General features: G+C 42.1%; 1 protein-coding gene across 2 annotated transcripts; it reads right to left on the reverse strand.

Moving 5' to 3' along the window:
- Positions 1 to 31,469: 31,469 nt before the first annotated feature.
- On the reverse strand, positions 31,470 to 230,888 carry LOC126246112 (progestin and adipoQ receptor family member 3-like). 2 transcript variants are annotated; one of them, XM_049948370.1, is made up of 8 exons: positions 230,760 to 230,888; positions 154,090 to 154,229; positions 62,124 to 62,320; positions 56,679 to 56,835; positions 50,095 to 50,247; positions 44,133 to 44,321; positions 39,231 to 39,321; positions 31,470 to 32,955 (listed from the first exon to the last, which is right to left on the reverse strand). In XM_049948370.1, the coding sequence occupies exons 2-8, from the start codon at positions 154,189 to 154,191 to the stop codon at positions 32,816 to 32,818; spliced, it is 1,029 nt and encodes a 342-aa protein (XP_049804327.1). In that variant the 5' UTR covers positions 154,192 to 154,229; positions 230,760 to 230,888; the 3' UTR covers positions 31,470 to 32,815. The 2 variants fall into 2 exon arrangements, with proteins under 2 accessions (XP_049804327.1, XP_049804328.1); XM_049948371.1 differs by lacking the exons at positions 154,090 to 154,229; positions 230,760 to 230,888 and adding an exon at positions 74,985 to 75,094.
- Positions 230,889 to 288,358: the final 57,470 nt, after the last annotated feature.

Genomic DNA, 288,358 nt, shown 5'->3' on the forward strand with positions numbered 1-288,358 from the left:
CACCATACATATATCCATGAGGTGATAGTACAGAATCCTTCTATGGGTGCTCTTAGATGTGCTCTCAGAATATAAGCAAGACCTCTTTTCCTTCTTAGTGAAAGTTCTACGTGGCAAACTTCTGACACTTTGGACTTCGTATCACCAACACAACTGCTAACAGACATAGAACTCCCTACACTTGCCCATAAGGTTAAGTAGCACATCACACACCTCAGGACACAATCCTCACAGACACACAGATCACACAAAAATGTTATGCATCAAGTCCTAAAAGACTGAAACTACATCATGCTGAGGATTGACACAGTCCACCCTGCCTTGCAACTATCATATTCCAGAAGGAATAACACTTTTGATATTCTGGTCCATGGAAAACTGACAACTGTTACAATGCATAGTCTCTAGCCTGCATGAATTCTACACACCACTACCGGTACATCTGATGATGCTACCATTTACCCAAGCACCAATTTGCACACTGCCCAAGAAAACTTCAGTGCGTTAGATATGTTGGACAAGAGCAACATATTTGTAGTGTGTCTCAATATGCATCAGTTTCAACTGGAGGATGTATCAGTTAGTGAAACTAGTTGATGACTTCCTGATCATCAAATGGCAGTGTGGGGAACGGCAGGCTGAAGAGGCATCTCTTACTAGGCATTTCACTTATAGCCACAAGCTCCCATGTAGCATTGCCCTAGACATGATTATGTCACAGTTATCTATCAACAGAACCCTGACTGTCATGGAAACAACTTTCACTTCAGTGCACGCAAACTGAATGTGGCACACCTCCAACTACGACCTAGTAATCTGGGCTCCTTGCCTCCCCCATCTCTCTCTAATGTAGACCAAATATCACACTACAGCTGACCACACTGTCTCCCTCCTCACCTAGCACAATATCACCTGTGTTAAAGACATGAAACAGAGGGCTAAGCTGCACCTTTTCCACCACTGCATTGAGAAATGGTCCAGCCATGCCTTGTGCAAGCAGGCAACCACAGCACAGCTGGTCACACACACCTGCACAAAGATGATATTATCTACAGTGACCTATGGCTACCTCCACTACCCCCCCTGCCCCCCCTCTCTCTCAGTGCTCTGCACTCCAAGGAGTGGGAGAGATCTGTGAGAAATCAAAGATCGATTGCCTTAGCAAATGCCTTTGGTCAGCAGAGCAGAGCCTCAATACAGCACTATGTTTGACTGACAATTCACTATGAACAGTAATCATGTGTGCATGTGCTCTATAGTGTATGGTGGTATCAGCAATAAAGTATATTATCTGCACTTACCACCTACATTACTCTGACTTCCATATCCATAAGTGGATCCTCTCTATAGAGTAAACAAAAGTGAAAACAGAGTTTCTAATGTAATGTGTTTGTCATTACATATGACCTACACTTGTAAGCCATCACTAAAGGAGCTGCTCAGTATGGCGTAAATTCATAATTAAGACATGCTTCTTGCTATAGCGAGAACAAACACAATTGGTGAAACATAACACTTTTATAGAACATCACATAAGATACAATTAAGTACAGGTCATGCATAGCACTGAACACATTGACTGGACAACAATTATACAGGTTACAGAATAGGCTGAGCACTCATTTGTGATCACTTAAATAGCACTATTTTCTTTGGGGGCTCACCAGTGTGTGTCATGGGACTAACTCTAGTAGTCTCTATAAGTGGGCCTTTGGACTGTATGGATGTGCAACTCAGAAATTGCAGGCATCACAAGTGAAGATACATCACTTCTGTCTGATGTTTAGGGAATCACACACTCTCTGAAAAACTCCAGGTTGGTCATGGATGTGCTGACAGCTGCCAGGCATTGATGATGTGTTCCTGAAGTGTTTGCATAATGGGGCTTCCACACCAAAGATTTCAAATGTCCTCACAATCAAAAATCCAAGGGATTAAGATCAAGGGAATGAGCTGGCCAACATACTCAACTTCCCCAACCAATCTAGTGCCCATTAAGTGTCCATATGAGGCATTCTGGGACATTTTGTGGAAAATGGGTTGGTGCTCCATCATGCATGAACCACATATCCAGTAGTTGCTGGAGACAAGGAGCCAGAGTCTGCCAGATACTGGAAAAGATGGCTGAATAACTGTGCACATGGGACATTGCATTCTGAAGATTTTTCAGCAACCAAGACATGGGCTTGATGGTTTCTTCCATTTGCCATACCATAGCAAAATATCATGTTTGTCATTTTCCATATGGAATAACAGACTTCACTAATGCTGGTAAGTGCAAAGATAAAACTACAGTCTAAAAGCAATTCACAAACTTATCAGAACACAAACTGGGTCCATCAGAACTAATGAATAAGCTGTGCTTCTTGAGGATAGTGAATACAGTTACAGAAACACCAGTAACAGATGTTTTGTGCATGCTGTACCCATGGACATAAACAGAGGAATGTGTGCTCTTATGTTTACTGCATTCTGTAAGTAATTCATGATAGCAAAGAGCTTGCAGTATAAGATGTTATTCACACTAGTAAAGATGAACAAGTGCTCATAGCTCTTAAAGTAGCATTTTAGAGTCCTTGTTAACTTAGACATTTTATCTTGTTTTGGTCCATGCTACCACATCCCACAATATAGAATACCTTTTCTAACAACTTGTATGTGAACAGTACGAACAGTCAAGATATGAATAGCACACAATTATAGGGCATTGTCAGTTACATTCTCATGACAGGACTGCAAGGGCATTGAATGTTAACAGCATTTTCTTTGCTAGTGTATTTGGGTGTTCATCCCATTTCAGGTGACAGTCTACATTAATTCCCAGATTTTTTTGTCATGCAGGTCTATGAAATTTTCATCCACATCTAATTTTACAGAATTATTTTTCCCCTTTAAGCACAAATGCATGTCGATTGTTTTCTTTACATTCATTGTAAGTTTATTGCATGATGATCTATTATGAACCTATTTATAGTTTCATTTGCTTTCTGTACTAGGAGTTCTGGTGTTTTATCTATGATAAAAATGTTGCTGTCATCAGCAAAAAGAATTTTTTTCCTCATGTCTAACATTGTCTCAAAAGTCAGTGATGTAGATCAAAAACAATATTATTTCTAAGATGCTACCATGAGGGACTGGTTAATGCTGCACTAAAAAAATTGCATTATTTGAATCCTGTGCTACTTCTACCCTTTGTACCCTGCTTTTCAATCATTGACAGCTCTTCCTATTTCAAATTGTTCTAGCTTTTTAATGGATTTTAGTGGTCAGCAATATCAAAGGCCTTTGATAAATCTAGAAATATACCTATGACTCATTAATTCTTGTTTACTGCATCAGGTACCACTTCTGTAGACTGTTAAAGGTGATTCTGTACTTCTGCTAATCCAGAAACTGAACTGTGCTTCAATGAGGAAGTTAAGTTTATTCAAGTACTGTATTTCAGTAGTCTGTCTTTCATAATCGATTGGACTACTTTTGAGAATGAAGATATCAGAGGAATGAGCCTCTAGTTTTGTTTTCTGCATCATCTTTCTTTTGCTTATTTCAGACATTCTGGATAGTCATTGAAAATGAAAGACTTGTTTATTATGTTAGTTAATGGAGTTTCCATACAGTGTATGCATCCCTTAAATAGATAGACTGGCATGTCATGTATGCCAGTTGATTTCTGATTTTTTAATTTTTATGCTGTATTCCTGACTTCATTCTCTGTGGTGGGTAACAACATCATTGCACTTGTCACATAATTTTTTACTGGTACAATATTTGATTTTGGGAATTTTTGTTATAGTTTCTCTCCTATACCTAAAAATATTCATTCTAAATATTTTCTAGTTTCTGTGGATCATTTATTGACCTACTACTTATCTTTTGTCTGTAAGTAATTGTGATTTTGTCTTTGTTTTCCAGTTTCTTGTTTGGCAACCTTACAGACTGCCTTGCTTTTATTTAACAGGTGCAGTGGCTGCTTCTGCCTGTTAATGCTTAACTTGATCCCAGAATGACAGAAGTCTGGGGTCTGAGTGACATGCCCTTCCATTTTGCCCTTCCCCAACATGTCTCTCTCCTACACAATAAAGGAAGTTCCACAGTTAGGTAGTATGTCCCTTCTATTTTTATGCCTATTGGCAGTACTATACATTTTGCCCTCTAAAACTTAAAAAATCCCCCCCCCCCTCCACACACACACACACACACACACACACACACACACACACACACACACACACACACACAGAGAGAGAGAGAGAGAGAGAGAGAGAGAGAGAGAGAGACAGAGAGAGAGAGAGAGAGAGAGAGATCATTTTGATGGAAGTCACTAAATCAGTACCACAAGCTTGTGTATTTCTTGATCCCTATTGTCTGCTGTTGAATAGCATTCAAACAGCAGTTCAACACAAAATTCACTAATCTGCTCAGCCTGGAAATCATCTTTTACTTTTGTCTGTACTGTGTAACCACATCTCCTTTCCTTGTCTTAGCTCTACAGTATTACAATAATAGCTTATATCCTTCTAGATGTAGTAATACAATTAATACAATATCAGTGGTTTCCAAAAGATATTCTGATAAACCCAACACATTTGCTGACATTCATTTTCCTCTATTGATATTAGAAGTGCACCCTTTTGCATTTCAGGACAGCATATAACTCATTTCTAACCATTGTAATTTCACTGGAAAATCATAACTCAAGACACACTTGATCTCTGAACACATATTGCATGTTTATCACACTATGATGAGTTGTTACTAGAACACTTTATGAGAAATTGTCTTTGCATCCCTTAGTAGTGGCATCTGAATATTCTTTAGATTTAAAAAATTAGCATAGAAACATCACTCTTTCTTTAAATGTAATGGATCTCATTCTCAATGAAGTTATATTAAAAATTATAAATGAATGTTTAAAAAAGGAATACAAAGATTTTCCAATCATAAGCTTAAAATATTAATTTTCTGTCCATGCTAGTATGTGTTTGATTGAAGGCTGGAATAAGGTTAAAAATATGTTAATTTTTGGTTGTTATTCAGTTATTTGCATGTTCTTTGGTTCAGAATTGCAATCTCTCACTATGTTCAATTTCTCTCTCTCCCTCTCTCTCTCTGTCTCTCTTAAGTCCATCCGCCCACACAGACACATGCGCACACGCATTCGCACCCCCCCCCCCCCCCACACCAGATTATTCCATGTCCTGAAATGTAGAAAATATTTTACTATCCTCAGTTAAACTGCCAGTGTATTTTGTTCAATTTTGTTTTTATTCAATAAATTTAATAACATAACTCATTACTGTGCACGCTGTTGTGTCCTGTAGCAGATGCATATTTGTTTCTATCTTAAATATTAGCATCATAGAAAGCACAGTAGTTTTAATGACTCTTTATGTTTTTGTACTACAGTGACGAATTACTCATTAGAAATGGTCTGTCTCTTCCTTTCCTCATTATGCAGTACATATCGTAAGTATGTAGAACTTTCTGTGATCAGTATTTTTTTCTATTTTGTATGTGGCATGGTTGCTTCAGCAGCACAATGGACCATTTTGGTAATATAACTGTACAGAATAATTTAAGTGCTCATTTTTCCCACGCATCGTTTGAGAGTGGGACGGTAGAGAGACAGCTTGAAGGTGGTTCATTGAACACTGCCAGGCACTTTATTGTGAATAGCAGAGTAATCACTTAGATGTAGATGTAGATGTACCCATTTCTTGATGCTTTTATGATGCCTACAAACAGAGAAAGCATCTGGTTTGCCATGCTAAAGGCCCATTTCGGCAGCTTTCTTTTCTGCACTGATCTGTCTGATATTGAATCACAGTTGTGGAGTGGACACTGGAATGCAAGTGTCAGTCACTTCCCATTTAATGGAATGATCCCACAGCAGTACTGTAGTATGTATTGTGCCAGTTGGCACATCTTTACCCATTGACAGGTTTGTGACAGTCGATGGACTGAGTCGTGCATCGCTGAGAGTACAGCAGTGGCAGCAAGGACAGTTGTTACATGGGGAACTGTGGAGCAATAACAAGCGAGTGCCAGCTGTATGTGGGGCAGTATGTAATGAAGCATGTGTGTAACAAGGGGAGCTACAGCAGTCGGTGTTCTGTGACTGATGTTGGAACTTGCAGGGATTACTGTTATTAATACTGTGGAGACAATGAATCACTGCCTTCAGAGAAGAACAAGGTCCATATAGCATGAACATAACGGTATGTTTCTCTACGTGGAATATAGTTAATGGGAGCAGCTTCCTGTTTTGTAGTATGGATGGGCCAAGTCAAGGGGCTGTTATGTGGCAGGTGTTCTGAGTAATTCTGTATGGAAGGGAATTTGCTGATCTGATCTGAAATCATTCACTGCTTGTTGTCACTGTGCTCTGTTGCAAGTTCATGGGCAGTATATCTGGTCTTTGCCTTGTGGTCTCCTAAGCAATATAGAACTCACATAACAGAACAGAAGTTATTGGTAGTTATTTCCTATTGGGCTAGTGCGTATACTGTGATGTGAGTATACAGCTCACAGTATGGTGGTGCAGCAAATGAGTTCTAGTGAATTTTGGGTATCAAATCATTTATATCTAACTGTGAAGTGCCAACTGTGTCATTGGACATCACATGGATTTTTCTGTATCTTGCTGTGCAGCAGGAGCTGTATCATATAGTATCTCCATTTCAGATGAACCTTTGATATCCTAACTACGTGTTATCTGAGTGGACGGTAAATAGAAAGGCCCAAACAAGTGATGCTGTTAGATGGGTGGAAATGTACCACGCTGGTGACAGAAGATGCAACTGCATGAGCTATTTCACCAATGTGTGTAAGTTATGTAAATGTTCGTTTTGTATCTTGATTATCCTTATGTCCTATGTTAATGTACTTTTACATTTATTAATGAATGAATTAGAAAGTAGTTTGGGATTTTAGTAATGCTATTGTTTCAGATTTAAGTTATGCTATTACTAGTATTAATATATTAATTATGTTCCTGAACATGGGATGAATTGGTTGACATTCATATGTTGTTGTGGTCATCAGTCCTGAGACTGGTTTGATGCAGCTCTCGATATAGTAAAGCTGCATGCCCTCAGGAAAAATTATGGCTGTAGTTTCCCCTTGCTTTCAGCCGTTTGCAGTACCAGCACAACAAGGCCATTTTTGTTAGTGTTACAAGGCCAGATCAGTCAATCATCCAGACTGTTGCCCCTGCAACTACTGAAAAGGCTGCTGCCCCTCTCCAGGAACCACACATTTGTCTGATCTTTCAACGGACACCCCTCCATTATAGTTGCACCTACGGTACAGCTATCTGTATCACTGAGGCATGCAAGCCTCCCCACCAACGGCATAAGCAGCTGGAAATTACCCTGACTACGATCAAATGATTGGTAGCTGCTGGAGGTCCCGAGAGTCATGTACCTGTGATACCGGTACCAGAGGTATCTCAAGCACTGTCCTCTCCAGTGCACCCTGTCTCCTCTGCAGAAAGTAAAGGATCTGTCATTACTCATCCACTTGACTGTGAGTGGGATGTCAATGGTAGATCTAGGTGTCCTGTACTGGGTGGATGGGGACCAGGCAAGACTCAGGGTGTTGTACTGAACCCTCTAACCAACAAGTTTCAGCTGCTCTCTCTCACTGAAACTGAAATTGAGCCAGTGGGACTTACTTCCCCATTTTAGGGAAATCTGTCTTGTCCGGTATTAACATGCTGAAGAGGCTATTCCAGCAACCATTGAGGGAACAGGGTACAACCAACTGCAGATTGTGGCACATGTTGGAACAAATGATACCTGTTATCTGGGATCCGTGGTCATACTTGGGTCATTCCAGTGACAGGCAGAGAAGATTGAGAAGACCAGCCTTGGGCATGGAGTTTCAAAAAAGCTCACACTCTGCAGCATTGTTCCCAGAGCTGATCATGGCCCTTTGGTTCTGAGTCAAGTGGAAGGATTGAACCAGAGACTTCAAAGATTCTGTGACAAGTAGGCTGTGACTTCCTGGACTTGCACTAAGGAGTTGAATACTGTAGGGTGCCCCTAAATGGGTCAGATGTGCACTACACGTCAGAGGCTGCTACTCATTGCTATGGCACAGAATAGTAAGGGGTTGAAAATGCATATTGATAAGCTCATAAAAGATGTTGAAAGAAACTGTACCTATTTCATACAAACCAGCATCAGAGAACCTACATAGCAATTAAGAGCCTGTTATGTGAACATAGCAGAATAAGAAGGACACATGTGGTCATTATGAACAGAGGATCATGTTAGCTCCCTTTAAATACTCGAGTTCTCCAGCTCCCAAGGAGCCGATCATTGGAATCGATGGCATTCACAGTGATAGCACTCAATTCCATGATTACGATACTGTAACAAAACTATGTCCTAGATACTCCAGATCAGTCTACAAACCAGCTGAACATGTACCTGAGATGGTGATCTTTACCTGATGAACTTCATTCTGTTTGCCGCCTACCGTTGCTGATTGAGAAGCTGACTGTATTCTGACAACACCTCATCATAGAGTGCTGACAGCACTAAACTTCAGTATGGAATCCAGCAGCAGGGCTTCATTGGGTCCATGTTCATATTCGGCACTTGGGCACCTCTGGGTGCAAAAATATACCTGGGTGGTAGGAAGGGGATCGACAGACTACACAACTCTCAACAACATCACATCACAGATGGATCATCATGGGTAAACATAGAATTTGGAGTGGGATTGAGCACATTCCAGCAGCTAGTATGAGACCATTCGTGCAGGACCAGCTGGTAGCATGCCATCACTCACTCTTCACCTGGAGCTGACTCAGTTGACATAAATGGGAATTCAACACACAGCTGAATAAGGCATTGGCTACAAGGCCAGTGTAAAAGAAGATTACTGTAAGCATCATTACTAAATAATTGAAAATTTCATTGTTTCACTAGCATCAGAGATGCTTCACAGGTACCCAACTGGTATCCTGAGTTCATGCAGAGGAGTTTTCGCTCTGCCCCTCTGCATCAGGTAGCTCTCTGTGAATAGGGTGCACACAAGGGTTTTTTAGACTAGGTGACTCTCCACCCAGTCCAGATAACAATAGCTGTAGGAAACCTCAGGAGCATCAGTATAAGATGGAAAGAAATATCTCCCACTGGTGAGAGTATTAAGATCCTAATGGTAAACTGCTGAAGCATTCACAACATGCCAGATTTTGTAACACTCATGAAAAGCAATAAGCTCATATAATATGAGGTACAGAAAACTGGTTGAAACAAGAAATTCATAGCACTAAGCTTTTAGGGAAAGATTTAATTGTTTATTGAAAGGATTGACAACTAGGAAATGGAAGTGGTGTATTTGTCACAGTAGACAATAAATTCAAGTCCACTGAGATAGAAACTGAGGCTGCATGTGAGATTGTTTGGGCAAGACTCAGTATCAGGAGTGGGCATAAAATGATAATTGGAGCCTTCTATCGCCCACCCGTGTCCTGTTTTAGCTGGAAACTGTAGGGAAAACCTCAGTTCAGGAGACTTTAATCATCCAATAATTAATTGGAAAAATTACAGTTTTGTTAGTCATGGATATGATAAGGCATCTTGTGAAACACTACTGAATGCTTTTGTGGAAACTACCAGAATGGATAGTTAGGAACTCCGTTCATGATGTAAACACATTGTATCTAATGGCAACAAACAGGCCTGACCTCTCTGAGGATTTTGCATCAAAACTGGTATCAGTGACCACAACACAGTTATGAGAACTATGATTACCAAAGTACAAAAAACACTTAAACCAAGCAAAAAGTTATAAAAAATCAGTAGTGTCATATCTCAATTAAGATCTTGAAACTTTCAGTACAGGGCAAGAGCATGTACACGAACTATGGCTCAAGTTTAAAAGAATAGTTGACAATGCACTGGATAGATATGTACCCAGTAGAACAGTCCATAATGGGAGGAACCCTCCAGAATGTACAGTCATTGCAAAGAAACTTCTGAAGAAACAGAGATTACCGCATAAAAGATGTAAAACAAAGCGTATGGCTATAGATAAAGAGATGCTGAATGAAATGCATTTGGCTGTCAAGAGAGCAAGGTCTCATGCCTTCAATGACTGTTGTAGCAGAATATTGTCAAATGGTCTTTTACAGAAGCCAAAGAAATTCTGGTTGTATGTCAAGGCTATTAGTGGCACCAAAGTTAGTGTCCAGTTCCTAGCAAGTTAGACAGGACCTGAAATTTTTTAGCAAAGCAAAAGCTGAAATGCTTAACTTCATTTTAAAATGTTCGTTTATAAAGGAAAACCCAGGAGAAATGTCCTAATTTCATTCTTGTACCACTGAAAAGATGAATGAAATAAGTATTAGTGTTAGTGGTGCAGAGAAATAGCTGAGATCATTAAAATTGAACAAAGCTCCAGGGCCCAATGGAATCCCTCTCACTATGAGTTACTTTTATTGCAACAGTTTCTGGTGATTTAGTTCTAAACTGCACAACAAGTACAGTACACCCTGCCTAATGACTTTGTGGACGATCATCCAGTTAAAGACGTTGTGGTTTAACCTTCATTTATGCAGTTACCTTCCGGTTAGTTTGACATGCTGACGAAGTTCCAGAACTGTTAATTGAACATTTCTATGCATGGGGTAATGGGGTGGCATATTCTTAAATGCCTAGTTCCCCTCCCCCCCCCTCCCCCTCGCACATCGTCTCAGCAAAGCTGGTCGCCTCAACAGTGCCAGCTTCCGCAACTGTCACACCTTGGTTGCACCATGAACACTTTTCACCCACTTTCCACTTTCGTAATGGCGCGGGCCGTTCCACCTTCATCAGTTACTGGGTCCTCTGACCCTACACTTTGTGACTCCACCACGGTGTCACAGCAACCCCCCCTCCCCCCCCCCCCCCCCCCGCCACATCATTTTGAGGATGCTGGTCACCTCAACTACCACACCGTGGTTGCACCACAACCACCTTTCACCCATTTTCGTAACAGCGCTGGCCATTCCACCTGTGCCAGTTTCTGGGTGAGCCCCCCGTGGCTGCACCATGATCACATTCTGCCCACTGCTGCAACAGCACCAGCCGTTACACCCGTGCTGTGTTCTTCGTCGGGCATGAAGTTTGGATGCAGCATGCTGACTATTGCACACACCCTCCCCCCCCATGTGCAGCATGCGGCCGCCCCCTCCCCATCCCCCCCCCCATGCAGCCCTCAGGCAATGCACCGTTCACCGCTACTGCACTAACAGTGTCGGAGGCATCCTGCACCGCTCACGTGGATCTCCGTCTGTCAGTGCTGCTTCAACATGTGTTACCCGGCAGGTTTCCTAAGCTACCTGCTCTGCAGACAGACAACCCAAAGACTTAGTTCACATTAATGGATCACCTACTGGACATCCACGGCATTTCGAATGATGACACCTGTTTTGTCTGCCTGGTGAGCCACCTCCACGATCATACAGACCTCATCAGCAACTTGTTTCTCTCACCACCTTTCTGGCCCAAATATTATTCGATGGTGAAACAACTGCTTATTGAGTGTCTTTCTCGCCCTCTGGTGGAGGCTATCCATCACATTATTCACGACGAGCACCTCAACGACCACACTCCTTCACAATTTTGTAGGCGCCTACGTGCATTAATCGACGACCAAGCATTGCCTGATGCAGTGCTTTGGACGTTGTGGATCTGCAACTTCATCTACTGACTCACGTTGCTGACCTACTAGAGGTTCGTTTATGCATGGAGGATCAGGCTTATGCTATCGGTCATCATCAACACCACCTGTCCCAGACGACCCCTCCATCACCATCAGTTGGCATGCCTGCACCTTCGGTTCTGTGCTCTGCTGGCAGAGGCCAGCACGCTTGCCTCAGCTCCTCATCTGCCTGTCAGGAGCTGCCATCTACCGGTCTACATGAAGTACTGCCTGCAGCCTCCCAACAGCAGCAGACCTCGCCCGAGCAACAGCCCAAGCGGCCACCAGCAACGACACAGCCAGCTGCGGCACCCTCCCACTTCACACCACCTCGCATCCAAGCTTATCCACTATGCTGGTACCATGCTACTTACGGCAACGCTGAGTGCAACTGTCACATACCTTGCGCCTACCCAAATGATTCTGGCGGGCACGTTTAGACACCATGTTCAGTCATGCTTCTTCATGGCATCTACTGTACAACACCGCACCACTCGCTCAAGTGGCATGATGTCTCTACATCACGGACTTGTCATTGGGCACTCGCTTTCTCATCAACACTGGTGTCGACGTCAACATTATCCCACCCAAGCACACAGGCAACATGCTTTCATCTGCTAACCTCACTTTGATCACTGCAAATCACTATCCTTGTGCAGTCCTTGGCTCCATCAAGATGTCGCTCTCCCTACACCAGCCCACACATTCCCTTGGACTTTCCACATCGCCAATGTGTATGAATCTGTGATCGGGTTGGACTTTCTACACCATTACGAACTTTGACCAGACCTGCAGGCTGCCGCACTCGGCCATGCATCTGGTTCTACTGCCCTGTGCTCAAACGAGTTCAGCACGACTTCGCTCTCCGCCTCGTTGGCTACACTTTCCACATGTGCATCTCTGCTTGAGCATATTACTCCATGGTTCTCTGATTTGTCAGACATTCACACACAAACTGATGAACTCCTCAGCCTGAACAATGCATTACGCACCCACATTGCTCTGCCTCTGCTGAATTGTCACACACACGGTGTACGATATGTCGCCTATCTGCAGAACCGCAGCTAGAGGAACCAGCACATGCTTCTACTGTGTCTTGTCGCCACATAGCTCCTGTGTCAAGCATTCCACCGACTGCTGCCATTTCCGCATCGCTGCAGACAAATCTCCAAGTTGTACCTGTTTGTGGTGCTTGGGATTCGTCACATCACATGGCTTCAGTGCCACGCCTTCCTTTGTTGACTACAGCCAACACCCCAGCCACACCATCCCAACCTGGCAAGGTCAGTGAACCACCATTGCATCTGGACCCTCTCTAGCCTCCCCTCACTGGTGTCCCTTCATGGGTAGCGGCTATCAGTAATGGCACTTGTCAGCATTTGTTGGCTTCAGGTGTGCTCTGCCCCTCTGGTAGCAACTGGTCTTCACCTATCCACCTTGTTCCTAAAAAGGATGGCTTCTTACACATGTGCAGGGACTACAGGTCCCTTAATAACCACACAATTATTGATAACTATCTCATTACTCATAGCCAGGATTTCACACAGTTACTACAGGGTTCTAAATTCTACTCTGTTCTCTGTTTCAGATTGTTTGAAGGTGTACCATCAAATCCCTATCCATCCACCAGATATTCCAAAGATGGCCATCATCACAACCTTCGGCCTATTTGAATACTGTTACACACCTTACGGGTTGAGAAATGTTGCACAGACATGGCAGTCATTCATTGACTCCCTTTTGCTACCTCTGCCATTTGCTTACACTTACTTAGATGGCATACTGATCTTTTCCTCCTCTGCTGAGGAGCATCAAGTCCATCTCAATGCAGTCTGTTCGACCCTCACTGCCAACGGCATGGTGATCAGCCACGATAAATCTCAATTGCGTTCCACATCAGTTGCATTCCTAGGCCATACTGTCTCTGTTGACGGCCAGTAAATTGGCAACCTGGAACACTGTAATCACATGTATGGTAACTACCTCTGTTGGCATATAGGAGTAATGCTGTGCAGTTGGTGCAGTGGACAGCATTTAGCGTTAGCCTTTTGCGTACTTGTGGAGATATTTCGATAACAACTTTCATCCCCTAACAAATATTTCTTTATGTCTACCAAAGAAGAAAAATACAAATTTTCATAAATTTTAAATTTTTTTGATGTAAGGAAATGTTTTCTTAAAAATTTTGATCCCCTGTTTCATTCTCTTAGCAGCTGAATTTCCAGAAAAACTGAAACACATTTTTTTAAATTTCTAACTTAGAAGTCAATTGCCAATTTTCATAGATGTAGCCTTAAAACCCTTTAGTAATTATTTATTTTAAAAACAACTTTCACCCACTATTTAACCCCATTAGTGGTCGAATTTCCAAAAATGCTGAAACACGTATTTTCTATTTTCTGACTGAGAAACCAAATACCAGTTTCCGTAGCTCTAGCTTCAAAATTTCCTTAATAGCTAAATACTTTCAAACAGCATTTCCTTCCCTATTTCACCCCCTTAGGAGTAGAATTTTGGTCAATCCCTTCTTAAACACACCGACTGTATAAGACGTATACCCTCTCCAAACTTCCCAAGTTTCTATCCTTAGTGGTTTAGGTTGCGCGATGATGAGTCACTAAAAAGTCTGACCCAACTTCACCCCCTTAGGGACTGAGTTTCTAAAAACAGTGACACATGTATTTTTCCATCTCTGACCAAGAAGCCAAACACCAGATTTTAAAGATTTAGTGTTAAAAATCCCCTCCCCTCCCCGCCCCCCCACCCACCCCGCCACCGCATGAACCATGGACCTTGCCATTGGTGGGGAGGCTTGCGTGCCTCAACGATACAGATAGCCGTACCATAGGTGCAACCACAACGGAGGGGTATCTGTTGAGAGGCCAGACAAACGTGTGGTTCCTGAAGAAGGGCAGCAGCCTTTTCAGTAGTTGCAGGGGCAACAGTCTGGATGATTGACTGATCTGGCCCTGTAACACTAACTAAAACAGTCTTGCTGTTGTGGTACTGCGAACAGCTGAAAGCAAGGGGAAACTACAGCCGTAATTTTTCCCGAGGGCATGCAGCTTTACTGTATGATTAAATGATGGCGTCCTCTTGGGTAAAATATTCCAGAGGTAAAATAGTCCCGCATTTGGATCTCCGGGCGGGGAATACTCAGGAGGACATCGTTATCAGGAGAAAGAAAACTGGCGTTCTACGGATCAGAGCGTGGAATGTCAGATCCCTTAATCGGGCAGGTAGGTTAGAAAATTTAAAAAGGGAAATGAATAGGTTAAAGTTAGATATAGTGGGAATTAGTGAAGTTCAGTGGCAGGAGGAACAAGAATTTTGGTCAGGTGAATACAGGGTTATAAATACAAAATCAAATAGGGGTAATGCAGGAGTAGGTTTAATAATGAATGAAAAAATAGGAGTGTGGGTAAGTTACTACAAACAGCATAGTGAACGCATTATTGTGGCCAAGATAGATACGAAGGCCACACCTACTACAGTAATACAAGTTTATATGCCAACTAGCTCTGCAGATGAAGAAATTGATGAAATGTATGATGAGATAAAAGAAATTATTCAGGTAGTGAAGGGAGACGAAAATTTAATAGTCATGGGTGACTGGAATTCGACAGTAGGAAAAGGAAGAGAAGGAAACGTAGTAGGTGAATATGGATTGGGGCTAAGAAATGAAAGAGGAAGCCGCCTGTTAGAATTTTGCACAGAGCATAACTTAACCATAGCTAACAGCTGGTTCAAGAATCGTGAGAGGAGGTTGTATACATGGAAGAACCCTGGAGATACTAAAAGGTTTCATATAGATTATATAATGGTAAGACAGAGATTTAGGAACCAGATTTTAAATTGTAAGACATTTCCAGGGGCAGATGTGGACTCTGACCACAATCTATTGGTTATGAACTGTAGATTAAAACTGAAGAAACTGCAAAAAGGTGGGCATTTAAGGAGATGGGCCTGGATAAACTGAAAGAACCAGAGATTGTACAGAGTTTCAGGGAGAGCATACGGGAACAATTGACAGGAATGGGGGAAATAAATACAGTAGAAGAAGAATGGGTAGCTTTCAGGAATGAAATAGTGAAGGCAGCAGAGGATCAAGTAGGTAAAAAGATGAGGGCTAGTAGAAATCCTTGGGTAACAGAAGAGATACTGAATTTAATTGATGAAAGGAGAAAATATAAAAATGCAGTAAGTGAAGCAGGCAAAAAGGAATACAAATGTCTCAAAAATGAGATTGACAGGAAGCGCAAAATGGCTCAGCAGGGATGGCTAGAGGACAAATGTAAGGATGTAGAGGTTTATCTCATTAGGGGTAAGATAGATACTGCCTACAGGAAAATTAAAGAGACCTTTGGAGAAAAGAGAACCACTTGCATGAATATCAAGAGCTCAGATGGAAACCCAGTTCTAAGCAAAGAAGGGAAAGCAGAAAGGTGGAAGGAGTATATAGAGGCTCTATACACGGGCAACATTCTTGATGACAATATTATGGAAATGGAAGAGGAGGTAGATGAAGATGAAATGGGAGATATGATACTGCGTGAAGAGTTTGACAGAGCACTGAAAGACCTAAGTCAAAACAAGGCCCCGGGAGTAAACAACATTCCATTAGAACTACTGACAGCCTTGGGAGAGCCAGTCCTGGCAAAACTCCCATCTGGTGAGCAAGATGTAGGAGACAGGCGAAATTCCCTCAGACTTCAAGAAGAATATAATAATTCCAATCCCAAAGAAAGCAGGTGTTGACCGATGTGAAAATTACCGAACTATCAGTTTAATAAGTCACGGCTGCAAAATACTAACGTGAATTCTTTACAGACGAATGGAAAAACTGGTAGAAGCCGACCTCGGGGAAGATCAGTTTCAATTTCGTAGAAATGTTGGAACACATGAGGCAATACTGACCCTACGACTTACCTTAGAAGCTGGATTAAGAAAAGGCAAACCTACGTTTCTAGCATTTGTAGACTTACAGAAAGCTTTTGACAATGTCGACTGGAATACTCTCTTTCAAATTCTGAAGGTGGCAGGGGTAAAATACAGGGAGCGAAAGGCTATTTACAATTTGTACAGAAACCAGATGGCAGTTATAAGAGTCGAGGGACATGAAAGGGAAGCAGTGGTTGGGAAGGGAGTGAGACAGGGTTGTAGCCTCTCCCCGATGTTATTCAATCTGTATATTGAGCAAGCAGTAAAGGAAACAAAAGAAAAGTTTGGAGTAGGTATTAAAATCCATGGAGAAGAAATAAAAACTTTAAGGTTTGCTGATTACATTGTAATTCTGTCAGAGACAGCGAGGGACTTGGAAGAGCAGTTGAACGGAATGGACAGTGTCTTGAAAGTAGGGTATAAGATGAACATCAACAAAAGCAAAACGAGGACAATGGAATGTAGTCGAAGTACTTCGGTGATGTTGAGGGAATTAGATTAGGAAATGAGGTACTTAAAGTAGTAAAGGAGTTTTGCTATTTGGGGAGCAAAATAACTGATGATGGTTGAAGTAGAGAGGATATAAAATGTAGACTGGCAATGGCAAGGAAAGCGTTTCTGAAGAAGAGAAATTTGTTAACAGCAAGTATTTATTTGAGTGTCAGGAAGTCGTTTCTGAAAGTATTTGTATGGAGTGTAGCCATGTATGGAAGTGAAACATGGACGATAAATAGTTTAGACAAGAAGAGAATAGAAACTTTCGAAATGTGGTGCTACAGAAGAATGCTGAAGATGAGATGGGTAGATCACATACCTAATGATGAGGTACAACTTGGCACAACTTGACTAGAAGAAGGGATCGGTTGGTAGGACATGTTCTGAGGCATCAAGGGATCACCAATTTAGTATTGGAGGGCAGCGTGGAGGGTAAAAATCGTAGAGGGAGACCAAGAGATGAATACACTAAACAGATTCAGAAGATGTAGGTTGCAGTAGGTACTGGGAGATGAAGCAGCTTGCACAGGATAGAGTAGCATGGAGAGCTGCATCAAACCAGTCTCAGGATTGAAGACCACAACAACAACAACAACAACACAATGAAATATTCACAATGAAATATTTTCATAAAATGTTTTGCCCCATATTTTAGTGCCTTAGGGGTTGAATTTCCAAAATCAGTGACATGTGTATGTTTTATGTATAACAGAGAAGCCAAATACAAATTTTCATAGGTTTAGCTTCGAAAATGCTGGCACAATGAAATATCTTCATAAAATCTTTCATTCCTCATTTCACCCCCATAGGGAATGAAGTTCTTGAAACAGTGAAAAACACATTTTTTTAAATTTCTAACTGAGAAGCAAAATTATCATCTCCTACTTCAATCCCTTTGGGGTTCAGTTTCCAAAAACACTGAAACATATTTTTTTTATTTGTAATGAGAAGTCTAATACCAATATTCATAGATGTAGCTTTAAAAATGCTTTAATAGTTATTTAATAATGATGTGTTTTCAAAAAAAAGTTTTCACCCACCGTTTCACCCCCATAGCATTAAACATCCAAAAATGCTGAAACATATATTTCTTTACTTCTGACTGAGAAACCAAATACCAGTTTTTGTAGGTCTAGCTTCAAAATTGCCTTAATAGCAATATTTTTTTAAAAAAAGCTTCATCCCCTGTTTCACCCCCTTCTTAAACAATGACTACAGTATTACATACACCCCTTATCCAAATTTCAAGCCTCTATCCTTAGTGGTTTGGGCTGGGTGATGATGAGTTAGTCAGTCGGTCAGTCAGGACATTACCTTTTTCATATAGAGATTTCACTCTGTTGTAGTTCACCTAAAATTTCATCTGTTAGGTTAAATATAGCTCTGTCTGTTGAGGAGCCCTTACGAAAGCTGAACTGGCTCCTACACAGTTCGGCTTTCGTCAGGGCTCCTCCACAGACAGAGCTATATTTAACCTAACAGATGAAATTTTAGGTGAACTAAATTACAAAAGGTATCCAATGGGGATATTTTGTGATCTTGCCAAGGCATTTGTAGATCACGACACACTCTTAAAAAAGCTTCCACATTATGGCATTAAAGACAAATCTTTGACTTGGTTAAAATCATACTTACAGAACAGGAAGCAAAGGGTTGTCTTAAGGAGGACAGGAACAGCATTAACATCAGACTGGGGAAATATAAAAGTCCACAGGGCTCAATTCTTGGGCCATTAATTTTCCTGATCTACATTAATGATCTACCAATCACAATTAATAACAGAGCAAAAATAGTAATGTTTGCCGGCGATACAAGTATCCTCGTAAAAGGACCCAACTCCACAATGCAGGATACATCCATGGCAGCCTCTACTCAAGTACACAAATGGTTCACTGCGAATAGCCTAACCTTAAATATTTCAAAATCCAATATGATACAGTTTCTGACAAAAAATAAAAAAAAATAAAGCTCCTGAAATACATGTTAACAATCACAAAATTAATGAAACCACACATACAAAATTCCTAGGTACCCAGATAGGCAGTCACCTAAGATGGAAAGAACAAATTGATCAGGTGGTCAAGAAACTTAGCTCATCGTGCTTTGCACTAAGAGCTCTCCATCAGTTAGTAGACAGAGAAATAATGTTGTTGTCATAGTTTGCATATTTCCATTCTGTTCTCTACTATGGCATAATCTTCTGGGGAAATGCTGCAGGTGTTGAAAAAGTCTTCAGAATACAAAAACGAGCAGTGAGGCTAATATGTGGGGTCCCTAATGGGACATCTTGCAGAGGCCTTTTCAAATCTCTCAGGATGCTTACCATCACAGGTCAGTATATATATTCACTGATGTTATTTGTAGCCAACAACAGGGAACTGTTTCAGAAAAACTGTGACATCCACAACCATGACACAAGACAGGTGAAAAATTTTCATCAAGGCTCTGCAACTCTCACTAAAGTACATAGGGGAGTTACTGAGTCAGGTATAAAGGTCTTCAATAAGCTCCCCATCAATATAAAAAAGAAAATAAATAATGGACAGGTTTTCAAAAGGAAACTAAAATTATTCCTCATCGAACAAACTTTCTATAAAATGAATGAATACTTAAGAGTTATGATGTACAAGAGTGGGGGAAACTGCCTAATAAAAGCACTCCCTTAAAGATAAAGTGTGATGCTGTTACTTGTAGTTTAACTGAAATTGTGGTGATAAAATGTAAATTTAACTGTTTTGTTATGAGAAAATGTGAACTCCCATGTATCCTACTCTCTTGAGCATTAACTTAAACCTTTTCTTAAGGAATGCAGTTAAAACTTGTATTCATTCAAACCATGACCATGAAGAAAATTTACTGCCTTATATATGTCAGTAGCATAAAAATATGCACTGTCACTTATTCTACTATTTTAAACAATCATTTAAACTGTTTTTGGCATAATGCAGGCTTTAATACTGCATGCAAGTAGTTGTTCTTGTAAAATAAACCAATGTCTGTGCAATGTGATGTATAAATGTTAATGTACTACTGTAATTGCATCAATTGTCTTGTCCTATATTACTTGTACACTGGCTGTATAATATGTAATCAACATGACCAAATAAATAAATAAAAAAAATTAAAAATTAAATGTATAATAATGTAGTATACACTGTTTCTTAAGCCACATGTATCCAACATTTACATATATACAGTGTCTTGTAATGGTGAAAAAATAAAATTGTCGTCAGAGAAGTCAGAAATAGACAGCTGAAACAAATGATCTGTCATAGGACAGAATAACAACAAAAACAGTATCAATTTTGAGATGCGAAAGATGATTGCACAGTTAAATAACTCATCATCAACTAGTCATTTTTACCATGTGCAGTAGGTTTGCTCAGATGTAACACATAAGCAACCAGTGACAATTAAAATTTCCATATTAATGACCGCATGACATTTACAAAAGAATACATTGTCCTTACGGCAGATGCTGAAAGCGACCCCTGCACATCCAAACACTGTGTGACCCACTGGATTATACAGCTCTGCACTCATCACAACATGGCTGCATCCACAGATACAAGGGCAGCATTAATACACACTATCAGTTCATTCTCATGAGTTGGCAGAGTAGAATACAAGTGCCCCTTCAAGTAATCCCACAGGAAGAAATCCAGGGGATTTGGGTCAAGTGAATACGGAGCCATACAACTGAACCTTCCTCTCCGAGCCATTTCCCTGGAAACATTTCATCTAAACATTGTCACACATTAATTCCAAATTGTGGAGGTGCACCATCACGTTGGAACCATAACCTCTGCTAAACGTGAAGTAGATCATCTTCCAGTGCGGCAGGCAACTAGTATGAGAGGTATGCATTATATCTCCATGGAGCCAACTGGTCAGGCGACAAGTAGGGACGCAAACTCCTGTCTCCCAATACTCCACATTGATGCCAAAGTGAATTTGATATCCACAGTTGCCGGTGCCGTGCGGGTTAATGTCACACCAATGGTGGCATTGTGCATACTGAAGATGCCACAAAAGTGAATGCTGTTTCATCCAACCACGTTACAATGTTTGTGAAGTCATAGTTGGCTTCATGTTATTGTTGGAGCCATTTACAGATTTGCATCCGTAGATGACGGTCTGCGAGATGTTGGTTTTGAGTAAAAGAATAATGCTAGGGATTTGTGCAGCATGTCAACAACCATGCATTGCAAGACACACAGCTGCCTTGCTATGCTGCATGTACTTCACTGGGGTATGACCTCCCAAATAGCTGAAGTATGGCAAGTCCATAGATGACCTCTGTCATGTGAAAGTGAAAGGAGAGGACCTGTTTTCCAAAGACGAAGCTCCAGACAATGAAACACGTTTTTATCTGGATGATGTCGACCAGGATATCTAGCAGTATATTCATGAGTGGCAACACCGGCCTGGTCATCAGATGCACCAGGGACCAGAAGCATATCCACATCTTCATCATTTGTATATGCCATACATCTGCCGCACTGTTTTCGAATAACACAAGAACAAAAGACAATATGTGTATGAATGTATGTGGAGGTCTGTCATGTGCACATTACTCCACTAGCAACTAGTCACTGTCTAGTGAACAGTACATACAGTATAAACACACCATTAGCTGCAGTGCACTGTTCCACCTGATGTACATCATTTCTCTTACAGCTTTTGTTCTACTTGATTCATCCCAACACTGCTAATTGAGAAATGTTCATTGTCAAATTACACATTTCCCCTAACTGTAATGCATGTGATGTTTCCACATTTCCATCAGTAATAATAACAATAATAATAATAATAATCCATGGAGATACTTACTAACAGCATGTACTTATTAGACTCAGTGTTGAAAGCCATAATTGTCAGATCCGTGGTGACAGTACACACTAATGGTAACCGAGTTTGGAAATTATTTGTAAATCACATTGCTGGCCCTACTGGTAATGTAAGACCCTAACAAAATGTGATGGACCTGAACATGGCAAGAATAATAGTTGTTACTAATCAATGGGACCTTTGGGGAAGTACACAGGAAACATGTTCAGAATCTAGTAATCTAGTGGATGAAGTGGTGTAAAACATGACACGCAAAAGGCTTTTTTTAAAAGCTGATCAATGAAAAACATTGTACTTCCATTTCTGTGTTCGTAGTACATAGAAGACCCATTGTTATCACTGTATGATGGTTAAGACACTAGATACCTTACCACATAGACTACATTTAACAAACAAAAACAAATACACCTCGATCCAGAATCAAACCTTCAACCTCTTGCATGGTCATCCACAACACTGTTCAGTGCACCAACTGCATGGTACTACTCCTGTATGATGACAGAGTTAGTTACCATACATGTGATTATAGTGTTGGCAGATTGCCAATCTTTAATGTCAACATACTGCCGGAAATATGCACAAGATAAAATTCTGTGAAAGACATTTTTGTGTTTGTTAGTATGTGAAGAATCATGCTGTGAAGTCTAAGTGTGAGAATTTTTCTTCACCCTGTATATCTGGAGAAATTTTATTCCCAATGATCTCCACACTACTTGCTACTGGGATGTTAGTAAATAAAGATAGGACATCAAAGCTCATTAGTACGTCATTTGCACATAGATTTACAGTGCATAAAATTTCCAAAAAATGTTTTGAATCTTTTACAAAAGGGTTCATTTTTCCAGCAAGGTGCTTCATTTTCCCTAGCAAATGTCTAGTCAAGTACTACATTGCAGAGTTAATCCCATTCACTACCCATCTTAGTGGACATCTCCTTTGTGGGCCTTTGGTAGAACATATATTCAAGGGAAAAAGGTGAACATGGCATCAGACTCTTGATAACAGAACTAGATAATAGAAGTCTGACAACAGACTTTTTTACTTCTTTTGTGATCTTTTTTGTTCGAGCACATTTGAGCTTACAGTACAATGACTTTGCCAGTAATTGTTCCATCTTCTTGTCTTATTCAACTGTGTCCAAAACAACAATCACATTTCTGTTATCCACTCTTGTAACCCTGATGCAATCATTTCTCTTGGCTTTTCTTTCTTTCATTGATATGCAGTTCTTGGGTGATTTCACTTTGCACAGAATTATTGATAAATCTTACCATATTTCCTCCACCCAAGGGCATCTGCAGAAATGTATCCAAGAGGAGGCAAGATTCTAAAATTGCTAGTTTTTGTATAAATGATTTTGTGAGTTACGAGCATATCACACCCCAAGAATATAATTCGGTATGATTTTCACAAAACTTCTCATATCTCAATATTTTTATGGAAGACAAATTTGATATCTAAATAAAAATATATTTCATTAATCAATGATCTAAAATTACACAGCATCCAAAGAACTATCGACATAAATATTTTTATTTATGTATCAATAATATTAGTTATACCCTGAAAAAATTCCAAAACAGAAAAAAATTAGAATGACTGAGAAAATCCTGTCAGATAGCAACAAAAGTAACCAGTAAAAATACAAAATTAATTTTCTTCAAATTGGAGAAATGGGAATTAAACCTTAAAACATGTGTATTCAACTGTGATGCCATTTACAACAATTTGTCTGGTTACAAAACTTCACATGTGGACATGTAAATGGATTTGTTACATTATTTTCATGCTTTTTATTATTTAATGTTTGAAAGCACAATTAAAATTGAGCAAACTGTTTTCAAAGTTACATTTTTTAAACTGTTTGGATAAAATGTATCCTGAGCCAGCATTCAAGTACATAAATGTAGGAAACCTCCAAAATCCACCCTGAAATTGGCCACTATAATCAACTTTTAACAGTCTAGGACTGAAGCAAAGCAATCATCATTTCCCCAGTTTATCATGCAACAATACTAATTGTGCTGCAGGAGTCACAACTATATGAGTGTAGGTTGCACCGTGTACAGAGTTTGAGGAGACCCCAATTCTTACAGAGAACATCTCTTCAACCTTGTAATTTCATAATTTTTTTTCTCTCTTCTAGATTGACGCATTTGAGTCCATGGATGAACAGCATGGTCATGTTCTTCAGTCCAACACAATAACTGTGCCATGTAAAACAGAAGTCAGCAAGCCATCACGTACCTTCTATGACTACAGAGAAAGGGTAAACTACTGTGATGATTACAGTGTGCAGCAAGGTAAAGGAGCATCCTTGTGGGAATTCAGAATGGATGTCAGGTGTTTGGGATTGATACAGACAAAGACATTTACATCTTTGGTTTGTTGTAATGGTAATATCTGTGGTCCAACTTATTGTAAACTCTTTCTGTGATTGTAAACAAAAAGTGTTATACTTGAATCACCACCTACTATCGACATCACAGCATCGAGCAGATATACTGCAGCCTTGATTATGATGTCTGGGCAATGTTGTCAAATCCATGTACCAATTGTTTTCTGCATATATTGTGTGTGTGTGGATACAACAAGAAAAAAAAAAGACTGGGAATATTATTTCAGTTCTATTTTGTAAAGGTTCATATTCACTTTAATTGCTGGTTAATGCCACAACCACTGCCATACCAAGAAAACAGAATATTGTGTGATTAGCTTGACAACCAAACAAATCCAAATTAAATAGTAATTACTGAGGCCACTGTATTGTCCATTGTTTTTGGCAGTATTTCAAGATGCCTGATCCAATTTAAACATCAGGACAGGATTCAAGAAATTGCATTTCAGGGTGAGAAACTTACTGTTAACACAGTTGTTACTGATGCTTTTTGCAGTGAAATCTTCAGTTACATCAAACACAACAATTTTCTCCCAGAAAATATAATGTGTGGAAAACAAAGATAATATAATTCTAGTGGGAAAGTTCTGGCAGAATATAAATAGTTTTATGGTAAAAGAACCACTCATCTAATAGCAGATTTCAGTGACAGGTACACACAAAAGAGAGAGAAAACTTAGTAGCTTTCAAAATTAATCCTTTCTCAAGCTAGAGTACACACACACAGACATGCATGCATCCATGCACACACACACACACACACACACACACACACACACACAGACATGCATGCATCCATGCACACACACACACACACACACACACACACACACAAGCACATGCACCTGTGGCCCTGCTTGGCACCAGCTGGACACACATTGCAGTGACTGAGTTTGACAAGTGGACTGTGTGGGGTGGGTAGAGGGAGAGAGAGCTGGGAGGAGGGAAGAGGAGTTGGGAGTGGGTAGCCAGCAGCTTGGAGGGAGGCAGATGGTATGCTGGCTGGAAATGCAGGAGGGAGGGATGGGAGATGTGCAGGCAAGGCAGGTTATGTATAGGAGCCAGAGCTGGTGGAGCGTAGTGCACGAACTGGGAGGGGGTGATAGTACAGACAAAGAGGAAACTGTTGGGTGGAGGGTATGGGGACAGTGGGTTAATGGAGATTGAGGCCATGAAGGTTATGGTATTGAATGATGGATTGTAAGAGTAATTCCCATCTGAATAGTTCAGAAAAGCAAGAAGCAGAGGCAAGGACTGAGATGGCTCTGGTTGTGAAACAGTCACTGAAATTGAGCTTGTTGTGCTCAACTGCATGTTGAGTCACTGTGTGACTGACTTTGTTTTTGGTCATAGTTTGATGGTGGCCATTCATTCTGGTCAACAGTTGGTTGGTTGTCACACCAACATAAAAAGCAATGCAGTGATTGCAACAGAGTTGGTATATGACATGACTTCTTCCAAAGATGGCCCTGCATCTGATGGGGTAGGGCAAGTCTGTGATGGGACTGGAGTAGGAAGTGCTGGGTAGAAGGACTGGGCAGGTCTTGCACTTGGATCTTCCACAGAGGTATGATATGATCCCTGTGGCAAGGGATTTGGAGTGTTTGAGTGTAAGTGGCATAAGGCTAGACCAGATGATGTGTAGGTTGGGTGGCTGATGGATTGTCACTTTAGGTGAGGTGAGAAGGATCTTGGGTGAGATGTCCCTCATTTCTGGGCCTGATGATGGATAATTAAAGCCCTGGCAATGCTATTCCAGGGTGATACTGAGTGACAAAGGGGAGGCTCCTTTGTAGTTGGGGGGATTAGAGTTGTGTGAGAATATGGCACAGAAAATTTGTTTGTGGACTAGGATTGGGGGTAGTGCCTGTCTGTGGAATCCCTTGTGTAACCTTCAGCATACTGGGCAAGAGACTTCTCATCACTGTAGATACACCACCCATGGGTGGCCAGGCTCTATGGGAGTGATTTTTTGGTACTGTTGGTGGTTAGTGCATTTAATATTGATAGAAGTGAAGATGCAGACATCAGAGAGGTGCAAGTCAACAACATGCAGAAAGGTGACACACTGTGTTGAGGAGGACCAGATGAATCAGATGGGAGGAAAGGTCTTAAGGTTGTGGAGGAATGAGAATAGGGTATCTTGGCCCTGAGTCCAGATCACGAAGGCATCATCAATGAACAATGAACATGAACCAGACATGGGGTCTGAGGTTTTGGGAGGCTAGGTTTCCTGTAGATGGCCAATAATAAGATTAGCATGGGTGGGTGCCATGCACATTCCCATGGCTGTGCTGTGAGTTTTTTATATACCTTCCCCTCAAAGGAGAAGTATTTGTGTGTTGGGATATAGTTGGCAATGTATATGAGGAATAAGGTAGTGGATGGGTTTCAAGTCTGAAGGACATTAGGAGAGATAAAGTTCAATAGTGGCAAGGATATGGGCAAGAAGGGTGTTGGTGTATAGGGAGGTTGAGTCAACAATGACGATTAGGGATCTGGAGGTAAAGGGGGTGGGTACAATAGCAAGCTAGTGAAGGAAGTGGTTAGTGTCTTTGATATGAGGGGCTTGGTTCAGGGCAATTGGTTGGGGGTGTTGGTCAACAAGTGCAGAAACTCTTTAAGTAGGTGCACAATAACCAGCTACAGTGTGTCATCCAGGATTGTTGGTTTATGGATTTTGGGTTCACGGGATACCATTGGGGTGAGGAATGAAATGGACTTGAGGGAGAGGCTCCAGAATGGTACTAAGGATTTCAGAAGGGATTGAAGGTTATGTCAGACATCTGGTATAGAGTAACTGTGGCAGATCTTGTAGGTGGATTCAGACAGTTAGTGGAAGCCTTCTGTCAGATAGTCACATCAGTGGTGGACCCTTTAGGTCAGGGTCTGTTTGGGGCTGTGTATGATTGTTCTTCTGTTGAAAGCTTAGTGTTCACCACCCAGCACTTCCTACTCCAGTCAGGTTGCAGGCTTATCCTCCCCCATCAGAGGCAGGAGCATGTGTGTAGGCAGCAATGTTATATACCAACTCTGCTGCAATCACTGCACAGTGTTTATGTAAGAATCCCCAAAAATGAATATCCACTGCCAAACTGTGACCAAAAACAGAGTGGATCACCCAGTGGCACAACATGCACAATTTCAATGGCTGTTTTACAACCCAGGACATCTCAGTCCTTGCCTCCACCACTAGGTTTTCCAAACTATTCAGTTACAGTTATCCTTTCAACACATCCTTTGCTGCTGTAACTTTCCTAGTCTCAATATCTCTGCTAACCCACTTCCTGCACATCTCCACCCAACAGGTTCCTTTTTCTTCTGTCCTATCACCCCCTCCCAACTCACATCACCATCATGTGCCACTCCCCAATGGCTCTGCACATGTGCATCACATGCCTTGCCTGTACATCTGCCACTCCTCCCTCTCACATTTCTAGCCAGCAAACCAGCTGCATTCATCCAAGCCACTAGCTACCCACTCCCAACGCCTTTTCCTACCTCCCTCCCTCTCTATCCACCTCATCCGACACAACCTCCTTTGCAGTCAGTCCATCTGCTAAACTGCAATCATGACATAGTGCGCCCAGCTGGCACTCTGTAGGGACATAGGCAGTTCGAGAAACGATATTGATTTGGAAAGCTATCAAGTTTTGTTTCTCTTTTGCATGTGCCTGTCAATGATTCAAAAGCTTCTGATAGTCAATGAGTGGTCTCCTTTACTACTGAATTATTTGGATAATGTAATTCTTCAGTTTTGGAGTATTTTACTTCATTGTGAAAAATTAGGGTCTCTAAAAAACAAATTGGAATGGCTGTAGGAAAATGTACAGAGAGAGTGAAGTGTCATTTTTTCTGTTATTGATGGTTTATTCTCTCATCAACAAATCTCCATGAACTAATACCCTGTAGCTCAACACATAATACATTACAGCCTAATTACTGTAGCAGATTACTTCTGAAGTAGGAAGTACAGATAAGAACAAAAAATATAATCACACTAAACTTTCAGTACACAGCAATTCTCCTACACAGGATACTTTTCCTCTTGTCACAAAAATGAGTATCTGCTTTAAGAAAATATTTATTTTTGTTTTATTGCAACTTTAAAAATACATATTTTTATCACTAAATCATAAATAATAGTATGACAAATGAATGCACAGACATTATAGACAATATTGCCACAAAAACTCAACAAGAGGAGCAAAAATGGAATCCATTTACTGAAGTTAAATGTCTTCAAATTATAAACTCATTTACAAGTGAAAATGTCATCTGCATCTCTCATAACTGTTAGAAGCCTTTTTGGAATAAGAAATTAGAATTGTGCTTCTTTTGTTTAGCTGCAATCCAGTTAGTCTGACCAGCTGCATCCTTAATTATGGCAGTGGCAATAGTCACATCAAATCTGTATAGCAAATGCTCTCTCTTCTTTTTAAATCTCTTGGAACTCCACAAGCATTTGTCTAAGAAAGAAAGCCCCAAGCAACAAACAGGTAGATATAATCATACTTCCGAATTCCTTAACTACTGTATTTTTTGTTTACAGAAAAGCAACACAGAAATATTTCAACTTCTAGACTTAGAAAAGAATGTAAATTAAGAAGATAAATAATAATTTACCTCTATTCCATACCTGTCATTGTGATTTTGTTTTTATGGTAAGTGGTGATCTACCATTATATTTCACAATAATAAAACTGTGTTAAAATGAAAATAAACTCAAATCACTGCATGTCTTTAAATGTATCTATGATATACATTCTTTCAAACAGAAATGAAAATTCAGTTTTGGCCATTTAACAATGCACACATTTTACTATTATGTATCTAAATGAAATAAAAGGATGCTGTTAATTTAAAAGTGTTTTCTAAAATTGTTAACTCATTGAAGCACTGGGGAAATTTCGTGTCGTAACATGAATGTTCCATGACCCAATACTCTGTTGAAAATTATTTATCACATGGAAATAATTCTCTTGTTAAGTGATCCCAAATACTGAACATGGCTATCATCTATGACAGTTTACAAGAACATCCCTGACCGATACGGTAACCCTTATTATTCCAGTATGCTTGATTTGAAGAGAAACCCAAGTTACATTTTCAGATACCATAATAATATAAATAACATGTGCTTAGTGCATTACTTGATACTACTACAATTAACCATCAAGTGAGTTGCATAAAATGTGTGTAATAATCACTTGCTATAAATAATAACAACAAATTCAGAGACATGACAGAATCTCACTACAAAACAATCTAAGAATGTACGAGTAGGATTATGCTGCTCTGAAATATTTTAACATATTGAAAAAGTATAAAAACATATAAAACAACATAAATAATGTAACATGAATAAAATGGAATAAAGCAACAGGAGCCACTTATTAATTCCTATTTAATTATGACAAAAGACTTTTGAGGAAATAAGACATGTTACATAGGAGTTACAGAACTACAATACTAAAACATTACAAGTCATTGCATAGCAATGATATAACTTCACTGTTATTTGATGATAAATCAGGTGGACATGTACAGATATTATACACCATCCTAATATAATAGGTTGTGATGTGATACACCATCATAATATAAGAGGTCTGTGATATTCTGGAATATTTTTTTTTTCCTTCCTGTAGTGTATTTAGACAACCGGATACTGAAATCCACAACAAACTAATCCTCCAGATCTCCTCAAACATTAAAGAATCAAATTCATGTGGACACTCACTACAGCCACAGTCAAAGTTCTGGTCTTACTGTAGATGTGACAGAGGGCTCTACTTCCCTGAAGTTTTCTTTTTTAATTTTTTGAATAAAAAAGATGTCATTAAGTGTAAGCTATCAACTACCAGAGATCAACTATCTCCTGCAATGTATTATTCTGCAATGTTAACCACATTTTCTCATCTTTTTATGGTGTTTCTTATGAATTTTCCTTTGTAGGATATTCAAGAAATGTTATGTGTGGTCTTGCAGACACCACAGTGAATCACTCACAACATACAAAACAGCTTATCTTATAAAGATGTTTGTGACTGTATTGCAGAGAATAGCTACAGGCATAAAACTTTTATATTAACTATGGCTTCACACCAGAGCTTTTGACCATCAGAATTTAAAAGGACAACAAACAAAGTATATTGCTTTTCACTGCTTGATTCTTAAAACTTAAGTTGGAATACAATGTTGACAAATCTGAAACATGCATTTTGTTTCTGTCAGACTATGATTTCCATTTCTTATATAATTTGACACACTACCCATAATACAGTATTCCAACAACCATCATTTATTCTGTAATTTTGTCGTACAAGTGCCTTAAAACTACATCTTTCACAAAAAGAAGTTATAAATAAGCACAGGATGGATGGAATGTGTTAGTGCCAATGATCAAACTTGACGCTATATGAAAAGACAGGCAGCAACTACTTACTTGTACAAGAAAGATATTTTTAAAAAAATAAGAGAGGGTCGTGTTACAGGAGATAAAGAAGAAAGGAATGTACAACAAATTTTGTGTGCCTTAGTGAACTACTGCAAGTCTTTCAATTTCACATCATTATGGTGACTTGCTTGTTCCTATCCTACCTCAGTTATGCAACCAGGGAAATAATACTGCAGTTTAATGTGGAATCTGACGCACATATCATTTCCGATGAAGCTCCACATCACTGAGAGGTGTATACTAGGCTAAAAGGCAGACTGAAAAATCTGTGGTGGGACCAGGATTTGATCCCAGACTTTCAGTTTCCAGTCACACAGTTGTATACCAGATCACCAGGCCCAATGTACAACAAATTAAAAACAGTGATACAAGAAGACAAGGAGGTAATGATGACATGCAAAATGGAACAAAAGAGACTAGGGAGAAACTGGTTTCAGTTAATACCAGGTGAAAAGCATGAGCAAATACTGGTATGGAAGACTGGATCTCATCAGTTCCTAACCCCATGTGCTAGGACATTGGATTCAGGCGAGCCACGTAGCAAAACAGATTTGAGGATAATGAGCTACATGCTGAGTTCATGTTCAGTAACAGGATGCTGGAAATTTGTAGTGTATTATAGTTTGTGAGTCTTGGGGTTCCATGCCACAGTGTGCATATTCTTTGTCAATCATCTCCTTAACAATGTATATATTTTTTAGTAGTGAGAACAGAATAAGTGGTTCTGGTAGTTATAGCAACAGATCTGAAAACAACATTGCCCATGTGGTAAGAAACAGAATGAGGGAATGTGCTTGAGAGTGTCACAGGACAAGGGTATTACAGTGCAGAACAACTAAGGAGAGTGTGTGGAGGAAATCTAGCAATGTCTTTCTTACTTTGGGATGTTGACTTTCAAAAGCCATGGCCTTAGCATATAAAATAAAATGATTTCAGTTCTCTTTCATCCCCTTCCTTTACTGTATATCTTCCCTTTATTTTTTGCAGTCTTGTTAACGTAACTAAGGAACTAATAACAGAATTACAAAACCTCATGATGTGTGTGTGTGTTTTTCATTTGTGTGTCCCTCATACCTGTGACAGTTTCTACTATTATAGAACCATATAAATGGGCAATGACTCACCCTGCCATCCTGCAATTCTGATGTGGACTGAACTATTATACTTTCCAAGAACTAATAAAATAAAAATGAATTTGAGTGTCAAATGTATAAAAATTTCCATATAATTGCTCTACTAGTATCAGAATATTGAAGGTTCAGGAATAAATTCCCAACAGCCGATGGATGGGTCAGTGGAACATAATCTATTACCCACTCATCTGTGGACTACTCAAGCACCTGCTTAACTTATTTCTGAGTAGCTGGTTTAAAAGCTCCAAACTGAGTTTAGTGTGATGCTATCATTGACTGTTTATTCTCCTGTGATATATGTAACAATCTATCCTTTCAAGATTTTGTATTCTTTCACATCTTTTCTCATCAATTAACATCTGTGTAACAAGCACATAAGTCTTTCATTAACAACATAGTACATCATCACAATCTAAGCAATTCATCATGATTTTATAACACTTTCCTTAGGAAAGATTCACACATCATTCCTCAAGCCAAAAATACTTTTTGACTCCTACCAATGATTTTTTCCTCATATTTGAGCACCAATGATCACAAATAAATACATGTAATAATAAACAAATATCTGCTTCAAGCTGGTTGTGGTGTAACCACAAGTTTGAATAACAGATGTAACATTATTAAAGAGCAGAGTGTTTAAAACAATACAGACAGTAATGTCTTATGTCACAGCTCATCAATAGCAAGTACGTAGACATTCCACTGGTCATATAAGATGGGGTCCATTTGCTGTCATGCCTACAGTACCACCATTTTCAATGGTTCTTCTATTTGTACATTTGGTATGTTGCTGGCAAACAGCAGAACTGATACTTGCAAAATTTTTAGCTATCAAACTCACAGCCTCATGTCATTTGCACAACCATGATTCATGCGAAATTCTACGTATTTGATGCCAGTGTTGTGCCAGTAATATAGTGCAAGCACCACAAAAAGATGCCACCACTGATGAGATGATCCAATATAATCAACTTTTCCTGAAACAAAAAACACATATAAAGGATATGTAATAAGTAAATCTGTAATAACACATGATATAAGGTAAACTATGGATACTGTATCACTCTTTGCAAACAGTGTATAGGTCACCATCTGTTATCAAAAACAGAAGAAGCATACGGCATAGTTGGCTTTGAGACATTCAGTTCTGTAAAAAGTAAAGGTTTTCTGTCATGCTGTTGCAGCACTGATATATTTCTTTGGCAACTGCCCAGAACTGTTAACTGCATTGGATGAAATATCTTTCTTGTTTCCTTCCAGTTAATAGATAACTGTCACTGTTGTCTTACACAGTCCTTTCATGAGACTCTAAGAAAAGATACTGAACACAAAAACGCACCATCTCATGATCAGAAACAGCATATTGCCAGCTTCTTTCCCATTTATGGAAACATCCTGATGACAAAAAAGTTTTTCAGTAACATTTTTTAAATTGGTTACTCATGAGTCCGGTGCTAAGACAACACTGCAGTTCAACAAATTATAGATATAGTGTCCAGTATTGGATATTAGAGTCCGTCTCATAAACCATTACTGCCATTAACTAGGCTCTGTCCAAAGCTTGCTAACGGTATACCATACATCTGTCTCTCCCAACTGTACTTTACCCAAATTGGATATTACATCTGCCTCTATCAAGAATAAAGAGTCACTGAGGCTACAACTTGAAAGTGAGTTTGAAGCAGTCACAGAAGACTTAGTTTTTGCAATGTACAGATTTAGGAAGTAACATTGATTATGAAGTAAATCAATCTGTTTAAAATTCTGAACATTTATTGTCAAATCATAATATGAGGGTTGTACCAAAAGTAAGGTTCCTAGTAAGCTACAGCCTCAAGGGAAGGTGCTACGCTAAATCCAACAACAGTGACATAAGCAGTGCCTCCACTCTCGAGCGCGCCCACCTGTGATTCACAACATTGCTCAGTTTTGGCTTGGCAGCCGTCAGAGGTGGAAGTATTGATCGCCACTCCCGCCAAGTGTGAGGTTTGAGCAGTACTCTGGTTTCTCCATGCAAGGAAGTTACCACCAATGGAGACTCATCAACAACTGACTGAGGTTTATGGTGAAGAGTGCATGTCTGTTCAACACAACCTCAAATGGTGCAGGGCTTTTGCTGAGGGTCACACGAAGTTCATGATGAAGAACGAAGTGGAAGACTGCTGGTTTTGGATGTGATTTTCCAGATCAACAGTGAGCTGCTCAAAGATTGGAGGTTCACTGCTCGTGAACTTGTTGAACGCATTCCTCAAGCTTCCCATGGCACAACTGAAAGAACTTTAACAGAAATGTTGGGTTATCGCAAGGTGTGTACTCGCTGGGTCTCCCAGATGCTGACTGACGGACCCAAGGAGCAACGCCTTGGCTGTGCTCACAAGTTTCTTCAAGAATGTGAGGGGGGAAGCAACAAGGAGAAGTTATCGGACTCCATCATCATGGGAGATGAAATGTGGGTGTTTCATTATATTCCTGAAACAAAACATCAATCTCGTCAGTGGCGTCACTCCAGTTCACTGCCACCAAAGAAATTCAAACAAACACAGTTGGCAGGAAAGGTTATGGCAACTGTGTTTTGGGATCAGAAGGGGTACACCTCATCGATTTCATGCAACCTGGGACAACAATAAACTCAGACATATATTGTGAAACATTGACCAAACTCCAGCGAGCAATCCAGAATCACCGGAGAGGACAACTGACGGAGGGAGTAGTGGTTCTTCACAACAACACGTCAACCCCATGTCACTCATCAAACACAGGAGCTTTTGAAGAAATTTGGGTGGACTGTTATGCCCAATCCCCTGTACATCTTGGACTTAGCCCTCAGGGATTATCACCTCTTCCCCAAGATAAAGGAACACTTAAGTGGCAAACACTTCAATCAGAGGTCACACACTTCCTCAGCAGGTTCGCAGGAGACTTCTTCGACTTAGGAATACAAAAGCTGGAGCATCATCTTCAAAAGTGTGTCGAAAAAAATTGGTGACTATGTTGAAAAATAGACAAAGGTGTAAGCTTTTCAATTATGTATCAATTAATAGCAATAGACAATATCTTCTATTTGTAAAAAATATGTTAACCTTACTTTTGGTACAACCCTCGCACATATAGCATATAATAAAGCTGGTTGAAGGGATCAGTTAGCTGTGTGCTAGTTATGCAGAGTACTAATTTGGGCACGCTTATTCACTCAATTTATGCTCAGTCACATATAACAATGGAAAGCTATTTAATAAAACGAATTTTTATTACATTTTTTTTACAACAGTTCTGGCACTTACATAAATGTTTGTTGCCTTATTATTCAACACAGTCAACCTTACTTTGGAACAAACTTGGTTCATTTGTCCAAAAGCTTGCCCCCCAGAAAAAATTCTGTTCAATAGTGCTTGTATCGTATCACATCTTCAAGCTGGCTCCTAATCTCTTACTTCACAAATATTATTTCAAAGGTCTGCAAAGTGGAAACTTGATGCTGTCATGACCATACCTTGTGGAAGATGCCCCAAAATCTCTCATTTCACATAATATAGCGAATGTTATTAGTACAAGCATATGAGGGCACATGTTCTCATGGAGCAGCAGTATTTCTTGTGAGGGCATTCCTGGGCACTTTAATCATAAGACAGGTTTCAAATGCCTTACCAACAGATAAATGAAGCAAGCACTAATTATAGTTTTCCTGTCCTCTTGGAACTGTGCCGGCATAAATAACTTGTCATCTTAATAACTCATCAGTATAGCTTTGCCACTGAATGACTGTATCTTGAATATGTTACATGGATCCAAACAACACAAAAGCGTGTAAAGTTCAAAGTGGCAAAAATAGTTCCCGCTTACAGTGTTTGCTACCATGTCATTAAGGTGATCGTCATACATGTTGTAAAATCTCCATTTGGAAACATCATCTAATATCCCCCCCAAGAACCATGGACCTTGCCGTTGGTGGGGAGGCTTGCATGCCTCAGCAATACAGATAGCCATACCGTAGGTGTAACCACAACGGGGGCGTATCCGTTGAGAGGCCAGACAAATGTGTGGTTCCTGAAGAAGGGCAGCAGCCTTTTCAGTAGTTGCAGGGGCAACAGTCTGGATGATAGACTGATCTGGCCTTGTTAACGCTAACCAAAACGGCCTTGCTGTGCTGGTACTGCGAACGGCTGAAAGCAAGGGGAAACTACAGCCGTAATTTTTCCCAAGGGCATGCAACTTTACTGTATGGTTAAATGATGATGGCGTCCTCTTGGGTAAAATATTCCGGAGGTAAAATAGTCCCCCATTTGGATCTCCGGGCGGGGACTACTCAGGAGGACGTCGTTATCAGAAGAAAGAAAACTGGCATTCTACAGATGGGAGCATAGAATTTCAGACCCCTTAATTGAGCAGGTAGGTTAGAAAATTTAAAAAGGCAAATGGATAGGTTAAAGTTAGATATAGTAGGAATTAGTGACGTTTGGTGGCAGGAGGAACAAGACTTTTGGTCAGATGAATACAGGGTTATAAATACAAAATCAAATAGGGGTAATGCAGGAGTCGGTTTAATAATGAATAAAAAAATAGGAGTGCGAGTAAGCTACTACAAATGACACGAAGCCCACGCCTACTACAGTAGTATAAGTTTATATGCCAACTAGCTCTGCAGATGACAAAGAAATTGAAGGAATGTATGATGAAATAAAAGAAATTATTCAGATAGTGAGGGAAGACGAAAATTTAAGAGTCATGGGTGACTGTAATTCAGTAGTAGGAAAAGGGAGTGAAGGAAACCTAATAGGTGAATATGGATTGGGGCTAAGAAATGAAAGAGGAAGCCGCCTGGTAGAATTTTTCACAGAGATGCAGATAGATTATATAATGGTAAGACAGAGATTTAGGAACCAGGTTTTAAATTGTAAGCCATTTCCAGGAGCAGATGTAGATTCTGACCACAATCTATTGGTTATGAACTGTAGATTAAAACTGAAGAAACTGCAAAAAGGTGAGAATTTAAGGATATGGGACCTGGATAAACTGAAAGAACCAGAGGTTGTACAGAGTTTAAGGGGAGCATAAGGGAACAATTGACAGGAATGGGGGAAATAAATACAGTAGAAGAAGGATGGGTAGCTTTGAGAGGTGAAGTAGTGAAGGCAGCAGAGGATCAAGTAGGTAAAAAGACGAGGGCTAGTAGAAATCCTTGGGTAACAGAAGAAATATTGAATTTATTTGATGAAAGGAGAATATATAATAATGCAGTAAATGAAGCAGTCAAAAAGGAATACAAATGTCTCAAAAATGAGATCGACAGGAAGTGCAAAATGGCTAAGCAGGGATGGCTAGAGGACAAATGTAAGGATGTAGAGGCTTATCTCATTAGGGGTAAGATAGATACTGCCTACAGGAAAATTAAAGAGACCTTTGGAGAAAAGAGAACCACTTGTACGAATATCAAGAGCTCAAATGGAAACCCAGTTCTAAGCAAAGAAAGGAAAGCAGAAAGGTGGAAGGAGTACATAGAGGGTCTATACAAGGGCGATGTAATTGAGGACAATATTATGGGAATGGAAGAGGATGTAGATGAAGATGAAATGGGAGATACGATACTGCGTGAAGAGTTTGACAGAGCACTGAAAGACCTGAGTTGAAACAAGGCCCCGGGAGTAGACAACATTACATTAGAACTATTGACGGCCTTGGGAGAGCCAGTCCTGACAAAACTCTACGATCTAGTGAGCAAGCTGTATGAGACAGGCGAAATACCCACAGACATCAAGAAGAATATAATAATTCCAATCCCAAAGAAAGCAGGTGCTGACAGATGTGAAAATTACCGAACAATCGGTTTAATAAGTCACGGATGCAAAATACTAACGCGAATTCTTTACAAACGAATGGAAAAACTGGTAGAAGCCGACCTCGGGGAAGATCAGTTTGGATTCCATAGAAATATTGGAACACGTGAGGCAATACTGACCCTACGACTTATCTTAGAAGCTAGATTAAGGAAAGGCAAACCTACATTTCTAGCATTTGTAGACTTAGAGAAAGCTTTTGACAATGTCGACTGGAATACTCTCTTTCAAATTCTAAAGGTGGCAGGGGTAAAACACAGGGAGTGAAAGGCTATTTACAATTTGTACAGAAACCAGATGGCAGTTATAAGAGTCGAGGGACATGAAAGGGAAGTAGTGGTTGGGAAGGGAATGAGACAGGGTTGTAGCCTCTCCCCGATGTTATTCAATCCGTATATTGAGCAAGCAGTGAAGGAAACAAAAGAAAAATTCGGAGTAGGTGTTAAAATCCATGGAGAAGAAATAAAAACTCTGAGGTTCGCCGATGACATTGTAATTCTGTCAGAGACAGCAAAGGACTTAGAAGAGCAGTTGAACGGAATGGATACTGTCTTGAAAGGAGGATGCAAGATGAACATCAACAAAAGCAAAATGAGGATAATGGAATGTAGTTGAATTAAGTCGGGTGATGCTGAGGGAATTAGATTAGGAAATGAGACACTTAAAGTAGTAAAGGAGTTTTGCTGTTTGGGGAGCAAAGTAACTGATGATGGTCGAAGTAGAGAGGATATAAAATGTAGACTGGCAATGGCAAGGAATGCGTTTCTGAAGAAGAGAAATTTGTTAACAGCAAGTATTTATTTGAGTGTCAGAAAGTCGTTTCTGAAAGTATTTGTATGGAGTGTAGCCATGTATGGAAGTGAAACATGGGCGATAAATAGTTTAGACAAGAAGAGAATAGAAGCTTTCGAATTGTGTTACTACAGAAGAATGCTGAAGATGAGATGGGTAGATCACATAACTAATGATGAGGTAAAAATGAGGTAAAAATCGTAGAGGGAGACCAAGAGATGAATACACTAAGAAGATAAAGAAGGATGTAGGTTGCAGTAGGTAGTGGGAGATGAAGAAGCTTTCACAGGATAGTGTAGCATGGAGAGCTGCATCAAACCAGTCTCAGGACTGAAGACCACAACACCAACAACAACAACATCTAATATATTGTTGCAAACTTCCAGCTACAACCATGATAAAAAGGGAGGTGGGCAATTCATTTTTCACAGGCCATTCAAGTTGAGAAATTAATTATTACTAAAAATTACTTCCATATATTGCAACTGCAAACTACAGTCAAATACAGTTAACCAGGCACTTGAAATTCTAGCTATTCCTTATATGCAACATACATGTTCTTCACTCATAGTTATGATAGTTATAGCAAAGGACAATGCCTTGACTTGAGTTAATGAATTTCAACATACCTGAGAAAAATCGTTCTGGTATTTTTGACATGTAAATGAAGAATGCCAGTCCACTTATCGCATACATGCCAAGAACACGGGGCAGCAGCAACTAGAATGAAAGACAACGCCTTTACTTGGTAAATACAAATGGTTTAATGGTTGTTTTCCTATATTCTACAAGACTGTAAAATTTCATTTACTCAAATATAAGAAAAAATGTCAAAGAATTTCTCTATAGTTATAGTGAATGTTTAGAATATACTGAAGTAAGTGAAACAAAATTTTCATGAAATGTAATCGCAGTTGCAAATACAAGCAACCATCATCTGTATAAGGGAATGAATAACAACACAGGCACTGCAATAATGTAAAATGAAATTTAATGAATGAAGTACACCCATATCAATAACAATTGGCATTAGGCACATTTGAAAGCACACTGCTGGATCTATTTCATAACTGAAATAACAAAATACTCATCCTTATAAGCACAGGTCAGTTTTTCAGCAGCATATGAATTAAGGTTCCAGTGGCAAAAATGTGTGTTAACTATAGTGCTTAATGCTGATTAATTTTGTGTGTGTGTTCTTTTTTTTGTGTAACTTCTTTTCCCATGGGTTACTTCCAATAATAATGTATTTGGCAAATGATGCTTTTCCTTGTGATGATTTCAGACTTAAATTAGCTCACATTAGAAAGATCAAAAGTTAGCAGATGAGTAGGAGGCTGTCCACATTTTTGAAAGAAGCATTTGATACACTGACTTTATATCATACTGTCAAACTCTATGTACAAAAAGTTGTCATATACGTGATCCATAAATAAACAACAAATGAAGAAACTGAAAGGTTAACTTCATTTTGAACCTTCATGGCATTCTGAATAAAGCTTCAAGATGATCTTTACACTTGTATGATCTAACTAATGTTCCCGATGAAACCAATAAAATTTTATGCAATGATAATCCTTGCATTTCATCAACACAGACACTGCCAATTACAACTTACTAGTACTTAAACAATGTTAGTAGAGTGGATTATTCAATATACAGTTATTACTCATTTATCATCAGGTACTTGCATATGCACAGCAAGAAAAACACATGTGCAATGAATGGAACAAAGCTACAAAAATACAGAATGTCCCTGGAGGAATGGTCAATATTCAGGGATATGACAAGAGTGCTCATCTGAAGCAAAAATCCTCAGGCCTATTCTGAATGGTTTCTGAGATAGAACACATTTAATGCACATTTGTTTTTAGGCTAGTGGGGCTGTAATGGAGCAGCTTTGTCATATACATAATAATTTTTAAAAAATGCTTTTGATACAAATATTGATCAATTAATCTTGAAATTGTACGTGCAAGTTGGCAAAAGATATGCCTTTGTAAACTTGTCAAATGTATTACTTTCTACATGTGTATTATTTTAAAAAAAGATGAAAACAGTGTACTAGTTATTTATCAAAATGTAAGCAACTCCTCTACTCTGAGGGTTTAGCTGATGCTGTAATTAAGAGAAAAATTAATACTCTAAGAATCTAGCGATTCAGTTGAACGACTGGACTGTCATGCTTAGAGGTGCCATGCACAACCCTAGTGTGAAGAGGAGACATTGGAAAGGCACTGAGTGGTGTGAAGCATTGTCGATGGCCACAGATGTAAAATTATTATGGTGTTAAAAGTCCTCAATGCTTCATCAAGCTGGCATGGCTTTTCCCTTACATGCTTTTAATTCATCCCTGCAATCATCAAGTCGTGGTTGCAAGAATTTCCAGATTTATGATCCTATGAAGTTTCAGAGTCATGGTTATCGCTGGGAAAATGGCTCTGGGGAGTGTCATGTTGCTTGGCGTGTATTAAGTTATCAGAAACATGAAGAAGCTATGTGAGATCATCATCCACCATCACCTCAATGATGTAACCACAATCATGCTTCCTTCAACACACACCTCAACAAGGTAATAGATTCATTTTATTCAGTGAAGTACTTTTGGTAATGGAATATCAGTCATATTAGGTCAAAGTGAAATAACATTTAATTGGAACATTGCAGTTTATTAGTAACAGTGATCAGATTTTTAACTGATTATTCCATTACTGTTTGAGCCTCAATGTTTTGCCATTTATTATAAGCAGTAACTTGTCTGAAAATTATGATCTTTAGAATTGTAATAATATTTTCAAAGACTATAGTATTTCAGAATACAATGATAACAATACAGTTCTTTTAAACTTCAATTTTAAGTATCTATGCTTTGGTCACCTTTGTTTTTTTGTTTGCTGATGTAAATTTTGCTAACTGAAAGTTCACAGTCCAGTTAATAAATTTCAATAATTAACTGCACAAAACAGTTTAAAGATGGCTGCCAGAACATGGGATTAGAATCAGTTTGGCTTGCTTCCATCTTATAACACTGAGCATGAAGTACAATTAACAACTTTGCTTTTAAATTCACAGTAAATTTCAGAATTAATTAAAATCAAATTAGCTTCTTCAGAGCTGGGCAACCATAAGAACCTACACATAATATTACTATCAGAGTGTTTAATAAGGTAAAATCTTCTCTTTCCCTGCACCTGCAACTTAAGCTGTTCAACAAATGGATGTATTCACAATCTCAAACGATATTGAATGTAGCCAGTGCTATGATTCAGGCAGTGTTCCTGCAATCTGTTGTCATTTAGAAAAACAAATTGAATTTAAATTTGTTGCTATTTAGAAAGACAAATTGAATTTACATAAAATCACGAGGGTTCGGTCACAGCATACATATATGTGTGGGTACACCCAATATCTTTGACATTATATTCTACACATGGCGGTAAAAATAAGAGGAGTTGTCATGACGTCACAAACTTGAAGCTGACCCAAGTGAAGGTCCGCCATGTTAGCTACCCCAAAACATTCGCCTCTGGTAGTTTGATTCCGTGTAGTTGTGAAGTGTTTTGATAAAAAAATGCTTGCTTGCATCACTTACGGGTGTACTAATCATTCTGATTGTAGTCTAAAGTTTAAACAAATAACATTTCATTCATAAGTGGACTTACTTAATCACTATTTTCTTATATATACTTGAAATTCTGATGCACTATAAAGTTTTGCAGTATGGTTTTATTTCTATGATTTGACTTTAGATTTTCTATCAATCCAATGCGAAGAGCTCTCTGGGTGAATGCCTGTTACAGTGGTTGAATTATAAGTACTTAAAGCATTACATATTTGTTAAAGCAAAGTTTCCTATCTAAGTCCAGGCTATTTAGATCATTACATTAATCACTGTGCTGTCGTGTTACCCTGTAAATTGCTGTTATCTGCCACACTGAATGTCACTTGGTAGGTACAATTTAAAAACAAAGCAGCTGTGTAAACTACAGTGAACCTGACAATCTTAAATTCAGTTCTTTTCCTTATCATCCCTGGGACACCAAAGGAAATAAGGTAAGTTTCCTGCAAACTTGAACTTTTAAAATCTGCATTTGACTTGAAAAAGCAACGAATACAAATTGGTGCCTCTAAACTATCAATCATTGCTTTTGGAGTTCTGGCTTTATCAGTTATCGACACAAACACAATGAAAGTGAATAGAAATGGATTACGAAAGCATCCTTTTCATAGCACATACTTGTCTTCTCAGTTATTCGAAGTGTATAAACAAAAAGGAATTACAGTACTGAGTTCAGAAGCGTCATATTTTAGTGTCGTATTACTGTATCGAATACGCATTTAAGACCAGAAAAATGTTTTAAGTTGTGTTCCTTAGGCTGTGTTGTTCACTAAAACTGTGTAATATTTACTATATAAAACAAATATCGCATGCACACGACAGAAATAACGAACAAGAAGCAATTGTAAACACTCGTCTGTTAATGTATTGGGGGATCCAAGATGGCGGCAGACCCCACCCACTGGCTTCAAAACAACGTACAGCGTATGTCTGTAGCGCCATCTCCCCTTATTCTACCTCCATGATTCTACAACCGAGTTGGCATAAGATGATCTCTGACAGCTACTAGCACTGTTGCCAACTTTCAGCTGCAAATTGCAAGCAGCTGCAGGTGAAAACAGTAGCCATTAACAGACCTGTGACAACAATGAGGTGTTGCCATAGATACATTTACAAAATTGAAAACTGTGTACAAAAAAGACTATAGGTATGCTAAGAGTATTGTAAATAATGCAGTCAAATTTTTGTAGATATTATGATGCTAGCATAGCATGGCATAATGGAAACTCGTAAGAGTATCATCACACCATAAGAAAAATATTCTAAACAGAAGATATATATAAATTCAAATGACATCCATAGTAAAGACACATAAGCATATTACTTCTTTGAATTTATAATGAATAACACAAGTAAATAAAATGTTAATGGTTAGCTAAAGTTCAGCTTTTGAAAGTACTGATGCCTTGCCTACTTGGAATTTTACTCACAAAATTGAACTCTGTGAAATTAACAATAGATCTATTAAAGCAGCTAATGCTGAATCAAGTAATAATGTAAACCCATGACTGTTAGTCAAAAATAACCAAAGACAGGTAATGCTAACTGTATGGATGAAAGCCTTATTCATAATGTGAAATGCTTCCTCAGTTCAAATGGTTCAAATGGCTCTGAGCACTATGGGACTCAACTGCTGTGGTCATAAGTCCCCTAGAACTTAGAACTACTTAAACCTAACTAACCTAAGGACAGCACACAACACCCAGCCATCACACTTCCTCAGTTAATAATGCTTTGTCACATTAGTTAATGAACCCTGAACCTTAAATGAGGAATCATTGCAAATAACAAATCATACGACTGAAGACAACATTGTACAACAATATGTTAATAAGTTTGATACAGAATTTTTAATGATGGTATCAGAGAGTAACATAATATTAAGAATATACAAAATTAGAGTAATGCATACCTGAACAACTGGATTAGCATAACCACCCATTATCACAGTCCAATGAAATGTTGGTACAACTCCATAAGCAGCCCAACAAACAAAAACAATGAGCTTCATATTTGCATCAACCCTCAACCTGGGAATTTGAATGATCATAGCAAACAGGAATATCAGGCTAACCGTGAGCAAATAGAATAACTGCAGGTTCTGAAACAAAACCCATAGAAATAAAGCTATGTAAAAATAAAACAATGGAGATTTCAGGATGAAAACATACAAAAATAATTTTTATTTATTTATAACAAATTTTATATAAGCTTTCAAACAGATCTTCAGAGAAACTTAATGAAATTTATCTAACAGAACACAGCAGTAGATATTACATTACTAGCACTTAATGGTATATGCAATGAATGAAACGTAAGGTGTCTCAAATAAATAAAGAGTCAAGAAATAAAGAGTCATTCATGCCATAACTGTACATGAATGCAGACATAAAAAATAAGCACCTTTACACAATGTACATGTTCAAATAGGTAAAGTCTGACATTACAAAAAACTGAAGGTAAAATAGAAATTGTTTAGTAACTATATAGAAGGCTATACTTCTAAATACAAAGAAATTTACTTTGTACACATCAAAACAACAATCAGTTGCCACTGGTGTACTTTCGAATCTTTCAAACAAGTTCCTTTTCACTCAGATGTTAACCACAAAATACAACTTGCTGAACGTTTTAATGTAACATAACTTCAAGGCACACTTGCTGAATGTTTTAATGTAACATAACTTCAAGGTACAGTTTACACAAATAAAAAGAACTGATGATTGCAGGAAATAGTACCTTACTGTAATTATTAACAGGTTAAACAAAAATTCACAGTGAACACAACATGAGGTAGTAGTACGTTATTAAATTTAAAGCAGATTTTGTTTCAGCCAGATAAGAAGGAAAAAATTTTACAACACAAAAAAATATTAAAACAAATAATAAACTGCCCCATAGTTCAGAATTAATATTAATTATGATGAATATGATGACAAACTGACAGATTTCATCGTGAGGAAACGAAGTTTGCATATGGAGTAAAAAAGCAATGGTCTCCTCTTCTGATAAAAATATTATTGTGTCAGGATGACAAATAGTGGTAAGATAACTTAAAACAAAAACCAAAACAATGAAGAAAAATAGAATAACACTCATTACATGTAAGAAAATTAACTCACCATTAGAAGCAGAAATAAAGATGGGAAGGGTAATTTTCTACTGATCAAGGATTTCAAATATGTGGATCCATGTTGCTCCTGCACGCTTTCAGATTTCAGCCAACCACCTTTCAGCCAGGCGGGCAAGGGCACAAGGTGGGAAACTTGGCAGCCAGGTCATAGTGTACATGACTGTAGTCCACTGGCTGAGCTCTGGTGGCTACAGGTGATCTATTAAGTCATGCATGTAACCACATCATGGATGTAACCACATCATTTGATGGGCTGCCTACACTGCCTCCCCCTGCCCTTGGGTGAGCTGAAGAGTGCTTGTGGGCACCCATGTTTGATGGTACATCATTGGAACAGTCTGCTCTATCTGTTCAAAAGTATCTGGACACTCCATTGTAATGTGAAATAGACCACTAGATGTCACAAGAGGTGGACCCACCACTATGAAAGGAGGCAGGGAGTATTGTGTTGTTAGTGGAGAACCAGTAACAGCAGAAAGAGTGTCTGGAGATCTCTGGGACTTTGGACATTGGCTAATAATTGAATGTCACCTAAGTAACAGGTCCATCAGGGACATTTTAACCCTTCTAAAGCTGCCAGAGTTAACTGTTAGTTATGTGATTGTGATGTGGAAATGCAAAGGGACAACTACAGCTAAACCAAGACCAAGCAGATCTCATACACGGAAGAACAGGTTCAAATGGCTCTGAGCACTATGGGACTTAACATCTATGGTCATCAGTCCCCTAGAACTTAGAACTACTTAAACCTAACTAACCTAAGGACATCACACAACACCCAGTCATCACGAGGCAGGGAAAATCCCCGACCCCGCCGGAAATCGAACCCGGGAACCCGGGCGTGGGGGAAGAACAGGCACCATCGAACATTGTGGAGGTAATAGTAAAAATATCACATGAAATCAGCATAAGGAAACACTCATGAGTTTCAAACTGATACCAGCAATCCAGCTACCATAATGACTGTGCAAAGGGATTTAACAGGAATAGGGTACAATGGTCGAGCTGCTCCTCAAAAGCCACACATTTCTGTAGTGAGTACTACGTAATGCTTGACATGGTGTAAAGAGCAACACCATTGGACAGCAGATGACTGGAAACAAATGATTCGGAATGATAAATCATGGTATACTCCGTGGCAATTTGATGGTAGGGTTTGGGTTTGGTGAATGCATGGAGAAAGTTACCCGTCATCATGTGTTGTGCCAACGCTGAAGTACCTAACAAAACACTATATGCAGAAGGATATGAATACATTTTACAGTCTTCTGTACAATTCACATTAGCGGAACAGTTCGGAGATGATGACTGTTTGTATCAATATAACAATAGACACTGTGGTAAAGTAGCATCTGTAAGGCAATGGTTTGTGGACAATAACATTACTGAAATGGACTGGCCTGCCTAGGGAGCCAACCTGAATCCAATGCAACACCTTTGGCACATGTTAGAATGCTAACTTTCCTTCACACCCCAGAATCTACCATCATTACTTTCTCTTGTTTCAGCTCTTACTCTGGAGGAAGAATGGGCTGCTATTGCTCCAAAGATAATCAGACATCTCATGGAAGTGCCCCAGCAGAGCTAGACAGATAGAGGTGAAGGGTGGACTCATCCCATATTAATGCCCACTAAAGGTGTCCAGATACTTTTGATCAGACAGTGTACTTGTTCAAGAGTACAACAAAACAGGAAAATGGATACAATCGATAATGGTATTATAGATTTCAGTTTGACTTACACTAGTGACAATGATGGCTCTACGTAATTTGGGCAATCACATTAAATGATTTTGCATCAAACATCATATTAACGTACTGTTTTTCAGAAGTACACAGCCCGATTAAAAAAAAAATAAAATAAAATAAACTGAAGAATCGTAAAGAAGGGTGGAAACAAGTAAATCTTCACAGACAGAGCCATTACGTGATGTTATTTCTGTGGTTACAAATTTGAGTCAAATTTGCAAGAACTTGGCAGCATGAACTTGCTTATCAGTATGACATTGCACCACCTCTGGGGCCTGAATGAATGCACTGATTTGACTAAGAAGGTATCATAAAGCCATTGTATCCTCCCTTGAGGCAAGCTGGTCCACAACTGCTGAAATGGTCCTCGATATACTAGTACTGGGACTGTACTGGCGCAAGCTGTCACCAGCACACCGGTTGACAAAGATGAAGTGCAAATGTCAATTAGTAGGCACTGGCTTAAGCACGCCTATTACAAGAGAAGCCAGAGACACATTCACAAGCAACACGCCACCAATGTCTTCTCAACAGGATGTATTTAGGCCGCTGCCAACCGGATGGCCTCACTCACTCACTCACTCACTCAGTCATCCAGTTGGCATCTGTCAGTTTATTTGCAGAGCAGGTTTAGTTTGTCACAGGCTACGACAGTACATAGTGACCAAATTAGTGACTATAGCAGGACTACTACTTTACATCAGTCTGCAAGAGGTCTATTACTGATGAGCTTGTACCACAAAAAATTGACTCTAAGTAAAACTTCTAGTTGATGTAAATAAAGAACAGTATTCATCCATGTGTGCATTTGTGTTGTAGACAGAGGCTTCTGGCCACCAAAAGCAATATCCTCTCCCTTGCTTCCTTGCGGTACAATACTCTACAGGGATGGAGTTTATGTTCAAGCTCATTCTATACACACCGTATTGGGGACAGATCTGGTGATCTTGCTAGTGATGGGACAACCTCAACATCATGTTGACAGTTCATGTGTAGATGAGCACTCTGCCCCGGTAAAATGATATCATGATGCTATCACATGAGAGATAATGGATGAGGATGCAGGCTATCCATCACATTCCTTTGTGCCAGCAGAGTTCCCTCAATCACTTCCAGCCATGACCTGAAATCTTACAGGATGGCTCCCTACACCATAACTCCCAGAGTGACACAGCTATGCCCCTCCAAAGCATGGGATGATACTTCCTTATTACAGCTGCTGTTAGTCTCCAACCAGTGTTGCAGGATGACAACTCAGATGACAGGCACAGATTTTAAGGGGTTACCAATGGCACAATATGGCAATCCTCTCTTGTGGTGGTGGTGTGAGATGTGGTCAACCAGAACCTTGATGAGGAGTATGGCTGTCATCACATTCCCATGCATTCCAACACTGGTCCATCTGTCATGTCTGAATACTCCACAAATCTGGATACTGCATGATTTGACCAGCTGGCCGAATGGAGACCAACAGTGTAGGGTGCAGATAATGCTGCCTCAGAGAAGTACGTGGCATCTCCACGTCCTTCACAGTAATGACTCGAGGTCTGATGCTGTTCACACCCCTCACCAGGCCTGGTAACAACACTAAACATAACAACACTAATACACTCTGGTGGCTGACCTAATTGTCACAGAGATTTGTAATTCTTAATCATTTACATATTCACTGATGGAGTGTACCTGTACAAAGTTACATTGACATCCAATCATGTCTTTGGAGTGCTTCACTTTGTCAGGCAGAGTATGATATGAAATATGAGTGCATAATGTCACCCATGCTACCAATATGTCTGGATAATATATGTAAAAGCATGTTGCAGAATTGAATGCTTAATTTTTTTTCAAACTATGTAAAATAAATTGATCAGGACAATTTGCTTATGTATCAATTTTGGCAGCTCAGACCGAGGTCGGACAAATGCAGCACTATCTATTGATTGTTTACAAAGCCACAGAAGTTATTGTTTTGGTCCAGTACTGATTTGATTGTGCACAAAAGCTAGCAATAAAGCTTTTGAAAATCATTGCCATCACCAGTTGTAATACGTTTTCTGTGTCCAAAAGTATATGCAGCTGCCTCAGTTCATCATGAGGTGTACTTACTCTACAGGCCTATAATAATGAGTGAAGAAAAGGTTAGACAACAGTGTCACGACATTAAAAACTGGCCATACCAATGTCCATGATGAAAAGCGAAGTTGCAGATCCAGTATTGCCACTGATGAAACTGGGCAACAAGTGGATAAAAAGCTATGATCTAATTAGGAGCTGGTGCTTTGGGTGATGAATTTCTTCACACTGCATACACCAGTATATACACAACTGTCGCAGAAAAGCTCAGATCACGAACTGTATGCAACACTGGGCCTGACCAACATGAGGGGCAAAAATGACAAGCAGACAAGGATTTTTGGACTGCTATCAACAAGTCCTAATCCACACTCAGCAACTATCTTGCACTGGAAACAGTAATGGCTTAGTGGACAATGATGTGAAGATGATGAGTGTTTTTGGACTGCTATCAACAAGTCCCAACTTCATACCCAGCAACTATCTTGCATTGGAAACAGTAATGGCTTATTGGACAATGATGTGAATATGATAGGTATAAGAAACTAGAGCAATGTTACGAAAAATGCTTAGAGATGAATGGTGATTATGTGGAAACATGAAGCAGATTTGTAGGAAACTAAAACTGTGAATAAAAGCTCTTTCTGAATAAACATTTCCCTTTTCATGACCGAGCAACCTTTACTTTTCAAATACACCTCATGTATGCACAAGGTGTACGAACATGCCCATACAGCTATTTTAAAGATGTACAAAAATTTGATTGCTTCATACTTCTCTACACAAGACTTCTGTTTGCATTCAAATTAACCATATAACATAATTACATTAACTATCACATTTCATGTAGGCATTGTTGTTTGTAAATCTATTTTGTTATTGTCCAAAAAAATGAATGCTTTTCATAAGAACAATCTTACCTTATGACACCAAAATGCATAGTATACCCCAGACATGTAAATTGCCAAAAGACTGAGAGCTATGCCAAAAAGATCAAATGAAAGGAAGCAAAGGTAATCTTTTTCTGACCGGCAAGAAAAGGTATGATAAAGTGATGACAGTATCATACATATCTGGAACAAGAAAAAAATACATTACAGTATAACACACATGGTATTAAGACTTGATTCACAGTCAACATATTCTAGTCTCTCATTCAAAGTAGCACTATTTGCTTTAAAATTTTGTAACAACAATCCTCTTAGAGGGACTTCGATGCAGATATTTTCTTCATGAAAACAACAGTAAAGGATTGTTGTTATAGGCTCATTTAATTAACTACTGTGGGTGGATTAACAAAACACACATTAGGTTATGTAAAGGAAAACTTCTAAAAACTATAGGAAATATCTGCATGCAGGATTATAGCACATAAAGCTCCCACATGAAAAGCTCTGAATCAAAGCAGATTATATAACCTCATGTTGTTTCTTAGTAAATGAGACAGTTCATAATTTGATGTATGTCAGTCAGTATTTTCAGCCAAATTCTAACTAAACTTCTACTTCTGCAAATTAATCAAGTGACACTGTATCATCCTGCAAGATTATAAGCACACAATCAAACACTTCTAGCCTTCTATGGAAAAAAAATTGAGACAAACTGTATGGAGAAACATTCTGCAGCCTTGTAATTTCAGATCATCTTGTTTTCCTTTGTTTGTAGCCTCTTATTAACAAGATGTGCTAAGTAATTTATTAGTAATGATCACTCTGATGACAGAACATTATTTATAACACCTCTCACCTGTAGCTGCTTGATTTGCACTGTGTAGGGGCATATAATACAGCATGTTCATATTAACTTTCAAACTACCATTCTTTTTCTATATTTATGTACAAATAAACACACAGCTCCACAGCGGCAATGACACTGATTGTTTATGAGAGGTTGACCAGGCTGACAGTAGTAGTGATAATGGGAATGAAGATACGGAGGGGAAGAGGTACGGGCCTATGAAGAGCTCGGGGGAGTGATGTGGGTACTGGGAGATTGGTACAGGAGAAGACAAGTGGCTTTTAGCAGCAGTGGTAAGATGTGGACTGAAGCAGCACATGTTCACAAACCAAAGAGGGAGGGGCCAGGAGGATATGTAGAAGGTTGAATATTGGGGAGGAATGGTGTGGGAAATGACAAGGAAAAGGGAGGGTAAAGGTAAGAGGATGATGAAGTTCAGTACATTAAGAGCAGCGTGAGAGGATGATAATGATATGGGCACTGACGTAGCCATTCAACTCTTTGGTACGGATTTGCAGCGTGTCCAGCAACTGGGTGGTCAAGTTTTGTGGTTAACAACAGTTTGGCAGTAGACATTTATTCGGGAAGGCAGGTAATTAGCTGTCAGTCCTCATAGAATGCAGCAATGTAATTGCAGCACAACTAGTATGTAACAAGGATGGTTTCCCATTTGGGCCTATATTTTACAGAATACGAAATGTCTATGACTGGACTGCAATAGGAGGTAGTAGGTGGGTGTATAGTACAGGTCTTGCATCTAGGTTCTCCATTTGAGAATGGTGCAGGGCTCAGAGCATCGTATAGGTTATTGCATAGGTTGGGTGGGCAACAACCTTTCTTCTTCCCATCTCTCCTCTCTCCCCTCCCCCTGCCCCAAAACTCCTGTCAAATTTAGCACCACTCTCAGTCACTATCATCACAGCTGCAGGTGAAGCATTTGGGTGTCTGTGTGACTGTGTGTATGAGTGTGTAATCTTACATTAAAATAAGAGTAATCACTCAAAACCAAATAACGTTCTTGGGTGTTACTTGTGTCTGTGTATCATATTAATCAGATACAGGTGAATGGTGGCCTTTCCTAACTTCTGTTTGCAGTGCCTACCATGAAAATTATGTTCTGTTTGCAAATTATGTTAATGTAATAAACAAGAAGTAAATGACATGTTCTCATTTATAATTACATAAGAGACACTCTGCTAATTTAACCACAAGTCACTCATGGGGGAAAACAATAATAATATTGATCATCTCTAACAGCATTGTTTTGAAAATCCCGTTAACCTTATTGAAGTTTCAACATGAATTCAGTATCACGTACTATTGTTTCAACTTTACACACAATTCTTTCTTTCTTATTGTGTTTATTGTTTCTATATAAAGAATAAAAAGTCTCAAACAAAAGAAAGAAAGGAACTAAAAGTAACTATTAATTACATGAAATAGTACCATAAGAAAGAATAAAGCATGCCTTCCAATGCTGCATGACATATTCTGTTGCAGGCTGTTGCAATTATAATGTAACAAAAGACAAGGATCTGATTGTTTTTGTGGTACATAACAACCTTATATTAACTTAGCCTATTAATATATTACTAACTTGTTACTTTTTTAGTGAAATTATAATGAGATTTCACTTACTTACAGCAATTCAAATTAAGAATTAGCTTACAATTTTATTTATTATAACATAATAATTCAGGCTGCTTATAAAAGGCATACAAAAATGTAATTGTTGTTCCACTTTAGGCAGCTTATTAAGCTATTAACCCCTTGTTTTATGCTGAAATGAGGGGAAAGTAGTTCAGAAAAGTTATGGTAAAGTACATTATGCCATATTTCATTTTTGAGTGATGGTACCTTTGTGAAAATTCTGTTTGGGCCCTGTATCATGAGTGTGAGTTTCACAGTTTGTTTGGTGAGGATTTCTGTTTTTTGCTGGAATACTAGCAGTGAGTACATGTAATATTACGTAGTATAGAGATCCCTAGAACCCTAAAGAAGCCACTGCATTCACTACATCACAATATTACTCCTTGAGGAGCCTGGAAATAGAAATATCCAAAGCATGACAATTTTACTTGCCTATCTGTAAAGCTCTTTACACAAAATATACTGAATAATGTTTGTCCATCGATTGATCAATAAATTATTCCATTCTGATGCATATGAATTTGATATGTGAGTTACACCTTTTTTAATCAGTCCCCATTTCAGACACACGTGGGTTATTAGTCACTGTATGCAACTGCATAAGATTTGAAATAAAGTAGCTGTAAATTAAATGTAGTGAAATCATTTGTCCATTTAATTTATGTTATTTCAGTCTTGTATTTTCTTGTATTTCAATCTTGTATTTTCTTGTATTTCAGTCTTGTATTTTCTTGTATCATTATTACAAATTGCAAATTCTTTTGATTAGAATAGCATAAATTATTAAAGCATGGAAAATGCCTACCTATCTGATAAACAGTGTTCTTGAGCTACCTCTGTAATCTGTTTTACATTTTTTGGGAAACAGAAAACTCGTAAGTTTATTTCACATATACCTTTCTTTTAACATAATTATGAAAAGGAAAGTTGCTACTCACCATATAGTGGAGATGCTGAGTCGCAGATAGGTACAACAAAACGATTGTCATTAAGACCTTCTCCAACAACACACACAAATGCAAGTGTGTGTGTGTGTGTGTGTGTGTGTGTGTGTGTGTGTGTGTGTGTGTGTGTGTCTACGTTTATTGTTGATGAAGGCCTAAATGGCTCAAAGCTTAATTTGTGACAGTCTTTTTGTTGTTCCTATCTGCAACTCAGCATCTCCACTATATGGTGAGTAGCAACTTTCCTTTTCATAATATTGTTACATTCCATCCTGGATTTCCCATTGTTTGGTTTATACTTTTCTTTTAAACTGAAGATATAACTTAAACATAATCTTATCTCTAATAACCTAATCAATAGTTAAATTAATTTTGCAGAATGAATCAGTTGGTTAGACTGTGCGATATGATAGTTTTGTGGATCATTTCAGCTATCCTTGTAGATGGGTGTAATTTATACTTTCTTCCAGTCAGAGGGCATACATTTTTGTTCCAGGGACGTTTGTATATAATGGTTAAAATTAGAGCTAATGCAGCTGCAAATTCTGTACAGAGCCTCTGAAGCCTTGTACAATTTGTGTGATTTCAGATATTTCTCAATGCCACTGACACTAACATCTATATCACGTATCTTTGACATGGTGAAAGAATTAAACTGGGGCTGTAGTTCTGTATTTTCCTTTGTAAAGGAACTTACGAAAACCAAGATCACCATTTCTGCTTTTGCTCTAGTACCCTCAATTTCTCCACTCAGGATGCAAACAATAATTGTTTACAACATACCACAGTGGTGTAGGTCAAGTCGAGATGAACAAATTGATACAGGACACTTGTGCTTTATCATACCAAGGAAATGCCTCAAATTGACCTACAAAAGCCACCTAAGCTGAAGTGCACAACAGATGCTTGAGATTTTGGCTAAAATTGCCCTTGAATATTAAAGGAAACTTTAACAGCATAAAATCAACAATTGGTCTTAAATCACTTTGTTTGTCTGGCCATCTTACTACAAAACTACTGTGCTTTTAAGGGTTAGGTTTGGATCAAATTGGTAATGTAATTAGTTTTTATGTAACAAACAACAGTCCTCTTTCTTCTTTTTGTCCCAATATCCTCAACAGTAAGTTTAAACTAATAAAGTTAAGAGAATGAGAGTACATTGAAAATATTGCATGGTGTAGGTGCACTTTAGTTAAGGTGACTTTTGTAGATAAAAGTCAAGTTGTTCATTTCGACTTCCCCTACTCCAGTGCGGTACATTGTAAACAATTACTGTTTATAACCCACAGAAATCTATACAGATATTACTTATAGCCGGCCGCGGTGGTCTCGCGGTTCTAGGCGCGCAGTCCGGAACCGTGCGACTGCTACGGTCGCAGGTTCGAATCCTGCCTCGGGCATGGATGTGTGTGATGTCCTTAGGTTAGTTAGGTTTAAGTAGTTCTAAGTTCTAGGGGACTTATGACCACAGCAGTTGAGTCCCATAGTGCTCAGAGCCTATTACTTATAATTTCTGTATTTTTGAACATATAACTACTTTTCATGAATTTGAGAACACATTTGTCCATGTTTGCTCTATATAAATATGCAGTTAATTTATAACTACTTATTCTAAGATTTCTTACCTCTGAGATTATATGGTGATCATAAAGACAAATGACATCAATTTCTTTCTAATTCCTGGGATCTCCTAAGCAAACAAACAATCCATTTACTTTATTTCCTTCTAATATTCTGACTGCACTGATCTGATTTCCCCTACAGGAGCTGTCTTCAAAAAAATTCTGAAACTTTGTCCACAAAATTTTTCTACACTTACATTTTACTTAATGTGCAAAGTCTCCTTCCAAATATTCTCCACCACAGCTGATACACCACTCCCAAAACCATTTCCATATCTGGAAGAGGTCTTGGTATGATTCTTGCTGGATCGTCTGTGAATTTTCTTTTACCTCGTCTGTCATTGCAAATCTGCCGCTTTCAACAAGGTTAAATTAAAAAATTAAAAAAAGTAAATTTAAAAATAAAAAAAAGTACGCGGCCAGATCTGGAGAGTACAGAGGATGAGGCAGCACAGTGATATCACTTTCTGTGAAATAGTCACACACGAGCAGGGATGAATGTGTGAGTGCGTTATCCTGATGCAAGACCCGTGAATTGTCTCACTACATTTCAGTCTCTTTCCTTCTCACATTTTCTTGCAGGCATCACAACATGTCCTGATGGTACCATCAATTAACAGTTTGTCCCTGTGGCACAAATTCATGAGGAGCTAATCCCTCAAAGTCAAAGAAAACTAACAGCATGGCTCTGACATTTGATCTGACCTGGCAAGCTTCTTTGGGTCTTGGAGAGCCTTTCCTGACCCAATGTGAAGAATGAACCTTGGTTTCAACATCATAACCATAGACCCACATCTCATCATCAGTTACGGCTCTTTTAAGAAACATCTCATTTTCATTTAGGCAATCCTGTGTCAGGATTTCATGACATGATCCAACTGAAATATCACATTCTTCTGTGATATCTTGGACAGTTGGTCTTGGATTGACACGCACAATTTCACTGACATTCCTGACATGAGCATCGTCGATAGAAGTTGAAGAGCGTACTGAATGAGGGTCATCTTTAACTTCTGTCTGGCCATTTTTAGCCATGTGAGCCATTTGTAACACCGAGTACAGCTTAAGCACTCATCACTGTAGGCTTCTTGCATCATTTGGCGTGTCTCTGTAAAGGTTTCCTTGAGTTTCACACAAAATTTAATGCAGATGCATTGCTCCTCTAACTCTGTCATATCGAAATTCGCAAACTGTGCGACACAACATTCTACTCAATACAGCACTGAACAATAACTAATAGACACATAACAATGAAAGTTCTGGCAGTTATACATTAAACGCATGGGTGTGCATGGAAGCAAACTGCATTTCACTCCAACACCCAAATGGCGCAAAATTATGAATGTTCCAGAATTTTTTGAACAGACTTTGTACTCTTATGAGATGAATAATAGTCTGTCATTTAATCATCTACAATACTGTCTATATTTAACATGTAACAGTTGTCTTGCCACACACCAATAACTAAAGGCACTTAAAGGCACTTGCCTTTGTGTGCTCCCCCCCAGATCTGCTGACATATGTTACCATATTAAATAATGTTTGAAATACCTGAAAGCATCCAAGAAGAATTCCTACAATGAATTTGTCTGCGAATGATGCATGGATGTTAAGGAGAACTAAATCATATAGTGTCAGTCCTAAGAATAACATCCATCCAAATATGTGACTCCAAATGTTTATTGTCTCATTTGTCCACCAAAACACACTGAAAAAGAAAAATATTAAAATAAAATCTTTATTTTAAAAGATAACATAATAAAAATACAGCATAAAATGCAAATTCCAAAATCTTTATTTTAAAAAATTAACATAATAAAAATAGAGCATAAAATGCAAGTGCAAGGTAATGTAAATACGAATGTCTACAGAAAAGTACCGTAGTTAAGCCGTGGTCACAGTGGCATCAACAATGGTTACCATGTCTTCACCAGAGGTTGTCCCATAACATCAGTCGACAGCTTGGTCTCAGTAAGTGAGCTATTCCTCAGTTTTTTAAATTATTATTTACGTTTTTTGGGGGTGGGTCACAGTGGTTACAACCTATTCTAACCCCTTTGAGTGTGATGGATGCCATGGTGCCTCTGTGCTTGGAGGCAAGTGTTGCATTACTGGTTTTGCTATTAACCCTACAGCAGGTGTACCTATGGATAAAATGTGCCAACCACAAATAACAGTCTTGTACTGTTCCACTGATGGTTTACAACTGCAAGAACACACCTATTCCTTTATTATTGCTTCAACTAAAACAGTACTGAGTTGTGCTGTCATATATCCAAGTCACTGGCAGCAATATAAAATAAATGAGCTATGTGAGAAAAAAATTCATGATCCATGCAAGAAAATGAGCCAGATTCCAAGCTAGCAGCACAATCCAACAATGAGGCAGTTGCCTATGAGATAATTAGCAATTGGATAAGTGACTGTCTGGGATCTGATGCAACTGCGCTGTGTAACACATTGAGTGGGTCATTACTGTGCGGGTACATTTGTACGTGGCAACAGAATAACATGACAGTTTATTTTATTACTGTTTATGTGCAGTCACAATATGTCACACAGCCACTACACATTAAAAACCTGCACCATTGTGCGGCATACATGGTTGAGCAACTTGTTGGCAGTGCTGCACCAAGTGCATCACAACATAGGTGCCAGCGAGTGAACTTTTGCTGAAAAGATAGCAGTATGAGGGGATCTGCTTTTGGATGGTGAATGAGTATCTACCAGGGCTAGAGCTCAGTCGTGGAAGTGGCCGTTGGATTAACTGCATGCCATGGCTGCAGTGGTGGATGGAAAAACACAAGAAAGAGGGTGATGGCTGGAAACCTGCGATACGACGGGACTGGGAGCAGTTTGCCTCAGGGCTATTTGGCTGGCTGTTACTGTAGCAGAATCAGGAGACAACAGAATTGCCCGTGTGAGTGTGTTACTAGACAGTGCTGTTCTCTAGTGTTGGAGGTCTGCAGATGTTATTAAGTGGTGTGCACTGCTGTGTGTACTGTGCGATTTCACCTGTTAAGCACACATTATAAAGCCAGTATTTGCCCTCTAACTGTGCTTCATATCTGTCAGTTCCAGATTCTCTAAGTTTTTCAGATGCATATTGTTTGGCCACTGGAATTTACGTCATTTGATTTTTTATTATGTTCTATGCAATCAAACCACTCCTTATTTAACTGTCGTTCTGCAGGTGATGCTTATTTGGATTGTATATTTGTTATAAAAATTCTCTTAAAGATTGAAAGTAGAATCTGCTCCTTATACAATGGTTTTGTGTGTAACCTTTAATATGTATGTATTTTATGTCAATTTTCTTTGTTATGAAGTAACACTGATACTTTACTTGTTTTACTGTAGTGGAACTTCATACTATTGCATTAGTATTTTGGTGTTGCATAAATTCTTGTTGAGTACCTACAAAGCTGATTTGCTTGCCCTTACTATAACAGTTTTGGTCTTAAATAAAGCAAGCAAAGTTTAAGAGAAGCCTACAGGATTTATTGCTGGCCAACTCCTTCTACTGCACTGACGACTTAGTCAAATTAACTGATATGTATTCGTCACTAATAACACCAAATAATGTGAATATCAGTATAATCTGACTTCTGTACAAATTCAATGGGATAATGTGATTAGTTTAAATATGTGTTGTAAAATAATTTTCCTATTTGATGATGCATAGCTACAACAGCCTAAGAATTATCATATGTACCTCGCTGTATTGAACATTTACTTGTTTTGTGACATTAAATTTTAAATGAAAATATGTTTAAGATTTGTTGACTTATTCCACATCCATGATGAACATTTCAGTTTTCTGAGGGTCTTGCACTGAGGGTTGAACACTGCGACCATGACTTTGTCTACTGATGCCATGATCTTGAACTTTTTTGGCATTGGTGATCCTTTTTGGCTGAGCTCCACTGGTGCTCTCTTGTTGTTGGGACAAAATGCTGAAACCTGCTTTCATCACCTGTCACCCCCCTTCCCCACTCAAAACAAATGCAAAAGCAATTGTTGACAGATGTCCAATCTTCTCTGTTGTGAGCATTCAAGACACCCACAGTTTTTTGTACTGCTCTTCTTGAACGATGGCCGTACACATTTCCGCGATATACCGTCCTTACCTGAGAGATGTTGCTGTTTTTTCAAATGATTTTCTCTGATTATTTCATCAACCTAATTGCAACAAGTCTCGTTAGTTGCTAACATGGTCATCCACTCCGAGCTCTTTCACACATGTTGAGGTTAGCACCACCATTATCCTAATTATGAGCACGAACTACCCAATGTTGCACATTACTGTTGTCGATACAGCCCTCAACCCTCACCATACAAGCTTTCATTCTTTTATGGATTTCAATCAGAGGCACATTTTCTGTGCTCAGAAACTCAATTAAAGCAAGTTGTTTCTCATGCTCCAACATAGTTAAGTTACGCATGGCCATGTTACACACTACAATTTGGAGACCTCCAGCAGCCGAGGGTTGCAATTTACATCAGCAAAATGGTAATGTCAACTGAGTAATGTGCATGACTATAATACCTCAGCTGATATTGAGAAACGAATGAAAAATCTGGAGGCATTAATTTTCAGCACACAATCATACTTGTCATTGTCACGATGCTGCAAACTCCATCTATCTTGCACTAAACTTAAAATTTTCACACAATCCACGTTTTGTGTATGGGAACATCATCCGATTACACCAAAGAAAATCAACTGGTTTGAATTGTGCTGACTTTCATCCGAAGTCTGTGCAACTGGTCAATGAAATCAGTTGCGTGAAGACTGTGCACCTCCTGGCATACTGATTTGAAAAAGATCTCATTTCTTCAGTCAATATCAGTTGTCAATGGATTGCCCTGTCTGTGCCACTGTGACTGCAGTCTATTAGTAAAACAAAAGTGTCCATCTAACCTGGGAGATATGAAAGAAGTTTGAAACTAGACAATCAACTTTTTCACAATGTGTGTGATGATACAGAAGTCATTAGTACACAATAAAATGCATTATTCTGTAAATACCTTGCTATATAGTATTTAACATTTTATTTTCAGTGGGCAGTTTCAACTGACATCAAATTAGAAATGCTTATTTGGTTATACAGAACAACAAACGAATATTCTTGTCAGTTCTCATAAATGATTACCAGCAATATGATGAGCAGTATTTGAATTTGTAGTATTTAGATACGGCTTTCATAACCAAATATTGTAGAGCAACAGTTTTTCCAACGACTGATGTGCATTTCGGTGGTTGAGTAATGCTGAATTGGATCTCTGGAAAACTGCTAACAACAGTAATGACACCCACTTATCATTCAATGACTGGACCTAACAATATCAGACCTGATACACCCACAAAATAAAAATATGCACATCAAATTTTGAGTTCTTTAAGCTAAAAAATGGTTCAGCATGAGTAAAGGCAAACAGAAAACAAACAAGGTACATGAAAAGTCTAGATAAGGATAAAAATGTCACTTAAAATCCTGGGCCAGAAGTTGATAGGTCATTCTTTCCATTTTTTACTACCACAGTAATGTGTTGAAATCTGGTAACATATAACCTCCAACAAACACATAATTTGAGTTTAGCAACAGTTACTGTATACAGGACACATCATAATTAATATAGTAATTACAAATGACTACAGCTATTTAATGCATAGTAATATACCAATAAGAATTAAAGAGAATGAAAAGAAAGTTCAAAAGCTTTTTACGTATTTCATGGTTGTTCAGTATGACTCTCTGAGATCACATCGGCAACACCAAAGTGATAATCAGTTTCACGCCACACATTCTGAACAATACACGCTTATTTTGAGTTCTGGAACTGTTTTTAGCAAAGGAGGCACATATATGAGGTTTCCCGCATAATCCTACAAAAAGGAATCATATGGTGTCAGGTTCAAAGATCTGTGCAGCTAGGAACAGAACACAGTGTCATCATGCCCACTGCAATTCGTCCAATGGTTTTGAGATGTTGATTTGAAAATTCACTGCACTTGTGAACAATCAAAATCTTAAACTTTCTTTTAAGTTGTCTAGAATTCTTATTGGTGCATCACTAGGTTACAATGATTGGTAAAGCATTCCATTTGAATTGCCCTGTACTCTTGAAACCATATTAAACACTAGAATCCCAAGTAAAGAATAATTAGAAACAAAAGAAAGTGGAAAAAAGGATGTGATCGATCAGTGCAATTGACAATCAAGCTGGTCCCACAAATGAGAATTGTCCTATCTGTATAGGAACTTGGTACTACTGCTTTGAACAGCCACATCTTTCAAAGATAATAAAAAGTAATGCACTAAACTCAGAATGATTCAACCGTTTTGCCCATTCACTGTGAGTAGAGTAGTCTCTTACTGAAATTTACAGCATAATTTCACAAAGTGCAACCACATGGACAACTTTTTACAAATGCAGATAATGCACATATATATCAAGTTGCTATGAAATGGCTGTGGGGTCTCAGGATTTAAATCCTATTGCAGCATCTTTGTGATGGAGTAGAGAGATGGACTTCAGCCTACAACTTATATGAAGTGCTATTCCTAGACTCTACACAACTCTTTCTCAGGAACACGATCAACCACCAACAAAGATTTGGGCCCAAGTCACAAAGGGCATTACACACCACTGCCTACCACATTTGATGGCTAGGAGTAACCACATACGCTATCAACTGAAGAAGGTGTTTTTAATGGATATGTTGATTCCAGAGTTTTTCTGATTACAGTATTTCACTACCGTTATACGCCAAATGTCTTCTAGTTAAGCTTTGCCTGGTTCTGTGAACCTCTGACATCCCGTTCATGAAAATGTTTTCACTTCTTCATTGTGCAAACTGCTTTATACTAGTTCACTTCAGATTCCATCAATTAACACAGATTGGTAAGGCGACGAAAAAAGTGTTATATACTATAGTTAACAACTATTGTTTTGTTACAAATAAATCAACTTAAAGATGCTACCACATACCTCTCCAGGCACATCTTCGTTGTAAGATATCCACGATAACCAGTCCGGATATAAGGGTTAAACTTAAGGTATGAAGGGGCATCATTAAAGTTGAGCAGTGAATAACTAGAATGATCCAGTCTATCACACTCATCTTTCTCACATCCTGCACTGCAGCCATTATCACAGACTGAGTTCGTAATGGAACCATTTCTGATCTGTAAAAAGAAGGAAAAAAAGAACAATCATTTTTCATATCCGAAAAAAAAGTTTGACTTCTAAATAAGTAAATATTATTTCTTGACAATATAACTGTGGAAAGTCAAACAAGACAACAAACAAGTCTGGTACAAAATATTTACATGAATAAATATGACAACAATGTTTTTGAAAATTTGAGCACCAAGAATGAAATTTTTTTAATCACTGTTCAAATGTAGACTACAAAACAAAAAGATACAGCAAACACAGAACAGACTTATAGGCACATAATTGTACTGAATAAAAGGATACCTTTGTGCTCTACTGTTTCCTAGACACGATAGCTACTGATGAGATCTGAATAAAAACTGAACTGGAAACTGAATATAAAGTTCTCGAGTTTCCAGCCACATCAAGTGATTAAAATTACACGAGCTTTCGGCCAAGCACCCCTTGGCCATTGTCAATGATATGATTGCCAGTGTGCTGCTGATACATCATTATATACACCAGCTGCTGGCTGTGACATCACTGGTACTATCAGCATTGCCAAAACCCAAGCGGTACTTGTTGGTCACTCTAAGCTCATTAGCCCAAAACATCGGGAATCTGTACCACCTCTTATCCTAAATGGAACAAATATTAACTTCTCTCCCTCAGCAAAGAGTTGGGGAGTAATAATAGATGAAAATCTAAATTGGACAGAGCACGTAACTGCAGTGTGCAAAAAAGCATCAGCATCTCTTCATGTCCTACAAAAATATAAAAAACTCTTCCCTTTCGATCTGAAAAAGAAATTAGTACAAACGCTTATACTCCCAATCATTGACTACAGCGATTTTATCCTACAAGGCCTCTCTCAGGAAAATTCCCGACGTCAAGAACTGGTCGTGAATGCCTGCGTCCGATATATCTGTGACGTTCGACTTTTTGATCACATTTCACCAGCATATGCATAATTGTCCTAGCTGCGTGCAGACAAACACAGAGATTTCCATACACTCTGTCTCATCTACTGCCTTATAAAAGTACACTGTCCCTCACATCTCTCCTCGCCCCTAACGCTCATGTCAGAACAACATGACAGAAACACACGTTCCTGTTATAATAAAATCCTCTCCATTCCACTGCATCGCTCAGTCACCTTCTCCAAGTCCTTTACAGTAGCGGCAACCCGACTCTGGAATAACCTCCCTCGTTATGTTAGAGAACTTAAAAACATGTCCGGCTTCAAAAAACAGTTAATGACGTATCTACTTAAGCAACAGTAATGCCTTCCTCTGTACATGAATGCACTTCACCTCATTACTTCCCTCTTTCCCCCTCCTTAAATCTCCCTTCCCAAAAACTCGCCATACTAGTAAACATCTACTTTACACACCAAGATATTATGTACATCTGCACAAACCTTCATCACCGTTGCCAATCCTTCTCATGTTTGTCATTATTATTCGATTTTTTTTTACTGTTATTACTATTGCTTTTATCATAATCTGTATGTATAGCACCTGTTGTAAAAATACTGCCGCATTTACTTTATTAGGTCTTAGTCGCTACTCTTTATTCATATTGCCACTAGAGTAAGCTAATTTTCTCATTTAAATTATGGTCATGATGTAACTCTGATGTGTGAAATGCTGCATGTGTGGAACACTGGTCCGATGTAAGAGAGGGCCTGATGGCCCTAATCTGATCAGGTTAAATAAATAAATAATAAATATATAGGTATACACTGACTCGACACACGATGCGCTCACCTCAACCACAAAATTGCTGGATCCAATGCCACACTGAGCTGCAGGTCACCATCTCTGTCAAAGGTCATGATCAGTGATTTTTATTTCAATAGCTTCTTTAAGCACGCAATCCCAGAAACTGTTAGCGTGAGCCACGACAGAGGTGTTATCAAAACTAATATGATGAGCGTTTTCTAAAGCATGCTCAGCTACAGCAGATTCCTCGGAGTAGGTGATAAAATCTCTTATGCTCCTTCCTGTGTTATTCTATAGTGCACATTGTTTGTCCAGTGTAAGATTGGACACACTCACATGGTACCTTGTTGACCTCCAGGTGCTCTTGACATGGCCAAGGAGTGCTCAACTGAAATTTCATGCAATTTCAATCACTTGACATGGTTAGAAACCCAAAAACTTCTTATTCAATATCATCGCTGCAAGACTCTGCTTCTTACATCAAGTAGGCAAGATTGTTAATAATATTGAAGGCAAACTGCCACCCCTGTCATTCAACTAGTAGGATACCCATGAGCAGAAACATTACTGTCACATATTTCATTAAAATAAATATATGTAAATCATTAGCTACAACATATGTGACAATCAAAGAGACCAAAGGTAAGACAGTTGTTTAACCGTGAAAATATCGCTAACCAGTATGCCATCAACTGTGTTCATATGTAACAGTTAATACCATGTGCCAGCATAAACCTCAATGTGTTACACAGATTCATATAAAAGTATCAAACAGCAAATTTTTTACCAATGGTTTAACGGTGTTCCAACATTTTTGTTCATAAATGTGTGACATATTATTTTGTGTTGTATAGTACATTATGGTATCCTTTGTTCCTTTCACAGACAAAGCAAGTGAAGAATTGACTGTCGATGTACCCGATTAAGAATTATTAGTCTGATTTTACCTCCACAATCCTGTAGAAGCTGTATGTACATAATAAGAATATTCATAGAGGTCAATGTGAAAATGAATTTTGTTAACAGATTTTCTGGTGATTTTAGGAGACTTTCATTGCAGTCTGCCAGTCCAGATTTTTTAACTTCTGTGAGTTAAGCAAGCCCATAACAAGAAATTAAGCTGCTTCTGCCACACTGGATGTGTGTAAATACTATGAAAGTGCAACTAGCAATGCATATCCCTAAAAACCGTCTTTGATTATTATTGCAATTTTTTTATCGGAAGACATTTCCTCATAGATAAATGCATCATGTGATAAAACCGATTTGTCCTGTTATCGAAGATATCGGATTTGTCACCAGTAAATGTAGGCTAATACACTCTATTACAGGTGGTTTCCTTAACATTCCATTTTATTTCTGAAAGAAAATTTGTAGCACTTTCACTAGTATGTTTTTGATCATCCATGACTTAGGACATTATATAATTTTTTCAGTCTGTGTGGAAGGGGGGGGGGGGAGGTGAGAGAAGGAGAGCAGGAACAGGGAGGGGCTGAAACCCTCCTCTTTGAGAAGACTAGGGTGTATTTTTATTAATGAACTGAAGATTTCAGTCTTCTGTAGACCTGTCTGACAACCATTAGAAGGCACCACTCGTTTCTTTAAATCTGCTGTTTTTGTCATACTTGCCCAAACAATAATTGCTAAAGTGGATTTTAATTTAATTCCTTGATGGCAGCAAATACACCATCTCATAGTAAATGTTGTTTGCTCCTGCATTAAGTATTTGGATTTATTCCTGTGGATTCATTTGCTGTCAATTTCTGGTTTAAACCAACTTTCAATATCCCTTATTACTGTATGAGAGCACTGCATCTGGAAACAATTCACCCAGCGAGGTGATGCAGTAGTTAAGTCCCTGGCATCAGATTCAGTAGGCGGGAGGGGGGATTGACATCCCTATCTCACCGCCCAGTTTTAAGCTTTCCGTTACTTCCCTAAAATGCTTAAGGTCAATTTCCTTCCACCGCCTTCCTTATCCGAGTGTGTGCTCTGTCTCTAATGTTGTCATCAATGAGATATTAACCCCTACACTTCCTCCTTGCCTTCTGAATTCAAATCCCCATCCTTTCATTGACTTTCAGCATTGCCATGATTTCATTAAATCCCTTACAGCAATCGTTAGGATGGTTCAATTGAAAAGACCATGGTCGATTTCCTGCCCTGTCAGAAACTCCTTTTCTAATAACCCAGACCTCACCCTTTTACTTTCACTTTGGAAACAGTATTTGCACTCGCATTGCATTCTAAGTTATGTTAGATCACTCGAATTTCAGGTGTAGTAGTCTCTCTCAAGCTGGACCACAGGTTTTTAATTTTGCCTTGGACGCTGTACACCTTCCATCTACAAGATAATGTCTTCTGACGACAGCTGTGCACTGTGGTAATGGTTACACTACCACGTAGTCCTGCTATGGCTCAGTGCAGATAAATACATGAAGAGATAAATGGAATAAAAGATAAACACATGAAGAGATAAATGGAATAAAGGGCTATGAAAAAAATTAAGGTACCTTATAGTTTCTTCCTTGTTCAATTGCTAACATCTTTTGGTAACCTTTCAGTAAGATTTATCGAACATATCCACCTGCAAATTATTCACTGCCATGTGTAATTGGATCTCTACGTTCAGCCTACTGTAGCAGCTAATGTCTAAATTAAGGTGACAAAAGTCATACGATAGCAATATGCACATAACAGATGGTGGTAGTATGGTATACACAAGGTATAAAAGGGCAGTGCATTGATGGAGCTGCCAGTTGCATTCAGGTGATTCGTGTGAAAAGGTTTATGATGTGATTATGGCTGCGCACCAGGAATTAGCAGACTATGAACGTGGAATGGTAGTTCGAGCTAGGTGCATTGGACATTCCATTTCGGAAATCGTTACGGAATTCAGTATTCCGAGACCACTATGTCAAGAGCATGCCGTGAATACCAAATTTTAGGCATTACCTCTCGCCACAAACAACACAGCGGCTGACGGTCTTTACTTAACGACTGAGAACAGCAACGCTTGCGTAAAGTTGTCAGTGCTAACAGACAATCGTGAAATTATGGCAGAAATTAACGTAGGACGTACGATGAACTTATCTGTTAGGACAGTGCGAATAAATTTGACGTTAATCGAGTATAGAAGCAGAAAACCAACGTGGGTGCCTTTGTTAACAGCACAACATCGCCTGCTGCACCTCTTCTGGGCTCATGACCACATCAGTTGGATCCTAAACGACTGGAAAACCGTGACCTGGTCACATGGGTGGGATTACAGTTGGTAAGAGCTGATGGTACGGTTTGAGTGTGCTGCAGACACCACAGAGCCATAAAGCCAAGTTGTCAACAAGGCGCTGTGCAAGCTGTGGTTGGTACATAATGGTGTGGGCTGTGTTTACATGCAATAGATTGGGTCCTCTGGTCCAAGTGAACTGATCATTGACTGGAAATGGCTATGTTCGGCTACTTCGAGACCATTTGCAGCCATCCATGGACTATCAAGAGGTCAGTTCGTGCACAAACTCCTGCACCGGCAGCACTTTCGTAGCTATCGACGGCTATACAGGCAATAAGGCTCAAAATTTCTGCAGGGGACTTCCAACGACTTGCTGCATCTATGTCATGTCGAACTGCTGCACAACGTCGGACAAAACGAGACCCAACAAGATATTAGGAGATATCCCATGACTTCTGTGACCTCTGAGTGTCATTATGCATCATGAACGAGAGCAGTGAGCACTCACAAATTAAAATTCATACTATGCTGAATGCTTCTTCTATAAGCAACATAGAGTCAAACGTCTAGCTCAATAGTGCAGATTTGCATTTACAGAGCTTTAATTATTCTGTAAATACTGAAAATGTTGAAGAGGATGAGAAAAGAATCAGCGACAGAGAGGTTCTGCTGATATGTGGCTTTTAAGACATTCTGTAATAAAGATTGCAAATTCAGTTTCACATTATGATGCTTTCCAAACAGGTGATGATTATTATGGAGAATATGGTGTCACCTCAAACAACAGTTGCATTCGAACCCAACACAGAAAGCTTGTGTTCCGTTCAATTCGCATATGCGCAAATTAGCTACCTCTATCCAGCTGCCCATGTAATTACTCCATTTCTGATCATGTATTTTCCTCACTATTTCCTGAACATTGCTCCTTATTCTAGTCCAGTATTCGCATAGTTAGCTCAATGCTTTAAATGTGTATTATGTGAATGACAATAATGACTGTTTACAGTGGGTAAGTACTAGCTCGGATGAATAAAGGATCGCGATATCTTATAGAAGAAACCATGATGGCTTCGTTTAAAGTGAGTATGCCCTAACATCAACCTCATAATAATTAAAACGGATTAGCTGTATGTGGACTGAAAACTCAGATCTCTCCAATACGAGTCCAGTGGTTCCGGAATGAATTACGCTGGTGTCAAAATGCCTATTACTGATGTTAAAGGGTAGTACAGACTGCAATGGTATGCTCACTGGAAGAGAACGGAGAAATATAAAGCAGCGTCACAAAAACATTACGTAGGACTAAAAGGGGAAAGTCCACATGAAACGCTAAGTAAACTCATTAAAGACAGTGAAATCAGAGGTGGAGAAACTAAGATGGAACTGGGAAGGTACCATAGGCAAGAAATTGAACAATGACAGAAAGAAACAGCGAACGCACTGCACCTGAGAAACTGAAGTTGGGAAATGATGATGATTATGTTAAGGACGATTTCAACGATTTGGTCACAATTCGATACTGTCCACTGGTATGCAAGTGCATTATTTTCTTCGATACTGTCCACTGGTATGCAAGTGCATTATTTTCAAGTACCGGAAACGATAAAAGAATCTGAATGTTACATATGCAACTGTCAGATGCCAATTTAAAAGCTTCAAAATAGAAAGAGAAAAAAAGTGGAAAATATTGGGGTGAAATTTTACCTACGACAGAGGCGGCGTAGTGTCCTGACGTTGGCAACCTGCTCTGTGGTTGACAAGTTCTTGTATTTACTCTTGTCCGCTCAGCAAATTAATTATCATTGTAAAGCGAACATTTCACAACAAAAAGTTTTCAACTTTACTTCCTGAAAATACATTTCAGTGACCTATCTCCGATTACACTTCGAGTCACATTATGTTTGGAGCTAGGGGTAACAAAATGGTTCAAATGGCTCTGAGCACTATGGGACTCAACTGCTGTGGTCATCAGTCCCCTAGAACTTAGAACTACTTAAACCTAACTAACCTAAGGACATCACACACATCCATGCCCGAGGCAGGATTCGAACCTGCGACCGTAGCAGTCGCACGGTTCCGGACTGCGCGCCTAGAACCGCGAGACCACCGCGGCCGGCTAGGGGTAACAGATTCTATGAATGGTCACTTACTAATTACTGTCAACAGTTTATTTATCACTCACTGTTACTTTTCGTGTTTGTTTAAGCACGGATACAACATAAGGGAATGTGAACGAAATTCTGTAACATCCTTTGCTTATACAAAGCCACAGAGGTTCAAAATGGTTCAAATGGCTCTGAGCACTATGGGACTCAACTGCTGTGGTCATCAGTCCCCTAGAACTTAGAACTACTTAAACCAAACTAACCTAAGGACATCACAGACACCCATGCCCGAGGCAGGATTCGAACCGGCGACCGTAGCAACAGCGCGGCTCCGGACTGGAGCGCCTAGAACCGCACGGCCACCGCGGCCGGCAAAGCCACAGAGGATAAAAATCCATTCTGCAGCAAGATGATGTTTGTGCACGCAGCCCGATAACGTGGTATATGATGTGTCCCACTATACAGGGTGAGTCACCTAACGTTACCGCTGGATATATTTCGTAAACCACATCAAATACTGACGAACCGATTCCACAGACCGAACGTGAGGAGAGGGGCTAGTGTAATTGTTTAATACAAACCATACAAAAATGCACGGAAGTATGTTTTTTAACACAAACCTACGTTTTTGTAAATGGAACCACGTTAGTTTTGTTAGCACATCTGAACATATGAACAAATACGTAATCAGTACCGTTTGTTGCATTGTAAAATGTTAATTACATCCGGAGATATTGTAACCTAAAGTTGACGCTTGAAACCTCCGACGTTCAGTTGCGTGTTGTAACAAACACGGGCCACGGTCGGCGAGCAGCATCTGCAGGGACATGTTTACGATGACGACCGTGTTTACGAGTGTGGCTGTAGTGCACTGTAGTGGTTTGGTCTAGCTGTCGCAGTGTCCGCATGTAGCGCTTGCTGCAATTGTTATTCTGCATTCGTCTCCGCATGCAGACCAACTGTAGTACACCGTGTTACCAGACGTCTGTGATAGTGTAGTGTTGTAGGAACTGTGACCATGGTGTATTCGAACTCTGAAAAGGCGGAGATGATACTCATCTATGGCGAGTGTCGACGAAATGCAGCTGAAGCCTGCAGGGTGTATGCAGAACGGTACCCGGACAGAGAGCATCCAACGTGCCGCCCATTGCAAAACATCTACCGCCAACTGTATGCAACAGGTATGGTCGTAGCACGCAAACGGGTCCGTAACAGGCCCGTCACAGGAGAAGCGGGTGCAGTTGGTGTGTTAGCTGCTGTTGCCATGAACCCACACATGAGTACACGGGACATCGCGAGAGCCGGTGGACTGAGTCAAAGTAGTGTCATGCGCATACTGCATCGTCACCGCTTTCACCCGTTTCATGTGTCGCTACATCAGCAATTACATGGTGATGACTTTAATCATCGAGTGCAATTCTGTCAATGGGAATTAACAGATAATGCGTTGCAGTTCTACCTGTTTACCGATGATGCGGGTTTCACAAACCACGGGGCAGTGAACCTACGGAACATGCATTACTGGTCCGTGGACAATCCTCGCTGGCTCAGATAGGTAGAGCGACAGCGATCGTGGACTGTAAATGTATGGTGCGGATTCATTGGCGACCAACTCATTGGTCCTCACTTCATTGCAGGGGCCCAAACAGCTGCAACATACATCGCGTTTCTACAGAATGGTCTGCCAACGTTGCTCGAAAATGTCCCACTGGAAACGCGTCGACGTATGTGGTATCAGCATGATGGTGCACCTGCACATTCCGCAATTAACACTAGGCTGACCCTTGACAGGATGTTCGACGGGCGTTTCATAGGACGTGGAGGACGCATAAATCGGCCAGCCCGTTCTCGTGATCTTACACCTCTGGACTTCTTTCTGTGGGGTACGTTAAAGGAGAATGTGTACCGTGATGTGCCTACAACCCCAGAGGATATGAAACAACGTATTGTGGCAGCCTGCGGCGACATTACACCAGATGTACTGCGGCATGTACGACATTCATTACGCCAGAGATTGCAATTGTGTGCAGCAAATTATGGCCACCACATTGAACATCTATTGGCCTGACATGTCGGGACACACTCTATTCCACTCCGTAATTGAAAACGGAAACCACGTGTGTACGTGTACCTCACCCCTCATGGTAATGTACATGTGCGTCAGTGAAAAAGACCAATAAAAATGTGTCAGCATTTGGACGTAATGTGCTGTTCCAGTCTCTTCTGTACCTAAGGTCCATCACCGTTCCCTTTGGATCCCTACGTAATTCGGTGCTCTCCGGTACACACGATCGAACAGCGGAGGAGTGGTACTCAAGCGTCAACTTTAGGTTACAATATCTCCGGATGTAATTTAACATTTTACAATGCAACAAACGGCACTGATTACGTATTTGTTTATATGTTCAGATGTGCTAACAAACTAACGGGGTTCCATTTTAAAAAACGTAGGTTTGTGTTAAAAAACATACTTCCGTGCATTTTTGTATGGTTTGTATTAACCAATTACACTAGCCCCTCTCCTCACGTTCGGTCTGTGGAATCGATTCGTCAGTATTTGATGTGGTTTACGAAATATATCCAGCGGTAATGTTAGGTGACTCACCCTGTATACTGTTCTTCCACTTGGTCAATTCGTTTCCGTGAAAGAGCATTTGGATTGTGACGATACAACCTCCAGTCGGCTGCATAAACAATGGAACACAAAAATATGTAAAAGTAACTACGGGAAAAGAGCAAATTCCGTAGTTTTTAAATGTATACGGCAAGTGAACTCTATTCAGATTGTAAGCAGATGGCATGATACAAATTTTACACTAGTTTCTGACTGCAGGCACCTGGAAGAAGCACTAAAGATATAAAGACACCGCATCACTAACAGTAATCACCAAGAGTCAATGGATAAAGCACATAAGTTTTCTGTGGTCGTTGCAAAACCAAGAATGCAATAATGTTACTTGTTACTATATGATAGTATCTTAAGTTTTAAAATGTTGTTTTGTGTGGATCCACTGCCTCCAAATGCTTAATAAAAGAAAACATGGTCCGTTTTATGCAGTAAAAGTAAACGATCTTTTTTTAAATCGTGCGACTGGCAAATTTCGACGACCTGTCATTTTCCGGCAAATGTCGAAATTGTCAAATAATTTTTCACTACACGTCTACTTTTTACGTGTAGCGAAAAATAATTTGATAATTAAGATACGCAATACGTAATATTACACTTGTCCTTGAAAATGATAAGTCGTCGAAATTAGCTAATTGCACGATTTAAACAGATATCGCCTACATTGCAGCCTTTTATAGACCATGTTTTATTTTCTTAACTTGTAGTTGGCAACCCGGTCCAAGTCCCGAATGGTCAAAGTTGGTAGAAGCGGGAAAGCTTCAGCCAGCAGTCTTTTGCTTTTTGACTGCAGCCAACGTTTAGGTACGGTATTTAGCTGACAGTGTTGTATGAGGTAGCCATTGTCGTCTGCTTCGTTGTTGTTTTGCACAACTCTTCTGAATGTTTTCTTGTTTGTAATATGTTACCAAAAAGTGTGATGAGGCAATTCCTGGGGTTTCTCGGGAGACGCTTAAAACGCCTACTGCCAACAGTGTTACGTAGCTATAGCCGTAAAATTATACTGCCTGTGTCTGAACGCTGCGAAACGCAAAGGGAGTGGAAAGAATTTCTCCATCCGATCACTGTCATGATTTCCGTCTTCGTGTAGTTCTTCTTCACTTACATGTGATGTGGCTGCATTAATATAATTTCGTCGACAGTGGGGCTGTACTGTAGTAAGAATGTGTTTCGAAATAAATTAATACAATAAACAGCGGTGTTTTCATACAAAGCAATACGACAGTAATGTAACTCCGTGAGAGTTGCTACATACACAGCACAGAACATGCGCGTACATCAGGAAGTTAAAACAGTTTCCAATATTCATCCTGGGGAATCACCGTAACCGCCTGGGAAGAAATTAAGAAAAGATAAGTTTCCATTTCAGATATTTTGTTCGAGATCACTTTGAGCTTTCATTACTGCCGTATTACTTGTTTTAAAATTACCCCTGGTTACTGTATATTTCGAAACACATTCATATTACAGTACAGTCCCATCATCGATGAAAGTATCATTAATGCACCCATATCTGATGTGAGAAAGAATCACAGTGAATGGCAGATTGTTTTTGGCGTTTATTAACGCTGTCACACTTCTTTAAAAACGTTTCAAACCATGTCGTCATTCCTTTTCATTGTCATGATTTCCGTCTTCGTGTAGTTCTTCTTCACTTACATGTGATGTGGCTGCATTAATATAATTTCGTCGACAGTGGGGCTGTACTGTAGTAAGAATGTGTTTCGAAATAAATTAATACAATAAACAGCGGTGTTTTCATACAAAGCAATACGACAGTAATGTAAGGTACACCGACAATACGTTCCGATACCCGGGCAGAACAACATTTCTGTAGATTATCTGGAACAACCGCCATTCGCTTTCACTTTACACCTCAATGATGGTTACACAACTATCACACTAAAAATTAAACGGTTTTTTCGATCAGCTTCAGAGTAATATTCAGAGCTTCATATGACAGTGTGTTACCACAGTCGGGGAAAAAAATGAGACTGTTAAAATTACAAAGAGCAAAAACATTGAATTTTTACGATCGCCTTGCGTACCGTATAATCAGCAGTCGAAACAGTACTTCCAACATTTTATAGAGCTCGTCTGATTGTTTTAAAAACAGTTCGTCATTAACTGGAAAAGCTGGAATGCAAAAACGACTGCCACCATCGGCTTAAATACACGAGGAAGAAACCTTTGCTTCCTATCTCTTTAAGCTTCCATCGCAAAACCAGAAATGCGGAGTATCATTCACGAAACAAAATAAAACAAACAATATGAAAGTTTCGCGTACCTAATGTTAAACACTCATCCAGTGTCCTTAGTAAGGAGAATCATTTTATATACGGTATCTAAAAGTTATTCCGGGAGTAACAAAAACAGCATATCAGCTTCTTGTGGAGTTTGTTTTCGTCATTATTTTCAGCAGCTATTCGCATCTCCACCATTTTGGATACAAATTCTAGCATAATACACTACGTCTTAATCACCGGCTTCTGTACAGCAAATAACATGTGGCATCGTCTGCATTTGTAGCTTACGGCCGCCAGAACCCGGAATTTCTAGACGCGATTCCTGCGAAGACAAGGGCATCGTTCGCATGCAAATGAAAGAATGTGCAACTGGTGGAATATGAAAATGAAATATGCCAAACTTGACTTGTGTAAGCTAAGCAAATTGGCTCGTCTACCATATTTGATGGGATTGCTGACGCATTGTTGCCGGACAGCATGTTATTAATTCAAGCGAAGGGGTGACACCTCCATAACAGACATGTAGATGAGTAACAAAGATACCAAAGTAATAACAAAATACGCCGGAATATCGAGAAAAGACTGTGTCATATAACGAAAGAAGTGACAGCCACGAGCATTAACAGCAATCCTCTTTCATGCAGCTCCCATCTATAAAGAGATCATGTCATAACCTACAAAGCACTCTATTAAGGGCGCTGTCAAAGAGTCCACGATGCGCACTGCTGTAAGCTTCGCGATGCGTTGCGAAATGAAACCAGACCCGGCCAAACCTGCAGCGCGAGGATCCAACCACCGCTGCATCCATCGTTGAGGGTAAAAGACACGCACTTCTGCCGGCAAAACAGTTCACATCGTCTGCTGCCAGCTGCTGTGTGCCGCCCTGCTGCGATAATCGATCTGGCAGCGATGCTGCCAACCGCCGAGCAGCGCATCTCAGCAAATATTTTGCCGTTAAGGACACATTTCACAGGTAATCTGCCGCATACGAATCTCGCGTGAGATCGTTACCTAGGATATCGAAACAATTGCCGGAGAATTAAACCGGGGCAAAACAAATGCATGCAGAAAACAGCTGAAAGTTTTTACAAGCAAATCGCAAATCATCTTCCGTATTACTCTCTGAATTTCCCAACCAGAAGACTGAGCGCTGAAAATAGCTTATGTGTTCTAACACGGTGAGCAATTTGCTCTTTTGTTTTTGAAAGTAGTACCAGTTTTTATAAATATTCGGAAACGATTTAGAGCTGTTTTGCACGCACAACTTCCTTCGATCTCTGAACCCGGTGGAAAATTCAGCAGAGTAATCTCTATTAGAAGTTAATTTAATGAAAAATTCGTACTCAGAAAAAATATAAAGTGATACAATGCTCATCAAATGTGTTCGACGTTACTCATTGACACTGGCGGATTGTTCTTTGTCTCACAATAAGTTAAGCCGAAGTAGCATCCCCAGCCTTTACTTCTCAGGGTTCCACTTATTCTTCGCAGCAGCCTTCTTCAGTTTTTTAAATTTTTATTTCTATTTTTGCTGTACGCAAACTGTGATCGCTATTAATACCTTGAAGCTCCACTGTCGCTGTGTGTAACAAAAATGTGCAGGGGTGTCGCGACTGTATGTGTTAAGACTGACAAATAACATACCTGTCTCATTAAACTTAGTAATACAAGCAAATACCGTTCTTAACCAGACTTGCATCATCACAAGATAAAAAAAACCATGATAATACAATGATGTAGGGCATACTGTACTTACAGCTGCAATACTTACAACTACGGGGGATTGGCCGCTACATAAAGCATATCGCTGACTGTGTGCACGGTATACAATTGAATTAAATAAATTTGCGGTCAAAGATTGTTTTCGTTTCTACGAATTCTTGAACACTGAATCGCTGCAATCTGCAAGGCGATCGTGTCACCCCTCTTTCTATGTCAGTGGTTTCCAACCTTTCTGAGACCGTTACCCCCGAGTCCAATGTGCCTCCCATCTCCACCTCCACCCCCGCCCCCAACTAAGCTTTAAAATGGAAAATAATTTTCTTTGCACACTTTTATTTTTAAAATAAGTGATGGTAAATGATATGTAGCTTTCATGGGTGTTTTATTAAACCACGAACTAATGAGCCAATATGTCAGTTGGTAGTGTTTATTTCTAACAACCTCTTTTTAGAGAATAGTTAACCAATTCTCAGCGCATTGTGAGTGCTACCTGTACACAACTCCTTCTCAGGAAAGAAAGCGAAGTACCCACACTGCAAGCAGACTCTTGTTACAAAAGATGCTTTCTATGCACCAATCCTCTTCCTAGTGACACCTGCTACACTCACGCCTTAGATCTCCATTTGAAATCAGCCAAGTTAAAATTTGCAGACTATATTTATTGTTTGTAAATCACTTGATTGCTGAACTTCTTACTTATGAGCTAACAGAAATTGGAAGACTTCATCCTGCTAATACTTTTTGTATGACCACTGCTAATAATAATACTCATAATAATAATACGGTGTAGGCCCCAGAGTGATGCAATAGTCATTATATAATTACTATTCTGTTGTACTGTCAGTTATTTCGTTTATGTGTTGCGAAGTGAATAATAAGCAATCTCTGGTCCATTGCGGGAACTACCTACAACTCAGAAAAGTCAGTTTCGTGAGATATGACGTACATGTTTCAAATGAAATTACACAGGGTGTACATAAAGTTCGGGAACACTTTCAATTATTTATTTTACAAGAACCAAATATTGTACAGATCTCACACGTACATCATTTCGAAGAGAAACTATGAAAGTTTTTGTTTTTTTCACATGTTTACCGCCACAGCATAGTTTGGCAATTTGCCGATAGTCAGGGCTAGTCGCAAACATGGCGAGTTGGTGCGTAGTGAGCTTCTGTGTGTTGGAGTTCGACAAAAGCAAGTGCGCTACAGCTGTTCAACGGATGTTTAGAACCAAGTACGGTAAGAAGCCACCAACAAGGAAGGCCATTTACCACTGGCACAACAAATTCGTTACGACGGGTTGCTTGTGCCCGACAAAGAGAAGAGGACGTCCCAGTATGAGTGAAGTGAATGTGGAGCGCATAAGAGAGACATTCATAAGGAATCCAAAGAAATCGGTGTGCCGTGCATCCCGTGAACTCAAAATGGCTCCAGTGAGAGTGGAAAGTCCTGCGACAGAAGCTGCCTATGAAACCATTCAAATTGGAGCTAGCGCAGAAGCTCAATGACGACGACAAAGACATGCGTTTGGAGTTTAGTTCGCAGTTGCAACAACTGAATGAGGATGGGGATGGCATTGTTGATAGCTTAATTTTTAGCGAAGAAGCCACTTTTCACACTAATGGGAAAGTGAACAGGCATAATTGTCGAATCTGGGGTACAAAGCATGCACCGAATGCATTGAATTTGAGCATGATTCCCTAAAGGTAAATGTTTTTTGTGCCTTGTCAAGTCGAAAGCTGTACGGACCATTCTTCTTCGCCGAGAGCACTGTCATTGGATATTCCTACTTGGACACGTTGCAGCAATGGCTGATACCTCAAATCCAATCGGACTCTTCGTTCATCTTTCAGCAGGATGGGCCTCCACCCCATTTTCATCGTGAAGTTTGTGGGTACATGAACACGGAGCTGCCGCATCGATGGATTGACCGTGCTACAGAAGGGGACACCTGTTTCACGAAATGGCCTCTCCGATCACCAGATCTCACTCCGTGTGACTTTTCTCTGTGGGGACACATTAAAGATCTGCTATATGTACCGGCCGGCCGCTGTGACCGAGCGGTTCTAGGCTCTTCAGTCTGGAACCGCGCGACTGCTACGGTCGCAGGTTCGAACCCTGTCTCGGGCATGGATGTGTTTCATGTCCTTAGGTTAGTTAGGTTTAAGTATTTCTAAGTTCTAGGGGACTAATGACCTCACAAGTTAAGTCCCATAGTGCTCAGAGCCATTTGAACCATTTTTTTGGTGTATGTACCACCTCTACCACGTGATGTAGCAGAACTACGGGAGAGAATATGGGAAGCCACAGTCTATGGTGCCATGCTGGGATGGGTATGGCAAGAATTAGATTACCATATTGACGTCTGCTGGGTCAGTCATGGTTCGCCTATCGAATGTTGGTAAAAAAAAACTTTCAGAGTTTCTCTTCAAAATGCAATATGTGTGACATCTGTACATTGTTCAGTTCTTGTGCAATAAATAATTGAAAGTGTTCCAGGACTTTATGTACACCATGTATAGTTCCAGAGATGCTTTCTAGTCTGAAACATCTGTTATGTATGTACGAAGACTGAAGAGATGAATGAAAACTTGTACCAAGGCCAGGATCCAAACCCATAAGTGCTGTAGGAGTTTAGGGGGAATACCACGCGGCTGAGGCGTGAATGGGAATTTGGATTGAAAAGGGAGGTGTGCAATGGTAGTTCATGCAACTCTGCAAAGCCACTGCGTCAGGGTGGCGTAGTGGTTAGCACATCTGCCTAGTGAGTAAGAGAGCCAGGTTCGAATCCTAGAATTAGTACAAATTATCATTTGTCTCTTCATTGTAAATGTCCTAGATGTCTCAGGCCTGAAAAGATTTCTGGAACCATATGGTTTCATATGATTAACGCGCCATTGCCTGGGTTTCGGGCAGGATTCCCCATTTCGTTCAATGCTGAAGTGGTATTCCTATACAGTTTGAGAACCTCAGTCATGCTGTTCGAATTCAGGGGGAATACCTGGTGGGCTGAGGTGTGAATGGGAATTTGGATTGAGGAGGGAGGCGTGCTAGGGTAGTCCGTGCAAGTGTGCAAAGACTGTGCCAGGGTGACGTAGTTGTTAGTGCATCTGCCTAGTGAACAGGAGACTAGATTCGAATCCTGGCCTTGGTAAACATTTTCATCCGTCGCTTCAGTCTGCATATACACAGTATATATTTCAGTTTTACCGTCACAGGTGCATGTCCCAAAGTATGTGTGTAGTGGGTGGACTATGTGAGAAAGATGTTCTCAGATTCGTTTCACAAGCTGTAACCTCAACCACACTAGCATGCTACTATTTGAAAAAAAAAATGATATTATTCGTCGCTTATGCATTCAGTTTTATACTGTTATGAAATAGTGATAACAGTAACGAAATTTTAAAAATAAATTTAATTTCCTGACCAAAACAATCAAGCTCTTTTGTTTTTACTGTCAGAAATATTAGTTTTACCCCTCAGGAGGTAATTACCCCCAGGTTGGGAAGCACTATTCTATGTGATGTTCTATACTAGTATGAGTTTTATTCGATATATTGTCTCCATTCAAATTTTAAGGCTTAAAAAGCATCACCCTCTGCTACTTAAAATGTTTATTTGAAATGCAGCTACACTGCTATAAAATGTCTGCGACATTCTCTTTTCAAGTTAACAGAAAAACATCATAGAACCTGCTCAGTAAAAAGAGCTCGCGCTACACTGCGTAAACGTCATTTCACATTAAGCCAAAACTGTGAAAAGCAAATTAGCAGAGAGTTACTTTTTTTAAATTTTGCCTCCAATTGTCTTTTGTCAACGCCGAGAAAACCTACTGTCGACAAGCGACTGCGTGTTCGGTACCGTCGAAGCCTCTTGTAATTGCCTCTACTGTGGATGAGGGGTCAAGGGCCTACTGTGACGCACGAACTGAACAAGTGTTGCGTAAGGCAAAGCTGGTCTCTGCGATGTGTTCTTGTGGAACAAAATTAGGTCTGTACCACCTTCTTGACAATGGAGGCGAATGACAAGATACAAGATGGGATCGCCCGTCACTGAGCCAAAATGGTTAACGCACACTCCGTCTGAAGGCAGCCAGCCTGAATGGTGCTATTGGAAGAAATCTTCATCATAATAATTTGGCAGGAAAATGGAGAAAATATAGTAGTGTTCAGCTGCCAGCGGGCGGACTGAGCAACCAAGTTCTTTGTTAAATTGCAAACATCTCCACAAAGTCCTACGGCGTGAGAGCATGTGACTACGTTAACGATGATTCTGTTAGCCAGTTTGGGACATTAAGCTCAGCAGCCGCTTGAAGATGTTCGATACGAAATGGCCATATGCCATAGTGAATGTCATCCTCTTTCTTAGTATCACTGGCCGTACATGGAAACAGAAACCTACACTGCACTGTTCAAGCACTTTTCAGAGGTATCCATACGAAACAGATGCATAGTTGACATACAGAACACATTCGTTCAAACGACGCAGCTCTTCGTTGGACATTTTTTAACAGTATCCAGTCGGTTCGGACGGAAAAGCAGCATAAACAGACGAGCAGTGTATGAGGTGGAGCATCACACAAAATTCTTGGAAGCCACTTCCTTAACAGAAACGAGACGTCTCTAGAATTTTCCCTGTAAATCGCAGTCTCAAATAACACTACATTGTAGCCGCTGAATATATCTCTCGTGCTTTATCGTGTTACCATAGTATGTTTCCGTCTTCAGGTGCATTTTGCTCCACCACTTCTATTTCCACATGTCCTTGCACTGCAAATTAAGGTGTGCACATCAGTTTACCACTGGTATTAGTTGCTGACAACAAGAGGTATTTTCACCCGGAAATAAAAAGATTCGATATCTGTGTCAATTTGGTACAGCAGCCTTGGATATCTAGCACCACAACTCAGCCTTCGCCGACAAAAGTGAACACTTGACCTTATTGCCATGCGTTTAAACATTGCTCAAGTGGAAGCAAACCTTGGATGAACTTCTCAAAATCGACGGAGAAACAAATTTCTCGCAGAATGGCAGAATAAAATTTTCAGGTAGCAATGAGCATCCAGACATGCTCTTTTGCGCATGTACTGTTTAAGCATGAATTTAACCGATTGTGCACATTTGCTCACGAGCAGTGAGTATGAAACTAATCAATGGTACACCATTTCGATACAGTGTATACTGTCTTTCTGTGAACAAATGCAATAAACGTTTATCCGGCCTACAGTCATATCCCCGATGAATTCTCTAAATTTTATGGAACCTAAGCCACCCCTGCAGATTATAATTGCAGCACAGAACCAAATACTAAGTTGTAAATCTGACTTCTTTGAAAGTGGAGATACCAAATCATCCCATTCACCTCTGTTGTGTAGGGAGAAGGAGATCCTCTTTTAAGGAAAACTGTTTGCAGCTATGATGACAAGAAGAAACGCTGATGTATAAAAAGCAACGATCCAGCAAATTTAACATCACAGTTTTCTATACGTCTAATAGCTCCATCACAAGAATTTTTATATAAAATAATAAATCAGTGCAAAATGCAATGAACAACAGTCCTATGTACACGTTGTGAGATACGTTCCCATGTAAATGGAGAGCGGAGTGCAATGCAGAAAAATAATATCATATAGCGAAATTTGTGCTACGTTCTTGTAAAAAAAGTTTACATTAAGTTTCGCGCGTCCTTGTACACCACACAAAAGCTTTAAGTCGCTGGCCATCTCAGCAGCAGCAATCTAGCCTGCAGTCGGTCGTTTTCTCTGACACTGCCTCCACGATGAATTTACCAGGCAACTTCTATCAGTATTTCGACCGACACTATGTCGTGAAGTTCTGCTATAGAAAATGAACTATGTTTAGCAGCAGTGGCTGATGATCGTCAGCGTATGTCGACTAATACGGGTAAAAAAAAAGAAAAAAAAGAAAAGAAAGAAAGGGAACCGAAATTTAATAAATTGCTTTAGAACTCTTCTCCTGGGTACTATGCTGCAGAATACATCACATTTTTGACTAACGTCAAGTGTTTAATCGACATTTTTTTACATCTTGAAGCCCTCAATTCCTTTTTTATTCATCAGTTTCACTACACGTATTTACACTACGATTTAGCATTTCTCATGTTTCTATAAAAGTGTCATCAATACCAAAACTGCTGGTCCCCAAAACCCTTATATGAGGACGAGATTGGCCGGCTGGAGTGGCCGAACGGTTCTAGGCGCTTCAGTCTGGAACCGCGCGACCGCTACGGTCGCAGGTTCGAATCCCGCCTCGGGCATGGCTGTGTGTGATGTCCTTATGTTAGTTAGGTTTAAGTAGTTCTAACTTCTAGGGGACTGATGACCTCACATGTTAAGTCCCATAGTGCTCAGAGCCATTTGAACCATTAGGACGAGATTGTTGTTGTGATCTTCAATCCGGAGACTGGTTTGATGCAGCTCTCCATGCTATTCTATCCTTTGCAAGCTTCTTCATCGTCAAGTAACTACTGCACCCTACATCCTTCCGAATTTGTTTAGTGTATTCATCTTTTGATCTCCCTCTCCGATTTTTACCCTCCACGCTACCCTCCAATACTAACTTGGTGGACCCCTGATGCCTCAGAAGACGTCCTACCAACCGATCCCTTCTCCTAGTCAAGTTGTGCCACAAATTCCTCTTCTCCCCATTTCTATTCAGTACCTCCTCATTAGTTACATGATCTACCCAACTAATCTTCAGCATTCTTCTTTAGCATCTCATTTCAAAAGCTTCAATTCTCCTCTTGTCTAAACTATTTACCGTCCATGTTTCACATCCATACATGACTACACTCCAGACAAATACTTTTAGAAAGGACTTCTTGACACATAAGTCTGTACTTCTCTTCTTCAGAAACGGTTTTCTTGCCGTTGCCAGTCTACATTTTATACCCTCTCTACTTCGACCTTCATCAGTTATTTTACTATCTAAAGAGCAAAACTCATCTACTACTTTAGGTCTCTGATTTCCTTATCTAATTCCATCAGCATCACCTGATTTAATTAGACTACAATCCATTATCATCGTTTTGCTTTTGTTGATGTTCATCTTATATCCTCCTTTGAAGACACGGTGCATTCCATTCAACTGCTCTCCCAGATCCTTTGCTGTCTCTGACAGAATTACAATGTCGTCGGCGAACCTCGAAGTTTTTATTTCTTCTCCATGGATTTTAATTCCTACTCCGAATTTTTCTTTCGTTTCCTTTACTGCTTGCTCAATATACAGATTGCATAACATCGAGGATAGGCTACAAAATGGCTCTGAGCACTATGGGACTTAACTACTGTGGTCATCAGTCCCCTAGAACTTAGAACTACTTAAACCTAACTAACCTAAGGACATCACACACATCCATGCCCGAGGCAGGATTGGAACCTGCGACCGTAGCAGTCGCGCGGTTCCGGACTGCGCGCCTAGAACCGCTAGACTACCGCGGCCGGTGATAGGCTACAACCCTGCCACATTCCCTTCCCAACCATTGCTTACCTTTCACGCTCTTCGACTCTTATAACTGTCATCTGGTTTCTGTACAAATTGTAAATAGCCTTTCGCTCTCTCTATTTTACACCAGCCACCTTCAGAATTGAAAAGAGAGAATTCCAGTTAACATTGTAAAAAGCCTTCTCTGAGGCTACAAATGCTAGAAACGTAGGTTTGCCTTTCCTTAATCTCTTTTCTAAGATAAGTCGTAGGGTCAGTATTGTCTCACGTGTTCCAACATTTCTACGGAAATTCAAAATGATCTTCCCCGAGGTCGGCTTCTACCAGTTTTTCCATTCGTCTGTAAAGAATTCGTGTTAGTATTTACTAGCCGTGGCTTATTAAACTGAAGTTCGGTAATTTTCACATCTGTCAACACCTGCTTTATTTGGGTTTGGAGTTAATTCTTCTTGAGGTCTGAGGGTATTTCACCTGTCTCATACATCTTGCTTACCAGACGGTAGTGTGTTGCCAGGGCTGGCTCTCCCAAGGCTATCAGTAGTTCTAATGGAATGTCATCTACTCCCGGGGCCTTGTTTCGACTTAGGTCTTTCAGTGCTCTGTCAAATTCTTCACGCAGTATCATATCTCCCATTTCATCTTCACCTACATCCTCTTCCATTTCCACAATATTGCCCCCGAGTACATCGTCCTTGCACAGACGCTCTATATACACCTTCCACCTTTCTGCTTTCCCTTCTTTGCCCAGAACTGGTTTTCCATCTAAGCTCTTGATATTCATGCAAGTGGTTCTCTTTTCTCCGAAGGTCTCTTTCATTTACTGTAGGCTGTATCTATCTTACCCCTAGTGATATAAGCCTCCACATCTTTACAGTTGTCTTCTAGCCATCTCTGATTAGCCATTTTGCACTTCCCGTCGATCTGATTTTTGGGACTTTTGTATTCCTTTTTGCCTGCTTCATTTACTGCATTTTTATATTTTCTCCTTTCATCTACTAAATTCAAAATCTGTTCTGTTGCCCAAGGATTTCTACTAGCCCTCGTCTTTTTACATACTTGATCCTCTGCTGCCTTCACTATTTCATCTCTCAAAACTACCCATTCTTCTTCTACAGTATTTTTTACCCTGTTCTTGTCAATCGTTCCCCTAATGCTGTCTCTGAAACGCTCTACAATCTCTCTTTCTTTCAGTTTATCCAGGCCCCATCTCCTTAAATTACTACCTTCTTGCAGTTTCTGCAGTTTTAATCTACAGTTCATAACCAATAGATTGTAGTCCAAGTCCACATCTGCCCCTAGAATTTTTTTACAATTTAAAACCAGGTTCCTAAATCTCTGTTCTACAATTATACAATCTATCTGAAACCTTCCAGTGTCTCCATGCCTCTTTCATGAGTCTTAAACCGAGTGTTAGCTATGATTAAGTTATGCTCTGTGCAAAATTCTACCTGGCGGGTTTTTCTTTCATTCCTTACCCCAATTCCACGTTCACCTACTACTTTTTCTTCTCTTCCTTTTCCTACTATCAAATTTCAGTCCCCAATGACTATTAAATTTTCGTCTCCCTTCACTATCTAATTAATTTCTTTTATGTCACCATACAATAATGCGTTCACTATGCTATTCGTAGTAGCTTACCCGCGTTCCTATTTTTTTATTCATTATTAAACCTACTCCTGCGTTACCCCTATTTGCTTTTGTATTTATAACTCTGTATTCATATGACCAGAAGTCTTGTTCCTCTTGCCACCGACCTTCACTAATTCCCATTATATCTAACTTTATCCTGTCCAATTCCCTTTTGAAATTTTCTAATCTACCTGCCCGATTAAGGGATCAACAGATACCCCTCCGTTGTGGTTGCACCTACAGTATGGCTATCTGTATCAGCCACGCAGGCCTCCCCACCAACGGCAAGGTCCATTGCTCATTAGGGGGAGGGGGGGGGGAAGAGGAAGAGATAAGTTATATGAAATGGCAAGAAATTTAATTATATCTTTGGAATAAGTATGCCCTAAAAATATAATTTAAATTTTTACTTAACTATCTCATTCTGCCTAGAGCTTAAAAAATTTAATAAAGCGCCAAGTTGTTTTTACTATTAACTTTCTGTGAAGTTAAATTTTTACGGCACAAGCTTCAAAATGCCGATCACTGCAAAATCTGAGTGTATCAATGTTTTTAATAGTATTTTTGAACTCCTTAACTAGACAGCTGCTGCTTCGATTTCTAACATAAATTTCTTATTGCAAGGGGCCATTGCGAAACGAAACTAAAGTACACAACAACGATTAACAGACAAGCAGGTTGCACCCAGCCAGCAATATCGCCGCACGCAAGGGATTTGTCCCCGGCAATTGTTGAATTGTGAATTATGACGGATCAGTGAGCCATCGCTGCAGATCTGCACATACATGTGTGATCTACGGAGGGCAGAGCCCGCGACTTGGCGAACAACTGCTGCGATCTGTCGTGTGTGTGTGTGTGTGTGTGTGTGTGTGTGTGTGTGTGTGTGCGGGAGGGGGGGGGGCGGTGGCGGCGGGGTTCAGCATATACATATACAGTAGCGACACTGGCAGTAGAAATTAGAGATGGGCGAACTGAAACACGTAACTGTTTCGAAACAAATGAAACAGTACAATGTAATGTTTCGATACGCTGTTTCGAAACAGTGAAACAGTTTGTGTTTTGTAATCTAATAAACCTACACATTTTATCATCTTGAATGTCTACTCTATAAGTATGTCCATATAAACACAAATGAGGTGCGAGAGCGCTAATCATATCGCAGGAAGCATGAAACTATCACTTAGGCGTCTTGGCAGTTTCGTATTTCCTGCAGCAAATGCGCTGTTTTCGTGTCGTGTGACTTCCATACTTTTCAATTGGCTGAGGACAGCCATAGCTCAAGACAAGAACTACCACAAACGGAACTGGAAGTGGGAGCAAACTGCAGAAACAACGGATATGCTACTGGGATTCCCATATTCTGTTAGTATGGGTAATATACCCATCCTGCTAATTTCCATTCACACAAAGGGAATCATTGTGGATAATAGGCACAGTGACTATAGACTCACAAATAACGCCAAATAATTCGAATAAATAACAAAGTATAACAGAAAAAATTTTTGTCTTTCAAGGGTTTTCGAACCGTTACTATAAATTCACCATGCTTCCCAGCCTTTCCTGTTCACCATTACAATATCAGTGATACGTCAAACATATTGCTTGCAATTATACCTACATCAAATTTATGTATATGTCTAATAACTGTCACTCTACGCCTTTTTTTTATTCAAAATGTTATAGGCTTATTTGCGTTTCTTAATGTGATTACTGTACATGAACAGAGAAGCGTATGTTATAATGATTTTCACATATTTATTATTTTGAATGTGAATAGTATGCGTTGTTTTATTGTTTGGTTAGTGTTTATAAAGCAGATGTTATGCCATTTCGGAATAGGACAGTCAGCTAGAAACGAAGCTTTATTTTCGGATATCTTAAGCTTCACGCTATTGCTTGTCCAGAAGATTTCGACACTCTTAAAAGTGTTTCATGAAGTGTTATGTTGTGCTTCAGTACCTGTGCCAAGCCCGAATCTCGTCCGACACAGAGCGGAATGAAACATCACTGTTTCGATACAAGCACAGGTGGACTGAAACAGCCTTATTTTGAAACGATACAGTTTCTGTGTCTGGCTCGAGATCGAGATCGAATCTGGTCCGGTTATCCGAGACAGGGGCGGAATGAAACACCACTGTTTCGAAACAGTGAACCACAGCCGTTCCGAAACACTGAAACAGTTCCACGTATCGATACACTGTATCGAAACATAGAAACAGTGGCCAAATCTAATAGAAATGTATTTGTACACTACGGGCAGCTGGATCGACGCAACCACCCCAAGCCGTGAGATGGCCGCCATAAAATTAGTGTATTTTAAATTATATTCATACATAAAGAAATTTTTTTATTTTTTTGCGTCCGGAGTCTCATTAAATCATCAAGATACATTAAGGATCCTGAAATAAACGTAAAAAGTGCTGGATCTAACTGATTCAGTGGCATAAGCTACAACTTACACATGAATAAATACTGTCAAATATGTGTATAATTGCAGCTTACTCCGTCGAATACAAGAGAATATAAACACTGTACTTTTAGCAAGAGAAGCATTTATTTCTGTTGCTTTCTGTCCTCATTATGGTGGCCACGTTTCTTGACAAGTAACAATTTTGTATGAAGTCCAATGAGTTCGCATATTCTTACACATCACTCGACCTTCTAATACACGAATATTTTCGTAAATGTAATTACTTTTTCTTCGAAAGACGACTGTGTTGAAGACTCATGACTTTGCTCCTCAGAGATAGCAACAATTGCTGAATTTGTCTCCTCTGTGTATTCATTGTCATGTGGTTTTTCTCTTCAGCTACAGCCGTGTTGGCTCATTTGGTACGTTAAACAATGTAAGTACCGCGTTCCATACAATTTTCCCGCGTTCCGCATTCACTGATTTGTTTGGAAGTACACTGAAAAAAAAAAATTGAATTGTCGGGCCGATATACGACGTCTTTCTGCAAAAGGGCATATCTTCTGTTACTTTTTTTTTTAACTCACGATTGCTCGCGCTTGAGAAAATAATCTAACATAGATGATTTTAGAGGAATTTTTAAATGCATTGCTTTCTCTGATATTTCTACCTGCTCCTCCGGTCGCTTGCTAGCAGCGGCTTTGAAGCAGTGCGCACTGTTGGATTTTTCCTCACACTAGAGATATTACGTAAAAGTGTCTTTTGTATTCCTTAAACCCTGCCTTGCTTCTCTCTTGGTCTGTTTCTTTGTGATAGTAAAATGCGACTGGGTGAATTCTTTCTCCTGGACATATTCTGCGTATATTACGTCATTTATAAGCAAGTAAGTATTCTTACTGGGTTTTAAAGAACACATAGAGAATGTTGTGGGGAAGGCTAACCAAAGGCTGCGTTTTATTGGCAAGACACTTAGAAAATGTAACAGACCTACTAAGGAGACTGCCTACACTACGCTTGTCCGTCCTCTTTTAGAATACTGCTGCGCGGTGTGGGATCCTTACCAGGTAGGACTGACGGAGTACATCGAAAAAGTTCAAAGAAAGGCAGCACGTTTTGTATTATCGCGAAATATGGGAGAGAGTGTCACAGAAATGATACGGGATTTGGGCTGGAAATCATTAAAAGAAAGGCGTTTTTCGTCTCGACGGAATCTTCTCACGAAATTCCAATCACCAACTTTCTCCTCCAAATGCGAAAATATTTTGTTGACACCGACCTACATCGGGCGGAACGATCACCACGATAAAATAATAGAAATCAGAGCTCGTACGGAAAGATATTCTTTCCGCGCGCTATACGAAAAAAATGGTTCAAATGGCTCTGAGCACTATGGGACTTAACTTCTGAGGTCATCAGTCCCATATAACTTAGAACTACTTAAACCTAACTAACCTAAAGACATCACACACATCCATGCCCGAGGCAGGATTCGAACCCGCTATACGAGATTGGAATAATAGAGAATTGTGAAGGTAGTTCGATGAACCCTCTGCCAGGCACTTAAATGTGATTTGCAGAGTATCCATGTAGATGTAGATGTACATATTGAATGAAGTAGTTCCGTACACCGAGTACATGTCAGAAGCGAAAGAGACAAATGTTACAGAAAAGAAGTCATGTCAGACGAATTTCTGTTGGTGTGACTAGAGGAATCGCTAGACGAGAATATCCACATAGAGGGCAGACAGAATCTGAGCATGAAGAGGTAGGCACAGCAACAGGGCAGGTTGACAACAATTACGAAACTGGCGAAATCTCATTCAGCAGTGTAGCTTTATGTCCGCTCTGAGCACCGTTGTCTCTGTGTATAACAAAAATGAACAGGGGCGTCTGGCTTGGGGGTCCTCGGAATTATAAAACAGAAGAGCAGCAAGCTCTGAACTCAAGGGGAAACTTCGTTCAGCGACATCTGTGGAAAAAAAATGACAACCGTTTTTCTGAAGTCTACATTATACGGGAAGCAGAGCGCAGCTACGGAATGCCAGAAAGCGTGTGCTCTTCTTCCGAAAAGAAGAGGCGTGTTGAGGAATCCATTGACAGTTCAAATATTCGGAAAAGATTATTCTCCGAAATTCCTAAACATCGAGGAGTAGATGGTGGGAACCAGAAGATACGTCCTTCTAATAACCCCTCAGAACAAGTTTCACAGAGCGAAAACAAATTCGCTTCCTCTGCCTGCAGTTACTGGATGAGTGTCGTGGAAGAAATACGGAAAGAACGTGAAAGTCTCTCGGCCAAAGCGCAAGTTTGTAGAAATATGCTCATGGAAGATGCAGCCCTAAACAGACAGATGCTTGAGAAACTTCGTGTCGAGGGCCCCGAGAATGTTTCAGAAGAAATGAATGGCGATGAAGACGTCGACGACCGCATTCCGAACATAGAATTTTCAAGTAAGTTATTTTTCTCATTTTTTTTTACTTACTGTAACAGTTTGTTGTACATTACGTGCATTGTTAGAACCTACTTCCCAGTCGTTAGTAAACAGTCGCATTCTGGTGTTTTCGACAATACTAGTAAACAGGGCCTATTTGTATGTTCCTAATTGTCCCCTTTTTATTTATTGAATATTAGATGATATTTAAAAGTATCGTAAATGCTCTTAACAATCTTAAGTGTCACTTAAAATCAAAATTTTAAAATAAGCATTAATTTTCTCGTGCTCTAAAAAAAAAAAAAAAATGACGTGTACGAAATAGCGGTAGCAAGATCCCAAACCCTGAGACTGTAATTGATGTTCTCATGGAACTTGGCCGTGTGATTTGCAAAGGCTGATGCCTTATTGAAAATTTATAATTTCCAAAATGTTTGCCTATCGAAGCCGCAGGGTGCAAACTATATATATCGAATTTGCGGTTCTAAATTGATCACGGGACTGTGGTGGCGGGCGTTATGATAAATTATTCGTCAGATGCTAGGAAAACCCAAACGATTTACGACTGTAGTGAGTGGGATGTCTAGCATTGTAGACGATTGCCTCACGAGGAAGAATCTAATTCCATGCTTATGCAATGTAGAAAATTGTTTGAATTTTTGTCGGAAATGTGAAACTACCCATATTTTTGCGTGACATTGGCAGTCTACTGGCAAAAAGGGAATGCTTACCGTAGCATACACATGAAATGACTTTCTCATGACAATGTCGACAACGAGTGAGATAAGTCGTTTCCTTTCTAATTACAACTATTTCAGTAACGCTCTTTTGTCGTTGCTGTAGTGACCACTATAAACATGCTCATAACGCCTGCCACCACAGTCGCCTGATCGATTTATAATCGCACGTTCGGTGTCTATCGTTTGGAGACCGCGGCTTCGATAGTAAACATTCTTGGAAATTACCTGAAAATTTATTACAGAGCTTGGAAGTGATTATTCCCCGTCATTATTCAGCAAAGCGAGGAAGCTACGATATACAGAGATTCACATAGTAGTATGTTATGGTTGCAGTAACACACACAATAATTTTATTCCTGTCGTAGATGCACGAAGTTCAGCGCCGCATTCGCCAACATAGATTAATCACATAATAATGCTTTAAAAGTTTTCTTAATCGTAGGTTGCTCAATCATTTCTGCCGTCAATTTACAACAATTTTGGAGAACTATGATAACAATAATGATATGGTATAAAGTGAGGTTTCCGCTTCGTGAATCTGTTCATGTATTTTATTTATGTTTAGGGGCATGCCTACATTTACCTGTTAGAATCTTGTGAAGAATAAAGAAATAGCTAATACATATTCCTTTCCCCATACTAAACGCAGCTTATTGCCAAAATACATCTCGAAAACACCACCATAAGAGCCTTTTTGGGTGGACGACAGACACAAATAGTTTGCCCAGCGGCTTAACAGTTAATTCGTCACCGCTAGATAATTACCTGCTAACATTGTCTTTATGCAAGATGGTAACTTGTTCTCACCACATACTTATAGCACACCCTGTAGGAAACAAGGTGTTCCTTCAAAGGAGAACGAATAGACTACATGTAAAGAGGGGTATCACCTTTGAAAGAAACAAAAAATGTTTTGGTAGGTACCTTTCTATTGTTCTTAGGCCAAGAACGTAATTTTCGTTCCTTAAAGTTCCATTAAAAGCTGGAGAATCCGTTTTAACACTGTAGAGCGATATATGAATGCGTAGCGCAGTGTACTAAATTCCAATGTGTCAGCTTATATTGTGTTTGAAACAGAACAACATAAGATTTTCTAAGATCTTCTCGTTAAACGGGTGGCTTGTGACAAGAACTTTCTACGTTAAATAAAATGAGAGTGTAATATACTTTTATCTTTGCAGGTGATAATTTGAATTAATCTGGTGTTGAAATAGAACGTGGACTTGAAGACAAAGCCCTCAACTGGAAGATCTTGTACTGAAATGTAATAGTTGTCGACCAACCGCCAGAGCCATTGCTGGACTGTAATGTATTCATTGTTATTAAAAAAGATAAAGGAAATGTTTGCCAGTTCTATTAAAGAACAGTTATAATCCACTCTGAAGTCGCCTAATATTTTATTAGATAAAATTTATTAAATATTTCTGAAGCTTAATCTGCCTACAACATACATAAAGTATGGAAACTAAGTCTTTGCCGACTGTGTTAAATTTAAAATGTTACTTTTTGAATTACGTGTCTGTAAAGTGTAATTTCTTTATATCCTGCACTGTCTTTGGGACGCAATACTAAGGTGATTTTAAGGGCTTGTGAGAAAGCTTCAATGGCATACAGTGTAAAAGAGAGGAGCCGTCCTTCAGGGCATACTATTTCTTTATATCCTGAGAACTTCCAGACCTTTATTCGCTTCCAAACGCACGCTCTTCCTGCAGTTATGTTGCTAGTACTTGCACATTTTTCTTTCACAGAGCAATGATTAAGGCTACATGAGGGGAGCTTCTAGTTTATTCGACTTTGTTGATTATTTTTACTCCATTGTTTAGAACGTCAATAGGATGTAATTAATCCTAAATTTAACTTACTGAGAAATTCTCTGAAACTATTGTTGCGTTCAGAGGAAGGAAACACAACGGTTGACGTAAAGCAATTTCACTACAGAAAAAAGTGAGAAAATGTCCCATATCAGTAAGACTAATTATAGATCAAATTAAGCAACTCACCCTCACGAAATCGATTATTATGGATTACAAGTAATATCACAAATTACTTGTAGAACAGTTGTTCGATGAATGTTTTACTTTTCCGAACGGGTTTTTGTGTTTAACAAGGCAAATTAGAGAAAAACTGCAATAGACAAAATTCATTACAGCTGGCGCTTGAATGTATCACTCAGCAGTTGCGAAGGATTCTGTCTGCTAAAGAAATGCGGGCAGTCCCACATTTCCGGCCAAATACACCAACAGAGCATCCGACATCAAATATAGAAATTATAGCATTATTTGTGATTCGGTCAGACTGTTAACACGCTGTATAGATATCATACCAAAAAAATCAATGCTTGAAAATGTGGAAAGTAATCCGGCACCTATGGAGAAATATGTTCAAAAATAAGCGTCCTCACTGAATTTAGTCAGTTTCCATACTTAAGAATTAGCAAAAAAAAAAAAAAAAAAAATGGTTCAGATGGCTCTGAGCACTATGGGACTTAACACTGTGGTCATCAGTCCCCTAGAACTTAGAACTACTTAAACCTAACTAACCTAAGTACATCACACACATTCATGCCCCAGGCAGGATTCGAACCTGCGACCGTAGCGGTCACGCGGTTCCAGACTGTTGCGCCTAGAACCGCACGGCCACATCGGCCGGAAGAATTAGCAAGAAAACCTTTCTTATGCAGGGGACAGAGGAATTAATTACGTTGCAGCTTCCAGTAATTCCCCAACATAGCCAATACAAATGAATTCGTACCAAAATGTTAAGTGATTGTACTTACCAGACAAATTAAAGACCTTTTACACGCTCAGTCTTATAAGTAGGCCATGTTTGGCATGACCGTTTGCACATGTGGTCTACAGAATTCAATTCGCATTTACGCCTTCGACATTAACAACCACAATACAGCTTTTACACCGTCCTGAATCGGTAGTTGGAGACGGCAGAGTATTTTCTGGCAATGACCAAATTAAATGAATTTGCTTATAAGATAATTATTCTGTCTAGTGTTATTATATCGGAAGTTATAAAAAGTAAATATCAGTACAGAGAAGACGATCAAAAGAATGGCTGCTGAAACGCGGAATGCTTTCGAGTGTGAATCTTTCGAAGGAGCTAAAAAACGGAAAAAGAGGCTCGTTTAACGACCTAGTACGAAAAACATTCTTTGTGTCGCTGCAGTTATGTCCTACCGTTTATAAGGAGAAGTGACACTGTAATGAGAAAATCGATACGTGCTTATGAAAAACTTGTAGTAAAATCAATAAAGTGCAACCTGCAGAAGGAATGCAGATTTGAAGTTTTCGGCCTTGTTAACACCTTCATCGCTGAACCACACCACTCCGGGGAGACGATGTGCCTTATGTGAAGTATTGAAACCACTTCGTCTGGCCTGCGTTAATTCAAGCGCCGTCAGACTTCGCACAGGCCGAACACAGAACGTAATATACAAATGATTTAGTCGACTGTCCATTCACATGCAGTGATATGTCTGTACTCTGCACAGATTCAAGTCGGTGCAAATATCGTAGTGTATAGAGTGCCCTCTAGAGTTCTTGCAGCGATTTACCGAAAGTCGTTTTTCGTACGCACCAGTTGTGAATGCAAAAGGGGAACATGATAGTGACCCTAGAAGTGCCCCCCCCCCCCCCCCACCACCACCACCGACACCACCACATGCCGTAGGTGGCTTGCGCTGTGTAGATGTTGGTGTACCACAATGCTGTTTCCTTTCGTCCTAAAAGGGCAGGTTCAAAGCAAAAATGCGTCTTACGCAAAATTAATTTTTAATATACGCACAGTACATTTTTCCGGATCCCACGTTATATTTTATGTCCCCTCTATAACTGTTTAAGTAAGTCAGTTCAGATATCGCAGAAATGCAGCGGCATAGGACCGTGGCTAGAAAAGCATTGTTGTGGTGATCAAACCAATCTTTGGATTGAGGACAGCGTTACCTCAATTTTTTCACAAAGAACCTGACATAGGAGAACATATATCACAAGACCTGTGGTTTCCAAGTTTTCTAAGACCTTTACCCTTGAGTGGAATCAAATATTAGCTAGTATCCAAGTTCCCGCTCCCCATCATCACAATGATTAGCACCTAACCAAACTTTAGACTGAAAATGAATCTCCTTTGAATAATTTTATTTTTTAAAATGGTAAAAGATAAATAAAAATTATTTATTGTCGGTGTTAGACTAATAACTAATGAGTCAGTGAGATGTTTGGTACCGCTTATTTCTAGCAGCCTAATTGTACACTTGCTTTGTTCTTAGTTGATGCACAATACTCGGTGCTCCAAGTCAAAGTTCCTTTTTCTTGTTTTCTTTGTTATCGCAGTAAAAAATCTACTATCACTTAAATAAATCTTGATGTAACATTTCCATGGACTGTGTTCTGGTGTGTGGTGTGTAGTGGGCGGGTGGGCGCGCGCGCGCCGTTATGCGGTTTTAGAATAAATATGAAGCAATTGCTGGTGAAGTGCTTGCTACATCTCTTTCTCAAAAAGAGGAAGGTAACTATCCACGGGGATGGGATAGATACTTGTTACAAAACAAGCTTCCTCTGCACCATTCCCCTCCCGAAAGACACCTCCGTCATCAGACACCGTCATTTAAAATCAACCAAGTTAAAATGTGTGCGCTGTAATTACTGTTTGTAAATCACTGGACTATTGGACTCCTTACTTCCGAAGTGGTAGAATTTGGAAGACTTCAGGCTGACAATTCGTTGTGTCTGACCACTGGCACTAATAATAAAAATAAAAGTAATAATAATAATAATAATAATAACCATACTGTGTACTGCACTATAGTAGCCATTGAGTACTTACTAGCGTGTAATGCTGTGAGTTAGTTCGTTCATCTGTTTAGAGGTACGGTAAGGAAATACGTAGTGCTCACTGATGGTTCTAATGGCTCTAAGCACTATGGGACGTAACATCTGAGGTCATCAGTCCCCTAGACTTAGAACTACTTAAACCTAACTAACCTAAGGACATAACACACATCCATACCCGAGGAAGGATTCGAACCTGCACCGTAGCAGCAGCGCGGCTCCGGACTGAAGCGTCTAGAACCGCTCGGCCACTACTGTTCGAAGAAGACATTTTCATGAGACATGTATCATTTGTTACGTACGTGCCTCACTTCACCGCAGATGATCGCCATACAGTTCCACCTCTCAGTCATCGCACGGACGTCGAAATGGCAAATATTGGGATAAGCGATCGCAGAATGGAGAAACAACTGCAATCGCTTAGTAGTGGAAAGGCATCAGCGCCAGATGAGATGCCTGTAAGATTCTACATAGGTTATGCGAAAGAGCTTGCTCACCTCCCACCAGCAGTTTATCATAGATCGCTGGAACAACGATGGGTACCTAACAACTGGAAAACAGCAGGTCATTCCCGTTTTCAAGTAGGGTTGTAGGACACATGCACTTCATTACAGATCTGTATCGTTGACGTCAGTCAGTCGCAGAATTGCGAAACATGTTTTTTGTTCGAGAATTATGACATTTTTTGAGAAAAAAAACTCCTCTATAAAAAATCAAGATGGATTTTGTAATCATAGATCTTGCGAACAACGTCGACAGATGTAATTTACGGAGTATCCCAAGTAAATGATGATAGGGCTGTTACTGTTTACGGTGTATATAAATGAAAGAAGAAAGCGTCGGAAGCTCCTCAAGACTGTTCGCAGATGATGCGGTTGTCTGCACGAAAGTAGCAACGCCAGAAATTATCGATTTGCAAGATGACCTACAGAGGATTGATGAACGGTAAATTGCTAGTAACTGTATCTCCTGTAAAGTGTCTAGGAATAACTATCCAGTGCGACCTTAAGTGGTATGACCAATAAAACAAAATGGAGGAAAAGCAGATGCCAGACAGATGCAGGGACTATCTTAAGGCAATGTAACTCATCCACGAAGTAAACGACTTACAAGGCACTTGTTCGACCGATTCTTGAGTAATTTTCATCAGTGTAGGATGCTTACCAAGCAGGATTGACGGAAGAAATTGAGAAGATGCGACGAAGAGCGGCGCTTTTCGCCATGGGAGCGAGAGCGTTAACAGAGACGCTAAACAATCTACAGAGGCACACGCTACAAACGAGGCGTTGTGCATCACTGAAAGGTTTCCTATTGGAATTTCGAGAGAGTACGTTCCGGGAAGAGCAGGACAACATGTTACTTCCCCCCACACACATCTCGTGAAACGACCACTACGAGAAGATTCGAGAAATTAGAGCTAATAAAGGGGCTTACCGACAATCATTCTTCCCATTCGCGAGTGGTACAGAGAAAGGGTGATCAGTTAGCCGTACCAGAAGTACCCTCCGCCACACACCGCCAGGTGGCTTGCGGAGTATTGACGTAGATATAGATAGCTACACGGTTCAGAACACAAAGTTCGTGTGTGAGGAAGACAATGTTCATACAAGTGTTTCACGAGCTGTAACTTCCACCGCACTGTGTCGCACATTAATGCTAGTATATGAAAAAATTAATAAGAATTATTATTATTATTATTATTATTATTATTATTATTACTCCTCAGAAAATTTTAATTTACCTCTCAGGCGGAAATTACTTCCAGGTTGGGAACCATTGGCCTAAAACCATCCCAAATTGCACGTTTGCAGTGACGTTGTAAGAACCGTATTCTGGCTTTTAATCCAATAAGTTGGTTACTGTTTGTGTAGCTTCGAGAAGCTGTATCACACAACTTGACAACAGCCTTCCAACAATAACTGTTAAAGCACTGTTGCCAATGTTAATTATCGCCTGAGCTCTGCTCTAAGTCAACAAATATAAATGAAGAATTTTAGGCAATTTGACCTGTTTCAGTGAAAGCGACTATTTTTTATTTGATTAGTTTCTGTTAGGTTAAAAAATATTTAGTGAATTTATTTGATAAGATATCACTTCTGGTGGTGGAAATGTATTTTACAATTAGGTACACTGGAATTCACTTAGCATCATCTGTAATTAATTTTTCTATTACCAATAAAATATTTCAAATTTCCAGTGATAACTCGCCGTACAAGAAAGTATACTTAAAAATACAGAGCTTCGAGACACATTATGCGATAGCTATAGTCATCGCCAGTGCAGTTACCGAAACTTTATCAGACAGAACTATGGTTAAAATGTTAAGTGTCTCTCTCGTTACGTTTTGATAATGTCTTAGTGAAAATGTTGTATCTTGGCCCTCTTCGGATTTGCGTGCGAAAAGTAATAAGTGTAGCCAGGGGTCGGAAGACGTGGCGGGACCGCGTGACGCTTCAAGCCCAACAGGCAATGGGAATCTCTTGGGCGTTAAATTCTCCCTTGAGCTCATGAAACGCATTCTCACAGCTCTCGCGCCTGGGACTGCTGTTTGTCGATATCACGGTCACGCGGTAGCTGTGTGACTGGCTTTTGTGAAGTGGATAACTTTTGTCGTTAAATAGATACGTAGCAAAACTGAATTTCATATTTTTCCCGTTTCTTGTGTTCATGCAAAATTGATAACTAATTCCGTTCCTACTTTCCAAAACTTTACATTAAACGAATAGAAATGTTTTGGTACATCTCAAATTCAATTATTCTAATTCCACTATGGTTACATGAAAACGAAAATTCTAAACTATAATATTTCACATGGATGGACATGATGGATGCAATTTTGCACTAAAATACTTCGATATGTTGCTGTAAACACAGCGGACATAATTCGCCATTTCAAGTTAATTGATGAATTAATTAATGAAACAGACATCATTACGTATTGTCCACTAACAATGCAGCTGCGGCAAAACGCACTGGTATACATTGTTTTCAACAATGTATTTTTTGACAAGAATTTAGAGTAAAAAATTTACGTCTTCCTTGTCAAACGGCAAGCAAGTTACATTAAGAGCTGATCATATTGTAGCATGAATTCATAACCTGCTTCTGAAAAATCACAAAACGTTTCAGAATAGAAACATATTCCTCATTGACCAAGTAAAGGCCTAACAAGCTCCTGTATCGGCGTAAGGGCAGCTTACAAGACATTGAGTTACGAAAATATTAGGTAATATCGGCTGAGTTTTGTGGGAATTGTTTTAAGACACTGAAAATATATCTCATTTGAATAAGTCAAGAAGTGTTTAATCAAACTGCAAAGCTCTTTTGTCGCGTTGTTGTTTAACATGTTAGCCGAGCCGTCTAAGGCGCTGTAGTCATGGACTGTGCGACAAATCCCGGCGGAGGTCCGAGTCCTCCCTCGGGCATGGGTGTGTGTGTTTTGTCCTTAGGATAATTTAGGGTAAGTAGTGTGTAAGATTAGGGACTGATGACCTTAGCAGTTACGTCCCATAAGATTTCACACATATCTGAACATTTTTTGTTTAACATGGACGTTCACGGAGCGAAGCATTGTCGACGTTTTCTCAAAAATCCCGTCTCTGGCCGTATCGTGCGGCTGACTGATCTGACTGATCGTCGCTTCTGCGGCGTAATATTGTGTCAGTATAAAGAATCAGAATTAAAATCTTAGAAGGCAAATGGTTAAAAAAGTTGCGAACATAAAAGTGTTGATTGCCTCGAAAAGCGCCGAGGTGACTGTCTGCATCCGACTGAGTGACCACTATTAATAGCGCGTTATTCCGCTCTTCTACCACACAGCACAGAAGGCACAGATATTGGACGACCAGGTAGTAAGTGACCACTTTCTTCTAGCCTTGCTCAACAAATTTTGGATAATATTTTGGAGATGAAAATGTCGACTAACTTTTCCTATTTTCATTTACTTATGTCCTATCGCATCATATTCTGTGATAACTCATTGAGAAAAAGAAGTGTTTGTTGCACAGAAGCGTGTAGCAAGGATTAAATGGGGCGTCCACTCCAGAAACTCTTACAGAGAACTCGAGTTGGGTATACTGACCACAGTATCACAGTCTATTTACCCATGTATGTAGTTTATTGTCAACAATCAGTCACAGTTTGCAAACAACATACCCTTTAGTACAGTACTTACGCTTAATATTTACAATTTACTATTTACACTTTAATATTGAGGGTGGCAGTTACTAAAATATATGTTTTTGAAATAAAATGTTTTACAGCAATAGCTCCATTATTTTATAGCCACACCTTGTATAATAAATAAAAACTGCGTGCAATGCAGTGTATCAGTTCACAGTAGTCGAGTCGCGAACATATCATCGAAAACCCTTTAACATGCGAAATGGCTTGTGACATGTGTTTCAAAAGGAACTGATTATGAGTATATCCGCATGCTTGTCAAGTACTTTCTGATGCTTTACTCCGCCCGTAGTTCGTTTCAAGAATTTTTTTACAGATTTCAAGGTCGTTTTACTAGGCACGAATTTTACATTATTGGGCATTAGCTACTATTTATTCTTGTAAAAGACCTTTTGGTTTCGTCTTTGCTTGTATGTCTTTCGTGTACATATCAAGTTTCACTTTCCACGCTGCAACATTTACTCCTCTGGCATGTCCGCCTGTAACGCTTTCTGCTATCTCAGCTTACAACTAGCACATGTTCCACTACATTTAGCAAAAACTCAATTCCTATTCACTTGCAGCTAAAACTGCTGCATCACTAGTGACTTGACAAACGACAACAGTTCGTTAATTCCATTTTCAGTGAACAAATAAACCACAGTGATGACAATGAACTTTCCATACATGTTTCCTGCTTTTGACTTCTTACACAAAATTCTCAGCGCAGGCTATTCTAATCCGATTTGAAGAGAGTGAGTTTCTATCTCCGTGCCTAAAAAGGGACAAACATTTTGTTTCGTCCCAGATTATAAAACGCCTGCCGGCCGCGGTGGTCTAGCGGTTCTAGGCGCTCAGTCCGGAACCGCGCGACTGCTACGGTCGCAGGTTCGAATCCTGCCTCGGGCATGGATGTGTGTGATGTCCTTAGGTTAGTTAGGTTTAAGTAGTTCTAAGTTCTAGGGGACTGATGACCAGAGAAGTTAAGTCCCATAGTGCTCAGAGCCATTTGAACCATAAAACGCCTTTCCATATTTACGCTTCTCCATTCCATATACACAACACACAATCGTTCCACGCCGTGTGTATGCATGCCAATCGCTGCAGTAAACAGAAGTCCATTCCTTACTTTGATCAAAACTAAGGCGAGGCGCTAGGTCTAATCACATTAATTTGACAAAAGTTCCCTACCTAACTTCGTCAAATATATTTGACAAACCAACTTTGTCACTGGAGTTTGACAGTGTAATACTGGTCTATCACAACTATCTCCAAATTTAGGAGCAGAGGTGTAGCTAGGTCACTGCAGAAATGGGTGCTACGGGAGGGGAGCATGACAAAAATTGCTATAGTCCGATTAAAATTACTTGGTACTTGACACTTAACGCGCTGGAGCTAGATTCTTCCAATGAGAGCGCTCAACGTCAGGCCCGAGCCGTTCGCCACTGCCAAACTGCCACCACAATTGGTCAGTTCACTTTCAGTTCCATGTCCGGCTTTCTTTCTTGGTGTGTTTGGATCCCGAATCCTGGGTGTGGCCTATTTATTTCGTATTTCATCACACATGATACCCACATCGGAAGCAACACACACACGTTTCATACACAGCACTAATCAAAAACTACTGGAGACCCCATTTATAATTATTTAATTAATTTTGCGCTGAATTACAGCCACATGCTCCAATAGTACCAGTGGTGACGAAACTTTGCATACACCAGGGCATTGTCCTTGTTGTTAAATTATCCGTCGGCTGGTGGGTGTGTTGCCACTGACGTACTTTATACAAAGTTGACGATTGTTTCGCCAATCCCAGTGTTCACTTTCAGTTATATGTAAATAACTTCTGTAATACTACTTCACCAAAGATTTTATAACGTTAAGTTCAAGTTTCGGTTTTATGCAAATAACTTTTATATTACGTGCAGATTTTAATTACGCATTTTATGGAGTGACATAATTATTGATATTAATTTTAATTGTTAATTTATTAATTTTCCATTTCCAAAGATATTAATGATTGTCAGTTGTTTGTTCTTTGGAAAAGATAGGATAGGCTGGAGGGGGGAGATGGTTTTTGGAGGCAAGTGTTAACGGCAGATGAATGCACGTGGCTCGTTGTGAACATTTTGGAGCTGGAATTTTGTTTGTATTATCCGTAAGTAAACGACGATGAGTCACAGAAAAATTGTGCAGATTATTATTCTGTCATACACATATAGAAAGAATAGTTGCTGTAAGACGACCTAGGTTATCCTTCGCCAGCGGAGCAATCTACATCCCAGGGAACTTAAGTATGGAACCGCGAGACCGCTACGGTCGCAGGTTAGAATCCTGCCTCGGGCATGGATGTGTGTGATGTCCTTAGGTTAGTTAGGTTTAAGTAGTTCTAGGGGCCTGATGACAGCTGTTGAGTCCCATAGTGCTCAGAGCCATTTGAACCATTCGAATTGACTTTATAAATACAATCCTTTTAGCTTTTCCGTATGTTTATCTGGTGGTGGAGGAGACAAATACGTATGTGTCTAATTCTGTAAGTGCAGACATTACTATTCGATGTAGTCTTTAACGTGTGAAGAACCGTATCATCACATCGATAGTAATTAGAATGCTTCCCAAAGTAGCTGAAACATTTCAGCAAGCGTACAGGAAGGCGGAAGGAAGAGGGTGTGCCAGTCGCTTACGCTACGACGGCAAGGTCGACCGCTTGGCATTCGGTGGCGGTTTCACAATGTGCGCTACGCAACAACGACGTGCGGTAGGCCGCCCAGCGTAAGCAAACAGCCGGAGAGCGCGCCGGCTGCCTGGAACACACCTGTTGCTCTTGGCCACTCGCCGCCACTCGATCTATTTACAGACGGCAATGACACGTCTCTCGCGAAAGAGCGCATGGCCAACGCACGTATTCGTACGCCAAACTTGGGTGGATGGCCTGGACAGAATGTTGTGAAAACCCAAACCTTAGTTCCAGAAATTGTTTGCTGACTTTCTATGTTGGACAATCCTGCGGAATTTTCGTGTTGGACAATCCTGCGGAATTTTCGGATCAGCAGAAGAGAATACTTCTAAAGAGCACTGGAATCTCGTTTGTCCGTATAAGATATGAACATCGGTCATCAGGAATAACATAACCCGGAAATTCAGAAAAAAAATTGAATTGCATAGTTTAAATGCCATAAAAATATACGTCACATTTATTATCACGTAAACACACAATTTATGCATTTTTTGATATAAATAAGTCTTGACAGTTGTCATACTATACATTGCTTATAGAATATGAGACGTGTGGTAAGAATAAGTTACCGTCGCAAGTAAATGTGATGAATAGCGAGATACCACGTAGACGTCTCACAGAAATGAAAACAATAAATAAACGGGTGTGAACTATGTTACAACGAATTCAAGAGTCAAGACCACCAAAACGGAACGCAACTTCAAAAACGTTAAAAACATATGTTTTGACAGAGCACAGACAAACTGTGTGATTGTGAAACTGTTTCGTTCATTTGTTGCAGCTTACATGACAAACTATTTCCTTGGGAGTGACCACATTCACATTCATACGAACACCTGTTACTGGGAAAGGAGACATATCTCACACCTTCACCAGTCGTACAAATAAGGTGCGTCGATAACTGTCATTATAGGTCCCTACCTTACACGTCGCTGTTGAAAACGGACGTCACACACCACACAGACACAAATCTGAATAAAGCGAACAGCAAAGGAAAAAAAAAAAAAATGAGGCTTGAAAACGCCTCGTCTGCTTGGTAGTCTAGCGCTTTAACCACGACGCCACTTCTTTTGTACATTGCTCTGTATTGCACTTGTTCTTGGACCGTTGACTGGTTCTATTTCGCTGTTTTTTCACAGTCCAGTACACCTTCTTCCTGTTTTCATGCTTGATCTGTATTCAGTTTTCGACGGGCTGTCCAATGGGCCCTCTTACCACTTAATCTGAGAGGATCCGATGGGGAGTTTTCCTTTTCCTCAGCCGATTTGGATGAAACAAAGCCCATATGTTGCTCGAAGCTACGCTCAAGCAACATGTAAAAACCCTACGAAAATTCGTCTTGCAGTTTTGGAGGTTAGCGTGTTCAAGCAGAGAAAGGTTTTAAAAATAGTGTTATATTATTCTGTTACACTCCCTACATCATCCACAATCAGGGATTGGCGAATATTTTCAGTGTACAAACGATATGGTTTTACAGATTTATTATTGGTGTAGATAGATGATGTCTTTGTCTCATGATAATGTATACCTTAACCCGCCCCTGAAGGTTCTCCTACTTGACGGGAGAACACAATGAATGAATGAATGAATATCTGAGGCAGCGTTAATCGGCTGTGGAGTATTAATCAGCTAAATGATCTATTACATGTCAAAATAGATGCCAACGATACCGGGACACGTCATTAGGTTGTCTGTTTCCTCCTAGTACGTACAACATTTTCTTTCGTCTTTTGATAAAATAAGGTGTCAATGTATTTACTGCGTTTTACTTGTGTCAGATAGTTTTCCGTACTACCGAGTTCTTAACTTTCAGTTTTATATTTCCTCACCCTTCCAAAAAAATTTACATGATTATCCCCTTATTGCATTTCGGGACTGTGAACTGTATTATCTACAAAATATACAGGGCTATTACAAATGATTGAAGCGATTTCATAAATTCACTGTAGCTCCATTCATTGACATATGGTCACGACACACTACAGATAGGTAGAAAAACTCATAAAGTTTTGTTCGGCTGAAGCCGCGCTTCAGGTTTCTGCCGCCAGACCGCTCGAGAGTGCAGTGAGACAAAATGGCGACAGGAGCCGAGAAAGCGTATGTCGTGCTTGAAATGCACTCACATCAGTCAGTCATAACAGCGCTACGACACTTCAGGACGAAGTTCAACAAAGATCCACCAACTGCTAACTCCATTCGGCGATGGTATGCGCAGTTTAAAGCTTCTGGATGCCTCTGTAAGGGGAAATCAACGGGTCGGCGTGCAGTGAGCGAAGAAACGGTTGAACGCGTGCGTGCAAGTTTCACGTGTAACCCGTGGACATGCTGGAAAATTGGCTCATGCCACAACTGGAGACCGACAGCGCCGACTTCATCTTTCAACAGGATGGTGCTCCACCGCACTTCCATCATGATGTTCGGCATATCTTAAACGCCGGCCGAAGTGGCCGTGCGGTTAAAGGCGCTGCAGTCTGGAACCGCAAGACCACTACGGTCGCAGGTTCGAATCCTGCCTCGGGCATGGATGTTTGTGATGTCCTTAGGTTAGGTAGGTTTAACTAGTTCTAAGTTCTAGGGGACTAATGACCTCAGCAGTTGAGTCCCATAGTGCTCAGAGCCATTTGAACCATATCTTAAACAGGAGATTGGAAAACCGATGGATCGGTCGTGGTGGAGATCATGATCAGCAATTCATGTCATGGCCTCCACGCTCTCCCGACTTAACCCCATGCGATTTCTTTCTGTGGGGTTATGTGAAAGATTCAGTGTTTAAACCTCCTCTACCAAGAAACGTGCCAGAACTGCGAGCTCGCATCAACGATGCTTTCCAACTCATTGATGGGGACATGCTGCGCCGAGTGTGGGAGGAACTTGATTATCGGCTTGATGTCTGCCGAATCACTAAAGGGGCACTTATCGAACATTTGTGAATGCCTAGAAAAACTTTTTGAGTTTTTGTATGTGTGTGCAAAGCATTGTGAAAATATCTCAAATATTAAAGTTATTGTAGAGCTGTGAAATCGCTTCAATCATTTGTAATAACCCTGTATGTACATCCAAGCAAATGCCGACGCCTCAAACTATTGTCCTATAATTTCCCCATAGCCACATTATGCTCTTTTTGGCGAGATTTGCACACCACCTATGACGAATCGCCACCAAGAACACTTAAGGTTTACGTCTACTGCTCATCTCTACTGTCAAGTTACGTCCATTATCAACATTCGTAAAATTGGGTAGATTGTAGAACAATGACGGCTTTAAGTAGGAGCCCCGTGCGTTCTGCGTAGGAGTTTGGCCACGGTCCAAAAAGGCTATCCGATGTTATTGATGCTCATTAACAGCACGAAGTGGGACAGTAGTACATGAAGATGGTACTACATGCAGGTGATGGCGGTGGGCTTTGCGCGCGAGTGCTATTGGCCGTTGCTGGGCTGTCGGCGCTTTCCCTGGCTGTGGCGGCACGATTCTGGTTCTTGCACAATTACCTCCCGTTGCTCGCTCCTGCTTGTTGCAATGTGCCGCCCAGGGACCGCTTTCTAGCCTCAGAAATCGGAAACCGCCACTTATCTTGCTACACACAGACTGGCCTTTCCGATCCCGATCAGGACCCACGTATGTCCGCAGAGGAAGACCAGTATTGCAGAGGTTTGCTGTGAGCACGCTGTGGAAATGGTAAAGAGCAATGAAAAAACGAACTTCTTCAACCGGCGAGATAGTAAAATTTGAACTATCTACAGGGTCCGGCATAAAAAACTCCCCGATTACAAAGTAACGTGCAGCGGACAGTAGAAGGAGCAGAGTGGTGGAGGGCGCGTCGTTAAGTAGCTGCCTACGTGCCGTTTTCAGTGTACGCCATGGCGTGGTCTGGTGAACATCGTGCCTTCGTAGTGGAAGATTTTAGTCAAAATGGCGAATCGCCTATTAATACTCAACGTGCTTTTCGCGTTCGCTTTGCGCTCGGACGACGGGACCCTGTTCCCGATAAGAAAACAATTTATTCTTGGGTTGCTAACTTTCGTGAGACAGGTTCCGCATTAAAAAGGAAACCACCTGGACGACCACGGACTGCAACAGGCCCCGGAAATGTTGATGCAGTTAGAGCTTCAGTTCAACAATCTCCTCGACGATCCGCTAAAAAGCATGCGGCAGCATTACGGATATCTGATCGAAGTGTGAGAAGAATCTTGCATCGAGATCTTAAAATGCATCCTTACAAAATTGTAACTACGCAGGAACTGAGTGAACGAGACTGTGGTGTCCGTGTAAGTTTGTGCCAAGACCTTCTTTGGAACATTCGTCCCAACGATATTGTGATTTTTTCTGATGAAGCACACTTTCACCTTGCCGGAACAGTGAACAGCCAAAATTGCAGGTACTGGTGTGAACACAATCCCCAAGAACTTCATCAACGACCACTTCATAGCCCTAAAGTAACAGTATGGTGTGCTGTTTACAATTCCGGAGTGATCGGTCCTTACTTTTTCGAAGAAAATGACAGGAATTTAACCGTCAACAGTGAACGCTATTGTGCCATGCTCCGCGACTTTCTCCAACCGCAACTAAGGGAGCTTTTTGGTGAAATAGAGAACGTGTGGTTCCAGCAAGATGGTGCTACAGCCCACACAGCGCGGCAGTCACTGGCATTGGTGAAGGAAATGTTTCCTGGACGTGTGATCTCGTTGCGTGGAGACATTGGCTGGCCCCCACGTTCGCCGGACTTAACGCCCTGTGATTTCTTTCTTTGGGGCTATTTAAAAGCAAAAGTTTATGAACAACGTCCACAATCTTTACGAGCCCTGAAAGAAGCAATTACACAAGAGGTTGAAGCTATTCCACCTGAAATGACTCAAAGAGTAATGAATAACTTCAGGGAAAGACTCAATCAGTGTGTCGACAGTGCAGGAAGCCATTTAAGGGATGTTTTATTTAAAAAGTAAGACCATAAGAGTATTTTCTAAAATGGCATAATAGGTACTTTTATTTAGTATAAATAAAATTGTTCTACCTTATTTGGTTTTGTTTTTATTAGCTTTCCTTAAAGGGGAGGTTTTTCTGCCGGACCTTGTATAAGGCAAGAGCTACCACACTTATTCGAATCAGCGCCACATGATCTGCCACCACTGCGAACTGGTCGTCGGAAGCATAGCATTCTTTTGTAAGGAAAAAGAGCTAACCAACGTTCAGAATTTCATGTAATAGCTACCAACTTGACATAGCTTCAGATAAAAGAAATCCCCAAAGAATCTTACAAGTTATGGATACAGTACTAAGGGATGAGAACAAAATGGATTAAAATACACAGAAATACTCCTGTGCTCCAAGGAAACAGAAGAAATAAACATCAAAATTAGAGAAAATAAATTAAAACAAACAATAATATACAAATATTTAGGCAGTATGATACCTGAAGTTGGAAGAGGCGAAGAATACGTAGAACAAAGAATTAGAGAAGCAAAAGCAATGTTCAAGAAGAAAAGAAAAACATTTCGTAGAAGCAACATAAATTATGAAGTGAGGGAATGGCGGCTGAGAGTTGCGTTTAGAGTGTAGTACTGTATCGCTGTGAAACACAGACAGTAAGTAAAAATGAAGTGAAATCTTTAGAGGCGTTTGAAGTATGGTGCTCATGGCGCCTGTTAAAAGTAAAGTGGACAGACATAAACAGCAAGTAGGAAATCCTGTAAGAATATGGAGAAAAAGGTCATTTAGGAGAAGAATAGAGTGCAGAAGATACGGTTGGATTAGTCACATAATTCCACACAACCACTTTCTTGTGAATATCCTAGAAGGACAATTAAAGTGAAGCTAGCCCGAGGAAGACTGCGACTGCTATTTTTAAATCAAGTTGTACATAATGCAGGAGTCTCTAATTATGCAGAAATAAATAAATTTGTTTCTAAACGATCTAGGTGGAGAGCTGCCAGCCAATCGAAAGGTTGATAATGAAGAAGAAAAAGAGCAACCTACTCAAGAAGTAAGTTGTATTGTGTTGTTTACAAGCTGTAATGGGGGAAGCATTTTATCTTAATGGGTTTACGCGAAGGGAGATTTTGAGTACTGTGTTCCTTATCTAGCGCCTTGGTTAGTACCTGAGCAATGTTGGCAGCATCCTCATTGGACAGGCGAGCCCCGATGGCCAGATTATAGATTGGGGACAACAACAAAAATGAGATATTTTCTTAAAACGGGCCTGATGTATGAAGTTACTGAAGTGTTATTTGAAGGAACAAGATAATTAACTCATCAGTGAACTGAAAAATAATCTGGCTTATGGTAGTCCGTAGACATAGACGCTTCGTCAGTGTTTCTAGTGATCGTAAATGTGTGAAGCAAAGTTGTTCACCATCGTCACTAATATTTCATTTGTATATTGAAGAGGCAACGAGGGAAGTAACGGACTATCTCGATATAAGAGTTGACAGTCACGGACAAAAAAAATCAGTATGACACGGTTTGCTGTTGATACGGCAGTGGTCGCCGAAAGTGAACGGGAATTGAGTAGGGGGGGGGGGGGGGGGAGCTACAATTTCCACACAAACAAGAAGAAATAATGAAGTAATAAACCACAGCTCTTAACTTCATAACTTATGTAGCGTCCGTACGTCAGCATGTGATTTATAACTACTGCCTGACAAAAAAGGCGAATTCCTCGAAGGATGGAGGGAGGGGGAGGGAGGAGCAAACGAAATGGAACCTCACAGGTTGAGAGGTTATGTGATGTTACTTCCGTGATTATAAATTCGAGTCAAATTTAGAAAGAACTTGCCGGTACCAGCCCACTTACGACTACGCGTTGCACGCCCTCTGGTGGGAAGGATGTCAAAAAGCCTTTTATCCTCTCCTGAGGCAAGATGGCCGACAAGTGTTTTAACTGGTCCTTGATGTCACGGATATTGGCACTAAGACGTTGTTGACATCCGAACTGTTCCCTCACATATTCTACCGTAGACAGATCTGGGAATCTTCAAATGGCTCTAAGCAATGGGACTTAACATCTGAAGTCATCAGTACCCCAGATTTACAACTATTTAAACCTAACTGACCTAAGGACATCACACACATCCATGCCTGAGGCAGGATTCGAACCTGCGACCGTAGCAGCAGCGCGGTTCCAGACTGAAGAGCCGAGAACCGCTCGGTCACAGCGGCCGGCCTGGGAATCGTGCTGGGCGCGGAAGTATCTCAACATCATGCAGACGATTCATAGAGATACGTGTCATGGGTGGACGACCTTTGCCCTGTTGAAAAATGGCACAACGATACTGTCGCAAGAGAGGTAACACACGAGGACGCAGGACTTATGTGACGTACACTTGTGTCGCCAGTGTTCCCTCAATTACTGCCAGCTGTGACCAGAAGTCATACTCGATTGCTCCACACAGAATGGTGCCAGGAGTAATACCACTGGATGAATGGGCCTCTCGCCATATCGCCGCCATACCCGCCGACAATAGTCATCCGGGGTAGTGCAGAAGCGCAATTTATCTCCGAACAAAATTCAACGCTGTTCATCAACAGTTCATTTCTCCCGGTCATGGCACCATTCCAATCGTAGCCGTTCGTGTTGTGGTGTTAACGGCAGCCTTTATACTCCGGTTGCCGCTAGTCTCCGAGTCCATTTCTTGTACTCGGGTGGCAGACGCAGACGTGAAGAGGGTAGCTCAGTTGGTAGAGCACTTGCCCGCGAAAGACAAAGGTCCCGAGTTCGAGTCTCGGCCCGGCACACAGTTTTAATCTGCCAGGAAGTTTCATATCAGCGCATACTCCGCTGCAGAGTGAAAATCTCCTTCAGGTTACTACAAGCTTGGTGCACAGTATGATGGTGAACCTTGTGGTCATGGTCGACTGAAACTGACGACGACTATGCTTCTCCCCACGTTTCCATGCAGCCCAACGCCCGGCAACTTCACTTCCTAATTAGGACTGTTGATATTTTGAAAACTGTTGGGTACCGATACATCGATATTTCAAAAAATGGTGTTAAGAACCATCGAGATTTCGAAAACCTATGGACATCTCGATGTATCGACGGGAAAAATATCGACTTACGGGCCAAATGTTCTGCCAGCTTTAGAGCTGTAAATTTAAATATTGATTTATTATTAGATAGTCTGTACATGAACAAGCTGGCAGCCTGATCATCCCCCTCAGAGCAAGAATTGAAAGGAAAACGGTGCACGTTCACGCTTGACGGTAACTACTTTGCTAACAATGGTAACTTCAGGGAGCGAGCGAGGTGGCGCAGTGGTTAGCACACCGGACTCGCATGCACGAGGACGACGTTCAATCCCACGTCCGGCCATCCTGATTTAGGTTTTCTGTGATTTCCCTAAACCGCTGCAGGCAAATGCCGGGATGCTTCCTTTCAAAAGGCACGGCCGACTTCCTTCCCTATCCTTCCATAGACCGATGACCTCGCTGTCTGGTCTCCTCCCCCAAAACAACCTAACCCTTCCATAGTTCCTCCATGCTATCGATGTAACTGCAGGTAAGTGGCACAAAACAGATATCCGGAAGGGGCCATCTTTCGGTTTCGTCACATACCAGATTTGCCTGAAGCACTTCATGTCGACTTCTCTGATATTTCATTTGCGCAAACGCCAACGACCTAGCAGTTGTAGTATCAAAATTGCATGGTGAAGTTAAATCGTTGCAGTTTCTGCTGGAAGCTCCGAGCGCCGATTTCGTCGGCATCTCTCCTCACACGTCTCCGCCCGCCGCAAAGACCACTCGTGCCATTTACATTTTAGTTCATTAGTTTCAGCAACTGTTTTTTAAGAATGCTGATGTGAAGAAACTGCACGCTAGTTGCATTAAAAATAGTTTTTTGACGCAACTGGTGTGCTATTTCTCCATATCAGAACACTTGTTATTCCATTCCAGTCACACTGCCGCCACCCTCCCCTCCTTCCCCCCTCCCCACAGGGCAATCGGACTTCTTCTTTGTGCCATCTGTTTTTGCTCCACAAAGTCAGAGAGAAAGACTGGACGTGATGAAAGCTGAAAAAGTAGTAAGACTCTTTCACACAGTGAAAGTAAAATTATGTTCTACTACAGTTTCAAAAGAACAGTTTTCAATATTTATCGAACATTGCGAAAAAGTAATATAAGATGGAAATATCGGCACTCGATATTGTCATTCCGATTACAATAAATCTGTCATAATTACTTCGTCAGCATGCGTATCGATACTTATCGAAAAAAACATACATGTATCGATTTTTGACACGGCCCCAATCGAATGCTCCAAAAAATGTGGTTACTGCCCGAGACCATCCGGTCAAATTGAGACCCACATTGTGGCCCATTCCTAACTCTGTCCAGTGCTGATAACGCTGTCTCATACGAGTACGCTGCGTCTCCGTGTCCTTCACAGTATTCCTCTGACGCTGTTCACGCCCCTTATAGATCTTACCAAGCCTGGTAGCAACACTTATCACGAACAATATCAATGCACTCTGGTGGCCGTTCTACTCGTCTCAGACAAATGCAACTCTAATCAATTACATACCCTCCGATGGTGTGTAAGTGTTCGAAGTTACATGGATATCCGACCGTGTCTTCCGGATACTCCCCTTTTTTGTCAGGCAGTGTATATTACATTGCACTTGGTGGGTGACCATCTGGTATGCCGAGCGCTGTTCGCAACCGGGGTGAACTCAGCCCTATTGAGGCAAACTGAGGAACTGCTTGATTGCGAAGTAGCGGCTCCGGTCTCGTAAACAGACATACGGCTGGGAGAGCGGTGTGCTGACCACATGTCCCTCCATATCCGCATCCATTGATGCCTGTGGGTGGAGGATGACACGGCGGCCGGTCGGTGCCGTTAGGCCTTCCCAGGCCTGTTCGGACGGAGTGTAGTTTACTTTTAGTGGGTATTACATTGTACCAGTGGTATTACATTGTACCAGTTATAATATTACCAGTGCTTCTGGGGCTATTTTACGTTGCCACATTGATGTAACGTATCATGTAAAAAGACACATGTAGATGCTGTAAGAACTTAAGCAGTTGATGTCGAGTGAATAATTTTCGGCCCCATGGCCAGATTTGTATGTTCAACGGATCCATTAATGCGGCAAGCGATCTAGTTGCCTTAGGTGCTCAGATCAGCAGCTGTTTTCCAAATTACTGTGTCCGCTGGATACAGGAATCTAGCCCTACTCTGAGAATTATTCTCTTGATATCAACGCCAGAAGAAAAGAAAAAGTTACATCACTTAAAGATGGACCCGTACGGTTTGAAATCTCTTAGTGCTAAAGTAAAATAAAGTTAACGAGTTTCTTTGTGTGGCCATCCTCCACAGCAAGCACAGAAATATTTGCTTTGTATATAAAAATCACCTTTTCTTGCTACACTGCATCTTATTTCTCCCAGACGTGTTTCGCCTTTTTCACTTTAAGGTATCATCACTGTGATAGTTCTTCGCGTTTTTGGATGGCATCTGAACTTTTTTCTTCCCATTTTTCATTTTGTTTGCCCTGATTGTTGTGAAGCACTCTCAGTCTTCTGTCACTAGTTATAGATATTTGATTGAAAACTGTTATTTCAAGACGTAGCTACTATGAGTTCTCTATGTGTGTCACTCAACAGGATGACACGCATAGTGACTTCCCAGTAGGTAGGTCTTGAAATCACAGTTTTCAGTCAAATATCTATAATTAGCGGTAGACGAATGACATTGCTTAACAACAGTAAGGGCAAACAAAATGGAAAATGGGAAGAAAAAAGGTCGGAACATAAAAAAATGCATATGTTTTGTAAATAGAGTGTAGTGCGACCTCCAGCATCGGACCAGATGACAGGAAACTCAGAGGCCAACCAAAAACGCGAAGAACTATCCCAGTGATGATGCCAAAGTGAAAAAAGGCGAAATGCGTCTGGGAGAAATAAAATTTTATTTACAAAACAAATAAAATAAAGTTATGCAACTGAATACAAAATTTATATAAACATTTAATTGGATGACAACATTCATCGGAAAATGAAGCTGAACCTGTGCATACTACCTTCGTGTCCGGATTTGGTCAATACATCATCATAAATTTTCACTGTATCTTCCCAGATACGCATATACTCAATCCCTAAAATTGTTGATCTTCGCTTTTTTCGATAGCATCTGTTCAAAAGAGGTTAGAGAAAGTTCTTACAATATTTTGCAGAAATCGAATGAGGAATAACAAAGGGCATTGTAGGAGAAAACTAGAAGGCTAGCAGCAATATTTATTATCTATGTGAAAAGTCAGAAACCAGAACGAAATTTAAGAAGGTAAACAAATTTGTTCTTTATCTCTGATCGTTCTTACCGTCTTTCACGCCCCATAATCACAACGTTGAAATACTATTGGGTCGTTCGACTGCTAACATAGATAACAATTTTCTATACTCTTATAAAAACACACACACCACACACAAATGAGGGAGCCCACGTCGATGGTGGCCTGGGAAAGGCCAGTGAAAGCTATTCAGCTGGACTCGAATGGACAGCGCGAAACGCTGGTCAACAGCCTTTCAGCGCCGGAAGCTAAGCCATCACATACCGTTATAGCCTCTCTTCCAGTCATCAGTTCTTTTTATATATATTTTGGTCGGGCGGAAGAGAAAGTACTCGTATCTCAGTCTCCACATTCGAAACGCAATCGAGAGGAGAGCGGACCAGTAACGTGTAGCTCAGCAGTGAAGAGCAAGTACGTTTTGGCAGCACCTAGACATTGTCGCATTACAGCAAAGTTTATTCGTTTATTCAGCTGCAACAGGTAGTAAATGGCACTAACTAGACAAATGGGCGAAAGCATTACTGACAAGGGAACCTCCCCATCGCACCCCCCTCAGATTTAGTTATAAGTTGGCACAGTGGATAGGACTTGAAAAACTGAACACACATCAATTGAGAAAACAGGAAGAAGTTGTGTGGGACTATGAAAAAATAAGCAAAATATACAAACTGAGTAGTTCATGGGAAGATAAGCAACTTTAAGGATAATGGAAACATAGGAGCGCCGTGGTCTCGTGGTAACGTGAGCAGCTACGGAACGAAAGGTTCTGGGTTCAAATCTTCCATCGAGTGAAAAGTTTAATTTTTTATTTTCAGTTTATGTGAAAAACTCTTATGTTTTCATCACTTTTTCGGGAGTGATTATCACATCCACAAGAAAACCTAAATCGGGAAAGGTAGAAGAATCTTTTTACCCATTCGCCAAGTGTACAAGTTAGGTGGGTCGACAACATATTCATGTCATGTGACGCACATGCCGTCACCAGTGTAGTATAGAATATATCAGATGTGTTTTCCTGTGGAGGAATCGGCTGACCTATGACCTTGCGATCAAATGTTTTCGGTTCCCATTGGAGAGGCACGTCCTTTCGTCTGCTAATCGCACGGTTTTGCGATGCGGTCGCAAAACACAGACACTAAACTTATTACAGTGAACAGAGACGTCAATGAACGAACGGACAGATGATAACTATGCAAAAATAAAGAAAGTAACATTTTCACTCGAAAGAAGACTTGAACCAAGGACCTCTCGTTCTGCAGCTGCTCACGCTACCACGGGACCACGACGCTCCTGAGCTTACAGTGTCCATGATGTTGCCTATGTGGCCCGTGGACTACTCAGTTTGTATATTTTGCTTATTTTTTCACAGTTCCACACAACTTCTTCCTGTTTTCTCAATTGATCTGTGTTCAGTTTATCAAGGCCTATCCACTGTGCTAACTTATAACTAAATCTGAGGGGGGTGCGATGGGGAGGTTCCCTTGTGAGTATCAGCAACCTTGAAGAGAGAGGGAGTTGGAAAGCAAACACTTGAAGTCATCCAGGCAATGTATGATAAAAGCTCTAATTGTGCGTAGACACCAGTTGGAAGAACTGAATGTTTTAATAATGTTACGGGACTAAGACAAGGAAGTGTTATATCACCACTACTCGGTCTGAGGCGCTGCAGTCATGGACTGTGCGGCTGGTCACGGCGGAGGTTCGAGTCCTCCCTCTGGCATGGGTGTGTGTGTTTGTCCTTAGGATAATTTAGGTTAAGTAGTGTGTAAGCTTAGGGACTGATGACCTTAGCAGCTAAGTCCCAGAAGATTTCACACACATAACATAACATAACATCACTACTATTTATAATGGTGACGGATGAAATAATCAAAAAGACGAAAGAAGCGCATAGGGGAAGGATATGAAGCTGTTCCTATTTGCTGATGATATTGTGGTGTGGGGAACAAGCAGTAAGGACGTACAAAAACTAATAGCATCCTAAATGATAAGGTCGAGAAATAGGGAATGAAATTTAGTGTGGAGAAAAGCAAGACCATGGTGGTAACCAGAGGGAATAGAGAGGGCAAGGGACAAATTCATATTAAGGGACGGGATATTGAAATAGTGGACAACTTTAAATATTTGAGAAATGTATTAATGGGGAATGCTCGTTTGAAGACAGAAATTAACAAAAGAATACAACAGAGTAGTACATTTTATCTGTGTGTGAGGGGCTTGGGCCGGCCGGGGTGGCCGAGCGGTTCTAGGCGCTACACTCTGGAACCGCGCGACCGCTACGGTCGCAGGTTCGAGTCCTGCCTCGGGCATGGATGTGTGTGATGTCTTTAGGTTAGTTTGGATTAAGCAGTTCTAAGTCCTAGGGGTGATGACCTCAGAAGTTAAGTCCCATAGTGCTCAGAGCCATTTAAACCATTTTTGAGGGGCTTGGTGTGGGGAAGGGAAGTGCCAATGAGGTGCAAGCTGGTGCTATACAAGGCTCTTCCCCCTGAAAGAAAAAAACTCGCCAGTGGACAGTATCGTATTCTTAATTTACTGAGCTTCGTTTTTTCCCATCGGCGGGACTGGCATGACGTTTGTCACGCCTGGGAGGTTGATTTGATTGACCGTAGTTGTTCAACATATCCTACCAATCCTCTTTCAACTGACACGGGTAGTACGCAGAGATAAGCTGTTACGGCACTATGCAGTGTCACCACAATAACGGACGACCGTTATCCTATCCGCGGTGAGCTAATGGGCAGCATACATCGATGAATAAAAACGCTATGACCGTCGTGTTGGTCCGCTTTCAGAGCGCCATACGGATTCCACAAGTCCTTGGTAGGTTTCCGGAGGTGTGTTCCACTAGATAACTACTATGACTGCTGATATTTTAAAAATAACCGGAATACGCTATATCGATATTTAGATAAGCGTCATTAACCGCAGGCGATATATCGTAAAGTATCGATGTATCGTCGGAAAAAGTATCGACGCACCGGTCCGAAAAATATCGGCTGCACATTGTAAATATACTGCCAGTTTTTATTATTAGATATTCTACACATCAACAAGCTAGCAGCTTGCTTATTCACCTTAGGGCAAGATTTGGAAAAAAAATGATGCACGTTCACGCATGGCGATAACCACTTTGTTAACAATGGTAACTGCAGGTAAGTGGCACAATAAAAGGTGTTAGATAGGTCCGTCGTTCAGTTTCGCCTCACATCGGACTTGCCCGGAACATTTCATGTCGACTTCTCTGTGTTTTCATGTATTGCAAACGCCAGTGACCTAACGGTTGTAGCATAACAATAGTGTGGAGAAGTTAAACGTTGCAGTTTCTGTTGGTAGCACCGAGCGCCGATTACGTCAGCATTTCCTCTCATACGTCTCTGCCCACCTCAAAGACCAATCATGTCATTTAGATTTTTGTTCATCAGTTTCAGCAACTGTTTCTGAAGAATGTCGATGTAGAGAAATAGCACACTAGTAGCATTAAAAATTGTTTTTTTAACGTAACTGGTGCGTTATTTCTTCTCATCGGATATCTTGTTATTCCATTCACACCGCCACCCCCCCCTCCCTCCCCCCACCCCAGTGCAATTGAACTTCTTTGTGCCATCCATACTTGATTCACACAAAGAGAAAGACTGGACGTGATGAAAGATAAAAAATGTAGTAAGACTCCTCCACACAGTGAGAGTAAAATTATGTTCTAATACAATTTCAAAAGAAGAGATTCAAATATTTATCGAGAATTACAAAAAAATATAATATAAAATAAAAATATCGGCACTCGATGCTGCCATTTCGATATCGATTTGTCGAAATGTCGGTAAGAAAATATAGTGCCGATATATGAAGATGCTTTTTGTAAAAAATATCAGTATATCGATATTTTGTCAACAGTCCTATGCACTATCCCATTGTAATCGAAGAAAACACTGACAAGAATCTTCGCATGTGATGTAACTTGCCGAATTTCAGACAGTCGGCAAACGATGATAGAATGGATCACTGTGTCAAAAACCTACGGATACAAGTCACTGAAAACTGGTCCCTATTTTGATTGGACCAGAGGTAGGAATCTTCCTACACGTCGACCAAGGGGCCTGAAGATCGCGTAATGTAGCGCCGAAGCTAAATGCTCAAATTATGGAACTGGAAATTTAGACGTCTGAAGGTATTTCTATTCGACATTTTATATTGAACAGCCCAGGTCCTGCAACAGTCTGTTTAAAGATGGAGTTACAGATTATTAAATGTTAATTGTCATATCATTGCTGTTGAATGACTGTCAGTGATGACAAACTCATTATGAGGTGTATTCAAGTTATAACTCCTCCGAGTTTTTTGTACACAAACTAATTGGACGAAAACTCTGAAAATTGTGTCTCCTCTCGACGTGATATCCCTGCAGTCGTACACATTTTTCACAACGTCAACGTAATGATTCAATGGCCGCTGTGGACGCATCTTTAAGAGTCTGATTAGACCACTGAAAATCGCATCCTTGTCTCACCCACTGTTACAAACGATGAAAATTAAATCCCATTCACTCCGTTATCAAGCGTCAACTTCGCCTGGCGCATTCACGTGTGTAGCCAAGTGGTATCCCTTGCCTTTCGTAACATCCATCTGAAATAAATTTTCGTATTTTTAAGTATAAAAACCAGTCCTCATTCTACCCGCTGCTGCTAGATTTCTGTGTGCCGTGCAGCGCTGTCATATCTGTCACGCATTCCCAGCGAGAGTACGCATGTTTCTAAAACAAACCGCTTGTCTGCCTGTTTCCAGCCCTGATAAAAATATCGGAAGTGTTATAACTTGAATGTACCAAGTACAGATAGCCAGACAGAACGAGTAGAGCTGTTAACTTCTAGAAAAGATGCTCATTTCGTAAATGATTAGCAATTATTATTCGGACATTCTTCGAAGGACGTGAAAATGAACATCATTCAATTTCTGTATTTCTCTATATTCATGTGCCCTCAGCCACCCAGTCTCTATATTTCTCGATATCGGTTTGCACTTGTTGTCCGTTTTCGCGGAAAGAGGAAGAAGAATATGCCTTCCTTCTTTCCTTAATGTCGAAAGCTGAATGTCATACACAAAATAGCGTTTGAAGCTGTTGGCAATTGATATAGCTGTCTGCTAAGACAAGTGCAAGTTTTATTCGAGTAAACATGGATAAACAGTTTAATTAAACAATACAGCGCGGAAGCACCATAGTTTAAGAAGGCCGCGCATAGAATCGTGGTGTGGGGGTCTTGGTGTTGGTTCAGGTTTGAGCTATGAGCGTGGGCTAAAAAGTTTTTGGTTTAGCCCGGACAAGTGACCATTTGTACAGCCATTCGAACATCCGTCCTACGGCAGCTATGTTAAGCATATTAGGCAGATTGTCCGTATCGATTAATTACTTTTACAAAAGGTGTTAATTGCGCTGAAATTAATGCTCAGCTAATGGCACCATTTGTATGTGCACGGTTCTGCTTTTACGTGAAAATACGTGCAAAAGAAGAGTGCCGCATCTATATTTCAAACTTGCACGAATCGGTTCAATCTTTGTAGTAAGGTAGATGGCGGGAAAGCGTGCCGGTCCCCGGCACGAATCCGGCCGGCGGATTAGTGAGGAGGTCCGGTCTGCCGGCCAATCTGTGGATAGTTTTTAAGGCGGTTTTCCATCTGCCTCTGCGAATGCGGGCTGGTTCCCCTTATTCCGCCTCAGTTACACTAGGTCGGCGATTGCTGCGCAAACACTGTCTCCACGTACGCGTACACCATAATTACTCTACCACGCAAACATTGGGGTTACACTCGTCTGATGTTAGACATTCCGGGGAGGGTCCATTGGGGGCTAGCCTTTTGTGGGGTTGTGTACCACTGAGGGCTACGGCGGGGACGAAGCCTCTCCGTCGTTTCTAGGTCCCCAGTTCCATACGACACAATACAAAGGTAGATAAATGAGTAAACTCAAAGCGAAATTTTTTCATCCAATAATCTTTATCCATTGTCGAGATACGTTGGTTTAAAACCGAGCTACATGTAGTACGTAAAATTCATTCTTACGTGAACTGAATCCGCGGAAACGGTTTAAAGTGATTCAAATAAATAAAAAATGCGTTCTTAAGGTAAAATTGGAAACTCACTTTCAAAAATCTATTTTAATACTGATAAATGGGGAAAACACGTTTTTAGTGAGTTTTTAGGCGCGCCACTTCTGTGATTCAGACATGTACGAATCGGTTCACATTTTGTACGAAGGTAGACAAATACATGTTTTGTGAAAGCTTTATCCGTTGCCTCGATATAAACAACATGGTTCGCAACATAATAGATAAACGTATAATGTATCCGTCTTCGCCCGAGTCAACAAATATCTAGATCGGTTGCCAAGCTATGGCGGTCTAACGTCAAAATTATGGTAGCGTAAAAGTTGGAAACCGTTATGTAAGATGCATCTACAATAGGAAGTATCTGAGAGTGAGGACACATGCATCCTAAAGTTTAATGACACGTAGTGTCTTACTGCACATGACAAATGCCTTGTTGGATGACATGATGGCTTGTGTCTTGTTATTCGACATGATATTACTTTACTTGACACGATGAATTATACATTGAACAGCCAAAGAAACTGGTACATCTGCCTAAAATCGTGTAGCCCCCCCCCCCCCCCCCCGAGCACGCAGAAGTGTCACAACACAACGTGGGACGGACTCGACTAATGTCTAAAGTAGTGCTGGAGTGAACTGACACCATGAATCCTGCAGGGCTGTCCATTTGGGTGGAGATCTTTTCTGAAAAGCACATTGCAAATCTTTCCGGATATTCTCAAAAATGTTCATCTGTGGGGAGTGTGGTGGCCAGCGAAAGTGTTTAAACTCAGAACAGGGTTTCCTGTAGCCATTCTGGACGTGTGGTGTGTCGCATTGTCGTGCTGGAATTGCGCAAGTCCGTCGGAATGCACAATGGACGTGGATGAGTGCAGGTGATCAGACACGTACGTGTCACCTGTCAGAGTCGTATCTAGACGTATCAGGGGTCCCACATCACTCCAACTGCACACGCCCGACACCATTACAGAGCCTCCACCAGCTTGGACAGTCCCCTGCTGCCATGCAAGGTCCATGGATTCATGAGGTGGTCTTCATACCCGTACACGTCCATCCGCTCGATACAATTTGAAACGAGTCTCGTCCGACCAGGCAACATGTTACCAGTCATCAGCAGTCCAGAGTCGGTGCTGACGGCCCTGTCGAGGCGTAAAGCTTTGTGTCGTGAAGTCATCAAGGGTATATGGGTGAACCTTCGGCTCGGAAAGCCGATATCGATGATGTTCCGTTGAATGCTTCGCACGCTGATACTTGTTGATGGCCCAGCATTGAAATCTGCAGCAATTTGCGGAAGGGTCGCACTTCTCCCACTTTGAATGATTCTCTTCAGTCGTTGTTGGCACTGTTCTTACATGATCTTTTTCTGGCAGCAGCAATGTCGGAGATTTGATGTTTTACCTGATTCCTGATATTCTGGGTATACTCGTGAAATGGTCATACGGGAAAATCCCCACTTCATCGCTACCTTGGAGATGCCGTGTCCCATCGCTTATGCGCTGACTATTAACACGACATTCAAACTCACATAAATCTTGATAACCTGCCATTGTAGCAGCAGTAGCCGATCTAACAACTGCGCCAGAGACCTGTTGTCTTATAAATGCATTGCCGACCGCAGCGCCGTATTCTGCCTGTGTCCATGCATCTGTATTTGAATACGCATTCCTATACCAGTTTCTTTGGCGCTTCAGTGTATTACATGATAAGGTTTTTAATACCAACAAGTAAAAATGCGTAAATATCTCAAGATATTTATATTCAAATGTCTTGGAAGGTGCCAAATTAGTCGAAAAGCTAGTTCCCTTGTTTTACTCTGCGCAGGATGTAATCGCCTTTTTTTGTGCTACGATAGGAGCAATTTTCGTTCTGGTAAATAAGTAGACCCGTTCAAGGGTCTCATGATTTTAACTATTCCGTAATTTTATGGTAACTGTTCTACAGTCTATATGCGTAGGCATCAGCGGCCTGTCAGTTTTATCACTCTGACCAGAACCGCTGCAAGACAATAGGAATGTCGCTTTTCGGTTTGCACACTGCGTCTATTTTACAGAACGTGCCGACGTAATGTCCGAAAGGATGTCGTCATTCTAATTTTTCGCAATGCTTGCTGGTCATTCGAACACTTGTTTCATGTGTCAATACTCAGCTCAAGAGCTCTTGGCGTGTTGAAGCTGTTACGAATGGCCTCCAGCCACACGGCCAACAAAAACTTGCAAGTCATTCCCTCTGACGCTGGAACGCCGGCAGGGCGACTGTGGCGGCGGCCGCCTTTCCAGTAGGCCGCTGACCTGACCGGTGGGTGGGAGAGCTCGGCTCCGACGTACATACAGCCTGCGGTTTCAGAACGCCGGCCCGACCATCCAAGTGGGTCGTGCCGGCTTTCTCTCTCCCTGGCGACTGCAGGCGTCAGCTGCGGGGGTCGGGACAAAGAAAGGAGCTCTGTTCCTCCAAGGTGAAGTAGTTCCGAGCGAAAGATGCGAACACGTCTCGAGGTGTTTCAGCTTGGCTTGGGCTGCGTGGTGGTTTGTTATACTTCACCTCATGCACCAAACACTTAAATAGGCTGCCACCTGTACAATCCTTTCATATACAATGAATGTTGTTTGCTGCATATTCGGTCACCGTTAATTAAGCTCGCTGCATATTCGGTCACCGTTAATTAATCAGGGCCGAGCTATTCTGTGCCCTGAATCTGTGTGCTTCTCCCTCCAACTTTGCTCAGACTTCGCCTCCTTAAAGGCTGCAGATAAAGCTGCTGAAAATTAACTTCTCATTCACTCCAACACATTAACAAGCCATGAGATTCAATTCACCTTCTTACATTATCTTCAAAATTACTACTCAATACATGATCAATGAGGACAGCTGCCAATTCGTATACTGCCTCTCTGTACTACGTACATAACAGCTCTAACACTCAACTTCATATTTAAGAATTACAAAAGATTTATTATCTTTGACATTTCACGTTCTTAGATTTCATGGAGCTCTTTCTTCCGCCCCAGTCGCTCCTTGGAACTCCTATCTGCACCTCAGCTGGTAGGGTCGTCTAACTGCTATCCGCTTCCGTATAGTTACTGATATGAGGACCTACAATTTGAAACTCCTCCCAACAGTGGGGTGCTCACCACTTATCGACTACTCTCAGTCACGAACATCTTTTCTCTGACACATATATCTAGGGATGTGACACTTCTCATTCAAGGAATGGGCTGTATCACTACGGTCTGGGTAGCAGGTGAACCTCGCGCCACTGCACTGCGTTGTAATTGCTCTCCCTCTGGGGCACTCATCAGGATTTCAGGGTAATTTTCAGACAGGGTAAATTCTTATGTGGGTAAAGGATCATGAACTCAGTGTGGCGTGTTCGCAAACAAAGGGCTGGACTCATGCTATTAGTTTAGGTGCAACCAATGTATGTAATGATTATCTGTACTTTACGTCCTAATAGCTTGATGGAGGACTGTAGCTTACGTTGTAATAGTATGCAAGTACCTGAAGATAAAAGCTGTAAGTCGCTTTGGAATCAATTACGAATGAAGTAGACAACAGACATAACTAAATGGAACATTAGTATAAAAATAGCCTCCAACGTCATGAAAGCAACAAGATGAACTCGATGTAATTTCCCATTGAAGGCAACGTCAATTACTTCAGCAAATGTTCCTTCGATATTCTCAGCAATAGTGTGAGCTACAAAAGGAACTGATGGTCCCTGTAGCCTATTGTCATTCGTATGAAGATCGCGAGATAGGTCCTTGGTCTTTACTCCTGATTTTCATTCAGTGGGATGAGCTAGAACGGATTTCATTCAGGCTCTCGACACTCTCTGAGGATTTCCGCGGACATAACAAAACAGGGATGACACTGAATGCAAGGGACAAAAATGAAATATAGTTGAAAGGTTTGCACTCTGCTGAGGGTTAATATCACTACATTTTCCTTTTTCTCTTCCCGAGTCCAAGACATGTCGAAATGGCGGTAAGGAGTACCAAAAGTAACAGATCGACTTCGTTGGGTATTCTTCTTCCAGGGCAAATGGTATAATCTTTTTTGGAGTAACTGAACTGACATTTTGAAGGAAAGAATAGGTAAAATTTCTATGAACTGCAATAAAAACGTCCTAAAACGAATTCAGCAAATCGCCATTTGAACATGTATGTTATATTTGGATATAACATTCAGCAGAACAATTCCTGCTGCTATAAAATAGCTTCAGCGGTACACTGCAAACAGGACTGTGATGGTTCACTAACCACACCTGAGTGCATTGGTGTTACTCGTGTTTAGTGTTGTTAAGAGGCTGGCAGGGTCTATAGGAGGCATGAACAGCGCCAGTTATTCAGTGATCGTTGCGAAGAACACAAATATACTGCGTACTCGTGGAGGACAGCATTATCAGCACTTGACAGAGTTTGAAATGGACCTCATTGTGGGTCTTCATTTGGCTAACTGTTCAGTATCCAGATTTCTGTGGCATTTGGATGCGACAGTGGCCCGTTGTGGACCGCATGAGAACGTGGGTGCAGGCACACTCGTCGTCAAGGCTCCAGTCGACCACGTTTCACCAGCACGAGGAAGGACCGATTACATCGTATCCCCTCGACATTTGCGCCTGCATCCGAGAACAGGTAATGGACTCACTGCAACATTCTGTGTCATCTCCCACTATTGGTAGGAGACCAGCAGCAGCTGGATAAGGAATTACTGTCCCATCCGTAGACTGCTGTTAACACTACAGCACAAACGGCTGTGGTTGGATTGGTTTCGTGACGGGGAAGCATGGACCGCTAATGAATGTAGTAGCACTGTTTTCAGCGATGAATCGCGGTTCAGCACTAACCTTAGTGACTAGTATGGCGGCGACCTACGGGGAGGTCTCACTCTTCCAATCGTTTGGACAGACACAGCGGTGCAGCTTCAACACGATACCACACTTCATCAAGAGTAGTGACTGGCGTATTGTGACGAGCCAGTTGCTCGGCCACCATTGACCGGACGTTTTCAGTTGGTGAGAGGTCTGGAGAATGTGCTGGCCACGGCAGCAGTCGAACATTTTCTGTATCCAGAAAGGCCCGTACAGGACCTGCAACATGCGGTCGTGCATTATCCTGCTGAAATGTAGGGTTTCGCAGGGATCGAATGAAGGGTAGAGCCACAGGTCGTAACAGATCTGAAATGTAACGTCCACTGTTCAAAGCGCCGTCAATGCGAACAAGAGGTGACCGAGACGTGTAACCAATGGCACCCCATACCATCACGCCGGGTGATACGCCAGTATGGCGATGACGAATACACGCTTCCAGTGTGCGTTCACCGCGATGTCGCCAAACACGGATGCGAACATCGTGATGCAGCAAACAGAAATTGGATACATCCGAAAAAATGACGTTTTGCCATTCGTGCACACAGGTTCGTCATTGAGTACACCATTGCAGGCGCTCCTGTCTGTGATGCAGCGTCAAGGGTAACCGCAGCCATGGTCTCCGAGCTGATAGTCCATGCTGCTGCAAACGTCGTCGAACTGTTCGTGCAGATGGTTGTTGTCTTACAAACGTCCCCATCTGTTGACCCAGCGATCGAGACGTGGCTGCACGATCCGTTACAGCCATGCGGATAAGATGCCTGTCATCTCGACTGCTAGTGATACGAGGCCGTTGGGATCCAGTACGGCGTTCCGTATTACCCTCCTGAACCCACCGATTCCATATTCTGCTAACAGTCATTGGATCTCGACCAACGCGAGCAGCAATGTCGCGATACGATAAACCGCAATCGCGATAGGCTACAGTCCGACCTTTATCAAAGTCGGAAACGTGATGGTACGCATTTCTCCTCCTTACACGAGGCATCACAACAACATTTCACCAGGCAACGCCGGTCAACTGCTGTTTGTGTATGAGAAATCGCTTGGATACTTTCCTCATGTCAGCAAGTTGTAGGTGTCGCCACCGGCGCCAATCTTTTGTGAATGCTCTGAAAAGCTTATCATTTGCATATCACAGCATATTCTTCTTGTCGGTTAAATGTCGCGTCTGTAGCACGTCATCTTCGTGGTGTGGGAATTTTAATGGCCGTTAGTGTATAAAAACGTAAGTTAATATAGATGAATGGGAAAAACAATCCTGCAATGTTCGAATGCAGTATTAATGGTGTGCTGCTTGATACAGTCAAGTTGATTCAATATCCAGGCGTATCGTCGCAAAGTGATATGACATGAAACAAGCACGTAAGGTCAGTGGTAGGGAAGACGAATAGTTGACTTTGGGGCTCTGAGCACTATGGGACTCAACTGCTGTGGTCATCAGTCCCCTAGAACGTAGAACTACTTAAACCTAACTAACCTAAGGACATCACACACAGCCATGCCCGAGGCAGGATTCGAACCTGCGACCGTAGCAGTCGCACGGTTCCGGACTGCGCGCCTAGAAGGTTGACTTTGGTTTGGTAGAATTTTAGGGAAGTGAAGCCCATCTATAAAGGAAACCGCATAGGGAACAATAGCACGACCCATATTAGAATATTGCTCGAGTGTTGGTGATCCCAACCAAATCAGATTAATGGAAGAGACCGAAGCAGTTCAGAGGGATGTTCCTATATTTGTTACCGGCAGATACGATCAACGCAAGAGTATTATGGAGATGCCTGGTGATCTCAAATGCGAATCCCTGGGAAGGGATTCTACGTTCTGGTCGCGAAACACGCTACTGAGAAAATTTAAAGAACCGGCATGTGAGGCTGACTCCAGAACGGTTCTACTGCCGACAAAGTACATTTCGCGTAAGGAGCACGAAGACAAGATAAGAGAAATTAGGGCTCATACGGGGACATGTAAACAGTCGTTTTTCAGCCGCTTCATTTGCGAGTGGAACAGGAAAGGAAATGACTAGAATAGACCAAAGCACCCTCCACTATGTACTGTATGGTGACTTGCGGAGTATGGGTACGAGCGCATGCTGAAAAGTAATGCCTCCGAATTTTTATTCTGTTCTCAATATCGGTTGATGTATGATACGTCGTGCACATTACTCGCTCGATTTTCGCGCTTCGCAAATTACAGTCTTCTGCTGCTAGAGGTTTCCAAATGGTAGGAGCAGCCAGACAGTGTGTTAACGTAACTATGTCGCTGTGGAAGAAACAACATGCTGTAATCGAGTTGCTAACAGTCCACACATGCAGCATCCTCTCCTTCAGCGTGACAATGCCAGACCATGCACAAGCGCTGCAACATCGCTAACAATCCGACGCCTTCGGTTCGCTGTCATCGAACATCTGCCATACTGTCCCGACTTGGCCCCATCCGAATTTCATCTTTTTCCTGCACTTAAAGAACATCTACATCTACACTCCGCAATCCACCATACGGTGCGTGGCGGAGGGTACCTCGTACCACAACTAGCATCTTCTCTCCCTGTTCCACTCCCAAACAGAACGAGGGAAAAATGACTGCCTATATGCCTCTGTACGAGCCCTAATCTCTCTTATCTTATCTTTGTGGTCTTTCCGCGAAATGTAAGTTGGCGGCAGTGAAATTGTACTGCAGTCAGCCTCAAATGCTGGTGATCTAAATTTCCACAGCAGCGATTCACGAAAAGAACGCCTCCTTTCTTCTAGAGACTCCCACCCGAGTTCCTGAAGCATTTCTGTAACACTCGCGTGATGATCAAACCTACTAGTAACAAATCTAGCAGCCCGCCTCTGAATTGCTTCTATGTCCCCCCTCAATCCGACCTGATAGGGATCCCAAACGCTCGAGCGGTACTCAAGAATAGGTCGTATTAGTGTTTTATAAGCGGTCTCCTTTACAGATGAACCACATCTTCCCAAAATTCTACCAATGAACCGAAGACGACTATCCGCCTTCCCCACAACTGCCATTACATGCTTGTCCCACTTCATATCGCTCTGCAATGTTATGCCGAAATATTTAATCGACGTCACTGTGTCAAGCGCTACACTACTAATGGAGTATTCAAACATTACGGGATTCATTTTCCTATTCATTTGCATTACTTTAATTTATCTATATTTAGAGTTAGCTGCCATTCTTTACACCAATCACAAATCCTGTCCAAGTCATCTTGTATCCTCCTACAGTCCCTCAACGACGACACCTTCCCGTACACCACAGCATCATCAGCAAACAGCCGCACATTGCTATCCACCCTATCCAAAAGATCATTTATGTAGATAGAAAGCCGGCCGAAGTGGCCGAGCGGTTCTAGGCGCTTCAGTCTGGAACTGCGCGACCACTACGGTCGCAGGTTCGAATCCTGCTTCGGGCATGGATGTGTGTGATGTCCCTAGGTTAGTTAGGTTTAAGTAGTTCTGAGTTCTAGGGGACTGATGACCTCAGAAGTTAAGTTCCATAGTGCTCAGAGCCATTTGATTTGTAGATAGAAAACAACAGCGGACCTACCACACTTCCCTGGGGCACTCCAGATGATACCCTCACCTCCGATGAACACTCACCATCGAGGACAACGTATTGGGTTCTATTACTTAAGAAGTCTTCGAGCCACTCACATACTTGGGAACCAATCCCATATGCTCATACCTTAGATAGGAGTCTGCAGTGGGGCACCGAGTCAAACGCTTTCCGGAAATCAAGGAATATGGCATCCGTCTGATACCCTTCATCCATGGTTCGCAAGATATCATGTGAAAAAAGGGCGAGTTGCGTTTCGCAGGAGCGATGCTTTCTAAAGCCGTGCTGATGCATGGTCAGCAACTTCTCTGTCTCAAGGAAATTCATTATATTCGAACTGAGGATATGTTCGAGAATCCTGCAACAAACCAATGTTAAGGATATTGGTCTGTAATTTTGAGGATCTGTCCTTCCACCCTTCTTATATACAGGCGTCACCTGCGCTTTTTTCTAGTCGCTCGGGACTTCACGTTTGGCACTTCACTTTGATAGTGAAGAAGCGGTGCAACCGGACCTGAGGTTATGGCTCCGTCAACAATGTCGAACAGTCTAGAATGACAGTATGAAGAAACTGGGCTCTAATTGGGAGAAATGTGTTCGTCGCCACGGTGACTGTGTTGACAAATAAATATGTAGACATGAACAATAAACATGCAGAATGTTAATAATGTTTGTTTTATTTAAAAAGCTTTAAGAGTTTCCACGTAAAAAGTTCGGAGCCATTACTTTTCAGCATGCCTTCGTAGATGTAGATAGAGGTCATTAGAGATGAACTTCTAACTGGGATTTGAAAAGCATAGGAAAAGAAATCGGCCGTAGTCTCTAGAAATTAGCATCTTGACAATCGCCTGAAGTGCTTGGGAAAACTATGATCAAGCATACTATTCGCTTAAGGAACAAGAAAAAAGGGGGGAGTACGATAGTGGTACAAGATGCACTCTCCTCCACATCCCATATGAAGGCTTGCCCAGTTTACAGGTGGGATGCCTCTGCTAAACTACAAATAAACTAAAAATAACTGAATATGTCTAGTCTGATTCAAACGTAAACTAACGATTGAGTAACTTTCGTCGCTCATTTTGGCAGGTCGTCCTTGAACGACTCATACGCGAGAACAAGTTTTTCAACTTTCTCGTGGGGGACGATAGACTGTAGCCCATTCACCACTGACAGCCGGAGGCATTCCTCGACATTTGGTTCTTCGTGTCGAAATAAGAGTTTGGCTACGACATAGCAAGACCTCCTTTGCGGAGAGAGAAGACAGATTACCAGAAGACGGTAATAAAGTTTGCAGTAGAGCATCTTCATAAAGCATTTACTCACTTATGGAGCTTTCAGTTAACAACTGGTCAGAATGTGACAACAACACTACCGTTCACAAGCGTAACACTTCACTTGCAGTCGCAATCAGGTACAGGGGAAACACGCGGTGTCATAGACCAACAGTAGCTTCGTCCTCTGGTGTCATGTGATGGTAGTAATTGAGTGCAATGTGTACCGCACACCTCATCCGAAACCGGACCTCTGCCATTCCTCAGAGTAGGTGCTCAGTTGTTCTCATGCACTTTACTCTAGTCTTCCCACCAGTTAGGTATCTGGTATGGAATCTAGGTCCTCCATTTGACTGACAAGCACCTAACCTGACATTCGCGGAAAGGGGATAATATGCAGCCACTCAAACACCTTTTTAGTGAACAAAGAGTGCTAATCGACAATAAAAATCATTTAATTGTGATCTTTGAATGTCGAAACGTTCTATAACCGAAATTATAATATTTTTTAATAAGTAATATTTTTGTAACTGTGTTTGTTTTTGTTTCACTTAGTCGGTCAAACTCTGATGAATTTTATATAGTAAGAAATCACTCATATAAGCAGTAAAGTCATTAAGGAGTTATTGGAATCGAGGAGTAGGTTCAGCCGAGTAAAAGGGAAGGCTCACAATGGTATTAATATTCGCAAAGTGCCTTAAGTATAATTATTTAGTGCAGGTAACCAATTCCAAAGAAAGTAGTTGTTGACAGGTCTGAAAATTACCAAACTATCAGTCTAATAAGTCATGGTTGCAAAATACTAACACGAATTCTTTACAGAAGAATGGAAAAGCTGGTAGAAACCGACCTCGAAGAAGACCAGTTAGGATTTATGACAAATGTAGAAACACATGAGGCAATACTGACCCTACGACTTACATTAGAAGATAGGTTAAGGAAATACAAACCTACGGTTATAGCATTTGTAGACTTGGAGAAAACTTTTGACAGTGTTGTCTGGAATATTCTCTTTGAAATTCTGAAGATAGCAGGATTAAAATACAGGGAGAAATAGCAGGGTTAAAATACAAGGAGCGAAAATCTATCTACAAATTGTACAGAAACCAGGCGGTAGTTAAAAGGTCAAGGGGTAAGAAAGGGAAGCAGTGGTTGACAAGGGAGTGAGAGAGGGTTGTAGCCTAGCCCCGACGTTATTCAATCCAAACAGTGAGAGAACCAAAGAAACATTTGGATTGGAAATTAAATAAAGATCACGGATTAGAAATGAAAGCTTTGAGAATGAGATTTTCACTCTGCAGCGGAGTGTGCGCTGATATGAAACTTCCTGGCAGATTAAAACTGTGTGCCGGACCGAGACTCGAACTTGCCTTTCGCGGGCAAGTGCTCTACCACTTTTTTTTCTCTTTCTCTTTTTGTTCGCTTCTGTTTGTTCCATCTGCTCGGGGCGGACGTCGTAAGACATCCGTTTAAGTTCATTGTTGATCGATTAACTCAGTTTTCTATTACAGAGGGCAGCTAACCCCCTGACCGAACACGCTGAGCTACAGTGCCGGCGTCCACTGAGCTACCCAAGTACGACTCACGCCCCGTCCTCACAGTTATACTTCTGCTAGTACCTCGTCTCCTACCTTCCAAACTTTACAGAAGCTCTCCAGCGAGCCTGCAGAACTAGCACTCTTGAAAGAAAGGATATTGCGGAGACATGGCTTAGCCACAGCCTGGGGGATGTTTGCAGTTTTTGGAAGAGCAGTCGAACGGAATGGACAGTGCCCTGAAGGGATATAAGATGAAGTCAACAAAAGCAAAAAACGAAGATAATGGAATGTAGTCGAATTAAATCAGGTGATGCTGAGGGAATTAGGTAGGGAAAAGAGACACTTAAAGTGATAGATGAGTTTTGCTATTCGGGCAGCAAATTAACTGATGATGGCGGAATTAGAGACGATACAGAATGTAGACTGGCAATGGCAGGACAAGCGTTGTGAAGAAGAGAAATTTGTAAACATCGAGTATAGATTTGAGTGTCAGGAAGGCCTTATTGAAGGTGCTTTTCTGGTGTGTATCCACATACGGAAGTGAAACAGAGACGGTAACTACTTCAGACAAAAAGAGAAAATGAGCTCTAAATATGTGGTGCTAGGAGAATGCCGAAGATTAGATGGGTAGATCATGTAACTAATGAGGAGATACTGAACAGAATTGGGGAGACAAAAAATTTGTGGCACAACTTGACTAAAAGAAGGGATCGGTTGATAGGACACATTCTGAGACATCAGGGTAACACCACTTTGGTATTAGAGGGAAATGTGGGGGGATAAAAATCATAGAGAGAGACTAACAGATGAATACTGGATGTAGGTTGCAAAAAATCAAATGGCTCCGAGCACTATGGGACTTAACTTCTGAGGTCATCAGTCCCTTAGAACTCAGAACTAATTAAACCTAACTAACCTAAGGACATCACACACATCCATGCCCGAGGCAGGATTCGAACTTGCGACCGTAGCGGTCGCGCGGTTCCAGACTGTAGCGCCTAGAACCGCTCGGCCACCCCGGCCGGCACGATGTAGGTTCCAGTAGTTATTCAGAGGTGAAGGGGCTTGAGCAGGATAGAGTAGCAAGGAGAGCTGCATCAAACCAGTCTTCGGACTAATGATCTTCCTCGAGGTCGATGTCTACTAGTTTCTCCATTCTTCCTGCAAAACAGAAGCAAGTTCAGGTAACGAGGTGGATTACGGTCACACGCCATCCTCTCCAAAGCAGACCAAACACGCTCGAAAATATGGTAATCTGGTGGCTGTGTTGGCCAGGGGAGATGCGACAGTTCATCCTCCTGCTCACAAAAGCAGTCCTGGAGATGCGAACACTGTTGAGTAGGGGCCCCATCGACTTGAAACACATCATAACCACTCGCGAGCAAACTCAAACTTTCTAGCATGGGATGGACCTGATCAGCCAAAATGGTCACAAAGTCCTTGGCAGTAATACGATATTGCACAGTAACTAAGAAGCCTATGAAATACTCGATGTAGCTGCCCAAATCATCACCGAACCCCCACCATGTTTCACTCTTGGGACATAAACTCGGCCAGAAGGTGGGAACAGTGTGAAACCAGACTTATCTGAGCAAATTACTTTCTTCCATTTTCCCATAGTCCAGGTTTTATGACTTCGGCACCACGCTTTCCCGTTCCCGGCAATTGCGACACTAATGTGTGCTTTTGGAATACCAGCTCGTCCGCCCGCGTCTCGTGGTCGTGCGGTAGCGTTCTCGCTTCCCACGCCCGGGTTCCCGGGTTCGATTCCCGGCGGGGTCAGGGATTTTCTCTGCCTCGTGATGGCTGGGTGTTGTGTGCTGTCCTTAGGTTAGTTAGGTTAAGTAGTTCTGAGTTCTAGGGGACTTATGACCACAGCAGTTGAGTCCCATAGTGGTCAGAGCCATTTGAACCATTTGAACCAGCTCGTCCTGCATTCTCGGCTTACTGAGCTCCCTACGTGTTGCTTTGATGTTGACAGTGTTTGCGAGTGCGACATTCAGTTCTGCAGAGACTTTTGTAACTATTACCCTCTTATTTCTCGTCACAATCCTCCTCAATGACCATCTACCACGATGATACAACGCTCACTTTCGTCCGTGCTGTGACTTAGCGGATGATGGTTTCCGCTTTCTCTATATGTGGCATAAATCTTCGATACGACGCCTCTTGAAACACGAAGCACTTTGTCTCCCTTGGTTACGGGATCACCCGCCATACGAACACCAACAATTTGCCCACGTTCGAATTCTCTTAGCTCCGATGTAATAGAATCACAACTACACAGAACACTGCACTCACCACGATTGACAGTTAAAACGTATACCGACGGAAAAAAATCTCAACACAAAAAAATAATTAATGTAGAGTAATGAAATTCCGGAAATACACTGGTACGGGTAACATATTTAAGTGATTCTGATTGCAAGACCACAGTTTAATACATGCGCGAGATAAGCCACTGCAAGTGTGAAATGCCGATACATCAATAATCGGCGTAACTGCCAGAATGTTGGATGCAAGCATGCAGCGTACATGCATTGTGTGTACAGGTGCTAGATGTCAATTTGTGGGTTGGAGTACCATACCTGTTTCACGTTCTGGGTTGTGAACGACGCTGGAGTTGTCGTCCAATGGTGTCCCGTATGTAGTCGATTGGGTACAGACCTGGTTTCGAGCAGGCCAAAGCAACGTGTTGACACTCTTGTAGAGCATGTTGCGGTATAACAGCGGTTTGTGGGGCGAGCGTTATCCTGTTGGAAAACACCCTCTAGAATGCTGTTCGTGAATGGCAGTACAACAGGTCGAATGGCCTGATTGACGAACAGATTTTGTGTCAGGGTGCGTGGGAGAACCACGAAAGTGCTCCCGCTGTCACAAGAAATCGCACCCCAGATCGTAACTTCAGGTTTATGTCCAATGTGTCTAGCTCGCTGCCAGGCTGTTTGCAGACCTCATCCTAGCCAACACACGGGGCTCGGAGTTGTCCTTGAAGTAACCGATTTGTACTGGTTCGTTGTGTCATTGTGGTGCCAACTACTCGTCAAGCCTACGAACATTATTCTCCTGCGAATCTACCAAGGCAACATCACCGCCCACGATTACATCAACGCCACAACGTTCATTTTGAAAATCACAATAATCAGATTAATATCATCTGTTTTAAAAATAGCATAAGTATGTTTCCCATCAAAACTGTGCAGCTGAAGAATAATATTAAACCCTGTAAACCCTGCAACTAGACCCGCGCCCACCCTCTTTCACGATAAAAAAAAAAGCAAACGTTTAGCACTAACAGACCGCCTACGTCATAATAGGAACTACCCACAAACAATGTGTCCCATAGAAATTAAGATTTTTCTAGGTAACCAATAAGTGATAACTGATGTCGACTTTCCGACTTATTATAACTGATGGTGTATGCTATATTTGTATGTATATGTATATAACAGAAATGTTTTATGCAGCATACACAACAACAAAAAATTAAATTTTGTTAAAAATGTTTTTACGAAACAACTTTGCCTGAAACAACTGTATAGTTAATATTACGCTAGTTCTATTTTATGTAGTTATATTTGATATTGGAACTACATGTTCTGAAACCACTTTTGCTTTAAGAGATACAGTGCTGGTAACTGTATGGAAAACAGTTTCTCACACATATCTACAGTCAGACAGCTGCGGACTCACACGACAAAGATAAAGAAATAATAAGTACACATAGTAATTAATGAATTCCTACCTTCTCATTAAAGTGTAACCGGGGCACATGAATCACAATGAATCGTCGCATAGCCTAATAGTGCCTTGCAACGCCGCTAGACAATCAATAAGTTCAAATGTTCAAATGTGTGTGAATTCATAAAGGATAAACCTGCTAAGGTCATCGGTTCATCGGTCACTAGACTTACACACTACTTAGACTAACTTATGCTAAGAACAACGACAGCACCCATGCCCGAGGGAGGACTCGAACCTCCGGTGGGAGAGGCCGTGCAATCCGTGACATGGCGCCTCAAACAGCGCAGACACTCCGCGCTGCAACTATAACTAATGAGTTGTCAGCAGTGACCGAGAAATGAAAGGATTTGTCTGTGTCTGATGCAGGACAGATCAATTCCAGCGTCTTCAAAAGAGAAAAAAAGAAAACAAAAAATGTTTTATGTCCAACCTTTTCATACTGCGCGAAAACGATCTTCGATTATTCGTACATCCCGAGTAATTACTGAACATCTGTTACGAACGAGGAATAATGGTTTTCGGACATTTGCATTGTGTTCACATATGAGATAAACAAATACAAATCAGATTTTGTAACAAGTCATAATGTACTGGTAAATGCTACGACAGTATCTTTTTCGCTCCTGTTCGACAAAATTTATTAAAATAAAGTCAAGCTACCAGAAACCTCGCATTCCAGACCGCATGTTTTCGGTTCCACACTGACACACGTAAACAAGAACAACACTACGGTACACTGACACATACTAGGAAATGAGCTGCGAGGCTATTCTAGACATCATATCTTTATGAAAAGCTGCAGTATAAGCAGAAAGAATCGACACAGTTAGAGCGACAGTAACTCAACGAACCAAGATGGAGGGCCAAGAGAGAAGAGAGTATTTTGGCATCCCGAACGTTCAGGTCGCTCAGTTGACTGCTGGCTCTAACCTCCAGATTAACGACCTCATGGCTGTCACCTCTGTTAATGACGCAGGTTTTCTGGTACAAAACCGAACGGCATCACTTTTGAGCCTACACCTACAGAAATCTCAGGGAAGTCAAGTGTTGCCCGAGCTGCTATAACGTAAAAGTCGGCGTTGAATTACTCAAGGTCGTCTTGTTTTCATGCCAGTCTCACCGAATACAGCCACATTTTGATCGTAGAAACGTAATGGCATATTTCACTGAAGGATTGAGGTAGTTCATATACTGATCCGTGCTGACGAATCATATTAACGGCCTAGACAATGGCGCATGCTCCAGAAACGACCCAACTCGTTATCTTCATCTTTTCCCATTACTCAACTATGGCTATTAAGGAAGAAAATGATTCCTCTCCATATAGCTACTATGACTTCTCTTTTATAGCAGTTCCATTAGTTTATTCCTATGAGACCTACCAATTTGTCTTGGGGATCTGTCTGTACAGTATGTGTTCATTTGATTTTCATCATTTTTTGGTAGCACCGCATTTAAGTATTTTCATCTCCAGATTTACAATGGTTCATGATGTGCTTCTATGCAGTGCTGTGTCCCATACGAACAATTTTAGGAACATCCTATTTAATTCTATGTAAATATGTGACACGATAAATTCTGTCGAATCCATTTGATTTGTTGCAAAAATAAATAAAAAGTATTTCATAGCAATCACGCAAGTCTGCTCGCCAATATTTTCGCATTCAGATGAGGCAGCAGACCTCTACAAAGGTTAACAAAAACTTCTAAATTACAGAAAATTCCATTACTAGAGGATTTTAATACAAAACTGAACAAAAGCTAAAGAATGGTATTTTAGTGGGAAACTGTAGGTAAGATATCAGAAATGTCAGAAGTCGTACATTAACATAATTATTCGAGATCGAAATGACTTTCCTTAATCAATTCCTTCACAAGAGAGCAAATACGGTTTTAATCTGCCACGAAGTTTCAAATACAAAGTAGTGTTCGCAATGACCACACACATCAAAAAATGAAACTGACTGTTTTTCATTAAGCAAAAAAAACAATTGTCCAGAATGTGACGATCCTAAAGCATTCTAAAAATTTAAGTAATCACAGATCAGTGAGATGCAGAGTAAAATACTGATAGGAGTACAGCTAGAAAGAAACTCTCATCTGTCGGAAATAGGAAATAGATATCATGAGGACTGACTTAAGAGCAGGGAAATATAGTTGCTTAATTTTCAGAATTGTAGGAAAAAAAGATCATATTGAAAGACAAAACCGGTTCATTATGTAATAAAAGAAAAAAATGTACATATGATGAGGCAAAATAAAGGAAAATCTCAAACGAAACAAAGGAACTTCTAAAGAAAAGACGAGATCTTGAAGAGAACTGCAATATAACGTGATAGAATATGACGGATTGAATAAAGCAACCTTTAAATGCCTTGTAGAGTATAGGTTAAGTTATAATGAAAATTTGGCAAGAAAAATAATTGTAAACAATAAAAGTATGAAAAAACAAAATAACTTATGTTGGGTAGACATTACATTTCCGTCATTTTTTATAAAGGCAAATAGCCCAGTACGGTAACGACATAAGAAAGAAAGAAGACCTTGATTTTGCAAAAAAGGAATATGTATATGACATGAGTTTGTGGAGAAGTGGAATGCTGAAAAAATGGTCTTTTGTATAAGGCCAGACATGACACTGAATTCATTAAAGGAACCCAAATATCCATCTGTTTCCTTTGGGATATGCGAACTCTATTAAAGGTTAACAAAAACAAAGTAACTAGTAATCAAAATTAGGTGTTTCATACTTCGCTATTATATTGTAGAACTCATTGGTTTTATGAACGTATTTTTAATATCCTACAAAATAACTACGTATCATCGTGGTACGACGTAGAAGATAAAACTCTTTATGAGTCTGCAGTTAACAAAAGACAACATTACGCTATTATTAAACGAAACAGATGTTCAGAAGAACAGCTGTATCATGGAATTTTGTGAAAGTTGTATACCGAAACCTTCCCAAGCATGTCAAAATATATTACGTATTATCAACAACATATAAAGTTCCTGCTTCGTGGAACAACTGTGTAGGAAAACAACTTCCTAGAGAAAATGTATTTGCTTGTTTCAGTGCTTGTTTGTACTGCGTCTTTGCATAGCTCAGTCTCGAAATAAAATATGATTTGGTCTCTTAAAATGAACTGCTTAAGAAAACTGACGTGGTAGAAGACAGAAAATGACGAGGTAAATTACGATTGTTTGGAGTAAGAATAAGTTTGCTACTCCGGAACACATAGCAACTCTAACGTGAAAGCTTAGGTAAAAGACCAGGCAATTCCTTTTTGTCACTCAAACGGGGGCAGATCAACATTTAAATTAGCAACAGTTTTCCCGTAAAGATATAAAATTAATGTTCTTACTTTCATTTGTACACTTGCGGTTGGAGTAACATAGCACAGCAGAGTTACTACACTGTAACGCCAAAGAAACTGGTACAGGAATGCGTATTCAATTACAGAGACATGTAACCAGGCAGAATTCGGCGCTGTGGTCGGCAACGCCTATATATGACAAGTGTCTGGCGCAGTTGTTAGTCGGTTACTGCTGCTACCATGGCAGGCTATCAAGATTGGAGTGAGTTTGAACGTGGTGTTATAGAAGGCGCACGAGCGATGGGGCACAGCATCTCCAAGGCAGCGATGAAGTGAGGATTTCCCTGTATGACAATTTTACGAGTGTTTTGTGAATATCAGGAATTCGGTAAAATATCAAATCTCCGACATCACTGCTGCCGGAGAAAGATCCTGCAAGAAAAGGTCCAACGACGACTGAATAGAATCGTTCAACGTGACAGACGTGCAACCCTTCTGCAAACTGCTACAGATTTCAATGCTGGGCCATCAACATGTGTCAGCGTGCGAAACATTCAAAGAAATATCATCTATATGGGCTTTCGGAGTCGAAGGGCCACATGTGTACCCTTGATGATTGCACGACACGAAGCGTTACGCCTCGCCTGGGGCCGTCAACACCGACATTGGACTGTTGGTGACTGGAAACATGTGGCCTGGTCGGACGAGTCTCGCTTCAAATTGTATCAAAAAATGGTTCAAATGGCTCTGAGCACTATGGGACTCAACTGCTGTGGTTATCAGTCCCCTAGAACTTAGAACTACTTAAACCTAACTAACCTAAGGACATCACACACATCCATGCCCGAGGCAGGATTCGAACCTGCGACCGTAGCAGTCGCACGTCAAATTGTATCGATCGGGTGGACGTGTACGGGTATGGAGAGAACGTAATGAATCCATGGACCCTGCATGTCAGCAGGGGACTGTGCAGTTAGACTGATATGGGACCCCTGATACGTCTAGATACGACTCTGAAAGGTAATACTAGGTCAGCATCCTGTCTGATCACGTGCATCCATTTATGTTCATTGTGCATTCCGACGGACTTGGTCATTCCAGAGGGACAATGCGACACCCCACAAGTCCAGAATGGCCACGCAGTGGCTACAGGAAACCCTCTTCTGAGTTTAAACACATCCTCTGGCCAAATTACTGAGAATATCTGGAATCCCTCGCAATGTGCTGTTCAGATCTCCATCCCGTCGTGCTCTTACTGATTTATGGACAGTTCTGCAGGGGTCATGGTGTTAGTTCCCTCCAGCACTACTTCAGACATTAGTCGAGACCACGCCACGTCGTGTTGCGGCATTTCTGCGTGCTCGCGGGTGCCGTACACGATGTTACCCGTTTCCTTGGCTCTTCAGTGTCAAAACGAGAAACGTTATGTAAATACCACTAAAACGCTAAATAATAAGTTAGCCGCCGAAGATGATACTAAAAACTCAGCCATGAATTGTCTATGTTTACACTAAGTGTGATTTCGTTACTGTAGCAGTGTAAGTACATAATTTGCATTCAAATGGTTCAAATGGCTCTGAGCACTATGGGACTCAACTGCTGTGGTCATAAGTCCCCTAGAACTTAGAACTACTTAAACCTAACTAACCTAAGGACAGCACGCAACACCCAGCCATCACGAGGCAGAGAAAATCCCTGACCCCGCCGGGAATCGAACCCGGGAACCCGGGCGTGGGAAGCGAGAACGCTACCGCACGACCACGAGATGCGGGCAATTTGCATTCGCACGATTAGGAACGTTGATAGAGGTTATGAATGAATATCACTCCGTTCTAGTTCTAACAGGAGATAACGGCTAAATAACACATGGAACCGGTATGTCGCCCGTCGTTAACGACTATGTGTCCTCCAAGCTAGTCAGTCAAAAAGATGGCCGTCTGTGTTTACGTGATTCCGGAAAGGAAAACGCACTGTACGCGAAACTCGTCAGTATTCTATAAAACGAAAGGACTTCTCACTTCTAACATCTTTGTCACTGAGGATAAAAGGGATTTTGTCTTTCAGCTGTTGTTTTCTCCATTGCGCGAAAGCGACGTGAGGTCTTGCAGCAGGAGACAGGTAGAAAGGTTCTGCTTGTGATGTTTCGGATATTGTTTAGAATACGAGTGTGGTTTGATAAGTCTGGTATATTTCCGTAAAAGAATTGAATATTTTTGTTGCGCCTTCATATTGGTAAGCTCGATTATTCCAAGGATCGTATAAGGAATTTCAACAATGAACAGCTTACAGTTCATTGTTGATGGCTGTCTGAATTGGTCAGTGTGTCGACTCCTATTGAAAATGGAGAAAACCACGTTTCGTGCTGTTATTAAACATATCATTTGAAGGACTGCAGTGACACACAAATCAAAACAGAACTGGATGAAATTCACACGGACACTGCACCATCACTGAAGACCATTTACTTTTGGATTACTGAATTTAAACGTGGCAGGACAAGTACCGAAAACGAAGCACGCTCCGGCTGTCCAGTTGAGCTCACCACAAAGGAAACCAATGACAAAACTCACGATATGGTTATGCAAGACCGCCGAATAAAAATTCCTGAGATTGCTAAGACTGTAGCGAGCGAGTACATAATATCTTGCACATATAACTGGCTATGAAGAAGCTGCGTGCGGGATGGGTGCCGTGACCGCTCACAGACGCGAACAGTCGGTACAACATTGCAACGCAGTGTCTGGCGATGTTTAATTGCAATCCACAAGACTTTTTGCGTTGATTTTTGATTGTTGATGAACCTGGATTCACCATTAGCTAAATTGGCAGTCAAAGTAGTGTAAAAAGGTAAGTGAAAGTGCACTGAAGAGGGCAAAGACCATTTTGTCAGGTGGTAAAGTGAAGGCCATTGTTTTTTTTTTTGGGGGGGGGGGATTCCGAAAGAAAAACTTTCAAGATTACTCGGAAAAAGGCAGAATAATAAATGGACACTTTGGTGTTTCATTGTTGGATCATCTGAAACTTGGCGTTGGCTGAAAAAAGATCAATGTTGGCACGCAAAAAAGTGCACCATCCCACACACCAGCGACAACAATGGCGATAGTGGATGAACTGGGCTTTCAATTGGTTCATCATCCACCCTGTTTACCAGACTTAGTCCCAAGAGACTTCTTCCGAATCCCTAAACTTTGGTTTGCTGGGAAGAAATTTTCATCAAATGAGGAAGTGATAGTTACAGTCAACAAGTATTTTGCACAGTTTGACGAAACCTATTTTTCCGAAGGGATGAAAAAGCTGGAGGATCGCTGGACGAAGTGTGTATTCCTCAAAGGAAACTATGTCAAGAGTAAAATGAAGTGTTTACGAAGCGAATATTTTTCCTCGCTCTTTTACCAGATTTACCAAAGCACCCTCGTATTGTGGGCCCCTAAGAAATTTCACAGATATGGAGTGATGCCACCGCTGTGGAATACCATAAAAAAAGAAGCGTGACATCTAGTTAGGGCACATATTCAAGGCATTCACATCTGCTCTCTTTCAGCTAGGAAGTTCCCTAGCGCTGAAAATTGGAAAGTGTCCATCAAAAAAAGAAATGTGAAAGTACACTACTGGCCATTAAAATTGCTACACCAAGAAGAAATGCAGATGATAAACGGGTATTCACTGGACAAATATATTATACTGGAACTGACATGTGATTACATTTGCACGCAATTTGAGTGCATTGATCCTGAGAAATCATCACCCAGAACAACCCCTCTGGCCGTAATAACGGCCTTGATACGCCTGGGCAGTGAGTCAAACAGAGCTTGGATGGCGTGTAGAGGTACAGCTGCCCATGCAGCTTCAACACGATACCACACTTCATCAAGAGTAGTGACTGGCGTATTGTGACGAGCCAGTTGCTCAGCCACCATGGAGCAGACGTTTTCAATTGGTGAGAGATCTGGAGAATGTGCTGGCCAGGGCAGCAGTCGAACATTTTCTGTATCCAGAAAGGCCTGTACAGGATCTGCAACATGCGGCCATGAATTATCCTGCTGAAATGTAGGGTTTCGCAGGGATCGAATGAAGGGTAGAGCCACGGGTCGTAACACATCTGAAATGTAACGTCCACTGTTCAAAGTGCCGTCAATGCGAACAGGAGGTGACCGAGACGTGTAACCAATGGCACCCCATACCATCACGCCGGGTGATACCCCAGCATGGCGATGACGAATACACGTTTCCAATGTGCGTGCACCGCGATGTCGCCAAACACGGATGCGACCATCATGACGCTGTAAACAGAATCTGGATTCATCCGAAAAAATGAAGTTTCGCCAATCGTGCACCCAGGTTCTTCGTTGAGTAAACCATCGCAGGCGCTCCTGTGTGTGATGCAGCGTCAAGGGTAACCGCAGCCATGGTCTTCGAGCTGATAGTCCATGCTGCTGCGAACGTCGTCGAACTGTTCGTGCAGATGGTTGTTGTCTTGCAAACGTCCCCATCTGTTGACTCAGGGATCGAGACGTGGCTGCACGATCCGTTACAGCCATGCGGATAAGATGCCTGTCATCTCGACTGCTAGTGATACGAGGCCGTTGGGATCCAGCGCGGCGTTCCGTATTACCCTCCTGAACCCACCGATTCCATATTCTGCTAACAGTCATTGGATCTCCACCAACGCGAGCAGCAATGTCGCGATACGATAAACTGCAATCGCGATAGGCTACAATCCGACCTTTATCAAAGTCGGAAACGTGATGGTACGCATTTCTCCTCCTTACACGAGGCATCACAACAACGTTTCAGCAGGCAACGCCGGTCAACTGCTGTTTGTGTATGAGAAATCGGTTGGAAACGTTCCTCATGTCAGCCCGTTGTAGTTGTCGCCACCGGCGCCAACCTTGTGTGAATGCTCTGAAAAGCTACTAATTTGCATATCACAGCATCTTCTTCCTGTCGGTTAAATGTCGCATCTGTAGCACGTCATCTTCGTGGTGTAGCAATTTTAATGGCCAGTAGTGTAGATATTCGTGGCGTGAAGAGATTGCCTAGTGTTTAGACTAGAAAACATAACTGCGGAGCGAGCATTTTTAATCCGAGTAGGAAGGAGTGGCAATTGGTTGACCACGTGTTGCACACTAACGAGTCATTCTTTCACGACATACGACCTTGACCGTTAAGGCAGCACGAGCCAGCAGTGTGCTGCCGTAAGCGGCGTGGGACCATCAGGTATGGAGTCGGACGCCTGTTACGATGTGGAGAAACAGGACACAGTGGGCATTGTTTGTACGAACGGGCACGCGGAGTTCCCGATTCTGATTGCGTAACGTGTTACTTGAAGTGTACGATCCTGGCGTAATATCGAAGGTAACGGTGTTACTGGACGGCTGCCGTTGCGAATCGGACCCAGGACTTCAACGGACGATTTGTGACCAACGATGGTGAGTCCTAGGCGGACATAACAGGCATTGAGGTGGAGAATACTGAACGACTGGGTGAGTGGGAAATATTTCGCGACATACACAGAATCAGTCTCTTCGCAATCACATCAAACGTTGCTCAAATTGGTGTACTTTTGCAAGTTCACTCGCATTGGTACGGAAGATATTAATATCTTTGAAACAATATTTCTGCGGTACGTTGTTTATTATGCTTTGTGATGAACTTGCTGTTGCATGCTCGTTGTCTGGAGTGTAGCCTTATATGGAAATGAAAGTGGATGGTAAACAGTACAGACAAGAAGAGAATACAGGCTTCTGCAATGTGCTGATACAGAAAAATGTCGAAGATTAAATGGATAGATTGAGTAACTAATGAGCGAGTACTGAGTAGAATTAAGGAACTTTGTAGTAAGACTGAAAAAAAAGAGATAGTCTGGTAATGGGTGGAAGTGTGGGTGGTCAAAATTGTAGATGGGGTTAAACGGATGCAGGGTTCAGTAGTTATGCGCAAGAAAGGCTGACATGGAAAGCTACACCAAATCAAATCGTAGCACTGATGACTGTAGTATCAAACAACAACTATTTACTATCACAAATAAATATACAGGGTGTCCCATTTATTTTGACCACCCTAAATAACTGTTTGTCCAGATGCAAATTACAAAATGTTTCAAGCAAATGTTCTTTAGCCGTCAGGGGGACATCAGTCAGCATGATTGCCTTCGTTGTAGCTTTATTTTTTACAAACATATGAACATCGGTATGACTTTCTTAAATGGCACCCTGTATTTTTTATTTGGTAATTCATTTCCTCTCCTAAAGACCCATTCAAAAATGTATCACAGTGTACCATTCACTGAAACACAACGTTATTAATTACAAAACACAACATTGACTTAGAGCCCGGGATCACAAACTCGTCCACTTGCTGGAGTCAGAAAAGAAATGAAAATCAAGGAAAAACATAACACAAAATTGACTTTGACTCTTCTGTACCATTTCCCAGGAGAAGAACATTCAAAGGTGCTCAAAGTGGTGACCCTGGACCCCGATACACAGGTGCACTCGTTGAATGAAAGAATTATTTACCAGTTTTGCTGAAGAAAATTATAAGCGATAGACAGCGTATTTAATGCATCCCCAAAGAAAAATGTCCAGAGGATTTAAATCAGGAGACCTAGCAGGCCAAGTAACTGTTCCTCCTCGACCAATCCATCTGGCAGGATACCTTCGGTTCAGAACACGACGTGCACGCAAGGCATTATGTGCTGGACTTGCATCGTGTTGATACCGCATAAGCATTCTGGTTCTTAGCGGAACTTCATCCAGAAGAGGAGGAAGAATCGTCTGAGGAAGTTGGCATACGCTGTGCCGTTTAGACTACCATTGATGAAATAAGGGCCAATAATTGTAGTGCCAAGCATCCCACACCAGACTTAAACTCTCCATTGACGCTGATGTTCCAACTGTCTAAGCCATCGTGGTTGTCGCTGGACCAATAATGCATATTCCTTGTATTTACCTCTCCTTTGAGAAGGAAGATTCATCGGTAAATAGAACATTGGAAAGGAAGTTAGGGTTGGCGATGATTTGCTGCTGTGCCCACTGACAGAATTGTACACGATTCTGGAAATCATTCCCATGCAATTCTTGATGTAGGTGTACATGGTAAGGATGGAACCGATGACGTGTAAGAATACGATGTACACTGGTTTTAGGATTTCCAATCTCGTGTTCAAGTTCTCGTGTGCTCACATGTGGATTAATAGCAACGGAAGCGAGAACAGTAACTTCAGCAGCTTTGTGTATGCGAGTGCTACGACAATTGCATTGTCGTGAGTTGAAACTTCTCGTTTCCTGAAGCGTCGCAACAAGACGAGGAAAACATCCGTCGGGAAAGTGGGTTCTTGTCAGGATATCGTTCTCTGCACAGTGCCGCTGCCTGCGTAGCAATTCGCCTACCTTCAACAACAACAACAACAACAACAACAATAAAAGAAATGTTATATCGATGCAGTTTGTAGGAAGGACAGCCTTTACTGTATGCTTGCTCTACAAAACAGTATTTAAAAGGACTGAACTACTGTACTAAATGTACCCGTACATAAGAAAACAGTATTGCAATTACTGTTCTGCTAACTTACATTCCCCATAGATGAGTAGCATTTCTACCTTCTCTTCGTTGGTGTACATTCTACTCACATAAATCTTCAACTGACGATGGTTGACGGATTGACGGGTGTGCATTCTACTTATATTTACATTTGTCCTCTGTCAACGTCAGCACGTGGATGTGTTCCATTACCCCGAGTACCTGCACTAAGTGCTGGGAGCGTCAACGTCAATGTTGTGTTATGTAATTAATAACGGTGTGTTTCAGTGAATGGTACATTGTAATACATTTTTGAATAGGTCTTTAGGAGAGGAAATGAATTACCGAATAAAAAATACAGGGTGCCATTTAAAAAGTCATACCGCTGTTCATGTCTTTGTAAAAAACAAAGCTACAACGAAGGCAATCATACTGCGACTGAACCTACTAGGTGTAAGCGGCAAACTTCCAATTAAACTTCGTATTCGTCGCCTCGAAAGTCCTCTCAATACGACAGCTGTTATAGTGGTAGTCAAAAGATATGATATGTTGCATGAAGATTTTGCACAATCGAAAGCAAGAGTACATGAAGGTACAACAAGTTATTAGTAAGTTCCTGTCTATTTCTAAATACTAACGTTTTACTCGTTCAGCTAGAAATGAGACTGTATAAAAACATGTGGTTGTTAAACTACTTTTTTTGTTGTGTCCCGTAGTTGCATTATACAATCATAGTGTTTTTAGCATATTTTGTCCACATTCTCGATCTTAATTTGACCAATGAATACAGCATTACTAAATACTTCTTCAGACGTTACTCTACTTTATTTCTTCACGTCTTCGTTTCAAATTTGCTCTTAAAATGCCACCAATTAAGAGTGACTAGTGTCTGCTGTGCATCTGCTACACTTAATTACAAATGTACAGCTGCACATTACTAGTATAAACAAAGCACGGCGTTCACAACAGACGTTAAAACATTACGTGAAGGTTTGGTCTCCGGACACAATGAATGCGACACAGAAGCTAGTTGCGGCTGAGTCTGGATTTCCACGAAGGTTGAGGAAGAGAAAGGGGCTCATGAGAATGGGGCAGTGCGGAACATGGAAGACGGATAGTTTTGGAGACTGAAGAGGAACCTTATTTGGTGAATTTTGATATGAGAATGTGCATGGTGGTGCGACTCTGGAGTTAACTTAGTGAGCTACTGCAGTTTATAGGCGTGACTTTATGATCTTGAGAACCATAAGCATTTTATGTCGCAAGCGCTGATGCAAGCTGGAAATGAGCTGGGTTTTGTAGAGGATGGTCACGCAATGCTGTCAGAGAGAGCTTTCATTATACAAGAAATTATTATTATCAGCACCTCAATCTACTTTCCGTTGCCACTCAGAGGCAAGAGGACAAAGAAAGAGATTAGAGAACCTTAAATTGGTAATTCTCGTATGTGAACCGGAAAGAAGAGTCATTAGGCTGTAAAAGGACTCTTATTCTATTAACTGCCATTAATTAAAAGCGAAAATGGCGACTGGAACGACAAAAACATTCGTGAAATCTGTGTGTTTCTCCTCATTACGTAATAACACTAGAGTTTCTTTCTTGTTTCCTAGGGATGATAGCATGATACTTGACATCTTGAGCCAATGGCGGGAACTTCCGGAAGGTTTAAACATTCTGTTCAGAATACGAACGAGGTTTTTAGCAGTCTGAAAAATCTTTTAAACTGTCCCTCGAGGTTGATAACGCGAATGGTGACACATGATAGAGGAGGATATTAATGTAGGTACATTTACAGTTTACTCGTATACTGATTTTTCTATTGCCTTAATATTAACCTGTGTCCATTAAGATGAATCTTGGTAACAAACAAAATACCTATTGCTCTGGACCATCATATCAAATGCTCGGGTAATTTATCTGAATAAACATGTATCTTATCAGGGTTATTTTTTAGTCTGTATAAGCCTGTGAATAAAGAAGTATTAATATTCTAATCAGATCAAAAGTCGCTCAGACGGATGTTGATTATTCTACTGGCACTTAAGAACATTATCATCAGCGCCTTTGAAGGATCCCAAACTATCTCATAGTTTGAAATATGTCAGCTCTGACCAGCGAAATTGCTGCGATGATTCCCCGGGAACACATATTAGGTTTTCTTCAGAATGTCGACCTAGATCAACATGGATAAAATCAGTTAATCAGTTACGTTGTCAATTACTAAAATACACTAACCGTTTGACAAAACGTGCTTAAGACACACTAAACTATGACACTTAAACTATTCAGCTCGCTGTCTCCGCGATTGGTGTTTAATTAGTGTCTCTGTAATTGAATAAAATTGTACTGATGCTCACCTTGGATATTACTTAATGCAAAGAGAATCAGCTGAACAAAAGAGCTAAAACTTTCTGTTTTAGCTTATTAAAACACAAGAGACCGAGATATCCACTCACAGATCATGGACATCTTTTCCTTAACACTCACATCTCGTCTGCTCGTGAACAAGGCGTTCGACTATTACAGTCACGAAACAAAGCGGCGAGCGGAGGACAGTGAAACAAGCAAATAATCCTAATAAATCTTATAATTAACTTTTCCTCGAGACATTTGAGTCTCATCTTTATCTACGATAATGATGGAAGCTGAAGAAATGAATTAAAAGTTGTGCCACAGATAAGACTTGAACCCAGGTGTCGTTGGTTATTAAGCATAAATGACGGTTGCTACACCACCGCAGCACTACACTACCAGTTCTGCATGGACTACTCAAGTCCAACGCCAAATCTTAATTCACGTCTTCAGCTTATTTTCGCCTTTTTAGATCGTCACTACACATCACCTACACCTGATGTAAAGGATTTCCCCATTACGTCTAACGATGGGGTGCTGTTTCAGTGTTGGAGAGCTTCGGCAATAACGACGATCTAAAAAAGGGAAAATAGGTCAGTGCAGCAGTGTTAGCTGTAGTGTTGCATTGGTGTAAGGGCTCGCATTTTGCGTACTCAGCAAGGAGAGCCAGGTTCAAGTACCGACCGTTGCACAGATTTTTATTCTTGTCTTTGGCTTCCATCATTACAGTATTCCTAATAAACATAGGTCTGGAAAAGAGTGTTTTCCTGATACGCCATATTACGGCTGAGTACATGAATGCGAAGTTCCTGAGGATCCTAACTGCAGATACCCACTTCAGAACAAACACATTAGACCAAGTGTTCCACGAGGCCACCGTTCAGGTGAAGACGTGGTTTATCGCGTCTCCTTATCGATGACCGTACACGTTCAAAAACGCCAGGTGTGAACGAATGCAATGGCAACCATTCACAATGCGTTCCTGGAGTTAAACGACACTATCAACAGGCATGGAATACGCCACAGCTTTTAAATGTCCCCCTACACAACAAGAATCCAATGGGTTCAAGTCGGGGGACGTGGATGGGTATCTCCTTGACGAGCTACGACCGATGCACTTGTTGCCGAAGCTTCGCATTACGCATTTGTGAACAGCCACATGAAAGTGTGCCAGTATACCAATACGCACATCTTTTCACGATAAGAAACATCATCCAAAACGTAACTTCAGACATTAACAGTGTTGAAACACTGTCATGACGCCGGCCGGTGTGGCCGAGAGGTTCTAGGCGCTTCAGTCTGGAACCGCGCGACCGCTACGGTCTCAGGTTCGAATACTGCCTCGGGCATGGATGTTTGTGATGTCTTTAGGTTAGTTAGGTTTAAGTAGTTCTAAGTTCTAGGGGACTGATGACCTCAGCTGTTAAGTCCCATAGTTCTCAGAGCCATTTGAACCAACTGTCATGACTGCACCTGTGCATAGCTCGTATAGGGGAAACCATTAGTCTCCGGACCTATATTTCCCCTTCTTTTTCTTATGCCTTTGTCCCGCATCGGCGCAGCTCGGCATGGTTACTAACTGATTTGGTACGATTAACTTAACGGGTTACCGGATGCCCTTGCTGTCGTCACCCTGTTACCCCTGGGACGTAATATGTGGACCCCTACTACCTGCGTGTAGTGTTATTGATGTGGAAGAGAGCGAAAGTTTTTTAAATATTTGCGAACCGTGTAACTGAGGCAGAACTTCCGTACCAGCTCGGTATTCACCTAGCGGGACGTGGGAAACCGCCTAAAAATCACATACAGCTTCGTCGACAGGTAGACCCTCGTCGCTAATCCGCCGAGCGGATTTCATCTACGGCCGGCGAACCTAACCGTCCCAGAAGCAGTGCTTTAATATCCCGGTTATACTGGCGGGTGGTTTCCGGTCCTATGTTTATTGGAATTCTTTGTTTCTTCCATTGTTCTCTACTCACCCCTTTCTTTTTTACCTATAATAGCCAAAACGCCGCATACAGAGTGCAACAAAAATGTATGGCCGAACTTTCAGGACACATCTCCACACGTGGAAGAAGAATCTGAATTATACGGACAAGGGTCCTAAAACGCTTTATTTCCTTGTGAGAACCCTTCCTACAACTCTTTGAGGCGCATTAATCATGGATGCACACAAGAACTGAACACAATGGCATACGACATGAAACTCTCTTGCGAGTAATGTTTACAAAAAGGAGCGGTACACGAAGCAGAGATTCTTTGTTTCCGTACTGTGGGAGGCTGAGAAATCACGCGTAACACTAGAGGCATACATCAGCGCATCCGTACTTCAGTAAGCTAAAGATGCTGTAAACAGGTTTTAAGAGAAGTTCTGCAATCTTGTGCTTGAATAGTAGGCAGGTTAAACTTATGACTGGCCATGAGCCGCCATGAGGCGCTTCAGTCTGGAACCGCGCTGCTGCTACGGTCCCAGTTTCGAATCCTGCCTCGGGCTTGGATGTGTGTGATGTCCTTAGGTTAGTTAGGCTTAAGTAGTTCTAAGTCTAGGGGACTGATGACCTCAGATGTTAAGTCCCATAGTGCTTAGAGCCACTTGAACCACTCGCCATGAGGAGTTGAGGAAACACCTACAGACAATGGGTGTAGAGGAAGAAGCCGCTTAGTGTAGACTATGTGGTGAGGGCATGGGACCACACCATCATTTAATTTTCCAGTGCGAAGCATTGGAGGTCAAAAGACACAGAATATTGTAGCCCTCAATCCTGAAGATATTGAGTCTAATAAATAATTATTAGGTTTATGCATAAGTTTTTGTTTCGCATGTTGGTATTTCGGTTGCTACGAGTTTATTTATCTATTGTCATTTTTGATTTGTAGCTCACTGTTGCTATTGGAGTTTTTGTCATTTGGAGATAGAGAGTGGACCCGTACACCTTAGAAAATGGAGTGCCAAGTGGAGAAATTGGAACATTTCCGACATATTGGTTCAAAATGGTTCAAATGGCTCTGAGCACTATGGGACTCAACTGCTGAGGTCATTAGTCCCCTAGAACTTAGAACTAGTTAAACCTAACTAACCTAAGGACATCACACACATCCATGCCCGAGGCAGGATTCGAACCTGCAACCGTAACAGCTGCGTGCTTCCGGACTGAAGAGCCTAGAACCGCCACAGTGGCCGGCGACATGTTCTTCTGTTTAAGTTCAGTAGAGGGATGACAGCAGCAGAGGCAGCCAGAAACATTTGCGCCGAGTATGGGGATAATGCCATAGGACAGAGCACGGCAAGGAAATGGTTTTCTCGTTTTAAGGAGACTCGTTACGGTATTACTGACTCACCACGTCGAGGAAGACCTTCGCGATTTGATGAAAATAGTTTAAAAGCGTTAATTCACAATGATCCACGTCATTGTGCTCGAGAACTGGCAAATGTGATGAACATTTTCAAGCAATGGGGAAGGTTCAAAAGTCGGGAGTATGGATACCGCATGCTCTAAGCTAAACTAACAAAAATCAGCGGGATAGCCATAAGTGCATCTCTGCTTCCTCGTCATCAATTGGCTCGTGAACAACACTGACTATTCCTATCCTGTATCGTTACTGCTGACGAGAAATGGCGTCTTTATGCTAACATAAGGAGAAGAAAGGAATGGTTGAGCCCAAACAAAGCAGCAACTTCCCGTACAGAGACCTGAGCACATGCATAAAAGATAATGTTATGCATGTGGTTGAACAGCGACGGTGTGGTGTACTACGAATTGTTTCCTCGAGGTGTAACCATCAGCCGGCCGGAGTGGCCGAACGGTTCTAGGCGCTTCAGTCTGGAACCGTGCGACCGCTACGGTCGCAGATTCGAATCCTGCCTCGGGCATGGGTGTGTGTGATGTCCTTAGGTTAGGTAGGTTTAAGTAGTTCTAAGTTCTAGGGGACTGATGACCTCAGAAGTTAAGTCCCATAGTGCTCAGAGCCATTTGAACCATTTTTTTGTAACCATCACTACTGGCATTTATTCTCAACAACTGAGACGTCTTGCAGGCGCAGTTCAAGAACAACGACCAGGAAGACTGCGCAAAGTGATGCTAATCCACGATAACCCCCTCCCGCATTCTGCTAGATTGACTAAATGGTTCAAATGGCTCTGAGCACTATGGGACTCAACTGCTGAGGTCATTAGTCCCCTAGAACTTAGAACTAGTTAAACCTAACTAACCTAAGGACATCACAAACATCCATGCCCGAGGCAGGATTCGAACCTGCGACCGTAGCGGTCTCGCGGTTCCAGACTGCAGCGCCTTTAACCGCACGGCCACTTCGGCCGGCGCTAGATTGACTAAAAACGCTATACAGGAGCTTGGCTGGGAAGTCATTTCGCACCCACCTTATTCACCTGATCTTGCGCCCTCAGATTTTCACCTTTTCTGCTCTTTATCGAACAACCTTCAAGGAACTTCGTTTCCGGATGAAAAGGAGCTCCGAACATGGCTCGACGTGTTCTTCGCCTCAAAAGCACACGTTTTCTACAGTTGCGGCAGCGAAAAGTTACCTCAGCGTAGACAAACTACTGTACATAGTGGAGCAGAATATACAGGGTTATTACAAATGACTGAAGCGATTTCACAGCTCTACAATAACTTTATTATTTGAGATATTTTCACAATGCTTTGCACACACATACAAAAACTCAAAAAATTTTTTTAGGCATTCACAAATGTTCGATATGTGCCCCTTTAGTGATTCGGCAGACATCAAGCCGATAATCAAGTTCCTCCCACACTCGGCGCAGCATGTCCCCATCAATGAGTTCGAAAGCATCGTTGATGCGATCTCGCAGTTCTGGCACGTTTCTTGGTAGAGGAAGTTTAAACACTGAATCTTTCACATAACCCCACAGAAAGAAATCGCATGGGGTTAAGTCGGGAGAGCGTTGAGGCCATGACATGAATTGCTGATCATGATCTCCACCACGACCGATCCATCGGTTTTCCAATCTCCTGTTTAAGAAATGCCGAACATCATGATGGAAGTGCGGTGGAGCACCATCCTGTTGAAAGATGAAGTCGGCGCTGTCGGTCTCTAGTTGTGGCATGAGCCAATTTTCCAGCATGTCCAGATACACGTGTCCTGTAACGTTTTTTTCGCAGAAGAAAAAGGGGCCGTAAACTTTAAACCGTGAGATTGCACAAAACACGTTGACTTTTGGTGAATTGCGAATTTGCTGCACGAATGCGTGAGGATTCTCTACCGCCCAGACTCGCACATTGTGTCTGTTCACTTCACCATTAAGAAAAAATGTTGCTTCATCACTGAAAACAAGTTTCGCATTGAACGCATCCTCTTCCATGAGCTGTTGCAACCGCGCCAAAAATTCAAAGCGTTTGACTTGGTCATCGGGTGTCAGGGCTTGTAGCAATTGTAAACGGTAAGGCTTCTGCTTTAGCCTTTTCCGTAAGATTTTCCAAACCGTCGGCTGTGGTACGTTTAGCTCCCTGCTTGCTTTATTCGTCGACTTCCGCGGGCTACGCGTGAAACTTGCCCGCACGCGTTCAACCGTTTCTTCGCTCACTGCAGGCCGACCCGTTGATTTCCCCTTACAGAGGCATCCAGAAGCTTTAAACTGCGCATACCATCGCCGAATGGAGTTAGCAGTTGGTGGATCTTTGTTGAATTTCGTCCTGAAGTGTCGTTGCACTGTTATGACTGATGTGAGTGCATTTCAAGCACGACATACGCTTTCTCGGCTCCTGTCGCCATTTTGTCTCACTGCGCTCTCGAACGCTCTGGCGGCAGAAACCTGAAGTGCGGCTTCAGCCGAACAAAACTTTATGAGTTTTTCTACGTATCTGTAGTGTGTCGTGACCATATGTCAATGAATGGAGCTACCGTGAATTTATGAAATCGCTTTAATCATTTATAATAGCCCTGTATTATTGATGATTAGTCTCTCTTACGTGTATCTGTTGTGTTTATTGAACTTGCGGAAAAAACTACGAACTCACGCAGCAACCCAATGGTAAAGCATCTTCTACTACTCTTTAAGGGTATCATCTGGCTTTACTAGAATCTGTGGCGAGTAATAGCACAATAAACACAATTTCGGTGCGGGCAGTAGCGGGTTAAGACCGCTGTTGTTTAGTCTCCCTGCGCCAACGAGTCAACAGACGCAGAGGGCGAGTGCGCCGTGCCTACCTGTTTGCCGTCTTCTATCAGGCGCTCCTCCGGCGCCGCGGAAACGGCGGTGGAGTCGGCGGGCGGCGCGGCCTTCTCGCAGACGGCGGCGTGCAGCTTCATGGCTGGGCACCTGGTAGCTGGTGGCTGGTAGCTGGGACCTGGAACACAGCCAGCAGGCAGCGCGCTGTCAGACCGCTCCGGCTGTTGCACTTGACCAGCTGGCCGCGATTGCGCCTGAGCGCCAGCCGGCGGCCTGCGGCCTGCGGCCTGCGGCAGGCCCGTGACGAAACCCGGGGCGCGGCTTTCTCCCGCCAGCAGACGAGTTGCAGCAACGCGACACGCCGGCCGGCGTCATCACGCTACTGCCGCTTAAGGCACTTAATGCTACTGATGCGCCGCGAGTACATACTGCACAGTTATCAGCCGCCAGGAATACCGGCGCTCAGACCAGTGAACACGTTTCCATTAAAAAGCCACAAAACAGCACAATCCATCTCACGAAAACACTTAAGGGCGTAGGACGTCAAACGGGACGACTTGGAGCAGGAGAGGCACCACAGGAAACTTTATTTTCTACTGTCTATACTTTTACAAATAAATTCATAAAACTTTGTCAGCATGACCAGGAAGGATTCATGATTCATACTCATAGCAGCGGAAGTGCAAAAACATAACAAAATAATTTTTTTTAGATATGAAATTTCATCATTTTTTCACTTACTGTTGGCTGCACTTGTTGCTATAGGTACATTTTTCTTCACAAGTAAGAGAGATTCTTTGATGAATTTTTCACAGCATACAAACCATACTAACAGGTGTATGAAACTCTAGAATTTTCCACATCTATTAAAAACTGTGGTAAAAATTGAGATAATTAACTACAAAATTTGATTTTTTTTCTAAACATAAAGTTTAAAACATAACAGCTCATTCATTTTTTCATAAATTAAATAGATTCTAGAGTTTCAAACATCTGTAAATATGGTGTGTATGCTGTGCAAAATTCATCGAACAGTCTCTCTTACTTATGAAGAAAAGTGTACCTATAGCAACAAATGCAGCCAACAGTAAGTGAAAAAAATGATGAAATTTCACATGTAAAAAAAAAATATTTTGTTTCGTTTTTGAACTTCCGCTGCTACGAGTGTGAATCCTGAATCCTTCCTGGTCATGCTGACAAAGTTTCATGAATTTACTTGTAAAAGTATAGACAGTGGAAACTAAAATGTCCTGTGGTGCCTCTCCTGCTCCAAGTCGGCCCGTTTGACGTCCTACCCCCATTATCACTTGGGTTGCGTCGTAGGTAAAGCAGGTAGAAGTCTTAAGTTCATTTGTAGGAACTGGGAAAATGCAGTCAGTCTACAAAGGACGTCACTACAAAACACGTCTGTGAACCACCCGTTGACCAAAGAGACAGAATACCTCAGAGAGATAACATCGTTACGAGAGTGAAGCAACCTGAACAACCTTCTGCCATGTTTTGAATATCCAAAACAGAGGGGCATAGTACACGATAGTGCATAAGGAAATTACGAAAAGTAGGGTAGAATAATGAATTCACGTATTCACGTAAAGTTAAACACAGTGAAGTCCTTTTTGTGCTGGTGTATAACACAAATGTACGAAACCACTGACAGATAACATTTTTACTCTGTACGCACTTGAAATAAGATATATTCGTAGTCTTATTGTTCTTCGGGTACAGTTATACGTTGCGCTAAAGTTAGGCATGATTTGGTTCAAATGGCTCTGAGCACTATGGGACTTAACATCTCAGGTCATCAGTCCCCTAGAACTTAGAACTACTTAAACATAACTAACCTAAGGATATCACACACATCCATGCCCGAGGCAGGATTCGAACCTGCGACCCGTAGCGGTTGCGTGGTTCCGGACTGAAGCACCTCGAACCGGTCGGCCACAGCGGCCGGGTAGGCATGATTTACAAAAGAAATTCGGCAACTGCTTATCTTATAAGTTTGCACCCGTACTATCTCGCCACAGAATCACGAGTGACTTAACTGAGAGGGCCACATCGGCTTGAGGCTGAAATCTGTCACGGGACGTCTCTCGCTCGCTACTTTTGAGAGGCTTAATCGTATTTCGTTGTTTCCGTATTATAACTTGCGTGTTATGACTATATGCAGTTTTAAGGCAACGGAGCAGTGAAGATTTATCACAAGCTCGTCACACTAGGAACTTTTGCTATAATTAAATGTCAGTTAAAGGTGTATTTGCTGTAAAATTCCTTAGGAGATTCTGAGATTAACGCGAATAATGTTCGAAACTATATGTAATAGCTGTCGTCATGTGGTTAGACATGTGCAGTTATGCAGTCGAAAGAACTAAGTTCGCGTCCTGGTATACGATAATTTTTTTCATCTTCTCGTTTGCAGCACATTCTGGGATTTTCTTATTCTTGTAACAGAAGTACGTTCTGCAACTTTCTGTGTTATTTTCATATAAACGCTTGCTCTATCAGGAATGAGATCCTTCTATTTCGTGACTTTAGTCTGATTAAGAAACGAAAGAAGAAAGTGGTGCGAGTAAAATAACCTGCAGTGACATTTATGTTCTTTCTTGCCACAAATATTTGACCGTTTCCTCCCGAATATGTCGCCATTTCTGAGGGTGTGATTACACAGGAATCTAACAGTACAGCTTAAATTGCTGCTAGTCTAGTGAACAGCAATGACATTTACATTCTTGTCTGTCACAAATATTTGGCTGTTTATCTGCGAGTATGTCATGATTTCCGAGAGTGTGGTTAGGCAGGAACCTAACAGAACAGTTAAAACTGCTGCGAATGAAATGAGCAGCAGACATACACTGAGAGCCAAAACATTACGACCACTGCCCACCGCAATGTTGTATGGTGCCTGGTGGCGCTGAAGGCATGTGACGCGGCAAGAGAAGTATATGAGCGGACCAGAGACGAAAGGAGAATCATTCTATCGACGATAAGCATATTGACCGTATACAAAGAAGGAATTCACGAATCGTCGTAGGTTTGTTCGACGAATTGGCCGAGCGCCTCGAAAATTCCGAAAAATGACGAAATGCTCTTTGCAAAGTTTCAAGAACCAGCATTAACTTAGGAAAGTAGGAATCTTCTAAAACTCCGTACGTACCGCTCATGTACGGACTGCGAAGACAAGGCTAGACTAATTGCAGCGCACGCAGAGGCATTCAAGCAATCATTTTTCCGGCGCTCCATACGTGAAGCAGCCCTAATATGTGATTCAGTGTGAAGTACCCTTCGCCATACATTTCACAATGGTTTGAGAAGTATAGATTTAGAGATACACACAAATACTTAGATATAATACTCGACCAAAAACTTGTTCGAAATCCCCTCATACTAACTATACAAAACAAAGGCCACAATAGACTTAAATTAATAACCGGCCGAAGATCAGGGCTGAATCACTTGACCAAATCCACACATACAAGATCGTCAACCGTCCCATCCTTAACGATGCAAATGCTGGACGGGCCTCCGCTAAAGTTTTAAAGCTCCCTTCAAATTCTTGGACGACACGCACACCGTCTCGCTTTCTGTAACTGACTGTCTTCTCACTCCCACGCCTTGTTCCAGCTAACATTTCCCCATCCCCTCAAACGTCAGGAATACTTTCGCCTGACCTGCACCTCCCATAAATCTGACTGCCAATACGACGTTGTATGGCAACTTGGAAACCTGATCCGCTGCCGCGCAGATGCCAGCACATCCCACAATCTATCCGTGTCCGAACACTCCGCATCTTTTCTCTCTAGTTGTTTTAACGCCTTCCACTCTCAGAAGAGGCAAAATGTGCATCTTATAAGGGAACCTCCCCATCGCACCCCCCAGATTTAGTTATAAGTTGGCACAGTGGATAGGCCTTGGAACACTGAACACAGATCAGTCGGGAAAACAGGAAGAAGTTGTATGGAACTATGAAAAAAATAAGCAAAATATAAAAACTGACAAGTCCATCCGCAAGATAAGCAACATCAAGGATAATTTGAGCTCAGGATCGCAGTGGTCCCGTGGTCAGCGTGCGCAGCTGCGGAACAGAAGGTTCTTGGTTCAAGTCTTCCCTCGAATGAAAATTTTACTTTCTTTATTTTCGCAAAGTTATGATCTGTCCGTTCGTTCATTGACGTCTCTGTTCACTATAATAAGTTTAGTGTCTGTGTTTTGCGACCGCACCGCAAAACCGTGCGATTAGTAGACGAAAGGACAAGCCTCTCCAATGGGAACCGAAAACATTTGATTGCAACGTCATAGGTCAACCGATTCCTCCACAGGAAAACACGTCTGATATATTCTATACGACACTGGTGACGGCATGTGCGTCACATGACAGGAATATGTTGTCGACCTACCTAACTTGTACACTTGGCGAATGGGTAAAAAGATTCTTCTACCTTGCCCTATTTAGGTTTTCTTGTGGATGTGATAATCACTCCCAAAAAAGTGATGAAAACATAAGAGTTTGTCACATAAACTGCAACAAATGAATGCAACAGTTTCATAGTCGCTTAGTTTTCCCTGTGGTCTGTCAAAACATATGTTTTTAATGTTTTCAAATTTTTCCGTGTGAGACCGTCAAATCCTGCATATGTCCAAGCAAATCTGAACATGTCCTGGAATTTTGGAGAGCGAAGTTGATTTTGTGTGAGTGCCTGAACTTTGATAATTGTCTGAAAATAAAAAGTTAAAATATTTACTCGAGGGAAGACTTGAACCAAAGACCTTTCGTTCCACAGCTGCTCACGCTAACCACGTTACCACGTCGCTCCTGAGCTCAGATTATCCTTGATGCTGCCTATCTTGCACATGGACTACTCAGTTTGTATATTATGCTTATTTTTTTCCTAGTTCCACACAACTTCTTCCTGTTTTCTCGAATGATATGTGTTCAGTTTTTCAAGGCCTATCCACTGTGCCAACTTATAACTAAATCTGAGGGGGGTGCGATGAGGAGGTTCCCCTGTTAGTTATATGTAGTTTGCCTGGTGTATCACTTTTCGGAATCGTTTGTCCATTTGGTTTTGTGCAGCGCCTATTCCGTAGAGATTTAGTGTGAGTCATAACTTGAATAGTGGGTTTTCGTGAAGGAGTGGAGAGTGTCACGCGTGCTGCAGAATCGGGCACGAAGAAGAGAAAGCGCGTCGCCGGAAGAAGGCTCTGCTTGTAGAGGATGGGAACTGGGACGCTATGTCGACAATGAAAACTGGACAAGCGGGCCAGCTGGAGAGAGCACCGCTAACGATTGAGCTATACTGTTCATCAGGCAACATACGACAAACGTCAAACTGGCAGCAAGCGTACTGAAATGAGGTGACAAAAGTCATGGGATAGCGATATGCACATATACAGATGGCGCTAGTATCGCGTACACGAGGTATAAAAGGGCAGTGCACTTGACGGAGCTGTCATTTGTATTCAGGCGATTCATGTGAAAAGACTTCCGACGTGATTATGGCCACACGGCGGGAATTAACTGACGGAAAGGTACACTACTGGCCATTAAAATTGCTACACCACGAAGATGACGTGCTACAGACGCGAAATTTAACCGACAGGAAGAAGATGCTGTGATATGCAAATTAGTAGCTTTTCAGAGCATTTACACAAGGTTGGCGCCGGTGGCGACACCTACAATGTGCTGACATGAGGAAAGTTTCCAACCGATTTCTCATACACAAACAGCAGTTGACCGGCGGTGCCTGGTGAAACGTTGTTGTGATGCCTCGTGTAAGGAGGAGAAATGCGTACCATCACGTTTCCGACTTTGATAAAGGTCGGAATGCAGTCTATCGCGATTGCGGTTTATCGTATCGCGACATTGCTGCTCGCGTTGGTGGAGATCCAATGACTGTTAGCAGAATATGGAATCGGTGGGTTCAGGAGGGTAATACGGAACGCCGCGCTGGATCCCAACGGCCTCGTATCACTAGCAGTCGAGATGACAGGCATCTTATCCGCATGGCTGTAACGGATCGTGCAGCCACGTCTCGATCCCTGAGTCAACAGATGGGGACGTTTGCAAGACAACAACCATCTGCACGAACAGTTCGACGACGTTTGCAGCAGCATGGACTATCAGCTCGGAGACCACAGCTGCGGTTACCCTTGACGCTGCATCACAGACAGGAGCGCCTGCGATGGTGTACTCAACGACGAACCTGGGTGCACGAATGGCAAAACGTCTTTTTTTCGGATGAATCCAGGTTCTGTTTACAGCATCGTGATGGTCGCATCCGTGTTTGGCGACATCGCGGTGAACGCACATTGGAAGCGTGTATTCGTCATCGCCATACTGGCGTTATCACCCGACGTGATGGTATGGGGTGCCATTGGTTACACTTCTCGGTGACCTCTTCTTCGCTTTGACGGCACTTTGAACAGTGGACGTTACGTTTCAGATGTGTTACGACCCATGGCTCTACCCTTCATTCGATCCCTGCGAAATCCTACATTTCAGCAGGATAATGCACGACCGCATGTGGCAGGTCCTGTACGGGCCTTTCTGGATACAGAAAATGTTCGCCTGCTGCTCTGGCCAGCACATTCTCCAGATCTCTCACCAATTCAAAAAGGTCTGGTCAATGGCGGCCGAGCAACTGGCTCGTCACAATACGCCAGTCACTACTCTTGATGAAGTGTGGTATCGTGTTGAAGCTGCATGGCCAGCTGTACCTGTACAGGCCATCCAAGCTCTTTTTGACTCACTGCCCAGGCGTATCAAGGCCGTTATAATGGCCAGAGGTGGTTGTTCTGGGTACTGATTTCTCAGGATCTATGCACCCAAATTGCGTGAAAATGTAATCACATGTCAGTTCTAGTATAATATATTTGTCCAATGAATACCCGTTTATCATCTGCATTTCTTCTTGGTGTAGCAATTTTAATGGCCAGAAGTGTAGTTGAAGCTAGACGCATGGGACACTCCATTTCGGGAATCGTAAGGGAATTCAATATTCCGCGATCCACAGCGTCAAGAGAGTGCCTAGAATACCACATCTCAGGGATTATCTCTCACCAGGGACAACGCAGTGGCTGACGGCCTTCACTTAACGACCGAGAGAAGCGGCGATTTCGTGTAGTTGTCAGTTCTAACGGAGAAGCAACACTGCGTGAATTAGCCGCAGAAGACAATGTGGCACGTACGAGGAACGTATCCGTTAGGACAGTGCGGCGAAATGTGGCGTTAAAGCTCTGTGGCAGCAGTGTCTAGCTCATATTAATTCCCAGGCACGCAATACTCAAGAAAAATGTTAGCACGTGGCGCTGCACAGTATCAAAAAAATGGTTCAAATGGCTCTGAGCACTATGGGACTTAGCTTCTGAGGTCATCAGTCCCCTAGAACTTAGAACTACTTAAACCTAACTAACCTAAGAACATCACACACATCCATGCCCGAAGCAGGATTCGAACCTGCGACAGTAGCGGTCGCGCGGATCCAGATTGTAGCGCCTAGAACCGCTGGCCACACCGGCCGGCCATCAGTCAAAGAAATGGTCAGTTACCCGATAACCCATCGTCAATCACGATCTCATATCGAATGAAATATACAAATGAAATCGTATAATAGCACATGTATTGAGGTAAAATATTGCCGCTTCACAGCCTCATTCTAAATATATACGTAATTAAGTTTGGGCGGAACCCTCAGTGCGTGAGTCCTACTCGCTCTTGGCCAATTTTTTTCTTAGATAAAAGTATAACACAAAACATATTACATAAACACAGAAAAAAATTCAGTGACTTGTGAATCAGTCTCACCAGCCACCTACACCAAAAAGATCAATGTCAACATCGACAACGAACCGACAACTGCCTGTTTATTTAAAAGAAGTATGCTACTTTAAAGAAAAACGTGATGTAATGAATGTATCTGATTCACATGTGATTTCGAAACAGATGTAGTTGTCATCATGTCCGTAAGTCAATTGAGTTGAGTTTGCTATTCATCGAAGAGAGGTTGGATGCGGTATGCTGTACTAACGCAGTTTCAGGTTGATGAACTGATTATGACTGTACCCAGGCTATATAGGCAGTGAACGTACACAGGCTGAAGTAGTGCAGGAGGGAACAGGCACCATGAATCCTGCAGGGCTGTCCACAAATCCGTAAGAGTACGAGGAGGTGGAGATCTCTTTTGAACAGCACGTTGCAAGGCATCCCAGATATGCTCAATAATTTTCATGTTTAGGGACTTTGGTGGCCATCCGAAGTGTTTAAACTCAGAAGAGCGTTCCTGAAGCCACTCTGTACCAATTCTGGACGTGTAGCGTATCGTCTTGTCCTGCTGTAATTGCTCAAGTCGTCGGAATGCACAGTGGACATAAATGGATGCAGATGATCAGACAGGATACTTACGTACGTGTCATCTGTCAGAGTCGTATCTAGACGTATCAGGGGTCCCATATCACTCCAACTGCACACGACCGACACCATTACAGAGCCTTCACCGGCTTGAACAGTATCCTGCTGACATACATGGTCCATGGATTCGTAAGATTGTCTCTATACCCATAGACGTCCATCCGCTCGATACAATTTGAAACGAGACTCGTCCGACCGCGCAACATGTTTGCAGTCATCAACAGTCCCATGTCGGTGCTGACGGTCCAGGCGAGGCGTAAAGCTTTGTGACGTGCAGCCATCAAGGGTACACCAGTAGGCCTTCGGCTCCGAAAGCGCACATCGATGATGTTTCGTTGAATGGTCGGCACGCTGACACTTGTTGATGGCCCAGGATTGAAATCTGCAGCAATTTGCGGAAGGGTTGCACTTCTGTCACATTGAACGATTCTCTTCAGTCGTCGTTGGTCCCGTTCTTGCAGTAACTTTTTCCGACCACAGGGATGTCGGAGATTTGATGTTTTACCGGATTCCCGATATTCACGGTACACCCGTGAAATGGTCTTAAGGAAAATTGATCACCACCTCGAAGATGCTGTGTTCCGTCGCTCCTGCGCCGACTATAACACCACGTTCAAACTCATTTAAATCTTGATAACCTGCGATTGTAGCAGCAGTAACCGATCTAACAACTGTCTTGTATAGGTGTTGCTGACCGCAGCGCCGTATTCTACCTGTTTACATGTCTTTGTATTTGAATGTGCATGTCTATACCATACCACCGTTAATCTTCACGCGCGTTGCAGTCCCCACGTGTAGAAACAGCTGCTTGTATGTCATTCTCGTATTTGATATCGTACATAGCCTCAACAGATGCTGCTACCGTTGCTGGGCTCTCGCCCTCGTAGTTCTGATGGTCTTCGGCCTAGCTAAATTGGCTCTGCGTTGTATACTTCTAATCCTATCCTAGACATCTGCCCGATCACTCGGGAGTCTGACATATGGTGCAAATTCCAGTATGAAAATCGAATTGCTTTAGCACATATTTTGCGTTTTCTGTTCCTTGCACGTGCGTCCTAACATCCTGCGTCCTCAGACTCTTCATTGTAGTTTTCAGTGAAGAATATGCTATTGCTCCCTTTCGCCTTCTAGTATGCCGCGTTGTACGATAGGACCGCGAAGATGTCCTTTAACTATAGAAGTGGATGTCCTTTAACTATAGAAGTTCTGATAACAGGCATTCGTTAAATGAGCTCTGTGTCGTAAAGGTAACGTCTCAGCTTGCCGGAACGTTTACGTTCACTGATAAACGTTAATCGTAGGTAGTTTGACTTTACTATTCCATGAAAAACATGTTTATATTGCCACATCAACGGCCCTTTGACTAACGTCCATATTCATGAAACAATAAAGAGCGACATACAAAATCATCGCAAGGACAGTATACTTCCTCTTTTGTGCCTGGAGATTAACAACTATTAAACTCTTTCCTATTCTATTTATTTATTTTGCTGACATTTATAGTTTCTATTCTGTTGTTTCCGACGTTTTCTATTCTTTTTTGATGAACAAATGCCGGAAAAGGTGAAGTAACCGACAACAGTTCAGGAATCGCCAAAGCGTCATATGTGAATGGAAAATGTAGCTATAGCGTCAAATAATACTTTCATCTTTACGAAAAAATCCATTTCTTTCTGTACACTTTCGTGAAAGAAATATAAGGCAGCCGACCGGAGTGGTCGAGCGGTTCTAGGCGCTACAGTCTGGAACCGTGCGACCGCTACGGTCGCAGGTTCGAAACCTGCCTCGGACGTGGATGTGTGTGATGTCCTTAGGTTAGTTAGGTTTAAGTTGTTCTAAGTTGTAGGGGACTTATGACCTCAGCAGTTGAGTCCCATAGTGCTCAGAGCCATTTGAACCAAATATAACGCAGATAACAATAATTTTTCGAGTTACTGAGTTTTCTCTTAGTGTGCTACTGTTGGAGCATTTCAGATCGCAGTGCTACAAGAAAAGATTGCTTGTAGCATGAAGAAGCTGTAACGGTCACGGATACGATGTCTCTCTGTCTAAGACATTCCGCTCCTTGATGAACCGAACCACGGAAGTTCTTAATCATTGATTGTATCTGTTACCAGAGTGGTCTTCCTAACAGCGCACGACTTCCGACTTCCAAGCCACGCAATTCACTAGACAGAGCTGTCATTAGATCCGAAAAATTGCCTCAATCAGAAAATGATCCAATCCGTTCGAACCCGAAATGTCCTGATGACACATTCGACTACTGTATCGAAATAAACAACGCACTTTTACGTGTTACCCTACCGAGAAAAACAATGCCTCGTGAAAGTACGTAGAAGAAACGTAAAGGGAAATGCAAAATTTACGGGAAACGGGTGTAAGGCGAGCCGATGTGGTAACAAGCGGAGCGTGTTTGGTACAAACAGCGCAGTGTATCGTGAAGGCGGCGAAAGTGAAAGTGTTCAGCGGTAACACACTCGTAACTCCAGCCGCGGCCTTGGGACTGTCAGTGCTCAAGTAGACTGCCGACTCGAGTGGGAAACTGCATCGCTTAAACAACGCGAGTCCGGCGGCCTTTGGGGGTGATACTCTTCACACATCTCCTGGGACGAGATAAAGCTTGGTCGTTGTGTGGATGAAATTGTTTAGGCAGTCAAGTGCCCTTCCTTCCACATCATCAATACCTTGAGGCAGCTGTCCCCGAACTTTTGAGAATCCTGGTACTTTGGTGGAACATTTTCTTTATTTTGAAGGTTGAGAAAATTAATATAATTTTAAAGTAGAGGAAAAGTTGATTTAGTCACTGTTTACTTCATTTGTAAAACATAATGAGGAATTTAAATAAAATAAGGAAAAATGTCGGAAGAACGCCTTGCTATTAATAGTTTTTTACGGAGCACTTATTCACTTCCTGCGGGACGCCAGTGTTCCGAGGAACACAGTTTGGGAGACCCTGCCTTAAGATATATGAGAATATCATTTGGCATGGTCAAATTTGGAGATAATCGATCTGTTCTGTTGCAGCTGCGGATCCTTAAAAATCCTTAATAATCAAGTTCGCAAATGTAATTTTGTTGGTTACTAGTTTCGGATTATCTGCATCCAATCTTCAGTTGATGACAAAACACATTGATTACTGTACAACTGCCAAACGGCACATCGGCATAATTTGTGTGAGCAAGATCGTTTGTCACTCAGGGCGTCTGACATAAATCTGATACGCCTGACGTACAGGTTAATCACCTCTAGCTGAATTGCTTGTGAAGTGGCAACAACGTCTATACATGTACATCTACATTTATACTCCGCAAGCCACCCAACGGTGTTTGGCGGAGGGCACTTTACGTGCCACTATCATTACCTCCCTTTCCTGTTCCAGTCGCGTATGGTTCGCGGGAAGAACGACTGTCTGAAAGCCTCCGTGCGCGCTCTAATCTCTCTAATTTTACATTCGTGATCTCCTCGGGAGGTATAAGTAGGGGGAAGCAATATATTCGATACCTCATCCAGAAACGCACCCTCTCGAAACCTGGCGAGCAAGCTACACCGCGATGCAGAGCGCCTCTCTTGCAGAGTCTGCCACTTGAGTTTATTAAACATCTCCGTAACGCTACCACGCTTACCAAATAACCCTCTCTAATGTTGGCAACACTCCATTTTATCGGAAAGTTGAGTGCAGCTGTGTGTTTGTGTGTCAGTTGCTGTGAGAAGCACATATTGTTGAGCTGCTACAAAAATGGGACAGTTTGCATCAGAACAGCGAATTGATATTGTGGAGTGCTACGTAAAGACGGGCTCCGTTAAGGAACGTTCGGAAATGTTTCAAGCGAAGCATCCTGGTAGGAACCTCCTCACGACCAGCACTGTTCAAGATCTGTACAAGAAATGGAGAGCTGTAGGATCCGTTCAGAATGTGCAGAAGAATGGGCGACCGACAGTGAGGACCCCAAAAGCTACAAACAGAGTTCGCATGGACATAATGAGAAGTCCCTGCCAAGCCGTTCAAATGTTCAAACGTGTGTGAATACCTAAGCGACCAAAGCGCTGAGGTCATCGGTCCCTAGACTTACACACTACTTAAACTAACTTATACTAAGAACAACACACACACACCCATGGCCGAGGGAGGACTCAAACCTCCTGCGGAAGGGGCCGCGCAGTCAGTGACAAGACGCCTCTAACCGCGCGGCCACTCAGCGCGGCCCGTGAGTATGCACCGATAGTACAGAAGTAAGGCAACCGCTTGCAATAAGCGGGAAATTCGTGTTTGAGTCCCTGTCCAGCACAAATTTTCATTGTTGTCATTCCATTATACAGCTGAAGTTTTCATGTCTCAAGGAACATTGCATTGTAATTTGGAAAAACACCGGCACCGCAGTTCGTATGACTATTAAAGGCTTTTCTGAATCCACAGCCTTGTGCGTGAGAAGGTTTCTGAGTACCATAACTGCCTACAAACCTCCTACATTCCGTTTTACGAATCTCAGTCCTTTTTTTGTACTTTGTGTTTCGAAAGCGGATTAAACGGGTATTTGAAAATGTTAAGTTTCACATTTCTGCTAAATTAACGCCGTTATTTATCGCTAGGATGGTAAAATTTGCCTACCTCTTGTAGGTGTTGTGGGCTTAATGTCAATACCTTTTCAGTGTGAACTACACTCAGAACGATTTTGCTCTCATTCTTTCGTGTCGTACTTTATATATATATATGTTCCCCCTTAACGGTGAGAGCTGAGTCGGCCACATTATACCTCTGCATTTTTTGCTTCACTAAAGTGGAATAACATGAAAATAAATGTTTGTAGGATAAAGTAGCGATGAGTTCATGCCATAATGAGTTCTTCTAATCTGTGGGGAATATCATTGTGAGGCTTCGTGGTAATTATATGCAAGAAATTTTTCTAACTAAAGTAATGGAGATTATACTGTAGTTGTGGAAAAAGATATGGAATATACATAGGTCAAGCGACTAATTGTTATGATGTAAGAATTAAGAGTTAGGAAGATACCTGTTAGGCACGAAGGCGGTGAGTTGGAGGCGTCATTCGGAACTGGTCGGGTGGAATTGCTTACAGATGACATGATACGTGTTTCTCGGGGATTACCTCATGGTCTGGGAAAGGTAGTTGGTTATAACTGCACGGGGAAAGGACGTGGAATGTTGATAGGCCAGATTTCTCAAGGATGGGGGTAGTTGGGGTATTGGGGCACACGTTAAAAAGAGACGTACAGCAGTCGAAAGTGTTCTAGTACCTAGGTGTCTGAGAAGGTGGGGGAAGTTTATGACGTAGTACAGGATACGGGTGGCAAGACGGAGTGCATGACTTTCTAGGACCTGGAGGGAATGATAAAACTTGAGGAGTCAAGATCCATGCAACGGATCAGGATAGGAACATCTTTGGTAATACACTATTCTATAGCATGATACGGATGAGGAGTAGAGGCACAAGCTAAAATTGCTGACAGTCAAAATATCAGCTTACGAAGTGCAAGCATAAATGGCCGTGAGACAACCGAGAGGAGACCATACTTCATGACAAGGAGGCGCTGGAAGGCAGAACATCCAGGTGCAACAAACTTCCGGAATCAGCGAGGAGATGAGCCTCGTGCAGACCCTGACAGCCATCTCTCAACCTCTACACTTGAGTGGAGCGGCAGTACAGACGCTGTGAATCCTGAGTTGTCCCTCAGCACGTCAGGAGTCAACTGTCCACAAATGTGAGGAATTATAGTTACGTTCTGATACCAAGTATAGAAGTGTAATGTAGTATAGCACTGTATTGTAGTCTAGAAAGCTTCTTCTTCTTCCGCTAGTGCCTTGTCCCGCGGTTTCGCAGAATCGGCATTGTTAGGAACGGATTTGGCAACGTTAATTTTTAGGGGTGGCCGGATGCCCTTCCTACCGCCACCCCGTAACCGCCGGAACGGAATAAGTGTACCCCAGCTGTCTGCGTCGAGTGTAACCCACGGAATAGTGCGAATGTGTTCAGGTGTCTGCGAGTCGTGTAACTGAGGCAGAATATGGGGACCAGCCCGGTATCCACGTAGTGGGATGTGGAAAACCACCTAAAAACCACATCCGGCCGACGTCGGTAATCCACAGGACGGATTCGATCTGGGGCCGGCGCACCTACCCGAGTCCAGGAAGCAGCGAATTAACGCTCTCGGCTAACCTAGCGGATTATTGTAGTCTAGAATTATAAATTAGAAAATTTGGGATGTAGCAACGTTACATAGTACAGTAGACCAATAGCACGTGCCTTCTGGATTTCAGATTAAAATGTATATGTATGTAGACAGAAATGGTAAAGTTCCGTTTCCTGATCATAGACGGACTAATCTGTTCCGACCGACCGCCGTGTCATCTTCGGCGAATGGCGTGATCGGATGCTGTATGGAAGGGCATGTGGTCAGCATACCGCTCTCCCGGTGGTTGTCGGGGTTCCTGAACTTGGAACCGCTATTAATCGATCAAGAAGCTCCTCAGTTCGCCTCACGAGGCTAATGGCATCCCGTATCAGACCTCCCAGCAAGTGTAAATTCTTGCCACTACCGGGAATCTAACCCGGTTCCTGCAAATGGCAGTCAGCAGCGCTGAACATTCAGCTACTGAGACGAACTTCCAAGTAGATAGTTAATAATATTTTTTTCCTTACACGCTTCAATGTTTGGTTATGCTAACACATGTGAAATAATGTTAAAATATTATGTGTTTTATCCATATACACCAATTCATGTGCACCATTTCGTCTGTTCTTGTATCTGGTAAACAAACTAAAGGAAAGTAGCAAATAACTAAATAAATAAACAAATTTCTATTGGGTGGCTAGCAGGTATTTTGTGTCTTCACCTGCTCCTGTCATGTACTGAATTTGACAATATGTAGTATGTTAAGGACCAAACACAGGTCGCTGTAGCTGGAATAGAAAATAAATAATTTCAAATGGCTCTTCATGGTAGCAGGCTTATGAGAGAAAGTGAAAGAGCAGTGGGTAGGGATGGCGATTCCGAGACGGGATTGCAAGGTTTCCCTATGACGTGCGCAATATGTAGGCTTGGATGCCCCTCTCGGGAAAACCACTGTTAGCCGAGCAGCGTATTTGCATTGCTATTCATAGTGCAGGCAGTTCTAGGGAGTTGTCGATTTCGACGCTTTCCCCTGGTGACGGAAAAAATAAACGTAAGATTCGGGGTTGTAATATCTATTCTTCAGCATATTTAGACTATTGACCAAGTCGTCTCCGACTGGTGATGCGAGCAACAAAGACCGCAGTTCTTCTGTATGGAATGAGTGAGATTCGATCTTTTGACCGTTGTATCATGTTTTCAATCAAGGGGTAAGAATGCATCGTTAATTGGGAAAGGGCTTCAATAACACTGTGGAACATGCCCAATATCCCATCTCGTTCATTTTCTGAGATCATTTTTTTAATACCTCAATACAAGTATCGACTGGGCACCAAGACCGTGGAAAGGTGACGGCGTAGGTTCTATTGTGAGTTAGTGAATTGCAGTTGATACATGCTGACAACCTACATCCTATTGCCAAAAGGATAAATTACAGCAGCATTTATGTCTGCTCCCGCTTTGATTTATGCCCCAAAGCAATGTTGCAATTCAACCTGACCCAAAAAAAGCTATGAGTTTTCTTTAAAACCCCATTTAAGAAAAACCAACTATATTCAAGTATGAAATTTTCATTAATATACAAAATATTACATATCTAGCCTTACACAAATTAAATAGAGCCATTGTATTTATTGAATGCAAGTATTTACTGTCATAAGAATTTATTTTATTAATATTGCGTTTTAAATTTTCTTGCAACATAAGAAACGCCATTGAATAACATTTACACTTACAGATGAAATCTTTAGCTTGATGTAAGGTAAAATTTACTGTAAATGCAGAAATTTGCAGATCTTCATTTATTTCTTGGGAAGTTTCTCTCCTAAGTTATTTCTTAATCTTGACTAAACAAGCCAGTAGATGGAGATGATTCTTTCAATGGATGCAGTGCTGGAAGGGGAAGAAATGAAGCACTAATACAGTAGTTTGTAAAAACGGGTTAATGTTTCGAAAAATTAATCATAGGAATTTAAATTGAACTACTGAATCCCCAATATGAAAAAATTCTTAAAAGCCATAAAACACGCAAAAATCCAATTTTAAAGCCTGTAGGTGGAGAAGGTTCTTTCAATGAATGCAGTGCTGGAAGGGGCAGAAATGAGGCGCTAATACGGTAGTTTGTAAGAATGGAATATTTTTTTACGTACAATAATCACAGGCATTTACACTGAACTATTTAATCGCCAATACGAAAGAATCCTAAAAAACGATAAAACGTATAAAAACCAAATTTTACCCACTGGGTTGTTATTTTGTTTAAATACGTAGGTTTTTCTCAACCATTTCCCAAAGTTATTAAAACGCTTTCCGTTGCAACAATTCGATCAAATGCAACCATGGCACATGTTTAAATGACTATGTTTCGTATGATTGACGTCAAACTATACTATCATATTTATTTGTATGTCCCGTTTAATTTATTCCACACTGCTTTGCTCTAATCGGGTAGGCATGTCTCGAGTTAGTAAGTAAAGGAGAAAACCTGTATCCCAGACAAACTGACAAATAATTCTAGCTGCTAGCTTCGCATCTTTACATACGCGAATGCTACAATTATCGCGATTGTCGTTACGCATTACAGCAAACTGACTTCGTCACGTAACACCAATACCTTATATTACAACGAATTATTTAATTCGCCGGAAGAATATGCAAATAAATCTCGTGTTCCATTCTTGCAGTCAGTTACAGGTGGGACTGAGTAGCTGCGACTTACCATCCTCTCGTTGGCATGCCACTACAGTGCTGCTAGCTGTCGAATTTCGGCCTCTCACCACATGGCGCAGATGCAGAAGGTGGAGTGGTTGTTACAAATGGATTTCCCTCAGTGGTGTCAAGCGAATGACAGGCCGGCTGTTTCATCAAAGTCTTTTTTGATTACGTTCCTCTAGTTATTCAATTCTTCTCTATTGACTTTTAACAGCTAACGTTTGCTCTTTCCGGAATGATTTCTTTTGTTTGACAACAACCAAAAACCCTCCAACAGCTGAAAGAATGCTCAGTCATTGGATCTTTACAGACCGATACACTAAAACATTCCTCTCCTTCTCTTTCCAGATAGAGCAGACGTTTGGCTACACCCGGTCGTAATTACGGACAGAAAGAGGATTGTCTCCTTTTGCATCACAGACTGGCTGTTTCACTGTCGGGAAAGCTCGCACCGTACTTCGGAACGCGTGACCGAGAGATTTGAAGCACGCCGTTATGTTTACCAAGAGGGCGGGAGATGCGCGAAGTACGCGGTTTCAAGTACCGACGACTTTGACTGTTAACGCAACTTGAGAACCTATTCGGTTTTGCCCAGAACTTCGCCGTTTCGAAAGTCTCGAATGGATAACACACAAATGAAACATAAAATTTTTGGCAGTTTTTGGTGGCCTCTATATGAGTCGATAGTTAAAAGAAAGAATATTAGGGTTTACTGACGAAGCACAAGATAGAACTGGGGAAGGCTGGGAAAGAATGGGGAAGAAAATCGGCCGTCTCTTTCAAAGGAACACTCCGACATCCACCTTAAGAGATTTGAGGGAACTATGGAAAACAACTCTGGATGACCATTTTGCTCACAAGAATCGTACTGTCTCGCGTACTTCAACCTCGCGGTACGTTTCCAGTTACTGCGCCACTTCAGTCGCACACTGCGGTGCACCTGTTATCCGTACTGCAACGGAACCGTGTACATCAAGTACTGACAATGCACCACAGTTGTAGCTGAATAGTCTTAGCTTGGGACGATGTTGTAACTACACACATCAATAAAGTTTTGCATCACCCCCGTTCCTATAACTCCTGAAGATAGACGTTGACTGTGGACATTATATGACAGACACAGTCCCTTTGACGGTTCAGAGATGTCACTAAACCTGTCCAAAGATGTAAACAACGATGCATGAGCAGCGGCTGTTAGAAGGAGAGGGTAAAAAATGTTCAAATGTGTGTGAGTTCTTAAGGGACCAAACTGTAGAGGCCATCGGTTCCCAGACATTCACACTACTTAAACTAACTTAAACTAACCTGTGCTAAGAACAACACACACACCCTTGCCCGAGGGAGGACTCGAACCTCCGGCGGGAGGGACCGCGCAGTCAGTGACATGGCGCCTCTAACCGCGCGGCCACTCCGCGCGGTCGGAGGGGGCCTGACAGCCGATCAGTTCCAGTCATTCCACCAGGAAGGAGGTACACGGGTCGTGTTGTCTGTAGTTCAGCCATGCCTAGACGATCAATACCGCGGTTCGATCGCGTCCGCATTGGTACTTTGTGCCAGGAAAGGCTCTCAACAAGGCAAGTGTCCAGGCGTCTCTGAGTGAGCCAAAGCGATGTTGTTCGGTCATGCAGGAGATACAGAGAGACAGGAACTGTCGATGACATGCCTCGCTCAGGCCGCCCAAGGGCTACTACTGCAGTGGATGACCGCTTCCTACGGATTACGGCTCGGAGGAACCCTGACAGCAACGCCACCATGTTGGATAATGCATTTCGTGCAGCCACAGGAGGTCGTATTAAGACTCAAACTGTGCGCAATAAGCTGCATGATACGCAACTTCACTCCCGAAGTCCATGGCGAGGTCCATCTTTGCAACCACGACACCATGCAGGGCGGTTCAAATGGTTCAAATGGCTCTGAGCACTATGCGACTTAACTTCTGAGGTCATCAGTCGCCTAGAACTTAGAACTAATTAAACCTAACTAACCTAAGGACATCACACACATCCATGCCCGAGGCAGGATTCGAACCTGCGATGCAGGGCGGTACAGATGGGCCCAGCAACATGCCGAATGGACGCTCAGGACTGGCATTACGTTCTCTTCACCGATGAGTGTCGCATATGCCTTCAACCAGACAATCGTCGGAGACGTGTTTGGAGGCAACCTGGTCAGGCTTAACGCCTTAGACACACTATCCAGCGAGTGCAGCAAGGTGGAGGTTCCCTGCTGTTTTAGGGTGGCATTATGTGGGGCCGATGTACGCCGCTGGTAGTCATGGAAGGCGCCGTAACGGCTGTACGATACGTGAATCCCATCCTCCGACCGATAGTGTAACCATATCGGCAGAATATTGGCGAGGCATTAGTCTTCATGGACAACAATTTGCACATCTTCTGAATGACTTCCTTGAGGAAAACGATATCGCTCGACTAGAGTGGCCAGCATGTTCTCCAGACATGAACCCTATTGAACACGCCTTGGGTAGATTGAAAAGAGCTGTTTATGGATGACGTGACCCACCAACCACTCTGACGGATCTACGCCGAATCGCCGTTGAGGAGTGGGACAATCTGGACCAGCAGTGCCTTGATGATCTTTTGGACAGTATGCCACGACGAATACAGGCATGCATCAATGCAAGAGGACGTGCTACTGTGTATTAAAGGTACCGGTGTGTACAGCAATCTGGACCACCACCTCTGAAAGTCTCGCTGTATGTTGGCACAACATGCAGCGTTTGGTTTTCATGAGCAATAAAAAGAGCGGAAATGATGTTTATGTTGATCTCTATTCCAATTTTCTGTACAGGTTCCGGAACTCTCTGAACCGAGGTGATGAAAAACTTTTTTTGGTGTGTGTTATTTTCAAACACTTTAACTCTGGTGTAGTCTATGCAATTAGTAAAAGATATTTCTTGTTTTCATAAGCGTCTTATATTACTTGTTAAAACATCATTTTCAGTAAAAAAAAAAAGAAAACAATCTTTCTACATTGACCATTACAACATGTTAGCCACTAAGGTATCGGGTGTCCCTCCTAAGAGTCGTCAGACTGATTTTCCTCGGGCAGTTCGGCACGTATTTGCAGTTCAGTTTTTGCAGTGTGCAGCTGGAATCAGCACCAAGAATTACTGCTCATCAAGCCTTCCATGCGTCGCCCAGCGTCGGTTTATTTCCCGTTACAAAAAGAAAATGATTTTTAAACAGGAATTTTAAATGCCCATTCGACAGAGTGATCCCAAATTAGTCTAGTGTGATATTTGTTTTATCGACATGTATTAACAGGTACAGTAAAACACGAAGAATAACCAGTACTACAGTAGCGTCATCCCTGCCGTGACACGGGCTCCCTGCTACCACCATGCAGCAGCCATCTCTCTCTAAGATGTACGTCAAGAACCTCGAAGAATCGCCGTAGCATCTTGCCTAAGCGGGAATTAAGTTTCCATGTTTCTATCTGGCAGCCCGGTGTTTTAAAGCGGCAGTAGGAAAGTACACGGATTGACGCGCATACCTTGCGCAAACGCCTGACTCACCGCTCGCTGGCGAGCCCAGAAGTGAGAGGGACGTTTCAGTTTTCGTTCGCTGTGCGCTCGGTAGAATGTGAAATACCTGCGGTCCTGCGCGTTCTGCGGAGAACCCTACGTGACTTGCGCCTGTATAAATAAAGTCCACAGTGCAAAATAAAAAACGAGCATTTGGCAAACTAACACAGCACTCTACTCGCATTTAGAAAGAACTGACTTAAAATCAGTGTCCTGCCATCCTGATTAAAGGTACCAGTCACCCACTAGCCACACAAACGGTGATAAAGGATTTTTCAGTGATACAGTGTATAAAATATTGCTTAAGTGTAAGTGGTACATAAGAAGCTGACATAAAAGTGGAGATTGATTTATACGAAGAATAAGCTCACCGTAAGAAAAATTAGTCGCATCAAGGTTAAGCCAGTCACGGAGAATCTGATTGTGCAATTCTACCAAATTGCATGAATGCTGATGTAGGCGTTTTACGCGGTGTTCCAACATGGTCTACCGTGCGACTGCTACGGTCGCAGGTTCGAATCCTGCCTCGGGCATGGATGTGTGTGATGTCCTTAGGTTAGTTAGGTTTAAGTAGTTCTAAGTTCTAGGGGACTTATGACCACAACAGTTGAGTCCCATAGTGCTCAGAGCCATTTGAACCATTTGAACCAACATGGTCTCACAGACTGTATATGGGGTCAAGTCAGATGATTCTGCAGGGAAATCGCGGTGTAATAGGTTGGGGGAGTGTTTAGAAAACCAGTCACATATTCCTCCTGCCGATGAACTTTTCTGTTGTCCTCTTGATGTGTCTGTACGAGCAGTGGCTCTTACGAGGTGACCGACTCCAAATGTTCATTGCATGCAGTTCTCGTCGCCATGAGCTCTTGCTAAAAGGTTGGGATGGACCTTCGTTCACTGCTCGGAGCAATTCCTGTTGGGTTCGGTCGCAATTTTGATTAATAAGCCGTGAAACGCTTCTCCGGTCTAAGTCAGGATTTTTTTTTCTGATCACTATTTTGACGTCATGTTTCGTGGCCACGTATGTTGCCTCGCTACTTCTAGACACGCTAAACTGCCCGCCTTGAAACACCAACAAATCCAGCAACTTCACACACCGTATGCCCATGAGTAAACGAATGCGCCTTTTTGCCACTCTGTCGCATCCTTACATTTATCCGTATTTACGTACAATGTCCGCTTGAAACATAAATGTCTCACCGATCGTTTCTGCCCTATGCTCACGTAAAGGCAGTGCGCCGTCAGCTGAGCACGTGACTCGATTGCTGCAACGTATGTAAAGGCTTAACGATCTATCTGTACGTGTGCACTCGAGTTACTAATCTTTTGTCCGGTCAGCGTGTGAATCGCGAGTGTCGACGAACGTTTTTCACTGACAGAGGAATGGCACAGCGATGATAAAAACTCTCAACTGACAGATATTCAAGGAAGGACGCTGTACAAAAATCTGTTTGGAAAATTTCAAGAGCCGATTTTCAGGGAGAGTTTTAAGAATATCTTACATATTTCCTTTGCAAGCCACTGTGTAGTGCCTGGCGGAAGCTATGTCATACCAATATTACCGATTTATTCTATTTGAGAATTGAGCGAGGGAAAAGTGACTGTCTATATGTCTACATCTACATCTACATGGTTACTCTGCAATTCACGCTTAAGTGCCTGGCAGAGGAGTCATCGAACCATTTTCATACTACTTCTCTACCATTCCAGTCTCGAATGGCGCATGGGAAAAAGGAACACCTAAATCTTTCCGTTCGATCTCTGATTTCTCTTATTTTATTATGATGATCATTTCTCCCTACGTAGGTGGGTGTCAAAAATGGCTCTGAGCACTATGGGACTTAACATCTGAGGTCATCAGTCCCCTAGAACTTAGATGTACTTAAACCTAAATAACCTAAGGACATCACACGCATTCGAGCCTGCGACCGTAGCAGTCGCGCGGTTCCGGACTGAAGTGCCTAGAACCGCTCTGCCACCGCGGCCGGCTAATCAGAGGCGAAAAATACTATAACAAAGAAGTACGTACATTTTATCACTGTATCGAATAATGTATACTCGTCTATCTTTGGGGTTAACAGTTACTAATGAAATGCTACACAGTTGTAGGCGAGAAATAAAAAATACGTTAAGCACCAAAAGGAAGTACAAGTAACAGAGAAGGCGTGTCTGAAACAGGTAGTGCCACAGTCGTTTCTAAGCAGTACTTCCAGTCACCAACAGAATGCGTTTGGTGGATGTCGTAAGAGACTGAAAATTCGAAGAGAGCCAACTGCGGCAACTTTCTACGCCTTACAGACCTCTTGTATTTTAGGAGCGGCGTTGCTTCGTCTTTATAGCACTGTGGAATAGATACACGAAAGAAAAGACGTGTTGCAAGTCCTCCACATACGAAATAGAGCATGAAACAGAAAAAGGAGACTTATATTCCCCCCAAAAAAACATGAAATACAACTATTTAATATTGCACTGAAGGAGGTAAATTGTAGCATTTAATAAAAACGAACCACGCGGGATTAGCCGATGGGTCTAAGGCGCTGCAGTCATGGACTGTGCGGCTGGTCCCGGCGGAGGTTCGAGTCCTCCCTCGGGCATGGGTGTGTGTGTTTGTACTTAGGATAATTTAGGTTAAGTAGTGTGCACACTTAGGGACTGGTGACCTTAGCAGTAAAGTCCCATAAGATTTCACGCACATTTGAACATTTGAATAAAAACGAGACTCAGACTTCTGAGCACATAGTTCTTTTGCAGTATATTTTTAATATTACTGAGCTCTTTCCGAAATTGTTGTTATCAGGATTTTTTGTACAAGAGTGTTAATTAACCAACCTATAAGGAAAGACTTAACTTTAAAAAAATTGGCATAACAATACAAATATAATTTTCATGGCATCAACACACACTGTTCTTCATCGATAAAAAATCTTCTTTAATCTCTTGCAAAACATTATTTGACAGTAGATTTTTCTCATATGCAGTTAAATTGAGATTAATCCCAGGAGTCTACAGGTTAGCAAGGATCTAGTCTGGTGAGCGCCGAGGGCAACTTTAAACAATTGCGTGGTCAACACTTGTGCTAGACATGAATCTAATTCTGCATTGACGTATTTGTGCCGAGGATCCTTCACGAACAATACCAGTGTTTCAACAGTTCCTTAGGAGTAGAATCTACAGACTGTACGAAATTCTTGTTATACCGTGGTTTCTTAAACAGCCTAATTAAGAAAAAATGGTATCGTGTGATGGTACCAGAATACTGAGATTAATTATTAAAAGAATGTACCTCAACATTTCTCCACAGAGCGTCGTTATTTTATGATTAGATGCCGTACAGACATGCAGAGCCTCAATGTGTGTGATGGGACTGCATGGCGGAAGGGAGGGGGGGGGGGGGGCGAGTGTTTTTCCGCGACCTTAATTACCCATTCCAGGACTTCTGTAGTACTTATGTTTGTCTGTCCCATTAGAGCTTCACAGAGGTTAATTGGATGAAACCCAAGTAGCGTCACGTTTACGTAAGTCATAGCAGTGCAACAATTTTCTGTTCCTAAGTTTCTTCAACCCTCCCATTCACGACACTGGCGCGTGCTTTCCAGCTATAAAGAGATAATGTTGCTGGATTAAAGAAGGCAGACGTCGCACCAAGGCAGTTTCTATATCCTCATGATGCCACTTCAGTTTCACAAGCGCAGAAATGCAAGACAAAAGGTAGAATTTACGTTTACTGCTCACACTTCACGCTGAATGTATACAATTACAGAAGCGTCGAAACGAAGCACAAAAACTTTCACGCCGCGCAGGGTAGCCGTGCAGTCTGAGGCGCCTTGTCACTGTTTGCGCGGCTCCCCCCGTCCCAGGTTCGAGTCCTCCCTCGGGCATGGGTGTATGTGTTGTCCTTAGCGTAAGTTAGTTTAAGTTAGATTAACTAGTGTGTAAGCTTAGGGATCGATGACCTCAGCAGTTTGGTCCCACAGAACTTACCACAAATTTCCAATTTTCCAAAACTTTCACTTTCCAAGGAGAAATAAACGATGAGAGCAATGACGCCCTATCTGACGTTAATCCATAAAAATTTGCTACTCGGCCAGTGTTAACTCAACCGCGAATATGAAAGTACATCCCCTAGCTCAAATTCAAATTTCGCTGCAAGCATATGATTGGTTAAAGATATCAGACAAGTATTCCTGCAACATACAAGTTTCGTCCACATTATCAAACCACTTCTTCCAAATGGTAGACGCTATGTATCGCAAAATAACTGGTGCAGTGACGGTGTTCTTATATCCTTCGTCGACAGGCCAAGCGACTGATATCCGGGCAATTCTACTTTTCTTGAGAGTAATGCCTCCGAGTTCCGGCTCAGTCTATCGTAAACGCCAAAGCATTTAACTTCCCACAAACAGAAGAGTCGTTAGAGCGATACGTTAATGTTCCTGAGAGCGATACCGGATTTAAATTCTCTCTCTCTCTCTTTTACATCGTCTAAATAATTCTATCCCAACCTAGAGACTGTTTTCATTTCTTCTAGGTCGGTGAAGTGAAAAGGGTCGACAGGGTAGGGGGAGGGGGGGGGGAGGGTGTTGTAACAGAAACTAGGGAGAGGCCGTTTGGTATTTGCTTTGTTGATTTTTCTTTTAGCTACTCGTATACAAAAATAGATGTGTAATTAATTTCCTGAATGTTTCCTGAATATTGGTACGAAACACATGTTAGCCGAAATATTATTTCTGTTATCAGCGTGTATGAAAATGCTAACCAGACTAGCTTAAGAAAGATCTAAATACGAAAAATGTTAAATATACACTGGTCAATAAAAGTTTGAAATACTGCAGTAATATGTAGTCCACGATACTAGAGGTCTCATTGACCTAGGCACTTCATGCATAATACAGTTATAGCCCACACACTGGACGGTGTTTACTACTGGCATGCTTCTGTGGCCGTTTCCCAGGTATGTAAACATACCGCAGCCGCAGCGGCACACCGCGAGCAGTCTGGTATCAACAACAGCTTCATTCATTTTGCATTCAGCACTGCAGTAACACGCCACTTAGAGGTATACAAAAGTTTGTTAGAGTCTGAATACTAGCTTTACTTCCAGTAGGTCGTACACAGCAAAATGTTGCCGATCGGTTACATGTCACTCAAAGTGGAGTGTCTAAGGTGTGGAAGAAGTACAGAGAGAGACAGTAAATGTGAAAGATAGGAACCCCCCCCCCCCCCCCCCCCCACACACACACACTGGTCGTCCTCGTACGACAACATCAATGCAGAATCGTTTCCTCCAACTGTTGGGGTTGGCAGCCGGCCGGTGTGGCCGAGCGGTTCTAGGTGCTTCAGTCTGGAACCGCTACAGTCGCAAGTTCGATTCCTGCCTCGGGCATGGATGTGTGTGATGTCCTTAGGTTAGTTACGTGTAAGTAGTTCTAAGTTCTAGGGGACTGATGACCGCAGCAGTTAAGTCCCATAGTCCTCAGAGCCATTTGAACAATTTGGGATTGGCAGGTGCCCAACATCAACTACCAGAAATATTGGATATGACTTCTCTTGGCCAACAGGGATTCATTTCTCAGACCAGATTGTATCAGGGTGGTCTTCAGTCCAGAAGACAAAAAATGGTTCAAATGGCACTGAGCACTATGGGACTCAACTGCTGAGGTCATAAGTCCCCTAGAACTTAGAACTACTTAAACCTAACTAACCTAAGGACAACACAGACATCCATGCCCGAGGCAGGATTCCAACCTGCGACCGTAGCGGTCGCGCGGTTCCAGACTGTAGCGCCAGAACCGCTCGGCCACCAGCGGCCGGCGTCCAGAAGACAATGAGAAGTTTTGCATTGAACCAAAAGAACCGACTCAATCGAAGGACCTGGGCTCTTGCACATCAACATTGGATCATTGCAGAATGGAGCAATGTCATGTTTGCTGACGAGATCAGGATTGTTTTGCGACCGGACACTAGACGTACTAGGGTTTGGAGAAGCGCTAGACGACCCTAGGAACTCCGATACGTTTAGGAAGGCCACCCGTTTGGAGGTGGAAATGTTGTGTCCTGGGTGGCAATAATGAGGGGAAGGCAGACCCCTCTAATTCCCATCTACGGCAATTTGACTGGTCCCCGCTACCTCCAAGAGATCCTACAAACGACTGTAAGGTCCTGCAGACGCGAAGTCTGTGATAACTTCATCCTAGTCGATGAAAATACAAGACCGCACCATACTCTAGCAGTGTTTCGGATCTTCAAAAATTGCAGCATCAACCGAATGCATTGTGCAGCACAGTCCCCAGACATGAATGCAATTGAGCATGCATGGGATATGAGGAGTGGGACCTCACACCCCAAGATAAACTTGGTCTATCCAGAGCATGCCTCTCAATGTGGCAGAGGTCATCTGTGTGCGGGGAGGACGCACTCACTACCAAAGACTGATATTCATCATCATTAGGTAAATATTTTCACTGCTTTTTTTGCTGCTGTACACTTAAGAGAGAGCCTACTTTGCTTTGTAATGATTTTTTGTAACCAACCAAAATCGTTCTTGTTTTCAGAAGGAATAATGTTTGTTTTGTTAATAAGCTATTGTACAAATCTCGATGTGTTTACAATAAGAGGACATTGTACTAAACTCTACGATATTCCAAACTTTTGTTGAGGTGTGTACTTTTTTAACATTCCTAGTTCAACTTCCACAAGGCGCTAATATCTTGTGACAACAATAAGAGTCACAGCCTCCACTGAAATGTAATCTAGCTAAATATTCGGTCAAAGCTATATTTCCAGTTACACTTGGGTAGTGAAAGTACCTTCTGTAGCACAGTGGGTGCGGGAGAGGTTCAGGAGAGGAAGTATCAAGTCATTCTGTTTTTGATGACTGAGATGGCAATATCTGAAGTAACCTATGAGTTCAAAAATGCGTTTACTGCAAGTGGAACTTCCATTTCAACCTCTCATGAGAAATATTTAAATATTTAAAAATATTTAACAGTTATTACATTAAAACGTTTTAAGAACTTTCACAGTGTAGGTATATATTTTCTCTGGCGGTCAGAACGTAAGGGAGAAGTGGACGTGTTCAGATTGAGCCGCAGCTCCGGCAAGGAAACCCATGCACCGACGCCCCTTTAGCAACAGTGACGCGTCAATATTTGAGACTGCCATAACTGCACGTTTATTATGTTACGAACGCATTGTGCCTATATTCGGTGGAACACGGTTAAAATCTGTGGCGTCTAGTCAGTTATATAACCGGTGCATTCTGGAGGCATATTTTCCCAAATTGGCTGAGCAAAAGGAATGTTGTCAACATTACAAATATTTGAAACGTAGATTCGTCCCCTCTTCTACAGATCGACGACAGCCATAGTCGCTCATTTCTGAAGAGAGTATTCAAATGAATCTATGAAGCACTCCAGACAAAGTGACTGTCTTGGAAAAATTACAGTCTGTCAAAGTTAATAAGCTAGGTTCATTTTTTTTCAAGCTTTGAAGCCAAACTATGTTTTGTCACTGAGAACTACAAAACTGGAGGCAAATTAAGCGAAATATCTACTCTCAGTGTTGTCAAAGGCCCCCTTGCCTTCTGTAAAATCTCATTATTAATCGCGAAATGCGGGAAATCACATAAAGTCCAGAAAACTCCTGTATTACCCACAGTTAGAGAAATTGTCAGTACTACGAGGTGTGATGCATGTGCTAGAATGAAATCATTTCCTGTGCGTAATGAGAATTTCGAGATAAATCGGTGAGATAGCCATTGACGTGAAAAATATGGAATTTTACAGAAATATGTTCAGTGTTATGAAATAAATGATTTGGAATTAAAAAGTAAGCTTTAGAAAATGAAATCACAAAAATATTTTTGAGATAATCAAAAGTAAATTTACAGTTATGTATAAATTATGGAAGTGCTAAGTACGTAATACGGTTTGTAGACAAGGAAAACAATGATAAGATTCGCCGAAGACGTTGCTACGCTCAGTGATAATGAAGAAGAATTACGGAACGTGTTGGGTGGAACGAACAGTGCAAAGATTACTGAATAATGATTGAGAGTAAGCCGAGGAAAGACGAAAGCAGTAAGTGTATTTCTGGCCGAGAGAGGTCTGCTACTCCTAGTATCAAATAGTTGTATTAATCTCAGGAAGTAATTTCTGAGAATGTGTGTTTGCAGCACAGCATTGCAGGGTAGTGAATCAGGGACTGCGGGAAAACGGGAAAAGAAGAGAATCGAAGCGTTTGAGATGTGGTGTTTTCGAAAGATGTTGAAAACTGGATGATCTGATTAGATAAAGAATGAAGAGGTTCCCCGTAGAATCACCAAAGAATGGAACACGTAGAAGACATTCACAAGAAGGAGGGACAGGATCAAAGGACCTTTGTTAAGGCATCAGGAAATGACTTCCATGGTATAACAGGAAGCCTAGAGGGTAAAAACCTGGAGCGGAAGGAAGAGATAAGAAGTAATTGAGTACATGGGATGCATGTGGCATTGTGAGGCAATAAAAGCTCTCGAGGATCAACATTAATTCACACACATTTATTTTAATACATTACAGTATAATGGGGTATTGCAGGAGTAGGTTTAATAATGAACAAAAAAATAGGAACGCGGGTAAGCTACTACGAACAGCTTAGTGAACGCATTATTGTAGCTAAGATAGACACGAAGCCCACTCCTACCACAGTAATACAAGTTTATATGCCAACTAGCTCGACAGATGATGAAGAGACTGAAGAAATGAATGATGCAATTAAAGACATTATTCAGATAGTTAAGAGAGATGAAAATTTAATAGTCATGGGGGACTGGAATTCTATAGTGGGGAAAGGAAGAGAAGGAAAAGTAGTAGGTGAATATGGACTGGGGGATAATGAATGAACGAGGAAGTCCCCTGGTAGAACTTTGCTCAAAAAATGGTTCAAATGGCTCTAAGCACTCTGGGACTTAACATCTGAGGTCATCAGTCCCCTAGACTTAGAACTACTTAAACCTAACTAACCTAAGGACATCACACACATCCATGCCCGAGGCAGGATTCGAACCTGCGACCGTAGCGGTCACGCGGTTCCAGACTGAAGCACCTAGAACCGCACGGCCACACCGGCCGGCCACGTGGAAGAGGCCTGGAGACACTGGAAGATTTCAGATAGTTTATATAATGGTAAGACACAGATTTAGGAACCAGGTTATAAACTGTAAGATATTTCCAGGGACAGATGTGGACTCTGACCACAATTTATTGGTTGCGAACTGTAGATTAAAACTGAAGAAAGCCGGCCGAGGTGGCCGAGTGATTCTAGGCGCTACAGTTTGGAACCGCGCGACCGCTACGGTCGCAGGTTCGAATCCTGCCTCGGGCATGGCTGTGTGTGATGTCCGTAGGTTAGTTAGGTTTAAGTAGTTCTAAGTTCTAGGGGACTGATGACCTCATAAGTTGAGTCCCATAGTGCTCAGAGCCATTTGAACCAAAACTGAAGAAACTGCAAAAAGGTAGGAATTTAAAGAGATGAGACCTGGATAAACTGAAAGGACCAGAGGTTGTGGAGAGTTTTAGAGAGCGCATTAGGAAACGATTGAGAAGAACAGGTGAAATAAATACAGTAGAAGAAGAATGGGTAGCTTTGAGAGAATAGTGAAGGCCGCAAAGGATCAAGTAGGTAAAAAGACGAGGGGTAGTGGAAATCCTTGGGTAACAGAAGATATATTGAATTTAATTGATGAAAGGAGAAAATATAAAAATGCAGTAAATGAAGCAGATGAAAAGGAATACAAACGTTTAAAAACGAGATCGAAGGAAGTGCAAAATGGCTAAGCAAGGATGGCTGGAGGACAAATGTAAGGAGGTAGAGGCATATATCACTGGGGTTAAGATGGATACTGTCTACAGGAAAATTAAAGAGACTTTTGGAGAAAAGAGAACCACCTGTATGAATATCAAGAGCTCAGATGGAAAACCAGTTCTAAGCAAAGACCGGAAAGCATAAAGATGGAAGGAGTATATAGAGGGTCTATACAAGGGCGATGTACTTGAGGGCAATAATATGGAAATGGAAGAGGCGTAGATGAAGATGAAATGGGAGATATGATACTGCTTGAAGAATTTGACAGAGCACTGAAAGACCTAAGTCAAAAAAAGGCCCCGGGAATAGACAACATTCCATTAGTATGAGATTTTCACTCTGCAGCGGAGTGTGCGCTGATATGAAACTTCCTGGCAGAGTGAAAATCTCATTCTGGAAACATCCCCCAGGCTGTGGCTAAGCCATGTCTCCGCAATATCCTTTCTTTCAGGAGTGCTAGTTCTGCAAGGTTCGCAGGAGAGCTTCTGTAAAGTTTGGAAGGTAGGAGACGAGGTACTGGCAGAAGTAATGCTGTGAGACCGGGCGTGAGTCGTGCTTCGGTAGCTCAGATAGTAGAGCACTTGCCCGCGAAAGGCAAAGGTCCCGAGTTCGAGTCTCGGTCGGGCACACAGTTTTAATCTGCCAGGAAGTTTCAACATTCCATTAGAGATACTGACAGCCTTGGGACAGTCAGCCTTGACAAAACTCTACCATCTGGTGAACAAGATGAATCAAATAGACGAAATACCATCAGACTTCAAGAAGAATTCCAATCCCAAAGAAAGCAGGTTTTGACAGATGTGAAAATTACCGATCTATCAGTTTAACAAGTCACGGCTGCAAAATACTAACACGAATTCTTTACAGACTAATGGAAAAACTGGTAGAAGCCGACCTCGGGGAAGATCAGTCTGGATTCCGTAGAAATGTTGGTACACGTGAGGCAATACTGACCCTACGACTTATCTTAGAAGATAGATTAAGGAAAGGCAGACCTACGTTTCTCGCATTTGTAGACTTAGAGAAAGCTTTTGACAATGTTACCTGGAATACTCTATTTAAAATTCTGAAGATGGCAGGGGTTAAATACAGGGAGCGAAAGGCTATTTACAATTTATACAGATACCAGATGGCAGTTATGAGTCGAGGGGCATGAAAGAGAAGCAGTGGTTGGGAAGGGAGTGAGACAGGGATGTAGCCTATCCCCGATGTTATTCCGTCTGTATATTGAGCAAGCAGTAAAGGAAACAAAAGAAAAATTTGGAGCAGGAATTATAATACATGGAGAAGAAATAAAAGCTTTGAGGTTTGCCGATGACATTGTAATTCTGTCAGAGATAGCAAAGGACCTGGAAGAGCAGCTGAACGGAATGGACAGTGTCTTGAAAGGAGGATATAGGACGAACATCAACAAAAGCGAAACGAGGATAATGGAATGTAGTCGAATGAAGTCAGGTGATGCTGTGGGGATTAGATTACGAAATTAAACACTTGAAGTAGTAGAAGAGTTTTGCTATTTGGGGAGCAAAATAACTGATGATAGTCGAAGTAGAGAGGATACAAAATGTAGACTGGTAACGGCAAGAGAAGCGTTTCTGAAGAAGAGAAAGTTGTTAACATCGAGTATAGATTAAATGTCAGGAAATCATTTCTGCAAATATTTCTATTGAGTGTAACCATGTATGGAAGTGAAACATGGACGATGAATATTTTAGACAAGAAGAGTATAGAAGCTTTCGAAATGTGGTGATACAGAAAAATGCTGAAGATTAGAAGGGTAGATCACGTAAGTAATGAGGAGGTACTGAATGGAATTGGAGAGAAGAGGAAATTGTAGCACAACCTGACTGAAAGAAGGGACCGGTTTGTAGGACGCATTCTGAGGCATCAGGGGATCACCAATTTAGTATTGGAGGGTATCGTGGAGGGTAAAAATAGTAGAGGTAGGTCAAGAGATGAATACACTAAGCAAATTCAGAAGGATGTAAGTTGCAGTAGTTGCTCAGAGATGAAGAGGCTTGCACAGGATAGCGTAGCATGGAGAGGTGCATCAAACCAGTCTCTCGACTGAAGACCACAACAACAACAATATAGTATAACAGTGGTACGCACTGCTTTTGAGCATAGTCGCCAAGCTAGTCCAGATGTTTCTAAGTCATTGTAGTAAGGAATATAAAACGTCTGTATCAAGCTACTACAACAACGTCTTGAAGACATGCTTATAACCACGTCACATCTGCTGTGAATCGCTTAAGACTTTAGCGGTATGAAAAGAGTCTCGCTAAGAGGCTGCATTTAAGGCGGGTGAAAGAAGAAGCCATTCTCGTATACCACCGACCATTCATCCAGGTATTTCTCTTTTTTCAGGTCAGTGAAGACGGTGGATAATATATAACGAATACCGACCCTCAGAACGCCATCATGTCTTATTTGTAGCATCGTGGCGTAGGTTTCTTTTATTAGTTGTCGATTTCTCGCATACCGACAGCGCAAGTAGTTGAACACACTTGGAAATTAATTTAAATGAAAATAAACGTCGGAACCATTTTACAGTGTATGACTATAAATGTCTGTAGTATCAAAGTCGTCTATGAAAGGTCTGCAATTCAATTTGTTGAATCAAGTAGGAGATGCGAGTGACCCCGAATTTGTTCTTTTTCATTCTCCGATTTCTGCCCGTTGCTTAATTCATGAAATGTATTTTAATACCCACAGTTAAGCTAAGGGTTAATATGCGTGTCTTAATTTAAACAACGAATAGAAATAAAAGTTATTCATAGAAAATAACAAATCCTGACTCACGTTGAGTTACGCGTGCGATCCAAAAAAATAAGCTCAGAAGAGCTGTTTTGGCCGAACGTTGTTCCATGTCGTGCACTGTAACACTCGTAATTCTCCTATGACTGTTCAAACCGAGTAATGAATAACAATATCCTGCAGCGAGTCAACGAGGAAAAAATCTAGTGCAGAACATAGCGAATCGACGAGATAGAATTGTTGGACACGTATTACGCCATGAATCTTTCCCGAAAATTGTAGTTGAAGGGACTGGTGGAAGAATGTTATCGTAGGGATGGACCTACATATCAATACGAAAGGCAGTCATCGATAATGTAAAATTCGGTAATTATGCTGACTTGAAGCGAACAGCAGCCAAGCGAGAGAAACAGAGAAAAAGCTTCAAAACAACCTTAGAGTTGATGACCGAATCAGTAACAGCGCTGCTAATCATTCTTAGTTACGTTCTCGAAATTAAATTAATCATATTTCAGCATCTATTGGACTGCTGTAGACATCAAGAATTGCCAGTTTTTAATACTGCTTGCGTGGATTACTGAGTTAACATTGCGAACATATGGAAACTTACTTGCCGGTCGATTACGTGTTAGCTTAATGTTTTGACGCTGGGGTACTTTACGCGTAAGGCCCTACCAAGACATTCCATAGCTAATAATGAAATCCGCGAATTGGTCTACCCATTCCAGACCGACAACACCTTTCGGTGCCCCCTGAGCGGTGGGAGGTACTCTGCAGAACGAGTGAAATAAGTGAAGCTGTACTCTTATAAGGTATCTCTGAGGTACATTGCGTTCAAAACCACTAACTTTTGACACTGTTACTGAATGAATGGCTGTGGCTTGCCATCGAGATGAGGAGCATAAAATAAAATTTATTAGCGAATACTTAAGTATACGAGAGTATCTAAATATTTGTCGGAATGTGGTTTCTAGCAACCTGTTACCTCAGCAGAACCTGAACAGCACCAACAAATAATTTGTGTAATGGTTGTGCCACGTACTCCGTGTTTGGAAGGAAATTTCCCGAAGTCTGCATATGTAATTACAGCTACGTAATTGGTTGCAGATATGATATAATTGCCAAAGCAATTAATTTAGAGAGCTTCGCAAGCAGATAACTATCTTCAGGCAATGTTGATGCAATCTTCCGCCGCTCTTTGGCGAAATGTTTCGGTATTTAGTAACTTAACACTCACCGGACGTTGTTACGGTCATGCGACCGTTGCTTAGTTCTTCATAGGTACGTCTACCACATTATGAGAACGTTTTACAGTTTCCATTAATGAACGTCCTGTACTTAGGTATTATTACCGAAAAACACTGGGTGCTAAGTTTGTTTTGCCATTTTAATTAAAAAGTATTTGTATCTAAGTAACATCAGCAGTGCAAAAAGAAGGAGGACTAGGGCTTTACGTCGTGTCGTCCCAGAGAGGTCATTAGAGACGGAGAAAAGTCTCAGAACGGATACGGGAGGAGAAAGAAGCTGGCCGTGTGCTGTTCTAAGGAACCATCCCATTAATTACCTATAGCGATTAGAAAAACCACCGAAAACCTAAATCTGGATGGCCGAGCGGGAAACTGATCCCCAGTTCTGCCGAATGCGAGTCCGGTGTCTTTCCACTGCACTACCATGCTTAGTCCAGCATCCTTTCTGGCAAATGCAGTGTGTTACAAACAATACACACCAAGTAATAATAAAATTTTGACCAACCCCTGGCATGCCAACGTCGGCTAGGCCTCTGCAAGTTGGTGCCCACAAGAAGGTAGAAAACACCGGACATCCACGCACAGGTAACGAAACTGCTTTAGATGGCGAATATGGTTTGAGAGCCCTGAGACACTATTGATGGCATTCCAGATACCTCCTGTGTGGTTGATATCTGGATAATTTAGTGACTTCTGCATCAACTGGCCGGCCGCGGTGGTCTAGCGGTTCTGGCGCTGCAGTCCGGAACCGCGGGACTGCTACGGTCGCAGGTTCGAATCCTGCCTCGGGCATGGGTGTGTGTGATGTCCTTAGGTTAGTTAGGTTTAAGTAGTTCTAAGTTCTAGGGGACTGATGACCTAAGATGTTGAGTCCCATAGTGCTCAGAGCCATTTGCATCAACTGGAGTTCATGTTCACGCTCTTGAAAATACTGTAGCTCCATAGTAACCTAACACGGACGACAGTGTTTCTAAGAAACGCCATGGTCAGTAAGGGACAAGTCAGACATGAAGGGTTTTAACTGGTGAACAAATAATAGTGATGCATTGTAAAGCTGTCATGTTCTTGCGCTCTCCTTCGCAACAACCACAGCACAGAACCACCATTACCACTCACTTTAAAACAGCACCTTTGCCCACTTCCTGTACAAGAAGTCTATCGAATGATTTGCATGCGTTCACAGCAGATATTGTATTCATTTCGTACGGCGCCACATGGTTTGCCATTGAACGTGGATTGCTTCTTCCCACAGCTGAGAAGACGCCATACCAGATCAGTGGTTGTGCACAACAAAGTTCCACAGCAGTTCGCCACGTGCATTTTGTGTCGCGAGAGTATTTGATGCTTGACGCAAAGTTCATTTCTTACTGCAGCTGCTTTTCAACTTTCTCATTCTATTTTCGCATAATACGTACAAACATATTCCTCGCCGCTTATGAACGTGAACGATTGTGTCAAATACTATTGTTTTAAACGGACTGTGGAACTGCAACATTTCAAAATTCATTTCAGTTTTTTAAGCGATAAACAGTCGATGTAAATTGTAGCTCGCTGCATTCCATTGTATAATACACTCCTGGAAATGGAAAAAAGAACACATTGACACCGGTGTGTCAGACCCACCATACTTGCTCCGGACACTGCGAGAGGGCTGTACAAGCAATGATCACACGCACGGCACAGCGAACACACCAGGAACCGCGGTGTTGGCCGTCGAATGGCGCTAGCTGCGCAGCATTTGTGCACCGCCGCCGTCAGTGTCAGCCAGTTTGCCGTGGCATACGGAGCTCCATCGCAGTCTTTAACACTGGTAGCATGCCGCGACAGTGTGGACGTGAACCGTAAGTGCAGTTGACGGACTTTGAGCGAGGGCGTATAGTGGGCATGCGGGAGGCCGGGTGGACGTACCGCCGAATTGCTCAACACGTGGGGCGTGAGGTCTCCACAGTACATCGATGTTGTCGCCAGTGGTCGGCGGAAGGTGCACGTGCCCGTCGACCTGGGACCGGACCGCAGCGACGCACGGATGCACGCCAAGACCGTAGGATCCTACGCAGTGCCGTAGGGGACCGCACCGCCACTTCCCAGCAAATTAGGGACACTGTTGCTCCTGGGGTATCGGCGAGGACCATTCGCAACCGTCTCCATGAAGCTGGGCTATGGTCCCGCACACCGTTAGGCCGTCTTCCGCTCACGCCCCAACATCGTGCAGCCCGCCTCCAGTGGTGTCGCGACAGGCGTGAATGAAGGGACGAATGGAGACGTGTCGTCTTCAGCAATGAGAGTCGCTTCTGCCTTGGTACCAATGATGGTCGTATGCGTGTTTGGCGCCGTGCAGGTGAGCGCCACAATCAGGACTGCATACGACCGAGGCACACAGGGCCAACACCCGGCATCATGGTGTGGGGAGCGATCTCCTACACTGGCCGTACACCACTGGTGATCGTCGAGGGGACACTGAATAGTGCACGGTACATCCAAACCGTCATCGAACCCATCGTTCTACCATTCCTAGACCGGCAAGGGAACTTGCTGTTCCAACAGGACAATGCACGTCCGCATGTATCCCGTGCCACCCAACGTGCTCTAGAAGGTGTAAGTCAACTACCCTGGCCAGCAAGATCTCCGGATCTGTCCCCCATTGAGCATGTTTGGGACTGGATGAAGCGCCGTCTCACTCGGTCTGCACGTCCAGCACGAACGCTGGTCCAACTGAGGCGCCAGGTGGAAATGGCATGGCAAGCCGTTCCACAGGACTACATCCAGCATCTCTGCGATCGTCTCCATGGGAGAATAGCAGCCTGCATTGCTGCGAAAGGTGGATATACACTGTACTAGTGCCGACATTGTGCATGCTCTGTTGCCTGTGTCTATGTGCCTGTGGTTCTGTCGGTGTGATCATGTGATGTATCTGACCCCAGGAATGTGTCAATAAAGTTTCCCCTTCCTGGGACAATGAATTCACGGTGTTCTTATTTCAATTTCCAGGAGTGTAAATAGTCTCCACTGAGATCCAGCATTCAAACACTTATTCATCACAAAATTACACACATAAAGATAACATGCAGTGCATTCAGTGCATTTGTAACAAGAGAACAATCGCTGAAAATTCCAGAACCATTTGACTGAAGTGAGTTAACACAGATGTACGTAAAATTAACATGAACTTTGGTGCTCATTTTATGTGGCCAACACTGTCAAGTCATTCCGCTGGGTACTACCAATAACCCCGCGAGTAACAATGATTAGCGCCTAGTGAGGCGAATTTGTGGCAACTGATTGACAAAGAATACTCTTAGCTTAGAAAACACTGATCTGAGGAGCCGTTGTTTAGGTGTTTCGGAATTCTAATTCTGCCATTCCTGTACGTATACTCCTTCACAAAGATTTTTGTTGGGAGTATTGACTCATTCGGAAGGAACTGTAACATTCATTAAGTGAACACTAGCCGAGAAAATCTTTTGTACTCGGATAACACTTCCCAAAGCAATGTACAGAAACGTGTGCAGTATTCATCTACATCTAGATGGATATTCAGCAAATTACACCCAAGTGCCTGGCAGACGGTTCATCGAACCACATTCACAACAATTCTCTATTACTCCATTCTCGAACAGCGCGCGGAAGAAACAAATACCTATATCTTCCCGTGTGAGCTCTGACTTCCCTTATTTTATTGTGATGATCGTTTCGCCCTATGTAGGTCGGCGTCAACAAAATATTTTTGCATTCAGAGGAGAAAGTTGGTGATTGACATTTCGTGAGAAGATTCCGCCGCAACGAAAAACGCCTTTGCTTTAATGATCTCAACCCCAAATCCTGTATCATTTCAGTGACACTCTCTCACCTATTTCGCGATAATACAAAAAATGGTTCAAATGGCTCTGAGCACTATGGGACTCAACTGCTGTGGTCATCAGTCCCCTAGAACTTAGAACTAATTAAACCTAACTAACCTAAGGACATCACACACATCCATGCCCGAGGCAGGATTCGAACCTGCGACCGTAGCAGCAGCGCGGCTCCGGACTGGAGCGCCTAGAACCGCACGACCACCGCGGCCGGCTCGCGATAATACAAAACGTGCTGCTTTCTTTTGAACTTTCTCAATGTACTCCGTTAATTCTATCTGGTAACGATCCCAAACAGCGTAGAAGTACTCCAAAAAAGCACGGACAAGTAGATTTGTTGCATTTTCTAAGTGTTCTGCCAATAAAATCCAGTATTTGGTCTGCCTTCCCCACAGCGTTTTCTATGTGTTCTTTCCTATTTTCAGATCATTTTATTTACAACAGGCTTCCAGCATATCTGAAATTAAAAATTGAACGACAAACCTCAAGTCTTAAAACACAAGTTGAATGGTTTACTTGTGGGACACTCCTAATCTGTACAGGAGCTGGTCGCAGCAGTTGAGAACGCCTTTCTGTAATGTGTTATTTATTCGTACATTCCTTCACGATTTCTTTTTGTGTTTTATTAATTCTTTAGTTTCTTTTGCTTACAAATTTCCTAGCCAGCATTCTGTAAACTAGGTAACTTACTGTTTTGTCCCATGAAAAAGCAGCTCTCCTTCGCATAGTACCACGAAATTGGTAAATCACAAAATATGAGTAGACAACTTTTCAGAAGACTCTTTAAATCTGAACAGAGAAATCAAAACTTCATGATCACGTACTTAATAGCGTGTTGATAAAACCTTTGGAAAGCAATACACCCGCGATTCTGCGTTGCGTGGATTTGACAGTTCTTTGGTAGGTTTTCGGAGCTATGTGGCACTATGTGTCTTTGCACAGGTCACACAATTCTCGTAAATTACCAGCATGTGGTCTGTGGGCCCGGGGCTGGCACCCGATAAGTTCCCATATGTGTCCCATCCAGTTCGGATTACGCGAATTTGCTGCCCATGACATCAGCGTGAGATACCGACCGTGCTTCTCAAATTACTGTGTCACCATTCTAGTTTTGTGACAGGGACATTAATTGCAATGGAAGTTAACATCGTCGTCGATGCAGTCATCAAGCCTGATGGGGTGCATGTCGTCCGCAATAAAGTTCTTGAAGTCCAAAGCTGTCATGGTTCCGTCGATTACTACCACAGGTCCCAGGGAAGCCCTGGTAAATAATACAGGGTGTTTATAAATGAATACCAGGGTTTTAATGCTTTCTTATATTTATTATATCAAACTTACAGTTATAAATTATATATCAAATGAGAGAGCAACTCAAACAGTTCTACCAAGGACCTTATAAATGTTCAATGTGAGCACCATTTGTCACACGGCACACATCAAGTCTATACCCAAGCGCTGGATAGGCCGCAAGGGGCCCAGTGACAGGGCTTGCTTTGCATGGCCTCCACGTTCATCCGACCTAACGCCATGCAATTTTTTCCTTTGGGGCTTCATCAAGGATCGTGTGTACGTGCCTCCGCTACCAGCAGACCTCCCTGAATTAAGAAACCGGATTGAAGCAGCTGTTGCTACAATCACTGAAGACACACTTATCAACGTTTGGGGAGAACTCGGCTATAGACTTGATGTGTGCCGTGTGACAAATGGTGCTCATATTGAACATTTATACGGTTCTTGGTAAAACTGTTTGAGTTGCTCTTTCATTTGCCATATCATTTATAACTGTAAGTTTAATATATTATTTATTATTATTCACGTTTGGGCCCTACTGGACCACGCGAAGTACAATCACGGGGCATTCAGTTATTTTCTTTTAGACTTTCTCTCTGCCCAAATTGTTTTCATTCTCTCGGAATGAGCTCTTTTCCTTTCATCAGACCATGTGGTTCCAGTTTTCTTTGGTTTTTCAGCTTGACCAACTACCCAGTCATGAATTTTTTGCCTAAATAATTTTCTGTCTTGAATTTCATCTTGTTTTATATCTGCCTCTTTCATGTCCTCTTTTATAGCAGCAATCCATTTTATTGTCTCAAATTTAGCTTTACTTCGATTTTCGTAGAATTCCACTACTTGTTTAGTTAGTCTGGTAGCATCCATTCTTTTAATATGCCCATAAAATTTTAATCTGCGTTTTTTCATATCTGAATATATGCTGGTGTATTGTTGAATTTCACTATTTGCTCTTAGCCTGTATGTTCCTTCTTCAGTATATTTTGGACCTAGAATTTTTCTGATTACTTTTCTTTCTCTTTTTTGGATTTCTTGAATGTCCTTTTTTCTGTTTAAAATTAGCGTTTCAGCCCCATAAAGGCACTCTGGTTTTATGACCGTGTTGTAATGTCTCAATTTAGAGTACCTCGAGAGACATTTTTTGTTGTAGATGTCTTTTGTAAGTCTAAAAGCTGTCTCCATCTTTTGACAACGAATTTCATTTCCAATTTTTTCTAGACCAGTCTCTGAGATTGTTTCACCTAAATATTTGAATTGTGAGACTCTTTTGATTTTTCCATACTTAGTTTCCAAAAGTTTGGGTGCCAGTTTGTTGCTAGTCATATACTGTGTTTTTTCAAATGAGATTTGGAGACCTACTCTTTCTGCTGTTTCTTTAAGGATTTCTATTTGTTTCTGAGCAATTTGGATGTCCTGCGTTAGAATAACCAAGTCGTCTGCAAAGGCCAAACAGTCTATTCGAATATTTGTTCGTCCTAATTTCACTGGTTGGTCAATTTTGAACTCCAATTTTCGTTCGCGCCACTCTTGTATTACTTTTTCTAGAACGCAGTTAAATAGCAATGGAGAGAGTCCATCACCTTGCCTCACGCCTGTTTTTATTTCAAAGGATTCTGAAATTTCTCCTCTGAACTTTACTTTTGATTTTGTACCAGTTAGCGTGTCTCTGATAATTGCCGTGGTTTTAGGATCCAGGCCTTGTTCTTTCACAATTTGGAAAAGAGATTCACGATCCACTGAGTCATAAGCCTTTCTAAAATCTACAAAGGTACAAACTAGTTTTTTATTGTAAATTTTTTGATGTCTGAGAATTAGTTTGAGGACTAAAATCTGTTCTGGGCAAGATCTATTTGGCCTGAAACCTGCCTGATATTCGCCAATTTTCCATTCAAGTTGCTGTTGTGCTCGGTTCAGAAGACATTGAGAGAGGATTTTGTATGTGACTGGAAGAAGAGAAATTCCTCTGTAATTATTAACATCAGTTTTGTCTCCCTTCTTATGAAGTGGGTGAATCAAGGCGGTTTTCCATTCATCAGGAATTTTTTCAGTTTGCCAAATGTTTTGCATGATTGAAGTAATTTCTTTAACGGTTTTTGGACCAGATGCCTTTAAAAGTTCTGCAACAATTCCATCTTCACCAGATGCTTTGTTGTTTTTCAACCTATGAATTTCTTTAATGATTCCCTCTTCATTTGGTGCAAGTGAAACTGGATTGCATTGTTGGGGAATTTTTGGTGGAAATCTTTCTGTGGGCTCGGGGCAATTTAGAAGATTCTTAAAATATTTAGAAAGTTCTTTGCAATTTTCTTGGTTGTTAAGAGCCAACTGTCCATTTTCCTTCTTGAAGCAAAGATTCTGGGGTTGGTACCCCTTTATTTTGGTTTTAAAAGTTTTATAAAAATTTCTGGTATTGTATTTCTGAAAATCTTCTTCAATTTCTAAGAGTTGACTATTCTCATATTGTCTTTTTGTTTGTCTAATTAGTTTTGAAGTGTCTTTTCTAGTTGCCATGAATGTATCATATGTGTCTTCTGTCTTGTTGCTATTCCGTGCTTTAAATGCCTCTTGTCTGGCTTTGATTGCATGATCACAGTTTTCATTCCACCAAGCATGTTTCTTGTGTTTTCGTAAAGGAATTTGATCTTGAGCTGTTTTGATAATCTTGTGTTTGAGTTGTTCCCAATTTTGTGCACTTGTTTTGTCAAATTCGTCTGCTAATAATGATGGTTGGATTTTACTGGTGTCAAATTTGGGGATTAATGGTGTCCTTTTGTTGAAATTTTGGGGTTTTAGCTTTAGTTTCACACGGGTTAAGTAATGGTCTGAGTCAATATTGGCGCCTTTACGAACTTGAACATTTAAAATTTCTTTGTGACATGGATACGAGATTGCAATATGGTCAATTTGGAATTCACCTATGTCCTTGTTAGGTGATCGCCATGTCTTTTGTTTTGAAGGTTTTTTCTTAAAATGACTTGACATAATTTTGAGATTGAAATTTCTGCAAAATTCTACCAGCCTCTTTCCATTTTGATTGGTCCATTTATGTGCAGGGAATTCACCGACCGTTTTTCTAAATTTTCTCTCTTTCCCTAACTGTGCATTAAAATCACCCATTAAAATCTTTACATAATTTTGAGGAATTTTGGAGACTGTATTCTCTAACACTTCCCATGACTTATTTACTTTTTCTGGATTTGTTTTATTCTCCTGGTTTATAGGCATGTGTGCGTTAATTAAACAGTACATTTTATTTGCACATTTCATGGAAATTGTCATTAGTCTGTTGTTTACTGGATTTACTTCGATTACGGAGCCAAGAATGTCTTGCGAAATTGCGAATGCAACACCCAGATGCGGAGTGTTTTTAAGAATTCTTTTGTCTGTTTTACTTTTAAACAATGGGTAGTTTCCAAAATCCATGGTATTCTCATCAGGCAACCTTGTTTCTTGCAGGGCTAAAATTTTGATATTTTGTTCTTTTAGTGTGTCTCCTAATTTATAGAGTTTTCCTGGTGTCAAGAGAGAGTTAATATTGATAGTGCCAAAAAATGTTTCGACCTTGGGCATGAGTCGGTCAAAAGACTTCGATTTCCTCTGGTTTGGGATATAGCGTTTCAGGCTAGTCTCCCCAGAATCCGATAGACTAGTTGCGCCACTGATGGCGGAGGATTTGTTACCACCTGGGGTAATTTTGTAATTACGAAAACGCTCCATAATAGTACTTAGAATCAAAGGGTTGAGCTCAGAAAAGCTCAGTGGTTAAGACTGGAGTGGTTAGTTCCAGAATTTGTATAAAGCGTTAAAACCACGATGTTCATTTATAAACAACCTGTACTGTCCCCATCGGCCTCCGTCTGTTATGCGGTCCTTTTTTAGAACAGCCGTTCGTCTGTTGTAACAACAAACGTGATCCATCGGACCAAGTGACACTTTTATATTGATCCGCTGATCAGTCTCGATGATCCTGTATCCACTGCGAACGTTAATTGACGACGTCGTTGGTTAAATATGACATGACATATGGGTCATCTGCTGTGTAGCTCAATGTCCAACAACGTGAACTTGACGTTGCTCTCCGAAACACCTGATCAGCGTTGTTCTCTGCCATCAGGTCTGCCACAGATCGCCGTCTCTCCTGATAGGCAGAGCGGGCAACCCTCCGGTTTTCAAGTTTCTGTGATGACGGGGGGACGTGCAACACTTTGTCGCCTACTCGTGATTTCACCGTCCTTCAACCACTTCCCATAGACGCTCACGACAGTAGCGAAAAGCCGACCAGCTTCGCTGTTTCCGAGACGCTCGTTCCCAAGTGCCAAACGATAACGATCTGCCCTTCGTCAAAGTCGCTTATGTCAGTGGATTTCCCCTTTTGCGGTCTGTACCGTATCGTCGCTAAAGTGATTTTCCATTCGCCTCTGCTCCGCTCACATACACTCCTGGAAAATGAAATAAGAACACCGTGAATTCATTGTCCCAGGAAGGGGAAACTTTATTGACACATTCCTGGGGTCAGATACATCACATGATCACACTGACAGAACCACAGGCACATAGACACAGGCAACAGAGCATGCACAATGTCGGCACTAGTACAGTGTATATCCACCTTTCGCAGCAATGCAGGCTGCTATTCTCCCATGGAGACGATCGTAGAGATGCTGGATGTAGTCCTGTGGAACGGCTTGCCATGCCATTTCCCCCTGGCGCCTCAGTTGGACCAGCGTTCGTGCTGGACGTGCAGACCGCGTGAGACGACGCTTCATCCAGTCCCAAACATGCTCAATGGGGGACAGATCCGGAGATCTTGCTGGCCAGGGTAGTTGACTTACACCTTCTAGAGCACGTTGGGTGGCACGGGATACATGCGGACGTGCATTGTCCTGTTGGAACAGCAAGTTCCCTTGCCGGTCTAGGAATGGTAGAACGATGGGTTCGATGACGGTTTGGATGTACCGTGCACTATTCAGTGTCCCCTCGACGATCACCAGTGGTGTACGGCCAGTGTAGGAGATCGCTCCCCACACCATGATGCCGGGTGTTGGCCCTGTGTGCCTCGGTCGTATGCAGTCCTGATTGTGGCGCTCACCTGCACGGTGCCAAACACGCATACGACCATCATTGGCACCAAGGCAGAAGCGACTCTCATCGCTGAAGACGACACGTCTCCATTCGTCCCTCCATTCACGCCTGTCGCGACACCACTGGAGGCGGGCTGCACGATGTTGGGGCGTGAGCGGAAGACGGCCTAACGGTGTGCGGGACCGTAGCCCAGCTTCATGGAGACGGTTGCGAATGGTCCTCGCCGATACCCCAGGAGCAACAGTGTCCCTAATTTGCTGGGAAGTGGCGGTGCGGTCCCCTACGGCACTGCGTAGGATCCTACGGTCTTGGCGTGCATCCGTGCGTCGCTGCGGTCCGGTCCCAGGTCGACGGGCACGTGCACCTTCCGCCGACCACTGGCGACAACGTCAATGTACTGTGGAGACCTCACGCCCCACGTGTTGAGCAATTCGGCGGTACGTCCACCCGGCCTCCCGCATGCCCACTATACGCCCTCGCTCAAAGTCCGTCAACTGCACATACGGTTCACGTCCACGCTGTCGCGGCATGCTACCAGTGTTAAAGACTGCGATGGAGCTCCGTATGCCACGGCAAACTGGCTGACACTGACGGCGGCGGTGCACAAATGCTGCGCAGCTAGCGCCATTCGACGGCCAACACCGCGGTTCCTGGTGTGTCCGCTGTGCCGTGCGTGTGATCATTGCTTGTACAGCCCTCTCGCAGTGTCCGGAGCAAGTATGGTGGGTCTGACACACCGGTGTCAATGTGTTCTTTTTTCCATTTCCAGGAGTGTACAATGACGGAAAAAAAATCGCAACACCAAAAACTATTTAATGTGAAGTAACGAAATTTCTGGAATACATTCGACTAGGTAACTTATTTAAGTTATGAACATTGCAAGATCACAAGTTAATGAACGCTCGAGATAAGCAAGTATGAAATGCTGGTACGGTAATAACCGGTGTAGCGGCCAGAATAGTGAATGAAACCTTGCAAACGTGCATGTATTGTGTCGTACAGATGCCAGCTGTCAGTTTGTGGGATGGAGTTCGATGCCTGATGGAGTTCTTCGGTCAGTATAGGGACGGTTAACGCTGTTAGTGGATGACGCTGGAGCTATCGTCCGATGATGTCCCTTATGTACTCGATTGGAGACAGATCTGATGATCGAGCAGGCCAAGGAAACCTGTCGACACTCTGTAGAGAATGTTGGGTTACAAGAGCGGTATGTGGGCGAGCGTTATACCGTTAGAAAACACCCCCTGGAGTGCTGTTCACGAATGGAAGCAAAACGGGTTGGATCACCAGACTGACGTACAATTTGCAGTCAGGGTGCGTGGGTTAACCAAGAGAGTGCTCCTGCTGTCTTACGAAATCGCACCCCACTGATGTAGTGTACGTCCAGTGTTTATAGCACGGGTCAAGTTGATTGCACGCCTTCATTGGCCTCCTAACCAATACACGGCCATCACTGACATCCAGGCAGAACCAGCGATCGCCAGAAAATACAACAACCTCCACCCTGCCCTCCAGTAAGCTCTCGCTTGACACCACTGAAGTCACAAATGGCGGTGGTTTTCAGTTAGTCGAATGCACTCTACACGGCGTCTGGCTCGGAGCTGTCGCTGAAGTAACCGATTTGTAACAGGTTGTTGTGTCACTGTGGTACCACCTGCCGCTGAAAATACTGCTGCAGTTGCAGTAAGATACGCCACAGCCGTAAGCCGAACACCATGGTCTTCCCTCTCGGTAATGCCTGATGGCCATCTGGAGCCCGGTCTTCTTGCGACCTTATATTCCCGTGACCACCGCTGCCAGCAACGATGTACAGTGGCTACATTCCTGCAGAGTCTTTCTGCAATATTGCAGAAAAGCTTCCAGCTTCTCGCAGCCCTATTACACAATCTCGTTCAAACTCAGTAAGGTACTGATAATGCTGTCTTTGTCACTAACATCAATTCACTACGTCTAGTCTCAAAGGTAAGTAACGCTCACGAACGTTAGAGCTTGTATTTAAAGCAGATCCGAGTTACATCCTCATAGTGGTTCTACTAGCGCCACTCTTACGAGGTGTGGCTAGAAAAAAACCGGACTAGTACTGGTGAAACAATAAAACGAATGCAATAAGGCTGAAAGTCGCGTGGCCTGTCACGTGACTGTCGCTCCGCCTACTGCTCGAGTTTCATCTGCCTCCTGCACTCAGTCTGCCCGTGGCGTCTGTTTTAAGTAGTTGACGTTTTGTCTGTACGTCGGAAAATGTTGAGTGTACAGAAAGAACAGCGTGTTAACATCAAATTTTGTTTCAAACTAGGAAAATCTGCAAGTGAAACGTTTGTAATGTTACAACAAGTGTACGGCGATGATTGTTTATCGCGAACACAAGTGTTTGAGTGGTTTAAACGATTTAAAGATGGCCGCGAAGACACCAGTGATGACACTCGCACTGGCAGACCATTGTCAGCAAAAACTGATGCAAACATTGAAAAAATCGGTAAACTTGTTCGACAAGATCGCCGTTTAACAATCAGAGCAGTGTCTGAGTTAACAGGAGTTGACAAGGAAAGTGTTAGGCAGATTCTTCATGAAAGTTTCAACATGAACAAAGTGTGTTCAAAAATGGTTCCAAAGTGTCTCACAATTGAACAGAAGGAACGCCGAAGAATGATTTGTTCTGACATCCTGTAAAACATTGAAAGTGATCCCACCTTCTTACAAAATGTTATTACTTGCGATGAATCGTGGTTTTTTTTACTTACGATCCCGAAACTAAACGCCAATCGATGCATCGGAAAACTCCTGGTTCTCCACGACAAAAAAAAGCATGAATGTCAAAATCGAAATTCAAGGCAATGATGATTGTTTTTTTTTTTGACATCAAAGGGATTGTGCACATTGATTGGGTACCAGAGGGACAAACAGTGAATCAGCATTACTACATTAGCGTCCTGGCTACCCTACGTGAGCGAGTACGGAGAAAACGGAACGATTTGTGGAGAAAAAAGTCATGGATCCTTCACCAAGACAATGCCCCAGCTCACAGTGCGTTGTCAGTGAAGACGTTTTTGGCAAAACACAACATTCCCATCTTAGATCATCCACCCTACTCACCTGATTTGGCCCCCTGTGACTTTTTTCTTTTCCCTAAAGTCAAGTCAGCTTTGAAAGGAACTAGATTTGAGACTGTTGAAGCAGTAAAAGAAAAAGCGACGGAAGTAATGTATGGACTTACCGAAAATGATCTGCAGCATTGCTATGAACAGTGGAAAATTCGTATGGAGCGGTGTAGAGACCGAGGAGGAGAGTACATTGAAGGAGATAACATGAAATTGTAAATAATTGTAAATAAATGTTTTTTCCAGCATCAGTCCGGTTTTTTTTCTAGCCGCACCTCGTATGTTGGTTCAAATGGCTCTGAGCACTATGTGACTTAACTTCTGAGGTCATCAGTCCCCTAGAACTTAGAACTGCTTAAACCTAACTAACCTACGGTCGCGCGGTTCCAGACTGCAGCGCCTAGAATCGCTTGGCCACCTCGGCCGGCTTCTGAGCCAGGGAGAGGCCCGCGTTGAGCAACAGGTGCGAATCGCGAGCAAGTGCTAGCTCGGGTACAGCTGTTCCTATCTCAGCTTCCAGCCATACATGTTGACTGTATCGACGGGTACATACCTAGCTAACTGGGTTCCTGCACATTTTCTATGTAACCACTTTTTCTTAGGTCGTCGTCTCATTTTTCTAGCTGTTGGAATACAGCAAAGAAAGTCATCAGGGTGGCTACTCAAACAAGGAAAAACAAAAAAGAATCCGTGATAATCCCAGGTGTGAGGAGGAAGATGGTGCCAAGAAGCTCCTGATAAATTAATGGTAAGTGGGGAGGAGGGGGAGGGGACAGCATACTGCAATAATGACTTTTCTTTCCTCTCAGCTGAGCTATATACCTGCCATAAACAGTAATTTAACCGCAGTTTTTACATATCGATAATTTATGTGGACTAATATTCATATAATTAACACACTTCGAAATATTATTTTAAAAATTTGTGATTTATAGAACGCACTAAAATTTATTTTCAAGCTAGGTTAAAAACGTAGAATTCCCAGAGATTTTACGAAATTCTTGAAATTCCCTGAGACCGCCCTGATTTTTCTAAGTAAAATGTAATTCCCCGAGAATTCCAGGGTTTCCAGATTTTCCAGAAGAACCGCCACCCAAGTCATTTGGTTGTCTACCAGCCGTTCACATGGCTACATCTCCCGCGCACCTCCATATTGTTTCCCTTACAGCCGGTGGTCGCAATGGTTTTTGCGCTTAAGTCGGAGTCTCAGCGCCTTAAGTAAAAGCTGGGACACGAACTGATTGTAAACTTCCCTAAAATTCCCTAAAATACGGTATTACGCTGTCGTTGATACACTGCAGTGCTCTGTACATTCTAATTGTCTAAGCAACGCTATCTAGATTACAATTCTTATTGTATTTCCGATGACAAGTTTCAGTAATAGGCGATCTTAAGATCTGCAAGTCAGAGTTAAAATGTTAACATTAGTTGCATGTTACGTGCAATAACTTTATCGGCCAGCGAAATAAAGTTAATAACATAGACTGATGAGCCAAAACACTATGAGCACCCGCTTCATGGCTTGCTTGTCCTTCTTTGGAATGAAATATATCACTGAAATATAAATGTCGTGTGACTAGGGCCTTCCGTCGGGAAGACCGTTCGCCGGGTACAACTCTTTCGGTTTGACGCCACTTCGGCGACTGGCACGTCGATGGGGATGAAATGATGATGATTAGGATAACACAACATCCCGTCCCTGAGCCGAGAAAATCTCCGACCCAGCCGGGAATCGAACCCGGGCCCTTAGGATTGACATTCTGTCGCGGTGACCACTGAGCTACCGGGGGCGGACAAATATATCAATGATTTTGGGTATCAGTGATCCGACAGGTCGTTGGTAGGTTTATGGAGATATGTAGCATTATATGACACAACACCCAGTCCCTGAGCGGAGAAAATCTCCGACCCAGCCGGGAATCGAACCCGGGCCCTTAGGATTGACATTCTGTCCACGGATCAAGTAATTTAGGTAAATAACGGACCGCTGATTTGCGTACGCGGTGATCGCGTCCGATGACGACCCAGATGGGTTCTATCGGATTTACATCAGGTGAATGTGGTCACCGAGAATCAACGTGAGTTCACCATAATGCTCCTCAAAGCACTGTAGCACGGTTCTGGCCCCGAGAAACGGAAAATTATGCTGCCAGATGACGTCGCCGTCGGGGAAGACATCAAGCATGAAGGGATACAGGTGGTCATCAGCTGTCAGCTTCCCATGCTAGAGCAGGAGACTCTCTCCCATAGCATAATGCTGCTCCCACCAGCCTGCGTCCGTGGCGCGCTGCACGTTTCAAGCCGCCGTTCACCTCGATGACAGCGACTGTGGAGACGAGCATCGACCTAGTGTAGCAAAAATGTGATTCACTCGAAGAGCCGACACGGCTTCCACCGATGGACAATCGAATCCCGATAGTCCCGTGCCCTCTGCAATCGTAATTGACGATATTGTTCGGTCAACATTTGATCATGTAGGGGTGGTCTGCTGCGAAGCTCCATGTTCAGCAATGTACGATGAACGGTGTGCTCCGAATCACTTGTGCGTGCACCAGCATTGTTCTCTTTCGGCAGAGATGGCACAGATCACCATCTATCCTACTTTACAGAGCAGACAAGCCTCCGAACCGCACGTTCTGTGAAGAATCGTAGATGCCCAACCATTTAGCGCCTAGTGGTAGTTTCAATGTTCTTCTAACTCTTTCCGTAGATGCTCACGACGGTAAGACGTGAACATTCGACCATTATCGCCGTTTTCGAGATACTTGTTCACAGGTTTTGCGTACTAATAATCTGCCCTTTGTCAAAGCTGCTTATCTCAATGGATTTCACCATTTCCAGCCCATATCTTCGCAAGGGTGAACCCCGCTTACATACTTTGTTACCGCGTCACGTGCCCACAACGCCACTAGTCGGCATCCAACGTCGCGGTGGGTAGTGGTCATAATGCTTTGACTGATCAGTATACAGGGTGATTCAAAAAGAATACCACAACTTTAAAAATGTGTATTTAATGAAAGAAACATAATATAACCTTCTGTTATACATCATTACAAAGAGTATTTAAAATGGTTTTTTCTCACTCAAAAACAAGTTCAGAGATGTTCAATATGGCCCCCTCCAGACACTCGAGCAATATCAACCCGATACTCCAACTCGTTCCACACTCTCTGTAGCATATCAGGCGTAACAGTTTGGATAGCTGCTGTTATTTCTCGTTTCAAATCATCAATGGTGGCTGGGAGATGTGGCCGAAACACCATATCCTTAACATACCCCCATAAGAAAAAATCGCAGGGGGTAAGATCAGGGCTTCTTGGAGGCCAGTGATGAAGTGCTCTGTCACGGGCTGCCTGGCGGCCGATCCATCGCCTCGGGTAGTTGACGTTCAGGTAGTTACGGACAGATAAGTGCCAATGTGGTGGCGCTCCATCCTGCTGAAATATGAATTGTTGTGCTTCTTGTTCGAGCTGAGGGAACAGCCAACTCTCTAACATCTCCAGATACTGTAGTCCAGTTACAGTAGCACCTTCGAAGAAAAAGGGACCAAAAACTTTATTGGCTGAAATGGCACAGAAAACGTTCACCTTAGGCGAGTCACGTTCATACTGAGTTGTTTCCCGCGGATTCTCAGTGCCCCATATACAGACAATGTGACTGCCGTACTCAATAACACAAAAAGCTTTCTGTTGAGCGGTCGCCATCTTAGCATCAACTGACGCTGACGCCTAGTCATCAGCGCCTCAAGCGAACAAATGTACAACTAAACGAAACTTTATAGCTCCCTTAATTCGCCGACAGATAGTGCTTAGCTCTGCCTTTTGTCGTTGCAGAGTTTTAAATTCCTAAAGTTGTGGTATTCTTTTTGAATCACCCTGTATATTATACGTAAATGTATGCGACTACGTAAAATCCCGTCGCAGCTACTGTTGCTTGTCGTCGTACATATTTGTTTGCTTATGACGAGGTTTAGCGTATATTTACACAATATAACTTACAGATGACTGTTCTACAAACATTTCCATTACTTAAAAGCGAAACACAAGTATATTTCTCAAAACGTACAACGCACAAACGGCTTTCATCCCAGCGATGGATTACGTAACTCGTTCGCGGAAGCTCATCACATTTGCAGTCATTTCTTGAGGGACAGCTTTAACTCTTTCCCGACTGCGGCTTTCAGCTCATCTGTGTTGTGGAGCCGGAGCGAAAAATCTTTGTTTTTCAGATGACCCGACACTAAAAATTCAAAGGCTTAATCTCAGGTGATATCGCCGGTCGTGGAATATCACCAAATCGCGAGAGCAATCGATGTGGAACGTGCTACCTCAGTGTAGTCATTGACCTACGGGCCGTATGGGGCTGTAGTCCCATTCTGCCGAAACTATATCGCGTTTAAATGCCAATTTCCCTGCAGTTGTGGAATGAGGAAGTCATGGCCGCATGCCGCTCGGCATTGACACTCAATGGACGACCGTTTTTGTCTTCAAAAAATATGGCCCAACCATTCAAGTGGACTGTCCTGTAACCCCTTTGGACTACCCTGGTTCTGCGGCTTTGTGTCCGAGTGAAATCGGAAATTTTGTTTATTGTTAAACCTAATCAGATGAAAGTTTACCTCACCAGACATCAAAACATTTGTTAGAAATGCATCATGCTGGTCAATTCCGTCCAGCAATGTTGGCCGGCCGAGGTGGCCGAGCGGTTCTAGGCGCTACAGTCTGGAACCGCGCGACCGCTACGGTCGCAGGTTCGAATCCTGCCTCGGGCATAGATGTGTGTGATGTCCTTAGGTTAGTTAGGTTTAAGTAGTTCTAAGTTCTAGGGGACTGATGACCTCAGAAGTTAAGTCCCATAGTGCTCAGAGCCATTTGAACCAGCAATGTTGTGCAGAAACTACGCATATTCACATTATCTCCCGGCCGTAACTGTCGAGCCACACAGCTTCAAAGCATGTCTCTTTAAACCGTGTATCACAATCCTATGCAAATACGTGCGAGGGATGTGTAATTTTCTGGAATGGCGGCGGACAGATTGCTGTGGGTTTTGTTGCAGAGGTGCCCGAAACCGTCGGATATTTTCCGGAGTTCAGACTGTCATTTCAGGTCCCTTATGTTTCACACTAGTTACAGAATCCCCTCTCGCGCTATTACTTTATCCACTTGGATAATGTCTCTCTGTCTGAAACACGAAGTGGGCCGCGACGCTCAGTACACGAAAATACTCCTCCACTGCTTCAGTGCGCACCTGCACTGGCCAACGCTCCAAACTGAACTGGATGGCGTATTGCAAGGGTTCCATCAGATGCCGTAGATGAAGCGAGCACATCTACGTCTTAGCATGATGGCCAAATGACCATCGCATAAACTCCCGTATGGAGCACATAGTAACATAGTAATACGCGTCCCTGGTGTAGGGAAAGAATTGAAAGAGTTGAAAGCAAATAATTCACCAGGTCCGCATGGAACCCCAGTTCAGTTTCACATAGAGTGCTCTACGGACTGGCCCCATACTTAGCTTGCATTAATCGCGAATCTCTCGCCCATCACAAAGTCCCAAGCGACTGGGAAAAAGTGCTGGTGACTCTTATACACTCGTATAAAAAGGGTAAAAGAACGGACCGGCAAAATTAAAGACCAATATCCTTGACATCGGTTTGACGCAGAATCCTTCAACATATTCTCAGTTCGAATATAATAAATTTTCTTGATTCGGAAAAGCTTCTGTTTACAAATGACACGGTTTTAGAACGCATAGCTAGTGCGAAACGCAGCTTGCCCTTTTCTCACATGATATTCTGCGAACTATGGATCAAGGGTAACTGGTGCATTCCACATTCCTAGATTTTCCTAAAACCACATTGCCGTTTCTTAACGAAGGTACGAGCATACGTAATAGGTTCCCAGTACGTGAGTAGCTCGAAGACCTTTTTAAGAACAGGATCCAGTATGTTGTTCTCGACGGCGAGTGTTCATCAGAATCAAGGGTATCGCCAGAAGTGCTCCAGGGTAATTTCAATGAATAATCTGGCGGACAGAGTAAGCAGCAGTCGGCAGCTGTTTGATGATGATGCTGTGGTGTATGGGATGGCGTCGTCACTGAGTGAGTGTAGGAAGGTACAAGATGACGTAGACAAAATTTCCAGTTGGTGTGATGAATGGCAGATGGGTCTACAAGTGGAAAAATTAAAGATAACGCAGTGTGTAGGAAAAACAAACCCACAATGTTCGCAACGGCATTAGTAGTGTGATGCTTGACACAGTCACTTCAGTTAAATATTTAGGCATAACGTTGCAGAGCGATGTGAAATGGAATGAGCATGTAAGGATTGTAGAAGGGAAGGTGAGTGGTTGACATCGGTTTGTAACGCCGGAAATGCATATCCTCCTATTTCCATCTATTGTACTATAATTTTTTTTCCTTGGTTTGTTACCTCAAGATATGACGTTTCTGTCTCTTTATATATCGTAATTGTTTTACTGTTTGTATATATATATTTATGCATTTATGTTGGTTTGTTTTGTGAATATTATTTGTATTTATACGCTGGGTCTGGCCTAGGGAAAACTATGCTATCGAACGAATACATCGATAGGTCGTGTGGAGAACCAAAGTGTTTAAGATCTTTGGTAGTGTTAACTCTGCCGCGTGGAGCGCGGGCAGACCATGGGAGAGTCTGGCTGGAGTAGCGAGTGGAGCAGGTGTGTGGTGTGAAGCTCCCGCGAGTTGCCGCGCTTTCGGGGTTTGGCAGCATGTAATTGCGCTCGACTTGCGATGATACTTTCTGACATGCTGTCGCGGACGGGAAACATTAGCTGGCGCACATCAAGAGCCCGTTTCGTCTGGTGACCGTGTCGAGAAGAAGGCGCGCCAACATCCAGCTTCTGCAACAGCGACGGCCGAAAATGAGTGACTGTCGCCACATCCTCGATCGACGGCTTCAAACTTTCAATCAACCAACAAGGAAGACTGGAAGCACGTAAAGTTTTAGAACTGTATGGCAGACCTCAGCTTTTCAAACTTTTAAAATTGTTGCATCACAAAATTACAGCTACTTAGCATGAACCTTTGTTGCTCATTGTCCCAACTGCATTACCAAGCAGGGTCCCTTCCTTTTCCGAAATGAACCCGAGTGTCGTTGAAATTCAAACGCCAGCATAATTCCATTTCACTGCTTTAATTTCAAAGTTCAGTTAAAGTATTCATAGCTGGCTACAATACTTAGATTACACAAGCACAAATTAAGAGTGCTAGTTTTGTTACCATATTTTAGCTTACCTGTGACTGAAGCTCAGCTTGGTACGTACTAAATTTTACTATTGTTAATTGTTCAGAATCGTTTAATTCAAGTTCAAAGTTAAATCTCTTATTTCTAAATTGCGTAGATTCAAGTAGCTTTTGAAATGATTGTTGAGGTAGTCCAAGACTAACCGTATTTTACTGAATTTCGATGTGCTTCAGAAAGAAAGCTCACTATTAACTTCAGTCACTAAATTAACTTTCGATTTTCCGGTTTTATTAATTCTTTTGCTAAATTAAGTGTAGCGAAATTTATTACTTCTGACAAACTTTCAGTTTTCACACTACACTTGTCAACCTTCAGTTGCCACGTTTCTAGTGCTAATTATATGTGTAATAATCTTTCTTTTTCAGTTACTATTGTAATTGTCCTTAGGACTGGCGACCGTAATTTCCCCCAAATCTCAAATATCTAATTACCGCTAGTTGATTGTTAACGTAACGGCCGCACATTTACTTTCTTTATTAACTTTACCCCTATTTCAAAATTAATTTCCACCAGTTTCATTAGCATTTTTCCTTTCATTTAAATGTAACCCTTTCCTCCCTCTTTACCGACAAATTAACCTCGGTGACGATTGCTTTTCCCAAATTTCCATTAGGTACACGCGGTTTAATTTTTCACTGTCATTAAGGTCGATAAGTGAGGGGGAGGTTACAGGTTCATTGGGAGAATTTTAGGAAAGTGTAGATCATCTTGAAGGTACACTACATATAGAACACTGGTGTGACCCGTTCTGGAGGACTGCTCGACTGCGTGGGGTCCCTACTAGATAGGATTAAAGGAAGACGTCGAAACAATTCAAAGGTGTGCTGCTAGATTTGTTATCGGTAGGCTTGATCAGCGAGTCTTATGGAGATGCTTCGTGAACTCAAATGGGAGTCCCTGGAGGGAAGGTGACGTTCTTTTCGAGGAGCGCTATTGAGAAAATTTAGAGAACCGGCAACTGAGGCAGACTGCAGAACGATTCTACTGCCGTCAGTGTAGAGTTCGCGTAAGGACCACGAAAAGAAGGTAAATAGATTAGGACTCATACGGGGGCGTACCCTCGCTCTGTTTGCGAGTGCACAAGAAAGGAAATGACTAGCACTGGTACACCGTACCCTCCGCCAGTCACGATACGGCTCCTTGCTGAGTATGTCTGCAGATGTAGATGTAGACGCAGATGTACTGTTTCCCGTGGTGTAGTGTTGTTTCTAGCGGAGGAAGTAAATGCGAAGCTATACCTACACTGAAATGTACTTCTATGTCCCAGGTACATTCATTACAATTTGTAAAATAAGACAAATATGATTAAGTATGTATAAGTTTTACATACGCAAAACCAGGGATGACAGGTGTCGACTACATCCTTCAAATTATTAAAAGCTTAATTGCCCGAAAAGATTCCAAATCATACAATAAAAGAGAAAACAGCATAAAAAGCAAATAAATATTACGGCAAAAATAATGAAAAAACTCTGTGTGTGTGTGTGTACAGGCTGCCGTTGGTTCAATGGCTTTATAGAGGGCAGTGCTATTTGCAGTGCTGAAGTTGTTTAATTCGGTGGATACGACCACAGATTCGCGTTGAGGACATAGCGCAACAGTCGCTACGACAGTCTTTAGAGATGAAGAGGACTGTACATACAGTCCCAAACCGATTTGGGATGTATATACTGAGTTCTAGATGGTGTTATTCAGACAATGTAAGCTTCACGTTTAAAAATGTCGAAAGTTTGAAAGTAAATGAATATTTTTTAGAAGTAGCTAATAAAAAACTGTAAATTTTTTTAAAAAATATGATAATTATTCGATAATAATAATAAAATGATAAAAAATAAAATAAAATAATGATAAAAAAATAACGTGTGGCATTTGAGAATTTTGCTAGTGGGTCTTAACTCTGTACCTCTGACACCTCCAGTCTATGAACATAATGCTATTTTGTCTAAAACTGACATGGTGAGACCGTGGCTGTGTACAATTAATGTAGGTTGATTCTTACAAAGAAGAAGACAGCAAGTGACTGGTTGCTTCTTCTTTGTAAGAATCAACCTACATCATGAACATACTGTTCCGTATGGTCGTGAAGTTTCCAATAATGATAAAAGCGAATTGTGACCACGGCCGAGAATGAACTCTTGTGCATTTTGATTACCGCATACCACATTAATGCAGGTTCGCGCATTAATGTGATGTTTTGAAATGCAGCCAACCTTGCACGGTGTTCGGAATAAGAATGTGCGAACGGAACTGACAATGAGAGACCGTTGCGTGCGACGCAAGTCACGAATAATTACCCGGAACGCTGTGACGTGCATAGCGATGCCAGACTAGTTGGCCTACGTTGTGCGGCAACTGTGTGGGGCATAACTTATCTTCATAAGCGTTCGCGCATCCATGTTTTCCGAAAGAGGCTTCTGCGAACAGAAATACGTGTATACTACAGCCACCTGACGTGTTAACAGTAAGATGTTTAAAATCAGTAATCAAGGCCGTGCCGAGTTTTCTGGTATCACCATCCACATTTACTTCACTGCCTGACAAAACAGTGGCCAAGCGAGGTGGCGCTCTTATCACACTGGACTCGCATTCAGGAGAACGACGGTACAAACCTGCGTCCGGCCATCCCTATTTTTGTTTTCCGTGATTTCCCTAAATCGCCGTGATTTCCCTAAATCGCTTCAGGCAAATGCCGGACCTTTGAAAGGGCATGGCCGACTTCCATCTCCATCCTTTCCTAATACCATGAGACGGTCGATCTCGCTGTTTGGTCCCCTCTCCCAAATCAACCAATCAACCGACAAAACAGTCAAGCACCCGAAAGACATGGTCGGTAAGTTCATTCACCAGCACACAATCGGTAGATATGTAAATGATTACAGTCACAGTTCTCTGCGGCAGGTTGAACGGTCACCAAAGTGCATTAGTGTTTAGTTTTGTTCAAAATGGTTCAAATAGATCTGAGCACTATGCGACTTAACTTCTGAGGTCATCAGTCCCCGTGAACTTAGAACTGCTTAAACCTAACTAACCTAAGGACATCTCACACATCCATGCCCGAGGCAGGATTCGAACCTGCGACCGTAGCGGTCGCTCGGTTCCAGACTGTAGCGCCTAGAACCGGACAGCCACTCCGGCCGGCTTTGTTTTGTTACCAGGCCTGGTAGGAAATACACTCCTGGAAATTGAAATAAGAACACCGTGAATTCATTGTCCCAGGAAGGGGAAACTTTATTGACACATTCCTGGGGTCAGATACATCACATGATCACACTGACAGAACCACAGGCACATAGACACAGGCAACAGAGCATGCACAATGTCGGCACTAGTACAGTGTATATCCACCTTTCGCAGCAATGCAGGCTGCTATTCTCCCATGGAGACGATCGTAGAGATGCTGGATGTAGTCCTGTGGAACGGCTTGCCATGCCATTTCCACCTGGCGCCTCAGTTGGACCAGCGTTCGTGCCGGACGTGCAGACCGCGTGAGACGACGCTTCATCCAGTCCCAAACATGCTCAATGGGGGACAGATCCGGAGATCTTGCTGGCCAGGGTAGTTGACTTACACCTTCTAGAGCACGTTGGGTGGCACGGGATACATGCGGACGTACATTGTCCTGTTGGAACAGCAAGTTCCCTTGCCGGTCTAGGAATGGTAGAACGATGGGTTCGATGACGGTTTGGATGTACCGTGCACTATTCAGTGTCCCCTCGACGATCACCAGTGGTGTACGGCCAGTGTAGGAGATCGCTCCCCACACCATGATGCCGGGTGTTGGCCCTGTGTGCCTCGGTCGTATGCAGTCCTGATTGTGGCGCTCACCTGCACGGCGCCAAACACGCATACGACCATCATTGGCACCAAGGCAGAAGCGACTCTCATCGCTGAAGACGACACGTCTCCATTCGTCCCTCCATTCACGCCTGTCGCGACACCACTGGAGGCGGGCTGCACGATGTTGGGGCGTGAGCGGAAGACGGCCTAACGGTGTGCGGGACCGTAGCCCAGCTTCATGGAGACGGTTGCGAATGGTCCTCGCCGATACCCCAGGAGCAACAGTGTCCCTAATTTGCTGGGAAGTGGCGGTGCGGTCCCCTACGGCACTGCGTAGGATCCTACCGTCTTGGCGTGCATCCGTGCGTCGCTGCGGTCCGGTCCCAGGTCGACGGGCACGTGCACCTTCCGCCGACCACTGGCGACAACATCGATGTACTGTGGAGACCTCACGCCCCACGTGTTGAGCAATTCGGCGGTACGTCCACCCGGCCTCCCGCATGCCCACTATACGCCCTCGCTCAAAGTCCGTCAACTGCACATACGGTTCACGTCCACGCTGTCGCGGCATGCTACCAGTGTTAAAGACTGCGATGGAGCTCCGTATGCCACGGCAAACTGGCTGACACTGACGGCGGCGGTGCACAAATGCTGCGCAGCTAGCGCCATTCGACGGCCAACACCGCGGTTCCTGGTGTGTCCGCTGTGCCGTGCGTGTGATCATTGCTTGTACAGCCCTCTCGCAGTGTCCGGAGCAAGTATGGTGGGTCTGACACACCGGTGTCAATGTGTTCTTTTTTCCATTTCCAGGAGTGTACACTGAAGTGCCAAAGAAATTGCTATAGGCGTATTCAAATACAGAGATAAGTAAACAGGTAGAATACGGCGCTGCCGTCGGCAACGCCTTTATAACATAGCAAGTGTCTGGCGCACTTGTTAGATGGTTAGTGCTGCTACAGTGGCAGGGTATAAGGATTTAAGTGAGTTGAACGTGGAGTTATAGTCGCTGCACGTGCTATGGGACACAGTATCTCCGAGGTAGCGATGAAGTGGGGATTTTTCCGTATGGCCATTTCACGAGTGTGCTGTGAATATCAGGAATCTGGTAAAACATCAAATCTCCGACATCGCCGCTTCCGGAAAACGATCTTGCAAGAAAGAGACCAGCGACGACTGAAGAGAATCGTCCAACGCGACAGAAGTGCAGCACTTCCGCAAATTGCTGCAGATTTCAATGCTGGCCCATCAATAAGTGTCAGCAGGTGAACCATTCAATGAAACATCATCGATATAGGCTTTCGGAGCCGAAGGCCCACTCGTGTACCCTTGATGACGACAAAAAGCTTTACGCCTCGCCTCGCCTCGCCTGGGTCCGTCAGCACTGGACTGTCGATTATTGGAAACATGTTGCCTGGTCGGACGAGTCTCGTTTCAAATTGTATCGAGCGGATGGGCGTGTATGGGTATGGAGACAACCTCATGAATCCATGGACCTTGCATGTCGGCAGGAAACTGTTGAAGCTTATGGAGGCTCTGTAATGGTGTGAGACGTGTGCAGGTGGAGTGATTTGGGACCCCTGATACGTCTAGATACGACTCTGACAGGTGACTTGTATGTAAGCATCCTGTCTGATCACCTGCATCCACTCATGTCCATTGTGCATTCCGACGGGCTTGGGTAATTTCATCTGGACAATGCGACACCCCACACGCCCAGAATTGCTACAGAGTAGCTCCAGGAATACTCTGAGTGTAAACACTTATGCTGGCTACTAAACTCTCCAGACATGAACATATCTGGGATGCCTTGCAACGTGCTGTTCAGAAGAGATCTGCACCCCGTCGTACACTTACGGATTTATGGACAGTCCTGCAGGATTCATGGTGTACCAGTTTCTTTGGCTCTTCAGTGTGTATCACTTCTTACTATTACCTTAAAATTTTTAAACCATGTCAGTAATAACTGATAAATACAACCACTGTAATCGTACGTAATATAAATGGCAAGATGGTTCAAATGGCTCTGAGCACTATGGGACTTAACATCTATGGTCATCAGTTCCCTAGAACTTAGAATTACTTAAACCTAACTAACCTAAGGACATCACACAACACCCAGCCATCACGAGGCAGAGAAAATCCCTGACCCCGCCGGGAATCGAACCCGGGAACCCGGGCGTGGGAAGCGAGAACGCTACCGCACGACCACGAGATGCGGGCTAAATGGCAAGACATCGCTGTTTAGGCAGTAGCTTTGCATACAGTCGTATCTCAAACATAGCATATTGGAAATGCATCCGTACACCAGCAGCACTTACAGGACACTTCTGATGCGGACAGCTGATGAGGGCATGGCATCGTGGCGGCTGAGGAGTATGGTGCGACGGCTCAGACAGACACTACAACTATAACTGGTTTTAGTGTTGACAAAGTGAAGATGAGAACAATGATTCTCGAAGCGAGTTGCTGATTTGTGTTCAATACGATTAGTGACTGAACGATACCAATTGTTATAATTGATTAAATACAGCAGCATCTATACCGCATCCGCAAAATGGCTAATGTTAAATTTAAACGATGTGACGCACTCCTTAAATTTACCACCACTAACCAGCTATCGGATACTTTTCTTTCTCTTTGTTGTGAACACTGTGTTACATTTATATTTCGAAGACTATCTGATGCGCACAAAAGCGGCATTATAACTTGTCATTCTCTTACTAACGGATTCGGGATGTTAATTTATTGAGGTAATGATTGTGTGAAGCATCAAACCTTTCAAGACAAGATCAAGGAGTATAAAACATATTTCTTGACGGAACAATAATGTAAATTTCAAGTAGTCGTGCGTTTTCTGAATGGGTCAAATTTTTTTTTTGTACTTCAATATTTCAGTGATGTAAATAAATAAGAGGCTTATTCCACATGCAATACCGTTTGCTCTAGTTGCTTACGAAATTTTAATTGATTAATTAATTAATTTTTGTAAGAGCGGGCCTCGAATCCAGGTCTTTAACTTTCGCGACCATACTCCACCAACTGAGACCGCCAGCGTGCTTCACAGCCTGACTCAAAGCTCGAGTCTGCCTAAACATTTCGACTGCCTTTTCCAAAGTCCAGAGAGGAAATGCTGCACAGCCTGCTGAATTAGCATGACTTGGAGAAAGGTGCTGGCGAAGAGTGGTTCCGCTGCGGCCTAGATCGAAACTTTCACCCGACAGCGGGGTGCAGGCTGTAATGAAACTTCCTGATATATTATTTGTAATGAAACTTCCTCAGAGATTACAACTGCAATGCATTAACATTTAAGAAACTCGAAACGAAGAAGGAAAATTAGTTTTTAGCGTCCCGTCGGCAGAAGTCTTGAATGGACAGTCGGGGATTTGAACTACTCGGTAAAGTGTGTTGACCACTCTTCACGACTAGGCTTGGGTCACGCCTGTAGTCCACCAGTATGAAAGAAAGTTGACTGAGTGAATGGTTGTGCAGAAAAGCAAGTTTGTGACACGCACAAAAGTTTACCCTTAGAAACACTATTGGTTGGTGCATTGAAGCTGGCAGCGCATGGTAAATTCGCTTTGTGTATTTACACTACAATAACGCAGGCTTTTGTTTAATCATTCAAGTTTTAGAGATTGTACATCTTATGCTTTCGACCCTTATCATGTCCTGAATAAAATACCGGTACTTTCGGTATGAGTTTATTGTATAATCACAGCACGACCAATAATTTTGTCTCCGAAACTACGGATTCTAAACAAGCGATTCACGTGTGACTGCTCTGTTTTATAAAAAATGGCTCTGAGCACTATGGGACTCAACTACTGTGGTCATAAGTCCCCTAGAACTTAGAACTACTTAAACCTAACTAACCTAAGGACAGCACACAACACCCAGCCATCACGAGGCAGAGAAAATCCCTGACCCCGCCGGGAATCGAACCGGGGAACCCGGGCGTGGGAAGCGAGAACGCTACAGCACGACCACGAGATGCGGGCTCTGTTTTATAGTTCATCCAGTCTCCCAAGGCATTAACAAGGAAAGCAGCCAACATCTGTTGGTTAGACGACTACAAATATCCAGCACAAGTGAAACAGCGGGTGCGAATGTTGCTACTTGTCAAGCTGCGGGATTATTTCGGATAGTCCTGCCTATCGTTTTAAGAGCAAGAATGTCGTCTATGAGTTGAAGATTAGGTACGAGAGATTCAGAGAAATTCTCCCAGTATAATTAACTGCTTTAATTTTTTATGGGATTCCGTACCTCGGTTGGTAAAACGGAACCCTTATAGGACCCTCGTCTGTCTATCTGCCCATCTCTAAAGAACCCTTTTTCTCAGGAACGGATAGAGGTATCAAATTGAAATTTATGTCACACACTAAGGTCTGCGTTCTCGTAGAGCTGTAAAAACTTTAAGCTACTAAGTTAATACAATCAAAAGATACGACAGTTTACGTCACATATTCTGATACTCCAAATCGCACTCATAAAATCCTACAGATGAATTGCCTATATAAATAACTAAGTTTGTGCGGAATCCTCAGAGCGCGTGTCCTACTCGCTCCTGTCCGGTTTTTAAATTACTATTAATGTTTTAAACATTGCACCTACTCAACAACGATACAAGGAGATAGGTTCAAGGGTCCGCATTACATTATATGCTTGTTGTTTCCCTCGTGATAAACTACAAAACGATACAAAGCAATCATATCTTAACAACATTTAAGACTCCATCAAGTGCTGTTTCTCATCTGCCACATTTCAGTACCACACAGAGACAAGTATCTTGGTGTATTTCCTTTTTACTCTAAGTATACGTGCACTAATACTCCAGCTGTTACCTTTCCATTAGCGACACATAAGGCCAGAAGGAGAAGTTAAAATCTTGCTTTACTGTGATCTGCTACTTTTGAGCCCCTAAATTACTTAGTGTTGTCATGTTATAGTAGAGCATGATGCTATATACACCGGAGAGTCAAAGAAACTGGTATACCTGCCTAATATCGTGTAGGGCCACCGTGATCACGGAGAAGTGCCGCGACGCGACTCGACTAATGACTGAGGTCATGCTGGAGGGAATTGACACCATGAATCCTGCAGGGCTGTCCATAAATCCGTAAGAGTACGACGGGGTGGAGATCTCTTCTGAACTGCACGTTGCAAGGCATTCCAGATATCCTCAATAATGTTAATGTCTGGGGAGTTTCCTGACCAGCGGAAGTATTTAAAGACAGAAGAGTGTTCCTGGAGCCACTCTGTAGCAATTCTGGACGCGTGGAGTGTCGCGTTGTCCTGCTGGAATTTTCCAAGTCCGTCGGAATGCACAATGGACAACAATGGATGCAGGTGATCAGACAGGATGCTTACCTAAGTGTCATCTGTCAGAGTCTGATCTAGATGCATCAGGGCTCCCATATCACTCCAACTGCATATGCCCCACACCATTACAGATGCTCCATCAGCTTGAACAGTCCCCTGCTGATATGCAGGATATATGGATTCATGAGGTTGTCTTCACACCCATACACGTCCATCCGCTCTATACAATTTGAATCGAAACTTGTTTGCAGTCATCAACAGTCCAATGTCGGTGTTGACGGGCCCAGGCGAGACGTAAAACTTTGTATCGCGCAGTCATCAAGGGCACACGAGTGGGCCTTCGGCTCCGAAAGCCCATATCGATGACGTTCCGTTGAATGGTTCGCACGCTGACAATTGTTAATGGCCCGGCATTGAAATCCGCAGCAATTTGCGGAAGGGTTGCACTTCTGTCACGCTGAACGATTCTCTTCATTCGTCGTTGGTCCCGTTCTTGGAGGATCTTCCTCCGGCCGCAGGATGTCGGAGATTTGATGTTTTATCGGATTCCTAATATTCACGGTACACTCGTGAAACGGTCGTGCGGGAAAATCCCCAGTTCATCGCTACTTCGGAGACGCTGTGTCCCGCCGCTCGTGCGCCGACTATTACACTACGTTCCAACTCAGTTACGTCTTGATAAACTGCCATCGTTGCAGCAGTAACCTATCTAACAACTGCACCGATGACTTGTTGTCTTATATAAGTGTTGCCGACCGTAGCGCCGTATTCTGACTGTTTACATATCTCTGTATTTGAATAAGCATGCCTATACCAGTTTCTTTGGCGCTTCAGTGTAAATACTGACAGTGACTCTGGGGATATTAATCATTTCACAATACAGTCGATAATAGACAGTAAATACAAGTCAAGAGAAATTATACTGAAGGAATTGAACACATAAAAGTGCAGTTCCCTGGAGCCTATTACTAATACTTGAAACATTACACAACTATTTATTTCTTTATAAGTGAGCAGTTTAGATTAGATTTGATCGTGACTGTTGTGAATATCAATTGAAAATGTACAGTTACTTTAATCAGTCACTATTTAAAAAAGCTTCGTAGTGACCATCTAATATCACGTAATAACTTAAATTCCTATTCTTTCTTCGCTGTTTTTACTTTTCCAGTACTTCATCTTTTCTCTGTGTTGTCTTTTCCTTTCTTTTGTCCAAGCTGTTTCAGATTTATTCCTTCTGCCTTCAAAGATTTCTAAATTTAGCATTTTTTTCTTTAAAAAGGTTTCGTTCTGTAATTTCCGATTCTTTGATGTTATTTCTTTCTAGGCATTTTCTTATTTCTGTAATCTAGGCTATTGTTTTTACAGAAATACGGGGTATTTGTTTTTGTAGCATGTCATTCATCCAGTCAAAAGAAAGCGTTGCCATTACTTGTGATGTTTCCTGTTTACTTCGTTAGTTCTCATTTTCCAATGATTTGAAGTTTCGATTGCACTTTCACTTTTTTTTCGCGAGGTCTTCTATCATCAGTTGGGTTTATGACAATTTAGAAGGCATAAATTTATTGTATTTTCGACTTTTGGTAACCTATGGCGCTGTCTTTTAATAGTAATTTTCGGAAAGGCGTAGTCGAAAATATAATAAACATCACTGGTTGGAGCAATTTCTTGTAAAAATTCATGTATGTCACTCTTTTATACCGGCTGTGGACAGGACTTTTTACTAAAGCCAGTAATATTGTTGGCGCACAATGTTATCGACTACTAAAAGCATCATTTGCTGCTATACTTATTCAAAGTTCTGCAATATGTTGTATTACAGGTGTAATACTGTAATAAAATAATAGTGCTTTCTAGAAAGTTACGGCAACCCACATAAATTTTTTTCCTAATATTTTTTTTTCTTATTTTACGGAAATTTTCAATTTTTCTGTGATTTAAGTAAATTTCATCCACTTTGAATAAAACAAATTTCAAAAAAGGAAAAGAGAGGAAATTATATGCAGTGTCTGCCAGACATTTAGCGTCAAATTTATACAGACTGTGAGGAAAACCGAACAAGTGTACACAGGCAAGTTTTGCGAAAGGCTCCATCCTAATTAGAAGAAATCTATCGGCGGAAATAGAAACTTTCCGGAAACTGGGTCGTTCAAGGAATGGAAAGCTGAGCAAGGTTCTCGAGAAAGAACTGTTCGCTCAGTATAATTCATCCCTGTCACAAATAACGCATCAAGCAAAAGTGCCAAGTGAATCTGAACCACAGTTCAGTACTTTCAATGGTTTATGTTGTGATGCATGCTTTGGGATTGGCGGTCATCATTGCGAGCTGTAGTCATGAGCTGAAGGTGTCGTTATATGATGTAATTTGTTTATGTCAATATTCATTTCCGACCTGTAGTTCCTTATCTCATATTAATCAGTTTACGATGCTCTGTCTTCTGTGTACTTTTGTCTTCCAAGTGCGTGGGATACTCCTATATCTTCACCTAGAATTGTACTGGGTTCGAAACCGGTTGTGAAACGAATACCAGTCGAGATGGTTGTAACCGTGTGGTGTTTTATTCCATTGCAAACATAAATCAATTCTTACTAAGCTAGAACGTACTCTGACCCGTGGAGCTAAATAAATCAAAAGATGATAATCAAATATTGCCTGGTGCAAGGTACATACATAGCCAATGTTCTGTCATGTAATTATTTCGTGCTCTGATATTTTGTCCGAGATTATTGTCATGAATGTGGTACTGTTGCTTATTGCTAACGATTTACAATATCTTTTCAAGTTCTGGTACAATCCTCTTGTAGAAGTATCCTTTTTCGGTTGAGCGGGCTACATGCTATAAATTAATTTAGATAATCGTTTTATATTGTGTAGGTCAGATCCCTAGGTATTCCATTTAATTAATATAGTGAAGTAACTGATAAACAGTAACTGCTGAAAGTTTCCTTCTCTTTTATGTCATGAATCTTAAAGAACTTCAGAAATTATCTTCCATCCTCAGCCGAAATCCATTTTCTTTTACTTATAAAGTGACTTTTTTGGCGCAGTCACTTTCTGCTAATATTTATTAGCACGATATGTTTCGACAGCGTCGTGCCATAATCAAGTGCTACACAGTTACGTGTACACTGATTTTTATTTTAACTTCTTTTGGAGTGTGATCAGGGCTATTTGCTGGGTTCTCCAGTGAGGTTACGTATCGAAATTTATCCCTGTACAGAAAGGCTGATTTATTTCATTGTGTACCTTGAGTGATCTGTACGTTTAAATTATCTCATTAACGTATTTGCTTACATTTTAGATGAATATGTATTACATCGCTCACATAACACAAGAATAATCACAAGACCATCACTAACACTTCGAAAATCAGTTATCAATAAAAATATTACATTTTTGTGTAGTATATTTAAGATGTAGCACATATAGTATGATAATTAATTTTTCCTGGTTGTCTTTTTTCAGTTAACTAAGCCTCTTTATATAAATAAAACAAGCATTCCAAATTGGAGAATTGTTTTGGAAAATTACATTATTAATCTCTAGCTTATCAGTCAGGAATCTGTTCCATGTATTGTGCCAAGAATGAAACTTTCAGTTCTTCATATAAATCTATTTGGTGTCACTTGCCCATCTGATGCAAAATATGAACAGTCCCCAGAGGGCTTTGCGTATACTACACACTATTTTGTAAATGCCTAGCTCTACGTGTATTTTTATGTTGTGTCTCAGTGTGCTGCAGTTTATTATGTGTTGTGAAACTGGTGTTAATGTTGGGTGTCTGAAGACATTTGCTATTTTGTAGAAGAGTCTGTTTGTGAGTGGTATCTAGGCAGTGGGTCTCTCATCTATTTTCTGCGTAGCATTTGGTTTATTATTGTTTCTATCATGTGCGGGGTTGTCAATAACTGTGTCTTCATAGCCGTTTGTTGTAGCTATTTATTTGATCGCGCTGAGTTTGTCGTGCTTCGCATATTTATCGAGTGACACATAACTGACTCTGTTAACTGTAGTGCTGTGTGTACAGCATGTTTGTGTGTTCTAGGATGGCAAGATGGACAGTGTATGGTTGTGTCTTTCTGTGGATTTTCAAGGTGTGTCTACTGCTTTCTTTAGAGATCTTAAGATCTAGGGAATTTACGCTACCGTTTTATCCATATTCAACGGTAAATTTTATACTACTGTCCTGCGTGTTACGTTAATCAAGTATGTTGCTAATATCGTTTGTGTCACCATCTACCAAGAACAATGTATTACCGAAATAACCGTTTGTAGTAAACAACTTCATCCATAGAGGATAGTTTCACTGCAGAAGACAAAGTAAACACCGAGGTAAATTTATCTTTCTGTACAGACATATATTTTAGTAGATAATCTCACTAGTACAACCAGCAAATAGACCTCACGACACTCCAAAATAATCTATAGTTAAGAATTAATGTATATGTATCTCCAACTGTATGTAACTGATAACGATAGCATGCTGCCGAAATGCAACAAGTATTGGTAAAAAGTGACTGAAGAATAAAAGTTTATTTATAAATTTTGTAATATATTTGCTGAATCTAGCAAATTCCATACAACGTGAATAAATGGAAATTTTATTTTGTGGTTCAACCATCTATTTCAGATTCCACCAATATAATATGACTCGCTTTGTGAGTAAATAATAATGCTCAAAATTGAAGTAACTGCTAATTTATTGGCAAAAAGAAGAAGTCACTTCTATGAAGACAGATGTATCGATGGTCTTAGAATTTTACTTCTTTGTTATGGCTGGGAACGTTGCGGACACAACTTACTCGTTTTTAACGCGGACAACAATTTTTTAAGGTGTATAAGAACGCAAACACTAATAATGGTTGTGCCTTTTATAACAATTGCATTTCTGCCTGGTGAGAAATTTTTGAAACTAGCCACGTGCATAAACCAGCGGTTCGAGAAAGAGAAAGAAACACATTTAGAGAACGTATTGCACAATATGGCGGAAGACTAATTACAGCGCTAGAAATTCTCTGCAGAAAATGAGAGTTTCTGCATTTATTTTGCGTCATCATTGTCTTGAGTCACGTGTTACAATACCGAAGGATACTTCCGGGATGAGAGAACCTCCCGTCCTCGCTGGTGCAGCCCTGAGGAGCGGTCATCGGTGCTGGCCTTGGACAAGGATGACGCCAAGGTCGCCAGCTGACTGAGACACGCGTCTGGCCGTATCACAACGGCACTTGTTTGCTTCGAGGCGTCTGATAGCCATGCGCATGCCATTCTGATTAGATATCTTTGTTGTTATCAAGCCAGATTGCAACGTTGACGTCGTGTATGTTTTTTAAGGATAAAAAGAAAGAGAATCGCTGATATTGTGTAAATTAACAACCACTACCACTGCAGTCTTTTGTTTATTCGTCAGAAACGCATTTATAATTTTAGACTCGTTGATGGCTTATTGCCAGTGAAAGTAACTCATTAGTTCCACTCAGTCGAAATACTGTTTACAATTTACTAATATGCTACATGTCGCAAATCACGAATCTCTGTCTTCTGAATTTCTGTATACCTCTACAAATATATACCAGACTGGGAAGTGGGAAAACATGCTGAAGACGTGTGGAAGAATATGGTCAGCGTCGGATAGATTTGGAGAACGTTGACGTATGTCCATGACTATGTGCAAGGAAATCGTCGTACATTATGGAAACAGCAGTAAACATTTACCTACAAAAAATGACAAAATATAAAGCATACGTATAGTATGCAATTGAAACGTACCATGCAGACTCTATCAGGGATGGGAAAATGGAGTTGCATGTTGACAGTTGTGAAACTCGCGGCTACGTCTTTTCTCCTTTTTTAAAAATTTTATTACTATTCTCAGGACTTTTAGTGCACAAGATGCAAGGATCCATCACTAACTGACAGGTAAGATGTCTTAAGAAACTACTAGTTCGTCTCATCTTTGTTTCATAGTGTCATTAGCTCTGGTTTCCTTTCGCAACCTCTAAAATGTTGACATTTCAGCTGATTTGTGGGAACTACATCTCACTGCACCGATCTTAATCGTCTATCTCGAACACCATTGGCCTTTCGATGTGGATATCTCAATGAAATCAGGGAATGTCATGTACTGACCCCTCTGAGACAGAACTGGGCCTGGTTGTGTTAGCATTAGTGGGATTCCTAGACCTTAGATTCTTACCCATTTTCAAAATCTTTACTAATATTTTGTTCATTTAACACCACTGTGAGGAAAGATTTCTTTGCTCATTTCAGATAATGTATATATTCATACTGAGAATGGGCGGTGATAAACATTCGTTGAGAGCAAAAAAAAAAATAAATAAATAAATAAAAAAAGTTCAAATGGTTCTGAGCACTATGGGACCTAACATCTGAGGTCGTCAGTCCCCCAGGACTTAGAACTACTTAAACCTAAATAACCTAAGGACATCACACACATCCAGGATTCGAACCTGCAACCATAGCGGTCGCGCGGTTCCAGACTGAAGAGCCTAGAACCGCTCGGCCACTGAGGCCGGCCGTTGAGAGAATTATAATCAGAATCTTCGCCGTATGCATTGTTAGGCTGTGGATACTTATCAGACAGTAATATTCCTCTACGAACTTGATAATGAGAAGGAACGTCGTCGAGAAACAATGGGGAAACATGAAGCAGCTGAAAGTTCTTGAGGGTGTCACCCGTTTTAACATATCACACATTACTCTCCGTGACGAGCCTAAAACTGTTTTGGGTGTGGAGTTGTGAGGCGCTGCATTCAACTAAACTGATATTGTTGCTTTTTAAGTTTTATTACAGTATGTTCACTATTTCTCGGATGGGCACTTCAGACCGTGGGTGTCAGAAGTAATAAATAAATAAATGTTTAAGAAACATAAGTAAAAACGTAAGAACGTGAACAACACGTTTCCCGGAAGTAACGTAGTCTATGCGATGTACACGACCCTTCCACACTTTGTAAGAGAAGTTCGAGAAAGACAGATTAACATCCCGTCGACGTCGAGGTCATTACAGGTAGAACACTAGTTTCTGGTTAATTACTCGAAAATAATCAAAGGACTACTGCCCACCGTGACTCTGAAGTCACGTCAAATTTTATCGTTATATTTCGCATTAGGATCGTTATTTCTTTCTTGACCAGTGTGACTTGAGTGTTACAATATGGCTGCTTTATACACAAACAATGTAACTGCCCACTGTGACCTCAGAGTCACAGAACTATTTTTAAAAAATAATTTTTTTCAAAAACAAAAATTCACCTGATATGTGTTAAATACATTATTTTCTAACATTCTGTGCATATAAATATTTTTTTCTACAGGAAATAATAATTTGGGCAATAGAGGGTTAAGGCGTGAGCCTAAAATTATATGTAGTATCTGAAGAAATCCTATATTAGGATAGTTGGAGAGGGATTTGAACCCTTAGCGTGCCACATACGATATCGGTGCATAACCAAACTCTGTTTCCCGGGTCCGCAACTCGTGGTCGTGCGGTAGCGTTCTCGCTTCCCGCGCCCGGGTTCCCGGGTTCGATTCCCGGCGGGGTCAGGGATTTTCTCTGCCTCGTGATGACTGGGTGTTGTGTGATGTCCTTAGGTTAGTTAGGTTTAAGTAGTTCTAAGTTCTAGGGGACTGATGACCATAGATGTTAAGTCCCATAGTGCTCAGAACCATTTGAACCATTTTTTTCTATTTCCCGGACTGTCGTGACTTTCTTCTGAGAGCTCAGTGTCAACAAATAAATAACTGTAAACCGTTGTTAGCAACTGGAGATTGTTATTTAACACAGTTCTTACGCAGGTATGCATATGAGCCTCCCACGTTTGTCAATTCATGTGCGTCACTGAACAACTGAAAACAATGGCCAGAGGGAGGAAAAGTAAGCGAAGGTATTTTCCACTTGGAAAACACCAGACACGCTGTCTTAAGCAGAAAAATAGCTGGCTCTGCTAACTCGTTTACGTAGCGACCTCGTGTTTTTCTCCGGACTGGTCAGAGCAGCCTCGACAGCATCCGCAGCTACGCGCAACTAGCAAACTGCATATTCATATCGGTCGACGGGAGAAGTACGTTGCTTCTTGCGTTGGCAACCAGCGTCCTCCGGAACAGCAGACCTTCACGTTCAAAGACAGAGCGGAAAATAGGTTGGTAACATACGAGAGGTATCGCGAAAGGTTCAACGGTAATGGCTAGGCCCGTAATTACACTGTAAAAGACACATAACAAAACTTTTATGAACTCTAGGACCGAGCACCAGCTTTTATCAAAGAACTGAATATGAATAAAGATGACTACGACATGACTCACGCATTATTTATTTCTGTCCACTAACTACTTTAATAGCCGTTTTAGAGGTTACGCATCAGTTGCACATGCTGCACGCTGGCGCCTTTCTGGTGACTGTTCACAGCGAACAGTGTTTAGTTCTGTGGCGGCAGGCAATTGAGATGGAAACTGCTACGTGAAGCAGTCGTTGGGAAGAGAGTGAGAAGGGAGTGAGGCGGGGTTATAGCCTATCCCCGATGTTAATCCATCTGTATATTGAGGAAGCAGTAAAGGAAACAGAAGAAAAATTTGGAGCAGGAATTAAAATCCGTGGAGAAGAAATAAAAGCTTTGAGGTTTGCTGATGGCACTGTAATTCTGTCAGAGACAGCAAAGGACGTGGGAGAGCAGCTGAACGGATTGGAGTGTGTGTTGAAAGGAGGATATAAGATGAACATCAACAAAAGCAAAACGAGGATAAAGGAATGTAGTCGAATGAAGTCAGGTGATGCTGAAGGGATTAGATTAGGAAATGAAACACTTAAAGTAGTAGATGAGTTTTGCTATTTGGGGAGCAAAATAACTGATGATGGTCGAAGTAGAGAGGATATAATGGCAATGGCAAGGAAAGCGTTTCTGAAGAAGAGACATTTGTTAAATCGAGTATAGATTCAAGTGTCGGGAAGTCGTTTCTGAAAGTACTTGTATGGAGTGTAGTTATGTATGGAAGTGAAACATGGACGATGAATAGTTTGGACAAGAAGAGAATAGAAGCTTTCGAAATGTGGTGCTACAGAAGAATGCTGAAGATTAGATTGGTAGATCACATAACTAATGAGGAGGTATTGAATAGAATTGGGGCGAAGAGGAGTTTGTGGCACAACTTGACCAGAAGAATGGATCGGTTGGTAGGACATGTTCTGAGGCATCAAGTGATCACCAATTTAGTATTGGAGGGCAGCGTGAAGGGTAAAAATCGTAGAGGGAGACCAAGAGATGAATACACTAAGCAGATTCAAAAGGATGTAGGTTGCAGTAGGTACTGGGAGATGAAGAAGCAAGAAGCTTGCATAGGATAGAGTAGCATGGAGAGCTGCATCAGACCAGTCTCAGGACTGAAGACCACAACAACAACAACAACGTGGATAATGACATCAATACCGTTCACACTGCCACGAGAAGCAACCCCGAGTACACAGTCTCACGCTAAAAACAAGAATATGTAACTTCTTCATGCTCCATCTGAAGAGGAGCCTGTAAAGGGTGGGAAACAATTCAGTGGAAACAAAAAAAACCTTCCGTACTTGACTGGTTTCAGTAATCTGTATTTACATTCTATTCTGTCATAGAAGTTGGAGTTTGGTTCTGGAAATTATACATGTTCGGTCACGTACCTCTTACAACGAAATTAAAGGCCTAGTCATCATCATTGAATCTTTATTATACTTAACCTGCATCTCACATCCCACTAAGTTACTTCCCTCTTGAAGAACTGCGTTTTCTACAATATTCAATACACACACGCTTAATTATATCACAGATTTCACGTAAGACCGCACTGCAGGAAAGACCATTTTCAATGGAATATATGTGTTAACAACACCCACTCTTACTAAAAATTGATAAAAATTTCGTTGCAAACAGAAACCAACTTCATTCAGAAATTTTCCATTATTATTAATGTACAATACGATCTGTACCCTGTGGGTTCACCACAGAGCATTTGAGGTGCCTATTTTAAATAGCATATTCCCAAAACACAATCATTCAGGGCAGAGTCTAAAGCTTTCACCGTGATTTTTTACAACGGCAACGCGAAGGAAAGAAGTGAAACTTGCAATAATGAAAACGCAAAACTATCTTGGGCTAGATATGAAATATGTTATAGCAGAAGCAACCCCATGATGAAGAAGCGAAGTTATTCAAAACGCGTAGTGCAGTAATAAAAGAACTTCTGAGGTTGAGAAAGGTTGTTATTTGTAGGTCCTGTCAAAGTGCCGCAGTGGACACTGGACTCACAGTTAGGTGGACTGGTGTTCAGATCCCCGCCACCCATCCAGATTTACGTTTTCCTCGGTCTCCGTATACCATATTGCTTAAGGCAAATAGCGAGGTAGTCCCTGTGAAAATGACAAAGCCGAATTCCTCCCGCATCCAAGTTTGGGCGCCGTCTTTAACTACTGAATCGTCGATGTAACCTGAACCAAAAACTTATCTCCATCCTTTCTCTGAGATTCAGAATTTGAATTAGTCGGCCTGATAAGCTTTTTCCATGACTTCCCTCAATCTCTTTACTTCTTCATCTGCACGAGTGCCTGCAACCTGCAGTTCACACTTAACTGTTTGCCAGAGGGTTAGTCGAACCACTTTCAAGGTATTTCTCTACCGTTCCACTCTTGAACAGCGCGCCGAGAAAAACGAAAATATTTCCGTGCGATCTCTGATTTCTCATATTTTATTACGATGATCATATCTCCCTATGTAGGTGGGAGTCAACAGCATATTACGGAGGAAGATGTTAGCAATTTAAATTTCGTGAAAGGATCTCGCAATAACGAAAAACACCTTTGTTTTAATGACTGCAATCTCAGCTCCCTTATCACATCTGTACACGCTCTCCCCTTGTTCCGCGACAGCACCAAAAGAGCTGCCCTTCTTTGAACTTTTTTTATGTTTTCCGTCAATTCTATCGGCTACGGATCTCACAGCGCAACAGTACTCCGGGAGAGCAGGAACAAGCTTAGTGTGCAGTCTCTTCAGTAGATTTATCGCATCTTCTAAGTGTTCTACCAGTAAAACGCAGTTTCTGGTTCGCCTTCCGATGCAACGTTTTCTGTGTTTTCGTTAAGGTTTAAGTTGTTCGTAATCTCAATTGCTAGATATTTAGTTGAATCGACAACCTTTAAATTTGTGTGATTTATCGTGTAACCGAAATTTAATGTGGAGGTTCTCATACTTTTTATTATTCAGGTCAGTTGTCAATTTTTGTACCACGCAGATATCTTTTGTAAATCATTTTGTAATTCGTATTGATTTTCTGACAACTTTCGTAACTGGAAACGACAGCATCATCTGCAAATTACCTGATAGGACTGTTCACATTGTCTCGTAAATAATTAAGAACAGCAGAGGGCCTATAACACCTCTTTGGGGAACAGCAGCTATCTTTACCGTTTCGCTCTATGATTTACCGTCAGTTACTACCGTGACTTTTCTGACAGGAAATCACAAGTCCAGTGGCACTACTGCGATGATTTTCGACAGGTACGTAGCTTGAGTAGAAAACGCTTAAGAGGAGCGGTGTTAAAAGCCTTCTAGATGTCTAGAGATATGGAATCAGCTTGAAATCCCATGTCGATGTACTCATTACTTCGTGTGAATAAACAGCCAATTCCTTCACAAGAACAAAATTTTCGGAATCCACGCTGGTTGCATGTCAACAAAAAATGGCTCTGAGCACTATGGGACTTAACATCTGTCATCAGTCCTCTAGAACTTAGAACTACTAAAAACCTAACTAACCCAAGGACATCACACACATCCACGCCCGAGGAAGGATTCGAACCTGCGACCGTAGCGGTCGCGCGGTTCCAGACTGAAGCGCCTAGAACCGCTCGGCCACACCGCGTATGTCAACGTATCCTTTCCTTCGACGTACTTTCATTAAGTTCGGCCATGGTATACATTCCAAAATCCTGCTGTAAATTGACGTCAGTGGTATCGGTCTGTAGTTCAGTGGATTACTTCTAATTTCTTTCATGTGTATTCGTGTGACCTGTGCAATTCAGCTGTACGCCGAGATGGCGTACACTTATACGGATACTTAGCCGTATCCAGTTGAGTTAGCCCAATGCCTGTAGTAACGATGATGTTGACGGGAGACTGAATTCCAATCCAGCTTCATTTAATCTGTACTGAACTGAATCACGGTTAGGAACAGCGTCGTAAAAGATTCAGAACACACGTTTAGAGGATCATGAGCCTGTTGGTAGCGGATGAGTGAATTGTTTCCGCGTCTGTTACTTAAACAATGATTTTCAACAACTGAAGAAGCACTGTAGCCTGATAAAGAGCACGGAATGGGGGTGACACTCACGTGGGCTGTGATGGCAGTAGGTTGCGGTGTGGAGCGAGTGCCGTGTCCCTCAGGTGCGTGCGGACGCGCGAGCTGACACGAGCCCAGCTCCCAGGACGTAACCCAACCTCCCACGTGGCTACCGCCAACAACACTGCGGCTGGGTTCAGCCTCTGCCTGCTCGCTGGAGGCGGCCACGGCTGGCGCCCTCGACGCCAGCGCCGCGATGCGGCGGCCGCACGCACTCGCGGAGGGACCAGACGCTGCGTTGCATCCTTCCAAACGACTTCTTTATCGCAATTCGGCGAACGCTCTCGGATTTTAAATTTCCTCTGTTCTTAACCCATCAAACAGATCCGCGCATTCGGGAAGTGTTCGCTCCCTTCATGTTTTGTGTCTCGTTCTGCCGAGCAGCGACGAAGGATTTAGTTTAAAGCAGGGTGCGATTTGTGCTTTTCCCGAGGGTGGGGGGGGTGGGGGGGGGATGTCTTAGGGGGTTAGTACGATTATATATGTTACTAGCTTGGACTGTGGCCTTACGCATGGTTAAACAGCTATTTATAAATAGATGTTAATGCCGAAACTCACTATTGACGCGTATGCACTATCAGAAGAGCCATCCCTTGTTATATCTTTAAAAGTACATTATAAGTAAAGCTTATTTACAAAATCATCTACATAGGGTACAGATATACGAGGAGAATTAATAAAGTAGAGGCACATTTGTGAAAAGTTGTACTTATTCTGATGGTAGAAAGCTGAAACATATTAATAGTATTAATAGTAAGACTTATCAAAAACTTTCAGTGTTCGGCTCCACAAATTTAAATTATATGTAAAGTTTTACTCCAGTGCGTGGGAAATAAACATCCCAGGTAGGGATGCATAAACTAAAAGCAGAGGAGGGGATAGTCTGATGCAGAGGGGGGGGGGGGAATCCCCCCCATCCCCCCCTGCAAATCGCACACTGGTTTGAAGAAAGCAAATCATAGCTTGTCCATAGGCTATGACTGTGGCACAGCGAATCAACTGGAAAATGATGCTTCTTTATGCATTCTTGGTTTTATCAATGGAAAATCAATAACAATATATCAAAATCCGTTACTACGTCAAAAATGCTCAAACATAACTTCGGTGAGGTTCATAATGTTTTTATTCTTTCATTTCATACTTCGTCGCACTTCTTTTTTTTCTGTAATGTTAACATTCTGACTGCCCAAAATTACTTAAAAATTAGAAATTTTGTTTAGAGTAACGTATTGTTTGAACTTTTTATTCGACCTGGTTTGTATCATTAAGATGCTTAGGGACTGGTTCAAATGGCTCTGAGTACTATGGGACTTAACAGCTGAGGTCATCAGTCCCCTGCACTTAGAACTACTTAAACCTAACTAACCTAAGAACATCACACACATCCATGCCCGAGGCAGGATTCGAACCTGCGACCTAGCAGCAGCGCGGTTCCGAACTGAAGCGGCTAGAACCGCTCGGCCACAGCGGCCGGCGCTTAGGGAATTGGAAAGAAGTGTGATTCTAGGCTAATTTAGAAGGCTAGGTTAGATATTTGGACGAAACACTTGGTAATTGTGCATACTTTCGTTTTCGTATGTAAGTTAGTTAATTAGTTGTGCCGGACCGAGACTCGAACTCAGGACCTTTGTCTTACGCGGGCAGGTGCTCTACCATCTGAGCTACCCAAGCACGACTCACGCCCCGTCCTCACTGCTTTACTTCCGCCAGTACCTTGTCTGCTACCTTCCAAACTTCACAGAAGCTCTCCTGCGAACTTTGCAGAACTAGCACTCCTGAAAGAAAGGAATTGTGGAGACATGGCTTAACCACAGCCTGGGGGATGTTTCAGAATGACATTTTCACTCTGCAGCGGAGTGTGCGCTGTTATGAAACTTCCTAGCAGATTAAAACTGTGTGCCGGACCGAGACTCGAACTCGGGAACTTTGCCTTTCGCGGGCAGGTGCTCCAACATTTGAGCTACCCAAGCAGGACTCACGCCCCGTCCTCGTAGCTTTACGTCCGCCAGCACCTTGTCTCCAACCTTCCAAACTTTACTGAAGCTGTCCTGCGAATGTGCAATAGATCATCTGAACGATTCTTTTATTGAAATGGTGCGAAACGAGTCAGTTCACAGGGCATGCATACACGATTAGTGTCAAAATCAATGAAAACGCTACCATTTCATTCTTACTCATAAAATTACACTTATAATGTTGGTAAAACAGAATGCGAGAAACTGAGAAAGGAATGGATCGCGTAAGAAATGATTTAAAAAACGAATGATAAAAGGCAAGACTGCCGATACAAATACTGGATACCAATGATACCATAAAAACAAAACAGTAGCCGATGACATTGTAATTCTGTCAGAGACAGCAAAGGACTTGGAAGAGCAGTTGAATGGAATGGACAGTGTCTTGAAAGGAGGGTATAAGATGAACATCAACAAAAGCAAAACGAGCATAATTGAATGTAGTCCAGTTAAGTCGGGTGATGCTGAGGGAATTAGATGAAGAAATGAGACACTTAAAGTAGTAAAGGAGTTTTGCTATTTGGGGAGCAAAATAACTGATAATGGTCGAAGTAGAGAGGATATACGTAAAATGTATACTGGCAATGGCAAGGAAATCGTTTCTGAAGAAGAAAAATTTGTTAACATCGAATATAGATTTAAATGTCAGGAAGTCGTTTCTGAAAGTATTTGTATGGAGTGCAGCCATGTATGGAAGTGAAACGTGGACGATAAATAGTTTAGACAAGAAGAGCTTTCGAAATGTGGTGCTACAGAAGAATGCTGAACATTAGATGGGCAGATCACATAACTAATGGGGAGGTATTGAATAGAACTGGGGAGAAGAGGAGCTTGTGGCACAACTTGACTAGAAGAAAGGATCGGTTGGTAGGATATGTTCTGAGACATCGAGGGATCACCAATTTACTATTCGAGGGCAGCGTGGAGGGTAAAAATCGTAGAGGGAGACCAAGAGATGAATACACTAAGCAGATTCAGATGGATGTAGGCTTCAGTAGGTACTGGGAGATGAAGAAGCTTGCACAGGATAGAGTAGCATGGAGAGCTGCGTCAAGCCAGTCTCAGGACTGAAGAACACAACAACAACAGCATAAACAGAACAATACCTTGAAAATGACAGCAAACTAATTGTATGGAGATTGGTCAGAACCAAAAGATGGCTCTGAGCACTATGGGACTTGACAGCTATGGTCATCAGTCCCCTAGAACTTAGAACTACTTAAACCTAACTAACCTAAGGACAACACACAACACCCAGTCATCACGAGGCAGAGAAAATCCCTGACCCCGCAGAACCAAAAGGAAATGTGATAATGGAACTGGAAACATAGGGAAGGTAGAAGAATTAAGCTGCGTTCCCACGGGGCGTGAACACGGATGTCTGCCATTCTCCCACACTCGCTGTGATGTCGTGGCCAGTTCATATGGATTGAAGTGCCAACGAAGGCGTGATTCAGCTGATCGCGCGATACCGGCCATGGACGACCTCCTCATTGGGAGTTGTTCTGTGGTGAGTTCGGTTTCTGCTGCTGCTTTGGCACAGAGGATGAATCGGTTGAAGGAATCGCAAGAAAGATGGAAGAAATGACGATGGTGGGTAAGGAAGTTGATACTTTAAAGAAAATCGGCGGCACACAGTTTGGTTGACATCGAACTAAGACATAATTACCCTGAAGACTTCAAAAACGTATTATGAATGTCTCAAGCTCAGTTTGACTATCTTTTGGAACAATCTTCACCACTGATTTCGAAGTCAGATACCAATATGAAAAGCACTCCGTCTTCAGACCCTAAGTGGCCTACCGGGCCCATCCGAAGGCCGTGTTATCCTCAGATGAGGATGTGGATAGGAGGGGCGTGGGGTCAGCACACCGCTCTCGCGGTCGTTACGATGGTATTCTTGACCGAAGCCGCTAGTAATCGGTCGAGTAGCTCCTCAATTGGCATCACGAGGCTGAGTACACCCCGAAAAATGGCAACAGTGCATGGCGGCCTGGATGGTCACCCATCCAAGTGCCGGTCAAGCCCGACAGCGCTTAACTTCGGTGATCTTAGGGAACCGGTGGGATACGAATATGAGACAAGCAGTAAACGCTAAAAATTAAAATTCAAGGAACTCTATGCTGTTTAGCCACTGGAGACTCTTTTAAAAGTTTGAAATATTTATTCCACGTTCAAAAAAATACAATTAGTAAATTCATACAGGAAAGCTGCGAAGTGGTCCACAACGTACTTATGGAATTCATACCGGTACTTGCAGTAATATTTACCACACAGCTCTTTCATTTGGATTTATTTCTATTATTTTGTTTGCATTTTCAACATAATGCATTCTATGACTAAGTATTTAAATAATAGAAAGACATAATAGTATAAAAATGGTCGAGCAGCATAATAATATGGATCGCTGAAAATGTTGCTAGTTATCAAATGGAAAATAATCTTCAGATTAATAAAAATAAGATCGACCTATACACTTGTAAATAAATGTTCATCTGAAAAATCATAACTCATACGAGGGTTGGAACTTTCATAGTGGCAACTATTTATTTACAGCTCGCACAAAATACATACGTGTTTTAAAGTTTTACTGACCTTCAGAGTAGTCACCAGCATTGTGTATGACCCTTTGCCAGCGATGTGGATGTCGTGGGACACTCTTAGCAGTGCCAGTTGTGTTGACAGTTCTAGCGGCGCGGTCTATTGCCCGACGAATTTGTAGCAGTTCTGAAGCGAATGCCGTGAAGCGTTTCCTTCATTTTAAAAATCGAGTTGAGCTCACGAGGGCTTAAGTCAGGGGAGTGCAGTAGGTGGTGTAGCACTTAGCAGCCCCATCAGTCAAACAAATCAGCAACAGCTTGCACTGTACGTGCTTCAGCATTGTCGTGCAAAATGATGGTCAGGTTCTGCAGAACGTGTCATCACTTCTGTCTCTATGCTGTTCAGTTTTGGAACACAACCTACGACCAGCTTAGAGGCAAAAGTGATGACACTTTCTGCAGGACCTGACCATCATTCTGCAAGACAATGCTAAAGCACGTACAGTGGAAGCTGTTGCTGATTTGTTTGACTGATGGGGCTGCTAAGTGCTATACCACCTACTGCACTCCCCTGACTTAAGCCCTCGTGAGTTCAACTCGATTTTTAAACTGAAGGAAACACTCCACGGCATTCGCTTCAGAACTGCTACAAATTCGTTGGGCAATAGACCACGCTGCTAAGATTATCCACATCGCTGGCAACGGGTTATACACAATGCTGGTGACTACTTTGAATGTCAGTAAAACTTTTGAAACACGTATCTATTTTGTACGAGCCGTAAATAAATAGTTGTTACTATTAAAGTTCCAACCCTCGTATTTGATTCTTTCTCGCTTGGTAGTTAAAAATGTTGTATTTGTGGGGATTCACAACCTAAAGGTGTTTAATATATGCAAACATGGTCCGTAGTAGGCTGTAATGTGATTTTTATTTAATCGTGTGATTAAATAAAAAACACATTACAGCTTGCTACGGACCATGTTTACGTTTATTAATCAATCCGTAGTGTTGACTAGCAGGAGGGAGATGGGGGTAGTCACACTGCATTTGTTATTTGCGACGTAATTGACTCTTGAAGCCTCATAACGATTGGAGGTCCAATACTGCTTAGCACTGCTACAACATACTGTACGTACCGTAATAGCCAAATAGTCTTGTTGGTTAATTACAGCTGCACGATTTGAAATGGATATTAATTTGTCAATCGCACATGGAAAAAGGTCGATTGGGGATCTGTAAAACATTTTTGCTGATTTTTGATGATGAAGGCTGTGGTGGAGTTGAAGGCATTTTTGTTTTAGTTCTGCGTTTGGTGTCTCAGTTTCCTCTGAGATCTGTGATGTGCTTGACGTGGTCTTGTTAGGATCGCCAACAGCACGTAAATCTACAGATGTGGACTCGTGACTTCTCCAGTTGTGGTTATTCATTTGGGTTTATTGGTGACACCTCAAAACACTAATTTTGTTTCAGGCGCCGGCAACATCAGACGAATGGAAAAATATAGAGGATGGGTTTAGAGAGCGATGGAACTTTCCAGGCTGTGCAGGAGCTTTGGACGGAAAAACACATTGTTATTCGTGTTCCTCCTACTACTTCGCCCGATTATTACAATTACTTTCCCACTATTGTATTACTAGCTTTAGCTGATTCCGATAATTATTTTCTGTATGTTGATGCAGGAGCTGAAGGAACTACTTCTGTTGAAAGTATATTTCAAAACAGTTCATTGTACAACGCTTTTGAGACAAATTCTCTTGCAGTGCCAACTGATTTTGTTGTTCTAGGGAATGGTGCGTTTCCGATAAAAACGTGTTTGATGCAACCATACACTCTGCGTAAAGTGGCTGGGCAAGAAAGAAACTACAAGTATCGAATTTAAAGGGCTCGAAGAGTTGTAAAAAATACTTTCGGCATGCTTTTGAGCAATTTCAGAGTATTTGAAAGAGCAATATTGTCAAAAATACAGTCGGCGGACAAAGTAGTATGAGCCTTATGCTCGCTGCACAATAGGCTGGGGAAAACAAATCCCGCCTACCTCTCTCGAGGTTTAGTTGACTTCCAGGATGAAAATCATCGCATTTTCCCTGGATTTTGGCGTCAAGAACCAATTACTGGTCTACAGAACCCTCCGCAAACTGCCAACAGACATCCACGTTGATATGCTCAACAAATTCGGGATAGATACTGTGATTACTTTAATAATAAAGGTGCTGTGCCCTGCCAAAGTGTACTGCTCACTGACGTTGCAAGCAGAGAGCTGTAGAGCACATAAGTCTCGACATTGTGCTCGGTGAATTTGTAGGAGGTCAACTTCAATTTGCATGTGCTTCAAAGTAAATGCATTGCTACATATATTTTATCATATGAATGAAATGTTTATAGTTCTAACATTCTGCGTGGTGTCTGTTTGTTCTATATCGTGTCTCCCTACCACTTTCGCGCAACGACGCTCTGAGCGTGTTTTTTAGGGAATTGACTAGTTTGAACCTGGGACCTGTTGCTGGTAAGGAGACGCCAGACCACACATGACATGTAGAGTTCAGAAGAGTTCAGTGAGACTAGCGATGATATGACCAAATACTTCATGATTTCAGCGTCAGCTCCACGCACTCCCTGTAAAAGAATCTTAATACTAACTAAATTTAGTGGAAGGGGTTCAAGGCTTTTCTATTTTTAGTTAGCTGGTAAAATAACGTCGAAAAAGCAGTTAAGTTTACCATTGGAAATTTTATTCTACTCACAAAACATTGTTTATAAATTGCACTATTGATAAAAGGAAATGTTTTAATATAGGATGGTAAAAACCAACTGCGTTCAACAAAAATGTGAACGATATTCCCTGAGTGGGTTTCCAAGTTCTACAATGGATCGAAGGGTGACCTATGCCATATCACATCTATAGTCTAGGTTTAAATTAAGTTTTACAAGAGAGAAAACTATCAAAATGGTCTACAGTGACCCTCAATTATCTTTAATTACTTATCTAACTTGTCGTAAATTACAGTGGCTGATTTGGCTTCTCAATAACTATATAACAGAAAAATCATTGCGTTTCAGATTTTTACATCAAGTGGCAAATGTGAACACCATGAGCTTTAATTGACGATCGACACTAGTATTACGCAAAAAGGGGATGTAACAGATGAGACTTCTGCAGTTCTGAGTGAAGCTTTATGAGCTGTTATGCGGCATCGCGTGCGTTCATTACCTTGTCGGTGTTCGTCAGGGGGCGGCGGACAGCACAGCTCTGCTCACCTCGCCGTCTCGGAAGCAACTCTCTCCTAACTTCTCCTTACTACAATTTACCGAAGTTGGTTTAAAAAAACTATCTGGCTGTGTTTTCATCTTGACCAATCAGGGTCTCAATGTTAACCTTAAGCTCTGCCTACAAAAATTCTGTCTATCCAATGACAAACGTTATACTTTTCGTGGTGGGGCAATGTTTTTAAAGTTTGCAACGTAACAGAGACGCGAAAAAGTCTCACGCTAAAACTTGCAGCTGGTGTGGTCCTTTTAGTATTATCGTAAGATCTATACTGTTCTTCTGGAGGGCTGTATCTTTTAACATGGGCTGGGGGGTGGTCCTGACGTAACAGAGACGCGAAAAAGTCTCACGCTAAAACTTGCGGCTGGGGTAGCCCTTTTTGTGTTATCGTAAGATCTATACTGTTCTTCTGGAGGGCTCTAGCTTTTAACATGGGCTGGGGGTTGGTCATAGCGGTTAGCTGGCGACGTGGGTGTCCGTCCCTTATTGTAGGGCCTTCCAGCTTAACACGGTTCTGCTCTCGGCTTCTGTTCTCGTTTCTCCCCTCGGAACTGCGTCTGTCTCACGGTGGGAAGGTATGACATGCTTTTAGGCATTCTTGTGTTAGTCTCTGGTATTCCATTTGCTCACTCGTTATTCGTATTACTTTGGTTAATTTAATGTCACGATTTATTCGGAGCTATGTGACATACTACTGGATTTGCTTATCATGTCAGGGTTTTCATGGAAGGTGTTGGATTTGCGGTTCTAAGCGCGTCAGTTTGGAACCGCGTAACCGCTACGGTCGCAGGTTCGAATCCTGCCTCGGGCATGGATGTGTGTGATGTCCTTAGGTTAGTTAGGTTTAAGTCGTTCTAAGTTCTAGGGGACTGATGACCTCAGCAGTTAAGTCCCATAGTGCTCAGAGCCATTTGAACCATTTTGTTGGATTTGCCTGACACCTTACATAGTGCAAATATTGTCGTGTTAAAAGCAGGTGGTACAGTTTCTCTAATGTACCGGTAGCTACTATTTTGTGTAATCATTACGAAAATTTTTGTAATAATGTAAATCTAAGAAACAATTTTAAGATAAAAAAACGAAAATATAAACTTCTATTTCGTTTACGAGGTTTGATAGTATAGGTCGTTGTTGAACAAAGGGGCGAATGAAAGAATTCATCTCCTCAAACCAGACGATTTTTGGTTTATAAACATCGTCAGCGATAGTACCAGACCGTTCGCTTTCGGCTTTTTTTTTTCAATTCTCGACAATACGAACTCCTCATGTTTTTAAATTTTTTACTTCTTTCGGTCCGATCTTGGACTGTGGAGCGCATCACTAACTCTTTCGGCAGCTCCGATTATGATATCTCGTTCCCTGTACTTTTTGTTGCTTAACATCATACAAGACTTGCTCATCAGCGTATAGTTCCAGAACTCGTAAAGTTTCACTGTCTTGCAACTAGATCACATGACTTTTAAGGGCACTAGTTGTCATCTTGTTGTTCATAGCACAAGATATTGTAATATGATGGAACCATAGAAGAGGCACACTCGCGACTGAAAATCAAACACGTTTGATACGAAGAGTGAGCCTTTACGCGTGCGTTTGACCTCAGGGTCAAATTGATGGCCCTTCGTTGACACGGGTGGTGTACACGACAATAGGCATCACGCTAACGTTTCACGTACCATGGGTACCCGGCTTAACACAGTGATGTCAGAAATTTGACAAAGAGTGAAACGAAGAAACTAAGATGGTCTTCAGTACAGACATGGGAAGTTAACTTCAAATCGACGAACAAGAAATAAGGTTGTTGTGTGGAAGAACTAGAAGACTCTCAAAATTAATGGTGATGAGTGTAGTGAATTAGAAGAGGAGGAGGATGTAAGAGGGATGGAAATGCCTGAAATATCACAAAGCAGAAACTGAGAAAGTCGTAGCTCATTTCAGAGAAAGAAAGACAATTAGAAGTGATAAAATACCGTACGAAGTACTGAAATTTCTAAGAGAAGGTGTAATAAAGAGGCTTACAGCGCTCATAAACGGAATAAGCAGTGTAGGAAAATCGTCAGATGATTTTCGTATGTCAATCACAGCTCCTTACCAAGGAAGGGAAATAGAAAGAAGGGCAAGGGTTACAGAACAAATATTTTTATATCTCGTACTGCAAAAAGAATTGCTAGTATAGTATCAGGGAGCATGGAAAACGAGATAATGAATAACTTATCAGAAGATCAAATTTTATTCAGCAAAACTAGCGGAACTGTAAGCTTCAGAGGTTGTGTGAACTTGTTAATGGGAAGAATGATGGAAGTCAATAGGGAGATGTAAGTACGTGACATAGACTGAGAAGATCGAGTGAAATGGAGGAGAATTTTTCAAATAATGAAGGAAAGGGGCTACGTGATCAAAAGTATCCAGACAGCTATTAGTGGAGATTAATATGCAGTGCGTCCACCCTTCTCCTTTATGACAGCTTGAAGTCCATTGGGGACACGTTCAGTAAGGTGTCTGACTACCTGTGGAGGAATGAAAGCCCATTCTTCGTTCACAGCGGACAGCAGTTAAGTCAGTGATGTTGGGTGCTGGGTTGTGAAGCGAAATCGACGTTTTAACTCATCCCAAAGGTGTTCCATTGGGTTCAGGTCGGGACTTTGGGATTGCTAATCCATTTCAGGAATGTTATTGTCCACAGATCATTGCCTCACAGATGTTCTTTAAGGCCAGGTACATTGTCAAGCCCATACAAACAATTATCATTTACGAACTGTTTATCCAAGCTGTACACACCACTGTAAAATTTGTTCACACTCATCACACGTTTTCTTAATCGCAATAATGGGACCATACCCTAACCACAAAAATCACCCCTGTACCGTAACACAACTTCCCCCATACTTCACTGTTGTCACAACGCTTAACCGCAGGTAACGTTCTCCACGAATCCGCCAAAACCAATCCGTTCCATCGGATTGTCACATGGTGTAGCGTGACTCAGTGATTCATCACTCCAAATCACTTTTTTCTAGTCATCTGTAGTCCAGTGGCGTAGCTGTTTATACCACCTCAAGCGTCGTTTAACATTGCACCCCATTTTGTTTAACTCCCTACCCATAGACAATGGCGCAGCTGGACTGCTGGCAGCACTTTGGAACTCACGAGCCATTCCTTCTGCCGCTTTCACGCATTTCTTTTAGAAAATTTTGTTACTGAATTTGTGTTTCCCGTATTCTACATAGCTTCTGGATACATTGTAAGGTAAATCTGTTCGTCAACTCGAAGGCTGATTTTAACACCACAGCGCTGTACTAGGCAAGATTCTACCGGGGGTGGTATGCCACTGCATCCCTCCAGCGTCTGATCTGTCATACCCAGCCAGTTGTAGGGAACGTACAGTAAAATGTGGGCACCGAATCATGATGCAACTCAGAATTTTTCACATTAACAAACATAGCCACATGTGATAGAAAAGATAAGCAACAGATAAAAATCCTATTACTGATGGGGTATCGAACCCGAGACATTTGGGTCCGTAATCTATCATTTAACCAACTGTGGGTAAACTAGTAGCGCAATACTATTATTTCATTTAACACTGTTCTATACTTCCGATACCCACTCACATATTCCTTATGACACTAAGAAATTATCGTTCTCTCTGTATTAGTATTGATGTCACAGGTATCGAAATAAAAGCGTCGATCATAGGTACAGAGTGAAGTGACAAATGAAAATTTCTACCATGGCTGGAATTCGAACCCGGGTCTCCTGCTAAATAGGCAGATGCGCTAACTACACTCATGCTCATAAATTAAGGGTAATTGCACACAACGTGGCACTACACAAAACTGGCGCTAATAGCATAGACACATAGGGAACACACACGACACAGATCTGTAAGTCCACGGTATTGGTGATAAGTTGAGAAATACGTCCCGAAACACATGTGCTACAAAACGCCACTGTTTCCTGCGCATGTACCACGACATCAATATGGGAAATGATCACCATGCACACGCACATGGGCCACAGAAAGGGTTGGCATACTCTGGATCAGGTGGTCGAGCAGCTGCTGGGGTATAGCCTCACATTCTTGCACCAGTGCCTGTCGGAGCTCCTGAAGTATCCGAGGGGTTGCAGACGTGCAGCGATACCTCGACCGAGAGCATGCCAGACGTGTTCGATGGGGTTTAGGTCTGGAGAACAGGCAGGCCACTCCATTAGCCTGATATCTTCTGTTTCAAGGTACTCCTCCACGATGGCTGCTCGTTGGGGCCGTGCGTTATCATCCATCAGGAGGAAGGTGGGACCAACTGCACCCCTGAAAAGGCGAACATACTGGTGCAAAATGACGTCCTGATACGCTTGACCTGTTACAGTTTCTTTGTCAAAGACATGCAGGGCTATACGTGCACCAATCATAATCCCACCCCACACCATCAAACCCCGACCTCCTTAAAGGACCCTTTCAAGGACATTAAGGGGTTGGTATCTGGTTCCTGGTTCACGCCAGATGAAAACCCAGTGAGAATCGCTGTTCAGACTATACCTGGACTCGTCCGTGGACATAACCTGGGATCACTGTTCCAATGACCAGGCTTTACGGGCTCTCCTGTGACCAGGGGTCAGTGGAATGCACCTTGCAGGTCTCCGGATGAATAAACCATGTCTGTTCAGACGTCTGTAGACTGTGTGTATGGAGACAACTGTTCCAGTGGCTGCGGTTAGGTCCCAAGAAGGCTACCTGCAGTACTCCGTGGCCGTCTGTGGGCACTGATGGTGAGATATCGGTCTTCTTGTGGTGTTGTACACTGTGGACGTCCCGTACTGTAGCGCCTGGACACGTTTCCTGTCTGCTGGAATCGTTGCCATAATCTTGAGATCACACTTTGTGGCACACGGACGGCCCGTGCTACAATCCGCTGTGTTTGACCAGGCTCCAGTCGTCCTAGTATTCTACCCCTCATAACGTCATCAATATATGTTCTTCAAGCAATTTTCAACACACAGACCACCATTAGCACGTCTGAAAACGTCTGCACACTTACTTGCTGCACAGGACTCTGACATGCACCAACACACCTCTGCGCATGTGAACTGCTGCCAGTGCCACCATGCGATGACAGCAGGTTAACTGCACCGCATGGTGATACCCCGAAGTGATATAAACCCGCAGACCGCCCACCAGAGCATTGTTTCACCATGTATCAGCATTATCCTTAATTTATGAGGATGAGTGTGCTAATGCACCCTGGTACAGTGGCTCTACACAGCTGCATGGGTTACTCTAGCTTGTCTCCCTCCTCAATAAAAATTCCCATTCACGCCTCAGCTCACTTGGTATTTCCCCTAAACTCGAACATCATTGCAGAAGCACTACAACTGTACTGGAATAGCATCTCAGCATCGAATGAAACGGGAGATCCTGCATGCAACATAGGCACACGTGCTTTAAGCTAATGAAACTACATGGTTCTAGAGACTTTTCCAAGTCTCAAACACCTACAATGTATTTAGCAGGCTGAAGCGACGAGTGGGGTGAGGCGTGAATAGGAATTTGGACTGAGGAGGGAGGCATGCTGGGGTAGTCCCTGTAGCTGTGCAAAACCACTCTGCTAGGGTGGGATAGTTGTCAGCACATTTTCCTTGTAAGCAGGAGACCTGGGTTCAGATCGCGGACTTGGTGCAAATTTTCATTCGTCGTTTCAGTCTGCATATGTACATCATAGACGTCTAAGACCTGAAAAGGTCTTTGGCACCATGTAGCTTCATTTGATTTAAAAACACTTGATGCTTACTCTATCGGAACGTCACCACTACTGTGCATGTGTGTCTAATTCCTTTATTCACGACTCTTAAGTATTCAGTTAATTTAACACATACCTGTTTTTAGCAGTCCGAGAAGGCAGCAGTCGACGCTTATTCGACACTGGAGTCGCGTTTACTGTGTTATGCGGAATACTGGAACCAGCTCCAACATGTAACGGCGGTATGTGGACCAAGGTGTCGAACAGCTTGCGCGAGGTCAGTGTGTCGGTTTGTTGGGACCCGTAAACAGGTTCCCGCGGCCGTGAACAGCTTCTAATGCGTCCAGCAGCAGTAACAACGAAGCTGACGACGAGCTCCTAATTGTCTTGTCGTTGTTGGCCAGCGCCGAAAAGCAGCGGCGCCGCCGTGCGCATGTGGCTGAGCTAGCAAACTTATGAGTGAAAGTGCCATTAATTACCTGGCTAATTTGAGTGTAAAGCCGATATACGATGGTGGTAAAATCTGGTAAATTACCATCAAAGAATGGAACATTTTTGCTGTGCCTACATGGCTAGTAAGCTTCATTATTGCAAAGATCATACAAAAATTCCAACAATGTATAGCACACAGTTCATTGTTGACAACCGATTGAATTTGTCAGTGTGTTTACTGCTCTTGAAAAATGGAGAAAACCGAGTTTCGTGCCGTTATTAAACATTTTCAGTTGAAGGGTTGGACTGCTGCACAAATGAAAACAGATTTGGATGAAGTTTTAAACGTGGTTGGACGAGCACCGAAGACGAAACGCGCTCCAGTCGACCAGTTGAGGTCAACACAAAGGAAATCATTGACAAAACCCATGACATGGTAATGCAAGACTGTCGAATAAAAAATCGTAAGATGGCTGAGACTGTAGGCATCTGAAATGAGCGAGTGCATAATATCCTGCACGGAGAATTGGCTATGAATAAGCTGTGTGCGAGATGGATACCATGATTCCTCACTGTCGACCAAAAGCGCATCCGACACAACATTTCAACACAATGTCTGGCGACGTATAATCGCAATCCACAAGACTTTTTACCCCGATTTGCGACGGTTGATAAAACGTGGATGCATCATTACACACCAGAGACAAAACGGCAGTCAGAACAGTGGGCGATGGCTGGTGAAAATGCACTTAAGATGGCGAACAGTGTTGGCCACTGTCTTTTTTTTGTTTTTGGAGGGGATTCCCAAGGGATAATCCTCATAGATTACTTGGAAGAGAGCAGACCCATAGCTTGGCCCTATTATGCTTCATATTTGGATCGTTTGAAACATGCGTTGGCTGAAAAAAAGAGCAAGTTGGTACGCGAAAAAGTGGTCTTTTAACAGGATAATGTACCATCCCACACATCAGCGATGGCAACGGCGATAGTGCATAACTGGACTTTAAACTGGTTCCTCATCCATCCTATTCACCAGACTTACTTTCAAGTAACTTGTTCGTGTTCCCTAACTTTTATACATCAAGACCTGCGAGCACTTTTTCGGTATATGTGTTTCACAGGAGGATGAACAAATGCTCATAGCTCTTAAGATATGCACTTTAGAGCCCATGTTTATTAAACTTTTTTCTTGCTTTTGGTCCATACCACCACTTCTCAAAACATGGAGAGCAAAGAAGTTGCAGTAGAAGAGATTTGCTTCACAGTTTCGAAGATGAAGAAATGCTCGTAGCTGGATCCTCTTACGCAAATCTTCATCGAGCCAATCACATATTTGCGAGTGTACTCTGTATAATCGTACCTATGCTACCAGTGGATGAGAAGATACAATGCCACGCCTCTGGGAAATATGGGAAGGCGGAATCTACCCCTTCAGTTGCATCTACTATTTGTAAGATGTGTACGAATGAAGCAAGCAGTGTCTCACACGACTGGTTCCTGAATCCGTGCTTATTCTCTGAGAGAAGCCTGTTTTCTTCCAGGAACTTCTTATTGTTTCAGCTTACAATATTCTACAGGAACTTGCAACCGGCAGACCTCAGCCACATTGGCCTCTAACTCTGTGCATCCGTTCTTTCACCCTTTTTCGCAAATAGGACAGACCTGAGCTATGTTTCTACAAGATTCACCTCAGAACCTTCCGTTTGTGTTCTTCATCTTCTGTGCAAGTTACAACATCATTACAATTTACACATTTTTCACTGTATTTATGCACAGGCAGCTATCACACTGTATCTAAGACATATACAAGAAGTTAGCATTTGAAAATCCAGTATCTCATTTACACAAATATTTTCACGCTGGTTCCCACTTTCGAAGAAAGTTTCACCTGTTTGTCTCACATCGTTCTGTACTTGTGTAGTTACTCGTAGTTTTACAGCTTAGCAGCAAAATCAGGAAGATAAATTAAAATTTCACGGTAACGGAGGAGGTATGAAGTTTCACTTTTCTTCCAAAATTCTACGGAAACTACGTCAGCATAGCTAGTCGTAAAAAATCCGCAGATTATACATTTACCCCACGTTTAATACATCTACATCTATACTTCGCTAGCTACCTTACGTTGTGTGGCGAAGAGTACTTTCTGTACCACTTTCACTTCCCTCTCTTCCAGTTCCAGTCGTGAAGTGGTTCACGGAGTGAACGATTGCTGGTAAGCCTTCATGTGAGTTCGAATCTCTCTAATTTTACCATCATGACCTCTTCACGAGATATACGTAGGAGGAAACAATGTACTAGTTGACCGCTAGGAATGTACGCTCTTGGAATTTTCAAAGTAAACCACACCTTGATGCAGAATGCCTCTCTTGTACTATCTGCCACTGGAAGTGGCTGAGCATCCGCGTTTGCTAAATGAACCTGTACAGAAACGTGCTGCACTTTTTTGGAGCTTCTCTGTTTCCTCTATCAGTCCTATCTGATACAAACCCCAGACTGATGAGCGATATTCACGCACTGGTCGAACGAGGGTCTTGTATGCTACCTCCTTTGTGGGTGCTCTTCATTTCGCGAAGATCTTTCCAGTGAATCTCAGTCTGGCATCTGCCTTGTCTGTGATTACGTTTATGGACTGATTTACGGTCGGCTGGAAATTGATGCACCCCCCAGTATTGCGTACCCAAACCAACCAGAGACCATAGGTATTCCAAAAATTACAGGATAATTAGTCTCTTATCATCTATTTCGAAAGCAGCGGAGCGGGTTATACTTCTTCCACTCCGCAAAGCATGCAACGACAAATCAGTTCTCCCAAATACGCACGTTGGATTTCGTCCAAAACTTTCAGCTCTACTGCAACTGCTGCGGCTAGTGGAAGCAATTATAGGTATTTATAATGATGCTCAGTCCACCATAGTAATATACCTCGATATTGTTCAAGCCTTCGATAGGGTATGGCGTAATGGTTTATTCCATAAGTTAACAAAATTACATTTCCCACGGTATGGTGTCAGATTAATTAGTTCGTATCTTACAGACCGTACTTTTAGTGTATTCATTGGGGACATTGCTTTGATGTCTACCTTGTAAGTGCCAGTGTGGCTCAAGGCTCCTTTTTGGCACCGACATTGTTTAATATGTATTTCTCAGACATACCAGACTTGTGAAGGATAAACATAGCTTCTTTCGCTGATGATATATTCCACTGACAACAACGTACCGAACATTCATGATCAACTCCAGCGGGCTCTACAACTGCTTGAGAAATGGTTTTCTGCATGTCGGGTCAAGATAAATGTGGGCGAAAGTCAAGCCATGTTTTACACAAGAAAAACACAGGATTTAAATACCCTGCTCCTGCTATTCAATGAAGGAATTCCTTGGACTGATTCCGCCAATTATCTTGGAGTTCACCTCCATAAACGTCTTACCTTTAAGAAACATATAACCGACGTCATGAATAAAGCACACAGTCCTGCCTTGTGTCCCTTAATAAACCGAAGGTCTTCTCTAATCTGGATAAACAGTCTCCCACTTTATAAATTGGTAGTACGACCAGTCTTGTTGTATGCCTGCCCCATGTGGGGACATGCCGCGTCTACGCATCTCCACAAGCTTCTGGTTGTTCAAAACAAGGCTTTGTGAATCATATTAAATGCTCCATAGTTCGTTAGGAATACCACAATTGACAATGACTTACAAATAAAGACAGTTGAAGAGGAGATATGATCCATATCTGAAAGCTTTTATGCCAATCTTCCTTCCTCTAACAGCACACTAATTCGTCAGTTAACCACGTATGATTTCAATGGCCAACACAAACGTCCAAAACTGGTGTTGTTACCGTGTCGGTAATCCAAACTAAGGCTGACATCCGGCATACAATGTTTTAACCATTGTTCTCACATCTTTATGTATGTGCAGGTCATTCATCACTGTAAATAATATTTTGTAATATTGTTAAAGTCTAATGTTATAATTGTAATACCGTGCACTGTAAATTACGTTTTGCTCTTTTATTTCTCAGTGAATGTTATGCAAACGTTTTGTATAAAGCTATTTGCAAATATTCCATTATTTACAGTGCCAATGACTTAGTTCTTGTAACGCAAAAATTGAAGCCATGTTCTACACCCAACTCTACTTTGTCATGTACAGGCCAATATTTCGCCTCATTACTGTCATATCTCGCTACATATATGAAATGTTACGTAGTTGGGTGTAAGGACCCTCGAGTGGGGACCATTTAAAATAAAAAGAAATGAAGAAAACAGTATTATTTCGCAATTTTGTGACTCCAATGAAGTGACTACTTTTAATTTTGCTTAGAAGCAGTGGTAAATTACTTTTTCGTAAAAATAGTAATAATTTCAGTGAAGGACCTGGAACAATAATTCCCGTTACGATAAACGATGTGTTTGAGACCAACTGCACTGTTACGTTCTGTGCCTAGGACTAATTTTGTATTGTTTACTATGCTGTTTGTGTCTCGTTCTGTGGGCGGTTTGGAATCTGCCTGCTATAAGACGTGAAGTGAGATAGAAAGTGTACATCGTATTCGTACTTTGAATGTGGGTACTTGTGGAGAAGATAAAACCCAGTGCCAGTGCAACAGATGGTATGGGAAATCTGAATTCTTGTCGTAAGATTATGATAAGATATCTACAAACTGATTAGTGTCGTAGAATCGGCATAGCCGATAAAGTATCCAGTGATGAATACAAAGAGTGCTGTGCAACGGTGCCAATGTTGTGGAGAAACATTGGTCAAGTTTTGGTTCTGCCTTCCAGGCTGGTACTTCCCGTGGTTTCCCTAAACCAATAAGCTGAAAGCCAGGCCAGTACCGTTAACGAGTTAGATCATGAGTTCTTCGCTATCCTCCACATTCAACTGACAGATGTTGTCACTTCCAGTGATCAGAACCAGGCAATTCAATGATTGAAAAAACTCTTTTTTTCGCTGCATGTGTGTTAGTTATATGTGCTTGCGCGCTGGTGTGGTTAGTGAATGCCGGAGGCTTCGCCACTTGTTTAAGCAGATGAGCAGAGATAGAGACAGAATACAAACAACCTATCTGCAGGGAGCCCTTAGGAGGGATGGTAAATACAGGGTGTTTATAAATGAATATCAGGGTTTTAACGCTTTATAATATTTATTATATTAAACTTACAGTTATAAATGATATGTCAAATGAAAGAGTAACTCAGACAGTTTTACCAAGAACCTCAGAAATGTTCAATGTGAGCACCATTTGTCACACGGCACACATCAAGTCTATAGCCGAGTTGTTCCCAAACGTTGTTAAGTGTGTCTTCAGTGATTGTAGCAACAGGTGCTTCAATCCGGTTTCTTAATTCAGAGAGGTCTGCTGGTAGCGGAGGCACGTACACACGATCCTTGATGAAGCCCCAAAGGAAAAAATCGCATGGTGTTAAGTCGGATGAACGTGGAGGCCGTGCAAAGCAAGCCCTGTCATTGGGCCCCTTGCTGCTTATCCAGCGCTTGTGTTACAGTGATGTTCAACCAGTCGCTTACTTCGCTACGTCAGTGAACGTTGATAAGGTTCTTGGTAAAACTGTTTGAGTTGCTCTTTCATTTGACATATCATTTATAACTGTAAGTTTAATATAATAAATATTATATAGCGTTAAAACCCCGATATTCATTTATAAAAATCCTGTATTCATGGATATGTTAGGAACGATCATTTGGCGCAAAATAACTTCTTACCGACATTTCCCTTGTTCCGAATGATTTCCGAGACAGAACACATTTAATGTAGATTGTTATTTATTTTCTAGGTTTTCAGTACGTTGTGAGGTTTATGCATGTACACATGTACAACAGTCTGTAGACATTACAACATACGTTTTATAAAGTATCAACTGAAAAATACGTATTTTTGACACATTCACATATAATTGCAAGCATTATCGTACACGTTCCATTACAGCTGTTGTACAGCTCACAGTAAATGTTCACGTATCTCACTATCAACTTAATTGCATTTATGCACTCTTGGGATAACATGTTGCGTTGTTTGTCTGTGTGCTTCTCCAGGTTCCTTAGCGAAGACAGCAGCGTCCATGATGCGACCAAGCAGTTCAACTCGCGTATTCATCTTTCATTTGTACATCTCAGACTTCATCCAGCCCCATAGCCAAAAATCTAACTGCGTGAGGTCTGATGATCTTGGTAGCGCGTTAATTGTACTAACACTACTAATCCAGCGCCTAGGCTAAGTGCAGATGAGATATTCTATCGTACGTCTGGTAAAATGTGGAGGGTCGCCGTTGTGCTCGAATTCCATTGTTGTCCGAGTGCGTAAAGGAACGTCCCCAAGGTGTTCAACAAACGAATTTTCCAAAAAAGTGCAAGTAATTCTGTCCCGTCATTGGTTCGTCTAAAATGACTGAACACATCAGCATGTTACTAATCATACCTCAACAAACGCTGATCGAAAAACGAACTTGGAAATTGGTTTCCACTGTAGCGTATGGATTTTCCTGCGACCATCGATGATTATTACAGGTGTTGTTGATTCCATTCAGTGTGAAAAAAATGGTTCAAATGGCTCTGAGCACTATGGGACTCAACTGCTGTGGTCATAAGTCCCCTAGAACTTAGAACTACTTAAACCTAACTAACCTAAGGACAGCACACAACACCCAGCCATCACGAGGCAGAGAAAATCCCTGACCCCGCCGGGAATCGAACCCGGGAACCCGGGCGTGGGAAGCGAGAACGCTACCGCACGACCACGAGATGCGGGCCATTCAGTGTGAATGAAGGTATTCTTCGACAGCAGCAGATGCACTACCATCGCCGAAGCCACAAACGTACACAACATCTGCATACTCCTCATTAGTGTAGATGTGTGACATTTTACCCAGCGTGTGTACAAACACAGGTAACCGATACCTATCTCTGATACACTCACTGTTCCTCGCTCTGCTTCACTCTCGACACACCATAGAAACTGCGCTGTCAACGGGCTAGTTTAATGGCAGAAAGACATCCCGAGCAAAGAGGTTGATAGCAACGAGATAGGTTGGGCTAGAATAAAACTTCAAAAGTCGCGCGGGATTAGCCGAGCGGTCTGAGGCGCTGCAGTCATGGACTGTGCGGTTGATCCCGGCGGAGGTTCGAGTCCTCCCTCGGGCATGGGTGTGTGTGTTTGTCCTTAGGATAATTTAGATTAAGTAGTGTGTAAGCTTAGGGACTGATGACCTTAGCAGTTAAATCCCATAAGATTTCACACACATTTGAACATTTTTTGAAAACTTCAACGAAATTGGGTGGGTAACACACACACACGCGCAACATTAGGCCCAAAACAAATGTACGTTGTAAGTGTTTTGTCACGCAAATATTTCGGGATGGGACCTATATACACAGAACATTTTTGGCTTTAAATGAGAGTTCCTGTCATATCCCTGATTATTGACCATTCCTTCTGCGGCATTCTGTATACTGAAACTTTGTGCCATCGCATCAGGTTATGAATGATGTTAAAGTTCCCATCACATTTTAATATTGAATCGCGTGGAAAAGGAAATGCTACACAGAAAACAGAGCCTGCATGTAGGAAAACTGTTAAGTCGTAAGAAAATGAAACTATTTAACTTACCTTAGCTAAAAACATATGGACTTTGAGGTTGCCGCTTATTAAAACAGAAGTATCTTAAACAGACTTACCATGCCAGCAAAGATTTTACACTAATGGTACGACACCAAATCATTTTTTGCTGAACTATGACACGCAGTCTTTCCTTGACGACACTCTGTAGCTCCATGTACTAGGACGCTCCGTGACCATTTGCGTTGCTGAGCATCCGATCATGACGATGCGAACATTTCAACAATGTCACCACGAAAGCCCGTCGCTATCTGTATCGACATAAATATTCCGCACGCCACTTGGCTGCGTGTGGCGGAGGGTACGTCTCGTAACACTAACTGATCCACATTTCGCTATTCCATTCGCGAATGACACGTGGGAAGTTTGATTGCCGGTAAGCGTCTGTATTAGCTACTATTTCTCGAATTTTCTCGTTGTGGTCATTTCGTGAGACGCATGTGGGAGGAAGTAGATAAATTCCAGTGTCCGATTCCACTCGTAGGCAGTCTCTTAAACCAAATAATAGTAAATTAACGATTACTTCTGATGGGGAAGTTTTAATCCAAATCCTTGAGCAACGATGTCATACCATAGACAAGGACGCTACATAGGTACAATTCTGAAACCAGTGGATGTTACTCGTAAAAAAAGGAATGTAGCACATGAAAAAATTACAATCACAATTCACGTGATTATTTACTTAGCTAAGAAGTATATCGACACAAAATGAAGGTAACAGAAATAAATAAGAGCAAAACAAAAGAGAAATATGTATGTGTGAAATAAATTAGTTCCGTAATTTATGGTCTAAGGAAAGCACAGAGAACCTTTAAGTCTATTACAGTGTAACGAAAGGTGAAGTAACCTTGTAAAATAGCGTTAATTTAATAATAAGTATTGAATCTAACGGGACTAGCGGGAGAAATTGGGGGTTTTGGGTGGGGAGAAGCTGAAATGTTACACAACAAAGGGAAAATGAAATAAATAATAACGTTTGTTAAACCGTAGCATGAAACGTAGAAAAACCGAGATACAAATCCTAAAAAAATCCCGGTACACAAATAACGAAAATTCAGAAAAAATGACTAATATTGAAAATCATAATTATAATTGACCTATATTCGTTAATTCTAGTTACCGATTCGAATATTACTTACTATTTCTTAGCAGTTTAGAGAGCAATTTGGTAATTTCTGGTCAGGTCTTATGGGACCAAACTGCTGAGGTCATCGGTCCCTAAGCCTACATACTACTTAATCTAACTTAAACTAACGTACGCTATGGACAACACACACACCCATGCCCGAGGGAGAACTAGAACCGCGGAAAGGGGGAGGGGGGGGGGGGAGCGGCGCGGACCGTGACAGGGCGCCCTAGACCGCACGTCTGCCCCGCGCGGCTTTAGAGAGCAATTACAGGTGCAAGTATTACATTTCAGTGCACACACGTGCTGCAAAAACATGTAAATAATAAACCATGCAATGATTGGAACTGTAACTAGAATTGACGTCTTATATAGTTTACCAATTCCAACATTTGTCATTTTTTCGCAGTAGTGCACAGAGCAATTACAAATGCAGAAATCCTTTTTCATTTCAGTGTACACACCGACCGGAAAAAAGATCTAAATAATGAACCATGGAACTGTTGGAATGGGTAACTATTGACCTATACAGGAGGTCAATTCTTATTACCGTTCCCAGGTGGTTCACAATGTTGGATGTGTTTGGGTATGTGCGTAAACTCCATTTTTTTTTACTAGTTCTAGAGTTCTTATTGATCTCTGAACTACTGCGAGAAAGTAACAAATATTGCAGGTACCGATTCCAAGTTTCTTTCTTTTTCGTAGTAGTGAAGAGAGTAATACCAAACGTAGAAATCCTATACACAGTCTATTACACACACTTCTTGCAAAAACGGTCTAAAAAAAGAACCGTGGAATGGTTGGAAACGGTAACTAGAATTTAGTTAGCTACATAGGCCAATTCCACTTACCAATACCAATATTAGTAACTTTTCCACAGTAGTTCTGACAGCAGTTACAAATGCAGAAATCCTATTACATTACTGTGTACACAACTCCTGGAAAAACGATCTAAATAATGAACCATGGAGTGGCTAGAATCGGTAACTAGAACTGACCTCTATAGTTTAAATATAGCTACCGATTCCAGCCTGGCGGAGTGGCCGTGCGGTTCTAGGCGCTACAGTCTGGAGCCGAGCGACCGCTACGGTCGCAGGTTCGAATCCTGCCTCGGGCATGGATGTGTGTGATGTCCTTAGGTTAGTTAGGTTTACTTAGTTCTAAGTTCTAGGCGACTGATGACCTCAGAAGTTAAGTCGCATAGTGCTCAGAGCCATTTTTACCGATTCCAGTATTTGTTACTTTTTGTGAAATTTCGTTATTTGTGTTCTGGTTTTCCTTTAGCGTTTCTGTATCAGTTTCTCCACATATCATGCTACTGTTAAGTTTATGTTTCATATTTGTAGCGCTAAATATATTCAAGGTTTTGCATGCACTGACATTTGAGAACACCAGCACCCTGCACCATAACAACACTTCGACTAAACATATCTGGTGAAAAAAAAACCACCTCCTGCTGTCGCACACACACAACTGCGAAGCGCACGCCATCCAATGGCTACAGGACTCCTGGGGAGCTGCGACCACGTCGGCCGGGGACTAGAGACCTAAACGCACGTCGGCCACACCTGCGGTTTCCACGTATCAGCCGCTCAGAGGCTGGAGAGACTCTGTCACTGTGACTGTCCAGCCGCCAAGCAGTCATTTAGTTGACATGGGGGAAGTAATCGCGCTGCACAAACACTCACCATATTCATTCTTCTCTAATTTCGATGTAAAAATCGGAGAATGCAGGCAACACTTCTGTCGCCACTCAACTAACATACTGGTTTGTTCGCTATTCAGTCACCAGAGGGCTACACTAGGCATACGCGTACTGTCATGTGGCTATACTCTGTTCTAGACAGAATATAGTGTCATGATCGGTACACTCCTGATAAGCATGTGGGGGAAAAATGAACAGTGCTATTATTAAACCCCGAATCTGCCCCTAGTCTTGCAGGAGCTTTGAATTACGCGTAGATGTGCGAGGCTGTTGCACCAATGTAAATGATTCCGCCGGCCGCGGTGGTCTCGCGGTTCTAGGCGCGCAGTCCGGAACCGTGGGACTGCTACGGTCGCAGGTTCGAATCCTGCCTCGGGCATGGATGTGTGTGATGTCCTTAGGTTAGTTAGGTTTAAGTAGTTCTAAGTTCTAGGGGACTGATAACCACAGCAGTTGTGTCCCATAGTGCTCAGAGCCATTTGAACCATTTTGTAAATGATTCCAGGGATGTTGTGCATCTTAGAAGCTCTCTGATACTGACAGAACTGTGTTATGGAGGTATTTCGCAACTGAAAACTGGTGATGTATTGCTCATGAAGCACTGTGCTGTCAACAAAGACTCTGATACCATTATGCCATTGCATATCTAGCAGAGTGATCATTGTAATACGAAAAAGGAGATTAGGACACATACAGTGACATATTTATAGACAATCACTCTGAATCGACTAATTGCATATATAGGATGGGGCTCCTCCTTGCCCACACCAACGTGGTGACCAAACCAAAAGTTCTACTGGCACCTCCGTATAACATTTAGTTTTCGAATCATGAGTCACAGGATGTGGGCTGTGATGTTATCCATGTGTCTGGGTATGATTACTCATTGACATGGTCCATCAGGAGACAGAAAGTGGACGAAAGCGCTCGAAGGGTAGCGGTTTGTAAGGGCAGAGAGAAAAAAGTGCCACGGCAAGCACCAAGGGAAAAAAACCTCTGCGACAGTAGGACGGGTAGTAAGGGCAGTAGTGGCTTGCTAGCTGCGACAGTGCATGCAAGGTGTGGTTATGTTAGTGCGAGGTATCGTGCATCGTTACCTTTGTCGTTGCGGAAGCTCGTTGTGGGGCTTGCTGCAGTTGCTGCGTCCCTGTAAGAGCTCAAGGTCGTCATACAGTAGTGGGCGATCAGTCATAGATCAGCTCACAGTGTAGGGTGTGTGTGTGCCTGGTTTGCGTGCTGTGTACAGTGCGGTTTCCTTGCGATTGCCTGTTTTTCGTCGGGTCGAGTATCTGGGGTTGCCAGTAGTAGCTGTATTGCAGGGGCTCGCAGTACTGTCGTGATAGCTTCCTATGTACCATAGATGTTTAGTTTCTTTGACTAATTGCAGATGTATCAGATTTCCTTTGTGTAGACTTCGTACAGTAAAGTTGGAGCAGAATGCTTCCTTGGTCATTAAAAAACCTACACCTGCAACAACGATCATCGTGATGACTGGGTGTTGTGTGATGTCCTTAGGTTAGTTAGGTTTAAGTAGTTCTACGTTCTAGGGGACTGATGACCATAGATGTTAAGTCCCATAGTGCTCAGAGCCATTTGAACCATTTTTGAACAACGATCATAGAGGGGATTAGTGTATATACAGAGGCATACACCAATTCATGTTTACCCAATCATTATGCATGCAACTGGAAAATAACGAAGAAGTCGATAATAGTGCTACGATATAGTCCACATTATGAAGCTGTCTGTGGAATGTATATTTAGATGTAGATGCGTCTCTACAGCTATACTGATTTGCAAAGGACTGAGGTTTGGTGGGCGTTGGAGCTGAATGTGCAAAAGTGTAACTACTGAATCTAAAATAGCCAAAGAGACCTGTTATTCTTCTACCATGTCATTGACCACTAATCGCTAGAAGCAGTATCAGTCGCAAAAAATATCTGGACACGAGCATCCACATGTTGGTGAATTTCTCCCTGAACATTAATGTGCTATTTTTTCTTGTTGTGATAACTCTCTACATAGCCAGTGATGAGTAGATGACTATACAGCCTTCCTACCAATGGAACAGTGCTGTCACAACATGATGGGATTTCGAGAGAATTAGTAGGGGTCTGTGACTTGGCTACATGTCGAAGGCTGGAAGGTTCACGCGAATGTGTGATACTCTGACAAAAGCAGGACAGATTATCCTCAAGGCGTCATAAATAAATCTCCTGGGGAGGTCATAAATCAATTAGCATAAAAATACGTTAAGGGGAGGGGAATGATTTTGCAATCCACACAAACAAGATGGTATAGAACTCCCTTACCCCACTGCTGACGATGATGATGCAGACTGTAAAAGATGATGAGCAAGAGCATATGTGCCAAGATAAGGGGCCCTAGTGGGCGACCCAAAGTTATAATGGAAAAAGAGAGATATTAAAATTTCCCATTGGTCAGAGAATACAGAGATTTGGAAGCATACCAGACACAAAACTACTACAGAAACCAACCCCACTAGGGATCACGCTAATATCGCTTACCCTGCCTCTAGCCTCAGTTCAGCGAGGAAAACTACATGTTTCCTCAGATATGCTATAAAAATGGTTCAAATGGCTCTGAGCACTATGGGACTTAACAGCTGTGGTCATCAGTCCCCTAGAACTTAGAACTACTTAAACCTAACTAACCTAAGGACATCACACACAGCCATGCCCGAGGCAGGATTCGAACCTGCGACCGCAGCAGTCGCGCGGTTCCGGACTGCGCGCCTAGAACCGCGAGACCACCGCGGCCGGCCGATATGCTATATCCATCTCGAACTTCTCATTCATAATCAGATTCCGTACGGGTGCCAATTACTTGATCGTTACGTTTCATCCGCTGTTCCATACAGCCAAATCTTTTGCGGTGGGAATCAGGGCAGATGATTTCAAAAAATGGTTCAAATGGCTTTAAGCACTATGGGACTTAACATCTGAGGTCATCAGTCCCCTAGACTGACCTAAGGACATCACACACACCCATGCCGGAGGCAGGATTCGAACCTGTGACCGTAGCAGCAGCGCGGTTCCGGACTGAAGCGCCTAGAACCGCTCGGTCACAGCGGCCGGCGCAGATGATTTTGCGGCCGGTCGAGGTGCGATAAGGTGCTTTAATATACACCAATCCTGGAATATGGCTGTTGCCATCTTGGAGGACGGAAGCGTCTTCAGCATATTTATTATGAAGATGTGGAAGAAAGTGCAACATTTCGCCCCGAGACTCCTGATTCATGTTTACCGTAAAATGAATGAGTAAGCCCAATTCACGGTACGAGAAACATCCCGTACACATTACGGAACCAACCCCTAACAGAAGTCATCTTGCTCGCACCAAAGTTCAAATGCCTTCTTAAGCTGTAGGTGTACCTCAGGACTTGCATCATTTGAAGACAGCCAAAATCTCGACTCATTGGATCACACTGCACCGTTACAGTGTGTTCCTGTCTGGTTTCCGTATTTTTTGGGGCAATGAAGACGTGTAACTTCATGTGCCGTTGTGAGCAATATCATTTTGCCACATACAATGCTATTACTTCCTTTCTCTCTTTTTCCTTTGCTACTTAATATCGTTCGTACGAACAGCTCGTAATATTTTTTATTACATTCGTCCCACTTATATATGTCATACCGTGTCACATCTGACTTAGGACTTGGAATACCATAACAATAAAATACTTCCTTCGTCCTCCGTGAATACAGTTCTCGGAACATAAAATTATTTTCTGTTAACAACACAGAAGACTCATAGTAACTTTTCAGATTACTTTAGTGTTTTTATTTTCCTTTTTTCGTAACATTATTCGAGTAAGCGCTGCATTTAAATACGTTTTTTCCTATTATTGAAACGCTTTTATACGCATTCTTGTATTTGCGGATATTTGATAATTGCGGACCAGTTAACAAAAGGCGTCTTACTGCTTTCAATGACGAACTAGAGCTAATTTCTCTGGCATTGCCTCCGTCTTCGAAAGAGGGAAACAGAAGAAACGACAGAGAATAATGTGAACCCCTGCGCTACTTCATCGTAGGTGGTAAAATCTGTATAATATTTACATATCTATACGACTTATTGCTACGTTGGAGGCAGAAGGAACAGAGCTACTATAGCACCCGACTCCAAATGTCCGCTGCATGCAGATCATTTCGCAACGTTCGCTTGGAAGCTGGTTTACAGGACTCTGCACCCGCAGACGAAACCACAGACATCAGCAATTCCTTCCGGGATTCAAATCTTTTTTGGTTAACAAATCGTGACACTCGCCTCCAGTCCTTGTCGTCTAGGGTCTTTTTACTACCGTGTTCTTACGGCATTTTACAATGTTGCGAGTAGACATGTTGCTCAGTCTGCTTGATACACCAACAAATCGGGCAACTGCATTTACAGCGTCCTCATACGTATGTCCAAACACCATACCTCCATTCTGCTATTCTATCACATCTCCATGTCGACCCATATTCCAGCAATGGAAAGAATGGAAATGAGCGTTTGGTGTCATTGGTCGGGAGGCCCCTTGCGGGGCAGGTCCGGCCGCCTTGGTGCAGGTCTTATTACATTCGACGCCACATTGGGCGACCTGCGCGCCGGACGGGGATGAAATGGTGATGAAGACAACACAACACCGAGTCCCTGAGCGGAGAAAATCCCCGACCCATCCGGGAATGGAACCCGGGCCCGTAGGACGGCAATCCGTCACGCTGACCACTCAGCTATCGGTGCGGACATTCCAGCAGTGATTCCATACAACCGGCTGGCACATAAACACCATTTCCCTGCTATAACGAATGTCATGTGTGGAGGGTCACATGATCACTTGTTACCGCTTCTGCACCAACACATCAAAACGACCAAGGTGCTCTTTTAAGGAAGTGACTAATAAGTCTATGTTGACTCATTTGATTAACAAAATATGAGCCAAACAGCTGTGCAAATTGAGAAGTTATTAAATTTTCTTTTCACTACCAGTTTCGCCAGTTAAATATGACATCTTCAGACCCCAGATGCACCTGCACCTCTCAAAAATTATTGATGTTGGCATGCTGGGGCCATCTGTTTCTGAAAGTCGTGAATTTTCAAGTGCTTCCTTCGAAGCTTTGACTATAACTAATTCAGATCTTCGAAGGAAACACTTAAAAATTCACGACATCCAGAAACAGATGGCCCCAGTAGGCTAATACCGATAACTTTTGAGAGGTGCATATGGGGCCTGAAGATGGCATATTTAATTGCCGAAACTGGTAGCGAAAATAAAATTTTATTTACTTCTCAATTTGCACGACTGTTTGGCGAATTTCTTTGTTAAATAAATGACTAATATATTTTCGAATGAGCTTATATGATAGTTGCAGTTCTTTTGTTATTCATGCGCAGTTTTACTTGAGACACACTTACGCAGACCACTACTCTTTTAATGACTCCCTGTCGAAATCTCTTCATCCAAACTGCTCATTTATCTTCTTCATCTTATCATGTTTTCCCTGCTTTACTCATCTTCAGCATTAATCTCCTTAATTTTCTATCGATCACTGTTCCACAAACTAAGTCTGGCCAGTTCAAAATTCTGACTGCCTACACCCGATCTAAACCATTCGGTGACAAGGTGACAACGTACCTGCTCTCCAATATCTGCTTGATCAGCAACAGTGCACTTACAATGTTTACATCCCTCGTGATGTATACTTACATTTTTATCGGGTTTGTCTATCCTACAATATCGGCAACTATTTATACAGGGTGTAACGGGTATAAATGCAGTAATTTTTATATGAGCTACGTTAATATGTACGTAAGTCAGTCTGTTTGTTGTTTCTTCTCTGCGCCAAACAGTCTCCCTGCAAACACGTCATATAGTTTACTACCTGAAGTTTTCTAGACGCTCGTAACTGCACCACTAAGTCGACTACCCCTGTCAGTACAGACTAACTATTTTGCATCCACGCATCTGCACTTCGACACCTGACCTGATACCCAGGGGAAAATAAGCGTAAATGACTTGCTCTTTCCATATGTACTTGGAGGTCGTGCCGAACCTACGAACTTATGACGTGTAATCGCTATAATTATTCGTCTACTAATGATGCAAATACTCATGTAATTTTGTTCAGTACACCGTCCTCAGACACCAGTAGAAATATCTGTGCTTATATCCGTTACACCCTCCATAATAAAGAAATTTATTTCATCGAACTAAAAAGTAGACTATTTGTAGGCCCTCATATGGTCCGGTAGAGTTATCTCACCACACATATTTTTCGACTGAGCCTTTTCCAGACCAGGATATTTTATTTCACGTTTACCCTTCTCCATCATTCCGATTTATTTTTGTCGTCACGGAAATACCCGGTATAAAAAATGGTTCAAATGGCTCTGAGCACTATGGAACTTAACATATGAGGTCATCAGTCCCCTAGAACTTAGAGCTACTTAAACCTAACTAACCTAGGACATCACACACATCCATGGCCGAGGCAGGGTTCGAACCTGTGACCGTAGCGGTCGCGCGGTTCCAGGCTGTAGCGGCTAGAACCGCTTGGCCACACCGGCCGGCATACCCTGTATACCATGCGCAATTAATTTCATGTACGCTGTGGTGTATCAGGATAATAATTCGCCGTGTGAGAGTCAGTGTATTTCTTTAAGAAGTAATCGCTTAACAAGCGCATGTATGCGCATTATTATCGCTGTTGAGGTTCTTGTGTTTGATAGCTTATTGCTAAAAAGAGTCACTTGTACTCTCTCAGTTCGCCATTGTCCGATAGAGAGCTACCTAGCGTGCTGATTATGGCTTTTTCGTGTAAAATACATTACACCTTATATAGCGACATTACTGGAAATAATGTGAATAATTTTTGTGGAGAGGAAAATGTTCTTACGTATTATTTTGTAAATAATAGAATTTTCTGAATTAATCCCCGTTTACGTTTCAAGTCTATCTGTCTGCTGCGTGAAATATGGTATCACTGTCGGCTCATGGTCAAGCGTAGTAGGGCCTGCAACTTAGGAACGGATGAACTTCACCACTACTTTTTTGCAAATGAAACTAAATAAAATGAAGAAACTTGACGTTAACCATTAGGCGAAGAACGTGAGTTACGGAATGCACACTGTGTAATACTACAGTGTGTCTGAAACTTTTTCGGTCAAATTGAAACAGGTGATAGTGGGTCCACAACTGATTATATTGGGAAAGGAAACCAGTGGTCGGAAATACATATTTATTGTATTATAGACTTACACAGCGTACATTTCATAACAACTACGTAATTCACAGTAACCGTTCAAAGCGATGACGGCCAGTCTCAATGCAGGTATTGCACCGGCGCACTCAGTTCTGCCATACTCTCGCAAAGATCCCGGGTGTCTGTTGCACACTGGAACAGGCAGCGGTTGATAAACAGCGTACACCCCTGGACACGAAAGAGGCATACTGTACACAAGTTAGCTCATAGCACATGTGTCATGTAACGACTGCATGCATCGCACCGGCGCATTCACCTGTGAAATATGGAACATTACTCGTCACGAGAGTTGGCACACATACATTTAATGTACGGTGTGGCCGTAAAGCAGCACGAATGTACAGAGAACGCTTTCCCAGTAGGCGTCATCCTAACTGGAAGAAGTTTATACTCGGTCATGCCAACTTACAAGAGACGGAGTCTTTCACGCCACAAGAGAGCCGGTCAAGGTTCCTGCCAAAGACATGTCCGAACACCACCCTTGGTGGTGGATCGTGTGGCCGACCGCCGAACAATAGGTACTTGTCAACTTGCCCATAAAGTACTGGAGGAACAGGTGCTACACACTTTTCATAAAGAACGAGTGCAGGAACTCGGACCAATGGATTCTGTGCCAACCGCGCGACTGCTACGGTCGCAGGTTCGAATCCTGCCTCGGGCATGGATGTGTGTGATGTCCTTAGGTTAGTTAGGTTTAAGTAGTTCTAAGTTCTAGGTGACTGATGACCTTAGGTGTTAAGTCCCATAGTGCTCAGAGCCATTTGAACCATTTGATTCTGTGCCCCGTGTTCACTTCTGTCAATGGATTATCCACTGCAGTGCTGCAGTGCCGAACTTCGTACAGTTTGTATTGTTCACGTAAGAGGCGTCATTCAGTTGTGATGGTGTTTTCAACAGCAGCAGCAGCCATGTCTGGAGTGAGGATAATTCCCACGAAAACCCACATTGGTAGGCACTGACAACGATTCTCTGTCAACGTATGGGCAGGCATTGTCCAAGATTACCTGATATGACCTTATTTGCACCCTCCCCGTTTGACGGGTCCACGTTATTTGGTGTTCCTGCGAGATGTGCTATCACAGTTCTTGGAGACTGAACCCCATTTTGTCCGCAACAGCATGTGGTTTCAACACGACGCTGCATAAGCCCACTTCGATGTTAATACGCGCGAGCACTTGAACAGCACGTATCCTCATCGTTGAATGGGAAGGGGACGTCCTGTCCGATGGCCACAGCGATCGCTAGATCTCACACCTCCAGCCTTTTTACTCTGGACTACGTCAAAACGTTGATGTATGAAATTGCCCTAGTAACGGATAAAGACCTGCTTGCAAAGGTCCAAGCTGCCTGTATCCTGGTGCAGGGATCTGTGAGAGAGAGCAGCAGTACTTCATGCTCCGTTGCTATGCAGGCACTTAGACTGGCAGCCGTCACTTCGAACAGTTACCATGAGCTACGTTGTTGTTATGCGGTATAAAATTTGCGTGTCCAAAACAAAATAGATAGACATTTCCGACCATTGATTCCCTACACATTATAATCGGTTGTGGTCCCACTATCACCTGTTTCAATTTGACACAAAAGGTTTGAGACACCCTGTATACCAGCAATGGAACCAAACGGAGACCATGAACTAAACAGTGAAAATCAATTAAAGCGAAAAGTGTTAAGATTTTCCTTTACTTAAGAAAGAAACACAGTGATTGATAATTTTTTTGTGAATTACGTCACAAGGTCAGTTATTGCTTGAAAATACGTAATATTAGTCATAATATCTCATGAGCTTCAATGAAAGCATTAACTAAAGATTCACAACAGGATGGTCAATATTTGGGAATTTAACAGGAGCAATCATTCGATCAAAAAAATCTAGTAAACATAGCCATTAAAATGCGTATCTTAAGAAGTATGAGCACTTCTTCGTCTTCGATACCGTGAAACATATTAGTCAGTAAATGTTTGAAGATGGTCTTGTAAGCCGAAAACTGGTTAACACAAATTAATACTGTAGAACAGACGCAAGCTACCGCTTTTCATTTATGTATTCAAAATACATTTACTGCAAGCTCTTTGGTTCCCATATTTTCAGAGGCGCTAGTATACACGGAAAAAAGAAAAAAATGTCCAGTAAACATGGGATTTAAACTACGAATCTTAATATGATTTTGGGGCTCATGTTTACTACATTTCTTGCTTTCGTCCATACTACCTACTCCCAAAATATTGAAAGCAAAGAACCGGCAGCAGAAGAGATTTGTTTCACGGTATGGGAGATGAAAAGTGCTCATAAAGCTTAAGCTATGCATTTTAGAGCCCAGGATGTTTCAGTCTTTTTCCTTCGAATGATTATTCCTCCCATATCCATGAATACTGACTCTTAGGGAATGTTGTATAATAATTAGTTAAATATTTTAAAAAGATTGTAGGCAATAAGTAATCCCATAAAGTCGAAGAAAATAAATACAATGTAGAAATTAGAGTGCGCTACTTACAAGTCAATATTTGCATCATTTATTTACATGAGGCAAGAAATTATAGCTTCATACTTCGCAACAGCTGCTCGAAATACCACTACCAACCTCTAGGCATGCAATATATCAACGTTTGAGATTCTGGTAGACCTTATCAAATGTTCAAAATGCATTTCGAATCTGGCCCCAGACAGCTACAATGTTGTTAACTACTGTAGTTCCATGTCGATGTCCGCTGAAGTTAGATACATTACTCAGTTCAAATATCCCTACACCATGCGCTGAAGATGAGTTAGGCAAGTGAGCTGACAGAAAATGCAGCAGAGTTTCCTCTCGGAATCGAGAATCTAATAAATGTGGTGCTTAGATGAGTGCGGACAGTTACAGTGCAGTTGTGACGCAGCCGTCCCATCAGGCAAACATTGAGGCAGAAAGCATGCCATGATCAGCAGGCGGTCGTTATCTGGGGTCCTGGAAGCTGACTCCTGTTTTTGGAATGCCAGTGTGGTGAACGGGTACAGACGCGTTCTAGGAACGTGGCTGGTCCCTTGACAGGATTGGAATGTCACCTAATAAGAGATAAAGGGCGTAGCTCACGAAATCCAAGAAAGAGTGGAGTGTTGGGCCATGAGCAGTACGTGCGCTGAAAACGGTAACATCGGCAACGTTACTCAAAAAATTCCCGCACTTGAGGCGCTGTGAGTTCCTGCCGCAGCCAGCGTTGTGAGGCCGGCCTGCAGTCGCTCACGCCTTGCAGCTGTGGTTCCATTAGGCGCCATTACTGCCAGAACACTTTCACCGAACAAAGTCTGTTTCGCTAAACGCCGAATGTTCTGTGATACCGCGTCTTTTCCGCATGACAATTCCGGGGAGAGTCAGCTTGTCTCCATCTTTATGTTCTGTCGACTGTTGCGTCATTTATGACGAAACTCGTTCGCAAGTTTTGTACCCTTCCAGTTACACTGAAACGTCCCCTTAGAAACATTATGAATAACAGTGCTGGAAAACCTCTTACAGAGACAGCTGAGTAAAACTGAATGTACTCAGACAGTTCTCTCTTTACTTATTCCGATCATGAATAAACTGACACAGAATATTTTAGCGCAACGCAATCTGACTTTCAATAATCCCTACAAAAGAATGGCCCTGACTAACTATAACCTATATCTTTCATGTATCACTTACGTCACAAAAATCTTCGTTACTCGAACTACTGCAATACAGCGAGCGCCAATACTGCCAGCGAAATAAAAGATTCAAACTACTGAAGGCACTAACTACTGATAGGCATAGTTAGCAAATGAAAGATTTTGATAGAGAACAAACAATGTATTTACCTTAATACTGTTCAAAAGTCATTATATATATATATCAGTTCATGACATTAAGTCTTACAAATTTCCTTTGTCTGACGGACATACGTCCAGATCGTCCGTTCTCAAAACTCTGGCATCTCTCTCTCCACATCCACGACTGCTGGCGGCTCACATCCAACTGCGCAACGCTACGCGCTGTTCACATACAGCTGCCCAGCACTACAATAGCGAATATTCCAACAATGCCAACCAGCCACAGACTGCACACAGCACAGTCAGTGATTTTCATACAGAGCGCTGTGTGGTGTTACCAACATAAAAACGTAAACAGCCTACTTACAACACATTATATTTTAGTTCTTTTTACGCCATCCCTTGCCTTTGGAAGTGTAATTATTAACAGTCCTGAGCCACGTAATACAGCGCTAGCCACTACAATTGCTCACCATGTAAGCGACACGTATCCACAGTCTAACTGGTATGAAGTGAACTACGAGCTTGGAACTGTAAATAAGCAAAATTTAACCGTACGGAAATAACAAGAGTAACGTCATCTGCATTCTATACAGTTTGTCCCAACGGAAATGGTCAGTATTCAGAGATATGACAGGAATGATCATTTCGAGCAAACAACTTCCGAAATGGAACACATTCAATGCACATTGTTATTTGTTTTCGTATTGTTAAGCACATAGTCAGATTCACACAAGTACACATGTAAAACAGTAAACATTGCAACATGCATTTTATAAAGTATCAATTGAAAAATACGTGTTTTAACACATTCGTGGGACATTCATACGTGCAGAAAGTGGCCGTGTTGTGGTAGTAGGACTACATTGCACCAATGTGTTGCTTTTATTCCACAGGTTGTTGAACTTCCACACACAGAAGAAAAGTGGGAATTTCGAGGAATACCTGTTCCACGCAGTATGCTCAAAACTCTGGTAAGCACTCTATGATCAGGAATTTGACGTGTCGGACAGTGCACGACGCTGTTCTTCGACAGAAACAGGAGCCGCAGAAACTGTAGACTAACGCCATATCTGCATGTTCTTCTTTAGTGTAATTGTGTGACGTTTTAAGCAGCGCGTGCAGGAACACAGTTAAACAACGTTTCTCTCTTATATACACTCCTCGCACTACTTCAGTCATGACGCACCATGGACAACTGCGTGTTCAACGGGCTACTTTAATGGCAGAATGACATCCCGAGAAAAGAGGCTTAAAGCAGCGAGGTACGTAAAACGACGAAGAGGTTGGATGGTTTAGAGACATACGTACATACCACTAGCCCAGAAATCAATGTACATTGAATATGTTCTACCCCACGAACCATTTGGAACACGTATATATTTATACGAAGTTCTGCTTCAAACGATCATTTCTGTTATATTATCCATTATTGACCATTCCTCCCGGGACACTTTATATACAAGAAAGATTATGAAGCGTGTTCCTCATTCAGAAATCGCTTCTGAATGTTGAATATTTGTGAGAAAATCGTGTTACGCCTCGTATGCGAAGAAGAAACGCCTACCAGCTCGTGTCGGAAGCCACCAATGGCAGCAGAGCGGCCTACTGATACTACAGTTTATCGTTCCACGATTTTACTGCTCGCATTAGTCGGGGTCTTACAACTGCCATTCGAATGTGGACTCGTTGGGTTCAGGAGGACCATGCTCAGGATCTAAACGCCACCAGCTTCCGAGAATTGTTCACTCGCTCGTGGAGGAATTTACAGCCACGTCACGTACCTTCAGTTAGAGAATGGGTTTGTTTGCATGCATCAAGGCAAATATCACCATGGACAGCGCGAGTGTGGTATGCAAGTGTCCGCAAGATGACCATTGTTACAGGTTCCTTTGACACGGCAGTACACAGACAGGCGCTGACAGTGATTCTCCCGACCACAGGACTGGACATGGGAGTGGCCCGATACTGGGGTATCCGGTGCCATTGTGAACACAACACGATCACCACTGGCTCGCATAGCTGCTAATTTGCACAGCAGCTGTTAAGTTACTGAAGTGATAACGGCTGTGGCTGTACCCTGTATTCGAGGTCTCGTAACGTTATCTTTCAACAAGATAACGCAAGATCGCAAGTTGCCAGTACTGTCATGATCCACCTCGATACAGAGTGTGTTCGGCATTTGCCCTCGTCGCAAAGTCCCGAAGATGTCTCACACACTGAAATCCTCTTGTCTTGGATTGCCGACAAGAGACATGGCACAATTCGTGAGTCATTACCATTGAGGAACTCGGGCACAGAACTGCAGGTGCATGGCATAACGCTCCCGTATCTACTAGTCAAGCCCAGTTTGACTTGATGTCCAACTGCGTTAGGGAAACTGTTATTGCCAGAGGTGTACATAATTTCATACCCTTTACATCCCCAAATAACCTATAAATCTGTGACTTCGTAAGTTCTACCAGAAGAATAATTTTGACACTCCCCTCAGGTTTGCAGCCAGATCTTGGAGTCAAGGTGACACAATATGTCGACGAACGACCTGGCCGTCATCTTCAGGTGAGGTGTTGTTGTTACTGAACTGATGCTACGGTGGAGCCGGTGCGCTCGCGGCACGTGCTGTATGCGCTGAGTGCTCTCTGCTGGTCTACATTGTGTCGCCAACGTCAGATTTATTCTGGAACCTGGTAGTCAAGGGAAGGCAGGATTCGGTTACAATTGTGGACGGGGCCGTAATCAGTTACTATTGATTGCCTTTTACACACAATTTATTTTAAACCAGTGCCGGCCGTTGTGACCGAGCGGTTCTAGGCGCTTCAGTCAGGAACCGCGCTGCTGCTACGGTTGCAGGTTCGAATCCTGCCTCGGGCATGGATGTGTGTGATGTCCTTAGCTTAGTTAGGTTTAAGTATTTCTAAGTCTAGGGGACTGATGACCTCAGATGTTAACTCCCATAGTGCTTACAGTCATTTGAACCATTTTATTTAAACCACTAATTTCAGTCTCAACAATAAATAAAAATACCACACGTTATTAATGAAGGAATAAACAATTGTGTGAATAATAGTGTTTTCAGTGAGTTACAATTTAGAAAATCGCCATTAAATGCAGATACAGCAGATAATATTTTAAAAGCAAGCCACAGTGATCTGGGCAGAAGGCCTTACACGCCAGGAAGGGCAATAAATTAAGAATTGTTTAAAACTCGTTGCAACTTACAAATTACAGGTATTGAAACATTAAAGGTCGCCACAAACACAGCAGAAGGCATCAGACGCGAGGAATGGCAGTAAATAAGGTTTTAATTAGATTAGAATTTTAAGGCAAATTACCACAATCACGGCTGAAGGACTTACTCGCCAGGAACGGCAATAATATAAAAAAATTTAGAAACCTGCTGTAAAACAGCAAATACAGTAGCAAATGTTAATTAAAAAACAAGCAACTGATCACCAAACGGGTGAAATAAGATGATGGTAAACTTTGTAATACAACCTTTAACATCCACTGAACACTACAACTGCTAGATTTATTCCAGAAGGCGATCTGAACTATTAACTATACATATAATATACCTTTAATGTAGGCATTACAAGGTATTGTAATAAATAATACGATAATAAAACACAAGGACCAATACATAAGTTCCTTAAAGGGTACTGAGGCAGATTATACCCGCAGAAAGCGTGCGCTGAAGGAGCGTTACACTGAACTACTGGCCATCACACTTCCTTTTAGAACACACATGTCTTACAAGAACCAAAGGGCCACAGACGGTGCCCCAGGAATCGACCTCTGACAAGGTCCGGCAACAAACAATTTCGCGAGCGATGAGATAAGCAGCCAAGAGTTGCATTCACTTCAGAAGACGGTAATTCTGACTAGTGGCAGTCTAACGAATGACTAGTGATAATCTTGCTGAAGCTACCTGACGTCCGATATACCAAATGCTACGATGGAATAATACGCCAAAGCCGGACCGGCGGCCTGCACTACGTTACCAGAATACTGTGTTTAGAGCGCCCGGAACGAGAAAGGAATCACTACCTCCAGAGTGGAAGAATCACTAACTGGCCTACAATCAAGAAAGCTGTCAAAACTACACGTCTAACCGGACAGCAGCGGCAAAGCGAGGAAACCTACACTTCTGTTACATACACTAATCCCCATAGCAGGCAGCTGGGGCGTTAGCGGCTACCAGGCAAGAAAAATTACCGCTGGTTGAACGTAACAAATTGTGACAAGTTGAACGCAGTAAATAGCAATGAGAAGTCGAGGAAAGCTAATCAGATCCGCTTTCCCCAAGCACTCCACTCGCTGCTCTTCGCCTCGGCGACACTACGAGCAGCAACACGAACCCAAGTCACTGGATGTTAAAAAAATGGTTCAAATGGCTCTGAGCACTATGGGACTTAACATCTATGGTCATCAGTCCCCTAGAACTTAGAACTACTTAAACCTAAGTAACCTAAGGACATCACACAACACCCAGTCATCCAAGTCACTGGAGAATTGCGAGACATCACAATGGTGGAGGTTTCTCTACTTGGATTGAAATGCACTCATCTTAAAGCTTGCTGGATCCGGTTTACGACGAGGTCGTGCACCCTCGTGACCACAGCCCTTCCATCTGGCAGTCGATGCGTGCCGCCAGCGGTCCCGGCGTGTTCTGGCACTGCGTGGACCTGGCTCCTCCTGAGTCCCCAACCGAACTGGCCCACGACCTGGAAAAGCAAGGACGTCGCCGCAAAGATGGGGCAACAGTTGCTACATATCGATAAGCGCCGCTGCCGCCACTAGCGGACAGACAACGCTTGCGAAACCGAGTGGCGTTAGTCAACACAAGAAGAAAAACAACTAAACGACACCGTCTGGCCTCCAACAGAGGGCGGAAACCTACAATCAGCACCAACGCGAGCCACAGCACGGCTCATATTCTTCCTACTATACTACAATGCCGGAAGATAATGAAACACCCTTAAGGACTGTATTTGGTGGCATGGGGATATAATCTGTGCCTACTGACGGGTTGTTGGGTTTGTGGTTCATTTGTCACGACCATCGGCGACCAGCTGGCGATCAGGAGGCCTATCTGTGCACCCTCTGGTTTGACTCTTCAGGCGATAACTGTGCTGAGTTTAGAGGTGAACAGTGTTTGAAACATTCATTCAATGGTACAACCACAACCTACAGATGGGTACGTACTCCTATTGAACGGGATCGCATTGTGTGCCTGCAGGAAGCTAGATGGAGGTATCAACGGAACGCTGCACTTACTGAGTGCAATGTATCGGCGGTGTATAGCAACGTTCAACACTGATCTATGGAACATTCCCAAAAATGTAGACCAGTTTCTGAATGTCTACGTAGTACAGATGCACGCCAAGATTGACGCACTGACCGACTGAACATCATGTAGGACATACGTTGCACCTGCTGTGTCATCAGAGACCACTGGGAACTGCCTGCTAGCAGCAGGGTTAAGATACGTGAGTCTCTTGCCAGAGTACCACTGACGCCACGACACCGCCAAGTGTGGCTACTCTGGTGCCACGAAAGAGTTTACTGCAGAATGAAATGGCGCTCTGCTGTCTTAACTGATGAGAGTAGATTCTGTCTGTACGCGAGTGATGGACGTGCATGTACATGGATTAGATCTGGTGATCTACCTATTCGAGCCTGCATTCGCCCACGACACGCAGATCCTTTCCCATGCTTCATGCTGTGGGGCCCATCAGTTACAGGTCAGTCACATTTGGTGTTTCTGCAGGTTAAAGTAGCCACTGCCCGCTACAGTGCAGAGGCTGTTATCCCCGTGCTGTTGCCTTGTCTTCGAAGGGAAGGTTATTTGTTTTTTCAGCAGGACAATGCAAATCCACTTACGACTGTTGCAACAGAATGTGCTCTTCGTGGTGTACGACAACTGTCCTGGCCAGCAAGATCACCAGATCCTTAGCCAGTTGAACACGTACGGGACATGATGAAGCAGGAACTTTCGTTGCCTGGGACAAGCTAGAATCATTGCCGAATTGCAACAAAAGGCACAAGATGCTTAGAACAATCTATCGCCGGATGCCATTCGGCATCTTTATGGTCTTTTGCATACGAGAAAACACGCCTGCATTGCACACAGAAAGAGTTATACTGTGTACTGATGTGACTGTTGTGAGCACCATTTACTATGACACGAATGTCTCGCTTGGTCTGAATTTGTTATCATATATTCCTACATTGAGCAACCTGTCACATCACTTGTCAATAAAATGATCTCGTCCTTGAAAGTGTTTTCAAGTAATGTAAATACGAAGAATGAGTCAATTTCTTTCCGCTGTTTTCTGATACTGAAATTGTAATGACCAGCAGTGCATTTTTTTATTTTTTTTGTGAGCCACTGGTAATAAGCATACATTTTCACCATTAAGCATATACCTTTAATTTGTGCTGCAAGATCAATAAATGAAGACAATAAAAGTGAACTTAAGAGATCACTTTTTCGTAACAGTTAGTAACATGGACCCGCATGCAGTTATCTTGCATTTGTGATAGGTTAGGACACTGCTGCTACCAGAGAAGTAGTCTTACAGTCAGAATGATGTGCACCTTTCAACAATGTCTCTTCAGTAGGGAGCTTTGACATGGTGGCTCTGAGGGGCAGAAACCTCTTTCCCGAGCAAGCAAGTCAAAATTTATGTTGAACTATGGCCAGTCATGGAACCCAAACATCTAAGCTAGCATTTGAAATACGTTCCTTCCGCTTCCAATTTCAGTGTCCGCCGCGGTAGATGAGTGGTCAGCGTGACAGACTGTCAATCCAAAGGGCCCGGGTTCGATTCCCGGCTGGGTCGGAAATTTTCTCCGCTCAGGGTCTGGGTGTTGTGTTGTCCTAATCATCATCATTTCATCCCCATCGACGCGCAGGTCGCCGAAGTGGCGTCAAATCGAAAGACCTGCACCAGGCGAACGGTCTACCCGACGGGAGGCCCTAGCCACACGACATTTCCATTTCCAATTTCCGTGTTTTCAGCGTTTGCAGCACTTCCCTGGTGGCTTTAAAAATTTAAACACTACTATTTTATAGACTCTCTTTTGGGGTCCTCCATTGCCTCTCTTGTTATCGCGCAGCCTTCAGTGAACAATTCCTTCCATCCACCTGCTGTAATCTTGTCGAGCTACGTGTCCGACCAATTGCCACTTCCGTCTTGTTATTCTCTTAAGGAGTTCTGCTATCTTTGTTCGCCTTCTAATGCTCTCTGATCGAATCCTTTCCCTGAGGCTGACTCCCAGCGTCTGTCGCTCCGTGCCTTGTTGTGCGCCCTTTACTTTAGGAGCACTAGACTTAGAGTCATAGTTTCCAGACCATAGGCTGTAACTGATAGTATGCACATATTTAGGTCTGTTGGGACACCGTTGTTGGTCAGGACAGGTCTTAGTTTCTGGAATGTTGCCTAGCTTAGTCCTATTCTAAGAACAATTTACGCATTTACATTACTTTTCACTGGTTTAATTTTGTGTACAAGATAGATGTATTCATCAACAGCTTCTATAGACCGGTGTCTGACTATAAATGTTGGGTTGTCTGGGTTTAGAATTTATGTTTTATTGATGTTCGTTTCCAAGCCACTCTTTGCAGAGGCATGTTTTATATCTTGAACATACCTTTCATTTCTTCCAAATCTTCATTTACAAGTACAACATCGTCGACAAATCGAAGATGGTTCAGATATGAGTTACTTATTTTTATTCCACTGCTGCTCCACTCTAGTGATCTGAATGCGTCTTCCAGTACAAGGGTGAACAGTTTCGGAGAGATAGTGCCACCTTGGCGAAGTCCTTTGCTGACTGGGATTTTACTGGTGATAAAGACTTCATCCAACCTATCTGTCATTACCGCTTGTTCTTATATGTGTTTCAGGGGCTTTATATACCTCGAATGTATTCTGGCATTTTTAACGGCCTTCGTGTTTGCCCAAATCTTCACGGAGTCGAAAACTTTTCGTCAATCTATAAAGGCCACATGAATCTTGATGTTACACTCGGTTGTTTTCTCAAGAAGAAGGTGAATAGTCTGGATGTGATCCGTAATTGAAAAATGTTTCCGAAAACCCGCTTGTTCAACAGGTTGATATAAATCCAGTTCTCTTGTGATGCGGTATGCTGCAATCTTAGTCAGGAGTTTGTGTAGATGTAATAACAAACTAACCGGATGATAGTTATCCAAGTTTTTCTTTCTTCGAAATTCTGAAGATAGCAGATGTAAATTACACGTAGTAAAAGGCTATTTACAACTTGTACGGAAACCAGAAGGCGCTTATAAGGGTCGATGGGCATGAAAGGGAAGCAGTGGTTGGGAAGGAAATGAGACAGGGTTGTAGCCTATCGCCGATGCTATTTAATCTGTACTCTGATCAAGCAGAAGAGCAAACCAAAGACAAATCTGGAGTAAGAATTAAAGTTCAGGGAGAAAAAATAAAAGCTTTGAGGTTTACCGATGACATTGTAATTCTGTCAAAGGTAGCAAAGGACTTGGAAGAGCAGATCAGTGGAATCGAAGTGTCTTGAAAGGGGAATATAGGATGAAAACAACGAAAGTAAAACAAGGATAATGGAATGCAGTCAAATTAAATCAGGTGATGCTGAGGAAATTAGATTAGGAAATCAGACAATCACGGTAGTAGATGAGTTTTGCTATTTGGGCAGCAAAATAACTGATGATGGCCGAACTAGACAGGATATAAAATGTAGACTGGCAATGGCAGGAAAAGGGTTTCTGAAGAAGAGAAATTCGTTAACATCAAATATACATTTACGTGTTAGGAAGAATTTTTTGAAAGTGTTTGTATCGAGTGTAGCCATGTATGGAAGAGAAACATGGACGATAAGCACTATAACGTTGCTACAGAAAAATGCTGAACATTAGATGGGTAGATCACATAACTAATGAGGAGGTACTGAATAAAATTGGGAAGAAAAGAAATTTGTGGCACAGCATCACTAGAAGAAAGGTTCGGCTGATACGAGACTTTCTGAGACATCAAAGGTTCACAGATGTAGTGCTGGAGGGACGTGTATGTGTGTGGGGGGGGGGGGGGGGGAATAACATCCGTAGAGGCAGACCAAGAGATGAATACAGTAAGCAGATTCAGAGGGATGTAAGTTGCCGTAGTTATTCGGAGTTGAACGAGCTTGCACAGGATGGAGAAGCATGCAGAACGGCATCAAACCATTCTTCGGACTGAAGACCTGAGCAAAATACGTGACTAATCTCTCCCTTATTGTCCTTGAGTTTTATAATTTTGTGTCTTCTTGTGGACATGATGTTCTTTAAAACTTTCAAGTTTCGGCCGTTTTCAGTCGTCTGCTTGACTAAATTGCTCTTAAATTTCCTCAGATCTTTTCTTGTTTCTTTCCGGAAAGTATTAGTAAAAGTTGCGTTTTCTGCTGTATTCCTGTCTGTTGTTTTCCTTTCTTTGATTAGCAGAATGCTACTAAAAAAAATCGGATGCTCTTGTTAGATTTCTATTTGTGGGACCTCGTTTGCAGCAATTTGGATCCTTGTAATTTTCCAAGCGAGTTCATTTACGTCTAACAATATCAGATCTTCTGTTGGATCTACTTTCTCAGATAAATTTTGCTGAAATGATGCGTTCTGTTTCCCTAAGTAATTCAGTCATTCGCTCTTGGAAACGTGTGCTTCCTTATCATTTTTCATTGTTCAGGTTTAGGTTTGATGTCAGGGTGAAGCTCACTCGAACTAGCCTATGGTCGCTTCCGGTGTCAAATCTATTGAGTTAAGACACGGCATAGCAGTTCTGTGTTTTGTTAGTGTGAATGAATTCTGTATATTTTTGGTCTGACCATCAGGGCTGTTCCCTATCCCTTTACGCTGGATTGCGTTCTTAAAGAAGATAATTATGCAGTAGAGACTTTCCAGTCTGAGATATTCTAGCAATCGTTCCCCTCTTTCATTTCTACTTCCTAACTCATACTTACCAATGTTTCAGGGGTCTCCATCTTTCTTTTGTCCAATTTTTGCATTAAAATGTCCCTTTAGCTTCAGTATATCATTGTATAGTTGTTCAACCTCCTCTTCATCAGAATTGCTGATTGTAGCATAAAGCTGAATGAACTGTAAGGAAAATTTGCTGTTCAATTTGAGGACAATGTATAAAACTCTAGAAAAAATGCATGAATTCTCGACTAGAATAGCAGCTCCAGGCGCGGAAGCATCCCCATTTTTCCTTAAGATGACGTGAGTTGATGGAAGGGTCTCAGCCTTTTCTCGTTGTAGACGTGTCTTACAGATACCCAGGATACCCATTTAATGTCTTGCAGTTTTGTTATAGTCTCTCAAATTCTTCTGCTTGTCTCCTGGTTCTTATGTTGTATGAGGCTACTCTCATATATTTTCTCTTTATTCTCAAATTTTTGCCTCCCCAAAATCCTTGAGACAGACTGATGAATTATCAGTGTGAGATTCTGAACATTTCATTCTACTCAACTGGGGTAGTTTAGTTTCAAAATTGGAGGTCATCATTTGAATTTACTGAAGGTGATGACATTTAAAATACCGCGCTTGCCAGGCGTGTTGGTGTTGTTACACTAGGTCACCTAAAATACGCTGCCTGAAACAAAAGTGAAGCATCCAGAAACGAAATAGAAACGTCATGGTTTGAGAGGGTATATGATGTTACTTCAGTGATTATAAAATCAAGCCGGTATGTGATGTTATTTCAGTGATTACAAAATCAATCAAAATTTACAAAGAACTTGTCATTATAAGCCCACTTATCAGTATGACGTTCCACACCTTCTTGTCTGAATTCATGCACTGATTCGGTTGCAAAAGGTGTCATAAATCCGTTCCATCTCCTCCTGAGGCAAGCTGGCCCACAACTGTTGCGACTGGTACTTAATATCTTGGTACTGGCACTGGGACGGAGTTGACGTCCCAACTGGTCCTACACATGGAATCTCAGGGACGGATCTGCGATGGTTTTGGAGATGGGAGGACGTCAACATTACGTAGACAGTTCATAAAGGCACGTGCCACGTATGGAAGAGCACTGTCATGTTGAAAAATTGCGCCACGGTACTGTCGCATGAGAGATAACGCATGACCACGCAGGATGTCCCTGACGTACCATTCTGCCTCAAAGTTTCCTCAGTCACTATCAGTCACGACCTGAAGTCATGCCCGCTGGTTCTCAACACCATGACGCCGAAAGTAACACCGGTGTCCCTCTACAAAATATTAGAAGAATGGAATCTCTCGCAAAGTCGTCGTCGTACCAGCTCACGTTCACCATCCATAACGGCGATTTATCGCTGAATACATGGTGACGTCACTCATTAACAGACCAAGCACCACTCCAAACGCAGTCGTTTGTGTTGTGTTGATGGCACCCTATTCATGGGACGGTAATTCCACAGCGCGGCTGCTACAAGTCTCCGACTAGTGTTGCGGGATGACACAGGGAGTCCATTTCTTATTCTCGGGTGTCAGGTGCAGATGTGAAGGGGTTACGATGTGGCCGGTGCAGAACACGGCTATCCTCCCTTCTGGTGATCAGACATGATCGAACGGAATCTTGACGATGCCTATGCTTCACTCACGTTCCCACGGAAACAAACACTGGGCCACTGCCAAATCCGAATGCCCCAAAAATCTTGATATTGCATGATTCGACCAGATGGCCAAATGGAGATCCACAATGAGCTCACAGTCAAGCTCTGTCAGCTGTTAATAACGTACTCCAACACGAGTTCGCGACATCTCCGTGTCCATAACAATGATCTCTCAACGGGTCTAACGCTGCACACGCCCGCTGTATTGCCTACCAGCCCTGGTAACAACTTTAAACAAGAACAACATTAATGCATGTATGTTTGCAGATGGGGATATTCAGCAGCCAAATAATTGTTAAAATTCATGGTGAATCGTCAACTATCTTTTATTCTGCACAATTCGCAACTAGTTTCGGTCAAATGAGCTAAACTGACATAAACGGCAGGAGAGTTATACCATAATTTGAACAAAAGTAATTTGTTCTTTTGAGCCCACCATAGTAGTAAACTTTTTTTACGATACTCTAATAATTGTGTTGAGGAAGCAAAGTTCACATCGACGGCTAGTAACACACTACTGTGGTGGGCTCAAAAGAGCATATTACTTTTCTTCAAATTGTGGTATAACTTTCCTGCCGTTTATGCCAGCTTATCTTGATAATGGTCATTTGACGGAAACTAGTTGCAAATTGTGAAGCATAAAGGACAGCTGAAGGTTCACCATTAATTTTAACAGCATTAACGCACTGTGGTGGCCGTTTTGCATCACCTCGGTTCCGAGAGTTCCGGAACCTGTACAGAAAATTGGTATAGAGATCAACATAAACATCATTTCCGCCCTTTTTATTGCTCATGAAAACCACACATTGCGTGTTGTACCATACAATGAGACCTTCAGAGGTGGTGGTTCAGACTGCTGTACACAACGGTGCTTCTAATATCCAGTAGCACGTCCTCTTGCGTTGATGCATGCCAGTATTCGTCATGGCATACTACACACAAGTTCGTCAAGCCACTGTCGCTCCATATTGTTCCACTCCCCAACAGCGATTCGGCGTAGATCCCTCAGAGTGGTTGGTGGGTCACATCGCCCGTAAACAGCCCGTTTCAATCTATCACAGTTATGTTCGCTAGTGTTCATGTCTGGAAAACATGCTCGCCACTCTAGTCGAACGATGTCGTTACCCTGAAGGAAGTCATTCACAAAATGTGCACGATGGGGGTGCGAACTGTCGTCCATGAAGACGAATGCCTCGCCAATATGCTGCCGATATGGTTGCACTATCGGGCGGAGGATGGCATTCGCGTATCATAAACCCGTTACGGTGCCTTCCATGACTACCAGCGGCGTAGGTCGGCCCCATATATCGCCACCACAAAACATCAGGGAACCTCCATCGTGCTGCACTCGCTGGACAATGTGTCAAAGGCGTTCAGCCTGACCGGGTTGCCTCCAAACAAGTCTCCGTCGATAGTCTGGTTGAATGCATGTGCGACACTCATCGGTGAAGAGAACGTGATGCCAGTCCTACTCTGTGGGAATCAGCATGGGTTTCGAAAAAGACGATCGTTTGAAACCCAGCTCGCGCTATTCGTCCACGAGACTCAGAGGGCCATAGACACGGGTTCCCAGGTAGATGCCGTGTTTCTTGACTTCCGCAAGGCGTTTTATACAGTTCCCCACAGTCGTTTAATGAACAAAGTAAGAGCATATGGACTATCAGACCAATTGTGTGATTGAATTGAAGAGTTCCTAGATAACAGAACGCAGTATGTCATTCTCAATGGAGAGAAGTCTTCCGAAGTATGAGTGGTTTCAGGTGTGCCGTAGGGGAGTATCGTAGGACCGTTGCTATTCACAATATACATAAATGACCTTGTGGATAACATCGGAAGTTCACTGAGGCTTTTTGCGGATGATGCTGTGGTATATCGAGAGGTTGTAACAATGGAAAACTGTACTGAAATGCAGGAGGATCTGCAACGAATTGACGCATAGTGCAGGGAATGGCAATTGAATCTCAATGTAGACAAGTGTAATGAGCTGCGAATACACAAAAAGAAAGATCCTTTATCATTTAGCTACAATATAGCAGGTCAGCAACTGGAACCAGTTAATTCCACAAATTATCTGGGAGTAGGCATTAGGAGTGATCTAAAATGGAATGACCATATTAATCGTCGGTAAAGCAGATGCCAGACTGAGATTCATTGGAAGAATCTTAAGGAAATGCAGTCCGAAAACAAAGGAAGTAGGTTACAGTACACTTGTTCGCCCACTGCTTGAATACTACTCACCGGTGTGGGATCCGTACCAGATAGGGTTAATAGAGGAGATAGAGAAGATCCAACGGAGAGCAGCGCGCTTCGTTACAGGATCATTTAGTAATCGCGAAAGCGTTACGGAGATGATAGATAAACTCCAGTGGAAGACTCTGCATGAGAGACGCTCAGTAGCTCGGTACGGTCTTTTGTTGAAGTTTCGAGAACATACCTCCACCGAGGAGTCAAGCAGTGTATTTATCCCTCCTACGTATATCTTGCGAAGAGACCATGAGGATAAAATCAGAGAGATTAGAGCCCGCCCAGAGGCATACCGACAATCTTTCTTTCCACGAACAATACGAGACTGGAATAGAATGGAGAACCGATAGAGGTACTCAAAGTACCCTCTGCCACACACCGTCAGGTGGCTTGCGGAGTATGGATGTAGATGCAGTTGTAGATGTAGATCCTGAGCGGTCCATTCGGCACGTTGTTGGGCCCATCTGTACCGCGCTGCGAGGTGTCGTGGTTGCAAAGATGGACCTCGCCACGGACGTTGGGAGTGAAGTCGCGCATCACGCAGCCTATTGCGCACGGTTCGAGTCGTAACACAACGTCCTGTGGCGCACGAAAAGCATTATTCAACGTGGTGGCGTTGATATCAGGGTTCCCTAGAGCCATAATCCATAGGTAGCGGTCATCCACTGCAGTAGTAACCTCGGGCGGCCTGAGCGAGGCATGGCATCGACAGTTCCTGTCTCTCTGTATCTCCTCCATGTCCGAACAACGTCGCTCTGGTCCCCTCCGAGACGCCTGGACACTTCCCTAGTTGAGAGCACTAAGTAACAATGCGGACGTGATTGAATCGCGGTATTGACCGTCTAGGCATGGTTGAACTACAGACAATACGAGTCGTGTACCTCCTTCCTGGTGGAACAACTGGAAATGATCAGCTGTCGGATTCTTCCGTCTAATAGGCGCTGCTTATGCATGGTTGTTTACATCTTTGGGCGGGTTTAGTGACATCTCTGAACAGTGAAAGAGACTGTGTCTGTGATACATTACCCACAGTCAACGTCTATCTTCAGGAGTTCTGGGAACTGGGGTGATGCAAAACTATTTGTGATGTTTTTATATTGCTTAATATCTCTGGTTTCATTTGTTTATATCTTTGATGTATAACGTTGATCAGCTATGACTTTGATTTTCGCAGCTTTCCCTTTTCTTTCTTTTTAAACAATGTACAGAATTGCCTCCAGTCTTGCAGCGTATAAAATAATTTCTTTCAAGAAAGGATTGGCGATACTAAATGGAAATTAGTTTTTGCTCTGTAATATGTAAAGCGAATCATTCGCCTAATCTGATAAATGTGTGTAATAAATGTATCCAGAAATTATGTTGTTCTGTTCAGACTGATGCGATGTTATTATTTAGCGCTCTTCGGTGTTTCACGCGCCAGAAATGTTGCATTGTATGTTAACAATTACTTATTCACTCACAAGAGGCTCACTGGATCTCATTCCAACACCATAGAAAATTATAGGAAATTTCCCAGAATCGAGCATCATATGAACAGTCAGGAAGGCTAATTACAATACCATAAAGGCATTCTTCAGCTCTGCTAACGGTGCACCGATTGCCTATGTGGACGCGGGTGTCACGCGACAGGAAGTCTAATTCATAAGATTTAGTGTCTCAATGTTGATGGGACATTGAGATTTTAAGTTGACAGAACCGTTTAGTAGTAGCTGGAAGTGGTATTGTCCTTTGGAGCAATTTAACAGTGGGAGCTCTAGTGTGATGAAGGGAGCTAGAGGTCGTCGCCCTGCCTCGAACCAAAGACTTTCACTTCCGCAGGAAGAGGCTTGCTTTGTTCAGGAGAAAGCCCCGAGCTGAGTCTTTCGCTTGTGCGAGGCAGTGTCTCCAGTACACTGAGGTCTGTCCTATCTGGCAGTTTCGTTTCGGGCCGTCGGAGACCATTTAACGTCCGCGTAACTACCGGCGATAAGCCTCTGGAATGCTTATTATGGTTCCCCCACCCACTAACGAACGGCTATGAAGCAAGCGGTGGGACTGTGATGTTTGTCTCACTACCACCGCGCACGCCTTGGAAGAATGTAGGTTTCGAAATTAACTTCACGCAGTGCTTTTCTGGAGAAGGGTCCTGTCTAAAGCTTTCGAAATGTCGATAGTTGTAGGTAGGTGTAGACGAGCATCGCCTTGATGTCACAAATGGCAGTACGTACGTAACAGGAGACCGCAGGAAGGTCGGGCAGAATACACAATGATGAACCAAAATATTGTGACTATTTGTTTAATAGAGCGTTGCTCCACCTTTAGAACGCGATACTCTGGCGATTCTGCTGGCATGGAGTGGACAAATTCTTAGTACGTAAATCCTTAGTACGTTCCCAGAGGTATGTGGCAGTAGATGTACGCACGTGTCACACAATTCTCTTCAGTCACGTGTTGGAGGCTTCTGGTCGCGGGGCAGGAGCCCCATAGTGTCCCAGATGTGTTCCACCGGGCTACAATATCTCGAATTTGGTGGGCAGTACATCAACAAGAGGCTTCTCAAAGCACTTTAGCACGATGTTGGCCTCGTGACACGGACTGTTATCCTTCTGGAGGATACATTACCAGAGGGGAAGATGTCAAACATGAGAAGCTGCAGATGGTCCGCAATAATATTCTCGTGTTTCATAGCTTTCATGGTGCCTTAGATTACTGCAATAGCTCCAATGGAAGCCCAACTGAATGGTTCTCGTAGCATAATACTGCCCCACAGGCCTGCCGTGTTTTCAACAGCCGTTCAGCTGAATGATTTAAAGTTCGCCTAAAGGTATGTCATGAAATAAGCAGCTGCAGTGTGTTAATCAGGACGAATTAGTGATAAAAGATTCTGCATACGATCTGAGGCTCATTCATAGAGGCATAGTAACAGGAGTTGTCGCGACATCACGAAGTTGACGCCAAGGTCCACCCTATTAGTAGCCCCAAACATCAGCTTCTGGTGGAAGTTTTTTTATAACGAACGTCAGCTAACATCATTTACAGATGCACTAGTCGTTCTGATTATATTGAATTCATAAGTGGATTCTTTCGTGTGATATTTTCTTTGATATACATGAATTTTAATTGCTCTCGTCGTTTATGTCAAACGACGCCTCGCTTGGTGTAAGGGGTGTAAACGTTGGACGATTGAACAGTAGAAAAACGTTGGGTGGAGTGACGAATCACGGTACACAATATGGCGATCCGATGGTAGGGTGTGGGTATGGCAAATGCCCAGTGAACATCTGCTAGCGTGTGTAGTGCCAACAATAAAATTCGGATTCCCGATTCTCGCGCAATTTGTCTGCTACTTCTAACATTCTGCGTGGTGTCTGTCTGTTCTAAGTCGTGTCTCCCTACCACTTTCGCGCAACGACGCTCTGAGTGTGTTTTTTAGGGAATTGACTAGTTTGAACCTGGGTCCTGTTGCTGTTAAGGAGACGCCAGACCACACATGACATGTAGAGTTCAGAAGAGTTCAGTGAGACTAGCGATGATATAACCTAATACTTAATGATTTCAGCGTCAGCTCCACTGCACTTAATACTAACTAAATTTAGTGGAAGGGGTTCAAGGCTTTCCTATTTTTTGTTAGCTGGTAAAATAACGTCGAAAAATCAGTTAAGTTTACCACTGGAAATTTTATTCTACTCACAAAACATTGTTCATAAATTGCACTATTGATAAAAGGAAATATTTTAATACAGGATGATAAAAACCAACTGCGTTTAACAAAAATGTGAACGAATATTCCCTGAGTGGGTTTCCAAGTTCAACAATGGATCGAAGGATGACCTATACCATATCACGTCTATAATCTAGGTTTAAATTAAGTTTCACAAAAGAGAAAACTATCAAAATGGTCTACAGTGACCCTCAATTATCTTTAATTACTTATCTCACTTGTCGTAAATTACAGTGGCTGATGTGGCTTCTCAATAATTATATAACAGAAAAATCATCGCGTTTCAGATTTTAACTTACGTAGCAAATGTGAATACCATGAGCTTCAATTGACGATCGACACTAGTATTTCGTAAAAAGGGGATGTAACAGATGAGATTTCTGCAGTGCTGAGTGAAGCCTTATGCTCTCAAAAATGCGGCATCGCGTGCGTTCATTACCTTGTCGGTGTTTGTCAGGGGGCGGCGGATGGCACAGCTCCCCGCACCTCGCCGTCTCGGAAGCAACTCCCTCCTAACTTCTCCTTACTACAATTTACCGAAGTTGGTTTAAAAAAAAACTATCTGGCTGTGTTTTCATCTGACCAATCAGGGTCTCAATGTTAACCTTAAGCTCCGCCTACAAAAATTCTGTCTCTCCAATGAGAAACGTTATACTTTTCATGGTGGGGCAATGTTTTTAAAGTTTGCAACATAACAGAGACGCGAAAAAATCTCACGCTAAAACTTGCAGCTGGTGTGGCCCTTTTAGTGTTATCGTAAGATCTATACTGTTCTTCTGGAGGGCTCTATCTTTTAACGTGGGCTGGGGGTGGTCCTGGTGGTTACTTTTCGTGATGGGGCAATGTTTTTAACGTTTGCAACGTAACAGAGCCGCGAAAAAGTCTCACGCTAAAACTTGTGGCTGGTGTGGCCCTTTTTGTGTTATCGTAAGATCTATACTGTTGTTCTGGAGGGCTCTAGCTTTTAACATGGGCTGGGGGGGTGTTCCTGGTGGTTAGCTGGCGACGTGGGTGTCCGTCCCTTATTGTAGGGCCTTCTAGCTTAACACGATTCTGCTCTCGGCTTCTGTTCTCGTTTCTCCCCTCGGAACTGCGTCTGTCTTACGGTGGGAAGGTATGACACGCATTTAGGCATTCTTGTGTTAGTCTGTGGTATTCTGTTTGCTCACTCGTTACTCGTATTACGTTGGTTAATTTAATGTCACGATTTATTCGGTGCTATGTGACATACTACTGGATTTGCTTATCATGCCAGGGTTTTCATGGAAGGTGTTGGATTTGCCTGATGTGCGTATTAGACGCGACAGCAGATAAAAGACCTACCTACGCATCATCATTTGTCGCAGGTCGTGGTTGATGTTTCACATGTGGCTGAACACTTCCTGTTTCATTAAATAACGTAACTATCTGGCGAACGGTCCGGACACTTGGATGATGTCCAGGATACCGAGCAGCATACATAGCACACGCCCGTTGGGCATTTTGATCACAATAGCCATACATCAACACGATATCGACCTTTTCCGCAATTGGTAAACGGTTCATTTTAACACGGGTAATGTGTAACGAAGCAAATACCGTCCGCACTGGCGGAATGTTACGTGATACCACGTACATATACGTTTGTGACTATTACAGCGCCATCTGTCACAAAGTGAAAAAAATGGTCCAACTAAAACATTCATGTTTATTTACGTACTACACGAATATGTAATAAAAATTGGGGGTTCCTATTTTAAAAAACGCAGTTGATATTCGTTTGACCTATGGCAGCGCCATCTAGCGTGCCAACCGTAGCGCCATCTGGTTTCCCCCTTCAAGCATTACGAGTTTCGTTCTTTGTAGTTTTTTCGGTATATGGTTATTTCGTGAGATATTTGGCCCGATCACCATCAATGGACCACCCTGTGCACTCGTGCTTTCATCACTGCGTCACGGGACTGTAGCTGGACCAGGCTGCATTGTAACTCGTGGTGCGTAGTATCCATAAGGTTTTGGCTCATCTGTATATTACAGGAGTGTGTGCGAACTGAAGGCAAGTAAAAATGAGGCGTCATGGGCTCTCAGTCATTTAGGATATCGTTGTTGGTCTCAGTCTGTCTATAGAGTTTAGGCTTCATAGCGTAAATATCCAAGGAATGCAATCTAGTGACCACAAGTCATATTTTCAGCTCTTGGGAATGTAACTTCTGTACGCAAAACGATATAAACCGACTACATTCCGGCCAAGCACGGTATAAATTACGTGAACGATATTAAGTGAACCGGCCGGTGTGGCCGTGCGGTCTAGGCGCTTCAGTCTGGAACCGCGTGACCGCTCCGGTCGCAGGTTCGAATCCTGCCTCGGGCATGGATGTGTGTGATGTCCTTAGGTTAGTTAGGTTTAAGTAGTTCTAAGTTCTAGGGGACTAATGACCACAGGTGTTTAGTCCCATAGTGCTCAGAGCCATTTTTTTTTTTATATATATTAAGTGATAGGACCGTTTTAGTCACTTTGACTATGTGGGAGACTCAAAAATTAAAGAGAGAAATTGGTGTAGAAAGAAACTGTGTATTTTTATAAAATGAGACTTTTACTGCTTCTCAGCGTAGTCCCCAACAATATTAATACACATGTTGCATGGTACCCCTATTTGCAGATAAAAGCGCATTTTACTTTATTTCCAGTTTTGCTGTTTCACGTGCGGGAAGTGAATGTATCAGACAAGCCGTACATACGGAATAAGGAGCGAGCGGTAGGTTCCCATGCTGGCGTTTTCAGAGCCAGTGCCATGAGGAGCCGGTGCAGAAATCGCTCGTGACGTCAGCAAAGAGATATGTAGGGAAAGTACATTTATTCTGGCGCGAATCAAGTATCTGTTATTAATAAATATTTGACTTTTGCCACTCAGACATTAGGAGGAGTCTACAGGTCATAAATATAATCTTTCAGTAATTTTACAATCCCAGGAAACGTTGACATTAATAAATAAATGAATAACTTCCGAAGATGCACGATGTTATATGAACTACACCGATTGTATGCTCAAGTTACAGACTGTGCGCTATAGTCAGCAGTCGTCGATAGGGTGCCTTTCGATCTTGTCTTGCGGTGGACCGTGCTGTCGTACCGTTAATAGTTAGCTTGTAATAAGTGTGAACAAGTTCATTTTACGGTGTGTCTTAAACACATCATAATGGCATTCAGTGTAAAAATTATTTGCACAAAGAAAATTTCTTCCCGCTTCATTACGTAAAACATGACAGCAGTATTGCACGTTCAAAATCCGCCGACGGCGCTGTTACGGCTCTGCAAGGGGACATGAAACTACAAGAGCATCTCCACATAACATGTAGGAAGAACTCCTACACGGGGCTCACTAACTTAGTTCAAAGACGGACTGGCTTCATTGTCGCAAAGCTTGATGGGAGAGCGTGGCCAGTTATAATAAACGCTCCTACGGACTCACTGGCTAAACTGAGACATTTCTGGAGGTTTAGTACGAGTGGGGGTTTCTCTCAAAGTACCAACGATGAACTAGTTTGTTTTATACCCGTTGCAAACAATTCTTTGTCTTGTTGTTTGAGCTTTTTTCCCATTAATTCTTTGACCTTCCCGTTGTCGCTCATCTTTTTTCCACGTAATGGTTCCTTTAGTGGGCCCAAATTTCAACATACGTTAAAATCTTGTTTATAAAATAGTCATCTTCACTTTCGTAACATTCTTTCAAGTCTGTGCACACTTTGAGCCTTGTTTCCTCGTGTTGTTGCGTTAACTCTCTCGGGACGCACCTCACACTTGTTTTGCAGCACTTCAGCCTGTTACAAAGTTATGAATTGCTCCAACACTTGCTGCAACTGTTTTTTTCTACATAGCGAACTGTAACACGTCGGTGTTCACGAATAGTGTTGTCGATGAGGGTTTCGAACGAAGGAGTTGATACTTTAACTGGTCGACCAGGACGTTGCTCGTCAGTCACTGAGGCTTGGCCGTTTTTTGCACTGTTCTACCCACTTATAAAAATTTCCGCAGTTCATACAACTTTCACCATACTGTAGAATCATTCGAGAGAAAATTTTAGCCAGTTTTCTCCTGCAGAAAGAAAAAAAAAAAACGGATCACTGAACGTTGTTCAATTAGTGTGGAGACTTCAAGTGGACACAGCATCGCTGAATGGAATATTGAAATTATAAAAAATAGTTATCCTTCGATGATTCCAACCTGAAGTCATGAAAGTACAAAACTTCTACAAACAATTTTATTTCTATGCCAATTTGTCTGCTTCATTATTCAATGTTCCTCACATTAAAACTTTTATGTAACCAGCTATGTAGGTGGTATACCGTCCCCGGTGAAATACTAAGAAAATACTTAAAAGCAATATTCATAAAGAAGAGACATTTAAAAATTGAATAATAAGTGGACACTAGCCGCTCAGGCGAACATGTATTTTTCTCATGTATCCGTATTACAATAATTTCTCTGTGAAAGTTTCGAGGGCAAAGAAATATAAAGATGCACTTGAAACTAAATGATCTAAAGAGACAACGAGATGCGCTCTTTT

The sequence above is a fragment of the Schistocerca nitens genome, chromosome 1 (genome assembly GCF_023898315.1).
Source record: "Schistocerca nitens isolate TAMUIC-IGC-003100 chromosome 1, iqSchNite1.1, whole genome shotgun sequence".
NCBI classification, from domain to species: Eukaryota; Metazoa; Arthropoda; class Insecta; order Orthoptera; family Acrididae; genus Schistocerca; species Schistocerca nitens.

Bases quoted from the DNA above. Each gene is read 5' to 3' on its own strand.
- LOC126246112 (XM_049948370.1), bottom strand. From the start codon at position 154,191: ATGAAGCTGCACGCCGCCGTCTGCGAGAAGGCCGCGCCGCCCGCCGAC. The intron at 62,321-154,089 runs GTAGGCACGGCG...TTCTTTTTACAG, and splicing joins TGATAGAAGACGGCAAACAG to ATCAGAAATGGTTCCATTAC. The intron at 44,322-50,094 runs GTAAGATTGTTC...GTTTTGTTTCAG, and splicing joins ATGCATTTTGGTGTCATAAG to AACCTGCAGTTATTCTATTT.